Genomic DNA, 288,358 nt, shown 5'->3' on the forward strand with positions numbered 1-288,358 from the left:
CTAAAAATCATTTTAAATTCAAATAAATGGTTTAACAATTAAATAAATGCATTGGTTTACGTGTACTGATTTTGGGCTCTACAGTTCCTCCCCCAATTATATAAATTTCGTCCTCGAAATTAAATCTTACCAAACAGCTCTGGGTAGCGGTTCCTCATATCTGTCTCGGTCTCCCAAGTGGCTTCCTCCACTGATTGATACAGCCACCGGACTTTGATCAACTTGGTCACCTTGTTCCAAAGTCTCTGCTCCTGTCTGTCTAGGATTTGGATAGGTCTTTCCTCATACGACAGATCTGGAGCAAGCTGCAACGGCTCATAACTCAAAACATGCGAAGGATTCGCTAAGTACTTCCTTAGCATCGAGACGTGGAACACATTGTGTACACCGGCCAGATTCAGAGTTAAGGCTTACACGATAAGCTAATGTCCCAACTCTGTCAAGAATCTCGAACGGTACAATAAATCTCAGACTGAGTTTGCCTCTTTTCCCAAATCTCATAACACCCTTCATTGGTGCTATCTTCACGAAAACGTTATCACCTACGGCAAACTCTAGATCTCTCCTTCTCTTGTCAGCATAACTCTTTTGACGGCTCTGGACGGTCTTCATCCTATCTCGGATCTTGACCACCACATCTGTAGTCTGCTGAACAATCTGGACCAAGCTCTGAACTCTCCCCGACTTCATCCCAATATATCGGCAATCTGCACTTCCTTCCATACAATGCCTCGTATGGAGCCATACCAATAGATGATTGGAAGCTGTTGTTGTAGGTAAACTCTACTAGAGGTAGCTTAGATTCCCAAGTCCCATGGGAATCGATCATACAGGCTCGCAATAGATCCTCCAAAATCTGAATCACTAGCTCAAACTGGCCATCTCTCTGCGGGTGAAAAGTTGTACTGAATAGCAACTTCGTCCCATGGTTGCATGCAAACTCTTCCAAAAGGACAATGTAAATCTCGGGTCTATGTCGGACACAATAGAAACTGGGATTCCGTGCAATCGGACTATCTCCCTGATATAGAGCTCCGCATACTGCGTCATAGAGAAAGTCGTCTTTACTGGCAAGAAGTGTGCCGACTTAGTAAGTCGATCTACTATAACCCAAATAGCATTGGATCCCCTGACTGACCTCGGCAATCCAACAACGAAGTCCATGGTGATATTCTCCCATTTACACCTGGGGATAGGGAGTGGCTTGAGCATTCCTGCTTGCCTCCGATGCTCTGCCTTCACCTGCTGACAAGTGAGACATTCAGACACAAATCGACGGATGTCTCGCTTCATACCTGGTCACCAATACAGAATCTGCAAATCTTTGTACATCTTGGTACCTCCTGGATGAATAGAATACGGAGATGTGTGTGCCTCTGTCAGAATATCCTCTCTGATCGAATCAATACTAAGCACCCTCATTCTACCTCTATATCTCACAATGCCATCAGAAACTGTGTAGAGTACACTGCCCTTGGCCTCATCCTTCAGCTTCCATTTCTGTAATTGCTGAACTGAAGACTGACCTGAACGGATCCGCTTTAGTAAAGAAGACTGAACTGTCAGATTAGACAGCTTAGGAGCCCTTCCATTATGATAAACCTCTAACCCGAAACTCTAAATCTTTGACTGAAGAGATCTCTGCACTGAAAACTGTGCTACGACTGCAACCTTACGGCTCAAGGCATCTGCCATAATATTAGCTTTCCCTGGATGGTATGTAATTTCACAATCGTAGTCTTTGACCAACTCTAACCACCGTCTTTGTCTCATGTTCAGATCTTTCTGCGTGAAGAAATACTTGAAAATATTGTGATCGGTGAATATTTGACATTTATCGCCGTACAAGTAGTGTGTCCAAATCTTCTAGGCAAAGACAACGGCGGCTAACTCAAGATCATGAGTCGGGTAGTTCTTCTCATGCACTTTCAACTGCCTGGAAGCATAAGCTATAACCTGACCATGCTGCATCAACACTGCGCCTAACCCGAGCTTAGATTCATCGGTGTATAACACAAAATCGCCTTGCCATGATGGCATGGCTAACACCGGCGCTGAAATAAGAGCTTGCTTCAAGGATCAAAGCTCTTCTGACATTCCTCACTCCACACAAATTTTGCATTCTTCTTAGTCAATGAAGTGAGTGGCACTGCTATCGAAGAAAGTCCTTGAATAAATTTCCGTTAGTAGCCTGCTAGGCCTAGGAAACTGCGAATCTCTGACGCATTCTTCGGTTCAACCCATTCCTTAACTGCTGCTACCTTAGCTGGATCCACCTCAATACCACTGCTAGATATTATATGACCCAAAAACGCTACCTTCTCCAACCAAAATTCGCAATCACTGAATTTCGCGAATAACTTGCGACTCTGCAAAATAAGTAAAATTGTACTCAGATGCTGAACATGCTCCTCATGACTCTTCGAGTAATTGAGAATATCGTCAATGAACACTATGACGAATTGGTCAAGATAGGGCTGAAATACTCGATTCATGAGGTCATGAAAATCGCTGGAGCATTCGTCAGTCCAAACGGCATCACTAATAACTCGTAATGCCCTTACCTGGTTCTGAAAGTTGTCTTATGAACTTCTGCATGTTTCACCTTCAGCTGGTGATACCCTGATCGAAGATCTGTCTTAGAGAACATGGTAGCTCCCTGCAACTGATCGAAGAAGTCCTCGATCCTTGGAAGTGGGTATTTATTCTTGATCGTTACCTTGTTCAATTCTCGGTAATCGATATACAGCCTCATGCTCCCATCATTCTTCTTTACGAAGAGTACTGGTGTGCCCCATGGTGAGAAACTAGGGCGAATGAATTCCTTGTCAAGAAGCTCCTGAATCTGCTGCTTGAGCTCTAACATCTCAGCTGGAGCTAAACGCTACGGTGCCTTAGAGATTGGCACAGTGCCTGGCATAAGATCAATGGCGAACTCCACCTCTCTCTCTGGTGGAAGGCTGGTGACGTCATCTGGAAAGACGTCTAGGAAGTCTCTTACCACTGGTACATCAGATATAGACGGAGTGGGAACATCAGGTGTGGAAATAATGCTGGCCAAGAAGGCTTGACACTGCTTAGAAATAAGTTTCCGTGCCTGCATGCAAGAGATCATGCGAGGAAAACTTCTCCATCTGGCTGGTTCAAAGAGAAACTGCTCCATACCCAAAGGTCTTACTAACACTGACCTTTTTTTGGAAATCAATAAGAACTCTGTTCTTCGTCAGCCAATCCATTCCCAAAATAATGTCAAATTCTGGCATCGGCAATACTACCAGGTCGGCATACACCAGGTGGCCTTGCAGTTCTAGATCAATATCTCTGACCACACTAGTAGCTGATAATTCTTCCCTTGATGGGAATGTCACTGAATAGCTCACGTCGAGTCCAATAGACTTGACGTCCAGGTGACTAGTGAACGTCTCTGAAATAAAAGAGTCAGTGGCTCTTGAGTCTATCAGGACCTTCGTGGATACTCTCTTTATGAATATATTTCCTGAGAGGCGTTAGCACACACAACTTATATCCCAAATTCTAACCTCAACCTCAAGCATAGAAGAAATTTATATCCCAAGTCACCAAAATATTAACTAGCACACTAGAATCCCAAATAAAATTCAAAACATGTAAGGCAAAAATTTAATACTGTACTAAATTGAAAAAGTTACAAGTCAAAAGTGTCGTGTCTGGGTTCGCCTCCTGTGCATGCATGGCGAACACTCTGCCCTGAGTTGGCTCCCTCCAGTATAGGCAGTCCTTTAGCATGTGATCACTGGCTCCACATTTGAAGCACTTGCCCGACCCATATAGACAATGTCTCGGGTGCTGGCGGTTGCACTTCGGGCACACCGGGTGCTCACCCGGTCTCTGGGGCGCCCTCTGCTGTGGAACAAGACCCTTGCCTTTCGGCGGTCCTTGAAACGGCTTCTTCACTTGCTGTCCCTGGAAGGGCCTCTTAAACTGAGGTCGCTGTTGCTGCTGCTGTGGTGCCTAATAGGACCTCTTGCCCTGCCTATCAACCTCGATATCTTTCTGGTCCTGCTCTGCCACCAAGGCTCTAGATACTGCAACGGCATAATTCGTAGGACCAGCAACACGAGCATCACGGCGCAAGATCGGCCGCAACCCATCCATAAAATGCCTCAGCTTTCCCTGGGTATCATTAGCTATTAGGGGCACAAAGTGACACCCCCTTTCAAACTTTCTCATGAACTCAGCTACGCTGTTATCCCCTTGAAGCAACGTCATGAACTCCCCGGTAAGTCTGGATCATACTTCTTCAGTGAAGTACTTGGAGTAGAATGCCTCCTTAAATCCACTCCACGTCAGTGTTTGCAAGTTAACTGACATAGTGCACTTTCCCACCATAGTCTAGCGTCTCCAGTCAACAAGTAGGTGGCGCACCTAACCCGGTGTGCATCCTGCAGTTCCATGAACTCGAATATCACCTCGATGGACTTAATCCATCCTTCAGCTATCATCGGGTCAGTAGTCCCCGAAAAATCCTTTGGGTTCATCCTCCTGAATCTCTCATATACCGCCTCTGGTCTGGGCCTAGCCCCTGCATCCACCGTCACCTGGTTCCCCGCAAACTGTGCGAAAAACTGTGTCATTCCTGCAAGCATCTGTGCCTGCATATCCGGCGGTGGAGGAGGAGCGTCTCTCCTCTCCTCTCGAGCCTCTCTATCATCATCCCTTGCTTTCCGGTTAATTATGCGTCTAGGAGGCATACTGTTCCAACAATTTACCCAACACGTAAACCCAATATGCATGCATGAACATAATATCAATAGCATAAGATACACATAATTTGAACTTGAAACATGGACATGCTGATATCATGACTTAATGCTTAATACATAATATAATTCAAAACCTTAAAACTTACAGACTTGAGGTGTGGCTTCGTGAGCTCCTCATAACAGGCAGTAGGCATAACCCTTTAGAAGAACACCGCTCTGATACCAACTGTAACGTACCGTACTTTTAAACTACTTGAAATTTGCGGAAAAAAAAAATTTCTTAAATAAATCGTGAACCTTCAAAATTCAATAAAACAAGCTGTCCATCCCCAAAGTAGTTGCATAAAGGATCTCAAAGTAAAGTTTGCCAAAAGTATTTGCTTAAAATCTCATAACCAGTAACATAAATCAGAGTACTTTTAAACATTTCATTAAACTTAAAACTTGGCGGTCCTCAGGTTTAGCCTCCCGCCCAGTCCAAGCCAGCTCACTGGTCCACATCTCTCGTCTCCTCAAATGCATCCTCACTTGCATCGATCAAGTCTAGTGAGTCTAAAGACTCAACATGTATAAACTGAAAGTAACGAGTAATACGTAATAAAATCATATGCAACTTTAAAATAGAGCGTACATACTTGAAACTTGAACTTGCATACTTAAAAGCTTGAACGTAACATACTTAAAACTTGTACATACATACATAAACATAGACGTGCCATCATCATAAGACATTTCTAAAACATGCTTGCATACTTGTACATACTTTAACATACATAAACTTCATCATTTTGCGTAGAGGCATGTTTCAATGCAAGTGACCCATACATAATACGTCTGGTCAGACTAAACCACAGTACTGGGCTGACAGGAAAAATCCACTGCCACATACATGAGATCCCCGTTCATGTTTTAACAGGTGGATTGGTCCCTTGTCATGATTTACCGCTTTCCAATCCTGATCTAAACTAGTTCATGCTTTAACGGGGTGGAGAGGTCCTCGGCCACGTTCACCGACTTCCAAAATCATTCATAAATTGGTTACATGACATTTAGCATACCTCAAAAATAAAACATTTTCTCATTTGCACGTCGAACATACTTACTTGGCGTTGAGGGATTCGTTGGATCTCGCATGGGTCCACTGCTGCACATACTATCATGAGTTTCAATACTTATCTTGCATAGCTTAGACGTATAGTCATGCTTACACCCAAAAATGACAATTTTCTTATGACATTCTAAATCTCTCGGGACTCGACCTCATTTAATCATCGTACTAAACCATGATATAGAACTCCAAAACAAATCTCAAAGGGAAACCTAATATTTTCCCAAACAGGAGGTACACCGACCCCATGCCCAGGTCCGGCTCCGGGTCCGTGTAGGTACTGTGAAATGCGTGTGAAGAAAAGGGAAGGCACGGACCCCGTGCCTAGGTCCGTGTAAGGGTCCGTGTAGACTCTGCAAAATGACACTTCGGAAGGAACAAAGGCACGGACCCCGTGCCAGGATCCGTGTATGGGTCCGTGTAGGCTCGGCGAAAGTAAACCAACGGGAAATCATATACTCAAGGCTTATTTCCCCTAACTCTATCATCCCGAACATGAATCGACACCTCGAGACACGGTCCTAGGATACCATAATATTGACTCAAGCCTATACATTTCCCCCAAAACAACCACACATCACAAGTGACGTAATAAACCCGTGAACCCGTCTTTTGACGTCAAACGATTTTTACGATTACTCATTCTCTCAATTGCCTAACGACGCCAAACAAATCAACAATAATCATCCCAATATCATTAAAATTGTACCTATACGCAGCAGCAATCACCCGTCGATCCCCAACGAAGCCTGCAACCATGAAACTTCAAGAACACGTCAATAACATATTTTTCAGAAAAGCGCCGTTTGAGCAGTCCCACAAAAAACACCATAACTCACTCGATTTTTATCCAAATATTTCGAATTTTATATCAAATCGAAGGTATCAAATAGTTCTATATTTCATATGTTGAAAGGTTTCCTAAAATCTCTACCGAAAAATCGCAGTATTTAAAAGATCAGTAAAAACGAGATTTGAGATTCCAAAAATGGTTTCAAAAGTGATCCAAAGATGATTGCTCAAACTTCTTCACGTCACACATGTATTTTCTCGCATAAAAACATCGCAAAACATAATATGACTAGATCGACGCAGGAAAAACACAATATACATGCCTTTGAATCTTTAACGTTACCGAAACGACGACTACGACGCGGGAAGGATGCGAGGGTTGATCCGGGATGAACGTGGAACGATTTTCTTTGAAGAAAAGTAACAAAAATTGCTGAATTCCTTGTAGAGGGAGGGGCGGCTGCTACTAAGACTTAGAACCCTAATTTTCTCTCAAAATATGAAGTGGAACAAACATAATGAAGTGTGTGTGTGTGTAAGTCGTGTATAGGTGTGTGTAAAAGTGTGTGTGCGCGTGAATTTTGTGTTTAATTAGGGAATTAAATGACTTAATTACACAATTAACCAAATTAATTAAAAATGATAATAAAAAAGCTAATAAAAATGTTAATTCTCACTACAAGCCAAGTCCCCTAATTTAAAATAAAATGCACACTTGCTAAACTTTAAAATTTTTAAAATCCTAAAATCATGAAATAAATAAATTAGGCTTTTAAAATGATAAAACCAAGTAAATCACTTAAAATGCCTAATTCTTAACTTAAAATAAAATAACGCATTTTAAAATTACCAAAAATCGTCCTAGGTCTCTTCTCTTCGATCCCGCATCGAATAATCGTCTGAAGCATGAAACTCGTGAAATATTTTAATGTGCATCATGTAAACATAATTAATTTAAAATAATGCAATTTAAATAGGTCATGCATCACTAAAAATCATTTTAAATTCAAATAAATGGTTTAACAATTAAATAAATGCATGGGTTTTAGTGTACTATTTTGGGCTCTACATCTGCACTAATAGAATGTGCTTATTTTTAACTAATGTGAATAAAGTCTTATCCACAGTGTCGATAGTAAAATCATTATTGACAAGAAATTCTGAGAGAGTGTCATACCAAGCCCTAGGCGTCTGTTTCAAACCATACAAGGCTTTGTGTAGTTAAAGACATGATGCGGTAAGAAGTGATCAATAAAACCTGTGGTTTATTTAACATAAACTTCTTCTAGCTGTATACCATTTAAGAAGGCACTCTTTACATCCATATGATAAACTTTGAAGTTTTTGAAAGCAGCAAGGGCTAAGAATATTCTTATTGCTTCAAGCCTTGATACTGGTGCATAGGTCTCATCATAGTCTATTCATTCTTCTTTTCTGAAACCTTGAGCCACCAGTCTTGCTTTATTTCTAAAAAGAATACCTTAATCATTTAGCTTGTTTCTAAATTCCCACCAAGTTCCAATAATTGCCTGATGAGATGGTCTAGGTACAAGAAACCACACTTCATTTCTTTTAAATTGATTTAGCTCTTCTTGCATAGCTTCAATCCAACTGGGATCCAGAAGACCTTCTTCAATCTTCTTTGTTTCATCCTGAGAAATAAAAGCAGCATGCATATATTCATTTATCATTTGCCTTCTGGTTCTTAAAGGAGATGCTGGATTTCCAATAACCAAAGATGGAGGGTGTGATTTTCTCCAAGCAAAAGGGTTTAGAGGGATTTCTTCCTGATTTAATGGATTTGGATCATGCTCAAGTAAAGCAATAGTAGGTTCTGGAATGTCAGTTGCTGGTTCTGGTACATCCTGTGTATGTACAACTGGTTCTACCAAAGGAATGTCTAGTTCTGGATTTTGAGCATCTTTGACACTTGGTTCTGCATCATCTTTACTATCCACTTCCAGATGAATTATGTCTAATCTGTTACTTAGATTTGACAAGTTAGAAATTTCAGGAGCACTGATATCTTCATCGCAGACAACATGAATAGATTCTTCAACATTAAGAGTTCTATTATTGAAAATTCTATATGCTTTGCTTACTGCTGAATATCCAAGAAAAAGTCCAACATCTAATTTTGAATCAAATGCTGACAAATGATTTTTACCATTATTATGCACAAAGCATCTGCAACTAAACACATGAAAATATGATACATTAGGCTTACTCCCTTTCCATATCTCATATGAAGTCTGATTATGCCTCTTGTTGATCATGGTTCTGTTTTGTGTGTAACGCGCTGTGTTGATTTCTTCTACCCAGAAGCGCTGAGAGATGTCTGCATCTGCTAGCATTGTTCTAGCAGCTTCTTTGAGAGTTCTGTTTCTCCTTTTAGCTACTCCATTTTGTTGAGGCGTTCTGGCAGCTGAATATTCATGATGAATACCATGTTCATACAAGTACAACTCAAGAATTTTGTTAGTAAATTCAGTGCCCCGATCACTTCTGATTTTAATGAGAGAAACTGATTTTTCATTTTGAATTTTTTTCAGAAGCTTGATCAGAAGGCCACTGGTTTGTTCTTTTCCAGCAAGAAAGATTACCCAAGTAAATCTAGAAAAGACATCAACAACAACACGAGTATATTTCATTCCCCCTAAGCTCATGATAGGGATTGGACCAAACAAGTCCATATTCAATGATTTCAAACATCTTGATGTTGATTTATTACCTTTATTCTTGAAGCTAGATCTTACTTGTTTGCCAAGTTGACATGCAGAACAAACATGATTCTTAACGAAACTAATATCAGGTAGACCATCAACTATATTCTGCTTCTTGAGATTATTGATTGATTTGAAGTTAAGATGATTCAATCTCTTGTGCAATACCCAATGTTTATCACTAAGGGAGGCAACTAAACATCTAGGAACATTAACATGATCTTTGTTCCATGATACTTTCTAAGTGTTGCCTTCTCTTATTCCGGTTAAGACTATAGACTCATTAGTATCTTTAACTGTGCATGTGTACTTCTGAAAAGCTACTGAGTAACCATTATCGCACAATTGAATAATACTAATTAAATTGTAACAAAGATTTTCAACCAAGAGCACATCATTTATAGTGATATTACCATGGGTAATCTTACTCTTACCCACGGTTTTACCTTTTGAGTTGTCCTCAAAAGTTATCTTTGGTCCATTACAACTCATTATTTCTAAAAGTATACTCTTTTTCTCAGCCATATGTCTGGAACATCCACTGTCCAGATACCATGTAGAGCTGCTTATCTTGGCTTTCTTCTCCTGTTCTTGCAAGCACAAATTTTAGTAACTGGTACCCAACCTATTTGGGTCCAAGCCTTATCAGTCCTTTAGGAACCCATATTTGTACAATTTTAGGTGATCTTTTACTTCGGGTACTCCCAGAGGTGCGTGCAACAGAAGATCTATTAATGTTATTTCTAACAAAATGCATTTTGGGATGTTGTTATTCCCTTATGTTTTTATCGTCTGGTCTGTATCTCTTCTGAACTGGTCTACAATTTTAGTACTAGTAGTTTCTAACCTTCACAGAGGGTTGTCCTCCTGAGTTGAATCCTCTACTGGATCCAGCACGTTGATGGACTCTACTCTTAGGTTCAACATAACCCAGATCATAATGTTTACTGCTGTTCGTCTAGTACACAAACCTTTCAATTAGAACAGTCGGTACTTCTGGTTCATGTACCATACTGGATTTAACAAAGTAAGTGTATTTCTCTTTGCTCATATCCAGTTTTGACTTTGTACTTGTTTCAGAAGTGCTTTCATCATTACTAAATCCGAGACCACTCTTCTCTCCAGATTGCTTCTGTAATTCTTGCATCTTTTTTAATGAAACATAAGACTTATTCCATGCATTTACCAGTACCAATAGCTTCTGATTTTCAGACATCATCGTCTGGTAATCTGCACTTACTCTGTCATTCTCAGTTCTCAATTTACTTATCTCAACTTTTAGATCACTGCAGGTGTTTTCTTGCAAGCAAGGGAACTTAATGATTTGATCCTTCAAGTATTGATTTTCAATTTTAACTTCCTCGAATTACTGAGAAAGTCTTGAGTACTCTTCTACAATGTCATGCAATGCTTTAACTAAATCATTTCGTGTAAATTCATCAGAATCGAAATCAAATACCTCTCCAGATGTCGAGGCTGATTCAATATTCGCCATGAGACACTTGATTTCTTCTTCATCACTATCACTGGAATCGCTATCTGAGTCAGAAGACTCAGATCTAGAATCTTCCCACTTTGATTTACTTTCTTCAGCAATCATTTCTTTGCGATCTCTTCTAGATTTCTTATCATTACACTTGTACTCCTTCTTGTTTTGGTCGTCCTTCATAGGTTTCGGAAAGTCAGCAATAAAATGTCCGATATTTCCACAGTTGAAGCATGATATATCACCAGGTGGTGATTCCTTTTGAAGTTTCGATTTGGATTTTGGTATGCTCGATGATTCTTCTTCATAAATCTAGAAAATTTCTTTACGAAGAGGGACATTGCATCATTGCTGATTTGTTCAGCAGTCTTGTCAGATGTGATTTCAATAACAGCAGCACGTGATACACTTGGAACAATTGTAGCAGTAGCAGTAGAAGCAGCTGCAAGAGCCTTGGTAGGTGGATTCAACAAGGGCTCTTCTCCACTTCTTACTTCCAACTCAAACTCATAAGCTTTCAAGTCTGCAAACAAGTCATGTAGCTCTAACTTGTTCAGATCTTTTGAGACTCTCATAGCCATTGTCTTTACGTCCCATTCCCTGGGTAAAGTTCTCATCACTTTGAGTGCCACTTCTCTATTGCCATATTTCTTTCCCAAAGCTGCTAGTTCATTTACCAAGCTGCTGAATCGCTCATCAAACTCGCTTAGAGTTTCTCCAGCTTTCATCTTGAGATTTTCAAAATTTTGAATTGCCACAGACAGCTTGTTTTCCTTTGTCTGTTCATTTCCTTCATAGATTTGGATGAATTTTTCCCAAATCTCTTTTGTTGTAGGACACATTTTGATATTGCTGAAGGTATTCTCGTCAAGTGTTTTGTAGAGAATATCCTTCGCAACATTGTCTATATTTGCTTTCTACTTATCATCGCTTGTCCATTCACTTCTTTGCTTTTCAAGCATTTGTGGTGCACCTTCAGTAACAGCAATAGCTGTATTAGGCTTTAGAATATTCAAGGGACCATTTGATATGACAAACCACATATCATCGTCTTGGCTGCAAGATGGGCTTGCATCCTGATCTTCCAATCATCGAAATCCTCCTTTGAGAACATAGGGACTTTGCTGAAATGTGCCATTTCTGTTGTAGATTTTCAGAACAAGAATAACCTGCTCTGATATCACTTGTTGGGGATCGATAAAGAGTTTAGAGGGGGTGAATAAACTCGTTCCTTTCTTTGACGTTTTTGCAAAGGAGCTAGAATCCTGTTAGAATTATAGCTTATTTTGTACGAATATATTTCGAGCAGATCACAATAATTTGTGCGGAAACGATCTGATGGTTTGAGATGAAATCAATATAATAGTAGGCAGTAGTTGTTTCTGAATGTTCGAAGATGAAATCTTCTACGTCTCCCCTTCTTTAGTTTCCAGAAGGTATCACTAAAAGACTTTGGTTTTTACAGTACAACTCTTGTACACACCCACTTCAGTAGGACTTACCCTTCGCCTACTGAAACTCTTAGTTTCACAACACAAAATAATGAACACAACAAGGTTCTGGAAAAGAATCTTTTCCAGATTACAAACTCTTCTCAATAAGATATGATAAAGTGAATAGCTTGTGAAGAGATAACAAAACAGCAGCACAAGATGATATTAGAATATCAGATATCTGCTATAAAGAGTGTGCTGCTTTTTTGTATAATTGAGCTTGAAGATAAAGAGAGTTCTTGATTGCTAAAAACAACGTTGGATAGAAAATGTGTTCCTTGATAATAGTTGATCGTTGGTGTCTATATTGGATTGATCCTTTTATATATAGAAACCTTGAACCCAACGTCTATAAACAAAACGACTTCTTTGACTCTGAGTAAATCAGCTTTATCACATAAAAAGGATCCTGCAGAAAGTTTCAGAATAATCAGTCTTTGTTTTATTCCAAAACTAGTAATGCGTGTTAAATGACTTCGTACAGCATTAAATGGTGTAATTAATACTAGTACTAGATAAAGTAACGGTAACATTTAAGACTTGTAACGATCAATCGAAAGACGTTAAGTTCTCCTTCTGCTTAAGCTAAGTTCTGCTTTTGCTTTTTCAAGACGTTCAGTACTCGATAGGTACTGCCTCTATTTTAGCGATACGAGTTCTTCTTCTATTTATGTTGTCTTCTGTTTTTACTATCACGGCCTACTGGTTTAGACTCTCATCACCACAATTAAATTAAGTCTAACATGTTTGTTTTAAGATATGCCACTTTTGGAAAAAAAATTCTATTAGATTAAAAAAGCAAGATGATATAACTTGAAGAAATTAAAGATAGTTCAACTGTAGAAGTTGAACCTAATCCCCAACAACAAGTAGTTGAAATACACGCTCCTAGAAGGTCTGATAGGGTTATCAGACCACCTGCAAAATACACGCTTCTTAATGAACAAGGCCATGATGAGCCTTGTGTTGGATGTGATCCAATGAACTTTAAAGAAGCAATATCTGATATTGATTCAACCTAATGGCTTGAAGCCATGCAGTTTGAAATGGACTCTATGTGTTCAAACCAAGTCTGGACATTGGTGGATCCACCTGAGGGAATCGTTCCCATAGGATGCAAATGGATCTACAAAAGAAATCTTGGGGCGGATGGGAAGGTATTGACCTTCATAGCAAGACTGGTTGCAAAATGTTATACTCAAAGGCAAGGAATTGACTGTGAGAAAAAATTTTCAACAGTTGCTATGTTTAAGCCCATTAGAATACTATTAGCCATAGCAGCATGGTATGACTCTGAGATATGACAAATGGATGTAAAGACTGTATTCCTCAATGGAGATATCAAATAAGATATTTATATGTCTTAACCTGAGGGATACACATCAGTAGGAAGTGAGCATAATGTATGCAAACTTCAGAGATCAATATATGGTCTCAAGCAGGCGTCAAGGAGTTGGAACCTCAGATTTGATAGCACTATCAAGGAATTTTGCTTTGCTAAAAATCCTGAGGAACCATGCATCTATAAAAAAGTTAGTGGGAGTGCAGTGACATTCCTGGTACTTTATGTTGATGATATCTTGCTCATTGGGAATGATATAGGATTACTACAATCAACTAAAGTATGGTTAGCAAAATAAATTCTCCATGAAAGACATGGGTGAAGCATCCTATGTATTGGGAATACAAATATATATAGATAGATCAAAGAGGATGCTGAGCCTCACCCAAGAGACTTATATCGATACCATTCGAAAGAGATTCTCTATGGAAGAGTTCAAGAGAGCATACTTACCAATGTGTCATGATGTTACTCCCAAAATTGATGAAGAGATAGAGTTGATGACACGTATTCCATATGTGTCAGCCATTGGTAATATCATGTATGGTATGATATTGACACATCCTAATGTTGCTTACTGTAACGCCCAGAAAATTTAAAGGTTTACGTGAACCATATGCACAAATTATTAAACTCCTTTGTATTTTAATTATATGTTTTAATTGCATTAATTAATTATGTTGTGAATATTGACAGGTTTAAAATATACTTTTCTACATTGTTGCATTAAAAATGTATTTTTAAAGGTTATTCGAGTTGCGATCGAGAAACGGAGACCGAGGGTTGAAAATAGAAAATGTTTCTATTAAATAGTTGTTTTTAATTATTTAAAATATGAGTTATGCTTTTTCTTATTTTTAAAAAAAAATATGGGGTTTTGAGGTGATTTTATACGCCGGGACGTAAATTTTATCGGTGTTGGTTTTTCAACAAAAATACAAACGTTTTGACAACCCGGCTAATAAATTCACAAACTTATTTAAACAAAACTATTTTAATATTTTAATTAAATTCTAATTAAGCATTAATGGGCCTAATTTGTATGCTTAATTGGCCTAAGCTTAATTAAAGAATCATTAACTATAAAATATGTTAATCACCCCCATAACCCCACAAACACCCACGCCTCCCTCACCCCAACAAATTCAAGGAATCCTTTGCACCTTAAACTCACGGCACACACATCATATTCTTCAAGGAGGATCAAAGTTTTTGCAAGGAAAAATCAAGCCATCGTCTTCGTGTCTTCGTTCTTCAATCGTCAACGTATAATCGTGCGTTAATAATGCAAAGGCACGCCATAATTCTTTCCTTCAAACATCATCACACCATATTATGATTTATTACATGTTTTGAATAAAAAATCAAGGGTCATGATAATTATTTTTGAAATTTCATGCACATGGGTTCTAAACTTGAGTTTTGTTTATCAAAATCATGTATTTGTATTGTGTAAGGGGCTGCCATGATATAGGGTATGATCAAACAATGTTTTTCATGATTTTAGAGCCTTAGAATATCACTAACAACGCTGCAACGAAAACACGCAAGTTGGTATGAAATCCACCTGAGAGCTTCAATGGGGGCAGCGCAGGGTTCTGTTGTGCAGGGAAGAGGGGCTTGGCCTGGGGGTTCTGGGCTTGGCTAGGTCGACTCTTTAGGGTCCTAGGAGGGTGCTTAAGGGCCTGGACAGGGGCTGTGGCGGCTTGGTTGGCTGCTGGTTCAAGAAGACGTGAGATATGCATGGCAGCAAGTGCTGCGCGTGATGTTGCTGTCACGTTTCAGTGCTGCGTGCGTGGGTTCTGGTGGCTGGGCTGGTCTGGGCTGGGTCTGGGCGTGGTCCAAGGAAGGTTAGGGTCATGGGTGGTCGGTGGTTAAGGGCTGGTAGAGTCCCAGTGCAACGAGGACACTACAAACACACACACGTGCAGAATTTTAGGTCGACTTCCATGAAGTTTTTTGTTGGGCTAGGGCTGGTTGTTTGGGCTGGGCTTTGTCGGTAAGGTCCCTAGGTGGGTTGGCTAGGTTTTGGTTCAAGGTGGCTTGGGCGTGGCTCAAGTAAATTGGGAGATGGCTCGGCGTGTTCGTCGATGTGTCAAAAACGAGATTTTAAAGACAAAAATTGAATCCATGGGTCCACGGGGGTGGCTCATGACATGGAAGGGTAGAATAAATATTAAAAATGTTATGTTTAAAATTTGGGATCAAAATAACGAGTTTTGGATTTAATCGGATTTAATCGCCACACGAAACGCTAACTAACGAGTTAATTGAAACGCCTAGTTTTAAGCTTTATAAAATTATGGAAAATTAGGTTTAAGCTTAATTAATTATTAAAAGCGTAAGTTTTTAATTTGGAAATTTTATATCAAGGTTTGGTTTAATTCGGGATTAAAACACATTAATACGTTATATTTAAATATTAATTTAAAAGTCGTCGAATTAAGCTAAATAAAAATATGAGAAAATCCATGTAAGCTTAAATAATTATTTGGGACATGTTATAGTCAATGAAATTAAGAAAATGTCAAAATCGTGAAATTTTACGTCTAGGGGTAAAACGGTCTTTTTACACCTAAAAATTAGTAAACGTCATGGCAGTGTCCTGAATGCTGTTTTATATGTTAATATGATTATTTTCAATGATTATGGATGTTAATATGTTAATATGTCAATTTTAAATGTTTATGGATTTTTAAGACGTTAATATGTTTAATGTTTTATGATTTAATATGCTAAAACGTTTATTTTAAATGTTTATGATCTAAATGTTTATTTTAAACGTTTATGAAATTAAAATGTTTATTTTAAAACTGTTCATTGATGTTTATGATTTTTAATATGTTAAGTTATGATTTTTAAAGGTTTATGAATTTTATGATTTTAATTGAACATTTAAAAGATATGTTGCATGCTTGGTTTCAAAATAATATAATATTATATGCATGTTTTTATTAAGTGATGGAAATATGACATGTTGAAGGATGTGAAGGGATTGTGACTACTACATGTTGGAAATATCGTGAGGGTTATGGTCCCAGTGGGAGCCCGACGATCGTGTTTCCTTGGATACGGATACGAATACGAATACGTGATACGAATACGAATATGTTAATACGTTGGCCAAGGCCCAGTTGACGGGTGAGAGTGTCACTGGTGTCCCCGTCGCCCAGTACTGTGGTTTTCTTTAGATGGATCCATCGCCCAATACGATCAAGAATACGAGTCACAATCACGATCTGAATTCAACAAACACGAACATGAACATGAATACGAATATGAATATGGATACGAATATAGACATGCATATGGATATGAATACGAATATGAATATGAATATGTTTATGTTTTTATGAAAATGTTTTATGCATCATGAAAATGTTTACGAAAATGTTTATGTTTATGCATCTTCATGAAAATGATATTTTAAGTACAAATATTTTTCACTGTTATATGTTAACTGTATTACATATTATTTGTTATCAAGGATATGACGTGTTAAGTCTTTAGACTCACTAGGTGTGATTGATGCAGGTGAATATGATAATAATGTTTATGGAGGTCTTGATGGTTGATCTGACTGGACTGAAGGTGCACATAACCCGAGGACCAACGCTAGTTTTCCACACTAGGTTTAAGATTCATAATTTTAAGTGTTGTTAAAGATATTTTTACGACTTTTATTTATGTTATGAGTGGTTTTTGATAGGTTATAGTATGGGCTACACTTTTCAAATGTTAGTTAATTGATTTATTTTAAAATGATGTCAAAAATATTTTATGCTTGTGTATGCAATTCGGCCGATGATATGTGAGGTTTTGAAAAGAAAAATTTCTATCACTTTTTAAGAAAACGAATAAGCAGACGTTACACTTACACTCTGAGTTTTACAAGAAGATATCAGGCGAACCCTGGTCCAATGCATTGGAAGGCCGTGAAACATATTCTTAAGTACTTGAGAAGGACTAAGAACTTGTTCATGGTATATGGGGGTGGAGAGTTGAAATTGGAAGGCTACACTGATTCTAGCTTCCAATGTGACGTAGATGATTCGAAATCGAACTCTGGTTTTGTATTCATGTTAAATGGTGCGGCTGTCTCATGGAAAAGTTCAAAGCAAGACACCGTTGCGTATTCCACCACTGAAGCTGAATACATTGTTGCATCTGATGCAGCCAAAGAGGCATTTTGGATGAGGAAATTTGGCCAAGAGTTGGCTGTTATTCCTAATAGAGTTGATCCAATCTCGGTGTACTGTGACAACACTGGTGCCGTTGCACAAGCAAAGGAACCAAGGTCCCATCAGCGATCCAAACATATACTGAGGAAGTTCCACATCATACGGGAGATTGTGGGAAGAGGAGACATATCAGTCGAAAGAGTCTCCTCTGTAGATAATGTTACTGACCTACTTAAAAAGCCCTTGCCAGGACCATTGTCTGAGAAGCATCGCGAAGCAATGAGATTAAAGTTTAAGGGTAGTTGGCTCTAGGGCAAGTGGGAGATTGTTAGAGTAGATGCCCTGTAAGCCAACTATTGGCTAGGGAATTTATTGACTCAGTTGTAATAAGCAATCTTTATTTTAATATAATTCATTATTTCATGGTTTGTTATTTCTTTATCTGTATACCCATGTGAACAACATAGATAAAGATCTTGAATATACTTTAATACAAATGAATCGTAATTTGATGTTGAAACTCATTTGTAAACACTGTTTGATCTAAATTCTTTCTTAGTCGATTCAGCCGCCTAAAACGTGGATAAAGGTCGCTTGAGCTTGAGACTAGAATCTGTGATGTTGTGTACCGCGTTTTTTTGTAAGGGCATAGAGATGTTCAAACATGCAGATGGGTAGTCATATGATGATTATACCGAACTACCCTCCCTTGGACTTTCCAAGTGGTTATCATTCATCGAGAGAATAAGTCCGTGGTTATGATTGTATACCATTAGTCCTTACTACCAGGGACAACACCGAGGCTCTATATGCTAGGGCTATGCTTTGACTCGTTTACCGACCCCATGAGGGTCATCAGGTGGCGAGATTGTGTACAGTTGCGACACATGTAGGAGCCAGTGCATTGTAGTCGGGAATTCACCGCTCACCTACGGGTGTGGATATCCTATGTGATCTGATGAAATAATAGTCCATACGAATCTTTGGCCAGAGTATGAGATGTATGTTAGAGAAGTAGTTCTCCAATTGTACATGCGATGCCACTATTAATTCTCAAATATGTGTCACATAGTTATCGAATTATTATGCAACCCTCGATGAACCAATGGTTGCAGATTCGATCGGGATATATGAGATGAAGGGACCGTACTATACGTTAATTATAACAGACTGGTTCTTGCAGGCACTATCAGTGATACCTAGGGAATCATGGGACGATGCTACTAGACGCTCTTACCATGATTCGATGGGTTTAATCAGAAATATGATTTCTGATATTCTCATTATCAATTGTTGGTACATAGAATGGGGCAAATTAGGGTAAGCCCGAATAAAGGATTATGTCCCGAATCACAATGAGTTGTGAACCCACGGCTAGCTGTATCTCTGAACCATTGAGGTCACATAAGCATTTGATCATTTGTTCCCATGGAGAGAATAAATTCAAGAAGTTGAATTTATATTATGATATAGTAAATTCAAGAAGTTGAATTTATGATAATTAAATTTTGAGAAAAATAAATTCAAGGAGTTGAATTTGTGATATAGTAAATTCAAGAAGTTAAATTTATGAATTTATAAAAAAATTTAAGATTAAATTCAAGGAGTTAAATTTATAAATTTTGAGAATTTAATTTATTAAACTCAAAAGTTGAGTTTATTAAACATTAAATTAAACATAGTGAGAAGTATGTTTAATGGGCTTGTAGGAGTGCAAGTTCAACGTACTAAATAATTAAAGTTCTTAATGGACTTTCATTAATTAATTAAACTGGTTGGACTAGTCCAATTAATTAATCATGCTCATTAATGTTAATTAAAAGGCCCAAATGTTATGTTATGGTAATTAGTTCATGGATGTTTTATTTTAAGTATGAGACTTAAATCATAGCCTCCACTAATTTTATTTTGTTATTTTCGAAAATCACAACCATAAATCCTCCAAATATTTTCAGGGATTCGAGATTGGATAATATGTTGCATGCATTTTTGAATCTTCAATTAACTTAATTAATGATATTAATTAAGTAAATTAAGGATTAGAAATATAATAATAAGATTTTGAAATCTTATTTACGTGAAGGTGCATCAAAAAGGTTTTTACAACAATTCAATTTTTGTCTCTTCCCAATTTCGGAGATTCTCTCAAAAATCCCTTCTCAAAACAAGAAAAATTTGGCCACTCCACGTTTGAGAGTTGTGCCGATTTTTAGTGTTCTATCTCTACGAAAAATATCTTCTATTTTTCTAGTGCAATTTTGAAGAGAAATAAATATTCCAGTCGTGGACCTGATTCGGAAATCGAAGAAAGTTCGTAGGGAAATTCAACAAGAGCTATATCTACCAATACCGGAATAGTTGGAACCGAGTGAATTAATTAACCATCTGAGCGTTCAAACAAATATTTTGATTGTCAAAATAAAATAAAAATTTTAAAACTCCCTCTGCGTTTGGGCACGAAAAAACCGAGATCCACATTTGCAACAGGTTTAATCTGGTCCGATCCAGATCCGGTAGTCTCAGCCTTGTATCTACATGCTTCAATACAAATCAAACCAAGCAACAGATATAGCATACATATCAGGATGCACAAACATCGAATAGTATCTTTTCGCACACTTTATTATTTAATTTATCACATTATTTCATGAACGATATAATTAATTAATGAGTTTTACGATTAAGATTTTATCATAAAAGAACCTCACGAAAGATCTGAATTTTGATCTCTCTCGGCTTCACTATTTGAAACAAACTGTATTTCTCATTTAAAAATCTAACAGAATTTCTATTTTGTCATTTATTATGTAAAAATCTTGCTATTTCATAGATCCAGTGGATTGACAACTTTTTAGTTTCCCTAAAGACTTGACCTTGCCAAGCCCAGAGCCCCCTGGCCGAGCCTAATCTCCATGTGCGGCTACGCTGCACCAGCGCGCACATGCGCTGCTTCTCGGGACTCCTTGTGCTCGAGTTCTAGCGTGGTTAGGACTCCTTCACTGACTCCTATGTGACCCTAGCCAGCCCTGGTCCCAGCCGAGCCCAAGCCAAGCAACAACTCCCATAAACCGAGCCCCATGATCACCCAACACAAAAAGATGGTACCAGCTTGTGTTATTCGTGTTGTACAGCGTATTGGGGTGTTCTAGGACTCCTTAAATTCGTGTGAAAACAACCCATGATACTTTCTAACCATGGCATCCCCTTAGGAACATGTTAAACATAATTTTTGGATCAAAATACAAGAGTTTAACACATGTTCATGCATAGTTACGAAATGTAAGAAGTGTGGCTTGTATTTCCATGCAATTCATGATCATACAAATACTATGGTGTGATGGATGAGTAAAGGGAATAATATGGCGTGCACTTTCATTTTAACGCACGATTATACGTTGACAATTGAAGAACGATGACGAGGAGAACCTTGGCTTAAAAAACTTGAAACTTTGGAAACATTTCCTGGAAGAATGTGTATGCCGTGAATTGTATTGAAAGAGAGAGTTTGAAGTGTGTAGGGGAGGTGCGCATGTGATATTATGGCATTGAGGTAGGGTTTTTGTGCTTAAATATTAAATAAAATACTAACCAAACACTAATTGCTAGCTTAGGCCCATTAACAAGTTAATTAAGCCCATTAATGCTTAATTAAAATCTTTTGTTTAATATAATTGGTGAATTTATTAGTCGGGTTGCCAACACGTTCGTATTTTTGTTGAAAAACCAACACCGATAAAAAATTACGTCACGTCGTATAAAATCACCTAAAAACTCTTTGTTTTCAAAAATAAGAAAAAGCATCAACCATATTTTAAATAATTAAAAACAATTATTTAATAAAAACATTTTCATTTTTCAGCCATCGGTATCCGTTCCTTGATTGCAACTCGAATAACCCTTAAAATTACATTTTAATGCATGTAAGTAGAAAAAATACTATCATATAAACAATCACATAATCAATTTAGCAATTAAAATCAATTAATTAACTATTTTCCATATTCCCTAAATTTGCATGCACTTGGATTACGTCGTCTTAATTTTGGACCTTACAGAATAGCTGATTGATGTGTAACTGATCAGTCTTTACTGATCGTCCAGTTGACTTCACAGCTTCAGTTAGCTTTGAACACTTCAGTTGCCTTTAATAAATTGTGCATTGATCTTCAGTTCGGGCAACTATCAGTTACACATCATCAGTTCAGTTGTCTTGATCAGTTCTTCAATCTTTTCATGCTCAACTTTACAAACTCCAAAATTATGATTCCAACATTAGCCCACTCCTTATTCTCGAGTGGAAATGAGAGAAAATTACCATGGATTTCGTGACAGAGATTCCGAGGACTACTGGAGGATGTAATCCCATTTGTGTGATAGTTGATCGGCTCACTAAATCAGCTCACTTTCTACCGATCAAGAAGACTTTCACCATGACTCAGTGCACAGAATTGTATAGTCAGAGAGATAGTCAGACTGCATGGGATTTCAGTGTCCATCGTGTCAGACAGGGATCCGAGGTTCACGTCTGCATTCTGGAAGAGTCTGCATCAGGAATTGAGTACTAAGCTGTTATTAAGTACTACTTTCCATCCTCAGAGAGACGGAAAGTCAGAAAGGGCGGTTCAGATTCTGGAGGACCTACTCAGAGCTTACATGATCGACTTCCAAGGCAGCTGGGAGCCGAAGCTACCTCTTGTGGAGTTCACCAACAACAATAGTTATCAGGCATCGATTGGTATGACTCTATATGAGGCATTATACTGGAGGAAGTGTAGGTATCTAGTGTATTGGGACGAGGTTGGAGAGAGAGCCGATATGGGACCAGATATTGTCAGGAAGACAGCAGAGTTAGTGGTCAAGATTCGAGACAGGATGAGGACCGCTCAGAGCCATCAGAAAAGCAATGCAGATCAGCGGCGTAGGGATCTTGAGTTTGCAGTAAGGGATCAAGTATTCGTGAAAGTTGCACCGATGAAGGGGGGTGATGAGAATCGGGAAGAAGGGCAAGCTTAGCTCTAGATTCATCGGATCATTTGAGATCATAGAGAGAGTTGGGACACTCTCTTACAGAGTTGCATTATTACCGGACCTACTGGGAGTTCATAATGTGTTTCATGTCTCTATGCAACGGAAGTACATGTCAAATCCTTTGCATGTGCTGAACTATGAACCACTTCAACTGGCACCGAACCTATCTTTTGAGGAGAGACCCACACAGATTTTGGCTAGATAGGAGAGGAGGCTCCGGAACAAGGTGATCCACATGGTCAAAGTCAAGTGGCTGAATCATTCTGAGGAGAGACCCACACATATTTTCGAGGACAAAATTTTGTTTCAAGTGAGGGAGAGTTGTAATGTCCAAAAAATTTAAACTGCGTAACTTGAACGCATGCAATTTAGGGTTTTTATTTAAATAATGTGTTTATTAATTTTATGCATTTAATGCATGATTATTGCATAATTAGGGTTTATTTCATGATTATTTTAATGTTCCATGCATTAGGATTTTAAGTTACATTTCGCGCTCGAACGAGGAACAGAGACCGGGGATATTCATGAAAAAATATTTTTATTGAATAATTATTTTTTAAATATTTAATATGAGGTTTTTTTAAGTATTATTTTTAAAAATTGGGCTTTGGTGAGTAATTTTTACTCGCCGGGTCATATTTTTAAACTGATACACAAATTTTAATGAATCGGGGAACTTTTTGAGGGTTCGGGCAATATTTTCAAAAATGTACCTAGATGAAATATTTTTCGGGAGTGCTTTTGGGCTTTTTGGGTTTGTTTTAATGCTTAATGGGCTCAACACTTTTTTTTATCCCTTAATCCTTATTTTTGGCCATTTAATGCATTGTTTAACACTTAATTATAACCTAAACTAATCCTACCCCTAAACCTAAAACATTCAGCCACCCACCCCTTAGTTTTCAGCAGCTTTCTCTCGTGTTCACCAGCGGTCATCGGCCCTTGGTGGTTTATTCAAGAAAAACTTATCCCCGTCTCTCCGGTTCATGTCCAGCGCGTAGATATTCAAGCTTTTGATCATTTAATCGATAAGACACGCCATGTATCTTCCTTTCTCATCATTCATGCTGTAATTATATGCTGATATGTGTACCATGGTCGAAGGTTTCATAGTTCTTACGTGTTTAAACATTTATGGCTTCGGTTGTCATGATTTTTGCATGCATTCTTTTCACAAATCATGTTTTTGTTACCATGATGCAAGGGGATGCCGAGCAAGGGTCCTAGGAGACTTTACATGCTGAGGAGTATGGTGTCACTAGGCTAGAGTCGAGACTTGGTGGTGTATGATGTAGGCCGAGAGGTGTTGGTCAAGGGGTGGCTCGTTTGTGTTAGAGTTTGGTTAGAGGCTGAGCCGGCTGTGCAAGGTTCATCCATATTCATGAACCAGACCCTAATGGGTCGAATTCATGGTCCAAGATGGCTCAAACATGGCTGGAGCTTGTCACGAAGCTGACCGATGGAAGGGTGTACGTTGGCCGCGGGTATGGGTGTGTTGGACGCTTCTCGAGTGCGGGGGTGTTGGGGCGAGTGTGGGGCTGCAAGTCATGGTTAGTTGAGCTAGTAGGGTCTGTTCTTTGTCCTAGGTGGTCTGGTTCGGGTCTGGTCGGGACGGATATCGAGCTAGGGCCTAGAATTGGTAGCTAGGGTTTTCGAGTGTGGTGCCGGAAAATTCAGTAGGTTGCAGCAAGGTTTTGGGGACCTTGGGTGGCTCGAAATAGAGAGTTTTAGGTCTGATTTTATGATCTTAGGTTATGTTTAAAGTTTAAAAAGATTTGGTTGGGTTTCGAGTTGATTCAGGTTAAAACCAGGACCCCGGTCCAAGTTTTAAAACGGTTCGAGTAAGTTTTGAAACGGGCTCAAGTTTACATCTAAGAAATACTTTTAAAAAAAAATTTTGAGGTGTTTTGAGGTGTTTGGCAAGCTTCGATTTGAAATTTTGAGTTACAGGGGTAAAATGGTCATTTGGGTTCCTAGAGGCAAAATGGTCATTTTGCACCCGGATCAAGTTTTTGGTCTTGGCAGTGCCCTAGCAAAAATTTATCATGATTTTAAATGTTTATGTATCACGAACATGATTTTTGATGAAATTATGAAAAAGACGTTGCATGCTTGGTTTCAAAAAAAAAAAATTTACATATATGCATGATTTTATTAAGTGACGAGTATGATGACATGTTTGAAGGATGTGAATTAGTTGTAACTAATACGATGACACGATGACATGTAAGACCAAGGCTCAGTAGATGGGTAATACTGTTGCGGATGTCCCCGCCGCCGGGTATCGCGGTTATACGTAGATGGATCCATCGACTAACATGATGATACGAAAGTCACAACTAATGAACGGAATTCAAATTAAGAAAAAGAACACATATATGTTGATATGATGATATATGTTATGAAAATGATTATGCTTTGACAAATCATGATTATGCATACGACTTTTAAGATAATGAATTGTATTTTTTACTACGGTACTTTTCACAGTTGCATGTTATGTATATGTATTTTATATCATGATATAGATGTGTTGAGTCTTTAGAGTCACTAGATGTGAATTATGTAGGTGAGCATGTCGATGAGGAGAATGGATGTAACGTCTGAAAAATCAGTCCACGTAAACCGCATGCATGCAAATTATTTTAATTGATTAATTGTTTTTAACTACTTGCATGATATTTATTATATGATTAAATGCATGAGTGCATAATTAAATGATAATATGACATGATTACATGAAATTAAGGATTTTACCCGAATATTCGATAATAGGCAGGGAAAAGAAGACCGGATACGACCAAGACAAGAATATGTATTTTTATTTAATTAATGGCAAGGCTTCCTAATACGTTTTAAAAATGATTTAATTTTTCTAAAAATGTTGGAATTCGACTTATTTTACGAGTCGAGCTCGATTTTTCCCGGGAAGTCGATTTTGGGCAAACAAGAAGATTTAAAAGATCAAAAATATTATTTTATGGAAATTAATTTTATAAACTTTTATGTTTTAATTAAATAAGTGTTATTGGACCCAATTTAATGATTTAAAGAAGGCCCAATTACCTTTAAGCTTGAAAGCCCAAAACCAAAGCCTATTTAACTTGTTAATTAAATTATAAATAAGTTTCCTAGGTCTTTTAAACCATACAAATCACACCATCAATCACCGAATTCACTCTCTAGCACACACTAATATTTTCGAAAAAAGGTAGGAAGAAAAAGCTTGTGTTCTTCGTCGTCTGGTCGTCCAACGTCGCACCCTCGCCGAAGATCGTATATTCGAGCGTTATAAACGCAAAGGCACGTTTCTTATACTCTTTTAAACATCATATGAATAATAATGTGTGTTTTAATTGATTATGCATTAAAAATACGTGGGTTCGATTATTTTACGGTACGTTACGTATTTTCAAAGTTTCGATGATTTCAAGCTTGTTTTAAAAACGTTTTTGAATCCAACGGACACGCTACCAATACATGATAAAATATGATGGAAATATGGGTAAAACATGATAAATATTGTAGAGAAACAAGCTGGTAACCGTGGATCAAAAGAAAGGAGAACTGTGAGTTTTGGAGTTGGCTTTCTATGCATGTAGTGGTTCAAGGGGCTCGATTGTTTTGCATGGGGTCTTGGGGCTCGACCAGGTCTAGGGGTTGGGTCCTAAGGACGTGGGTCAGGTTCATGAAGGGTCCTAGCATGGCTAGGACCCCTTACTCATAGCGTTGGAGGAGTCCCGTGGAGCATGGACTCCTCGCGCGAGTGTGTGGGCTTGACAACAGCCAAGGGGGCTTGCTGCTGGGGCTCGGTGGCTCAGGGTAGGTCCATCAGGATCCAAGGGTAATTGGCAGGGGTCGGGCTAGGGGCTGTAGTGGCTAGGCGTGCTGTGGCTTGAACCAAGAGTGGAAACCGTGTAATGCTCGGTTACTCGTACAAATGATAATAATGCGTTTATGTCGTTTATTATATAGTTATTTAGCTCATCAGATTTCACGTAATGATTGAGGTATCAATATTGAGATTGAACATGAGTTTTATATTGTCTATGGTGTATTGAGAATAAATATGTGTTAAAATAGTGGTAGTAAGAGGTGTAGGTAGAAGTAGTGTAATGAAAGTTGGTATAGGACTGCAGGAAATGAGACGAAATTGTGGTAGTTGTTACGGGTTTTAGCATAAAGATTTGAATATTGATTCAAATTGTGTGAGGCCTTAACCATTAGAAATATAAGATATAATGCTACAACTTTCACGTTTTGGGTTTTGTTCAAATCATTAGGGAAGACGAGCTAAAAGTGGCCCGAAATGTGTCGTGTGTTTCGTTGTTCCTACACTGACACATGTTGGGAGAATGGGCATAACCTTTTACTCAAACTTCCAAATGACCTGAAATTTGGGGAGATTCAAGAAAACACATAGGGCTACAACTTTCATGTTGACCACTTTTGCTAATTCGGAATTTAAAAATGACTTTTGTGGCAGAATGTAGCGCGCATATGCGCCAGAATTCGCGCATGTGCGCCGGGAGGGCAGAACAGGCCGCGCATATGCGCCCGGCACTGTATAAAAAGATAAGCATCGAATTTCTTACCATCTTTATCAGTTCACCTATCTTCTTCCACAGCAAGACTCGAGAGAAAACCTAAGAATCTTCCTCCAAGTGACCTTGTTCTTCCTTTCCTTCATCAATTGAAGTTATAATTTAGTTCTCCATCCCAAGGGCATCTTAGAGTTGTAAGTTTTCATCTTTTTAATGGTTGTTATACATGTATAAGGCCAGATAGATATAGTGATTGGATTTTTGATATATTTGACAGTATAGGAGCGAGATACATCGTCTCAAACAAGTATTCGTACGCTTGGACAGTAAGTTGGCATGTTCTTGAAGTAATACATGAGTAATATTATGATTTCAAATACTTCCCATTGATTATTGCTATATGTACATTGTTAGTATCTTATTGATGAAAACATAGCACCATATTCCATTGTTATGTATTAAATATGTAAAAAAAACTCATGAATATTGATGATGGGTGCTATGTTATGAACATGAACATGAACATGAAAGGAAAATGACTGATTTTACATGATATAGAGCTTGTTGACATCATGGGTGATTTTAAGTCCACCAAAGCTATTGGCCAATATATGTTCATGGGGCGTGGGGTTGCCAAAGGTTGCTCCCTGACGTCCAACACAGTAGTAGCTATATAATAAAGCAAGAACGGCAGTACAGGTCAACTAATGAGGTTCAAGTACAAAAATGAACATGAATATATGCTATGATATGACATAGTTTAAAGATTCATTGTTATCACGACTTGATATGTATGTTCTTTCGACGCATATTGATACGTACAAGTGCCAACTTATTGAGTTTTATAAACTCACGTAGCTCATGTATTACAGGATCAGGTAGTGAAGAGACGTAGGATACCAATTCGCCAATGGATGCTTGTGACGTGCCTCACCTCGACAAAAACCGGGACTTATTATTGTATAGCTTCCGCATATGTATTGTACTAAAATATGTCAGGGTTTGAACAAGTTTTTACGATGGTTATGATGATACAAAGTATGCTTGTATATGAGGATATGTATATGTATAATAATATGGTGTATGGTTCTGTATGAAAATATGTTTGAGGTTGTTGCTTGAGTTGAGATTTTGGCTTATACAAAATATAGGGACATCATGCCAAAATTTTTATAAACCGTCAAAGTGATGCCTCTTGTTTGATTTGCTTCATACTATAGTTATATAATTCAAACCTTATTTTGATTATGGTAATTATGCTAAGTATAGAGTAAGGGTGTGACATTTTTATGGTATCAGAGCCGACCTCTCTTAGTACGGTGTGGTTCGGGGACGAACCAAGCGGAAGCTGGTGGGCATGTGAGGCCCGGGATCGAAGAGGGCAAGGGGGTGATCGCCGGTGCCATGAGGTTGCACGGACAATGAGCGGCTCCTGGCAGGCTTCTAGGTGGAGGGAACATGAATGAACCGATCCCACACCGGAATGAGAGAGATTACGAGGACTGTTCAATTTAATGGACTGTACAGTTGAAGAGGGCTTAAAAGATTTGATTTGTACTACTCATATCACGAAGGTGCATCTTCTTTTCGGTAGCTCATCACATAAGAACTCTAAAGTTAAGCGTGCTTGACTTGGGGCAATTTTGGGATGGGTGCCTCCTGGGAAGTTTCCCAGGGTACGTGTGAGTGAGGACATGAGCACGCTGGAAAGACCCGTCTTGGTACAGTGAGGACAGTCGTCGAATCTGGGGCGTTACAAACCGTGTGGAAAGCACATGCCCGCAGGTTGTTGTGTAGAGTTCAGGGATTCGCTGCTTAGGCTGGGTCTGGGCAAGGTCTAGGGATGGCTAGTGTCAGCTGGGCTCAGTGGTTAAGGGATGGAAGATTCCTAGACTAGATAGGAGTCCTAATACTAAAAGGAGACTCACGCGCGCACACACATGCGAGCGAGTCTGCTGTCCAGCAGGGTTTGAGCAAGCTAGGGCTAGGTTCTATGGGTCAGGGTTGGTCAGGAGGGTGCCTAGATGGGTTGGCTAGGGTTTGGCTCGAGGTAGCTCGGGGTGGCTCGAGTAAAATGGGAGATGGCTCGGTGTGTCCTTATATGTGTCAATTTCGTATTTAATTAGACAAAAATTAGAACCATGGGTCCATGGGTGTGGTTCATGGCTCACAAGGGTAATAAATAATAAAAATGTTATGTTTAAAATTTGGGATAAAAATAATGAGTTTTTGATTAATCCGGGATATAATCGCCACACGAAACGCTAATTAAAGAATTAATTGAAAAGCCTAGATTTAAACTTTATAAAATTATAGAAAATTATATTTAATCTTAAATAATTATTTAGAATAATACCATGTCATTAAAAGTGAGAAAAAGATAAAATCAAGAATTTTTACGTCTAGGTGAAAAACAGTAATTTTACACTTAGGAAAATACGAAAATGCTTTGCGGCGTCCCGAAGGATCATAATGCTTTTAAAATTATATTCTATGATTTAAAATTATGTTTTTGATGAAAATATTTTTTTTTATGATTTATGATAAAGCTGTGAAATTTGTACTGTTTAAAATGCTATTTTTGGAAAACTATGATATTTATGATTTTTTTAAAAAGAGGAAAAATATTTTGAGGAATGTGAATTGACTGTGACATATGATATATGATTTGTGGGGGATCCGTTTATGTGAGGACGGTGAACTTACAATTTTGTGGGGATGACGTGAGGGCCAAGGCCCTAGAGGGACCCCATATACGGGCCAAGGCCCCAGAGAGACCACGTTTACGGACCAAGGCCCCAGAGGGACCCCGTGTATGGGACAAGGCCCCAGAAGGACCTCGACGATCGTATTTTCATGGTGGAGCCTAGTGCACACCCCCATGGGCCATGTGGAGCTGAGAACTGATCAGTCGACCGAGGATAAAAGCTAGTCACTTTCAAGGATCAAACTTCACCCAAAATGATATATGATTGAAATATTTTGATTCAAATGATTTTATGATATATGATTCATGATGATGATTAAATCTATTTTTAAAATGATTTATTTATGCTTAAAGCTTATTTTAAATGATTTAAATGATTTATTTATGCTCAAAATGTATTCTAAAATGATTTTACGATTTACGATTTATTTATGTTGAAAAGATATTTTAAATAAAAATATTATTTTAAATGCTTGTGATTGTATATGTATTATTTGCTATCCATGTTTCGAACATGCTGAGTCTTTAGACTCACTAGGTTTGTATGATGCCGGATTTGATGATTTATGGGAGGCGGTCACCGATTGAGTGGATCGAGTGCAACAGTACACACCCGAGGGCCTTTATGTTTCCGCACTAGCTTGTTAGATAAATGATTTAAAGATTATGTTAATGATTTTATTAGATATATTTTTATACTTTATTTTTATTGTTAGTTGATCTTTTCAAAGGTCAATTTAGGAAGTTTTGGTTAGTGGATGATTTAGGATTTTATTTTATGCACTTGAGATTTCATATGTTAATTTATTATTGATTGTTAGAAATGCTAAGTTATTTATTTTAGAATTTCCGAATTTATGATTTATGATTAAAAAAAAGTCGAGGTCGTTTCACTGGCGGTGACGAATTCTGAGTAGGCAGTTCTAGATGTGTGCATATGACCCAAGGACCATATCTTCCGCACATCACGTTTTTATTAGTTTTTGAGTAGACATGTTCGGTTTTGTGAGTTGGTTATGATATGTTGATGATTTCACGATTTTTACTCGTATGAGGTTTACACACTTGATTGATGGCCGAGTTGGCAAATTTTAAATTGCAGTATTTTATTTGTCGATCGTTTACGATTATTTTTTAAAGCCATATTTTTTAGTAGTGTTGCATGCATGCACAATTTAGTACTTTTGATGAATGAGATTACAAAAAATAAATAAAAATTAGCAGTATTTTAAATTAGTAGACGTCACTACTAGCCCAACTGGTACCAACACTTTAAGAATCTAGGTACTTAAGTCTGAAGGTCCTGGGTTCAAGTGTTGGGGGAGGCGAAAGAAACCAATTTTCAGATGTGGGATATTCTATGAGTGACGGTACATGAGCATGGGCTGCGGCTCATACTGGACCATCCTAATGATCCATGACCATTAGTGGTGCATGGATATGGGCGGAGGCCCATGTTGGTTCATCCTAATGGCCCATGATCGTTACACTATCATTCCAATGGTAGAAAAATATGTGTAACGTAAACTTGTAGCGTTGGAATGACGTGTCACTATCCGCTACAAAAACATTAATTGTTCTTCAGTAAACATTTAATGTTCTCTTTGCTTGTGCAACTTTGAATCTCGTTCCTTTGAAGAGTTGTTGTTCAGCATCTTATTGTAGTAACTGTTAGCTCCATCAGAACTTGTAAGATATTTAAGCAATCTTTCCGTTTTGGGATAATGACATAAATGAAGATATTTATGGGGACTGGTGTAGGACATGGTTGACTTGTAGCGGTGTAAAACCATTGAGTTTCCTGAGCCGGTCAGAGTATGTCTCTCATTAAGTGGACACTGAGTAGCTCTTTAATGAAGCAGTTGAAGTCTTTGAGCATCCGGTTGGCATGCTTATAACGGTTGAAACTCTTCTGCTGAAACGGTTGAAATCCAAGCGGTTGAATTGTTCCTGATGTACAAGATAGATAGCAACTGTAACCTGAAACTGTTAGATGCTATTTTGATTTTGTCAATTACCAAAACCTTAGGGTAATAATAATTTCTTAACACTCTGCTTACATGAATCAGGCAGTGAGTTTGACAAATTGGACAATGGAACCAATTTGTGCTACTTTGTGGGATATCTAAAGAATTCTGTTAGATATTACTTCTATGATCACAGTGAAACAAAGGTGTTCGTTTCAAAGAATGTCACCTTCTTATAGAAGAGGTTTCTATTTGATAGAAAAGGCAAGATAATATAACTCGATGAGATTTGGGAACCACCCAATACACAAATTGTATAACACATACCTCAACTGAAACGTCTGCTTATTCGTTTACTTAAAAAGTACTAGAAATTTTTTTTAAAACCTCACATAGCATCGGCCGAATTGCATACACAAGCATAAAATATTTTTGACATCATTTTAAAATAAATCAACCAACCAACATTTGAAAAGTATAGCCATACTATAAACTCTCAAAAACCACTCATAACATAAATAAAAGTCGTAAAAATATCTTTAACAACACTTAAAATCATGAATCATAACTAGTGCGGAAAACTAGCATCGGTCCTCGGGTTATGTGCACCTCCAGTCCAGTCAGATCAACCATCAAGACCTCCAAAAACATTAACATCAAAATTACCAGCATCAATCACACCTAGTGAGTCTAAAGACTCAACACGTCATATCCTTGATAACAATTAATACGTAATACAGTTAACATATAACAGTGAAAAATACTTGTACTTAAAATATCATTTTCATGAAGATGCATAAATTTAAACTTAAACATTTTCGTAAACATTTTCATGATGCATAAAAACATTTTCATAAAAACATAAACATACTCATATTCCTATTCGTATTCATATTCATATGCATATCGATATTCGTATCCATATTCATATTCGTATTCATGTTCATGTTCGTGTTTGTTGAATTTAGATCTTGATTATGACTCGTATTCTTGATCGTATTGGGCGTAGGATCCATCTAAAAAAAACCACAGTACTGGGCAGCGGGGGACACCAGCAACACTCTCACCGGTCAACTGGGCCCTGGCCTACGTATTAACATATTTGTATTCGTATCCGTATCCAAGAAAACACGATCGTCGGGCTCCCACTGGGACCATAACCCTAACGATATTTCCAACATGTACTAGTCACAATCCCTTCATGTCCTTCAACATATTATCATCACTTAATAAAAACATGCATAATATCATTTTTATTTTGAAACCAAGCATACAACATATCTTTTAAATGCCCATTTTAAACCTTAAAATTCATAAACATTTTAAATTGACATATTAACATATAAAAATTCCAAAAAAATCCATAACCATTGAAAATAATCATATAGCACATAAAACAGCATTCAGGACACTGTCATGACCTTTACTAATTTTCTAGGTGTAAAAAGACCGTTTTACCCCTGGACGTAAAATTTCACGTTTTTGATATTTTCTTAATTTCAATGACTCTAACATGTTCCAAATAATTATTTAAGCTTACATGAATTTTCTCATATTTTTATTTAGCATAAATCGAGGACTTTTAATTTAATGTTTAAATAAGACGTATTAATGCGTTTTAATCCCGAATTAAACCAAACCTTAATATAAAATTCCAAAATAAAAACTTAGACTTACAATAATTATTTAAGCTTAAACATAATTTTTCATAATTTTATAAAGCTTAAAACTAGGCGTTTCAATTAATTCGTTAATTAGCGTTTCGTGCGGCGATTAAATCCCGAATAAATCTAAAACTCGTTATTTTGATCCCAAATTTTTAACATAACCTTTTTATGATTTATTCTACCCTTCAAAGTCATGATTTATCCCCGTGGACCCATGGATTCAATTTTATCTTTATTATTTTTGTTTTTGAACCTTTATCGAACACACCGAGCCATCTCCTAATTACTCGAGCCACGCCTGAGCCGCCTTAACCAAAACCTAGCCAACCAACCTAGGCACCCTCCTGAACCATTAGGACCCATTGGATCTGACCCTAATATCCAAAAACGAGCAACACATGAGCTGCAGAAACAGCCCCAGAAACACACCTAGGCACCCTTGAGCCAAACTCGTTTTTCCCTGAGCCAAGCTCAAACCCTCTTGAGCCAACCTTGACCCAGACCCCCTATGGACCCTACCGGACCCTTATAACCAAAGGACTCAACCCCAGCCCCTGAAATCGAAACTACACCAGTAGGTGCAAGCAGCAGCCGTGAAAACCCACATGAACATGGACCCTACATTTCTGTTGCTAGGACCAAGCCAACCGACCCAGGCCCTGAACCATCCCCTCTAGCACCCTTCTAGGACCCTAAGGACCTAGCCTATCCCAGCCCAAGCCCCCTGGCCGAGCCCCTTCTCCGTGCACCAGCTTCTGAAACCTGCGCATCACCTTGATGCTTCAACTCATGTTTCATACGTTTTTGCTGCTAGGGCCCCCAACCACCGAGCCAACCCTTGAACCATCCCTTCAAGCACCCTTCTAGGACCCTAAGGACCTAACCTGGCCCAGCCCAAGCCCCCTGGCCGAGCCACAATCCCTGCACAATTGCTGAAACCTGCGCAGCCCCTTTGCTATCTCCCTCGGGTGGAGTCCTAGCTTGCTAGGACTCCTCCCCAGCCCATGGTCTCAAGTACTCTTCCCTTGACCCATAACAGACCCTAGCTCGACCTGGACCCAAGCCCTGACCAAGCCAAGCCATCAAGACATGAAAACCGAGCCTACAAACACCATGAAAGAATTTTCTCCCAGCTTGTGTTCTCTCCCTGTTGCAGTGTATTTGGTTTATTTTTATGACCCTAAAACATGTGTAAATCCATGCTTAATCAAGTCCTAATCATGGCAGACTTTTTAAACACATAAAAACATGATTTTGGAATCAAATAACACAAGTTTAAAGCACATAGGCATGTGGTTACGAAAATTTCAACTTGTGTGCTATGTTTTTCCTTTAAAATTATGCATAAACAATTACTATGGTGTGATGATGAGTAAAAAGAGAATACGGCGTGCCTTTGCATATTAAACGCAAGATTTTACGTTGTCAAATCGAAGAACGACGACGAGGAACGACGGCTTGAAAACTTTAGCAAACTTGATGCTCTTCCCTTTGAAATTTCGAAACCTTTACTATCAAATTGGGAGGTGTTGTGCCGTGTGAAAATTGTAAGGGAGAGTTTGATTTGTTGAGGTAAAGTGGGGCGTGTGAATCCAAGGGTTTGGGTGGAGTTTACCATATTTTATAGTTAATTAAATCCTGAATTAAGCTTAGGCCCATCAAGTAGGTAATTTAGGTCCATTAGTGCTTAATTATAATTAATTAAAAATATTATAATAGTTTTGTTTAAATAAGTTTGTGAATTTAATAGCCGGGTTGCCAAAAAGTTCGTATTTTTGTTGAAAAACCAACACCGATAAAATTTACGTTCCGGCGTATAAAATCACCTCAAAACTCCTTTTTTTTAAAAAATAAGAAAAAACATCACCCTTAATTTAAATAATTAAAAGAAATTATTTAATAAAAATATTTTCTATTTTTCAGCCCCTGGTCTCCATTTCTCGATCGCAACTCGAATAACCTTTAAAAATACATTTTAATGCAACCATGTAGAAAAATATATTTTAAACATGTAAATATGCATAACATAATTAATTCATGCAATTAAAACATTTAATTAAAATGCACAAAGAATTAAATAACTCAAATGCATGTGGTTCGCGTGGACCTTTAAATTTTCGGGGCGTTACTATCTTACCCCTTTAAATTGAATTTCGTCCTCGAAATTCGCTTATCCTTGATAACCCAAAATTTAGGCTTAGTTCTAGTATCCCAACAATCCACGCTTCCGCTGCGCTACTCTGATAAAACGTAAGTTCTAGAATGTCCTTACGTCTCCTTGATCCCAATTAAATTTTCTTTCTAACTCCTTATTTTCGAATTGCAACTTAAAAGACTCATAATGACTTAATGCTGTTACTATTATAACCTCGAATTTCAACTTTCCTTAAAATTCCCAATATATTCATCAACTTTCAATCTTAAAATCCCAAAACGCATCTACTAACGCTTATATTTTTCAAGCTTAGTATTGATTCATCCTTAAAAACCCATGATCAACATTCCTTATAACATTATAACCCAAGATATCCCAAAGTTCCAAATATTCTTAAAAGTCTATATCCTCAAAATTCTTATCCTTTAAACCATTTAATTATCGCTTATTACTAAACTAGTCCCCAAATTCCTTAATAATTGCAAAATAAATTCTTAATTTCCTCAAAATTTATCCTAATTGGTCCTTAATTTCGAAAAAATTCCTACGATTAACCCATAAGTTCTTGGTATTCTTAATTTCCTTCTACAGTTTCCATATCGTAAATTTTGATAATTTAAACTTATTTACCCAAAATCAATTCCTATAACCAATTTTACCTTTCATCAAAACTTAAAATCCTAATTTATACATTTTCAGCTTATACCAAAAAATTAATTCCACTAGTAACCACGAATCATAAATATTTTCTTAGAAAATCTACATGTCCCAAAAACATTCATAATATTCACGATTAACTTATAGCCCAAAAAGTAAAACGTCAATACTAAAACCAAAAAATCTACATAGTCCAATTCCACCACGAAGCCAACATGCGTTAAAATCAAATAATTTCTTATTTCATATCTTATCACGTATAAAAATTCTCAAAGCATATAAAACATATATTCTCATAATGCTATTAAATATGTGACGGGAACATATAACTCATATAACTATGCAGGTAACGTCATAAAATCATATAAAGCATGTAAACTTACAATTTGAGGCTTGACTGATCTTCCCGGCGCTGATGGTGGCACAACCCTTTACAGAACCATTGCTCTGATACCAACTGAAACGTCTGCTTATTCGTTTACTTAAAAAGTACTAGAAATATTTTCTATACCTCACATAGCATCGGCCGAATTGCATATACAAGCATAAAATATTTTTGACATCATTTTAAAATAAATCAACCAAACAACATTTGAAAAGTATAGCCCATACTATAACCTCTCAAAAACCACTCATAACATAAATAAAAGTCGTAAAAATATCTTTAACAACACTTAAAATCATGAATCATAACTAGTGCGAAAAACTAGCGTCGGTCCTCAGGTTATGTGCACCACCAGTCCAGTCAGATCAACCATCAAGACCTCCAAAAACATTAACATCAAAATCACCTGCATCAATCACACCTACTGAGTGTAAAGACTCAACACGTCATATCTTTGATAACAAGTAATACGTAATACAGTTAACATATAACAGTGAAAAATACTTGTACTTAAAATATCATTTTCATTAAGATGCATAAACTTAAACCTAAACATTTTCATGATGCATAAAAATATTTTCATAAAAACATAAACATACTCATATTCCTATTCGTATTCATATTCATATGCATATCCATATTCGTATCCATATTCATATTCGTATTCATGTTCATGTTCGTGTTTGTTGAATTCAGATCGTGATTGTGACTCGTATTCTTGATCGTATTAGACGATGAATCCATCTAAAAAAAACCACAGTACTGGGCAGTGGAGGACACCGGCAACATTCTCACCGGTCAACTGGGCCCTGGCCTACGTATTAACATATTCATATTCGTATTCGTATCTGTATCCAAGGAAACACGATCGTCGGGCTCCCACTGGGAACATAACCCTCACGATATTTCCAACATGTACTAGTCACAATTCCCTTCACATCCTTCAACATGTTATCATCACTTAATAAAAACATGCATAATATCATTTTTATTTTGAAACCAAGCATGCAACATATTTTTTAAATGTTCATTTTAAACCTTAAAATTCATAAATATTTTAAAATTGACATATTAACATATAAAAATTATAAAAACATCCATAACCATTGAAAATAATCATATAGCACATAAAACAGCATTTAGGACACTGTCATGACGTTTACTAATTTTCTAGGTGTAAAAAAGCCGTTTTACCCCTAGACGTAAAATTTCACGTTTTTGACATTTTTTTAATTTCACTGACTCTAACATGTTCCAAATAATTATTTAAGCTTACATGAATTTTCTTATATTTTTATTTAGCTTAAATCGAGGACTTTCAATTTAATCTTTAAATAAGACGTATTAATGCTTTTTAATTCCGAATTAACCAAACCTTAATATAAAATTCCCAAATTAAAAACTTAGACTTATAATAATTATTTAAGCTTAAACCTAATTTTTCATAATTTTATAAAGCTTAAAACTAGGCGTTTCAATTAATTCGTTAATTAGCGTTTCGTGCGGCGATTAAATCCCGAATAAATCTAAAACTTGTTATTTTGATCCAAAATTTTTAACATAACCTTTTTATGATTTATTCTACCCTTCCAAGTCATGATCCACCCCTGTGGACCCATGGATTCAATTTTAGCTTTATTATTTTCGTTTTTGACCCTTTATCGAACACACCGAGCCATCTCCTAATTTACTCGAGCCACGCCCGAGCCGTCTTAAACAAAACCAAGACAACCCACCTAGGCACCCTCCTGAACCATTAGAACCCATTGGAACTGACCCTAAGATCCAAAAACGAAGCAACACATGAGCTGCAGAAACAGCCCCAAAAACACACCTAGGCACCCTTGAGCCAAACTCGTTTTTCCCTGAGCCAAGCTCGAACCCTCTTGAGCCAACCTTGACCCAGACCCCCTATGGACCCTACCGGACCCTTATAACCAAAGGACTCGACCCCAGCCCCTGAAACCGAAGCTACACCAGTAGGTGCAAGCAGCAGCCGTGAAAACCCACATGAACATGGACCCTACGTTTCTATTGCTAGGACCAAGCCAACCGGCCCAGGCCCTGAACCATACCCTCTAGCACCCTTCTAGGACCCTAAAGACCTAGCCTAGCCCAGCCCAAGCCCCCTGGCCGAGCCCCTTCTCCCTGCACCAGCTTCTGAAACTTGCGCATCACCTTGATGCTTCAACTCATGTTTCCCACGTTTTTGCTGCTAGGGCCCCCAACCACCGAGCCAACCCTTGAACCATCCCTTCAAGCACCCTTCTAGGACCCTAAGGACCTAACCTGGCCCAGCCCAAGCCCCCTGGCCGAGCCACAAACCCTGCACAATTGCTGAAACCTGCGCAGCCCCTTTGCTATCTCTCTCGGGTGGAGTCCTAGCTTGCTAGGACTCCTCCCAGCCCATGGTCTCAAGTCCTAGCGTGGCTAGGACTCTTCCCTTGACCCATAACAGACCCTGTTGCAGAGTATTTGGTTGATTTTTATGACCATAAAACTTGTGTAAATCCATGCTTAATCATGTCCTAATCATGGCAGACCTTTTAATCACATAAAAACATGATTTTAGAATCAAATAACACAAGTTTAAAGCACATAGGCATGTGGTTACGAAAATTTCAACTTGTGTGCTATGTTTTTCCTTAAAAATTATGCATAAACAATTACTATGGTGTGATGATGAGTAAAAGGAGAATATGGTGTGCCTTTGTGTATTAAACGCATGATTTTACGTTGAGAAATCGAAGAACGACGACGAGGAACGACGGCTTGAAAACTTTAGCAAACTTGATGCTCTTCCCTTTGAAATTTCGAAACCTTTACTATCAAATTGAGAGGTGTTGTGCCGTGTGAAAATTGTAAGGGAGAGTTTGATTTGTTGAGGTAAAGTGGGGCATGTGAATCCAAGGGTTTGGGTGGAGTTTACCATATTTTATAGTTAATTAATCTTTAATTAAGCTTAGGCCCATTAAGTAGGTAATTTAGGCCCATTAGCGCTTAATTAGAATTAATTAAAAATATTATAAAAGTTTTGTTTAAATAAGTTTGTGAATTTAATAGCCTGGTTGCCAAAAAAGTTCGTATTTTTGTTGAAAAACCAACACCGATAAAATTTACGTTCCGGCGTATAAAATCACCTTCAAAAATCCTTTTTTTTTCAAAAATAAGAAAAAGCATCACCCTTAATTTAAATAATTAAAAGAAATTATTTAATAAAAACATTTTCTATTTTTCAGCCCCCGGTCTCCGTTCCGCGATCGCAACTCGAATAACCTTTAAAAATACATTTTAATGCAACCATGTAGAAAAATATATTTTAAACATGTAAATATGCATAACATAATTAATTCATGCAATTAAAACATTTAATTAAAATGCACAAAGAATTAAATAACTCAAATGCATGTGGTTAGCGTGGACCTTTAAATTTTCGGGGCGTTACATCAACAATCAATCGAAGAAACACAAGATCTTAGGATATCCAAAAGAGTCTCAAGGCCGCCTAACAAGATAAGCCTGCTTCTTGAAGAGGGCCAAGGTGAGCCATTCCTGGATATGATCCAAGAAAATTCAAGTAAGCATTATCTGATGCCGATTCATCTAAATGGCTTGAAGACATGCAGTCCGAGATGGACTCCATGTATTCGAACCAAGTGTGATCCTTAGTAGATCCACCTGAGTGAATTGTTCCCATAGGATGAAAATGGATTGACAAAAGGAAACTTGGAATGGATGGGAAGGTGGTGACCTTCTATGCTAGATTGGTAAGAAAAGGATATACTCAAAGGCGTTTTCTATAAGGAAACTTCTCTCAAGTTGCAATGTTCAAGTCCATTAGGATACTGCTAGTAATAACAGCATGGTATGACTATAAAATATGACAGATGGATATGAAGACAATGTTCCTTAATGTGAATTGTCACGCCCAGAGACCGAGGCGTCGGTGACATCCAACATTGTTTATCCATTTACAAGAAAAAAATTAAGCCTCGTAGCAAATAGCCAAACATCAGTCGTCTTCATAAATAAATATTATCTTTACAATAACAACAAAATGAAAATTACATCAGAATTGCGGAAGCGAAATAAATACGAAGTCTTGAGTCTAGATCTTTAGTGCGATCACCAGCCCCAGAACGTCGTCAGTTCCTCCTCATTCAATTCTTCCTCATTCTTATATGAGAAGAGATGTAAGGGGTGAGTGCTTTGAGAAATACTCAGCAAGTGGGGGCTGATCGATCACCACAGATACATATAAGGATAATTTAAAACATCTTTTAACAGACTTCCAAAACTTATTATATCAAACATTAACTGAATCAGACTCGAAAGGTGAAACAAAACTTATCAGAACGATTTCATACAGAGAGAGCAGAACAAACGGAACACTGTTATTCATTTCGTCATCCATGGTCAAATTGTCACCCATATGTTAGTCCTCTAAAGGGTGATGTCAAAACACAGTTTTATACTCACTGATGGGGGCCAGATAGAACACAGTTTTATACCCACTGATGGAGGCCATAACACAGTTTTTTATACCCACTGATGGGAGCCAGAAAGAACTTAAAATCGTCGTTCCATGTCCAACTCAATTCATAACAGTGAATTACCAAAAATCTGATTTAACAAACAGTTCTATCAGAATTTCGAAAGGACTCAGCAGAATCAAATATTATTGAAGACAGAAAGTACAAAACGTATATCGATCGAGATTTTAAAATATAGGATTACCTATTTTCGAAAATAACTAGACACGTACAAGTACGTCAGGATATTCAAACATAAGTTTTAAAATACAAAAAATTACATAACCAAAAACCCACTTACCGAAATTCGAAGGTATAGTTCAAAATTTTCTGAAACTCAGCGTTTGAAACTTTGATGCAAATCAAGCAAATGGTAGCCGAACTCGGACATGAACCTAATGACATCTTGGACAGCAAACCACAGCACTGAAGAGCCGGAACAACTCCTCCTTGTCCTTCCTTTCCTAGCGGTGGCCGAGAGTGCTTTGGATGGGAGATGACCAAATTTTCTTGTGGCTCTTTGGGTATGATTTCTTCAGAATGTGATGCCATATTTATAGGTGCAAAATGGCTTTTCCCCTCCCCTTTTATACGTCCACTTGATGCCCAAGCCAAGCCCTTAATGTGGTCAAATGTTATCCAAGCTCAAGGGTCACATTGATCAACTCAAGGGTTATTTCCTGCGCATTAAATTTTCCATTCCTTTATCTCTTTTCCTAGCTCCCTTTTTGGTTCTTTTAGGACAAGAAAGGATGAGATTCTTTGAGCTAAAATATTGAGTTCATGAGCTGGGGGTTTACTCCTCTCGTGAAGACGCTTCGATTATTGCAGTTTCCCATAGCATAGATTCCCTTTGAGCTGACCATCGAGCTTTTGAGTTTCTCCCTCCTTATTCGAAGTTCCGTCCTCGAAACTTGGATTAGCTAGATCTTTTAAAGAGATGAGGATATTGAGTGCACATTCTTTCTTCTAATTCCCAAGTTGCTTCTCGTTCAGTATGATTTGACCACTGTATTTTGACATATGGGATTGTTCGGTGTCTCAGCACTTGATCTTTGGTGTTCACTATTCGGATAGGGACTTCTTCATACTTCATCTCTTCTTTCAGGTGTCCTTCGACCATTATCAGTACAACTTTAAGAATGTGGCTCGGGTTTGGGACATATTTCCTTAGTTGTAAGATGTGGAAGACGTTGTGAATTCTAGACATGTTCGGTGGTAAATCCAGTCAGTAGGCTAGGGTTCCCACTTTTTCCAGTATTTTGAAGGGTTTGACATATCTTGGATTTAGTTTCTTGGACTTGCTGAACCAAACCACTCCTTTCATAGGAGAGACTTTAACAAACTTTTTCACCGATCTCAAATTCCAACGGTCTTCTCTTGAAATAAGTCCAACTCTTTTTTCGATCTTGAGCTGCCTTGAGTCTTTCTCTAATTATGGCTACTTTGTCAATGGTTACTTGAACAAGCTCGGGTCCAGTGATAGCCTTTTCTCCAAATTCATCCCAGTACATAGGTGGCCAACACTTTCGGCCATACAGTACTTCATACGGAGCCCTTTCGATACTACTGTGATAGCTGTTATTATAGGCAAATTCTATCAGAGGTAACTGTTCGCTCCAATTCCCATTAAAATCCAGAGCACATGCCTTCAACATGTCCTCTAGGGTTTGAATTGTCCTTTCGGTTTGGCCATAAATCTGTGGATGATAGGCCATGCTAAGAGTTACTTTGGTTCTCATAGCTTCTTGAAAACTTTTTCAAAATCGTGATACAAATCTTGGGTCTCTATTGGATAATATACTTGTCGGAACCCGTTGTAATCTCACTATGTTATCCATGTACAGGTTGTAATTCATTCGAACTGGTAAGAAATGTGCCGGTTTGGTTAATCTGTCAACGATTACCCAAGTCCCATCGTGACTTTGTCTCGATTTTTGTAATCCTACTACGAAATCCACGGACATGTGTTCCCACTTCCACTTTGAGATTTCTAATGGTTGTAGAAGTCCCCCAGGTCATTGATATTCCACTTTGACTTGTTGACAGGTTAGGCACTTGAAAACAAAGACAGCTATATCTTTCTTCATTCCATTACACCAGTAATTATTTTTCAAATCTCGGTACATCTTGGTGCTACCAGAGTGTATTGAACATTTAGACTTATGTGCCTCGAACATCAATTCTTCCCGAATCCCATCAATGTCTGGCACACACAAACATCCTTTCATCCAAAGAACGCCATTCTCACCAGTCTAGAATTCTTGGGTTTTTCCTTCTTGAATTTGTTCCTTAATTTTTGTGATGTAGGGATCTTAATATTGTTTCAATTTGATTGTTTCTCAAAGACATGGTTGCACTGATAGAGAGGATAAGCTCACCTTCCCAATGTTCCTTCGGCTCAAAGCATCTGCTACCTTATTCGCCTTACCCGGATGGTAATTGATTGATAAATGGTAATCTTTAAGAAGTTCAATCCACCTTCTTTGCCGCATGTTTAGTTCTTTTTGAGTAAATATGTATTTGAGGATCTGGTGATCAATAAATACTTCGCATTTTGCCCCATAAAGTAATGCCTCCAGATCTTTAGCGCAAATACAATTGCAGCTAACTCAAGATCATGAGTTGCATAATTTTTCTCATAAGGTTTTAATTGCCTTGATGCATAAGCAATTACCCGACCTTCTTGCATAAGCACAGATTCTAATCCTCCCTTTGAAGCGTCACTATATATTATGAAGCTCTTGCTATCCTCGGGAAGAATTACCATCGGTGTAGATGCGAGGTTTGTTTTTAGTGTTTCAAAAATTTTCTCACATGCTTCGTTCCAAATGAATTTTGAATTCTTCTGTGTGAGTTTGGTGATAGGGATGGATATCGAAGAAAACCCTTCCACAAACTTTCTATAGTAGCCAGCTAAACCCAGAAAACTCCTTACTTCGGTTACTGTTTTTGATTGTGGCCTGACCCTGATCTCCTTTACTTTCTTAGGGTCCACTGACACCCCTAATTCCGAGATTATATGGCCTAAGAAAGCAACACTTTTTAGCCAAAACTCACATTTCTTGAATTTGGCATGGAGTTCTTTTTCACGCAGTGTCTGCAAGGTAAGACGCAGATGTTCTCGATGGTCTTACTCACTTGGTGGATACACAAGTATATCATCTATGAAAACTACTACAAACGTAACGAGGTATGGCTTCTATACCTTGTTCATTGAGGTCCATGAATGCTGCATGAGCATTTGTTAGACCAAAAGGCATTACCTCAAACTCAGAAATGTCTATACCTCGTTCTAAAAGTTGTTTTAAGAACATCCTCAGCTTTGAATTTAAATGATGATTGCCTGATCGTAGATCGAGTTTTGAGAATACCTTGGCTTATTTTAACTGATCGAAAAGATCATCTATTCTTGAGAGCGGGTACTTATTCTTTATCGTAATCTTGTTTTAGCTCTCTATAGTCAATGCATAGTCTCATGCTTCCGTATTTTTCTTCACGAACAGTACTGGGGCTCCCCGCGGGGATGCGCTGGGGTGAATTTGTTTCTTATCCAATAACTCCTGAAGTTGATCCTTTAACTCCTTTAATTCAGCTGGAGCCATTCGGTATGGTGCCTTTGAAATTGGTGCAGCACGAGGGACCAAATTAATTTCAAATTTCACTTCTTTATCGGGTATCATTCCCGGTAAATCCTCTGGAAAAACATCTGGAAATTCTTGAACGACTGGAATATCCTCCAACTTTGGGGCAGCTTCTTCTTGGACTTCGTTGATCATCGCAAGGTAAATTTACTCACCGTATTTTATGGCCTTCCAGATTTGTGAGGCAGATAGAATAGATTTTTGTTCCTTGGCCTTTCCATGATATATGATTTCCTTTTGATATGGAGTCTGATGTTTGACATTTTTCTTTTGACAGTCTACCATGGCATGGTTTTTAGCTAACCAGTCCATACCGAGAATGATGTCGAACTCAATCATATTGAGTTGAATGAATTCTGCCTCAAAGATCTGTTTACTGATGCGAATTTTACAGTTCCGATATATCCTATGGGTTTCAATTGTTTTGCTAGCAGGTGTTGCAACTCTTAACGGTTCATTGAGATTTTCATGCTCAAGTTTTAGTTTTTTAGCTGATCTTCTAGACACAAATGAGTGAGTACCACCACAATCAAACAAGGAATAAGCAGGCATTTCATTGAGTAAAACCGTACATGCCACCACATCATTGGTGTTATCCGGTTCTTCTTGATTTATAGCAATACTCGAGCGTTAGTCTTGTTTTCATTTGGTTTATTTGGTCCAGTCCCCTTATCTTTGTTCTAGGGACACTCTTTAATCTGATGTCCCAATTTTCCACATTTGAAGCAAGCTCCCGTCTTTCTATAACATTCTCCGATATGATTTTTCGACAAGTATGACACCACTTTCCTTCCTTGTTGACAGCATTGTTAAAGGTTCCCATTGAGGGGCCACATGAATGGTTTGGCCTTTTGAATTTGGGGCCACTCTAAGCAGACTGACTAATGAAGGGTCTCTTGTTTTTGCTTTCCTCTTCACATCAATTGATGTCTGTTTCTGCAATCAGTGTCGCACCCATTAAGTCCGCAAAATTGTTTGGTCTGAATAGAGCCAAAGCAGACTGAATTCGGGTGTTCAACCCTTTCTTGAAACGGTGCATTTTTAGGGTTCATCTGACATGATAATTGGAACATAGGTTCCAAGATCATTGAACTTTAATGTGTACTCCATCACTGTCATGTCTGATGTTTGCTTAAAACCTTCGAATTCAATCAAATTTTGAAGATGAAAAGTCTGTCGGGTAGTATTGTTCCAAGAATTCCCTTCTGAAGATTTGCCATGTGATCTGTTCAATCTCAGTCCAGGATGGTGATATCGTTTCCCACCACTTGAGTGCCAGGTCTTCAAGAAACGGTGTCAATACTTCAACTTTAAGCTCTTAAGGTATTTCCAACCAATGGAGTTGGGTTTCTACATTCTTAAGCCAGTTATGACTGATTTCTAGATCAGGATTTCCATCAAAGGTTGGGACCCGGTTCCTTCAGAGGGATTCGTAGTGATACTTCATGCCACGAGGTTGTGGTTCTGGTGGTGGCTGGATGGCGTTAGCATTTGGGTTCACAATTCCTTGTAGGGTTGCAGCTATTATGGTAGCTATTGCCATCATATCTTCTAGGCTAAGATTCACCCTTGGTGGTGACGGTGGATTTTCCTTTTGATTGGCGTCGCGTGGGTTACGGTTTTTTCTGGGTGGTCTTCCCGCAATTTCTATAAACATATATTTTATCAAGTTGTTTGTAATAATGCATAATCAAAGAAATATTTTCCTTAATTTTCAAAATGCATACAATCAATTTTTTAGTAACAAAAAGGGATTAGCCTAATTGATCTAAATACAATAAATGCTTATCATAGGGATCATAATACTCGTCAAGTACTTCACCATCCCCTACAGCATCATCAATTTCTTCTTCCATAGGGTCTCCCCCTTGGTTTTCTTCGAGTTCTCCCACGAGGTCTTCCATATTGATAATGTCATTTTGTAATTGATGGATGTGGTGTTCCAAAAGAGTGTTGTGATTTTTCGATGTTTCCACTTCCTTTGTAGCTGCTGAATTGTGGATTGGTTTATGCTCTCATTGACTTCATGCTCTTTGATCTGTTCTTCAAGGCGGCGGCGTGTTTTGAGACGAATGTCATCCCGAATTTGCAGCGTTAAAATATTATCTTGCGCTTCGTCCAACTTTCGTTTTGTGATCTCGTGTTGTCGTTCTGATTCCGATGGTAGGCGGTATAACGTCAGATGTCTTCTCGTAACCTTTTTACTTCTTCATGTGTCTCGTAGAGATCATTATCCATGCATATATGATTTTCATCTAGTTGGTAGTTATCTCTCTCGAGCTTGTCATTTCTTACCTTCAATGTTTCAATTTCTGCTTCCTTTTCTTGGAGTTTTTTTTGGAGTTCGGTTATAATAGTTTGAGGGTCCATGTGTGTTTTCCTATAAAGGTTAAAATAAAATTAATTTAATTGATAGGTTTTATAAAATACTCTTACGTAAATGCAATAATTTAAGGACAATAACAGAGTTTTTATTTAAAAATAAGTTATTACACTTATTGCTTTTCAAAGCATCTTTGTATTACAATAATAATACTAGTCCTAGCCTAGCCTATCATGTCTCCATTGTCACTACCATGGTCAACCACATTCATAGGTGCTTCCTCCTCCTCTTCCATGTTCTCCACCATGATATGGAAATAGTTATTCTGATCCTGGAGCCTACCCATGGCGCTATGAATCTTCGAGATGTATCGTTCTTGCTTGTTAGTGATTTCTTCTTGACGATGACGAGCACGAGTAGCACGGTCTCTCTCGGTCTCAACTCTTGCTAGTAACTCCCGGTTCAAGGTAGCTAGGCGCTCGATATAGACTGAATCAGGTAGGGACCAAAAGAAGTTAGATTTCGGCCAAGTCTAGGTGATGAGTGAGTCGCTGCACATCGGTCTGTAGTAGGATTTTGATCTCTACAAGTTCTTGTTTTTCTTGTTTCTCCCTGGTGAGTTGAGCCTTCAGAATAGCAATTTCCCTAGCTTGATTATCAATCATGAGCTGTCGCATGCGAAGAGCGGCTTTAGCACGAGTTTGTGGAGCAGCCATTTCCTAGAATTAATCGAGGTAAAATTTTAGAACAATAATAAAATAAAGGATAGAAAGGTACAAAATCTGGATTGAAACAAAGTTTTCGTGGAATTTTCTATACTAGGAATTTCAAAATGTTTGAAGGAGATATACTTTGAATTTCAAAGGAAATTTTGAGACGAAGACATAAGACATGAATGAATTCGATAGATAAGTTTACTTCAGATAGGAATGCACTAGGCTTTTGCCAAAATTTGACTTCGTCAAATTTTGTCAATCAAAATCCCAGCGGGATTATGAACTTGACGGCTCTGATACCACTTAAATGGCACTCCCCGAGACCGAGGCATCGGTGACATCCGGGATTGTTTATCAATTTACATGAAAACAATTAAGCCTCGCAACAAATAGCCAAACACCGGTCTTTTTCATAAATAAATATTGTCTTTACAATGACAACAAAATGAAAATTACATCAGAATTGCGGAAGCGAATTAAATACAAAGTGTTGAGTCTAGATCTTAAGCTGCGATCACCAGCCCCAGAACGTCGCCTGTTCCTCCTCATTCAATTATTCCTCATTCTTATCTGGGGAGAGATGTAAGGGGTGAGTGCTTTGAGAAACACTCAGCAAATGAGGGCCTATCGATTGCCACATATACATAGAAGGATAATTTAAAACATATTTTAACAGACTTCCAAAACTTATTATATCAAATATTAACTAAATCAGACTCGAAAGGTGAAACAGAACTTATCAGAACAATTCATACATATAGAGCAGAACAAACGGAACACTGTTATTCATTTCATTATTCATGGTCAAATTATCTCTCATATGTTAGTCCTCTAAGGGGTGAGGCCAAAACACAGTTTTATACCTACTGATGGGGGCCAGAAAGAACACAGTTTTATACCCATTGATGGGGGCTAGACAGAACTTTCAATCGTCGTTCCATTTCAAACTCAAATCATAACAATGAATTACTAAAAATCAGATTTAACAAACAGTTCGTATCAAAATTTCGAAAGGACTCAGCAGAATCAAAGATTATCGAAGACAGAAAGCACAAAACGTATATCAATCAAGATTTTAAAATATAAGATTACCTATTTTTGAAAATAACTAGACACATACAAGTACGTCAGGATATTCATACACAAGTTTTAAAATAAAAAGAATTACCTAACCAAAAACCCACTTACCGAAATCCGAAGGTATATTTCGAAATTTGCCGAAACTCTGCGTTTAAAGCTTTGATGCAAATCGAGCAAATGGTGGCCGAACTCGGACAGGAACCTAATGACAACTTGGACAGCAAACCACAGTAGTGAAGAGCCAGAACAACTCTTCCACTGTCCTTCTTTTCCTAGCAGCGGCCGAGAGTGCTTTGGAGGGGAGATGACCAAATTTTCTTGTGGCTTCTTGGGTGTTATTTCTTCAGCATGTGATGCCATATTTATAGGTTCCAAATGGCTTTTACCCTCCTCTTTTGTACGTATACTTGATGCCCAAGACAAGCCCTTAACGTGGTCAAATGTTATCCAAACTCAAGGGTCACATTGATCAACTCAAGGGTTATTTCATGCGTATTAAATTTGTTCATTCCTTTATCTCTTCTCCTAGCTCCCTTTTTGGTTCTTTTAGGACAAGAAAGGATGAGCTTCATTGAGCTAAAATATTGAGTTCATGAGCTGAGGGTTTACTCCTCCGGTGAAGACGCTTCGATTATTGCGGTTTCTCATAGCATAGATTCCCTTTGGGCTAATCTTCGAGCTTTTGAGTTTCTCACTCGAGCCTTTTTAGCTGAAATTTTAGGTTTATTGTCGAGTTTTATGGTTAAGTTTAAATTTTTAAGATTCATGTCGAGTTTTATGACTTACATGATTTGCTTCGAAATTCCGAATCCACACAGGAATATTAAATAAGAGATTTATTGTTAGAGTAGATGCCCTGCAAGCCAATGGTTGGCTACGCAATTTATTGACTCAAGTAAAATAAACAATCTTTATTTTAATATAATTTAACTTTTTATGGTCTCGTTTTACTTTATCTGTATATCCATGCAATCAGCATAGATAAATTCCTTGATTATTGTAATGCCCGAGATTTTATACCGTGTTAATTTACGATTATTGATTTTTAATCGAGATAATTATGAAAGGGCTAACCGGGACACGAAATGAGATCGCGTGTGAAAATTGATGTGCGAGGACAGTAGCATCGGCGCACATGCGCGACCGGATGCGCGCACATGCGCCAAACAGGCAGAAGACCTCGCGCATATGCGCGGAAGATGTCGCGCATATGCGCGAAGCCTATGGGAGGAACTCCAGAGAGTCTCACGCATATGCGCGGAGATGAGTCGCGCATACGCGCGAGGCGATGTGCATGATACGCGCGGAGACCAAGTGTCTCGCGCATATGCGCCGATTTGGGTCGCGCATATGCGCGAGACTTGTGCTACAAAGATTAAGCCACTTGCCCCTTCCATGCATGAATATATATACATATACATTCGTTCATTCTTCAGAAGAAAGAAGAAAGAGGAACGAAGCAGCTTCCGGGGGAAAGGTTTCTTGATATTAAAATTTGATTTGCGATCAATCCGTCCGTCCAAAATTGAATCCGACTTCGGTACTGTGTTCATATCGACGCAGGCTACAACAAGACGTAAGTTTTGTTACGTTTTGTTAAGATTTGAAATTATGCTATGTCTAGAATCAGATACGGTTCATATATAGTGTTCTTGACATAGTAGACATTATAGAATCGAAGTCAGATTAAGAAACATATTGATTATGGAATTGTTATGAATTTCAGAGTTAAATTGACTGAGATGTGATGTCAGATTCGTACGGTGGTTGATTATAAGTTATTGGAATTAGTATATACTGGTGTGATATCATCAGTATCGCAAGATTGTACTGTTGTACCGTCAGAATTTGATAAGACGGGGATGTTTTGAATTGAATAGAATATTGATACAGTATATTGATATTGTCATTGCCAGATTGAACATTGACAGGCTTTGAGTCGAGACTTCGATTGTATCAGAGCGACAGAATAAAAGGTATAAATAAATGTTGATTCGGGATTGCACAACTCGAGTTAGGTTTGACTTGAGTTTCCCAAAATCACATACTTTATTTTATTGCATTGATATTTACAAATTATCAGATTGATATGTTTAGTCTATTGAATTTATAGCAGAGCAAGAGTCCGAGTCTAGGGCAGATCAGCCTAGCTAGGGCAGAACCGCCGAGTCTTTGATAGATACAGCTAAGACTCTAGACTGACGGTGTATCGATGAGCTTAGATGTAGATCGACTTCTATTGAAGACATTCGGATACAGCATGCCAAAGTCTAAATTAGATCGGGATCCCTAGATTAGAAATAAGTTGAGAAGAGAGAAGGAGTCATTGATTTAAATACAGATTTGTATTGGTTCCTGTAGTCAGATTGATACATGTTTTAATGTTTGTTTATGCTTTTATATATGTTTTATATGATTGCATTGATACATTGTTTATACTGGGATTTTATTCTCGCCGGAAGTTATCCGGCTGTTGTCGTGTTTGTATGTGTGCATGGCAACAGGTGGGACAGGTTCAGGGTCACAGAGGTGAAGAAAGATCGAGATTAGAGTGGTGACTACGGACTTGGACTAGAGATAGGGTTTAAACACTTGCTATATAGTTGTTAACCCTTAGTTGAGACTGATTGTATATAGTGCAAGACTTTTACTTTTAATACTGACATGTATATTAAGATGTATGCCATTACGTTCCGCTTTGGATAATGTACTTTAAAAAAAAAAATTTAGACCTTGTTTATTATAATTGATTAACTTAGTCCCAATGACGATTAAGAAGATGATTAGCGTCCGGGTCCCCACAACAGGTGGTATCAGAGCGATAGATCCTTTAGATTGAGATAGAAGAGGCTAGTGAGCGGGGTAGATTGAGGATTTCTTTCCTGCTTTTGAATGCTAGCATGTCTTACTGCTTATCTCATTTGATATAGTAATATGTTTTATTGAGAATGGATCAGCACCGATTCTAGATCAGCAGTAAGATGATCAGAGGAGGACTGAAGTTGGTTGTTGTATTTGAGTTACTAATTCTGTTGATAACCAGATATGCCTCCCAAACGAATCCCAGAATAGGGTAGTACATCAAATCCTCCAATGGATGTAACACCGACTCCAATGGAAATGTTACTGAAAAGATTTCACTCATTTCACCCGCCAACTTTGAAAGGAACAGAGAACGTTGTGGAGTGCGAGAGTTGGCTTGACGATATTGAAATGCTTCATTGGAGTATACAGATGAGCGGCGAATTCGATTGATTGGACACCAGTTACACGATGTTGCAAAGAACTGGTGGATTACGATAAAGAGGGCTTTGGAGCATAGAGGTACGACTATTACCTGGAATGTCTTTAGAACTGAATTTTATCAACGATTCTTTCCAGTGTCGTACAGAAAAGACAAGGGGGCGGAGTTTGCTAATCTAAGGCAGGGACCGATGAACATAGAAGAGTACGTGTCCAAGTTCTCCACCATGTTGAAATTTGCTCCACATGTTGCTGATAGCGAGGAAGCTACTGCTGATCAGTTCATCAATGGCTTGAACCCAGAGATTTTTACGTTGGTGAACACAGGGCGACCGAATAACTTTACTGATGCCCTGAACAGAGCCAAAGGAGCAGAAGCCGGTCTGATGAGACAGAAAGGGGCTTCATTTGTGCCTCCAGCACCGAAACCATAGCAACCACCTCCCAGATTTGAGGGTGGCAGCAGCAGTGGAGGGAAGAAGGAATTTTTGAAAACCAGAGGAAAGCAATTTAAGAAATCTGGCAGCAGTTCTTCTAGCTCCGGTGGTTCCCGACAGAGCCAGAGTTATACTGGAGTTTATTGTAAGACTTGCGGAGGAAGACATGCAACTGAGCAATGCCAGGGAGTAACTGGTAGTTGCAACATCTGTAAACAGCCGGGACACTTTGCTAAAGTGTGTCCACAGAGAGGGTCCCAAAGATCTCAGGGAGCCGAGTCATCGGGATCAGCAGCACAGACTGAGAGACGATCAGCTGCTATTCATACATTCCAGCCAGCGCCAGCTCAGTCACAGCAGAGGCCAGGAGGTAGCCAGACTGTTAGCCAGCATCATAGACAGCAGGCCAGAGTATTCGCTTTGACCGAGGAGCAGGCCCAGGAAGCACCAGATGACGTTGTGGCAGGTAACTATTCTTTATATGGTTACCCTGCTTATGTATTGATTGATGCCGGTGCTTCACATACTTTTATTTCTGAACGATTTGCATTAAGTCATGCATTGCCTGTAGAGTCTTTAGCTACTGTAGTGTCTGTCTCTTCTCCTTTAGGAACAAGTTTGATATCCGTAAAGTCTGTAAAACATTGTGTACTACAGTATGACGGGCATGAAATTGAATTAGATTGCATCGTACTTGGGTTGTCAGATTTTGATTGTATTATCGGAATTGATATGCTGACCAAGTACAGAGCTACAGTTGATTGTTTCCACAAGATAGTGAGATTCAGACAAGATATGACGGAAGAGTGGAAATTCTACGGTAAGGGTTCTAGATCGAGAATTCCTTTAGTGTCCGTATTATCTATGACTCGATTGTTACAGAAAGGAGCAGAGGGATTACCTCCAGTTAGAGAGATAGATTTCAGCATTGAATTGATGCCAGGTACAGTGCCAATTTCTAGAGCCCCGTACAGAATGGCACCAATTGAATTGAAAGAATTAAAAGATCAGCTGGAAGATTTACTGGCCAAGGGGTACATCAGACCGAGTGTTTCTCCTTGGGGTGCTCCAGGATTATTTGTAAGAAAGAAAGACGGTTCGATGAGACTCTGCATCGACTATCGGCAACTGAACAAGGCAACGATAAAGAATAAATATCATTTGCCTCGTATTGATGATTTGTTTGACCAGTTGCAGGGTTCTTCAGTATATTCCAAAATTGATTTATGATCGGGATATCATCAGTTGAGAGTCAGAGATTCTGATATCTCGAAAACAGCATTCAGAACCAGGTATGGGCATTATGAGTTTATTGTCATGCCATTTGGTTTGACGAATGCTCCAGCTGTGTTTATGGGATTGATGAACAGGGTATTCCAGAAATATCTCGATGAATTTGTAATTATATTCATTGATGATATTTTGATTTATTCAAAGAAGATGAGTGAGCATGCTGAGCATTTAAGAACTGTGTTGCGAATTTTAAGGACTGAGAAATTATATGCTAAACTGTCGAAATGCGAGTTTTGGTTGAGACAGGTAGTATTTCTGGGGCATATTATATCCGGAGATGGGATATCAGTGGATCCCAGCAAAGTTGAGGCAGTGATTTCTTCGGCCAAGACCGACTGTCAGTGCCCGAAATTCGCAGTTTTATGGGTTTAGCGGGATATTACCATCGTTTCATTAAAGATTTCTCGAGTATAGCTAAACCAATTACTCAGCTGACTCAGAAGAATGCTCCATTTGTTTGGTCTGAAGAATGTGAGACCAGTTTTCTGGAGTTGAAAAAGAGATTGACCAGTGCTCCGGTGTTGACTATCCCATCCGGTACTGGTGATTTTGTGGTTTATTGCGATGCCTCTCACAGAGGGTTGGGATGTGTTCTGATGCAGCGAGGGCATGTTATTGCTTATGCCTCAAGACAGCTTAAACCACATGAGACCCGTTATCCAATTCATGATCTTGAATTGACAGCCATTGTCTTTGCATTAAAGATATGGCGACACTATCTTTATGGTGAGAAGTTTGAGATATATTCTGATCATAAGAGTTTGAAATATCTGTTTTCACAATCTGAATTGAATATGAGGCAACGAAGATGGCTTGATTTGCTTAAAGACTTTGATTGTGAAATCAAATACTATCCAGGAAAGTCTAATGCAGCAGCTGATGCACTAAGTCGAAAGGTATGTTCTTTATCCTTGTCGACGATCGGTGTTTCAAATTTGATAGAAAACTGCTGTTTGTCTGGATTAGCATTTGATACAGATTATAGACCGTTGAAACTTATACGGTGCAAGTAGAACCCGAGCTGATCTTAAGAATTAAGGCAGCTCAGAAAGTTGATCAGAATGTACAGAAATCAGTATCGATGATCAGAACAGGACATCGATCGGAATATCAGGTACGTGATAACGTCTTGTATGTAAATAATCGTTTGGTTGTGCCGAATGTTTCAGATTTGAGACGACAGATATTGTCAGAAGCGCACAACAGTCGATTCAGTATTCATCCTGGTGGCAGAAAGATGTATAATGATTTGAAAAGACAGTTCTGGTGGAAACAAATGAAGATTGACATTGCCGAATTAGTTTCCAAATGTCTGAATTGCCAGCAGGTGAAAGCAGAAAGAATGAAACCAAGAGGTTTATTACAGAGTTTGTCCATTCCTGAATGTAAATGGGATCACATTTCCATGGATTTTGTGACACAATTGCCGCGTTCCTCCCGAGGTTGTGATGCGATTTGGGTCGTGATTGCCAGATTGACCAAATCTGCATGTTTTATACCGTACAAGATGACGTACAGATTTGACCAGATGACAGAGATCTATGTCAGAGAAGTGGTCAGATTGCACGGAGTGCCGAAGTCAATTGTATCAGACTGTGATCCTCGATTTACTTCGCACTTCTAGCAGAGCTTGCAGCAGGCTCTCGGTACGAAGTTACATCTGAGTACCGCATATCATCCACAGACTGACGGACAGTCAGAGCAAACTATCCAGACACTGGAGGATATGCTGAGAGCAGTAGTGCTTGATTTTAGCACTAATTGGCAAGATGTGTTGCCACTTTGTGAGTTTTCGTACAACAACAGCTATCAGACGAGTATTGAGATGGCACCATTTGAAGCGTTGTACGGAAAGAAGTGTCGATCCCCTCTCTATTGGGATGATATCTCTGAAGTGCCTGAGATTGGACCTGATATGATCAGAGATATGACAGAAAAAGTGAAGCTAATTCAAAAGAAAATGAAGGCAGTACAAGACAGACAGGCTAAATATGTCAATGTTCGACGTAGACCGTTGGTATTTGAGACAGGAGACCGAGTATTTTTAAAGATTTCACCTTTCAGAGGAGTTGTCAGATTTGGCAAGAAAGGGAAACTGTCTCCACGATATATTGGGCCTTATGAGATTCTCAAAAAGATAGGAGATCATGCATATTGACTCGCGTTACCGCCTTCATTATCCGGGATACATGATGTCTTTCATGTATCATTATTAAGGAAATACCTTCCTGATGCTTCCTTCACATGCTATTCAGCCAGACGAGGCCGAAATGGATGAGACGTTGAGCTATGTTGAAAAATCGATTTAGATTATTGATCGTAAAGAAAAACAGCTCAGAACGAAGACCATTCCACTTGTGAAAGTTCAATGGACTCGTCATGGCACTGAAGAAGCAACCAGGGAAACTGAATCAGATATGAGACAAGAATTCCCTGAGTTGTTTCGATAATGTAAACTTTTTAGACCGTTTCTGTATATACTCCCTATTGATATAATTGAATGCCTGTGATTTCGAGGACGAAATCGTATCTTAGGGGGGAGAAATGTAATGCCCGAGATTTTATACCGTGTTAAATTACGATTATTGATTTTTAATCGAGATAATTATGAAAGGGCTAACCGGGACACGAAATGAGATCGCGTGTGAAAATTGATGTGCGAGGACAGTAGCATCGGCGCACATGCGCGACCGGATGCGCGCACATGCGCCAAACAGGCAGAAGACCTCGCGCATATGCGCGGAAGATGTCGCGCATATACGCGAAGCCTATGCGAGGAACTCCAGAGAGTCTCGCGCATATGCGCGAGGCGATGTGCATGATACGCGCGGAGACCGAGTGTCTCGCGCATATGCGCCGATTGGGGTCGCGCATATGCGCGAGACTTGTGCTACAAAGATTAAGCCACTTGCCCCTTCCATGCATGAATATATATACATATACATTCGTTCATTCTTCAGAAGAAAGAAGAAAAAGGAACGAAGCATCTTCCGGGGGAAAGGTTTCTTGATATTAAAATTTGATTTGCGATAAATCCGTCCGTCCAAAATTGAATCCGACTTCGGTACTGTGTTCATATCGACACAGGCTACAACAGGACGTAAGTTTTGTTACGTTTTGTTAAGATTTGAAATTATGCTATGTCTAGAATCAGATATGATTCATATATAGTGTTCTTGACATAATAGACATCATAAAATCGAAGTCAGATTAATAAACAGATTGATTATGGAATTGTTATGAATTTCAGAGTTAAATTGACTGAGATGTGATGTCAGATTCGTATGGTGGTTGATTATAAGTAATTGGAATTAGTATATACTGGTGTGGTATCACCGGTATCGCAAGATTGTATTGTTGTACCGTCAAAATTTGATAAGACGGGGATGTTTTGATTTGAATAGAATATTGATACAGTATATTGATATTGTCATTGCCAGATTGAACATTGACAGGCTTTGAGTCGAGACTTCGATTGTATCAGAGCGACAGAATAAAAGGTATAAATAAATGTTGATTCGGGAATACACAACTCGAATTAGATTTGACTTGTTCCCAAAATCACATACTTTATTTTATTGCATTGATATTTGCAAATTATCAGATTGATATGTTTAGTCTATTGAATTTATAGCAGAGCAAGAGTTCGAGTCTAGGGCAGATCAGCCTAGCTAGGGCAGGACCGCCGAGTCTTTGACAGAACAGCTAAGACTCTAGACTTACAGTGCATCGATGAGCTTAGATGTAGATCGACTTCTATTGTAGACATTCGATACAGCATGCCAAAGTCTAAATTAGATCGGGATCCCTTGATTAGAAATAAGTTGAGAAGAGAGAACGAGTCATTGATTTAAATACAGATTTGTATTGGTTACTGTAGTCAGATTGGATACATGTTTTAATGTTTGTTTATGCTTTTATATATGTTTTATATGATTGCATTGATACATTGTTTATACTGGGATTTTATTCTCACCGGAGTTATCCGACTGTTGTCGTGTTTGTATGTGTGCATGGCAACAGGTGGGACAGGTTCAGGGTCACAGAGGTGAAGAAAGATCGAGATTAGAGTGATGATTATGGACTTGGACTAGAGATAGGGTTTAAACACTTGCTATATAGTTGTTAACCCTTAGTTGAGACTGATTGTATATAGTGCAAGACTTGTACTTTTAATACTGACATGTATATTAAGATGTATGCCATTACTTTCCGCTTTGGATAATGTACTTTAAAAAAAAAAAATTAGACACTGTTTATTATAATTGATTAACTTAGTCCAAATGACGATTAAGAAGATGATTAGCGTCCGGGTCCCCACAATTATACTTTAATACTAATGAATCGCAATTCGATGTTGAAACTCATTTGTAAACACTGTATGATTTAAATTCAGGTCGCTTGAGCTCGAGACTAGCATATGTGATGTTGTGTACTGCAATTCTTGGTAAGGGCATAGAGATGTCTAAACATGCAGATGAGTAGTCATATGATGATTATACCGAACAACCCTCCCTCGGACTTTCAAGTGGTTATCATTCATTGAGAGGATAAGTCCGTGGTTATGATTGTACATCATTAGTCCTTACGACCCGAGGCAACACTGAGGCTCTATATGCTACGGCTGTACTTTGACTCGTTTACCGGCTCCAGGAGAGTCATCAGGTGGCGAGGTTGGGTACAGTTGCGACACATATAGGAGCTAGTGCATTGTAGTCGGGGATTCACCGCTCACCTGCGGGTGTGGATATCCTATGTGATCTAATGAAATTATAGTGCGTGGAATCTCTAGCCAGAGTATGAGATGTAATTGGAGAAGGAGTTCTCCAATAGTACATGCGATGCCACTATTTATATTTATCACATAGTTATCGAATTAATATGCAACCCTCGATGAAACAATGGTTGCAGATTCGATCGAGATATATGAGATGAAGGGATCGTACTGTACGCTAATCATAATCAACTGGTTCTTGCGGGCACTATCAGTGATACCTAGGGAATCATGGGGCGATACTATTAGACGCTCTTACCATGGTTCGATGGGTTTAATCAGAAATATGATTTCTAACATTCTCATGATCAATTGTTGATACATTTAATGGGGCAAATAAGGATAAGCCCGAATAAAGTATTATGTCCTGAATCACAAGGAGTTGTGAACCCACGGCTAGCTGTATCCCTGAACCATTGAGGATCACACAAGCACTGGATTGTTTGTTCCCGTTGAGAGAATGAATTCAAGGATTTGAATTTATATTGTGATATAGTAAATTCAAGGAGTAGAATTTATGATAATTAAATTTTGAGAAAATAAATTCAAGGAGTTGAATTTATGAGATAGTAAATGCAAGAAGTTGAATTTATGAATTTATAAAACTTGAGAGAATAAATTCAATGAGTCAATTTATAAAATCTTAGAATTTAATTTATTAAACTCAAAAGTTGGGTTTATTAAATATTAAATTTTGGAGGTAATAAAATTCAAGGAGTTGAATTTATAATTTTAATTCAAATGTTGAATTTATAATCGATTTAATTTATTAAGCTCAAAAGTTGAGTTTATTAAATATTAAATTAAAATTGGTGGGAAGTATTTTAATGGGCTTGTAGGAGTACAAGTCCAACATACTAAATAATTAAAGTTCTTAATGGACTTTAATTAATTAGACTAGTTGGACTAGCCCAATTAATTAATCAAGCCCATTAATGTTAATTATGTGTATTAGGTCTTGGCTTAATTATAAATAGGAGTGAGCAAGCCATAACCCTAGCTTCTATCATAATGATTTTCGAAAAATCACACTCCTCCTCCTCTCCAAATTTCGGCCACTTCTCTTTGGAGAAAAGTTTGAGCTGTCTCTCATACTTTGATCTCCAACGTTAAAACTTCTTCCAAATTTTCTAGTGCAATTTGGAAGAGGATCAAATCTTCTAGTCGTGGACCTGATTAGAAGAATAAAGAAAGGATTTTGAAGATCGTTCGTAGGGATTTATCAAGAGCTAGATCCGTCTATACCGGATTAGTTGGAGCCAAATGATTTAGTTCATCAAAGGTATAAAATTTTAACGCCCTATGAATGTTTATTAATAAAACCATACGAGTGCTCAAACTTATATATTTTTATTGTCAAAATAAATTAAAAATTTTAAACTTTAGCTGTATTTTGGGCACGAGAAACCGAGATCCAACATTTATATGTCTCAACTTGAAGGATTCACATCAGTAGGAAGTGAGCATAAAGTATGCAAACTTCAGTTATCCATTTATGGACTCAAACGGGCATGAAGAAGCTCGAACCTCATATTTGACTCAAACAGAACCTCAAGGAGCCAAGAATCCTTAGGAACCTTGTGTTTCAAGAAAGTTAGTGGGAGTGCAATGATATTTCTGGCACTTTATGTTGATGACACACTACTTATTGGAAATGATGTAGGGATATTGCAATCAACTAAAGTATGGTTAGCTGGAAAATTCTCCATGGATATGGGTGAAGCATCACATGTATTTGGAATACAGATCTATAGGGATAGATCGAAAAGGATATTAGTGCTCAACCAATCCACATATATCGATATCATACTGAGGAGATTCTCTATAGAGGAGTCCAAGAGATGATATCTCCCAATGTCTCATGCTAACGAAGAGATAGAAGCCATGAGCCGCATTCCATATGCGTCTACTATATGCAGTATTATGTATGGTATGATAAGTACTCGACCTGATAATGCATATGCACTAAGTGTTGCCATCAGCTACCAGTCGAATCCCGGTCCATTGCATTGGAAAGCCATGAAGGACATTCTTAAGTACTTAAGAAGAACTAATAATTTTTTCTTAGTTTATAGGAGTGGAGAATTAAAATTGGAAGGCTATATTGATTCTAGCTTCCAATCAGATATGGATGAATAGAACACGATCTTTGAATTTGTATTCAAGCTCAATGGTGGTACTGTCTTTTGGAAGAGTTCCAAGCAAGACGCCACAACAGATTCAACCATTGAGGCCGAATATATGGTTATATCGGCTACAACAAAGGAAGGTGTTTGGATGATGAATTTCGTACAAGAGTTGGGTGTCATTACTCAAACGATTGATCCAGTCCCGGTCTACTAAGACAACACCAGTGTCGTTGCACAAGCTAAAGAACCGAGGTCCCATCAGCGATCCAAACATATATTGAGGAAGTTACACATATCCGAGAGATTATGGGAAGAGGAGACATATCGGTATAGAGGACAACATTGTTGATCCATTGAAGAAGCCCCTACAGTATCATTATTTAAGAATCATCGTGAAGCAATGAGTCTAAGATCTAAGGGTAGTTGGTTATACGGCAAGTGGGAGATTGTTAGAGTAGGTGCGCATAGCAAGCCAACTTTTGGCTTAAAATTTTATTGACTCTAATGTAAAACAATATTTACTTTAGTAATATTTTACGATTTTATTCAATTATGACATTATTCTTTATTGTATACCCATGCAACCTGCATAGATAAAGTCCTTGAATATACAATATGTATCATGAGGTCTGCCTCTCAAAGTAAGATCATGAAACTCATTAGGAAGTTGTTGAAAACTTAATTTCGCCCATTTGAAAAACTAAGTGATTAATTAATTGGACTAAATGATCAAGTAAATTGTAGTAACTGAACTACATAAATCAACTGACAGTTACCTAACTGAAGATTAATACGCAGTATATCGAAGGCATTTGAAACCGGCTGAACTGAACTATCGAAGACAACTGACTGATCAGTTGTGAGCTTATCAGCTGATCATTCAGTTGTACACGTCATCAGTTGAAAAGGACATTCAACCGACAGCAGTACAAAGCAGACTGCAACTTGTAGTGAAACGCCTCATTTCAGAGCTTAGATTGTACGAATGTCAGAAGAATATCGACGTAGAAATCAACAAATATATTGATTCAAATTATATTTAATGTTACCGTTGAAGAGAAGCCTATAAATAGGTGAGAAGAGCAGTTGAGCAAGCAACCAATCGATTATCTATTCTCAAGCTTGTTGTTACCCTGCTAAATTCATAGTTCTCACTCAAAGATCAAAAGCTCAAACTTATCTGATTTATCTGTAGCATTTGAGGATATCTTTCGATCTTACAAGCACAAATAGTTTTATTGTTTATTTGATCTTATCTAGATCAGTTGTGCTAAGTTCAGTCGAAAAACTGTGAGTTATTTAGTAAACTAAAAGTTTCAGTTTTGGAATTGTTAAGTCCAAACTGGAGTGGGTCTGTACAATATTTGTATCGATCAAAGTCTTTTGGTGCATATCCTATCCTTGTGATAGAAGGGGTAATGTAGGAATTATTTCATTCTCCGAACATCCATAAATCTTCGTGTTATTACTTCAGTTATTTATTCTATCTTTCAGTCAGTTTATTTCCGCAACTGTTATCAGTTAAACTGATTGTCATTGATGGCCAAGATTCTTAGTTTTATTTTGTCACAGAACTGACACTTCAACCAAAAAGATTCAAAAATCGTGAGTATTTATTCAACTCCCCCTTCTAAACACATCTCTATCTATCAACCGATCCTATCAAGTGGTATCAGAGCAGTTGAATCTTGTCTCAGAATACTCTTATTCACAAAACTGATCAACATGTCTTCATTCAATAAAATACCGATGTTTTCCAAAGAAGATTTTGACGACTGGAAAATCAGAATGCAGGCTCATTTAGCTGCACAAGATGACGACATGTGGTATGTCATTACTGATGGTCCCATGAAGATTCTAAAAGCAAATACAACAGTTGTCATTACTGGTGGGACACCTCATCGCATAGAAAAGCCCAGAGATGAATGGACAACTGAGGATAAAAGGAAAGCCAACCTAGACAATGTGGCTAAGGATATCTTATGTAAAACGCTAGATAAACTCACTTTCAGCAAAATCAAGATGTGCAAAACTGGCAAAGAAATATGGGAAAAACTGATCAAGCTGTGTGAAGGGAACGAGCAAACAAAAGAGAACAAGCTATCAGTTGCTATTCAGAATTTTGATAACATCAAGATGAAAGCTGGAGAATCCTTGCACGAATATGATGAGAGGATCAGTGATATTATCAATGAGCTGAATGCACTTGGAAAAGTTTATTCGAACAAAAAAGTGGCACTAAAGGTGGTCAGAGGTCTTCCCAAAGAATGAGATGTCAAGACCATGGCAATGAGAGAATCTAAGGACCTGAACAAGATCGAACTCCATGACTTGTTTGCTGATCTAAAGGCTTACGAGTTTGAACTACAAACAAGAGAAAGAGAACCTTCAACACCTACTGCCACAACTGCTTTAATTGCTGTCATACTGGAACCAACTAGTTCAGTTGACAAATCTGCTGATCAACTGAGCAATGATGCTATGTCACTGTTTGTGAAGAAATTTGGAAGGTTTATGAGAAGGAATCAAGGAAACTTCCAGAAGCAGTATCATAAAATTCAGTCCAAAGAAGAATCTTATGCTTGCTACAACTGTGGCAAATCCGGTCATTTCATAGCAGACTGTCCTAAGCCAAAGAAGGACAGTCGAGTATCAACTGAAAATGGAAAGAAGCCCTATGAGCACAGGAGAAGGACCAAGAATGACAAGAAATCTTTTCAAAAGAAACATGAAGTGCTTTGGCTGAAGAGAGCAAATCTAAGTGGGCTGAAACTTACAGTGATGAGTCAGAATCAGAAAGCCAAATCAGTTCAAGTGAAGATGAAGAGGAAGTCAAGTGCTTAATGGCAGATGATGCTGAACTGGAGTCAGCAAGTGAACAGGTATTTGACTTCAGCTCTTCTGATTTCACTCGTGCGGAACTCATTACCACATTGCATAACATGGTAGATGAGTATCACAAACTTGCTCAATCATTTCAGAAGGTTAGAACTGAGCAAACTGATGCCAATGACAACAAAAAAGAAACTGATAATTCAGTTGAACTGTTGAGTCTGAAAGGGAGATTTCACGGCAAAAAGCTGAAATGATTGAAAATCAAGCCTTGATATGTCAATTAAAAACAAAAATTTCAAAACATACTGAACTGATTCAAGCTTGGAACAAGTCTTCAGTTGCAATGACTGAAATGCAGAATTCACAAAAATCAGTTGATGATAAAACTGGTTTAGGCTTTAACAATCATGTTGAAAATTCTGCAAATGATACACAACCAAGGTTGAATGAAAACAAAGGAAAGTACATTACCCTTGTAAAATCAACCATGGTAAATGCAGAACCTAGTAAACCAGCTGTTCAATTGACTAAAAGTAAGAACAAAGGCAAACGGTATGGAATTGGATATAGCTCTGAGAGTTCAACTGATACAAGAAACTGGTCACCTAAACGATTCAGTCACAAAAATCAGTACTGAAGGAATGGCTATTACAATTACTACAACTGTAAGCCAGTTCAAAAACGATATCAAGAGAATAGTCAGTTGAAAAAGGATACAAATCATACTGTTTCATCCTCACATCACACACATATTGCCAAGAATTCAAGAAAAACCATTTAGAACACAGCAACTGGGAAGTCAGTTAGACTAGTCCAAGTCTGGGTTCCTAAATGACTAATCAATTTAGGACCCAAATAAATATGGGTACCAAAATTATATATACCGTGTGATTGCAGGTAACAAATACAAACAAAGAAACAACTTGGTATCTAGACAATGGTTGTTCGCGACATATGACAGGAGATGCAAATTTTTTATCTCAACTTATCAAATATACTGGACCAAACATCAGTTTCAGAGACAACTCCAAAGGTAAAACTGTGGGTAAGGGTAAGCTTATCCATGGTAACTTTACAATTAAAGATGTTTTTCTAGTTGGGAATTTGAAGTATAACTTGATAAGCATTAGTCAGTTACGCGACAATAATTTCTCAGTTCGGTTTGACAAACACACTTGTTCAGTTAGAGACTCAACTGATGAGGTCATTCTAACTGGAAATCGTTGTGAAAATACTTACAAAGTCAGTTGGACTGAACAACCTTATGCACCAGTTTGTTTCATTGCTTCCAAAGCTTCTAAAAACTGGTTGTGACATAAGAGGTTGAACCACTTAAACTTTAAATCTATTGCTATCTGAGTAACCATGATCTTATAACTGGTTTGCTCAAAATAGATTTTTCAAAAGATAAAGTTTGTTCAGCTTGTCAGTTTGGTAAACAAGTAAGATCTCCATTCAAAAACAGAAGTTGTAAATCATCTTCCCGATGCTTAGAACTGTTACATATGGATTTTTTTGGTCCAATACCAGTCATGAGTTTAGGGGGAATGAAATACACCCTAGTAGTTGTGGATGACTTTTCAAGATTTACTTGGGTTATTTTTCTCAGATCAAAAGACCAAACTGCTGCACAACTGATTAAGCTCTTCAAAAGACTTTTAAATGAAAAATCAGTTGGGATTGATCGAATAAGGTCTGACAGAGGGACTGAATCCATCAATCAAAATCTTTCAATTTTTTTAGAAAACACTGGAATCAAGCATGAGCTCTCAGCAGCTATAACACCTCAGCAAAATATTGTAGCTGAGAGAAGAAATCAGACCCATAAAGAAGCTGCTAGAACAATGCTTGCTGATTCTAGTATTTCTCGAAGGTTTTGGGCTGAAGCAGTAAACACTGCATGTTATACTCAGAACAGATCAATGATTAATAAGAATCATGTGAAAACACCATATGAGATCTGGCATGGAAGAAAAAGTGTGGTTTCTTATTTCAAGATATTTGGCTGCAGATGTTTTATTTTTGATAATGGTAAAAATCATTAAAATCCTTTTATTCTAAATCTGCAGAAGGAATATTTCTTTGATATTCTTCAGTTAGTAAAGCATATAGAGTTTTTAATAAAAATTCTTTAAATGTTGAAGAATCCATTCATGTTGTTTTTGATGAAACTGTACTAACTGATAAGCCAACTGATCAAGTTAAGCTATTTGATCGATTTACAGAGATCAGTTTGGAGGATGAAAGTGAAGAATAAAATCATATCAATAGAAATATCCTTCAAACACCTGAACCAGAAATACTAGATCAATCAGTTGAACAGGAACCTGCTCCTGATAATCAGTTGGTGGAGCAAACAAATGATATTCAGTTACCAACTGATACAGCTCCAATTGAAACTGAAAACATTCAGTTGCCAACAGAAACAGTTGCTGATATGGAAGCAACCAATACTGAACTCAGATGGAAGAAATCACATCCACCAGAATTGGTGATAGGTAATCCATCTGACCCGGTAAGAACAAGAAATCAAATGCATAATTTGTTCATTCATTCTGCTTTTGTCTCACAACTGGAACAAAAAAAAACTGATGAAGCTCTTGCTAATCCTAACTGGATAAATGCAATGCAAGAGGAGCTAAATCAGTTTACCCATAACAATGTCTGGAATTTAGTTCCAAGACCAGTTTGCAAAACTTTTATAGGTACAAAATGGGTATTCAGAAATAAACTGAACGAAGATGGTTCAGTTGCACGCAATAAAGCAAGACTTGTTGCACAAGGATATAGGTAGGAAGAAGGAATTGACTATGATGAAACGTATGCACCAGTTGCAAGACTAAAAGCAATCAGAATGTTCCTTGCCTATGCATCATTCAAGAACTTCAAAGTCTATCAAATGGATGTAAAAAGTGCATTTCTGAATGGTCAGTTGCAAGAAGAAGTTTATGTTGAACAACCTCCAGGTTTATCAATCACTCTTTTCCCTGATCATGTCTATCGTTTGAACAAAGCTTTATATGGTCTTAAACAAGCTCCAAGAGCTTGGTATGAGACACTTTCAAAATTCTTAAATGATCATGATTTTACTGTTGGATCAGTTGATAAGATTTTGTTCAAATTTTCTAAGAATGATCACATTTTACTTGTGCAAATATATGTTGATGATATTATATTTGGGTAAACTAACCCCAAATTATGTGAGAAATTAGCCAAGTTAATGCATGACAAATTTGAGATGAGTATGATGGGTGAACTGATATTCTTTCTCGGATTACAAGTGAAGCAACTGGAAACTGGCATCTTTATCAGTCAGACCAAATACAAAAAGGAATTGCTCAAGAAATTTGGCATGGAAACATGTTCGGCTGCAAGCACTCCCATGAGTTCATCAGTCAAACTGGACAATGATCAAGGGGGAATATCAGTTGAGACGACACTCTACAGAGGTTTAATAGGTTCATTATTGTACCTAACTACTAGTCGTCTTGATATTGTATTTCTGTTTGCATGTGTGCTATATTTCAAGTAAATCCTAAGCACTCGCATTTTATAGTTGCCAAATTAATTTTAAAATATTTAAAAGGTACTCAAAATGTGGGATTATGGTACTCTAAAGACTCTTCTTTCAATTTAATTGGATATTCAGATGCAGATTATGCAGGATGTAAGCTAGATCGTAAAAGCACCAGTGGATCTTGTCAGTTTCTAGGAGACAGACTGATCTAATGGTTCAGCAAGAAGCAAACATCCATAGCTACTTCCACAATTGAAGCAGAACACCTTGCTGCTGGAAGCCGTTGTGCCCAACTGCTCTGGATTTAGCAACAACTGAAAGATTATGAAGTTGATGCTAAAGAATTTCCCATATTTTGTGATAATACAAGCACGATTGCAATAACTTACAATCCAGTTCTTCACTCAAGGACCAAGCATATTGATGTCAGGCATCACTTCATCAGAGATCATGCTCTAAAGAAATCTATCAGACTGGAATATGTGTCAACTGAACAACAAGCTGCTGATATCTTCACCAAACCATTGCCAGAGACTAAGTTTTCTCACTTTCGCAATATAATTGGTTTAATTGATTTATCTTAATTATATCAATTTTATTGCTGCTTTGTCGATAACTGCTCATTCAGTTTGTCATTTTAATGCTTGTCAACTGATGTCAGTTAGTCATTTATCAGTTATTATATTCAGTTCGTTAACTGTTTGTCAACTGATGTAATTTAGTTATTTATCAGTTCTTGTATTCAGTTTGTTAACTATGTATCAACTTATGTATGTTAAGTTTTGCAGAAAGACAAAGAGACAGCAGAAATGATACAAATCAAGATTTTACTACGAATAAAATTGATACCATACAACATCACTTAGTACTCTACCTATGGCATCTTGCCGTAACATCAACCAGTTATTCAAGTCATGACTCCTAATATTCTTGAAGACTTCGGCATTTTCAATTCTTTGAAGCAAATATCATTCCTTCAACTGCATCATGTTGATCAGCACATCATCTGTGAGGCCCCGGGGCCGAAGAGGGCAGGGGGTGATCGCCGGTGCCATCAGTTGCACGGACAATGAGCGGCTCCTTATAGGCTTCTAGGTGGAGGGAACATGAATGAACCGACCCACACGGGAATGAGAGGGATTCCGAGACTATTCAATGTAATGGACTGTACAGTTCAAGAGGGCTTAAAAGATTTAATTTGTACTACTCATATCACGAAGGTGCATCTTCTTTTCGGTAGCTCATCGCATAAGAACTCCAAAAGCGTGCTTGACTTGGGGCAATTTTGGGATGGGTGACCTCCTGTGAAGTTTCCTAGGGTGCGTGTGAGTTACGCCATAAGCACGCTGGAAAGACTCGTCTTGGTACAGTGAGGATAGTCGTCGAATCTGGAGAGTTACAAGTGGTATAATAAGAGCCGACCTCTCTTAGTACGGTGTGGTTCGGGGACGAACCAAGCGAAAGCTGGTGGGCATGTGAGGCCCGGGGCCGAAGAGGGCGGGGGGTGATCGCCGGTGCCATCAGTTGCACGGACAATGAGCGGCTCCTGGCAGGCTTCTAGGTGGAGGGAACATGAATGAACCGACCCACACGGGAATGAGAGGGATTTCGAGATTGTTCAATGTAATGGACAGTACAGTTGAAGAGGGATTAAAAGATTTGATTTGTACTACTCATATCACAAAAGTGCATTTTTTTTCGGTAGCTCATCACATAAGAACTCCTAAGTTAAGCGTGCTTGACTTGGGGCAATTTTGGGATGGGTGACCTCCTGGTAAGTTTCCTAGGGTGCGTGTGAGTGAGGACATAAGCACGCTGGAAAGACTTGTCTTGGTACAGTGAGGACAGTCGTCGAATCTGGAGCGTTGCATCATCCTTGACTAGATCAGATATATGATCCTCTTGAGCATGCCTTTTAAGCTTCCTTGCTAGTGATCTCTGCTGAGCAGAAGCAGGGAACTCTCCATCATTGATTGATTGGATGTAGTGAGCAGTAGTCCAAACGGACATAACCTTTATAAAGACGTACTCCTCAACATCTCTTTTAAACTTTTGAATATGTTTAGGCGTCCATGAAGGAGGAGGGACATGAGTGCTGCTTTCACAATCCATTGGAGTTTAGATGTCATTACAAAATGACAATGATCTTAATTTATAGACAAGAGACAGGAGGAAGACAAAGAAAGATGAACTGGAATAATATTATTTTCAACATCTTGAGGAACATGTTTCTGTCTTCCAAGCAATCTAAGGGCTTTGCGGTGCAGCTCAGCTATTTGCTGAAGGTCAAGGTAATGGTGACTGATGATTCTGAGAAATCATCAAAACTAAAAATCTTCAATGCCAAAAATGTCCAGCCACCCAAGCATAAACTGGACATGACTCCTGAGAAGTTTATTCAAGTGAAGAAGGAGATTGGGATGGAAGGAGCTCCCAAGTCAGTTAATAAAGCTCGGATGGAGATTCAGAAAAAGGTGCTTAAACGTAAACTGATTATCAATGAAAGTGATTCTGAGAAGCCTCCGTCTCCCAAAATTTCCAAGAAACCTAGGACCAAGAAGACTAAATCAGTGATGGATGTGAGCACTATCCCAACTGATAAGACCATCCATTCTGCAGCTGATCAGCCGATCAAGGCTACTTCACTCAGAACTGTACCAGTTGAGCCGTCAACTGATGATCAGTTACCACTGTCTGCAGTTCTCAAAAAGTCTATCACCGAATCTGGCGAAAAGAAGAATCTTGCTGGAGTTAAAGCTCCACTTACAACTGTCACTAAACCAAATCCTCTGCCAATGGCAAGACCAAAAGGAGTAATGATTCGAGAACATGTGGATGCGACAAGATCAGGACTGAGCATTTTGCATGTTCTAACTGAATCTAATGGGAAAGGGAAAATGGTTGAAGAAGCCAGACCAACCAATACCATTCAGACACACATTGACCTCATTTGGAAAGAAGTCAATGAATTTTCTGAAGGTAAACTCAAAACTTATGAACAATGGGTAAAGTTTAGAATTGTTGTGTTTGCCAGGCAATTGCAGAAGAAATCAATTCTAAAGAAACTCATTGCCTTGGAAATACTTGTTCTGAAACTGGTCAAAGCTACCTCAGAGGTTCAAGAACTTGTGAGGAAGAAGTATTTCTTTGATCAGATATGGGTAAAGAAACTGAGTCAGTTGCTCGGTCAGTTGCATCAGAACTACGATCCCACAAGTCCAACTGCTATTAATGATAAAGCAGTTCATTACCAACTGAACTTGGACTTGTTAGCTTTGCAAATGGAAATCAAGCATTGGGAAATGGATCAAGAACATATTATTCCAGATAATTCCCAAGATCTTTCTTCAGATGATCTAGATGATCAATCAGTTCAAACAGATCAGCCATTCAAGGATCCAAGTGCAGGCTCTGCTGAACAGACAACTGATTTTTTTTCTAAAGATGCGTCAAAGCCAACTGATGTTCCTCAGTCTTCAACTGTTGAAGCTACACTCTACACAGACGCTGAATTATCATTGGCAAACATTGATGAAGTAATCAAATCATTTGCCTCTGATGTTCGACTAACCACTACAGAAGCAGTTGAAGTGTTGCTATCAACTGAAGAACCAGTTTTTCAAGCCACAGATCAACCTCTTGAAGAACCAGTTCAGTTGCCCTCCACAACTGAACAAGAAATTTTCAGAACTGAAGAACCAGTTCAGTTGCCCTCCACAGACAAGAGATTTTGACAACTGAAGAGACAGTTCAGTCAGTTATCATGACTGAACAGACAGTTTTGGAACCAACTGAAGAGGCTCAGCTGCACTCAGTTGCAACTTACGAAGTTCCATCTAATCAACCATCTATCATTCAGTCAACTGAAGCATCAGTTGAGCATTCTATTATAGAAATAACTTCTGTTTCAACAGATCATCCGCGTGAAGCATCATCAGACCCTGCTACTGATCCTACTTCTCCTCCTCAAGCTCAACAAGAAGTCTTACCAGAAGAGACTTTAGAAATGGTCAATGTTACAACTGAACCAACTGACGGGGCACTAGTCATTTTCAATGAAGAAAACAGAGAGCAACCAGAAACTTTCGGAGCCATGTCTCCAGGCATTACAATAGAAACTGAGTCTCTGTTTGAAGAAATTACAAATATTCAGACCAACCTCGTCGGTATAATGACTTCCATTTCTGACATCCGATCAACGCAATTCTTGCACACAATGAGGATTGATTCTATTAAGGATAACACCATGGTTAAACAGCAGCAAATCCAGAAGGATGTTTCTTCCTTATTCTTTCAGATGGAAGAGCTCCGAAAAGACAGAGTTTATACTGAATCACACTTCCAGACGCAATCTTTAGTGATAAGACGTCTCGACTATCTGGAAAGTACTGTTTCAAAACGAATGGATTTACTGCAAGATATCCTAATGAATGCAATTTCTAATCTCTCTTCAGATGTACGGAATTTATCAAAGAAAGTTGATGAGTTTGACAAAAAGGGGGAAACAGGAGAAATAAAATATCAGAAAGGGGAAGACAAAGGGAAGAAGAAATAAAGATCAGTTGAAGACTTTAGCAAGAATTCTTTATTCTTTGTACTGAATCTGTACATAAGAAAATTATTTTATCTACAATCTGTTCGAAGAATATTTTTTTAGTTCAGTTGATCAGTTCATACTTTACAAGTTTTGTCAAACACCAAAAAGGGGGAAATTGTTGAAAACTTAATTTCGACTGTTTGACAAACTAAGTGATTAATTAATTGGACTAACTGATCAAGTAAATTGTAGTAACTGAACTACATAAATCAACTGACAGTTGCCTAACTGAAGATTAATGCGCAGTTTATCGAAGGCAACTGAAACTGGCTGAACTGAACTATCGAAGACAACTGACTGATCAGTTGGAAACTGATCGGTTGACATATTAAGTTGTGAGCTTATCAGCTGATCATTCAGCTGTACATGTCATCAGTTGAAAAGGACATTCAACCGACAAAAATACAAAGCAGACTGCAACTCGTAGTGGAACGCTGCATTTCAGAGCTTACAGTGTACGGATGTCAGAAGAATATCGACGTGGCAATCAACAGATATATTGATTCAAATTATATTTAATGTTACCGTTGAAGATAAGCCTATAAATAGGTGAGAAGAGCAGTTGAGCAAGCAACCAATCGATCTATCTATTCTCAAGCTTGTTGTTACCCTGCTAAATTCATAGTTCTCACTCAAAGATCAAAAGCTCAAACTTATCTGATTTATCTGTAGCATTTGAGGCTATCTTTCGATCTTACAAGCACAAATAGTTTTATTGTTTATTTGATCTTATCTAGATCAGTTGTGCTAAGTTCAGTCGAAAAACTGTGAGTTATTTAGTAAACTAAAAGTTTCAGTTTTGGAATTGTTAAGTCCAAACTGGAGTGGGTTGGGTCTGTACAATATTTGTATCGATCAAAGTCTTTTAGTGCATATCATATCCTTGTGATAGAAGGGGTGACGTAGAAATTATTTCATTCTCCGAACATCCATAAATCTTTGTGTTATTACTTCAGTTATTTATTCTATCTTTCAGTCAGTTTATTTCCGCAATTGTTATCAGTTAAACTGATTGTCATTGACGGCCAAGATTCTTAGTTTTATTTTGTCACAGAACTGACACTTCAACCAAAAAGATTCAAAAATCGTGAGTGTTTATTCAACCCCCCCTTCTAAACACATCTCTACCTATCAACCGATCCTATCAGAAGTGTACCATATATTATAAATAGTCCTAGTTGAATCAATTGTCTAAAATAAGAATAAAGATTGCTTGAGCTTGTGACTAGCATCTTTGATGTAAACACCATGTTTCGTTAGGAAAGGCATGGAGATGTATATTTATACAGATGGGTGATCATATGATGATGCACTGGACAACCCCCCTCATATTGTCCAAGTGGTTCTCACTTATCGAGTGAAATAGTCTGCGGTTATAGTTGTACATCATTAGTCATTTGACCAGGGATAATGTAGGGGCTATACGTAATAACATGCGCTTTGATCCGTTTACCGACACATTGAGGGTCATCATATAGTAGTTTTGAAATACGTAGGAGAAAATGTATTGTAGTTAGGGATTCACTATTTGTCTACGGGTGAAGATATCCTATGTGATCTGATGAGTTAATAATGCAATGTCTTTGGCCAGAGCAAGAAATGTGCTTTAGGGAAATATGTTTTCCTGAGTTGCACATAACTCAAAGATAAATAACATCTTTATCGAATTCATGTGCAACTCTCGATATACCAATGGTTGCATATTAGTTCGAGATATATGAGTTGAAATAACAATACTATATGCTAACCATGACTTAAGTTTTTTGCAGGCACTATCAATGATACCTAGAGGATAATGGAGTGATGATACTAGACGCTCTTACCATGATCCGATGCGTGCAATCAGAATTGAGTTCTGACATTCTTGATCAAGGCGTTGGACGTAAAGAATGGGGCTTACTAGGGTAAGCCCGAATAAGAATACATATTATTGTGAATCACTTGAAGAAGTAAATCAACGGCTAGTTGTATCCCTGAACCATTGTGTGTCACACAAGTATCGGACTTTGTGTTCTTGTCGAGAAAGTCAAAATTCAAGGAGTTGAATTTGGCGACTATAATATGATGGAGATCAAATAGAACGCTTATAAAAGAGTTTATAAGCTGATTCCATAGGGAAAAAATGAAGTTGGATTAATTGCTAATTAAGGAATGAGAGTGGAACTACTTGTTTTAGGGAAGAAGTTCTATAAACTGGCAGCTGCCCAATATGGTAAATGAAAATTTGATCTTTGAAATTTTCGCTTTCATTATATGAACAAAAATTGTATCCTTGATATATCGGCGCTCTCGAATAGTCAATCAGGGTTATAATGAGTTCGGAATCATTTATGAGTAAATTGAGAATTTACTGATTAAATTATTATACTAGTAGTGGTGACTACTAACATGTATAAATTCCTATAAATGTTCCAGAGGATTCTATAATTATTTAGCTAATGAGATAATTGTATAAATTGAATAATGATTATTAAATTTAAATTAATATGTCATGCATGTATTAGCTTTAATGTATAAATATATTATGTTAATATATATTAGTAACATGAGAATTTTAATGTAATGAAAATATAGAGTCCTAGTGGGACAATGATTAGAAATCCTTGTGGGAGAGGGACTCATGATGCATTAAGTGTAAGGTCCAAAATACGATAATATAATCCAACTGTATGCAAAAATCTAGAGAAAATGAAAAATGACCAATTAAATGGCTTCAATGGCATGAATTAATTATGGTGTGCATGATTACATGTTTAAAATAGGATTTTCTGTTAGAATGTATAAAAGTGTATTTTAAAGGTTATTCGAGACGTGATCGAGGAACGGAGACCGGGGACCATATGAGGGAAAATATTTTTATTAAATAATTATTTTTAATTGTTTAATGTGTGGTGTATTTTAAATGGAATTTTCAAAAATGAGGTGTTTTGAGGTGTTTTTATACGCCAAGTACGTATTTTAAACCGGCAATTGATTTTCGATAAAAATAAGGATTTTTTGAGAACTTGGCAAATATTTTCACAAACTTTCCTAAATAAAATATTTTAAATAATAACTAATGGGCTTAATGTGACTATTATACTAACTTAATGGGCCTAAACTTACACCATGTGTTTTAATTAAAACAAAAGCCAAAAACCATCCCCAAAACCCACCAAAACACATGGACGCAACACCTATTAACACAAGGACTCTCCATCAGCCAAGACACATGCACACACAAAACATTTTGAAGGAAAAACAGGAAAAAGCTTGAAGAATTTTAGCAAGGTCTTCCCCTCGTCAACGTCCCTCGCATCGCAAGTTGATTTTCGAGCGTAATATACGTAAAGGCACGCCTTAATCTTCCTTCAAACATCTTTCACACCATATTATGTATATTTAATTATCCCTGCATGAAAAATATGATGCACTACTTGAATTTTCGTTTTTATGGCTTTATATGTATAAAAGTAGAGTTTTCCTTTTTAAAAACTCTTCCTAATGATGCACAAAGGGGCTGGCATGGTACGGTTGCTTGAAGGGATGTTTTTCCAACATGGTAAGGGTCAAAAGATGCTTAAAAGAGGGCTGAACTAGAAGGGACGAAGGCTTGAACGAAAATTTTAGTTTATATTGACTAGGGTTTGGGCAAGGGCATCCTTGAGGGCCACGGCTTGTAGCTGCGGTTAGGGCATGAACAGGAGACCTAAAGGGGCTGCATGATGGTTCTAGTGTGGCCGCACAAGGGTTGGTTCGAAGGCTAGGGTGCTCACGTGAGTCTTGGGGTAGGGCGCATGACTTTGGGTCGGGTTTGATTGGCTTTGGGTTATAGACTTCTCGCGCTTGGTCCAGTAGCTTGCCTAGGGTTTATTCATGGTCCAGGAGGGTCATCTAGGGTCTGGTTGGGCTGGTTATTGGCTAGGGTCGAAGGGGTGCAAGGTTGGGAAGCTAGGGCTTTGTTCAAAATAGGGCAGAAATTTTCAGTAGCTTCCTAGGCATATTCAAGGGTCTTAGTTGGCCTGGTTTGGGTTGTTTAAGGTATGGTTAGGTATTAATAATTCGTGGTTCAAGTTTTGAAATTTTTGGTTAAGTATCGAGTCGATTCGAGTTAAAACTGAGATGCACGTCTACGTTTAAATACGAGTTGGGAAACTAGTCGAGCAGTGTAAGTTTACGTCTAAAAAGTATTTATGGGTGTATTTTAAGGTGTCATGTTAAGTTTGAAATGATTTGGGTCGCGTTTTAAGGTCTAAGAATAAATTGGAAAAGTTAGGGTTTCAGGGACAAAACAGTCATTTTACACTTGAAAAAACTTAGACGTCCTGGAAGTGCCCTAAATGCTGTAATAAATGTTAAAATTATTATTTTAAACGTATATGGAATTTTATGATGAAATTTTAATGCTAAAAGACATTCAAGGATCGTGTGCTGGTGCCTTTGAAGGCATTTCAACTGCTCCTATGTCACCCCTTCTACCACCTCGGGTAGGATCCACTAGAAGACTTTGATTTTTACAAATACTTGTACAAACCCACCCAGCTTAGGACTTACCCACTGCCTAACTGAACTCCTAGTCTAGACTAAAGGCAGCACCTTCCAGCCTACACTTCTTTAACGTCTGTGTGTCAAAGACTACATACACAAGTTTATTGTCTTTGTGCAAGACTGTAATTGAGTGGTGGTGAAGTGTGCATGTGAGAACTGAACAAGGATGTTCTTACACACTAACGGAAATGAGCTTCTAAAGTAAGCTGATATGACTGAGAATAGTTCCTTCTAGGCTGAATGCTTCTTGAAAGCAGATAGGCAAATAGGAGTGCCCTTTATATTTTGTTCTCACTCTAAATTTTTCGTCACCACTGATCTTCTCTATATATAGGCGGGAAACTGATCGTACACTGAGACTCAATTGTTGTATCTGTTGCATCTTGAATTCGTATCTTGGACTCTTTGTCTCGACTTTTTGACTGCCCTTCTGAAACGTTTTTCTTTAATGCTCTGATGCAACGTTCATTATTGTCCTTTGACTGGACAATGGCTTTGTATCTTTGTGTATAGCTGGAATCCACTGAATGAGTTTGCCTTCATCTACAACTAAAAGATTCTGACGCTCCAAACCAGTCAGCTGAACTGATATTCAGTTGGGCTGGTGAAATCAGTTGACTCGTCAGTGGAACTGATTTCAATCTCGTTCAGTTGGACTGATAAGCTGGGTTTCTTCATCAGTTGAACACTCCTTCGGCTGCCCGGGTTTCTGAGGTTCCCCTGCTGAATCACTTATCAACTGGACAACTAGCTGAACTAATCAATTGACGTATCAGTTAGCCTTATTCAGTTTATGCGATCAGTTGGTTCTTCAGTTTGCGATGAAACCAGCTCGAACTGATCCTAGCTTCTGCACACTAAGGTAGTACATTAATAACAAAAATAACAAGTTTTGCTAAAACCAAATTAAGATTGCGAACTTGAAAAGTTCCAACAATCTCCCCCCTTTTGATGATCACAAAACTTGAGCAGTTAAGAACAATATATTCAGTTCAAGGGTTAGTCCATTTAAGCATCATTAAAAGCTCTCCCACAAGATCTGAATTAAAGACGGTTTTGAAAAGCAATTTAAGGATTGAGGGTAAAAGAAAAACTCCCACTCAAAAAATGAACTGAAAACTACTTAGAAGGACAGAGTTAAGAGAGCACCTTCAGTTGAAGAAAAGAGAGCTCCTCCTTGGCAACTGAATTTTAAAAACTGATTGAAAAACAATTTTTTAGTTTGAGAGTACAAGAAAACTCCACCTAAAAAATTGAATAAAAGCTCATATTTGAGAAGTAATTATCTAGGCATTCATTTAGAGGTTATAATCATTCAAGAAATGTAGACAAGAAATCTGGAAATATCCATTCAGTCACAATGAAACAAAGCTGGATAAACATGATGTTTATTTAATCAAATAAATTTCCTTGTATTTTTACATTTGAGTACAAACAACAATTGAAAGGAAAATTGCTACTACAATAGCATTTTTTAAACAACATCAGATATCAGACGGTTTATGTGTGACAGAACTGTATATACCAACAACTGGTTGCCTTGACTGCTTGAAATGCTGCACCGGTTGTGAGTTCAATTTGCTAGAGAAACGAGCTAATTAGCCTTGAACCTGATCTCTTTGCTAGCTAACTTGTCGAGCAGACTCAAACTAGGCTCAAGCGGAATACAGCTGGTGATTTAATCAACCAACATCCCAGCATGGATGAGTTTCTTCTGAAGAACAGCTGACCTGGAAGACTTGCAAGTGATATATTGTTCGTCGAATAATTTAGTCGTGCATCTTAAAAGATGAAGCTCAGGACCCTGCAGGCTAATTAAAGCCCCAAAGCTAGGAGTCGAGAGAAGTGGCGACAATGTTAGTTGCAGAGCCAATCCTCTCAACCCTTTGCAATGAGTGATAGAAAAACATTTTCAAATAGTTTTGAAAATAGTATGAAATACTTTTAAATAGCTTTTAACACTATTTTAAAGTAACATATTTTAAAACACAGTTTTCTTCAAATGTTCTTTTTAGAACAGCTAGCTCTGATACCAATTGAAAGATCGTGTGCTGATGCCTTTGAAGGCATTTCAAACAAGATATTCTCCAATGAGCTACAATAGCTCGCTTTCTAAGAATGTTAACACTGATGAATTAAATCTAGTTTGGTTAAAAACCAAGCGGAAGAAACTCGAAGTAATCCTTCGTAAAGAAGACTGTTAAATTAGAAAACATTTTAACTTATGTAAACTGAATAAATGAAAAGCAGGGAATCAGTTGTCGCATATATCAGTTCAGTTATGGTAAGAACTGAACTGACAAGTTAGTTTGAAAACAACAGTTAATCAGTTGAATACACAAGATATGTTTATGGATGTTCGGATACTTCAATTGCTCCTACGTCACCCTTCTACCACCTCGGGTAGGATTCAATAGAAGACTTTGATTTATACAAATATTTGTACAAACCCACCCAGCTTAGGACTTACCCAGTGCCTAATTGAACTCCTAGTCTAGACTAAAGGCAGCACCTTCCAGCCAACACTTTTTTAACGTCTGTGTGTCAAAGACTACATACACAAGTTTATCGTCTTTGTGCAAAACTATAATTGAGTGGTGGTGGAGTGTGCATGTGAGAATTGAACAAGGATGTTCTTACACACTTAGGAAAATGAGCTTCTAAAATAAGCTGATATGACTGAGAATAGTTCCCTCTAGGCTGAATGCTTCTTGAAAGCAGATAGGCAAATAGGCGTGCCCTTTTTTTTCCACACTCTCTATGGTTCTATTTTGTTCTCACTCTATATTTTTCTTCTACACTGATCTTCTCTATATATAGACGGGAAACTGATCGTACAGTCAGACTCAATAGTTGTATATGTTGCATCTTGAATTCGTTCCTTGGACTCTGTGTATCGTCTTTTCGACTGCCCTTCTGAAACTTTTGTTTTTAATGCTCTGATGCAACATTCTTTATTTTCCTTTGACTGGACAATTGCTTTGTACCTTTGTGTATAGCTGGAATCCACTGAATGAGTTTGTCTTCATCTACAACTGAAAGATTCTAACGCTCCGAACTAGTCAGCTGAACTGATCTTCAGTTGGGCTAGTGAAATCAGTTGACTCATCAGTGGAACTGATTTCACTCTCGTTCAGTTGGACTGATCAGCTGCGTTTCTTCATCAGTTGAACACTCCTTCGGCTGGCCGGGCTTCTGAGGTTCTCCTGCTGAATCACTTATCAACTGGACAACAAACTGAACTACTCAATTGACGTATCAGTTAGTCTTATTAAATTTGTGTGATCAGTTGGGTCTTCAAAATAACAACTGAATATTCATCTACAACTTTTCAAGTTCTGCTCACTAAGGTAGTACATTAATAACACAAAATAACAAATTTTTTTAACATCAAAATTAAGATTGAGAGCTTGAAATGTTCCAACAGACATGTTGCATGCTTGGTTTAAAAGAAAAATGATTTACATATGCTTGAATTTTTATAAGTGATGGAAATATGAAAAGTTGAAGGAAGTGAATTGATTGTGACTAATACGATGATACGATGATATGTCAGGCCAAGACTCAGTTGATGGGTGAGAGTGTCGTTTATGTTCTCGTCGCCCGGTACCATGGTAATACGTAGATGGATCTATTGACCTATAGCTAATACGAAAGTCACAATTGATGATCAGAATTCAGTAAAAAGGGAAACGTATACATATATGATGAAAATGAAAAAGTATATGATGAAAGTAAAATATTTAAGTTATGCATGTTTATGAAAATCTATTTTCTTAAAAGTATTTTCATTGTTGCTTGTAAATATATATGTAGTACTTGCTATCATGATTAATGTTTGCTGAGTTAATAGACTCATTAGGTGTGATCGATGCAGGTGAACTTATATTGATGAAGGTCTTGATAGTTGAACTAGCTGGAGTGAAGGTGCACACAACCCGAGGATCGTCGCTAGTTTTCCACATTATGATTTATGATTACTTTAAGATTTTACGACTTATATGCTTTTGAGAGGTTTTGAGATATTTAAGAGTTTATACTTTATTTTGGTAAAATTTTAAATTTAGGTTTGGTTGACGATTTATGATTTTACTTTTTGAATTAAGTTCTTTTGGATTTTCAAATAATAGTTGGTTAGTTTATTTTAAATGGTGCAAAGAGATGGATAAGAAAAAAATTTAGTAGATTTAGTAAATTTTAAAGAAAACGAGTAGTGTACTTTTCATTAAGAGTCACACTCTATAAATATACCGTAAGAGGTCATAATTCATACGAAACTTGTAAGGTCCAGGAAATTCGATCTACGTAACCTGAATGCATGCAATCTAGGGTTTTATTTTAAAATATGTACTTAATGATTTTTAAGCATTTAATGCATGGTTACTGCATGAATATGATTTATTTCATTATTATTTTAAAGTTTCAAGTATTAGGGTTTTAAGTTGCATTTCGCGCTCGAACGAGGAGCGGAGATCGAAGATTATCAAAAAAATATTTTTATTGAATGATTAATTTCAATTAATTAATTTGAAGTGTTTTAAGGGTACTTTTCGAAAATTAGGGCCTTGGTGGATATTTTTACTCGCCGGATCATATTTTTAGTCGGTACGTGAATTTTATCGAACATGGGGACTATTTGAGGGCTCGGTCAATATTTTCAGATTCGAGAGTGTTATTGGGCTTGTTGGGTTTGTCTTATTTCATAATGGGCTCAAAACTCTTTTTTTTAATTGAGACCCATTAGTGCACATTTTAATTAACCTAAACTACCTTTAAAAAACCCTAACCATATGTAAAACCTAACAACCGCCCCTCCCTCCCCATTCAGCAACTTTCTTTCGAAAATACAGCAGCAAAGTTTCGGCCCCTCCATTTTCTTTCAAACAAGCTTTCTCCTCGCTCCTCCAGTGCTTCTCCAACGCGAGTTTCTTCGAGTTTTTGAGCATCTACACATAAAGGCATGCATGTATCTTCTTTTCTCTTAATTCACGCCAATATTATGCAAATTTTGTGTAAATGCATGAAAATATCTCGATCTATCTTGTGTTCACGTTTGTTTAAGGTTTGTCATGAAAATTGCATCTTTATGTCACATTCTCACGTTTTTATGATTTGCTGCGAAGGGCTGTCGTGTTGTCAAGGCTAACGGGATGTGAATGATGGTAAAGGGCTATCATAAGCCTGGATTCGAGGGTAGGAATGTCAAGCTTAGAGCCGAGGGGAGTTGTGTTGAAGGGTTGGCTCGTTTTAATTGTAGATCGGGTAAGGGTTGGGGCCGGCGGTGTAAGGGCTGAACCAAGCCATGGACTTGACCCTCATGGGTCTGAGACACGGCCCAAGGAGGCTCGACCACCGCTAGAACCAAACTTGGAGCTGGCCGATAGCATGAAGCTGGATTTGGCTCCGGTGGTGCGGCTTCGGTTAATAGCGAGTGTGTGCATCGTGCTGCTTGCATGGGGCTGAGGGCTGGGACTAGGTTGGTCCAATAGGGTCCTAAGTTAATCTAGGAAGGGTTGGTCCAAGCCAGTAGAGCCTAAGGTCGATAAGTTGCAAGTTTAGTGTACTAGGGTTTTGAAAACATCTTGCGCAGAAAATTCAAGCAGCTTTTGGTCTTGTTTTCGTGGGTCATAATGGACGGTAATGTATGGTTTTAGGGCCACTAGGGTGTGTTTAGTGTGTGGTAAAAGTTTAGAAAAATTTGGTTAAGTTTCGGGTCGATTCGGGTTAAAACCGGGACTCTGGTCCAAGTTTTAAAACAAATCGATTGAGTTTTGTAATGGGCTCGAGCTTACGTCTAAGAAATACTTTTTAAATATGTTTTGAGTTGTTTTAAGGAGTTTGGTGAGCTTCGGGTCGAAATTTAGAGGTCCAAGTGTGAAATAGTCATTTTGGGTTTCTAAGGGGAAAAATATGATCATTTTGCACCCAAGTCGAGATTCTAGTCCTGGCAGCACTCTGAGCACAAATTTATCATGTTTTAAATTTTTATGTATCGCGAATATTGACCTTTTTGTGAAATTATGAAAATACGTTGCATGCATTGATTTTAAAGAAAATTTATATACATGCATGAATTTTTATAAATGATGAATCTGATACATATGTTTTGAAAGATGGGAGTTAATTGTGACTAATATGACGACAAGGTAATACAATAATATGCAAGGCCAAGGCTCAGTGGATGGGTAATACTGTCGCTGATGTTCCCACCGCCGGGTACCGCGGTTATACGTAGATGGATTCATCGCCTAATACGATGATACGAAAGTCACTAGCTGATGAACGGAATTCAAATTAAGAAAACAAACATGTTTATGTGGATATGAGGTTATATGTTATGAAAATGATAATGATTTGACAGGTTATTATTATGTATACGACTTTTTAAGTTCATGAAATGTATGTTGATTACAGTATTTTTCACTGTTGCATGTATGTATATGTATTTTCTTTTAAACTTACAGGTGTGTTGAGTCTTTAGACTCACTAGGTGTGAATGATTCAGGTGAGCATGCTGTTGAGGAGGCTAGAGGTGCCGAATTCTGAGTAGACACGGCTGGATGTGCGCACACGACCCGAGGACCATACTTTCCGCACATCACGTTTTCTTGAGTTCGAGTAGACTTGATCAGTTTATATGATTGTTACGATACTTTGGTTTTTTTCAGGATTTTTACTTGGTTTTATTTTATGCACATCATTGACGGTCGAGTTGTCAAAGTTTTTGAACCACCGTAACTTAATTGTCATTGAATTACGATTATTTTTAAAGACTTTATTTTTCAGCAGTAATGCATGCATGAATAATTTTGAAAATTTTCAAAATATAGACCTGTTTTTTTATTAAAAAAAATTGGTATCATGTTTTTTAGTAGTAGACATTTCAGTTTGTATCATAACAAGAGTCCTGTATAGGGTTGTTTCACCCTCGGCTTCTGCAGCTCAATTTTCAAGCCTCAAGTCTATAAGCTTTTATGTTCTAAATATTTTATTGTTATCACCTGTATGATTACATGATATATGTTTTATGATGATTTATGGTGCATGTTTAGCTGCTTTCATGAATTAAAGATCTACTGTTTTGAAAACTAGATTAAATTGCATGATTGGTTACGTTTAGAATTGGATTGTATTCAGACATCATGACTCCCAGACGCACCCCCACTACAGACCGTCAGGATGATATTCCTGGAAGAGATAGAAGCCGTCCGCTGCCACCACCGCCATTGGATCCAGCTACCCGAGTACTGGAGGGTATGTTTAGATTTTTGGAGCAGGCTCAGCAGGCTTCTAGACCTCAGACTAATATATATGAGCAGTTTGTTCAGCTCAACCCGAAGGAGTTCGGGGGCACCACTGATCCATTCCTAGCTGGGGGTTGGATTCGATCCTTTGAGCTACATTTTCAGTACCTACAGATGGGGGATGGAGACCGGGTTAGGTGCGCCACCTATATGTTGAGAGATGATGCATCCCTCTGGTGGGAGGGAGCAGCGCACGGGCTGAACCTGGCTGCCCTCACGTGGGATCAGTTCAAGGAGGTTTTCTATGGTAATTATTTCCCAGCTGATGTCAGGGGTCGCCTGATGAGGGAGTTCATGAGTCTCTACTAGGGGACTCGAGTGTGGCGGAGTTCATCCGGAAGTTTGACAGGGGCTGACATTTTGTGCCCCTCATTGCTAGAGATACTGCCTAGAAGCTGAGGCATTTTATGGATGGTCTGATGCTGACTATACGTCGGGATGTGATTCTTATGAGACGGGCTGTTTATGATGAAGCGACTGGGTGTGCTTTTCAAGCGGAGCATGCCCTGAAAGGATATCGATTTTAAGATGCAGCGGAAGAGATCCCAGGCCCAGTCCAGCTCCCAGCCGCAGAAGAGGCAGTTTACAGGGCCACCGAGGCAGCAGAAGCTCCAGGGACAGTTTAGGAGGCCAAGATAGCAGCGACCGCCCCAGGCACCAGGGGCTCCTAAGCCGGAGGAAGGGCAGCCGTGTAAGCAGTGCAACAGGTTACACTACGGAAAATGCATGTGGGGCATCTTTAGATGCTTCATATGCAAAGAGGAGGGTCATAAGGCGGCAGATTGCCCTAGGAACAAAGTCCCCACCACTGGCAGAGCATATGTGAAGCATGCCGAGAAGGCTGAGGCGGAGCCAGATTCAACGCTGATCACCAGTAACCCTTATGTTTAATATTTTAATTTATCGCTTTGATTGCATGAGATATATGATTTTTGTGAGATTAATTTTTAGGATTGAGAACATAGAAGGAATTAGGATGCATCCTCTACCTAGTTGGAATTAAGGGTTGAATTGATTGAATTGAGAATTTTAGGGACATAAATGTAATAAACGATAATATGAGGATCTAATTGCAAAACAAGAAATTTTAAAGGGCTATTTTCAAATTTTCTGAATTTTTGGGATTTAACGCTTCATTTTCGAGAAGGGAAAATTCGAATATTTTTGGGGAAAAGATGGCAAATTTTGAAATTTTTGGAGGAATACTTGGGTTAATTCAAGAATTTTTCAAGGATTTTGGGATAATTGCTGGTAAGAAAGTTCTTAAACTTCAATGCGATCAGATTTGATGGTATGTTTTGTCGCATGAAGGATTTATATTTCAGGTGTAGCCATGCATGTATTGCAAGATTCCGGAGTTGCACATTCGTCCATATCTGAGACGTTCGTCAAGCGACTAGAAATCATACCAATTGCGATGGATTCAGGATTCAGGGTATCGATTCCATTCGGGAATCAAATGTTCATTTCTCAGATAGTGAGGGGATTGGAGCTTCGGTTGCAGAGGAATGCGGTACATGCAGATTTGATTGTGCTACCATTGCCGGAGTTTGATATTTTTGGGTATGGACTGGCTTTCCTTGAATGGAGCTGTCATAAATTTCCGATAGAGATCACTATCCGTACAACCACACAGTGGTACGCCGTTTATTTTTGAGGCAGCCATACACCGGCAGATGTCACACATCATTTCCTGCATGTGTGCGAGGAAGCTCATGAAGAAGGGCTGCCAGGCGTTTTGGCCAGTATTGTATCAGTTTCAGAGTCAGCTAGTCAGAGGCTAGAGGATGTTGATGTGGTCAGAGATTTTCCCAGTGTTTTCCCTGACGATCTCTCAGACATTCCACCAGACAGAGAGGTTGATTACTCTATCGAACTTATGCCAGGTACCGTGCCTATTTCTAAGGTGCCCTATCGACTAGCACCTGCAGAGATGAAGGAGTTGAAAGATCAGATACAATATTTGCTAGATAAGGGTTTCATTCGCCCTAGAGTCTCTCCTTGGGGCACACTGGTACTTTTTGTTAAGAAGAAATATAGCAGCATGACGCTATGCAATGACTACAGAGAGTTGAACAGATTCACGGTCAAGAATAAGTATACATTGCCGAGGATCGAGAATTTGTTTGATCAGCTTCAGGGAGCATCAGTATTCTCAAAGATAGATATCCGATCCGGATACCATCAGCTAAAGAGAGAGTCTACGTGTATAAGACAGCTTTCCGGACGTGTTATGGGCATTATGAGTTTTTAGTGATGCCCTTCGGTTTGACGAACGCGCCAGTGATCTTCATGGATCTCATTAATCGCGTGTTTTAGCCATTTTTGGATCAGTTTGTCATAGTTTTTATAGATGACATACTGTTTTATTCGAGGAGCAGAGAAGAGCAATGTCAGCACCCGAGGACTGTACTGCATACTCTGCAGGATAGGCGGTTGTATGCCAAGTTCAGTAAGAGGGAGTTCTATCTTGACAAAGTGGTATTCTTGGGCCACATTGTATCCCGGGATGGTATAGAGGATCGACCCCAACAAGGTTGAGGCTGTCAGATATTTGCCAGTGCCTAAGAGCGTGAAAGAGATACGTAGCTTCTTGTGATTGGCTTGCTATTATAGAAAGTTTATTTAGGGCTTCTCTTCTATTGCGATGACTATGATTGCCTTGACGAAGAAGAATGCCATGTTTATTTGGGGACCGGAGTGCCAGGAGAGTTTCGACAGATTGAAACAAGCTTTGACCTCAGCACCAGTTCTAGTTATGCCATCGGAGCAGGGTGAGTTTGTGGTATATACAGATGCTTCGAGGCTTGGTTTGGGCACATTGTTGATGCAGCATGACACAGTTATCGCTTATACATCCCGAAATCTAGAGGTCCATGAGAAGAATTATCCGATTCATGACCACGAGCTAGCAGCAGTGGTTTTTGCCTTGAAGATTTGGAGACACTATCTGTATGGGGAGAAGTGCAGGATTTTCACAGACCATAAGAGCCTGAAGTACTTCTTCACGCAGAAAGAGCTGAACATGATGTAGCGGAGGTGGCTAGAGCTAGTGAAGGATTACCATTGTTACATTAGCTACCATCCGGGTAAAGCTATTGTAGTTCCATTTGCCTTGAGCAGGAAGGCTGCAGTGATCGCTCAGTTATCATTACAGAGACCGTTGCAGACAGAGATTCAGCGATTTGAGCTTGCAGTTTATGCCAGGGGCAGTGCCCCTAATATTTCTACCCTGACAGTGTAGCCGACACTGAGAGACAGAATTCGGGCAGGGTAGACTTCTAACGAGCAGTTGCAGAAAGTAGAGACAAAGGGACGAGGGTAAGGGCCAGAGACTGTATACAGTTGTGGATGGCATATTCCGATATAGAGACCGACTGTGGGTTCCTGACAGTGATTCCGTGAGAGAAGATATCTTGAGCGAGGCCCACAGAACCCCGTACTCCATCAATCCAGGGAGTACGAAGATGTTTAGAGATCTCCAGTCTCTTTATTGGTGGCCGGGCATGAATCGGGATATTCTACGATTCATCTCCGAGTGTTTGACATGTCAGTAGGTCTAGGCAGAGTATCAGAGACCTACAGGGAAGCTAAGGCCACTCTCTATTCTCGAGTGAAAATGGGAGTACATCACCATGGATTTCGCGACAGGACTCCGAGGACGACTGGAGGATATAATGCCATTTAGGTGATCATTGATCGGCTCACTAAATCAGCACACTTTTTACCGATCATGAAGACTTTCACCATGTCTCAGTACGCCGAGCTGTACATCAGAGAGATAGTCAGACTGCATGGGATTCCAGAGTCCATCGTGTCAGACAGGAATCTGATATTCACGTCTGCGTTCTGGAAGAGTCTAAATCAGACATTGGATACAAAGTTACTTTTCAGTGCTTCCTTGCATCCTCAGACTGATGGACAGTCAGAGGAGAGTTATTCAGATTCTGAAGGACCTACTCAGAGCTTGCATGATCGACTTCCAGGGCAGCTGGGAGCCAAAGTTACCTCTTGTGGAGTTCGCGTACAATAACAGTTACCAGACGTCTATCGATATGGCTCCATATGAGGCATTGTATGGGAGGAAGTGTAGGTCTCCAGTGTATTAGGACGAGGTAGGAGAGAGGGAAGAGATAGGGCCAGATATCATCCGTCATACTGCAGAGTTAGTGGTGAAGATCCGAGACATGATGAAGACCGCCCAGAGCCGGCAGAAGAGTTACGCGGATCAGTGACGCCGAGATCTTGAGTTTGCCGTAGGATACCATTTGTTCGTGAAGGTCGCACCGATGAAGGGTGTGATGAGATTTGTGAAGAAGGGCAAGCTCTATCCGAGATACATAGGGCCGTTTGAGATACTGGAGAGAGTTGGGACACTTGCAAACAGAGTTGAATTACCATCAAATCTGGCGGGAGTTCATAATGTGTTCCACGTCTCCATGCTACGGAAGTACATGTCGAATCTCTCGCATGTACTGAACTATGAGCCAGTGCAGCTGACACCGAACCTGTCCTTTGAGGAGAGACCCGCTTAGATTCTGGACAGACAGGAGAGGAGGCTCCGGAACAAGGTGATCCACATGGTCAAAGTCAAGTGGCTGAATCATTCCGAAGAGGAGGCTACTTGGGAGACTGAAGCCGAGATGAGAAGTCACTACCCAGAGTTATTCGGTATGTTTTAAATTTCGAGGACAAAATTTAGTTTTACGGGGGGAGAGTTGTAAGGTCCAGGAAATTCGATCTATGTAACCTGAATGCATGCAATCTAGGGTTTTATTTTAATATATGTGTTTAATGATTTTTATACATTTAATGCATGGTTACTGTATGAGTATGATTTAATTCATGATTATTTTAAAGATTAATGCATTAGGGTTTTAAGTTGCATTTCGCGCTCGAACGAGAAACGAAGACTGGAGATTATCAGTAAAAATATTTTTATTGAAAGATTAACTTCAATTAATTAATTTGAAGTGTTTTAAGGGTATTTTTTGAAAATCGGGCCTTGGTGGATATTTTCACTCGTCGGATCATATTTTTAATCGATACGCTAATTTTAACGAACCGAGGGACTATTTGATGGCTCGGGCAATATTTTCAAAAACGTACCTAAGCGAAATATTTTTCGGGAGTGTGATTGAGCTTTTTGGGTTTGTTTTATAGCATAATGGGCTCAAAAACTCTTTTTATTTTTATTGAGGCCCATTACCCTTAAACAAACCCTAACCCTACTTAACACCTAACAAGCGCCCCTCCCTACCCATTCAGCAGCTTTCTTTCAAAAATACAGCAATAAAGTTTTAGCCCCTCCATTTTCTTTAAAACAAGCTTTCTCCCCGCTCCTCCAGTGCTTCTCCGACGCGCGTTTCTTCGAGTTTTTGAGCATCTACACATCATGGCACGTATGTGTTTTCTTTTCCCTTCATTCACGCCAATATTATGCAAAATTTGTGTAAATGCATGGAAATCTCTCGATCTAACTTGTGTTCACGTTTTTTTATGGTTTGTCATGAAAATTTCATATTTATGTCACATGCTCACGTTTTTATGATTCGATGTGAGGGGCTGCCATGTTTTCAAAGCTAAGGTGATGTGCATGATGGTAAAGGGCTGTCATAAGGCTGGAGTCGAGGGTAGGCGTGTCAAGCTTAGAGTCAAGGGGAGTTGTGATGAGGGGTTGGCTCGTTTTGATTGTAGGTAAGGGGTCGGGCCGGAGGTGCAAAGGTTGAACCAAGCCATGGACCAGACCCTGGTGGGTCTGATACATGGCCCAAGGAGGCTCGACCACCGCTGGAACCAACCTTGGAGCCGGCCGATCGCGTGAAGGGGGATTTGGCTCGGGTGGTGCGGCTTCGGGTAATTGCGAGTGTGTGCATCGTGCTGCTTGCATGGGGCTAAAGGCTGGGCTTAGGTTGGTCCAGTAGGGTCCTAAGGTAGGCTAGGAAGGGTTGGTCCAAGGATGGTCCGAGCCGGTTGAGCCTAAGGTCGATAAGTTGCAAGTTTAGTGTACTAGGGTTTTGAAAACATCTTGCGAAGAAAATTCCAGCAGCTTTTGGCCTTGTTTCGTGGGTCATATTGGAATGGAACGTGTGGTTTTAGGGATGGTAGGGTGTGGTAAAAGTTTAGAAAAATTTGGTTAAGTTTCGGGTCGATTCGGGTTAAAACCGGGAATCTGGTCCAAGTTTTAAAACAAATCGATTGAGTTTTGTAATGGGCTCGAGCTTATGTCTAAGAAATACTTTTAAATATGTTTTGAGGTGTTTTAAGGAGTTTGGTAAGCTTCGGGTCGAAATTTAGAAGTCCAGGGGTAAAATAGTCATTTTGGATTTCTATGGGCAAAATGATCATTTTACACCCGAGTCTAGATTTTAGTCCTTGCAGCGCCCTGAGCACAAATTTATCATGTTTTTAAATGTTTATGCATCGCGAATATGAACTTTTTATGAAATTATGAAAATACGTTGCATGCTTGATTTTAAAGAAAATTTATGTATATGCATGAATTTTTATAAGTGATGAAAACATGTTTTGAAGGATGGGAGTTGATTGTGACTAATGCGATGACATGTTAATACGATGATATGTAAGGCCCAGGCTCAGCGGAATAGGTAATACTGTCGCTAATGTCTCCGCTATCGGGTACCGCGGTTATACGTAGATAGATTCATCGCCTAATATGATGATACAGAAGTTATAGCTGATGAACGAAATTTAAATTAAGAAAGCGAACACATTTATGTGGATATAAGGTTATATGTTATGAAAATGATTATGATTTGACAGGTTATGATTCTGCATACGACTTTTTAAGTTCATGAAATATATGTTGATTACAGTATTTTTCACTGTTGCATGTATATATATGTATTTGCTATTAACGTTACAGGTGTGTTGAGTCTTTAGACTCACTAGGTGTGAATGATGCAGGTGAGCATGCTGTTGAGGAGGCTGGTGTAACGTACCGTACTTTTAACTATTTTAAAATTTGCGGAAAAATTAAAATTTTCTTAAATACAAAATAAACTTTCAAATTTGTATTAAAATAACTTGCTCGTCTAAAAACATTTGCAAAAAAAACAATCACAACCAAGTTTGCCAAAAGTAATAATCCTTTAAATATCATAAATCACTTCATGAAAATCAGAGTATTTGTAACAACATGCATAAAAGTATTCATAAAAACTTGGGCGGTCCTCGGGTTTAGCCTCCTGCGCAGTCCAAGCCAGCTCATTGGTCCCCATCCCTCGTCTCCTCAAAGTCATCTTCACCTGCATCGATTAAGTCTAGTGAGTCTAAAGACTCAACATGTATAAGCTGGAAATAACAAGTAATACGTAATAAAACCACATGCATCTTTAAAATAGAGCGTACATACTTGAAACTTGAACATGCATCTATAAGCTTGAACATACACACATAACATAGACGTGCCATCAACGTAAAAATTTTCTTAAAAATGCTTGCATCATACATATTTGAACATACATAAACTTCATCATTTTGCGTAGAGATATGTTTCAAAGAAAGTGACACATACATAAATGTACCTGATAAGACTAAACAACAGTACTGGGCTGGCAGGGAAAGTCCACTACCACATACATGAGATCCCCGGTCATGCTTTACCGGGTGGATTGGTCCTTGGTCATGCTTTACCGTTTTCCAATCCTGATCTAAACCCGGTCATGCTTTAACTGGGTTGAGAGGTTCTCGGTCACGTTCACCGACTTCCAAACCCGTTCATAATTTGGTCACAAGACATTTAGCATACCTCAAAAACTTAAAATATTTTCTTTTGCACGTCGAACAAACTTACTTGGCGTTGAGAGATTCGTTGGATCTCGCTTGGGGCCACTGCTGCACATACTAACAAGAGTTCAAACACTTATCTTTCATAACTTAGACGTATTAGTCATGCTCACACCCAAAAATGACAAATTTCCTTATGACGTTCTAAATCTCGCGGGACTCGAACTCGTTTAATCATCGTACTAAATCATGACATCAAATCCCAAAACAATCCTTACAAAAATTTTTAATTTTTTTTTTATTTTTATGGAAGACACGGACACCGTGTAAGGGTCAAGGTGTCCGGATAGATGCTGGAATTTCGCATTTCGAAGGAAACAAGGGCACGGACCCCGTGTCAGGGTTCGGTTAAGGGTCCGTGTACATGCTGGAATTGTAAACCAACGGAGAAACACTACACTTATGGCTTATTCCTCCTAACTCGATCATACGGACTGTGAACCAACGTCTCGAGACCCATCCTAGGATGCTACGGCATTGATTCAAACCCATACAAACGCCCCAAACGACGATGCACTCCAAACAACGCAACACAACCCGTAAAAACACGACATTTTGACACCAAAACGCCTCATACGAATTCTAACGCAATCAAGTGCCTATCGACGTGAACCGACACACCAAAAACCATCCCAACATCATACTCAACATACTTAAATGCAGCAAAGATCACCCGTCGATATCCAACGAAGCCTGCAACAAAAAAACTTCAAGAACACATCAAGAACGCATTTTCAGAAAATCGTAGTTTGAGCAGTCCCACGAAAACCATCATAACTCGCTCATTTCTTATCCAAATATTTCGAATTTACTTTCCAATTGAAGGTATCGAAAAGTTAAAGATTTATATGTTGAAAGATTTTCCAGAAAATCAACCTAAAAATAGCAGTATTTAAAATGACAGCAAATTTCGAGTTTTGAAATCAAAAATCATTTCAAAAGCGATCCAACCATTTTTGCTTAAAATTTTGCATAACATACACATGTTTTTCATACAATAAACATCAAATTTATTACTATGACAAGATCGATGCAAAAACCAAAGACTATACATGCCTTTTGATATTTAAAATTACCGAACCGACGATACTGAAGCGGAACAAGTGCGAAGGTTGATCCGGGACAAACGTGACACGATTCCTTGAAGAAAAGTGGACGAAAATATGCTGGAAAAATGCAGAGGATAGGGCGGCTGCTAGAACTCGAAGAACCATAAATTTTCTTTTAAAATAATGAAAGTGCAATGAAATTGTGTGTGGGTGTAAACCGTGTAAGTGTGTGTGTGTGTTTAGATTTAATTAGGGGTAATAAAATGCTTAATTAAAAATAAAAGTGTTAATTAAAAAGTTAATCCCCCCTACTTTTACAAAATCCCATAATTAACAAAATAAAATGCACAAATGCTAACTTTAAAAGTTTTAAAATTCTAAAATCGTTAAATAAATAATTTAGGCTTTTAAAAATGATAAAAAAAAAACTTAATAAATCCTTTAAAATGCCCCAATCCTAACTTAAAATAAAATACCACATTTTTGAAATTGCCAAAAATCGTCGTCAATCTCTTTTCCTCGATCCCACATCGAATAATCGCCTGAAACATGAAACTTAAGAAAATATTTTAACGTGCATCACATAACCATAATTGATTTAAAATAATGCATTTAAATAAAACATGCATCTCTAAAAATCATTTTAAACTTAATTAAATAATTTAACAATTTAAATAAATGCATGGGTTTTACGTGTGCTGAATTTAGGCTCTACAGTTCCTCCCCCACTTAAATAAATTTCATCATCGAAATTACGTCTTACCAAACAGCTTGGACGCTTGGTCACCTTGTTCCGAAGTCTCCGCTCCTGTCTATCTAGGATTTGAACAGGTCTTTCCTCATACGACAGATCTGGAGCAAGCTGCAACGGCTCATATCTCAAAACATGCGAAGGATTCGTTAGGTACTTTCTCAGCATCGAGACGTGGAACACATTTTGTACACTGGCCAGATTCGGCGGTAGGGCTACACGATAACTTAGTGTCCCAACTCTGTCAAGAATTTCGAACGGTTCAATAAATCTCGGACTAAGCTTGCATCTCTTACCAAATCTCATAACACCTTTCATAGGTGCTATCTTTACAAAAACGTGATCACCTACGGCAAACTCAAGGTCCCTTCTTCTCTGGTCAGCATAACTCTTTTGATGACTCTGGGCGGTCTTCATCTTGTCTCGGATCTTGACCACCACATCTGGAGTCTGCTGAACAATCTCTGGACCAAGTTCTGATCTCTCACCAATTTCATCCCAATGAATCGCCGATCTGCACTTCCTCCCATACAATGCCTCGTAGGGAGCCATACCTATAGATGATTGGAAGCTGTTGTTTTATGTAAACTCCACAAGAGGTAGCTTCGATTCCCAATTCCCATGGAAATCAATCACACAAGCTCTCAAAAAATCCTCCGAAATCTGAATCACTCACTCAGACTGGCCATCTGTCTGAGGGTGGAAAGCTGTACTGAGTAGCAACTTCGTCCCTATGGATGTGTGCAAACTCTTCCAGAAGGACGATGTGAACCTCGGGTCCCTGTCGGACACAATAGTAACCGGGATTCTGTGCAATCAAACTATCTCCCTGATATAGAGCTCCGCATACTGCATCATGGAGAAAGTCGTCTTCACCGGTAAGAAATGTGTTGACTTAGTAAGTCGATCCACTATAACCCAAATGAAATTGGATCCCCTGACTGACCTCGGCAAACCCACAACGAAGTTCATGGTAATATTCTCCCACTTCCACTCGGGGATAGGGAGTGGCTTAGGCATCCCTGCTGGCCTCTAATGCTCTAATGCTCTGCCTTCAACTGCTGACAAGTGAGACATTCATAAACAAATCGGCGGATGTCTCTCTTCATACCTGGCCACCAATACAGAATCTGCAAATCCTTGTACATCTTGGTACCTCCTGGATGAATGGAATACGGAGATGCAAGTGCCTCTGTCAGAATATCCTCTCTGATTGGATCAACACTAGGCACCCACATCCTTCCTCTCTACTTCACAATATCATCAGACATTGTGTAGAGTACACTGCCCTTGGCCTCATCCTTCAGTCTCCATTTCTGCAACTGCTCATCTGAAGGATGAGCTCTACGGATTCGGTCAAACAAAGAAGACTCGACTGTCAGATTAGACAGCTTAGGAGCTCTGCCCCTGGGATTAACCTCTAAACCAGAACTCTGAATATCTGACTGAAGAGATCTCTGCACTGACAACTGTAGTACGACTGCAACTTTTATGCTCAAGGCATCTGCCACGACATTAGTTTTTCCTGGATGGTAGTTAATTTCAAAATCATAGTCTTTCACTAGCTCCAACCACCGTCTTTGTCTCATATTCATCTCTTTCTGCGTGAAGAAATACTTGAGACTCTTGTGATCAGTAAATATCTGGCATTACTCGCCGTATAAATAATGTCTACATATCTTCAACGCAAAGACAACAGCAGCTAACTCGAGGTCATAAGTCGGGTAGTTCTTCTCATGCACCTTCAACTGTCTGGAGGCATAAGCTATAACTCGGCCATGCTGCATTAGAACTGCACCTAAACCGAGCTTAGAAGCATCGGTGTAAAGCACAAAATTGCCTTGCCCTGCTGGCATGGCTAACACTGGGGCTGTAATAAGAGCTTGCTTCAAGGTATCAAAGCTCTTCTGGCACTCTCAATTCCAAATAAATTTAGCATTCTTCTTATTCAATGAAGTGAGTGGCACTGCAATTGAAGAAAATCCCTGAATAAATTTTCTGTAATAGCCTGCTAAGCCTAGGAAACTGCGGATCTCTGATGCATTCTTCGGCTCAACCCATTCCTTAACTACTGCCTCTTTGGCTGGGTCCACCTCGACACCACTCCTAGATATTATATGCCCCAAAAATACTACCTTCTCCAACCAGAATTTACACTTACTGAATTTTGCAAACAACTTGCGACTCTGCAAGACCTGCAAAACTGCACCCAAGTGCTGATTGTGCTTCTCTTGGCTCTTCGATTAGATAAGAATGTCGTCAATGAATACTTTGACGAACTGATTTAGGTAGGGCTGAAATACTCGATTCATGAGGTCCATAAGAATCGCTGGATCATTCGTCAGTCCAAATGGCATTACTAAGAACTCGTAGTGCCCATATCTGGTTCTGAAGGCTGTCTTATGAACGTCTGCATCCTTTACCTTCAGCTGATGATGCCCAGATCGTAAATCTATCTTAGAGAACACCGTGGCTCCCTGCAACTGATCGAACAAGTCCTCGATCCTTGGTAGTGGGTATTTGTTCTTGATCGTTACCTTGTTTAGTTCTCGGTAATCGATACACAACATCATGCTCCCATCTTTCTTCTTTACGAAGAATATTGGTGCGCCCCATTGTGAGAAACTAGGACGGATGAATTCTTTATCCAAGAGCTTCTGAATCTGCTACTTGAGTTCTAACATCTCAGCTGGAGATAAACGGTACGGTGCCTTTGAAATTGGCACAGTGCCTGGCATAAGGTCGATGACGAACTCCACCTCTCTCTCCGATGGAAGGCCTGTGACGTCGTTTGGAAAATCTCTGACAATCGGTACATCAGATATCGACGGAGTGGGTACGTCAGGTGTGGAAACAATGCAGGCCAAGAAAGCCTGACAACTCTTATGAATAAGTCTCTGTGACTGCATACAAGAGATCATGCGAGGGAAACTCCTTCATCTATCTGGCTCAAAGAGAAACTGCTCCATGCCCAAAGGTCTTACCAACACTGACCTTTTCTGGAAATCAATGAGAACTCTGTTCTTCGTCAGCCAGTTCATTCCAAAGATAATATCAAATTCTGGCATCGGCAACACGATTAGATCGGCATACACTAGGTGGCTTTGCAGTTCGAGATCGATGTCTCTGACCACGCTAGTAGCTGACAATTCTTCCCCTGATGGGACTGTCACTGAATAGCTCACGTCGAGTCCAATAGACTTGACGTCCAGATGATTAGCGAACGTCTCAAAAATAAAATAGTGAGTGGCCCCTGAATCTATCAAGGTCTTCGTGACTACTCTCTTTATGAAAATATTTCAGGTCAACAGGGTCATATCTGGGTTCGCCTCCTCTGCTTGCATGGCGAACAATCTTCCCTGGGTCGGCTGCCTCCACTGCAGGTAGTCTCTCAGCATATGATCGTTGGCTCCGCATTTGAAGCACTTGCTCGATCCCCATAAACACTGTCCAGGATGCTGGCGGTGGCACTTCGGACACACTAAGTACTCACCGGGCTTCTGTGGAGCCTTCAGTTGAGGAATAGGACCCTTGCCTTTCGGCGGTCCCTAAAATGGCCTCTTTCCCTGCTGTCAATGGAAAGACCTCTTAAACTGAGGTCGCTGTTGTTGTTGCTGCTGAGGTGCCTGATAGGGCCTCTTGCCCTGCCGATCGACCTCAATGTCCTTCTGGTCCTGTTCTGCCGCCAAAGCTCTCGACACGGCAACTGCATAAGTCATAGTACTAGCAATTCGAACATCATGGCGCATGATCAGCCGCAACCCATCCATAAAATGCATCAGCTTCTCCCGAGCATCATTTGCAATCAGGGGTACAAAGTGACACTCCCTCTCAAACTTCCTGACGAAGTCTGCCACGCTGCTGTCTCCCTGTCACAGCGACATGAACTCCCTGGTCAGGCGGGAGCGTACTTCTTCAGTGAAGTACTTGGAGTAGAAAACCTCCTTGAACCCATTCCACGTCACTGTTTGTAAGTTCACTGACACTGATGTGCTTTCCCACCAAAGTCTGGCGTCTTTTGTCAGAAGGAATGTGGCACACCTGACCCTGTCTGCATCCTGCAGCTCCATAAACGTAAAGATTACCTCGATGGACTTAATTCATCCTTCCGCTATCATCGGGTCAGTAGTCCCCAAGAACTCCTTCGGATCTATCCTTCTAAACCTCTCGTAAACTGCCTCTAGTCTGGGCCTCGCCCCTGTATCCACGGTAGCTTGGTTCCTCGCAAACTGTGCGAAGAACTGAGTCATTCCTGCAAGCATATGGGCCTGCAAATCTCGGGGTGGACGAGGAGGAGTGACCTCTCCCCATCCTGGGCTTCCCTCTTCTCATCGCCTGCTTCACGCACAATCCTACGTCTGGGATGCATATTGTTCCAACATTTACCCAACACATAAACACAACATGCATGAACATAATACTAATATCATAAGATGCACGTAAATTGAACTCAAACATGCACATGGTGAAATCATGACTGGATACATATTACATGAATGAATTTAAAACTTTAAAACTTACAGACTTGAGGTGTGACTTCGTGAGCTTCTCGCAACTGGTAGTAGGCAAAACCCTTTACAAAAACACTGCTCTGATACCAGCTGTAACGTACCGTACTTTTAACTATTTTAAAATTTGCGAAAAATTAATATTTTCTTAAATACAAAATAAACTTTCAAATTTGCATTAAAATAACTTGCTCGTCTAAAAACATTTGCAATAAAAACAACCACAACCAAGTTTGCCAAAAGTAATAATCATTTAAATATCATAAACCACTTCATGAAAATCAGAATATTTGAAACAACATGCATAAAAATATTCATAAAAACATGGACGGTCCTCGGGTTTAGCCTCTTGCCCAGTCCAAGCCAACTCATTGGTCCCCTCCCCTCGTCTCCTCAAATTCATCCTCACCTGCATCGATCATGAGTCTAAAGACTCAACATGTATAAATTGGAAATAAAAAGTAATACGTAATAAAAACTTGCATATTTAAAATAGAGCGTACATACTTGAAACTTGAACATGCATCTATAAGCTTGAACATACACATACAACATAGACGTGCCATCAACGTAAAAATTTTCTTAAAAATGCTTGTATCATACATACTTGAACATACATAAACTTCATCATTTTGCGTAGAGATATGTTTCAAAGAAAGTAACCCATACATAAATGTACCTGATAAGACTAAACAACAGTACTGGACTGGCAGGGAAAGTCCACTACCACATACATGAGATCCCCGGTCATGCTTTACCGGGTGGATTGGTCCTTGGTCATGCTTTACCGCTTTCCAATCCTGATCTAAACCCGGTCATGCTTTAACGGAGTGGAGAGGTCCTCGACCACGTTCACCGACTTCCAAACCCGTTCATAATTTGGTCACAAGACATTTAGCATACCTCAAAAACTTAAAATATTTTCTTTTGCAAGTCGAACAAACTTACTTGGCGTTGAGGGATTCGTTGGATCTCGCTTGGGGCCGCTGCTGCACATACTAACAAGAGTTCAAACACTTATCTTTCATAACATAGACGTATTAGTCATGTTCACACCCAAAAATGACAAATTTCCTTATGACGTTCTAAATCTCTCGGGACTCGACCTCGTTTAATCATCGTACTAAATCATGACATCAAACCCCAAAACAATCCACAAAAAAAATTTAATTTTATTTTATGGAGGGCACGGACCCCCGTGTAAGGGTCCGGTTACGGGTCCGCGAAGATGCTGGAATTTCGCATTTCGAAGGAAACAAGGGCACGGACCCCGTGCCAGGGTTCGGTTAAGGGTCCGTGTACATGCTGGAATTGTAAACCAACGGAGAAACATTACACTTATGGCTTATTCCTCCTAACTCGATCATACGGACCTGTGAACCAACGCCTCGAGACCCATCCTAGGATGCTATGACATTAACTCAAACCCATACAAACGCCCCGAACGACGATGCACTCCAAACAACGCAACACAACCCGTAAAAACATGACATTTTGACACCAAAACGCCTCATACGACTTCTAACGCAATCAAGTGCCTATCGACGCGAACCAACACACCAAAAACCATCCCAACATCATACTCAACATACTTAAATGCAGCAATGATCACGTGTCGATCCCCAACGAAGCCTGCAACAAAAAACTTCAAGAACGCATTTTCAGAAAATCGCAGTTTGAGCAGTCCCACGAAAACCATCATAACTCGCTCATTTCTTATCCAAATATTTCGAATTTACTTTCCAATTGAAGGTATCGAAAAGTTTACGATTTATATGTTGAAAGATTTTCCAGAAAATCGACCTAAAAATCGCAGTATTTAAAATGACAGCAAATTTCGAGTTTTGAGATCCAAAAATCATTTCAAAAGCGATCCAACCATTTTTTCTCAAATTTTTGCATAACATACACATGTTTTTCATACAATAAACATCAAAATTATTACTATGACAAGATCGATGCGAAAACAAAAGAATATACAAGCCTTTTGATATTTAAAATTATCGAACCGACGATACCGAAGCGGAACGAGTGCGAGGGTTGATTCGGGACGAACGTGACATGATTCCTTGAAGAAAAGTGGACGAAAATATCCTGGAAAAATGCAGAGGATAGGGCGGCTGCAAGAACTCCAAGAACCCTAACTTTTCTTTTAAAATAATGAAATGAAAGTGCAATGAAATTGTGTGTGGGTGTAAACCATGTAAGTGTGTGTGTGTCTAACGTGTGTGTGTTTGTTTAGATTTAATTAGGGGTAATAAAATGCTTAATTAAAAATAAAAGTGTTAATTAAAAAGTTAATCCTCCATACTTTTACAAAATCCCCTAATTAACAAAATAAAACACACAAATGCTAACTTTAAAAGTTTTAAAATTCTAAAATCGCTAAATTAATAATTTAGGCTTTTAAAAATGCTAAAAACTTAATAAATCATTTAAAATACCTCAATCTTAACTTAAAATAAAATACCACATTTTCAAAATTGCCAAAAATCGTCGCCAGTCTCTTTTTCTCGATCCGCATCGAATAATCGCCTGAAACATGAAACTCAAGAAAATATTTTAACGTGCATCACATAAGCATAATTAATTTAAAATAATGCATTTAAATAAATCATGCATCTCTAAAAATCATTTTAAACTTAATTAAGAAAATTAACAATTTAAATAAATGCATAGGTTTTACGTGTGCTGAATTTGGTTGGTACCAGGTATTGTTGTCAAGATCTATATAAGTCCAAGAGGTCTTGGGTTCAAATCCTGGGAAGGTAAAAGCTCCAGTGCATGGGCTGGAGAAGTTCTATGAGTAATGACGCATGGGAAAACTCGTGAGGAAAAAAGGCCTAAGTGGGAACTCAAGATGGGATAAGGCCCCCGAGGGAGCCCAAGATCAGGATAGCCCTTGATCGTTACAAAAAAAGCGCTTTTTTAGTAACGATCATGGGCCATTAGGCTGAACCAACATGGGCCTCGACCCATGACCAGTAGTGGTGTATGGGTATGGGCCGAGGCCCATATTGTTTCAGCCTAATGGCACATGATCATTATAGCTAGAGGTGCCGAATTCTGAGTAGGTAGGGCTGGTTGTGCGCACATGACCCGAGGACCATACTTTCCGCACATCACGTTTTCTTGAGTTTGAGTAGACATGATCAATTGATATGTTTGTTACGATACATTGTTGTTTTTTTAAGGATTTTTACTTGGTTTTATTTTACACACATCATTAACGGTCGAGTTGTCAAAGTTTTTGAACCACCGTAACTTAATTTTCATTGAATTACGATTATTTTTAAAGACTGTTTTTTTAGCAGCAATGCATGCATGCATAATTTTGAGAATTTCGAAATATAGACTTGTTTTTTTAAAAAAAAAAATTTAGTAGCATTTTTTTAGTAGTATTTCAAAACTTTTGGCACACAAAAGTTGGCAAATCACTCATTCCTTTGAAGAAAACCTTCGACCACTTCATAATTTTTGTTGAAGAAATTTTCGGCCACTTTGCTTTCTTCCACCATTGCGCTGCCGTCGCTTCATCGTTTTCGGATTTTGGAAATTCGAAGGCTATATTCTCAATGCGCAGTTTCTAGTGTAATCTACGCGAGGAACGTTTTTTTCGATCGTGGACCTGATTAGACGATCCAAGCCGGTGATTCGTTTGCAGGGAGTTACAAGAAGGGTCATCTCCATTTAAATCCGGAATAGTTTGGAGTCCAAGCGTTTTATAAGCACAAGTATAAACATTCATACACCCTCTCTGAATGGTTTTAAACATACGACACCCAATGACAGTTTCGAAAGTCGGAACACAAATTTTAAACTTCTGTTGCACCTTGGGTATGAGAAATCGATGCCCCAACATATTTAACTTATTTTTTTCTCGAATTAATTAATAAATTAAATAAAAAAAAAACTGAGAGGAAAATTTGGAGATAATCTTAAAATTTAAAAATTACTTCATTAGTCTATTTTTCGGTCTTTTTCCCAAAAAAATTAAACAAACTTTTATTAATTTATAAAATTTATTTTTAAATTAATTTTTATTGACTAATGTTATTTTTTTTTTGAAAGAACTAATTAATGTCTTCTATTTGAACATCAAATAAGGGTGTTCATCGATCGATTCGATTTAATTTTTGATTTTTGAAATATATACCAAAGCATTTTTCTTTGAATTGGTGGTTCGATTTTCTTCCAAAACGGTTTGATTATTTCTATCGATTAATTCGGTTTTGATATAAATATTTAAATTAATAATATAAATCTATAATTAAGTATAATTTGTTATTTTTTACATTATTTCTTATAAAAATATTTAAATATAAATTTTAAATGAATTAAATAACAATCATCGACTAAAAATTATTCAAAATAATTCTTCTTTCACTAAATATCATTTCAAAAAATTTATAGAAAATAAATAAAATTAATATTTAATAAAATTTTGGTTTTTCCTATCCAATCGATTTTGATATATATATATATATATATATATATATATATATATAATTCGAAACAAAATCAAATAAATTTTTATTTTAATATTTATTTTTGAATTATAAAATCTGGATTTCGATGCGATTCGATTTTGTATTTTCGATTATCCCTCGCGTAACTGCGGGTGAATTTCGAAGTATTCCTTAAGACCCCGTTGATGGCGAGCTTTCAAAACCCTAAACCCTAATTGGAATTTGGCATCTGGAGTTTCAATAATGGAGGGGAGTGGAACACGGCAGCAGAAATCCGGTGCATCGAAGCCCCCGAAATTCGCGGTGTACCAGAACCCAGCCCTCTCTGCCGCCCTCACTTACAACAGCCTCCGTCCCTCCGCCTTCACTTTCGTCTTCATCCTCTCCGTCTTTTCTGCCTCTGCATTTGCTGTCCTCTTTCTCACAAGGTAAATTGACATTTACACTTTTATTGACGACATTGTATTTGCTTATCTGATGTGAATGCACTTTTCTGTCGTGCTTGATTGAGAAAAATGGAGGATTTTTAATTTGTTTGTCTTGTTTTATATTGGTTGCTTTTGATACCGAAGCAACTTACTTTTCGCACCAAGATTTGTTCCACCCCCTCCACCAAGAATATTTTCATCTAGTGCGTTTTTCTCTGCGAGTTAGCTACACTTGCATGTACAACTGGGACTTGTTGTGGCCGTGTGAGCATATCATATGAAGGAGGAAAATAAGCTGAAGAGGGAGGTAGAGTTGCAAGGTGCTATATGATTGCAGGTTGATGGAAGTTTGAATTGACATTTGTCCTCAGTTTAGCTCGATGTTTGGAATCTAAAGAACACTTAATTTAGCATGGTGTTATCTTATTTCCTGTTTATGGATGTTATTAATAATTAAGTTGTTACTTGGAATAAGGATACCAGAGCACGTGCACTTCTACTTTCATCGGTACAGTTAGTAGAGTAAATGCATTGAGCAGAACTGTATTTGAAGTTTGAACTATGTTATGAGTTTGGAACTGGATAGAATGAATTGAACCTTAAACGAGCCAATTTATGAATTTAGAGACGTTCTTTGTGATCGAGCTTGTTCATCATTTTTGTAAACAAAACTCGAACAAGTTTTTTAATATGTTCTTTTAGCAGATTTTTCAAGCTGCAGATTCAGCAGCTCGACTTGTTTTCAGCATATAGTGGCAGCATTGAGGAGATATATATTTGAGATTTATGTGTTTTTTTTAATTAAAAGATTTATGTATTTGTTTTGAACATGTGCACTTGTGGAATTACATTATATCATTATCCGTGAGTATTTTATTGAATTTTCTCAATGAAGGGAAAACCTGTTCATCACTACTTTTGGACTAGGATATGTTTCTCATGAAGTTGCTCGTAAGTGATTTGCCCCATTTCTATTTTTAATGGAAATTTTATTTTCTTTCTAAAAAACTCAATATATCTTATCAAAATGTCAGGTCTAAGTTCCAAGGTGATACTAACCACTGCAAGTTGCTTTTTATGTGGGGCTTTACTTGCTTTTGTGAAAGCTATCTCCCGATGGCAAGCAAGAAATTCTATAGATGTGATGGCCTTTTCTCCGGGCAAAGGAACAAAGGAACTAACACGTCTTACCAGCCGACAACTGGGACTTCTAGGATTTGGACCTAAAATTGAACCATTGACCAAAAAGTTTTCCAATAAACTTCCTAAAAGTAAAACTAGCCCGCCTTCTCCATCAAATGTTCTTGTGCCACTTCGTCAGCCAATCACTGGCTCAAGTCAGTCATTGAGAACGAGTGGTGGAAAATCAAGAACTGGGGGTGGCATGATAAATTCCTTCACTGCACCACCCAAATCACCAGTGTCACCCACAATGTATCTTGTATCCACAGTCTCTTCACGATCTCCAACCTCTTTGCAATCACCGTCTTTGCAAATTTCACCAGGTTCTGATCAGTTTATTTCCACCCCTTGGTCCAATAAGAGACCTTCTTTTCATAAAGAGATAAGCACAGAAGAAGACCTTGAAATATTTTTGGCTGATGTGGGCAAGAAAATATTTGAAACAGCTACCACCTTGGCAACTCCACCACCCAGTACAACTGGATTGGGCGTGGCCAGTCCTAACACAATTGCCAGTTCAGTTAATACATCTGGCACTACAAGAAGTACCCCATTGAGACCTGTCAGGATGTCTCCTGCTTCCAAGAAATTCACCACTCCACCAAAGAAAGGTGAGGGAGATCTTCCTCCTCCTATGTCTATCGAAGAGACTATAAAATCTCTTGAGCACCTGGGTATCTATCCGCAGATTGAGCTGTGGCGTGATCATCTCAGGCAGTGGTTTTCTGCTTTTCTGCTTACTCCTCTTCTTAGCAAAGTTCAGACCTGCCATTTAAAGGTAAGCTCTAATTTTATGCTATATTTTATTTATTTGGACTAGATCATAAATCTTTTAATTAGCAGTTATAAATTCAGCTAGGAGCTAGTATTTTCATTTCTTCAGGGATTTTATTGCAAGAGATTAGTCAAGTAAAATAGTGTAACATCTTGATTTTAAGTCATTACCTTCTTGATGTCCTATCATGCTTTTAGGTAATGGAAGTTGCTGCCAAACTTGGTATGCCAATTACAATCTGTCAAATCGGAAGTGATGCGCCAGCTATGCCTACTCCTTCTACCATCTCTACAATTGAGCGGGCTACTGAATGGAAACCTTCTTATGCGATTGATGAAGACGGGCTTCTTCATCAGCTACGTGCTACACTTGTTCAAGCTCTTGATGCTAGCATGTGTAAGCTATTTTTTTTCCCTTCTCTATTATCTCCTGTAAATATTTGGTAGGTGGTATTGTAAAACCTTGATTTAACTATTTTTCTTTTGATCTGCAGCAAAGTCTTCTTTTACCGATTTACAGCAGTCTCCTCAACACAGCACCTTAATCCCTGTTTTGCAAGAGGGTATTGATGCCATTGATGAACACCAAAGACTTCATTCATTGATGAAGGGGGAATGGGGTAAAGGTTTACTTCCGCAAAGCAGTATCCAAGCAGATTATACTGTGCGAAGGATTCGTGGTAAGTTTATTCTTTCTTGGATGCTGTGCATTTCTCCTATTAGTTTTTTACAACAATATTGATATAATGCCATTCTTATGTCACAAATATTCATATTGTTTGGTTTTCTGAAAAGTGAAATGCAATTGACCTATCAAACTTGTCACAGAGCTTGCTGAAGGAACTTGTGTAAAGAACTATGAGTATTGGGGAGGTAGAGAGATTTATGACAAAGTTCCTAGCGACTCTCATTTGCTTCTTTATCTATTTTGTGCTTTCTTGGAATATCCCAGTTGGATGCTGCATGTTGATTCTACTGCTTACGCTGGGGCCCAGTCAAGCAAGAATCCGTTGTTTTTGGGTCTTCTTCCACCTAAAGAGCGGTTTCCCGATAAGTACATATCTATTATATCTGGTGTTCCTTCTGTTCTGCATCCTGGTGCTTGTATTTTGGCTGTTGGGAAGCAAAATACGCCAGGTTTTGCTGTGTACTGGAACAAAAAGCCTCAGTTCTCTCTCCAGGCAAGTTATAGTCAATGATTTAAAAAATAAGTGCATCATCCTGGTCTTTTCACATGGTAACATACTGGTCTGTTGAACATCAATTCACTCCCCTCAATTTTTGACAAAAAGTTAACAGCCGACCAGAAGGAAAATAATACTAAGGCAAGTTCTTATGATGAGTGTACCATAAGAGAGTATAATAACCTTAAATCAACACGTGACCTAGAAATAAATAAATTAGTAAGATAAATATAAACAGCGAGACAGGTATCTTCAATTTATTTTTCCATTTCTCGGTGGAATATAAAAATATTGATTCTCTCTAAACAATGTTTAGTATCCCCACCTTGAAAACTACCTGATACACCGAGAGTAGCCAACACCCAGAACAACCGAAAAACACTCATATTAGGCTTGTCATTTCCTTTGACATCCTAATTTTTTTCTTCCCTTGTTTCCTAGTTAAATATTAGTTTCACCTTCTCTCGTTCTTCATTTGCTTATATTTTTATTATTCTTTGGGTTGCTTGTTAAAGTGCTAATGTAGGATTTGTTTCCGTTATATATCTATATTAATGATGGGTAATTTTAGAGAAGTTAATAATAAAATTTTTACACCCTTCAAGTGCAAAAGACTTGGTTCAAAACTCACTGATACCCATTCATGGAAGAATCTCATAACCTATAGAGTGAGGTATTGACCACTAGAGAAAAATAGTGTTGGATGGCGTCATTTTACAAAGTTCCTGAATGTTTCTAAATGTTATTGAATGTTTAAAATATAAGAATCTGTCAACCACTAAATGGAGTTGAATTGAACACTATTCCGTTATTGTAATGATGCTGGAAATTTTAGCTTGACATACGTTTAAAATTTACCTTTTGCTCATTGCAAAAATAATTTTTCTTCCTTTGGCCAATTTTCTTCATCTCTGATACAGAAGTCTTACCCTTTCCCTTTTCAGTATTTCTCTCCTTGATTGTGTAGATTTTGAAGCAGTACAAATTATGGTTTCTTTCCTTGATCTTGTGTATAACTGTAATTTAATATCGTCAGGAAAATCCCTTGATTACGGGGATCTGATTTTTTACTTCTTTCTGTCTTTTGTGTCAGGTCTGTCTTTAAATTCTGTTCGATTGTACAGAAAATGCTCTTTCAGATTTCAGAATGATACAAATTTTTTTTCCTCTAGGATATAAATAGCATGGTACTACAGAATTATGACATGAGATCACTGGCTTTTTAACTTTTTTGTGCAGGGAAGAACCGCGTTATGGGACTCCATCTTGCTCTTGTGCCATGAAATTAATATAGGTTACGATGGCGTTGTAAGAGGCACACACCTTGGTTCATCAGCCTTGGGCATTCTTTCGGTTTTTGACCAAGAAACCGAGTTCTTTGCTCAGAGCTAGCCAATGGCATCATGCACCAAATGAGTTGCATCTTAGTAAATCATCCCAGTGACATGAGTTGTTGCACCAACCCGTTTTAGTTAGGAAATCTTGTAATTGTTTTTAACAAGTTAGTTGATATAAAACAGAGCATGAATTATTTGTATCTAACAATGCTTGGTGATATTTTTTGTAGATGTAATTCAAGAGAAAATATATGTAAGAGGAAACTTCTTAAACTCTAATTTTAAAAAAATAATGCAAAATTTTTTATTTTCACTATTCACTAACAAAATATTCGAAACTTTGGTTTGATAAAATTTTAATGAAAAGTTAAATCGATACTGAATTTTAATAAAAATTCCAAGTTTCTTAAATTATCTGGATAAAGTATTAATATCATAGTAATATTTGAATAAGGTTCTAAATACTTCATGAGCATTAAAATTCTGCAAATAAAAAAAGTCTTGATCATGCTAAATAAATTTTTTTTCATCAGCTTTCGTTAAACTTTAAATTATAGCGGAATGTTAGGTCTTGGGTAGTGTACTGCTTTTGGTCCGGATTTGCTTGGTAGTCAGCTCCTACTGGCTCAACATTATCTTCACCTGCAGACGTTCAAATCTAGTGCGTCTAATAATTCAACACATTCAAATCATTATAACAAGTAATATATATATACACAATAACACGTATTTAAAATTACATGAACTGAAAATACTTTTAGCTTTTAAATCAAATGCAGCAACATTAATCTTAAACCATAAGAATACTTTTTCTTCATAACATAAACCTCTTATAAATATTTTATGAAGTTTGTTAATTGAAAATGGCTCATCTATTTGATTGATCAATCTATAAACCATATTACCAGGCTGGCAGAGTTCAACGACCCCTTTATTGTCGAATCCCCCTGACCATCATATGGTAAGTTTACCGTCCCGTTCTCGACGGTTTTCACCATTTTCATTGCGAGTTCCCCCGTTTTCGACGGATCCCTTACATCCACATAATTTTTTTCTTTTCCCTTTCATTTAAATAAATAATCTAATAAACATGTCTTGACTCTTCCATATAATTTATATAAATTTTAATAAAAACATCTACGGTCCGTGTCCATGTCCTAGGCACGGACCCCCTGCATATACAGAAAAAACATGTTTTGTAGATTGAGCAATTTGGCTAGAAAATTCATATCTCCTTCGTTTCTCAGCCACAAATTGAGAAGGTACCACATCGAAGATGACACAAATTTGTACAAATCATTAGTTTAAAACCATTCCAGGAAACGAATCTATAAATCCCAGTAAATAAAAGAACATAAGATGATGAGTTGACCCATAATTTTCACATAGATTGAGCATTTCTACGAGAAAAACAATATCTCCTTCGTCTCTCACTCAACAATTTTGAATTTACTATCTAATCAACGATAACGCCGAGTAATACAAATTTGAAATTGGCAATATTTTCAGAAAACAAACCTATAAAACGAAGTAATCAAAAGAATAGAGGATAATGAGTTGACACGTAAAATTTTCATAGAAATTGAGCAGTTCTAAGGGAAAAACCATATCTCCTTCATTTCTCACTCAAAAATTTTAAATTTACTATCCAATCTAAGATAACGTTGAGTACTACAAATCTTCATTTGACAACATTCCCAGAAAATGAATCTATAAATCATAGTAATCAAAAGAACAGAGGATGAATGGTCGACATGTAAAATATTCGCGCTGATTGAGCAGTTCTACAAGAAAAACAATATCTCCTTTGTTTCTAACTTAAAAAATTTTAATTTACTATTCAATAGAAGATAACACTGAGTGCTACAAATCATCAGTTGGCAATAGTTCCAGAAAAAGAATCTATAAATCACAGAATTTAAAAAACCAAAGAGTATATTTTGAACTTGCTGAAATTTTCTGATTTTTGGAATCTTTAAAATTCTTATTCAAAAAACGTGGCTACAAATCATTTTTCATTCAAGACATCAAAAACACATATAATATAATTTGAATGGTGCAAAAATAATAGTTTAGAATATGCCTTTCATTAAATAACGCTCAAAATTCGAATATTGGTTTAAAGGAGCGGATAGCACGATAAATTCACTATAAATTCACGTTTTCTACTGGTTCCCTTTCCTCACTATAAATTCACGTTTTCCACTGAGTTTTGTGCATCTAGGTCTCGGCAGCTGCAGCTGCTAGGAATCCTAGGTTTCTTTTTTATTTTTTATTTTGAAGATCTCCTTCTAGGCTTAGGATTTTGTATCCTTTTTAAGCTCAGTACAAATAAGACTTAATAAATCATCTCAATTCTAGTTATTTAGGCTCATTAAGACTAATAAAATATGCATGTAAATTTAAAAATCAAATTTTTTTAATTTACATGCATATTTCCAAAAAGTCCCCTACTTTACCGAAATTCTATTTTTAGAGTGAAATAGCTATTGGCTTGCAAATACATACTAAATCCATACAATTTAGAAAGTTTCTGTTATGTCCAAAATCCGATAATGTAATCCAACTGCATGCAATAGGAAAAATAGAAAATGATTAATTAAATCATTTTAATTGTATTATTTATATGTGGTAGGCATGTTAACATGATTAAAATATGATTTTCTATTAGAATGCATAAAACTGTGTTTTCAAGTGTTATTCCAGGCGCGATCGAGAAACGAAGATCGGGGACTATAAAGAGAAAATACTTTATTAAATGATTATTTTAATTATTTAATATATGACATATTAATTATGAAAATTTTGAAAATGGTGTCTTTTGAGATGTTTTTACATGCCGAGTCATATTTTAAACCGGTAATCGAATTTGGAAGAAAAAAAGAACTTTTTGGAGGCTCGGTTATTATTTTGAAAAAATTTCCAAAACAAGATATTTTTTCTACAGCATAATGTGCCTATTAGAGCAAGGTTATTGAGCCTAGCTTTCTAACCTAATTATTTATATCAAAATATGGAGTTTCCAAACCACAAGACACTTCATATCAAACAAGAAACCTATGGTTTTCTCTCCCCACCCCTCACACCACACACCACACACTACACGTTCCCAAGGCTGCTACACATGATTTTGAAGAATAAAAACGCAGCAAGGCTTCCCATCTCTCCGCCAACGTTCGTCGCATCTAGAATTTATTTTTGTGCGCGAATCACGCAAATGCATACTTTATTCCTTTTTTTCTCATCGTTCATACCATATTATGTGTTTTCGCATGAAAACTCTAAAAGTGTCATAATATTTTCGTTTTAACGGTTTTCATTTGGAAGAACTTGAATTCTTTTGCATAACTTGATGTTTCTTGATAACATGAGGGGGCTGCCAGGTTAGGGACCATATGGGCATGATTTATGGACTGTTTAGGAGCCCTAGATGGGGCTGCACAAGGGCTGGATAGGAAGAAAAAGGGGCTGCATGATATTTGGGGCCGAGAGAGCTAGGGCATGACTTTGGGAAGGAAAGAGGAAGGGGGCGGCGCGGGCTGCTTTCTCGGCGAGGGGCTGGGCTCGTGAGCATCTTAGCCACGAGCCATGGTGGTCCACGGATGGCTGGATGGTCCAGGAAGGGGAGGCGCACTGGCTAGGACCCAATCTAGCTATGCACATGAGGGATCCGAGTGAAGCGTGCACATACTTGTGCATGGATGAGTAGGATGGTCCAAGAGGGGTCCTAAGGGTTTGGTTTAGGTCCTACGATGGTTGGTTAGGATCTGGTCCCATCGGTTAGGGCCTAGGGTTGAAGGAGAGGAAGCTTGGTTGAGGTTAGTGTTTGTTTGAGAAGTGCAGAAATTTTCAGTGTGCCCTTAAGCTTTTCCAAGGGTTCTAGATGACTTTATTTTGGTTGAAAAAGAGTTGGTTAGGTGTTAATAATCTATGGTTAAAGTTTGGTTAAGTTTTGAGTTGATTCAGGTTAAAACCGAGACTTCGGTTTAATTTTTAAAACGAATTATGAATTTAGTCGAGGAGCTTAATTTTATGTCTAAAAAATGTTTATGGGTATATTTTAAGGTGTTACGGTAAGTTTTGATGGATACTGGTCGCCGTTTTAAGGTCCAAGAGTAAAATGGTCAAGTTAGGGTTTCAGGAGCAAAATAGTCATTTTACACCTGAAAAACGTTCGCAGTCCTGGTAGTGTCCTGAATGCAGTAATAAAAGTTAAAATATATATGGAATTTTCCGATGAAAATTGTAAAATTTTAAAAATAAGTTGCATGCTTGGTTTCAAGAAAATGTTATATGCATGAATTTTTATAAGTGATGGATATGATAAAATTTGTTGAAGGTGTGATTAATATGAACACTAACTTGAATACGAAATGACACGATGACATGTAAGGCGAAGGCTCAGTCGACGGGATGAAAGTGTCGGTGATGTTCCCGCTGCTGGTACCATGGTAATACGTAAGATTGATCAATCGACAAATAATTGATACAAAAGTCACAATTAATGATATGGATTCATCTAAGGGGAAAACATATATTTATATGATGAAAGGAAATGAAAGGAAAAGTATATGATGAAAGAAAATGTTTAAGGTTATGCATGTCATGAAAAAGATATCTTTATTAAAAGTATTTTCACTGTTGCATGTGGATGTATACATATTACTTGTTACTCTGATTATGACTTGCTGAGTCAATAGACTCACTAGGTGTGAATGATGCAGGTGATGATTTTGATATTGAGATAGGAGGGTTGAATGACTGAACTGGCTGCGCGTATGGTGAACTAACCCGAGGACCTATGCATTGCTAGTTTTCGGCACAATTATGATTTTACAGTACTTTAAACATTTTCATGACTTTTATGCTTATGATATTTTTGAAAAATGCTAGTTTTAGGTTTGGTTTGATGTTTACGATTTTACGACTTTTACTGCACTTTTGGATTTTGAGTAAAATAGATGATGATTTTATTTAAAATGGTGCAAAAGTATATATTTATATATATAAGTAAATTTCAGCCGAAGCCAAGAAGTTTTAGAAAAAAACATTTCTAATACATTTAAAAAAACGAGTTAGAGACGTTTCAGTTCCTCCTCTAATAAAATATTTTTGAGCATCCTAATAATAACAAAAGTAATTTTTTTAAAATATTTTATCGCAATCGTTTGCGGTCCCTTCCCTCGGCCAAGTATCATATATTTACCTGAAAATCCTCAATTTCAATAAAATAACAAAATTTCGAGCATAAACATATAATTACTTCCAATTAATATAAATTATTTATTTATATTATTTTAATACATTAAATATTTTTAAGCATGTTGTTTAAGTGAGCAAATTTCAGATATTACAATTCTTCTCCCTCTTAAACTGTACATAAAACATCTGCCCTTTTTATTGCTTTACAAGTACTAGAATTTTTTTTTCCCAATCATATTTTTGGCCATGTACATATACCACATTGAAAGGATCGGTTAGAAGTTAAAAAGTGTTTAGAAGGGGGGTTGAATAAACACTCGCGTATTTTGTATTCTTTTCGAATATTGAGTTCAGTTTAGTGACAAACTGATTCTCGGTATCTCGTCAGTCGATAACAATCAGTTTAACTGAAAAAAACAGTTGCGGAAGTAAACTGACTGATAGATAGAATAGTTAACTGAAAGTAATAGCTGAAATGAAAGTGAACACGGTTTTTTTTTGGATGTTCGGAGAATGGAATAACTCCTACGTCACTCCTTCTATAACGAAGATAGGATTTCCACTAAAAGACTTTGATCGAATATAAGAGTTGTATTGACCCACTTCAGTTTGGACTTAACACTGCCAAACTGAAACTCTTAGTACACAAAAACTTTTTACAGTGCGTCACTGAAATTTAAACACGACTGAATGAATCTAACAAAGATTTCAAAGTGCTAGCAAGCTCGTAAGTATAGCCTTGATTGCTACTGATATATCTGATAAGAGTGAGCTTTCGATATCTGAATACGAGTTGTAATTTTAGTAGAGTAACAGCAAGCTTGAATAAAATAGTAGTTCGTATGTTATGTTCTCAGCTGCCCTCTTCAGCTATTTATAGGCTTCCCTCTCAACGGTAATATTAAATAACGTTTGAATCAATATATCCGTTGATTGCCACGTCATTATTCTCTGACATTCGTACACTGCACTCTGAAATGCGGCGTTCCACTACTAGTTACAGTCTGTTGTGCTATTTTTCGGTTGTCGTTCTCAACTGGTGACGTGTACAACTGAGAGATCAGCTGAAGGATAATAGCTTGAGTGTTCTCGGCTGAATATATAGGTTTACGACTGATCAGTCAATTGACTGCTCATTCAGTTGCGTAAATCAGTTGCGATAAATCAGTTGCCTTTAATATTAAGCACATTAATCATCAGTTAGGCAAGTGATAGTCGATTTGCGAAGCCTGGTAACTTGATCAGTTAGTCCAATAAATTCGATGCTTAGTTTGTCAAATCACTGAAATTTAGTTTCCAACAATTTCCCCCTTTTTGGTGATTGACAAAACTTGGAAATTTAATAAACTGATCAGCTGAAGTAAAGAGAATCCTTGTAGATAGAATAATTTTTCTAGTGTACATATTCGTACAAAGAAAACAAATAAGCTTCAACTAATAATAGTTGTCTCTTCAGTTTAATCCTCTCTTTGAATCCTCTCTTATTCTTTCATCAATCTAGCTGCTTCCCCCTTTTTGTCAAGCACGTCGACTTTGAGAGATAAAGTTCTAACATCAGCTGCAATGTCTTTGACAGCAGTCAATACAGTGGTTTGCAGCAAGTCGATTTTCTTTGAAACAGATGTCTCCATAGATTCTATTCGCTTGCTGAGTAAGTCTTGAGTAAGTGAGAAAATTTCAGCTAAGCCTCTGTTCTTTTTAAGCGCGTCGATCACAAAAGAGATGGAGGTCACAGCCGTTTGAATAGATTTCAGTTTTTCTGAGTTGAATTCACTGGAGGAGTTCAGCTTCAGGGAGTGAGCAAGTTGAGTACTTTGAATCTCCTTTATTTCTTGCATTATTTTTGACATATTGAGTTGAATGTCCTGAATCTCTTCAAGGACTAAGTCCATGTTAGAAGATGGACGAGCAGATTCAGACGGCCCTGGTTCTTGTTCCTTGGTAGATTTGATCAAATATTACCAAATTCCGGTCAGAAATCTCTGTTTCAGCATGCAACAACTCTTGCAGATTCTGTGGAGGAGAAGAGATAGTAGGAGGATCCACCAAAGAAGAAGGTTCTTTAGTTTGCATGTGTTCAGTCGAAGCTGAAGTCAGTTGAGCCTCTTTTGGAGGACTAAGAACTGCCTGTTCAGTTACAACCTCCGACTGAACTGGTTTAAAAAGTACTTCAAATTTAGCCATCTCGGCTTGTTTTGCAGTAGCAGCAGTGTGAACATCTGCTGGTTCTTCAGTTATAGTCACATTTTCATCTGTTCTGACTGATGCAAGCAGAATGTCATTCGAAACCGACTCGATGACTTCATCTAAATTTGCCAATGTCAGTTCAGCTTCAGAGTAAAGCTGAGGATTATCAGTAGGAGGTGCAGACACTTGTGATTGTGGAGCAACAGAAGTTGAAGGAACAGTTGCTTGTTGAGAGGAAGGAACATCGTCCTTAGGAGACTCTTGAACTGAATCTTTAGTTGAGAAATCTTGAGTGGCTGCTGGGATGATTAACTCTTGATCCATCTCCCAGTATTTGATTTCAGTTTGCAGTCTGATAAGATCAGTTTCCATTTGAGCATACACTGCTTTATCATTGAATGCGAGAGGACTGGTTGGATCAAAGTTTGTCCGTAGCTTAGCAACCAACCGCTGTAGTCTCTGTACTCTCATAAGATGGAAGAAATAATTCTTCCTTTCAAGAACTTGAGTAACTGTAGATGCCTTCACTGTCTTCATCACCACTTTTTCTAGATGAATAAACCTCCTCAGTTTAGATTGCTTCTGAAGTTCTTTGGCAAAAACATGAGTCCTGAATTTGACCCATTCATAATAGATTTTAAGCTTGTTTGCTGCAAATTCATTAATCTCCTGCCAAATGAAGATCAATGTGTGTCTGAATAGCATTCATGGGTCTGGGCTCTTCCTGTATCTTGCCTTTGCCCTTTGGATCAGTCAGGATATGTGGAATGCTTAATCCTGAGGTAGTTGCATCGATACCTTCTCTGATCACGACGCCTTTCGGTCGGGCAAAAGGTAAAGGATTATATGCAGAGATTTTGATCAGTGAAGCCGTAACTCCAACAAGCTTTTTCTTGTCACTAGATTCAGTGAATTTCTGCTGAGGTAGAATCTTGGAAAGGGTAACTGGTCCTCAGTTGAGGATTCAGTTGGGATAGCTTCCAATGGAATAGCCTCGATGGGCTATTGAGCGTCGGTTTGCTTCAATCTATCAGTTGGGACAGATGCCAATATTGCTACTGGCTTTGTTTTCTGAGTCCTTTGTTTCTTGGTAATCATTTGAAAGGGTGTTTCCTCAGAATCTGATTTACTGACAATCATTTTTCGCTTGATTGTTTTCACTTGAGCCATAGTTCTTCCCTTCTTGATTGACTTGGGAGCATCCTGCTGCGTCCCAATCTCCTTTTTGATCTTAACAAACTGGTCAGGAGAGATGTCCAGTTTAGTTTTGGGTTGTTGAACATTCTTGGCGTGAAAGACTTTGAATTTCGATGATCTCTCTGAATCATCAGCCACTAATCCTTTGACTTTTATCAAATAGCTCAATTGCACGTCGAATCCTTTGGACTGCTTGGTGGAGAGAAACATATTCTTCAAGATATTGAAAATATGGTGCTTCCAGTTCAGTCGTCGACTAGTCATAATGACAGTGATGGCTTGAAATTTCTCCAAGGTTAGGGCAGCAAATGATCCTGCCTTTGCTAATAGCCCCTTGGCTACAATAGCAGCTAGCAACTGAACTTCGTGCTTCAGTTCCTTCTTGGGATCGGAAACTTTGATTTTCCGTCCATCAGCAGAGAGAAGAGTTTGCATCTCTTCAATATCAGATGCCTTAACTTCGGCAAGGTTGGCCAACCCATCAGAAGGCAATAAGAACATTTCTCCAAATGATTCTTCAGAAATGATCAATGACTGACCATTGACAGTAGTGATTATGCTTCCATAAAAATTGATATTTCTATTAGAATAGAAATCCAGAAGTTCCTTCGGATAGATCTCTTGTGAAGATTGCCCCAAAAATGTCCTCATCCCAGCTGATTCTAGCTTCAGAAAGACGTTCTTGACATCGGCCTCGCCGACTGATAGAACTGATTCAAAGTTGATAGCCATAGCATTCAACATGTGAGCGGGAATTGGATTGGCCATTAGAATTGAATGATTTCCTGCGAAAAAGAAAGCTTGAATTTGCTTTTGCTCTGAAAATTTTAGGTAAGAGTAAGGAAGAAGAACTGAAATAGAGCGGGCAAAGTACTTATGTACGTGACTGTTCAAATTATCGGACACGTGTTAGTCCAGAAAATTTTTGATTTAAAAGGACGTGTGTATGTGTGGTAAAATCGTGTGTTGAAAGTACATGGATTAAAAAGATCCATGTCTTAACCTGTCATTTGTTGAAAGATAGCATTTAATGCTTGGATAATCAGTCACGTCACTAAATTTGGAATAAAAAAATGGTTAATTTGTTAACTTATGTGAGAAGATTAGTGAAATAATCAGCTGAACGATCAGTTGTAAAACTGTATCTTTTCAGTTGAAAATTTACTAACTGCTGGCTTCTCAGTTAACCTCTTAAACCAATATCTCCCCTTAAAAATGCATATAACGGTTACGAGAATTTAAACAAGACGAATCAAATAAAATCTTATGCTTAGAAGGTTAATCGTCTGTCATAATGACTTTGTCCTTTTATCTTCCTCGACCCTGGGCTATAAATAATAATAACTTGGTTAGTTTCATTCATATCAGCGAATAACAATCAAAAGCTAAAATGGCAGATGCAGGTAGCTCGAAGACTCCAGATATGGCCAAGGCGTTTATGGATGCAGCTTTGGAGAACCGAAAGGCTGCTATAGAAGATGAAGTCATCCACAAAATCCTTCGATACTGGGAGGAGCTTCAAGGGCTCCAGTTCCTCTACGAGTGTGGAGAGGCCACCACCCACGAACTGTTGGCAAAAATAAGGAAATATCGAGAATACTTGCACGTTGCTGATACAGTGAACATCTTTGAAGATGCATATGTCTACCAGCTAATGCTCCAGAAGGAACGGAGGATCCTAGAGCGTATAGCTGACTCAGATAGCTTCCTGAAGACTTCCACCGGAGAGTTAACCCGTTGGTTAACCAAGTGGAGGTCTTTTGCTGAAGAAGGATACATTGATGTAATCCGTAATAATTTTTTAGATGAATGAAATGTTTATAAGTTTATCTTTGTCTTTTATTTTCCTGCAAAGATTAATCTCAGCAGTTGATGAATAAATCACGAACTGAACATAATAAATAACAAATAACAAACTGACATCAGTTAGAAAGTAAGAACTGATATATAACACAAGTTAATTGACAACTGACATATTAGCAATAAAACTGATTATGATAAATCAATTAATCCAAGTATATTCCGAAAGTGAGAAAACTTAGTCTCAGGCAACGGTTTGGTGAAGATGTCAGCTGCTTGTTGTTCGGTTGAGATATATTCCAGTCTTATGTCCTTCTTCAAGGCATGATCTCTGATGAATTGATGCCTGGCATCTATGTGCTTGGTCCTAGAGTGAAGAACTGGATTGTAGGTGATAGCAATCGTGCTTGTGTTGTCACAAAATATAGGCGATTCTTTGGCGATGACTCCATAGTCTCTCAGTTGTTGCTGAATCCAGAGCAGTTGAGCACAGCAACTTCCAGCAGCAAGATATTCTGCTTCAGTTGTGGAAGTAGCAATGAATGTCTGCTTCTTGCTGAACCAAGAGATCAGTCAGTCTCCTAGAAACTGACATGATCCACTTGTGCTTTTTCGATCAAGCTTACACCCTGCATAATCTGCATCTGAATAGCCAAATAGATTGACAGAGGAGTCTTTAGAATACCATAACCCAACATTCTGAGTGCCTTTCAAATATTTTAAAATATGTTTGGCAGCTGGAAAATGTGATTGCTTAGGGTTTGCTTGAAATCTGGCACACATACAGACAGCAAATACAATATCAGGGCGACTATAAGTTAGGTATAATAATGAACCTATTAAACCTCTGTAAAGTGTCGCCTCGACTGATATTCTACCTTGATTAGTGTCTAGTTTAATTGATGAGCTCATGGGAGTACTTGCAGCTGAACACGATTCCATGCCAAATTTCTTCAGCAACTCCTTTGTGTATTTAGTTTGAATGATAAACGCTCTTGTCTCCAGTTGCTTCACTTGAAGTCCAAGGAAAAATGTCAGTTCACCCATCATGCTCATTTCAAATTTATCCTGCATCAACTTAGCAAACTTCTCGCATAATTTGGGGTTAGTTGACCCAAATATAATGTCATCAACATAAATTTGAACGAGTAAAATATGATCATTCTTTGAAAATTTGAACAATGTCTTATCAACTGACCCAACAGAAAAATCGTGATCAGTTAGAAATTTTGAAAGAGTTTCATACCAAGCTCTTGAGCTTGTTTAAGACCATAAAAGGCTTTGTTCAAATGGTAGACATGATCAGGAAAAAGGTGATTGATGAAACCTGGAGGTTGTTCAACGTAGACTTCCTCTTGCAACTGACCATTTAGGAAAGCACTCTTTACATCCATCTGGTAGACTTTGAAATCCTTGAATGAAGCATAGGCAAGGAATATTCTTATAGCTTCCAGTCTTGCAACTGGTGCATATGTTTCATCGTAGTCAATTCCTTCTTCTTGCCTATATCCTTGTGCTACCAGTCTCGCCTTGTTGCGCACAACTGAACCATCTTCGTTCAGTTTATTCCTGTACACCCATTTTGTACCTATAACAGTTTTTGAAATGGGTCTTGGAACTAGGTGTCATACATTGTTATGTGTAAACTGATTCAGCTCCTCTTGCATTGCGTTTGTCCAGTTTGGATCAGCAACAGCTTCATCAGTTTTCTTCGGTTCCAATTGCGATACGAAAGCTGAATGAATAAATAAGTTGAGCATCTGATTTCTAGTTCTCACCGGATCAGATGGGTTACCTATTACCAATTCTGGAGGATGTGATTTCTTCCATCTGTATTCAGCATTTGTTGTATCCATGTCAGCAACTGCTTCACTTTGTAACTCGGTGTTCACTTCAGTTTCAGTTGCTGCTGCATCAGTTGGTAGCTGATTATCCTCAATAGGCTCTGCCAACTGATTATCAGGAACCGCTTCCTGTTCAACTGATTGATCCACAATTTCAGGTTCTGGTGTTTGAAGGATGTTTCGATTGATGTCATTTTCTTCTTCATGATCATCCTCCAAACTGATATCTGTGAATCTATCCACTAGCTCAACTGGATCAGTTGGCTTGTTAGTTAGTACAGTTTCATCAAAAACAATATGTATAGACTCTTCAACATTTAGTGTGCTCTTGTTAAGCACTCTATATGCTTTACTGACTGATGAATATCCCAAAAATATTCCCTCTGCAGATTTAGCATCAAAGGCTTTTAAATGATTTTTGCCATGGTCAAGAATAAAACATCTGCAGCCGAATATTTTCAAGTAGGAAACCACACGTTTTCGTCCATGCCAGATCTCATAAGGTGTTTTCAAATGATTTTTATTAATCATTGATCTGTTCTGAGTGTAACACGCAGTGTTTACTGCCTCTGCCCAAAACCTTTGAGAAATGCCAGAATCAGCAAGCATTGTTCTAGCAGCTTCTTTGAGGGTCCGATTTCTCCTTTCAGCTACACCATTTTGCTGAGGAGTTCTAGATGATGAGAGCTCATGCTTAATTCCAACATTTTCTAAAAAATTTGAAAGAATTTGATTGATGAATTCAGTTCCTCGATCGGATCTGATTCTATCAATTCCAACCGATTTCTCATTTAATAGTCTTTTTAAAAGCTTGATCAGTTGTGCAGTAGTTGGTCTTTGGATTTTAGAAAAATAACCCAGGTAAATATTGAAAAATCATCCACAATCACCAAGGTGTATTTCATTCTCCCTAAGCTCATGACTGGTATTGGACCAAATAGATCCATATGTAACAGCTCTAAGCATCGGGAAGAAGATTTACTGCCCTTGTTTTTAAAAGAAGATTTAACTTGTTTACCAAACTGACATGCTGAACAAATTTTATCTTTGGTAAAATCCATTTTGTGCAAACCAGTGACAAGATCTTGATTACTCAGCTATGCAATGGATTTAAGTGTTTCCACACCGTTTGCCAGTTAGGATGACCTCATCAGTTGAGTCTTTGACTGAACACGAATGTTTGTCAAACTGAATTGAGAATCCATTATCGCATAACTGACTAATGCTAATCAGATTATACTTGAGATTCTCAACTAATAAAACATCATTAATGATAAAATTACCATGGATAAACTTACCCTTTCCCACAGTTTTACCTTTGAAATTATCTCCGAAACTGATGTTTGGTCCAGTGTACTTGATCAGTTGAGATAACAAGTTTGCATCTCCTGTCATGTGTCAGTGAGCATCCACTATCCAAATACCATATTGATTCCTTGCTTGTCCCTGTTACCTGCAATCACACACAAGATATAATTTTGGTACCCTTAGTTATTTGGGTCCTACATTGATTAGTCCTTTAGGAATCCAGACTTTGATCAGTCTAACTGACTGTCCAGTTGCTGTATTCCAGATGGTCTTTCTCGATTTGTGTGTGGTAGGTGTGTAGTGTGCAGATGAGACAATATGTGATTTAGCTTTGTTCAACTGATTGTTCAGCCGATATCTTTTATGAACTGGCTTGTTGTTATAGTAATTGGAGTAGCCATTTGAATAATTCCTGCTGAATCTTTTTGACGACTGACTGCGTGAGTCAGTTAAAACTTTTGGGCTATAACCAATACCATATCTTCTAGCCTTTTTCGTACTTTCAGTAGGCTGTTCAACCAGTTTACTTGGCTCAGGTTGTTCTTGTACCATAACTGATTTGACAAAATGAATGTATTTCCCTTTGACCATATTCAGTTTTGGTTGATTATCATTGGAAGTCATTTCATCTAGGTTACTGAATCCTAAATCAGTTTTATTAGTAAATGATTTCTGAGAGTTCTGTATATCAGTTAATGCAGCAGATGATTTGTTCCAAGCCTGAATAAGCTCAGTTTGCTTTGAATTTTCAAGCATCAACTTCTAAATCATTGATTGATTCCTGCTTCTTTCAGCATTGAGCTCAGCAATCTCCCTTTTTAGACTCAACTCATCAACTGATTAAACAGTTTCAGTTTTATTGTCTATGGGATTAGTTTGCTTTGCTTTGGCCTTTTCAAAAGATAAGGCAAGATTTTGGTACTCATTCACCATGTCATGAAGAGTTGAAATAAGTTCTTCTCTAATGAAATCAGTTGAGGTGAAGTCAAATACCTGCTGACTGCTTGACTCCACTTCTGTATCACCAGCCATTAGACACTTCACTTCCTCTTCACCATCACTGGAACTGCATGAGGTTTCTGGCTCTGACTCTTCGCTGTCAGTTTCTGCCCATTTAGATTTACTCTCTTCAGCTAAGAGTACCTCATGCTTCTTCCTGAGAGACTTCTTATCATCCTTGGGTCTCCTTTTGTGCTCATATGACTTCTTCTTTCTTTCAGTCGAGCCTTGACTGTCCTTCTTGGGTTTGGTACAGTCAGCAATGAAGTGACCAAGGTTTGCCACAGTTGTAGCAAGCATTTGATTCCTCTTTACAATTGTTTCTCTGATAATGCTTCTGGTAGTTCCCTTGATTCTTCCTCATGAACCTTCCAAATTTCTTGATGAACAATGACATAGCGTCATTGCTTAGTTGATCAGCAACCTTCTCGACTGAACCAGTTGGTTCTATTCTTACAGCAGCTAAGGCAGTTGTGGCTGCTGGAGTGGATCAGTTCTCCTTCTCGAGTTTGCAGCTCAAACTTATAGGCATTCAGATCAGCAAATAGATCATGAAGCTCAACCTTGTTTAGATCCTTGGATTCCCTCATTGCCATGGTCTTTACGTCCCACTCCTTGGGAAGACCTCTAGTCACTTTTAAGGCAACTTCTTTGTTGGTATACACTTTTTCAAGTGCATTAAGTTCATTGATGATACAGCTGACTCTTTCATCATACTCATGCATCGATTCTCCAGCTCTCATCTTTATGTTGTCAAACTTCTGAACAACAACAGAAAGTTTATTCTCTTTGGTTTGTTCGTTTCCTTCACAAAGCTGGATCAGCTTTTCCCAAATCTCTTTAGCTTACACATTTTGATCTTGCTGAAAGTTATTTTATCCAGCATTTTGTACAGTATATCCTTTGCCACATTGTCCAAATTTGCTTTTCTTTTATCCTCGGCAGTCCATTCATCTCTGGGCTTTTCAATTTTGTGAGGTGCCCCATCGATGATTGCAATTGCTGTGTTGGCTTTCAGAATCTTCATTGGTCCGTCAGTGATGACGTACCACATATCATCGTCTTGTGCAGCTAAGTGAGCCTGCATCCTGATTTTCCAATCATCGAAGTCTTCTTTGAAAAACATTGGGATATTGTTGAAGGATGCCATGATAATTAGTTTGAGTAGAAATATTCTGAGACGAGATACAACTGCTCTGATACCACTTGAAAGGATCGGTTAGAAGGTGAAAAGTGTTTAGAAGAGGGGAGTTGAATAAACACTCGCGTATTTTGAATTCTTTTCGAATATTGAGTTCAGTTTAGTGACAAACTGATTCTCGGTATCTCATCAGTCGATAACAATCAGTTTAACTGAGAAAAAGCAGTTGCGGAAGTAAACTGACTGATAGATAGAATAGCTAACTGAAAGTAATAGCTGAAATGAAAGTGAACACGGTTTGTTTCTGGATGTTCGGTGAATGGAATAACTCCTACGTCACCCCTTCTATCACGAAGATAGGATTTCCACTAAAAGACTTTGATCGAATACAAGAATTGTATTGACCCACTTCAGTTTGGACTTAACACTGCCAAACTGAAACTCTTAGTACACAAAAACTTTTTACAGTGCGTGACTGAAATTTAAACACGACTGAATGAATCTAACAAAGATTTCAAAGTGCTAGCAAGCTCGTAAATAGAGCCTTGATTGCTACTGATATATCTGATAAGAGTGAGCTTTCGATATCTGAATACGAGTTGTAATTTTAGTAGAGTATCAGCAAGCTTGAATAGAATAGTAGTTCGTATGTTATGTTCTCAGCTGCCCTCTTCAACTATTTATAGGCTTCCCTCTCAACGGTAATATTAAATAACGTTTGAATCCATATATCCGTTGATTGCCACGTCATTATTCTCTGACATTCGTACACTGCACTCTGAAATGCGGCGTTCCACCACTAGTTACAGTCTGTTGTGCTATTTTTCGGTTGTCGTTCTCAACTGGTGACGTGTACAACTGAGAGATCAGCTGAAGGATAATAACTTGAGTGTTCTCGGCTGAATATATAGGTTTACGACTGATCAGTCAATTGACTGCTCATTCAGTTGCGTAAATCAGTTGCGATAAATCAGTTGCCTTTAATATTAAGCACATTAATCATCAGTTAGGCAAGTGATAGTTGATTTGCGAAGCCTGGTAACTTGATCAGTTAGTCCAATAAATTCGATGGTTAGTTTGTCAAATCATTGAAATTTAGTTTCCAACACACATAAAAATATTTTACCCATTAAAATAAAACATCAATCAACTAGCATTTTAAAAGTCAAGTGAAATAGTCATAAAAATGAAATCGTTAAACGATTACCAAACCTAAAAAGCAATAAATTTGAAAAGTATAGCCCATACTAAACCTCTCAAAATCTCTCAAAAGCATAAATAAATAGTCTTAAAATCTTTAACATAAATCATGAATCATAAATGCGGAAAAGTAGAAGCGCTGGTCCTCGGGTTGTGTGCACCTTCAGTCCAGTCAGTTCATCCATCAAGACCTCCCTCAGACTCACCTGCATCCATCACACCTAGTAAGTCTAAAGACTCAACACTCCATAATCTTTATAACAAATAATACGTATAAAATCGCATGCAACAGTGAAAATACTTTTACATAAAAATAATTTTTCATGACATGCAAACATAAACCTTAACCTTTTTCTTTCTTTTTCCTCAACATGACATGACATAAAACATTTTTCTTTCTTTTTCCTCAAAATGACATGACATAAAAACTTTTTCATGATCATAAACATTTTCCTTTTTCCTTTATTGAATTCAGATCGTTAATTATGACTTCCCTCAAATCTCAAAAAGTCGATGGATCCATCTACATGAAACCGCAGTACTGGGCGGCAGGGGACACCAGCAACACTCTCACCGGTCAACTGGGCCCTGGCCTATCCTCTTTCGAATAGAATATGATCGTCGGGACTCCCTTTGGGGTCTTTTCCCATAAATGGGCTCCCTCTGGGGTCTTCTCCCTTCACGATATTTTCATTCTTACCTCAAACCTCCTAACCTCAATAGTCACAATTACATCACTTCTTTCAATGTTTTACATTCTCATTACTTTAAAAAATCATGCATAACATAGCCTTTTTTGTTTTTGAAACCAAGCATGCAACATGTCTTTTAAATGTCTTTCTTAAATCATAAAAATCAAATAGACATTTAAAACTCATAATTTCATCATGTAAAATTGTATAAAATTTACAAATATTCATAATATCATAAAAACAGCATTTAGAGCACTGCCATGACATTTACTAATTTTTCAGTGTAAAAAGATCGTTTTACCCCTGGACGTGACATTTTACGTTTTGACTTTTTTCATGATTTCATTGCCTCTAACATGTCCCAAATAATCATTTAAGCTTAAATTAAAATTCCCATAATTTTATTTAGCTTAAAACCTAGGCTTTTTAATTAATTCATGATTAATCGCTTTGACGGTGTTTTAATCCCGAAAAATCCCAAACTTTAATATAAAATTTCTAAATTTAAGTATCTGCGTGATATAATGATTAGTTGACCAAATGTTATGAATGTAAACTTTATGCAATCAAATACGCAATGCACGGCGGAATGCGAGAGAACCGAGGACGATTTAGATAAATTTTCTACTTTTAGAAAAGTTATAAATAGAAACTCTAAATTTTGTAAGTCCAAAATAGGAAAGCGGTAATCTATTTATAGTAAGGGACGAACTTAATTTGAAAAGTCTGCTCATTTTAAAATTCTACTGAACATTTTTTTTAATGCAATGGACGAAACCATTCCTACATAAATTCATAAAATTCGGAACATGCATTTAGCGAAATCATCCCATGGCTGAATAAATTAACTATATTTAAAATTATGAAAAGAGCAACCAACCTAAACAATTTGCCATTTAAAAATATAAAACATCAAGCATATTAAAATCTGACAAAACCCTCAACAAAATAAAATCAACCACTTAAAAAGTTGTTTAAACGTGTTCCCAAAAAATCATATCCTTGCGGAAGAATATAAGGTCCTCGGGTTAACATGCGCCACCAGCTCCGCCCGTTCAGTCATCATCACCTCCAGTCTCTTCATCGAAAAGCTCACCTGTATCATTCATACCTAGTGAGTCTAAAGACTCAGCACACCTGTAATATTACTACGAGTACATACACATAACATACAACAGTGAAAAGTACTGTAATCAACATACATTTCATGATCTTAAAAGCATAAACGTAACCATATCGTAAAAGCATGCGTGTCAAAACAACTCATCATATCATCATGTACTTATACATTTACTTAATTGAATTCATTTCATTATTTGTGACTTCCGTATCACCTCTATTCGATGGGTCCATCTACGTATAACCGTGGTACCCGCGGCTGTCGAACATCAGCGACAGTATTACCCATCCACTGTGCCTAGGCCTCATCATCATCATATACATATATCATCAGTCACAACCAACTCTCATCCTTCAAAAGTATCATCATTTACATCACTTATTAAAATCATGCATATACGTAATTTTTCCTTAAAACCAAGCATGCAACGTATTTTTCATAATTCATAGAAATCATGCTCTTGATACAAAAACATTTAAATAAAACACGTAAAATTGTGCTCAGGGCACTGCCAGGACAAAAATCTCGACTCAGGTGCAAAATGACCATTTTGCCCCTGGAAACCCAAAATCACCATTTTACCCCTGGACTTTTAAATTTCTACCCGAAGCTTACCAAATTCCTTAAACACCCCAAAACATAAAAATAAGTCTTTCTTAGACGTAAACTCGAGCCCATTTCAGAACTTATATGATTCATTTTAAAACTTGGACATGGGTCTCGGTTTTAACCCGAATCAACCCGAAACTTAATCAAAATATTCCAAAATTTTTACCACATCTTATGCACATCTAACATGCCCTTAAACCATCTATACCAACCCACTTAAGACCTTCGAACAACACCTAAAGTTGCTGGATTTTTATGCACCAAAACGAGCCCCTTGACTAACTCGTGACTCCAGCCCCTTGAAACCTTAACTTCCAACGTATACAGCCCCCTAGCACCTCAAACCGGCAGCCCCTTACACCAGAAGTCAAGAAAACGTTAATTGCATCAAAGTGTAGGTGTATTTCATGTCAAAACTATGCAAAAACGATAACATATAATAGATCAAAATATTTCTCATACATAAACACACAAACCAGCATATTATGATGTAAATGATTGATGAAAATGAGATTTTGGGTGTGCCTTTGCGTTTAAACGCTCGAAAACCTGAAGACTTTTGAGTAGAACGTACACTGGAGAGGCGGACAATGATTTCTTTGAAAAGAGCTGGAGAAAACCTAAGGGGGAAGCTGCTGGATTTTTGAAGAAAGCTGCTGGAACATGGAGGGGGCGACAGCCATATGGAGGTAGGGAGATTAGGGTTTTAATGATAGGTTTACATATAATAATTAGTGTATTATGGGCCCTTAATTAAAATAATGAAGTTAGGTAGGATTTTAGGCCCATTGTACATTGAAATAATCCCATTTGGTCTAAAAACACTCCCATAAAATATTTCGTTTAGGTACATTTTTGAAAATATTTCCCGAACTCTCAAAAAGTCCTCCAACTTGCTAACTTTTGTGTACCGGCTAAAATATGACCCTACGGGTAAAAATACCCAACCAAGGCTCATTTTCGAAAATCAAATTTAAATACACCATATTCTCAATAACTAAAATTAATTATTTAATAAAATATTTTTTCTAATTATCTCCGGTCTCCGTTCCTCGTTCGAGTGCGAAATACAACTTAAAACCGTAGTGCATGAAACTTTAATAAACCAAGAATTTAAAACACTTATTTATGTTAAAATCATACATTTAATGCATTAAAATAATTTAATTAAAATCCATAAGAAATTGATAACTGGCATTCGTGTGGCTTACGTGGACCTTCTAATTTTTGGGACGTTACATTATCGGTAGTGAACTTTCACTAGAAACTGAGTAGTTTCGGGCGTGCGACACTAGAAACGAGAGGCACCAAATATTTTTAAGTATAGGTGGGACTTTTTAGTGGATTAATTATGGGTATAATTAATTTTTAATGGGCCTATATTAATAAAGATTTAATTAAAGAATTAGGGCTCTTAACTACACAAAAAGCCAAATTAGCAACCTAACAAATTAATTAAATAAAAACCAACCCACCCCTACACCAAAAACTCACACCAATCACACACAATTGCAGCACACACACTAGGACTCTAGGTGGCCGAGACATAGAGGAAGGAAGGAAGGGAGGGAGATTTCCCGCCCCGTTCATGGTCTTGAGGGAAGGATAAGAGTCCTAGGATGGTCTATGGATGGTTTGGTAAGAGATTTTTTGGGTCAGTCAAGCGCCGTAGCCGAACCACCACAAACATGCACATGTGATGATGTTTTGGTGAGTGGGGTTTCCTAGGGCTAAGGGGTCAGTTCAAGGGCTGGACCAGGGGCTTGGGACATGCCTTAGGGTCCTGGCGAGAGTCTAATCCGAGCCAAAAGTTGAGTCAAGGGCAGCAACAGCCTCTGGAGCGTTTGCTCCACGGTTGCACGCGAAGAGCCATTCGGCGGGCTGCTGTTGTGAGCATGGTTCGCCGGAACGGCCGCGACGCGGCCGGAACGGCAGTTCCGGAACTGGAACGGTGACCGCCGTTCCAAAGTTCTAGGGCAAATCGGTGATTGTTTTGTAGCGCTGTTCTTCGACTTTTTAGCGGCGATTTAACGTCGATACGGAACGGAACGGCTGAGCGGAACGGTTATGTGTAGAAGAGGCACACTCTTTTACATTGGATGCAATCATGGTTGGATGAAACGGGAACGGAACGGTCAGAACGGGCGTTCCGGAACCGGAACGCAAGGAACCTTGACGAGGTTCCGGGGTGTGTAGGTTGATGGCTTGTATCGGCGTTTCATATACCGAAAACGGGGATTTAACGGCGGAACGGAACGGGACACGCGGAGCGGCACGGAACGGAAGAGATTTGTACAGCTGCAACAAGAACAAAAAATCTGTGCGTAAAGAAGAGACCGCAAGTCAACTATTTCTATTGAGAAATTTTCGTTACAAAGTGTGAAAAAAACTAAGTTAATTATAAAATATTTATATTTTAATTGATGTTAAATAATTTGTAACATCATTTTATATAAGATTGATGCTTATTATTAGTCCATCACTCTAAATTGATTCAAATTTGTACGAACTTATATATATCCAATCAAAAATATTTTAAAGTTTTAATTAATTAAATACAAATAATTTTTAATAGTATATTTAATTTTTGATATTGTTGGAAATATTTTAAATATAATGATGATATAAATTGTGTTCATTAAATTGTTAATAAAATTTTAAAAATATTTTAATTTCTTATTTACATCAAATAATCTATTTAAATGATATTTATTTTAATTTTCATATTTCTAAATATTTTCCAAAATTTTTAATTTTTATATATTTATAATATTTTTTTAAAATACCCGTTCCGCGATCGTTCCGCGAAATTTCATTGTAACTGGAACGGTAGCATCCGTTCCGATCTCCGCGACCGCGACAGCGAACCATGGTTGTGAGGGGTTTGGAGCTTAGGGCGTCTGGTCTGTGCCCGAAAGGGCCTAATTATGGTCTTTTGGAGGGTCTAAGGAAGGGGTATAGGACCTGTTTTGGGGTCGTTTCGTGCCATGGTCCGTTCGGGGTCGTAAATTGTCCGGCGGTGACGAAAAAAAGGCGAATAGATCCTAGGTTAAAAATTTAATCCAACTTCCGGTTTTTGCTTGGGCTTGGGGACTTCCAGCAATTTAAATTATGTCTTTGGATGTTAATAAAGGTCGGATCTTGCGTTGGTTCGAGTAAGAAGGGTATTTTTGTCATTTGTTTAACCAAAAACGCGAAAACGGTAGTAAATGAGTCATCTGGTAAGCGAATTGAGTCTTTTTTAAACGTAGGTCCTGAGATTGAATTTCCAAAAAGATACTGAACAATTTTGGGGTTATTAAAGTTTTGAATCGATTCCTCTCTTTGAGTCAAAGTTTAAGGTCATCCGGGTACGTATAGTGTTGAATCGTGAGCGGTCGGTTCGAGAAAAGTCGAGGTGGTTTGCAACTTCCTAAAACAATTCCAATTTGTGTTAAATGTTATTTTAGAAGTTTTAATTATATGCATGATATATGCTATTTTTAGAAGTTTTAACGAATTTTGCACGTATATGTTATTTTTAGCAATTTCGACGTATATGAATGATTTAAAGAATTTTTTTGGAAAATTTTAAAGAATTTGAAAAGTCATGAATGATTTATGAAATGAGAAAGTAAAGTAAAATATTTTTGAGGAATGTGAATTGATCGTGACGAAAAGTAGTAAGGGATCCGTTGAAAACGGGATCTGTGAACTTGCAATATAAAGGGAATGAACCGTCGAAAACGGGGGCGAGATTCTCAATCATAATGGATCTGTTGAAAAAATGATCAGTGAAGTTATTTTTATGATAGTCGGAGGGATCGTCGAAGAAGTGGACGTTGAACCCGGCGGCCTAGTACTATGGTTTATAGATTGATCAATCGAATGAATGTTATCACTTTAAAGGATCGATCTTCACCTAAAAATGATAATTTTAAATGGAAAATGTTCATATCTATGCATGGTTTAAAAAGTTGCATATTTTGAAGGTTTCATGATTGCATGGAAAAATGTATTTTTAGTAAAATAATTTTTATGCATGTGAGTGTAGATCTATGTATTTGCTATATTAGGTTTGAGTATGCTGAGTCATTAGACTCACTAGGTTTGAATGGTTGCAGTTAATGATGATGTTGAGTCGTAAGGTGCGGACTATAGAGTCATCCGAGAGACACAGTGTGAAGGGCCTAAAACTCCTTTCTTGAAAATTTGCGGAAAATTAAAAATTTTCTTTTTAAAAGAACTCAAATGGCCTCATTCATAAAAATCACTAGTGAATCAAGTTCCATATTTCAAAGTATTGCAGCGGAAGAAAATTAAAGTTTTGCCAACAACTACGATTTAAAAATATCCAACGACTGATAAAATTGTTTGCGAAAAAATTTAACAACTGCTGCTCTGAGGTCCTCGGGTGCCACTACTGCCGACCCAAGCTGGCTCACTGGTCCCCGCCCTCGGCCCTGGCCTCATCAGTACCTACAACAATCAAGTCTAGTGAGCCTAAAGACTCAGCATGCATATATCGCAGGTAACGAGTAAAAATCTGAATTTAAAATATGCATGAGTTAACATATCCTGTCCTGAGGCATACTGAAAAATAATCTGTACTGAGCAATTATAATACGTGCATAACTGAACTGGAAATCACTGTAAAAATATTTGCTCCTTGGAGCCTGTACTGAAATATCTGGTAAAATTTTCTGTTGAGATTATGTTTTACGCCTGTGGCCACTGCACTAAGCTGAACTGATCGGTAACTGGCTACCGGGGAGGCTGAAACTGAACTGAGCTGGCCGGTCACTGGCGACCGGGTGATACCATACTGAACTGATCGGTCACTGGCGACCGTATAAAAATAACACTCCCACATAGTGAATGAACCACAAGCCATATCGCATAAATCTCAAAAATAATCATTTTCTGTTTAATGCACGTAAAATAATTAACTGGCGTAATGAAAATTCCTGTAATTTTACCAACTGGATTGGATTGGATCGTTCCCAGGCTCGCTGCAACCTAACTGTGCCATGAAAAATATGCAATAGCTTAAACATGACCAACTATGCAATTTACGTTCAAAAGATGCGACTATGACGCCTAATGACTTCGCATTTAATCATGACTCCGAGCCAACCTGAACCGACACTGAACCAACGTATGGTCATGATTAAAATACGCTGAAAAATCATAAAATAATGCTCCTAAAATGATAGGGTCGAAATCTAGGTGAAATGGAGGCCAAAACACGAAACGCTCTTTCGAGAGTCAATTTGGCACATTGCACCGTAAATTCTCGTACGACCTCAAAAATGATCCAAATGACGAACGGTCGAAAGCATGACCTTCCTAATTCAATGAGGCACTGTCCAGTCCAAGGCCATGGGCTAAAAGCCAACCAAGAACTCGAACGAGCCTCTGAACCGACACAACAACTTGCTGTAATTTCCAGCAGCTGCGCAACTACAAGACTTGCGTTGGTTTCGAGACTATCGGCCATTAGGGGCGTGAACCACCGACTAGAGACTCTTACCAACATCCCAAGGAATGATTTGAACCATGGCTAAGGGCCCTAGGCCAGCCACAATCCGCATCACACCATAACTCAACCGAAGGGTCCAACCGAGAGCAACGTGCATGCGTGTGTAGTGTTTATGCTATGATCGATGTCTCGTGTCGTTCCAATGGCCATTTGATTGACCATGGCACGATCTAGACATCTAGGAGCATGATATGAACCGTGGCTAAGGGCCATAGGCCAACCAAGATCCACACCAAGCAACAAAAGAAACGAAACCAGATGCTGAAAAATGGAAGGGCCGAATGGGGAAAGGGGCTGTTCTTGTTGATTATTTAAAAACCGATGAGCCATGGACCAAGCCACCAAAAGGGCAACTTAGTCACGTCTTAGACATGCTAGGGAAGTGATCCAACCATGGCTAAAGGCCCTTGGGGCAGCCAAGATCAGATCCTTCCTCCTTGACATCCAAACTTAATTTTCGAATCACATTTCTGCACTTATGGGGAACTTGCTGTCATTTCGGTTTTCCAGCAAGGATGGGGCTGGTTTGAATGGACCAACATGGTCCTAATGCATCCTACTACATGTATACAAGCCGCCTTGGGAGCCTGGAGTAGATCCAATACCTGAAACCATCAAAACTCAGAAAAACGTGAAGCTTGTCAAGGGAAGTCGAAAATTCTGCATGTGTGTTCCAAAATATTTTGACATGGATCTCGATTTTTGCTTGCTACAACATGATCATGTACTGAAAAATAAATGATAATATGACTTGATTGAGGTTTGAAAGAAATCTAGACATGCCTGGTTTCGTTTCGAAAGAAAACGAACGAAACGACGACGACGCGGCACGGAGGAGGTGGAGCGCTTCTCTTGTTCTTTCTAGTTCTCGATTTTTTTTTCCCTTTCTCCCTAGCTGTTTTTCACGTTTTTTCTACTGAAAATGGGTCTGATTTCGGTGGGGAGGGAGTGTGATGGAGTGGTTATGAGGGGTGAGGAGGATGGTGCAAGATATAAGGATCATATCAAGACCAAGTCTTCATGCATTTGAATTTTGAATTTTGAATTGCTATCAAATGATCTCTTGGGTGATTCTAGACTATAGTGGCCGATTTTATCATGCCAAACAAGGGTTAGGATAGTGGTCTAGTATTAATTAATTAAGGTGGAAAAATAGCTAAAAGAATTAGCATGCTAATCAACCAAGAATGGGTCAAAGGTGAGTTGGCAAGTCCTAGTTTGTTCTTCTAGGGGTGTGGCCGAAAATGCATGATAAATGGTAGGGGGAAAATTGATTACCTAGTAATTTAATAACCCTTAAAAGCCTTACTAATCCTTTAATTAATTTAGTGAACTAACCCCTTAATTAAGTAACTTAAATGAGCTCATTTCTTAATCACCTCTAATAATTAAATTAAAATCCTCAACTAACTTAAATAATTCCTTAAACTTCTTTTTAACTTAAATGAACTTACTTGCTAGCTAAATTAACTTCTGGAAATATTTCTCGAATCTTAAATTCTATCTCAAAACTCCAACTCCGGTCCGGCCTCACTGAAATAACTGAAATGCTAAAGATCAAACTACTGAACTGAAATAATAAAATAATTAACTTCAAACAAATGCATTTAAAATAATCATGCAATGAAGTCAATTAAATTTAAAAATCTAGAATTATGCATGGCTTATACGTCTACTGATTTACGGGTTCTACAATCCTTCCCCCCTTAAATAAATTTCGTCCTCGAAATTAGAACTCACCGAATAACTCAGGGTATCGACTTCTCATCTCCGGCTCAGACTCCCACGTAGCTTCCTCCTCTGAATGGTTGAGCCATTTGACTTTGACTCGCTTAACCAACTTGTTCCGAAGTTTCTTCTTCTGTCTGTCTAGGATCTGCACGGGTCTCTCCTCATAAGATAAGTTCGGAGTAAGCTGCAACGGCTCGAAATTCAGCACATGCGAAGGATTTGCCATATACTTCCTCAGCATGGAGACGTGAAAGACATTGTGTACTCCGGCCAGATTTGGCGGAAGAGCTACACGATACGCTAGCGTCCCAACTCTGTCGAGGATCTCAAACGGTCCAATGAATCTCGGACTGAGCTTCCCTTTCTTGCCAAATCTCATGACACCCTTCATAGGTGCCACTTTCACGAAGACATGATCGCCCACTGCAAACTCTAACTCTCTCCTCCGCTGATCGGCATAACTCTTCTGTCGGCTCTGGGCAGTCCTCATCCTATCACGGATCTTGACTACTACATCAGCTGCCTGCTGAACAATCTCTGGACCCAACTCTGCTCTCTCTCCTACTTCATCCCAATGAACAGGAGATCTACACTTGCGGCCATACAGCGCTTCATACGGAGCCATACCTATAGACGACTGGAAACTGTTGTTATAGGTGAACTCTATCAATGGTAAGTTCGACTCCCAACTCCCAGAGAAATCAATGACGCAAGCACGGAGAAGATCCTCTAAGATCTGAATAACTCGCTCCGACTGTCCATCTGTCTGCGGATGGAAAGCTGTGCTAAACAGCAACTTCGTACCCAAAGTCGAATGCAAACTCTTCCAAAACGAGGAAGTGAATCTGGGATCTCTGTCGGATACGATAGAAACTGGAATACCATGGAGTCGGACTATCTCTCGGATATACAGCTCTGCAAACTGAACCATGGTGAAAGTCGTCTTAATAGGCAAGAAGTGCGCTGATTTGGTAAGACGATCTACAATCACCCAGATAGCATTCGATCCTCTGGCTGACCTCGGCAATCCGGTCACAAAGTCCATGGTAATGTTCTCCCACTTCCACTCGGGAATAGGAAGAGGCTTGAGCAAACCTGCTGGTCTCTGATGCTCGGCCTTCACTAACTGGCAAGTCAGGCACTCGGATACAAAACGCCTGATGTCCTTCTTCATTCCTGGCCACCAATACAATAGCTGCAGATCTTTGTACATCTTCGTACTCCCAGGGTGAATGGAGTACGGGGACGTATGGGCCTCTGATAAGATGTCTGCTCGGATAGAATCACTGCTGGGAACCCATATCCTATCTCGGTATCTCACAATACCGTCGCTGACTGTATACAAAGCACTGCCCTTAGCTTCATCTCTCTTCTTCCACTGTGCCAACTGCTCATCTGCTGCCTGACCGCTGCGAATACGGTCAATAAGAGAGGACTGGATAGTCAAGGTAGATAAACGAGGAACTCTACCTCGAGGGTAAGTCTCAAGATCAAACCTCTGCATCTCAATCTGAAGAGGTTTCTGCATCGTCAAATGAGCCATCACTGCGACTTTCCTGCTCAAAGCATCCGCAACTACATTAGCTTTACCCGGGTGGTAGCTAATGTCACAATCGTAGTCTTTCACAAGCTCCAACCAACGCCTCTGACGCATGTTCAGCTCCTTCTGCGTAAAGAAATACTTGAGGCTCTTATGGTCGGTAAAGATCTGACACTTCTCTCCATACAGATAGTGCCTCCAAATCTTCAAAGCAAAAACTACGGCCGCTAACTCCAGATCGTGGGTAGGGTAATTCTTCTCGTGGATTTTCAGCTGTCGAGAAGCATACGCTATCACTCTCCCATGCTGCATCAAAACTGCACCTAAACCAAGCTTCGAAGCATCGGTATAAAGGACAAACTCACCAGATCCTGACGGTACAGCCAAAACGGGTGCTGAGATAAGAGCTTGCTTCAAAGTATCGAAGCTCTTCTGACACTCATTGCTCCACACAAACTTCACATTTTTCTTTGTCAGTGCTGTGAGTGGAACGGCGATAGAGGAGAATCCCTGGATGAATTTCCTGTAATATCCTGCTAGCCCAAGAAAACTGCGGATCTCTGATGCATTCTGAGGCACAACCCAATCTCTGACTGCTACAACTTTCGCCGGGTCTACCTCAATGCCACTGCTAGAAACAATGTGGCCCAAGAACGCCACCTTCTCTAACCAGAATTCGCACTTACTGAACTTTGCGAATAATTTGTGCTTCTGCAATGTCTGCAACACTGTGGTCAGATGCCTGCTGTGCTCCTCCCGATTCTTGGAGTAGACGAGAATGTCATCTATGAACACTATCACAAACTGGTCGAGGTACGGCTGAAATACGCGATTCATGAGATCCATGAAGATCGCTGGCGCATTCGTCAGACCGAACGGCATCACAAGGAACTCGTAGTGACCATAACGAGTCCTGAAAGCTGTCTTCGAAACATCAGCACCTCTCACCCTAACTGGTGATAACCAGAACGCAGATCTATCTTGGAGAAAATCGAAGCTCCCTGCAACTGGTCAAACAGATCCTCAATCCTCGGCAGTGGGTATTTATTCTTCACTGTAACCCTGTTCAACTCCCGGTAGTCAATGCAAAGCCTCATCGTGCCATCCTTCTTTTTCAGGAATAAGACTGGCGCGCCCCATGGAGAAAAGCTCGGGCGAATGAACTCCTTGTCGAGAAGTTCCTGGATCTGCTTCTTAAGCTCTGCCATCTCTGTCGGTGCTAGTCGGTATGGCGCTTTGGATATCGGAGCCGTACCTGGCATAAGCTCAATGGAAAACTCCACCTCTCTATTGGGTGGCATACCAGAGACGTCTTCGGGAAAAACGTCTAAGAAATCTCTGACAATCGGAACATCTGAGGCTGACTGGCTGGGTTCCTCGGGGACAGATAAAAAGGTTGCTAGAAATGCCCGACACCCTCTATGCATGAGCTTCCTAGCCTGAACATAAGGAATAATGCGCGGTAAAGGAAAGTACCTGTCCGACTCAAATAAGAACTGCTCCATTCCAGGCGGTCGGACAAGAACGGATCTCCGCTGGAAGTCTATCAACACTCTGTTCCTCAATAGCCAGTCCATCCCTAGGATGATGTCAAATTCCGGCATCGGTAGCACAATCAGATCCGCATAAACAAGATTACCGTGCAACTCAAGGTCTATATCTCGGATAACATTGGTAGCTGCCATCTCCTCGCCTGATGGCAACACTACTGAAAAGGCTGTATCTAGCCCAATGGTCTGGATCTTGAGAAAGTTTGCAAAGATCTCCGAAATAAACGAGTGAGTGGCCCCTGAATCTATCAAGGCCTTGGTAGCGGAACCAGATATAAAAATTCTCCCTGAAAGAGCGGAGCTCTAAGTTGAATCCCACTACAAGATCTAAACTTATAGACATGCAAAGGTCAAGGTTCCTCTAGCTTAATTCCTCTGAAATAAATCTGAGTAGAGCATCCAATCCTATAACAGTTCTAAGTTCAAAATCTAAATCCCGATTCCCAAAACACGGAAATTCAAATAATAGCTTAAAGTTTAAAGGTACATGTCAACAACATAGTCTCCGGGTTGGTTTCCGCGGCATGGAAAGCAAAAACTCTGCCTTGGGTAGGCAGATTTTTCTGAGGACACTGCAGCAACTTGTGGTCTGGACTGCCACACTTAAAACACTTTCCTGAGCCAGCCATACATGCTCCAGGATGGCGACGTGAGCACCTGGGACAAACTGGGTGCTCCTGAGTCCTCGGGGCTGGGCGTCCCCGCTGCTGCTGCTGCTGGCCTCGGTTCCTGGGCGGTCCATGAAAAGGCCTCTTATTCTGCTGCTGATGCTGATAAGGAAGAGGGCGGTGCGGTGCCTGGACTGGGCGCTTGCCCTGGCGATCCCTCTCGATATCCCGCAGATCCTGCTCTGCGGCTAAGGCCTTGGAGACAGCAACCTCATAAGTAGCAGGGTCAGATACCCTAACATCCCGGCGCAAGATCGGCCGTAAACCCACCAGGAAGTGCATCAGCTTGGCTCTGGCATCATTCGCTATCAGGGGCACAAAGTGACAGCCCCTCTCGAACTTACGGATGAACTCCGTAACCGACATATCCCCCTGTCTCAGGCTCATGAACTCGGTGGTCAGCCTGGTGCGAACCTCCTCAGCAAAATACTTGGAGTAGAAAACCTCCGTAAAGCGGGTCCAAGAAAGTGTAGCCAATGTCAGGGCTACCGAAGCTCCTTCCCACCATAAGCGGGCGTCTCTAGTGAACAAGTAGGTGGCACATCGGACTCGGTCTGCGTCCCCCAGCTCCATAAAATCGAAGATAACCTCGAGGGATTTGATCCATCCCTCGGCAACCATGGGGTCAGATGCCCCAGAGAACTCCTTCGGGCGCATCTTCATGAATCGCTCATACACAGCCTCGGGCCCTGTCGGCCTGGCTGCGGCTACGGCTACGGCTGCGGCATTGCCCCCCGCAAACTGTGCGAAGAACTGTGCCATCCCAGCTAACATCTGGGCACTCATGTCCGGTGGGGGCGGTGGAGGAGGTGGTAGGTCTCCCTCTGGTCTACGCTCCTCCCTGTCTTCTCGGCGAGGCTCCTCCTCTCTGTTGCGCTCTAAAATGCGTCTAGGGGGCATACTGTTCCAACATAACCCATACGTAACTAACATGCATAATTCCATAATTTATTTTAAATGAACTCTGTAATACTGAAAATCTGGAAGCATGCTGACAAAATAATTCATGCTTTAACTAAAATGCTGAACTGAAAAACTTACAGACCAAAGGCGTGGCTTCGTGAGCTTCTCGCGGTCAGTAGTAGTGAAACCCTATACAGAACCACCGCTCTGATACCAACTGTGAAGGGCCTAAAACTCCTTTCTTGAAAATTTGCGGAAAATTAAAAATTTTCTTTTTAAAAGAACTCAAATGGCCTCATTCATAAAAATCACTGGTGAATCAAGTTCCATATTTCAAAGTATTGCAGCGGAAGAAAATTAAAGATTTTCCAACAACAACGATTTAAAAATATCCAACGACTGATAAAATTGTTTGCGAAAAAATTTAACAACTGCTGCTCTGAGGTCCTCGGGTGCCACTACTGCCGACCCAAGCTGGCTCACTGGTCCCCGCCCTCGGCCCTGGCCTCATCAGTACCTACAACAATCAAGTCTAGTGAGCCTAAAGACTCAGCATGCATATATCGCAGGTAACGAGTAAAAATCTGAATTTAAAATATGCATGAGTTAACATATCCTGTCCTGAGGCATACTGAAAAATAATCTGTACTGAGCAATTATAATACGTGCATAACTGAACTGGAAATCACTGTAAAAATATTTGCTCCTTGGAGCCTGTACTGAAATATCTGGTAAAATTTTCTGTTGAGATTATGTTTTACGCCTGTGGCCACTGCACTAAGCTGAACTGATCAGTAACTGGCTACCGGGGAGGCTGAAACTGAACTGAGCTGGCCGGTCACTGGCGACCGGGTGGTACCATACTGAACTGATCGGTCACTGGCGACCGTATAAAAATAACACTCCCACATAGTGAATGAACCACAAGCCATATCGCATAAATCTCAAAAATAATCATTTTCTGTTTAATGCACGTAAAATAATTAACTGGCGTAATGAAAATTCCTGTAATTTTACCAACTGGATTGGATTGGATCATTCCCAGGCTCGCTGCAACCTAACTGTGCCATGAAAAATATGCAATAGCTTAAACATGACCAACTATGCAATTTATGTTCAAAAGATGCGACTATGACGCCTAATGACTTCGCATTTAATCATGACTCCGAGCCAACCTGAACCGACACTGAACCAACGTATGGTCATGATTAAAATACGCTGAAAAATCATAAAATAATGCTCCTAAAATGATAGGGTCGAAATCTAGGTGAAATGGAGGCCAAAACACGAAACGCTCTTTCGAGAGTCAATTTGGCACATTGCACCGTAAATTCTCGTACGACCTCAAAAATGATCCAAATGACAAACGGTCGAAAGCATGACCTTCCTAATTCAATGAGGCACTGTCCAGTCCAAGGCCATGGGCTAAAAGCCAACCAAGAACTCGAACGAGCCTCTGAACCGACACAACAACTTGCTGTAATTTCCAGCAGCTGCGCAACTACAAGACTTGCGTTGGTTTCGAGACTATCGGCCATTAGGGGCGTGAACCACCGACTAGAGACTCTTACCAACATCCCAAGAAATGATTTGAACCATGGCTAAGGGCCCTAGGCCAGCCACAATCCGCATCACACCATAACTCAACCGAAGGGTCCAACCGAGAGCAACGTGCATGCGTGTGTAGTGTTTATGCTATGATCGATGTCTCGTGTCGTTCCAATGGCCATTTGATTGACCATGGCACGATCTAGACATCTAGGAGCATGATATGAACCGTGGCTAAGGGCCATAGGCCAACCAAGATCCACACCAAGCAACAAAAGAAACGAAACCAGATGCTGAAAAATGGAAGGGCCGAATGGGGAAAGGGGCTGTTCTTGTTGATTATTTAAAAAACCGAAGAGCCATGGACCAAGCCACCAAAAGGGCAACTTAGTCACGTCTTAGACATGCTAGGGAAGTGATCCAACCATGGCTAAAGGCCCTTGGGGCAGCCAAGATCAGATCCTTCCTCCTTGACATCCAAACTGAATTTTCGAATCACATTTCTGCACTTATGGGGAACTTGCTGTCATTTCGGTTTTCCAGCAAGGATGGGGCTGGTTTGAATGGACCAACATGGTCCTAATGCATCCTACTACATGTATACAAGCCGCCTTGGGAGCCTGGAGTCGATCCAATACCTGAAACCATCAAAACTCAGAAAAACGTGAAGCTTGTCAAGGGAAGTCGAAAATTCTGCATGTGTGTTCCAAAATATTTTGACATGGATCTCGATTTTTGCTTGCTACAACATGATCATGTACTGAAAAATAAATGATAATATGACTTGATTGAGGTTTGAAAGAAATCTAGACATGCCTGGTTTCGTTTCGAAAGAAAACGAACGAAACGACGACGACGCGGCACGGAGGAGGTGGAGCGCTTCTCTTGTTCTTTCTAGTTCTCGATTTTTTTTTCCCTTTCTCCCTAGCTGTTATTCACGTTTTTTCTACTGAAAATGGGTCTGATTTTGGTGGGGAGGGAGTGTGATGGAGTGGTTATGAGGGGTGAGGAGGATGGTGCAAGATATAAGGATCATATCAAGACCAAGTCTTCATGCATTTGAATTTTGAATTTTGAATTGCTATCAAATGATCTCTTGGGTGATTCTAGACTATAGTGGCCGATTTTATCATGCCAAACAAGGGTTAGGATAGTGGTCTAGTATTAATTAATTAAGGTGGAAAAATAGCTAAAAGAATTAGCATGCTAATCAACCAAGAATGGGTCAAAGGTGAGTTGGCAAGTCCTAGTTTGTTCTTCTAGGGGTGTGGCCGAAAATGCATGATAAATGGTAGGGGGAAAATTGATTATCTAGTAATTTAATAACCCTTAAAAGCCTTACTAATCCTTTAATTAATTTAGTGAGCTAACCCCTTAATTAAGTAACTTAAATGAGCTCATTTCTTAATCACCTCCAATAATTAAATTAAAATCCTCAACTAACTTAAATAATTCCTTAAACTTCTTTTTAACTTAAATGAACTTACTTGCTAGCTAAATTAACTTCTGGAAATATTTCTCGAATCTTAAATTCTATCTCAAAACTCCAACTCCGGTCCGGCCTCACTGAAATAACTGAAATGCTAAAGATCAAACTACTGAACTGAAATAATAAAATAATTAACTTCAAACAAATGCATTTAAAATAATCATGCAATGAAGTCAATTAAATTTAAAAATCTAGAATTATGCATGGCTTATACGTCTACTGATTTACGGGTTCTACACACAGTGCATACCCTAGGACCTAGAAATTTCATATATGTTAAAGAATTTTGATGATTTTTTGAATTATCGCTTTTATTTATATAGTGTTAAGATGCTAGAATTTATTGAGTTGAATATAGAGTTTTATTGCTTTATTAACTTATTCCTCGCGAATGATTTCCGCACGAATAGTTTTGGATATTATGGAATTCATTCATTCAAATATACCCACAATTGGCAACATATCGAATTTGGAAATCTAAATGATGCTAGATGAGTTTGATTTGTTGGAATGATTTGGATAGGAAGGCATGAGGTTTTAAAATTTTGTTTATCAAAATTCCAGCCATATTATGAACATGGTTGCTCTTATATCACTTAAATGTCACGCCCCAGAGACCAACACATAAATGACATCAGGCATTGTTATACAACAATAAGCCTCATATCCAAAACCAGTCTTTTTCATAAAGAAATATTTTCTTTTACAATGACAATGGAATAATAAAAAAATTACATCAGTAGTTTGCGGAAGCGAAATGCAATAACAAATAATACAAAGAATAAAAAAGTTTTGATCTTCAATCTTTTGATACTATCACCAGCCCCATGACGTTTTTTCTCTTCATCTTTCATTTGTTCCTCAGTCTTATCTAGGGAGAGATGTAAGAGGAGTGAGCGTTTTGGGAAACACTCAACAAGTGGGGGCCGATTGACCACAAATACATATAGAGACAGATTTAAAAGACATCCAAAACAGATTTTCAAAAACTAATATATCGACTTATCATATCAGAACAATAACAGAATCATAATCGATTTATGGAACATAGCTTATCATAACAAATCAAAACATATCAAATAAGAACCCAAAAAAACATTGTTATTCATCTCATTATTCATGATCAAATTGTCCCACATATGTTAGTCCTCTAAGGGGTGAGGCCAGAACACTGTTTTATATCCACTGATGGGGGCCAGACAGAACACAATTTTATACCTACTGATGGAAGCCAGAACACAGTTTTATACTCATGATGGGGGCCAGAGAGAATTTACAATCTTCGTTCCATACCCAACTCGAATCATAACAGTGCATTGTAGAATCAAATTCATCAAACATAACTTATCACAGCTTTGAATGAAATCAGCATAATCAAAGGAAACCGAAAACAAAATAAACATTTAGTACATCGATCGAGATTTTAAAATATATCGTAGCATTTTTCAAGTAATAAGTAGACATACTTAAAATAAAAAAGCATGTCTTATAATATTTTTGTAAAAACCCACTTACTGTTGTTTTGAACATGTGGTATAAACTTGATCGAAACTTCGATGGATCTTAGGCAAATTCAGAACAGAACTCAACAAGGGTTTGGGTAGCACTCAAAGTCTCAAACATGATTTCTGGATAGAACAACACCTTATAATTATGATATATGTTGCACTATTCTTGTTGGAACTCAGGAATATGGAAGCTACATGATTGAACTAATCACTCAAGTACACGACAACTTCCTGCTTGAGAAGGTCCGGCTTGATTGTAACTCGATTGCACACGAATTCTTTGGACACTTTTTGGATTGAATTACAAGTGAACAAATGGAAAAAAGTTGCCTTGAAATGTTATTTCGCTACTGCACGAACTCGGTTTGGAAGACACGATTTTGGTAGCCTTGTGTGGCTCGAATTGTTGAGAGGCTTTGGGAGGATTTTGTGTAGCATTTCTTCAGCATATGGTATCGTATTTATAGGCTGAATTGTGGCACTCCAAGGGGTGGTCTTGGTTGAAAACTTGGTTCCCAAGTAGTCAAAATTTCATCAACAACAAAGATCCACTTTGGTTAACTGAAAGGTCATTTCTTGCACATTAAATTTGTCCAATCTCTTAGCTCTTCTTTTGGCTACAATTTTGGTTTATTTATGACATAAGAATGAATATTTTTGAGCTAAAGTTTCTATGTCATGAGCTAGGGGTTTGTATCCTCGAGATACTGGGCTTCGGTATTGCGGTTTTTGCGATGTCCCGAGCTCTACTATGCTGAATTTTGCACACCTTGAACTGAAATTTCAATTCCGATTGTTGAGATTTTAAACAATTTTGGTTTATCTAATACGTAAGAATGAAGATTTTTTGAGCTAAAGTTTCAAGTTCATGAGCTAGGGGTTTATATCCTCGCGATACTCGACTTCGGTCTCGCGGTTTTTGCGATGTCCAGAGCTCTACTATGCTGAATTTTGCACAAATTGAGCTGAAATTTCAATTCCAATTTTTGATCTTTTAATTTGACAAGCTTGAGCTAAAATTTTCGAGGTTTGTTGTTTGTGTGATTCGATTCGAAAATCTGAGTCCTCACAGCCTCTACGACCCAGTGCTAATTGTGTACAACCATAACCACAGAATATTCCACTCGATAAGTGATAACCACTTAGGCAGTTCTAGGGATAGTTGTTGTAAGGTCCCGAAAATTTGAAGGTCCACGCGAACCACATGCATGAAATTATTAAATTCCTTGTATATTTCAATTAATTGTTTTAATTGCATAAATTAATTATGTTGTGCATATTGACATGTTTAAAATATACTTTTGTGCATGGTTGCATTAAAATGTATTTTTAAAGGTTATTCGACTTGCGATCGAGGAATGGAGACCGAGGGCTGAAAAATAGTAATTTTTTTATTGTTTTTAATTATTTATTCAAACATCTATCACACTATTGTAAGGACCGTGTATCGTATTATCGTAAATCCTATGTTGATTATCGATACTTCATGGAATTGTCATGTGATTATGTATGTTATGTATATCATGACAATGAAATTGAAAAAATAGGTTGTGATAATGAAAGATTATATTAGAAATTGATTTGTGTTGGAAACGTGTGCTGAACCGCGATAGAAAAGTGACATATGTTACGGTTTTTAGCATAATTAACTAAGTATTATTCCAAATGAAGTGAGGCCAATTTCATTGGAAAGCTAATACATTGTACTAAAACATTCATGGTTTGATTTTTGTCCAAATCCATTTGGAAATAGGAGAAAAAGCATCCCGAAGTGTATCGTGTGCGTTGCAGTCTCTGCACTGACACATTTTGGGAAACTGAGCATAACTCTCGCATCATAAATTCACATTGAGTGAGGTTGGTGGAAAATGAAAGCTAAGACATAGAGCTACAACTTTCATGTTGACCACTTTTGCAAATTCGAAGCCTAAAATAGCGTTTCGGACAGAACAAGTCGCGCTAGGGCGCAACGGTTTGCGCGCCCCAGCGTGAGGCCAAGCCAAAACATATTCGGTAGTACCAGGCGCACTAGGGCACCCAAGTTTGACCGCCCCAGCGCGGTTACATCTGATGCACACTATTTAAGGTTGATAAGGATGAGTTTTACGATAAAACTTCTCCTTTCTTCCTCTGAAATTCGAAGAAACAAGTTGGAAATCGATTTCTATCGTACGAAATCACCTCGAAACTTTGTCCAAACTTGAAACAAATTATAGATCCGGAATCCTCGCGTCGAGAGTTTCCTTTTGAGGTAAATTTCTTCTAGTTTCAGCACCTTTAATTATTGAAGTGCTGGAATAGCATATATTTGAAGTCGAGATTCATATATGTGGTAGAATAACTGAAAGGAAACTAAGTTTTGAAGTCGGAATTGAATTATGTTATGATTTTGATTTGATATGAATTTTTGAAATTTCAAAAGATAATTGAAACTTATATTGTTGAATTTGAATGAAATTATTGATTGAAATGAATATGTTATTGATGCAGATAGATTATTATACTGATATCTTCAAGTTACATCGACTGGAACGAAGAATTGAGGTATGTTGCGACCGAGTAACATACGACAGGTATCTGTATAATATGATATATGTTGGATTGATTTGATTGAGAATATATGTCTATATGCCTTATTTGTTGAGTTTATGTGGCATACATGACATGCACGTTGGGCTATGATCCTTGTATACCCTGATATGATTGGATTTGATTCTGGGGTTCGTGAACACAATGATATGTTTGCCATTATGTGGCCCTTAAAGCATAGACATTAGTGGCCCTGATGATTGATTGAGATTTGGGATTTGATGGCGCTTTGTCGACGCTATCATACGAGTATCCCTGATTGAGGCCGGTGTGCCAGCTCGAGCATTGATTTGATAGTGATTCGATTGATTCTAACATGTGCTCAGTGGATGAGCATTTGACCTGATACCTCCACGACATATATGCATTGCATTTCATATATCATTGTTTAGATATTTGTGGTATATATTGTGGTTGCTTCAGACTGAGCTTTGCTAACCCCAGAGGGGGCTGTTGTTGACTTTGTATGTGGACAATGACAGGTACTCCAGGATTTCAGGAGGCCGGAGAGGGTGCTTATCGAGGGAGTAACAGTTTGAGCTGAGGTTTTATGTTTTGTTTCTCAGTATATATATATGTATATGTATCTATATACCGGGACATATCCCGAGAATATGAGTTGTTTGTATGTGTTGGCTTTGATTACGTGTGGGCATGTTTTATGATATGAGATGAAATACTATTTTAAGTATTCAAATGAGATATTTTGGGCTCATTGTAAAGAAAATTATAACTCGTTTTCCGCTGTAATTATTTAACCTTAATAAAATTGTATTGTAATAACGAGTAGGAGTTAAGGGCCCCACACAGAGTGATATCAGAGCATAGCTGGGAATGCTCAATTGAGTGTTGTGTACACGTGAATAGGCACAAATTAATTGTGCGTATGTGTTTGATTTATTTGTATTACTTGCTCCTACTTGATTTAGTTTGAGTAAGTTATTGATGAGATTGATGAAATGAGATGATGATGATGTGAAATTGATATTGATTTGTGATATTCGTCCTCTGATTTGTAGATGGATCCCACGAATGAAACTGCGAGTAGCAGCACTAAGAGGATAGTTGGACAATTTGAAGGATTGTCCATGGATTTAGTGATGGCTCGATTCCAGTATCTGAAACCACCGAAGTTCTTTGGCATTGAGAGTGCAGAAAGAGCAGAGGCCTGGTTGAAGGATATCTAGCATCTGTTTAATATTGTTGAATATTCTAATGCTCGGCGAATGAAGCTTGCTATTTATCAGTTGAAAGACCGAGCAAAATCTTGGTGGGAAGCCGCTGAGATTGGACTGAAAGAGGCAGGGATTGAAGTCACCTGGGATGTCTTCAAGGCCCAGTTTTTGGAGCAGTATTCCCCTCCTTCTTATTATACTGCTCAGGAGAATGAATTCAATAGTCTGCAGCAGGTAACAATGACTGTTGCAGAGTATGCTTCGAAGTTTTCGACTTTGTTGAAGTATGCACCTCACGTAGCTGCGAATGAAAAAGCGAATTTAACAGGTTTGTGAATGGATTGCATCCTGCTATTTATACTTTTGTCATTTCCGATTTGCCTACGAGCTACGCAGAGGCAGTTGAACGATCTAAGGCAGCCGAAGCTGGACTAAGGCGAGGAGGTCCTCAGTACGCTCCTTCACCTCCAGTATCAGCTCAACAGCCTACTTTGCGTCCAAGAGGTAAGAAGTTCATGAAGACTGGTTCTGCTTCTTCATCTTCTTCGAGTTCCAGTGGATCCCAGAGAGGGAGTCCTGTGATTGTTCCTTATTGTAGTTATTGTGGAGGCAAACATACTATCGAGCAGTGTCGAGGTATGTTTGGTACTTGTTATCAGTATGGACAGGAAGGCCATTTCTCTCGAGTATGTCCGAACAGGGGTACGACTTCTTCTCAACCCCAGCCAGGATTTAGAGGTGGCCCCAGTATGATGAGACATGCTATTCATGTTCCCTCTTATCATCAGTCGAATGTTCCACGATATTGAGGACCAGGAGGTCAGACTGCTCAAGAACCTCCTCAAGTTCGAGCGTATGCTATGACTGAGGATCAGGCAAAAGAAGCTCCTGGTGGTGTGATTGCAGGTATTTGCATGCTTTGCGATTATCCTGCACGTGTTTTATTTGATACATGAGCATCTCACTCATTCATATCTCATGCATTTGTTGCATCGCATGATATTATGTGTACCCCATTCTATGATACACTATCGATAGCCACGCCAACAGGAAATATTATTTTGTCTGAGAAAGTTGTGCATAATTGTGTATTGATATATGAGGACAATGTGATATTTCTGAATTTGATTGTATTGTTGGCATGGATATCTTGACGACAAATCGAGCTACTGTTGATTGTTTTCATGGAGTGGTTCGATTTCGACCTATTGATGGACCCAAATGGAATTTTTATGGCAAGGGTTCCCAAGCCAAAATTCCATTGGTATCCTCTTTGGAATGTCCCGATTTTTGTTTAGCGGGGATGAGGGTTATCTTATCTACGCTATTGATGTGTCTAAGAAGAAGCCTTCTTTATCTGAGATTCCTGTTGCGAAAGAATTCCCGGATTTATTTCCCGATGAGATTCCTGATTTTCCTCCTCATCGAGAAGTTGAGTTTAGTATTGATCTTATGTCGGGGAATGCACCTATTTCTAAAGCTCCTTATCACATGGCACCTCTGGAATTGAAAGAACTGAAAAAACAATTACATGATCTTCTCGTTAATGGATATATTCGGCCGAGTGTATCACCTTGGGGAGCTCCAGTATTATTTGTTCGAAAGAAAGATGGTACTATGGGAATGTGTATCGATTATAGGCAATTGAATCGGGCTACTGTGAAAAACAAGTACCCACTTCCTCGTATAGATGATTTATTTGATCAGCTTCAGGGTACTTCTGTTTACTCTAAAATTGATCTTCGTTTTGGGTATCATCAAGTACGAGTTCGAGACGAAGATGTGTCTAAAACTGCTTTTCGTACGAGGTATGGCCACTATGAATTCTTGGTTATGCCTTTTGGTCTTACGAATGCTCCTGCTGTATTCATGGATTTAATGAATCGTGTCTTCCGATATTATCTTGAACGATTCGTTATCGTATTTATTAATGATATTCTTGTCTATTCGAAATCGAAAAAGGAGCATGCTGAACATTTGAGACTGGTACTTCAAACTCTTCGTACTAGTCATTTATATGCTAAATTGTCCAAATGTGAATTCTGGATGGACAAAGTGGTATTTTTAGGCCCCGTCATTTCAAGACATGACATATCTATTGATCCTGCGAAGGTTGAAGCTGTATTGAATTGGCCAAGACCTACGAATGTTCCTGAGATCCGTAGCTTCATGGGTTTAGCTGGATATTATAGTCGCTTTATTGAAGGGTTTTCGAAGATAGCTAAACCTATTACTCAACTGACACAGAAGAATCAGAGATTTATTTGGTCAGATGAATGTAAAGCTAGTTTTCTTGAATTGAAGACGAGATTCACCACAACACCTATGCTTACTATTCCTTCAGGTACCGGAGGATTTGTGGTGTGTACAGATGCGTCTGGTAAAGGTTTGGGCTGTGTTCTGATGCAACATGGCAAAGTGGTTGCTTATGCGTCTCGTCAATTGAAATCTCATGAAACACATTATCATGTTCATGATCTTGAATTGGCCGCCATTGTGTTTGCACTGAAGATTTGGTGCCATTACTTGTATGGAGAGAAGTTTGTTAACTATTCAGATCATAAGAGTCTGAAATATCTCTTTTCTCTATCTGATTTGAATATGAGGCAACGCAGGTGGATGGATCTCCTGAAAGATTTTGATTGTGAGATTCAGTATCACCCTGGATCGGTGAATGTTACTGCGGATGCCCTTAGCCGTAAAGTTCATGATTTTGTTTTAGCTTCTGTTAATGTCGCCAAAGTACACGAGGATATATGTACTTCTGGCTGGACTTTTCACTCGAATTGGAATTCTGTCACTGTCTCAGCATTGCAAATTGAGCCGAATTTGATATCTAAAATACGAAAGGCCCAACGAAGCGATGCTCAGATCCAAAAGTCGAAGGAACTTGTATCTGTCGGACATCAGTCTAGATTTCAGATTTCTTCTGATGGTTCTTTACGACTTAATGGTCGGCTGGTAGTTCCTGATAATTCTGATTTGAAATATGTCCTTCTTCGAGAAGCACATTGTAGCAAATACAGTATTCACCCTGGAGGCCGAAAGATGTATATGACATTGAGACCTCAATTCTGGTGGAGACGTATGAAGATGGACATTTCTGAGTTTATTTCGAAATGCTTGGTCTGCCAGCAAGTGAAAGCCAAGAGAATGAAACCTGGAGGATTACTCCATAGTCTTGAAATCCCGAAATGGAATTGAAAACATATTGCTATGGATTTTGTTACTCATTTACCTCGTTCGCCCAAGGGCTGTGATGCTATTTGGGTTATTATTGATCGGCTTTCGAAATCTGCACATTTTATTCCTTATGAGCGGACTTATCCTTATAGGAGAATGGCCCGTTTATACATCGAGAATATTGTGAGACTACACAGTGTGCCAGTCTCAATTGTATGTGATCGTAATCCCAGGTTTGCTTCTAAATTCTGGGGTAGTTTCCAAGAAGTTATGGGTACGCGTTTGGCTATGAGTACTGCTTATCATCCTCAAACTGATAGCCATACTGAGTGTACAATTCAAACTCTTGAAGATATGTTACGTGCTATTGTGATGGATTTTAAAATTGGATGGCAAGATGCCTTACCATTGGTAAAATTCTCTTATAATAATAGCTTCCAAACGAGTATTGGTATGGCACCGTTTGAAGCTTTATATGGGAGACGATGTAGATCACCGTTATTCTGGGATGAAATTGGTGAGAGACAGATGACTGGACCTGAAATGATACATGAAATGAATGATAAGGTTCAGTTGATTCGACAACGAATGAAAGCTGCTCAGGATCGTCAAACGAGTTATGCGAATAAACGAAGACGACCCTTAGAATTCCAGAAAGGTGATAAAGTGTTTTTGAAAATATCTCCCTTTAGAGGCACTGTTTGATTTGGCATGCGAGGGAAGTTATCTCCTCGATATATTGGTCCATACGAGATCCTTGATCGAGTTGGGGATCTTGCTTATCGGTTAGCATTGCCACTAGCTTTATCTGCTATCCATGATGTATTTCATGTTTCTAAGTTGAGAAAGTATGAACCAGATCCATCACATGTGTTTCAACCTGATGATGTTGAACTCGATCCTTCTCTTTCTTATGTTGAGCAACCTGTTCGTATTATGATTCGAAAGGAGAAGATATTATGTAAAAAATCGATTCCTTTAGTTCGAGTACAATGACACGACATGGTGTTGAAGAATCAACGTGGGAATTAGAGAGTAAGATGCGAGAATCATCTCCACACTTATTCGATTCTATTCCACATGTTCCATTGTATTCAATGTATAGTGATCCATTTACTGATTTTAGTTTTGATATATACTATAACAGGTGACGTACTATATGTTTTCCAATGTTATATATATCTATGGACACTTGAGATTTCGAGGACGAAATCTTTTAAGTGGGGGAGAAATGTAAGGACCGTGTATCGTATTATCGTAAATACTATGTTGATTATCGATACTTCATGAAATTTTTATGTAATTATGTATAAGATGTATATCATGACAGTGAAAGTGAGAAAATAGGTGGTGATAATGAAATATTATATTAGAAATTGATTTGTGTTGGAAACGTGTGCTGAACCGCGATAGAAAAGTGACATATGTTACGGTTTTTATCATAATTAACTGAGTATTAGTCCAAATGAAGTGAGGCCAATTTCATTGAAAAGCTAATACATTGTGCTAAAACTTTCATGTCTTAAGTTTTGTCCAAATCCATTTGGAAATAGGAGAAAAAGCATCCCGAAGTGTATCGTGTGCGTTGCAGTTTCTGCACTGACATATTCTGGGCAAATGAGCATAACTCTCGCATCATAAATCCAAATTGAGTTCGGTTGGTGGCAAATGCAAGCTAAGACACAGAACTACAACTTTCATGTTGACCACATTTGCAAATTCGAAGACTAAAATAGCGTTTCGGACAGAACAAGTCGCGCTAGGGCGCAACAATTGGCACACCCCAGCGCGAGGCCAAGCCAAAACGTGTTCGGCAGAACCAGGCACGCTATGGCGCCCATGTTTGACCGCCCCATCGCGGTTACATCTGATGCACACTATTTAAGGTTGATAAGGATGAGTTTTACGATAAAACTTCTCCTTTCTTCCTCTGAAATTCGAATAAACAAGTTGGAAATCGATTTCTATTGTACGAAATCACCTCGAAACTTTGTCCAAACTTGAAACAAATTATAGATCGGGAATCCTCGCGTCGAGAGATTCCTTTTGAGGTAAGTTTCTTCTAGTTTTAACACCTTTAATTATTGAAGTGCTGGAATAGCATTTATTTGAAGTCGAGATTCATATATGTGGTAGAATAACTGACAAGAAACTAAGTTTTGAAGTCGGAATTGAATTATGTTATGATTTTGATTTGATATGAATTTTTGAAATTTCAAAAGATAATTGAAACTTATATTGTTGAATTTGAATGAAATTATTGATTGAAATGAATATGTTATTGATGTAGATAGATTATTATACTGATATCTTCAAGCTACATCGACTGGAACGAAGAATTGAGGTATGTTGCGACCGAGTAACATACGACAGGTATCTGTATAATATGATATATGTTGGATTGATTTGATTGAGAATATATGTCTATATGCCTTATTTGTTGAGTTTATGTGGCATACATGACATGCACGTTGAGCTATGATCCTTGGATACCCTGATATGATTGGATTTGATTCTGGGGTTCGTGAACACAATGCTATGTTTGCCATTATGTGGCCCTTAAAGCATAGACATTAGTGATCCCGATGATTGATTGAGATTTGGGATTTGATGGCGCTTTGTCGACGCTATCATACGAGTATCCCTGATTGAGGCCGGTGTGCCAGCTCGAGCATTGATTTGATAGTGATTCGATTGATTCTGACATGTGCTCAGTGGATGAGCATTTGACCTGATACCTCCACGACATATATGCATTGCATTTCATATATCATTGTTTAGATATCTGTGGTATATATTGTGGTTGCTTCAGACTGAGCTTTGCTCACCCCAGAGGGGGCTGTTGTTGACTTTGTATGTGGACAATGACAGGTACTCCAGGATTTCAAGAGGCCGGAGAGGGTGCTTATGGAAGGCGTAACAGTTTGAGCTGAGTTTTTATGTTTTGTTTCTCAGTATATATATATGTATATGTATCTATATACAGGTGCATGTCTCGAGAAGATGAGTTGTTTGTATGTGGTTGGCTTTGATTATGTGTGGGCATGTTTTATGATATGAGATGAAATACTATTTTTAGTATTCAAATGAGATATTTTAGGCTCATTGTAAAGAAAATTTTAACTCGTTTTCCGCTGTAATTAATTAACCCTAATCAAATTATATTGTAATAACGATTAGAAGTTAAGGGCCCACAACTATAGTATTTATTTGATCATTTTTTGAATGAAAACAAACCACACATCTTATTATTTTCGTACATGCATCTTATGTGCTTCTTAAAACATGTATTTTGATCCAAAAAGCATGAATTACATGTCCCTTAGGAGCTGCCATGATTAGGAAGTGTTCAGGGAGGGTTTGACACGAATTTAGGGAGTCCTGGAACACCCCAATATGCTGCACAAAAGGAAGAACACAAGCTGGAACATAAGGTTGATGTTAGGTGATCAAAGGGATCGGGTGCAAGGGTTTAAGGCCCAAGGCTTGGCTCGGTTGCAACCAAGGTTGGGCTAGAGACGTGCTTGGATCAGGGGAGGAGTCCTAGCCACACTAGGACTCGAGACCAGGGGCTGGGGAGGAGTCCTAGCAAGCTAGGACTCCACCCGAGAGCTTCAAGGGGTAGCGCACAGGTTCAGCAGCTTGTGCAGGGAGAGAGGCTTGACTAGGGGGCTTTGGGCTGTGCTAGGCTAGGTCCTAAGGGTTCTAGGAAGGTGCACATGGGACTGGTTCAGGGTCTGGTGTGGTTGGTTAGGTCCTAGCAATAGAAATGTAGGGTCCATGTTCATGTGGGAGTTCTCGGCCACTTCAAGTGCTGTTGTATTGCCTTCGGTTCCGAGCTAGGGATCAAGGCTAATGATTTCATGGGTCTAGGAGGGTCCCTAGAGGGGCGGGTCATGAGTTGGTGCAGGGTGGCTAGATGTGGCTCGAGCCAAACACAAAAAACGTGAAGGAAGCTCTTGGCAGCAAGTTACATGCAGGCCGGTGCTGTGTTCAGAGGGTTCGCTGCTCGCTTCCAGGGGCTTGGGATGGTCTGGGCAGGGTCTGGGCGTGGTCTAGGGATGGTTAGGCTTACGAGGGGTCAGTGGTTAGATGGCTTGATGAGTCCCAAGGAAACTAGGAGTCTTAAGGCAACTAAACCTCACACACGCACAAAAAGGGTAAAGGGCAGTGGGTTTTTCGAGGGTCTAAGGGGCTGGTCTGGGGCTTGGGCTTGGTTAGTAGGGTTCTAAGATGGGTTGGCTCGGGTTTGGCTTGAGGTGGCTCGGGCGTGGCTCGACTAAAATAGGAGATGGCTCGGGTTTATCGGTTAAGGGTCAAAAACAAAAATTAAAAAACTAAAAATGGAACCTTGGGTCCACGGGTGTGGTTCATGGCTCACAAGGGTAGAATAAATAATAAAAATATTATGTTTAAAGTTTGGGAAGAAAATAATGGGTTTTGGATTTATTAGAGATTTTATCGCCGCACGAAACGATAATTAAAGAATGAATTGAAAAGCCTAGTTTTAAGCTTAATAAAATTATGAAAAATTATATTTAAGCTCAAATAATTATTAAAAGTATAAGTTTTAATTTGAAAATTTTATATTAAGGTTTGGTTTAATGCGGGATTAAAACGTAGTAATATGCTATATTTAAAGAATATATATTAAAAGTCGGCGATTTAAGCTAAATAAAAATACGAGAAAATTCTTGTAAGGCCTAAATAATTATTTGGGACATGTTAGAGTTATTGGAATTAAGAAAAAGTCAAATTCCTGAAATTTTACATCTAGGGGCAAAATGGTAATTTTACACCTAAAAATTAGTAAACATCATGGCAGTGTCCTGAATGCTGTTTTATATGCTAATATGATTATTTCAAATGTTTATGAATTTTTAGGAAGTTAAAATGTTGATTTTAAAGGTTTATGATTTAATATGTCAAAATGTTATTTTAAATGTTTATGATGTTAAAATATTATTTTAAAGTGCTTAGGGATTTTTAATATGTTAAAATGTTTGTTTTAAACGATTATGGATTTTATGATCTAATATGTTATGATTTATTATGTTTGTGGGTTTTATGGTTAAACGATAACGTTAAAAGATATATTACATGCTTGGTTTAAAATAAAACGTTATATGCATGTTTAAATTTTATAAAGTTATGAGAATATGAAACGTTGAAGGAAGTGAAGTAATTGTGACTAAGACGATGATATGTTGGAGATATTGTGATGGTTATGGTCCCAGTGGGAGTCCGACGATCGTATTTCCATTGATACGAATATGATGATATGAATAGAGATATCGTGAGGGAAAAGGCCCCAGAGGGGTCCATTTACGGGAGAAGGCCTCAGAGGGAGCCCATTCGTGGGAGAAGGCCTCAGAGTGAGCCCGTCCTATGGGAGAAGACCCAGAGGGAGCCCGGCGATTGTATTTTCATATGGGGATATGATAGATCAAGGCTTAGTTGACGGGTGAGAGTGTCGTTGATACTCCCGCCGCATAGGCAATGCAGTTACATGTAAATGGATCCATCGCCCAATACGTAGACGAACACGAAAGTTACAATTAACGATCTGAATTCAACGAAAAGAAAAAGGAATACGTATATGTTGATGATAATATCTATATGAATATGTTGCGTATGATATGAAAATGATTATAAAAAGTTTATGAAAATGGTTATGTTTAAAGTTGATGAAAATGCTTATGAAAATGTTTTTGTTTAAAGTTTATGCATTTTCATGAAAACGCTATAATTTTCAAATAATGTTTTTAGTTTGTAAAACGTTTGACGATTTTATGCTTTAAACTATTTCTTTTGGATTTTTAAATGTCAGTTGTTTGGGTTATTTTAAAATGACGTCAAAAATACTTTAATTATTTTATGCAACTGTTCGACCGATGCAAAAGTTCCTGTAAAGGGTTGTGCCACCATCAGTTCCGGAAAGATCAGTCGTCAAGCCTCAAATTTGTAAGTTTACATGTTTTATATGATTTATATGTTGTTACCTACATGACTACATGAATTATATGTTTACGTCACATGTTTAATAGTATTATGAGGATATATGTTTTATATGCTTTAGAATTTTTATACATGATACGCTATGAAATAAGAAATTATATGATTTAAACACATGTTGGCTTTGTGGTGGAATTGGACTATGTCGATTATTGGGCTTTAGTATTGACGTTCTACTGTTTGGGGCATAAGTTAATCGTGGAAATTATGAATGCTTTTGGGACACGTAGATTTTTTTCTAAGAAAATACTGATGACTCGTGGGTACTAGTTGAGTTAATTTTGGGAATTAGACATAAGGAATAATAATTCGAAGACTGCGATGATCTTTGAAAGTAAGAAAATAAATAAATTGGGATTTTAGGTTTTGATGAAAATGTAAGATTGGTTATGAGAATAGATTTTTGGGTGAATAAGTTTAAAATTATCGAAATTTGTGTTATGGGAAACCCGTATAAGGAAATTAAGAATGCCAAGAACTTATGTGTTAAATGTAGGATTTTTGAAATTAAGGATCAATTGGATAATTTTTGAGAAATTAAGAATTGATTTTGCAATTGTTAAGGAATTTGAGGACTAGTTTGACAATAAGTGAGAATTGAATGGGTTAAATGATAAGAATTTTCGATAATTTAGAATTTTAAGAATATTTGGAACCTTGAGATATCTGGGTTATAATGTTATAATGAATGTTAATCAAGGGTTTTGTATGATGAAACAATATTAGGTTTGAAAATCTAAGCATTAGTGAATGCGTTTGAGATTTTAATCTTGAAATATGATAAGTTGAGGAACAATTTGGGTATAAAATAAGAAAAGTAATATACGATAAGTGTGATCGTCCATCTTTTAATATTGAGAATTGTAAGAAAAATTGAAATTCGAGGTTATAATAACATACTACTGAGTCATCAAGGGTCTTTTTAATTTGCGATTTGCAGACAAGGATTTAGAAGGTAATTTTAATTGGGAACAAGGAGACGTAAGGACATCCAAAAATTTAAGTTTTATCAGAGTAACGCAGCAAAATCGTGGATTTTTGGGATACTAAAACTAAGTTTTAACTTTTTATTATCAAGGATAAGCGAATTTCGTGGACGAAAATCAATTTAAGGGGGGGAGATTGTAATGTCCCGAAAATTTAAAGTCTCACGCGAACCACATGCATGCAATTATTAAATTCCTTTTGTATTTCAATAAATTATTTTAATTGCATAAATTAATTATATTTTGCATATTGACATGTTTAAAATATACTTTTCTATATGGTTGCATCAAAATGTATTTTTAAAGGTTATTCGAGTTGCGATTGAGGAACGGAGATCGATGGCTGAAAAATAGAAAATATTTTTATTTTTCTAATTATTTAAAATATGATTGATGTTTTTTCATATTTTTGAAAATAAGGGGTTTTGAGGTGATTTTATACGCCGGGACGTAAATTATATCGGTGTTGGTTTTTCAACAAAAATACGAACATTTTGGCAACCCAGCTAATAAATTCACAAACTTTATTAAACAAAATATTTTAATTAAACACTAATGGGCTATTTGGCCTAATTAACGTTTCTAATGGGCCTAAACCTTTGTTATTGTTTTAATTATTATTTAAATCCAAAATCCTACCCCATAATCCCCTAAAACACACGCCCCACTTCCCCAACAAAGTAAAATTTTTTTCTCCCCAAAACCAACTCAAGGCACACACTCAAACATCAAGAGAGAGCATCTTTTTTGCTTGGGGGAAAAGCATCAAGTTTGCAAGGGTTTCAAGCCGTCGTTTTCTCATCGTCGTTCTTCGATTCGTCAACGATAACTCGTGCGTTAATTACGCAAAGACACGCCATATTCTTTCCTTCAAACATCTATCACACCATAGTATTTATTTGATCATGTTTTGAATGAAAACAAATCACACATCTTATTATTTTTGTACATGCATCTTATGTGCTTCTTAAAACATGTATTTTGATCCAAAAACCATGAATTACATGTCCCTAAGGGGCTGCCATGATTAGGAAGTATTAAGGGAGGGTTTGACACAAATTTAGGGAGTCCTAGAACACCCCAATATTCTGCACAAAAGGAAGAACACAAGCTAGAACAGAAGATTGATGTTAGGTGATCAAGGGGATCTGGTGGGCATGCTTAGGCCCGGGGCCGTAGAGGGCAGGGGGTGATCACCGGTGCCATGAGTTTGCACGGACAATGAGCGGCTCCTGACAGGCTTCTGGGTGGAGGAAACATGGATGAACAGTTCTTACACCGGAAGGAGAGGGATTCCGAAACTGTTCATGTATGGGACTGTACAGTTGAAGATGGCTTAAAAGATTTGATATGTACTATTCATATCAAGAAGGTGCATCTTCTTTTCGGTAGCTCATCACATAAGAACTCCAAAGTTAAGCATTCTTGACTTGGGGGAATTTTGGGATGGGTGACCTCCTGAGAAGTTTCCCAGGGTGCGTGTGAGTGAGGACTTATGCACGCTGGAAAGACTCGTTTTGGTACAGTGAGGATAGACGTCGAATCTGGGGCGTTACATAAGGGGCTTGTCAGGGGCTTGGGCTTGGTTAGTAGGGTTCCTAGATGGGTTGGCTCGGGTTTGCCTCGAGGTGGCTCGACTAAAATAGGAGATGTCTCGGGTTGATCGGTTAAGGGTCAAAAACGAAAATTAAAGAACTAAAAATGGAACCATGGGTCCACGGTTGTGGTTCATAACTCACAAGGGTAGAATAAATAATAAAATGTTATGTTTAGAGTTTGGGAAAAAAATAATGGATTTTGGATTTATCCAGGATTTTATCGCCGCACGAAACGATAATTAAAGAATGAATTGAAAAGACTAGTTTTAAGTTTAATAAAATTATGAAAAATTATATTTAAACTCAAATAATTATTAAAAGTCTAATTTTTAATTTGAAAATTTTATATTAAGTTTTGGTTTAATTCTGGATTAAATTGCAGTAATATGCTGTATTTAAAGAATAAATTAAAAGTTATCGATTTATGCTAAATAAAAATACTAGAAAATTCAGGTATGCTTAAATAATTATTTAGGACATGTTAGAGTCAATGAAATTAATAAAAAGTCAAATTCGTGAAATTTTACGTCTTGGGGCAAAACGATAATTTTACTGTAGAGGCCCGAAATTCGTACTTGAAAATTTGCGAAAAAATTTAAAATTTTCTTTTAAAATAAGTAATTTGCCTCATTCGTAAAATAAACTGATAAATAGAGTTTAATGTTCAAAATAGTACAGCGGAAGGTAATTATTGTTTGCAAAATAACAATTTAAAATAATCCAACAAAGATAAAATGTTTGGGCATAAAAAAAACGGTAAATGCTGAAAATGAGGTCATCGGGTTCCGACTACTGCCGACCCAAGATGGCTCACTGGTCCCCGCCCTCGATCCCGACCTCATCAGTACCTACAACAATCAAGTCTAATGAGTCTAAAGACTCAGCATGCATATATCATAAATAACAAGTAATAATAATAAAATTGCATGCTTGGTAAAAATATTATGAGTCTGGCGTAACGTAAAATATCATGTCATGAGTAATTATAATACGTGCATAACTGAACTGAAAATCATAAGTGAAATGTTTGCTCAATCGAGCCCTGTCATAAAATAACATGTCATAATTTTATGTTGAGAATATGTTCTACGCAAGTGGCCCCTGAACTGAACTGAACTGGATCGCCTGATCAGACTAAACCACAATATACTGGGCGGTAGAGATCATCACAGCCCTTGGACTGGATATCCGTACCAATAAATGAATTGAACTGAACCGGTAAGTGACCACCGGGTGAAGTAATAATCCCATGATAATGAAGTGGCCACAAGCAATATCGCATAAATCTCAAAAATGAATATTTTATATTTTTGCACGTAATATAATTAAATAACATAATTAAATATCCTGTATTAATTTTACCGAATGGGTTGGATCATTCCCAGGCTCGCTGCGACTTAAATCTAACATGAAAAATATGCAAACAATTTACTTGCTCAAACTTTGTAATTGACTCCAAAAACGAGACAATTACGCCCAATGACTTGGTATTTAATCATGACTCCGTGCCAACCCGAACCAATACCGAACCATCATTTAGTCATGATTAAAATACACTTAAAATGATGAAATAATGTTCCTAATATTTCAGTACTTCGAAATTTGGTGAATGGAGGCCAAAAACATGAAACGCTCTTTCGAGAGTCACTTTGCCACATTGCACCGTAAATTCTCGTACGACCTCTAAATTTGACCAAATCACAAACGGCTAAAAACTTGACCTTCCTAACTCAATGGGGTACTGTCCAGTCCAAGGCCATAGGCTAAAAGCCGACCAAGAACTCGAAATACCCTTTGAACCGAAGCACAACTTGCTGTCACAAAAATACGGCAGGGGCACTTGCGTTTCTTTGCGTTGTTTGCGAGGCTAATGGTCATTGGGGCTTGAACAACTGACCAGAACCTCTTAACAACATCCTAAGGGTTGGCTTGAACCATGGCTAAGGGCCGTAGGCCAGCCAAAATCCAAGCAACACCATGGATCACCCGAGATTTTCACCCGAGAGTCCAGCCTGCGCATGTGGGGGATAATTGTTTCGTTTGCTGTCCCGTGTCATCCAGTGCCCATTTGATATACCATGGCATGATCTATACATCAAGAGGTATGGTATGAACCGTGGCTAAGGGCTAAAAAGCCAACCAAGATCCACACCAATCACCATGAAGCCGACAAATACACATGCAGAAAAATGAAGGGGGGGGTCGAAGGAGATGTTCTTGTTTTTATTTGAAAACCGATTCCATAATGGACCAAGCCTCGAAAGGCCGACTTGGTCACGTCTTAGACATAACAAGAAGATGCTCGAACCATGGCTATAGCCCATAGGGCAGCCAAGATCCGAAACATCACCCTTGACAGCAAACTGAAAAATTTCGAGACTCATTGTGATGCTAGGGAAGAGTTGCTGTCATTCCTGATTTCCAGCAGGTATGGGGCTTGCACTAATGGACCAACATGGTCTTGACACACCCTAATACGTGCCTAGGTGCAGCCTTGGGAGCCTAGGATCGAGCCACCTTCCTGAAACACAAAAACATGCAACCCGTGAAGGCACAAGTGAAACCAGAAAAATTCTGCACGATATCCTTTGAAAGTTCCAACAATTTTCGGTTTTTGCCATATAAAATCATGTATATGCGATGTTTAAAAATACCTATATGGCTTGATTGAAGAGTGAAAGAAATATAAACATGCCTTGGTTTGTTTCGAACGAAAAACAAATGAAACGACGACGCGGCGCGGAGGAGACGGAGTGCTTCGCTTTCTCACTTTTTCTCTCTTTTTTTTCCTTGCTTACTCTCGATTTTTCTCAAGATCTTTGCTCCGATTAAGCTCTTAATTTCGGTGATAATGGTGGGTAGGAAATGGCTAGGAGTGAGGGGAGTTTACTAATTAAATGGGATACAAAATAGCAAGCTCCTAATTTTCTATCCTAGTTGTTAGCTAGATAAGGAATGAGGTGTCATTAGGTGGGATTGACGGGTGATATGATGACCGATTCCTCCTACTCAAACAAGGCTAAGATATTGATTGATTATTAATTAATGGTGATTAAAAGTGAAAGGGTTATCATACCAAGAAATAATAAGGAAAGAGTCAAAGGTGGTGAGTTGCCAAAGAAATATTAAATCACCTATGAGGTGGCCGAAATTATGCTATTAAGTGAAGTGAAAATATTGCTTAAATAATGTATTTTAAATCTTTAGTGTTTTATTTACCCATTAAATATTTTAGTGAATTGAGAAATTAATTATTGAACTTTATTTACTACTTATCTCAAATTATTAAATAATTCCTCAAACATTCTTTTACATTAAATTGACTTATTATTTATCTTAAATAAATTCTAAGAATGTTTTCTTAATATTAAATTTTATCTCAAAACTCCAACTCCAGTCCGGCCTCACTTAATTAACTGAAAAGATAACCAATAAACTAATGAATAAAATAATTAAATTTAAAGAAAGAAATTTAAATACTCATGCAATAAAAATCATTTTAATTTAAATAGTAGAAATTATGCATGACTTATACGTAGTCTGATTTACGGATTCTACAACCCTCCCCCCTTAAAAGAAATTTCGTCCTCGAAATTAAAACTCACCAAATAATTTGGGATACCGACTCCTCATCTCTGGTTCAGACTCCCACGTAGCTTCCTCCTCTGAATGGTTAAGCCATTTGACCTTCACTCGCTTAACCAGCTTGTTCCGGAGCTTCTTTTCCTGTCTGTCTAAGATCTGCACCGGTCTCTCTTCATAAGACAGGTTCGGAGTGAGATGCAACGGCTCAAAGTTCAAGACATGTGAAGGATTTGCCATATACTTCCTCAGCATAGAGACGTGGAAAACATTGTGTACTCCGGCCAGATTCGGCGGAAGAGCAACACGATAAGCTAACGTCCCAACCCTGTCGAGGATCTCAAATGTTCCAATGAATCTCGGACTGAGCTTTCCTTTCTTTCCGAACCGCATGACACCTTTCATAGGTGCTACCTTCACAAAGACATGGTCGCCAACGGCAAACTCTAGATCTCTCCTCCTCTGGTCCGTATAACTCTTCTGTCGACTCTGAGCAGTCCTCATCCTATCACGGATCTTGACTACTACATCGGCAGCCTGCTGAATAATCTCCGGACCCAACTCTGATCTCTCCCCTACTTCATCCCAATGAACAGGAGATCTACACTTACGGCCATACAGTGCTTCATACGGAGCCATACCTATAGACGACTGGAAACTGTTGTTATAGGTGAACTCTACTAATGGCAAGTTCGACTCCCAGCTCCCAGAGAAATCCATAACACAAGCACAGAGAAGATACTCCAAAATTTGAATAACTCGCTCTAACTGCCCATCTGTCTGAGGGTGAAAAGCTGTGCTAAACAACAACTTCGTACCCATAGTCGAATGCAAACTCTTCCAAAATGAGGAAGTGAATCTGGGGTCTCTGTCAAATACGATTGAAACTGGAATACCATGAATTCGGACTATCTCCCGGATATACAACTCTGCATACTGAATCATGGTGAAAGTCGTCTTGATAGGCAAGAAGTGCGCTGATTTGGTAAGACGATCAACAATTACCTAGATAGCATTTGATCCTCTGATTGAATTCGGCAAACCGGTCACAAAGTCCATGGTGACATTCTCCCACTTCCACTCGGGAATGGGAAGAGGCTTGAGCATACCTGCTGGTCTCTGATGCTCTACTTTCATAAGCTGACATGTCAGACACTCGGATACAAATCGTCTGGCGTCTTTCTTCATACCATGCCACCAATACAATAACTGCATGTCTTTGTACATCTTCGTACTCCCAGGATGAATAGAGTACGGCGACATATGGGCCTCTGATAGAATATCTGCTCGGATAGAACCACTGCTAGGAACCCACATTCTGTCGCGATATCTCACTATACCGTCGCTGACTGTATACAAGACACTGCCCTTGGCCTCATCCCTCTGCTTCCACTTTGTCAACTGCTCGTCTGCTGACTGACCACTGCGAATACGATCTAGAAGAGAGGACTGAATAGTCAAGGTAGATAGACGGGAACTATACCTCGAGGATAAGTATCTAGATCAAACCTCTGTATCTCAGACTGAAGAGGTCTCTGAATCGTCAAATGAGCCATCGCTGCGACCTTCCTGCTCAATGCATCCGCAAATACATTAGCTTTGCCCGGGTGGTAGCTAACGTCACAATCGTAATCCTTCACTAACTCCAACCAACGCCTCTGACGCATGTTCAGCTCCTTCTGCGTAAAGAAATACTTGAGGCTTTTATGGTCGGTAAATATCTGGCACTTCTCCCCATACAAATAATGTCTCCAAATCTTCAAGGCAAATACCACGGCGGCCAACTCTAGATCATGGGTAGGGTAGTTCTTCTCATGGGTTTTCAACTGTCGAGAAGCATACGCTATCACCTTCCCATGCTGCATCAACACAGCGCCCAAACCGAGCTTCGAAGCATCGGTATACAAAACAAAATCTTCGGGCCCTGATGGCATGACCAAAACTGGTGCTGAGATAAGAGCTTGCTTCAAAGTATCGAAGCTCTTCTGACACTCATCACTCCACACAAATTTAACATTATTCTTTGTCAATGATGTGAGTGGAACGGAAATAAAGGAGAATCCCAGAATAAACTTCCGATAATATCCTGCTAGCCCAAGGAAACTGAGGATCTCTGATGCATTCTGCGGCACAACCCAATCTCTGACTGCTGCAACTTTCGCTGGGTCTACCTCAATACCGCTGCTAGAAACAATGTGGCCTAAGAATGCCACCTTCTGTAGCCAGAACTCGCACTTACTGAACTTGGCGAATAACTTGTGCTTCTGCAAGGTCTGCAACACTGTGGTCAGATTTCTGCTGTGATCCTCCTGATTCTTCGAGTAGACGAGAATGTCGTCTATGAATACTATCACAAACTGATCAAGATACGGCTGAAATACGCGATTCATGAGATCCATGAAGATCGCTGGCTCATTCGTCAAACCGAACGGCATCACAAGGAACTCGAAGTGGCCATAACGAGTCGTAAAAGCAGTCTTGGAAACATCGGCATCTTTCACTCTCAACTGGTGATAACCGGAACGCAAGTCAATCTTCGAGAATACCGAAGCTCCCTGCAACTGATCAAATAAATCTTCAATCCGCGGAAGTGGATACTTGTTCTTCACTGTCACCCTGTTCAACTCCCGGTAGTCAATGCAGAGCCTCATAGAACCATCCTTCTTCTTCACAAACAAGACTGGCGCGCCCCATGGAGAAAAACTCGGGCGAATGAACTCCTTGTCCAGAAGTTCTAAATCTGTTTCTTAAGTTCTGCCATCTCTGTCGGTGCTAGTTCGGTACGGTGCTTTCGAAATCGGAGCCGTACCTGGCATAAGCTCAATAGAAAACTCCACCTCTCTCTCAGGTGGCATACCAGAGACGTCCTCAGGAAAAACGTCTAAGAAGTCTCTAACAATCGGAATATCTGAAGCTGACTGACTGGGTGCCTCGGGGACAGATATATAAGTTGCTAAAAACGCCCGACACCCTCTATGCATGAGCTTCCTAGCCTGGACACAAGGTATAATGCGCAGTAAAGGAAAGTACATGTCTGGTTCGAATAAGAACTGCGTCATCCCAGGCGGTCGGACTAGAACAGATCTCCGCTGGAAGTCAATTAAAACTCTGTTCCGCAATAGCCAGTCCATCTCTAGAATGATGTCAAACTCTGGCATCGGCAGTACGATAAGATCCCCATGAACAAGATTGCCATGAAGCTCGAGGTCTATGTCTCGGATCACATTGGTAGCTGTCATCTCCTCTCAAGAAGGCAGTACTACTGAATACGCCACATCTAACCCAACGGTCTTGACCTTGAGGAAGTTAGCAAAGACCTCTGAAATAAATGAGTGAGTAGCCCCTGAATCTATCAAGGCTTTCGTAGCGGAACCGGATATAAAAATTCTCCCTGAAAGATTGGAACTCTAAGTTGAACCCAATAGTTACAAGAACTAAACTTATAGACATGCAAAGACAAGAGTTCTCCTAAACTAAATTCCCAAAAAATAACACTGATTAGAGCATGCAATTCTATCGTCAATTCTATGTTCGAAATATTAACCCAGATCCCCAAAACATCGAATTTCAAATATAAACTTAAAGCTGTAAGATACCTGTCATAAGCATGGTGTCTAGGTTCGTCTCTGCTGCATGGAGAGCAAAGACTCTACCTTGGGTAGGCAGACTTCCCTGTGGGCACTGCGGTAGCAAGTGGTCTGGACTACCACACTTGTAACACTTCCCTGGAACCATACATACATGCCCCAGGATGGCGGCGTGAGCACTTGGGACAGACTGGGTACTCAAAGGTCCTTGGGACTGCATGTCCTTGTTGCTGCTGCCTCTGACCTCTGTTCTTGGGTGGGCCGTGGAAAGGCCTCTTGTTCTGATGCTGCTGCTGAGGAGGAGGAGGACGGTGTGGTACTGGAACCGGTCGCTTACCCTGACGATCCCTCTCAATGTCATGATGGTCCTGCTCTGCAGCTAGAGCTCTGGAGACTGCAACATCATAAGTAGTAGGGCCATCCACCCTAACATCGCGGTGCAAGATCGGCCGCAGACCATCCATAAAATGCCTCAGTTTGGCTCCAGCATCATTGGCGATCAGGGGCACAAAGTGGCAACCCCTCTCAAACTTACGGATGAACTCCGTAACAGTCATATCTCCCTGCCTCAGGGTCATGAACTCCCTGGTCAACCTGGAACGCACCTCATCAGTAAAATATTTGGAGTAGAATACCTCCGTGAAGCGCGTCCAACTCAGTGTAGCCAAGTTCAGGGCTACTGATGCTCCTTCCCACCATAAGCATGCATCTCCTCCGAATAGATAGGTGGCACAACGAACTCTGTCTGCATCTCCAAGCTCCATGAACTCGAAGATAACCTCGAGGGACTTAATCCAGCCCTCGGCAATCATGGGATCAGACGTCCCTGAAAACTCCTTCGGACGCATCTTCATAAACCGATCATAAGTAGCCTTGGGCCCTGTCGGCCTGGCTGCCACAGCATTGTTCCCCGCAAATTGTGCGAAGAACTGAGTCATCCCAGCTAGCATCTGGGCATTCTTGTCAGGTGGAGGGGGTGGAGGTCCGTTCCTCTCCTGTCTCTGATCCTCCCTGTCCTTCTGGCGAGGCTTATCATCTCTCGCACGCTCAAGAATACGTCTAGGGGGCATACTGTTCCATACATAACCCATACGTAACTAACATGCATAATTTCTTTAAAATTTTAAATAACTGCTGAATAATCAAAATCTGAACATAAAATATTTCATGAGAACATGCTGTTAAAATATTTCATGATGTAAACGAAATGCGTAAACGTAAAACTTACAGACCGAAGACGTGACTTCATGAGCTTCTCGAGGTCAGTAGTAGTACAACCATTTACAAGAACATAGGATCTGATACCAGCTGTAGAGGCCCGAAATTCGTACTTGAAAATTTGCGGAAAAATTTAAAATTTTCTTTTAAAATAAGTAATTTGCCTCATTCGTAAAATAAACTGATAAATAGAGTTTAATATTCAAAATAGCACAGCGGAAGTAATTATTGTTTGCAAAATAATAATTTAAAATAATCCAACAAAGATAAAATGTTTGGGCATAAAAAAATGGTAAATGCTGAAAATGAGGTCCTCAGGTTCCACTACTGCCGACCCAAGATGGCTCACTGGTCCCCGCCCTCGATCCCGACCTCATCAGTACCTACAAAAATCAAGTCTAGTGATTCTAAAGATTCAGCATGCATATATCATAAATAATAAGTAATAATAATAAAATTGCATGCATGGTAAAAATATCATGAGTCTGGCGTAACGTAAAATATCATGTCATGAGTAATTATAATACGAGCATAACTGAACTGAAAATCATAAGTGAAATGTTTGCTCAATCGAGCCCTGTCATAAAATAACATGTCATAATTTTATGTTGAGAATATGTTCTACGCAAGTGGCCCCTGAATTGAACTTAACTAGATCGCTTGATCAGACCTAAACCACAATATACTGGGCGGTAGAGATCATCACAGCCCTTGGACTGGATATCCATACCAATAAATGAACTGAATTGAACCGGTAAGTTACCACCGGGTGAAGTAATAATCCCATGATAATGAAGTTGCCACAAGCAATATCGCATAAATCTCAAAAATGAATATTTTATATTTTTGCACGTAATATAATTAAATAACATAATTAAATATCCTGTATTAATTTTACCGAATGAGTTGGATCGTTCCCAGGCTCGCTGCGACTTAAATCTAACATGAAAAATATGCAAATGATTTACTTGCTCAAACTTTGTAATTGACTCCAAAAACGAGACAATTACGCCCAATGACTTGGTATTTAATCATGACTCCGTGCCAACCCGAACCAACACCAAACTATCGTTTAGTCATGATTAAAATACACTTAAAATGATGAAATAATGCTCCTAACATGTCAGTACTTCGAAATTTGGTGAATGGAGGCCAAAAACATGAAACGCTCTTTCGAGAGTCACTTTGGCATATTGCACCGTAAATTCTCGTACGACCTCTAAACTTGACCAAATCACGAACGGCCAAAAATATGACCTTCCTAACTCAATGGGGTACTGTCCAGTCCAAGGCCATAGGCTAAAAGCCGACTAATAACTCGAAATACCCTCTGAACCGAAGCACAACTGCTGTCACAAAAATACAGCAACGGCACTTGCGTTTCTTTGCGTTGTTTGCGAGGCTAATGGTCATTGGGGCTTGAACCACCGACCACAACCTCTTACCAACATCCTAAGGGTTAGGCTTGAACCATGGCTAAGGGCCCTAGGCCAGCCAAAATCCAAGCAACACCATGGATCACCCGAGATTTCAACCCGAGAGTCCAGCCTGCGCATGTGGGGGATAGTTGTTTCGTTTGCTGTCCCGTGTCATCCAGTGACCATTTGATTGACCATGGCATGATTTAGACATCAAGAGGTATGGTATGAACTGTGGCTAAGGGCTAAAAAGCCAACCAAGATCCACACCAATCACCATGAAGCCGACAAATACACATGCAGAAAAATGAAGGGGGGGTCGAAGGAGCTGTTCTTGTTTTTATTTGAAAACCGATTCCATCATGGACCAAGCCTCGAAAGGCCGACTTGGTCACGTCTTAGACATAACAAGGAGATGCTCGAACCATGGCTATAGCCCCTAGGGCAGCCAAGATCCGAAACATCACCCTTGACAGCAAACTGAAAAATTTCGAGACTCATTGTGACGCTAGGGAAGAGTTGCTGTCATTCCTGATTTCCAGCAGGTATGGGGCTTGCACTAATGGACCAACATGGTCTTTACACACCCTAGTACGTGTCCTAGGTGCAGCCTTGGGAGCCTAGGATGGAGACACCTTCCTGAAAGACAAAAACATGCAACCCGTGAAGGCACAAGTGAAACCAGAAAAATTCTGCACGATATCCTTTGAAAGTTCCAACAATTTTCGGTTTTTGCCATATAAAATCATGTATATGCGATGTTTAAAAATACCTATATGGATTGATTGAAGAGTGAAGGAAATATAAAGATGCCTTGGTTTGTTTCGAACGAAAAACAAATGAAACGACGACGCGGCGCGGAGGAGACGGAGTGCTTCACTTTCTCACTTTCTCTCTCTTATTTTTCCTTGCTTACTCTCGATTTTTCTCACGATCTTTGCTCCGATTAAGCTCTGAATTTCGGTGATAATGGTGGGGAGGGAATGGCTAGGAGTGAGGGGAGTTTACTAATTAAATGGGATACAAAATGGCAAGCTCCTAACTTTCTATCCTAGTTGTTAGCTAGATAAGGAATGAGGTGTCATTAGGTGGGATTGAGGGGTGATATGATGACCGATTCCTCCTACTCAAACAAGGCTAAGATATTGATTGATTATTAATTAATGGTGATTAAAAGTGAAAGGGTTATCATACCAAGAAATAATAGGAAAGAGTCAAAGGTGGTGAGTTGCCAAAGAAATATTAAATCACCTATGAGTTGGCCGAAATTATGCTATTAAGTGGAGGGAAAATATTGCTTAAATAATGTATTTTAAATCGTTAGTGTTTTATCTACCCATTAAATATTTTAGTGAATTGAGAAATTAATTATTGAACTTTATTTACTACTTATCTCAAATTATTAAATAATTCCTCAAACATTCTTTTACATTAAATTGACTTATTATTTATCTTAAATAAATTCTAATAATGTTTTCTTAATATTAATCTTTATCTCAAAACTCCAACTCCAGTCCGACTTCCACTTAATTAACTGAAAGGATAACCAATAAACTACTTAATAAAATAATTAAATTTAAAGAAAGAAATTTAAATACTCATGCAATAAAAATCATTTTAATTTAAATACTAGAAATTATGCATGACTTATACGTAGTCTGATTTACGGGTTCTACATTTACACCCAAAAATTATTAAACGTCATGGCAGTTTTCTGAATGCTGTTTTATATTCTAATATGATTTTTTCAAATGTTTATGAATTTTTATGATAATAAAATGTTGATTTTAAAGGTTTATGATTTAATATGTCAAAATGTTATTTTAAATGTTTATGATGTTAAAATGTTATTTTAAAGTGTTTATGGATTTTTAATATGTTAAAATGTTTGTTTTAAACGATTATGGATTTTATGATATAACATGTTATGATTTATTATGTTTGTGGGTTTTATGGTTAAACGATAACGTTAAAAGATATGTTGCATGCTTGGTTTAAAAGAAAAACGTTATAGGCATGTTTAAATTTTATAAAATGATGAGAATATGAAACTTTGAAGGAAGTGAAGTAATTGTGACTAATACGATGATATGTTGGAGATATCGTGAGGGTTATGGTCCTAGTGGGAGCCCGACGATCGTATTTCCATAGATACGAATATGATGATATGAATAGGGATATCGTGAGGGAAAAAGCCCCAGAGGGAGCCCATTTACGGGAGAAGGCCTCAGAGGGAGCCCATTCGTGGGAGAAGGCCCTAGATGGAGCCCGTCTATGGAAGAAGACCCCAGAGGGAGCCCGACGATTGTATTTCCATATGGGGATATGATAGATCAAGGCTCAGTTGACGGGTGAGAGTGTTGTTGATATCACTGCCGCCCAGTACTGTGGTTATATGTAGATGGATCGATCGCCTAATACGTAGACGAACACGAAAGTCACAATTAACGATCTTAATTCAACGAAAGGAAAAAGGAATACGTATATGTTGAAGATAATATGTATATGATATGTTGCATATGATATGAAAATGATTATAAAAAGTTTATGAAAATGGTTATGTTTAAAGTTGATGAAAATTCTTATGAAAATGTTTTTGTTTAAAGTTTATGTATCTTCATGAAAACGCTATTTTAAGTACAAGTATTTTCACTGTTGTATGTGATCTGTAATGTAGTACTTGTTATCAAGATTATGGTGTGTTGAGTCTTTAGACTCATTAGGTGTGATTGATGCAGGTGATTATGATAATAATGTTAATGGAGGTCTTGATGGTTGATCTGACTGGATTGAAGGTGCACATAACCCGATGACCGCTGCTAATTTTCCGCACTTGTTATGAATTATGATTTTAAAATTATGTTAAAAATATTTTATGATTTTTATTTATGTTTATGAGTAGTTTTGCAGAGGTTATAGTATGAGTTATAATTTTCAAATAGTGTTTTTAGGTTGGTAAAACGTTTGACGATTTTATGCTTTAAACTATTTCTTTTGGATTTTTAAATGTCAGTTGGTTGGGTTATTTTAAAATGACGTCAAAAATACTTTAATTATTTTATGCAAGTGTTCGGCCGATGCTAGTAAGGGTTTTTTTTTTAAAAAAATTTCTATCATGTTTTAAGAAAACGAATAGCTGACGTTTTCAGTTGTTCAATGCATCATCAAATGTTCACTTATCTCTATGAATGAATATCTTCATGTCGTTACCAATAAAACATGGCGTTTACATCATATATTTTAGTATCAAGTTCGAGCGACCTTTATCCTTATTTTAGGCGGGTGATTCAACTAGGAACATTTTAGAATATATGGTACAGTTATTAATTATTTTCATGATCTTATATTGAGAGACATACTTCATGGCACCTTTTGCATATTCAAAAAATTTATTTATGCATCTTACATGAATATAGATAAAGTAAATGTAATAATTGGATAAAATTATAAAAAATTATAATAAAGATTGTATTTAGTTTTGTTTGATTAGTGTTGGAGAGAAGGGATTTAGTGTAAAGTTTGGAAATTATATCGAGTAGGTGCTGTCTTGCTTTTAATCAGGTCTGTTCTATTATATCTTTGTGATTTTTTTAAAATATATTTTAATATTTAATTTTTAATTATTTTTTGTTTGGGTGTGGAATGTGGATGTTATTTATCTGGTGATTTGATTGCAGTTCTTTATTTTTAGACATACCGCATATGTTGCTCTTTTGTTTTCTTTTAATTATTAAAGTAGATATTTTGCGATCAGTTGATTTAAATGATCAAACGAATAATTCATATATTATCTCAAGCAAATCTCGAAATTATTATGAAAAAATAATATATCAATTTTTCAGGAAATCTCGAAATTATAATGAAAAATAATATATGAATTTTTCATGTTTTTAAATTTTGAGCCCGCATATGTTATTAAAAGATTTAAAAGTACGAAGAGTTAATAGATCATATTTTCTGTGAGGAGTTTTCAATAATCTAAAGCTTTCACATATATATGCAATTATACCTTCTTTAAATTAAATTTACATGATTTGAACACAAAGCAATTGCTTCAGGTCCTATTTCATGTTAGGTCTAAAGATATTTTATATTTAGCTCGTGTACATGTTGGGACATCATATTTTATATTTTGTTCTTGGACGTCGTGTGTTTAAAAACATTCATAAGGTGTTTAGAATTATACCTTTGTGTTCTCAACGCTTGGACTCCAAACTATGCCGATTTTTCATGGAGATAGTCCTTCTTGTAAATCCCTACGAACGGATATTCAACTCTGATTGCCTAATTAGGTCCACGATCGAAAACTATCTTCCTCGCTTGGATTGCACTAGAAATCTCAAGCGATTTGTGCGTTAGAGACTGTGGCCTACGAATTTCCAAAATTCGGAGACGAAGTGGCGCGGCGGTGGAAGAAGGGAGTTGGCCGAAACCTTTCCAATCAAATTGTAAAGTGGCCGTGAGTTCATGATTCTAAATCATGGGTTTTTGGCTAATTAATTCTTAATCAATCATTAAGAAATATTATAGATTCTTAATCCATAATTAAGCAAATCTAATTTGCTTTTATTGCCAAAATTTCTTCCAAACTTGAAATGGGTGGCCGTGAGTTTACATAGCTATTGGGAATGAATTTTTGTCAATTTTATGGAAACAATTCTCTTATGAATTATGCCCTCTTTTGGTTTATTTATAGAGTGACTCCTAATCTAATTAGGAGTCTCTCTCCCTCAAAGACTCTATATTTTCATTATAATTAAATTCTCAAATAATTAATATATAATGTATTTATTAACATTTAATAATACATGATATAATAATATCATATACACATATATGTATATTAAATTAAATAACCATTATTAATTTATTAAATAACTCCATGGTTAATTTAATTCTAGACTACTCTAGAATATTTATAGAATTTGTGCATATTAGTAATCACCACTACTAGCACAATCATTTAATTAATAAAATTTCAAATTCACGAAAAAAATGATTCTGAACTAATTATAACCTCGATCGACGATCCGAGAGCGCCGATGTATCAAGGATACAAATTTTGTTCATATAATTAAATTTGAAAATTTTGAAGATCAAAATTTTCACTTACCATATTAGACAGCTGTCAGTTTTAGTGAACTCCTTCACAAAACAGGCAGTTCCACTCTCCTTCCTTATTTAGCAATCATGCTAACATCCATTTCTTCCATCCTATGGAGTCTGCTCATAAACTCCTTTATAAGATTCATGTTTGATCTCTATCTAACTATAGTCGCCAAATTTCAAATCTTTGAAATTTGACTATCTCAACGGGAACACAGAATCTGATACTTGTGTGACCCCCAATGGTTCAGGGATACAGCTAGTCGTGGGATCACATCTCCATGTGATTCAGAATAACATTTATTCTTATTCGGGTTTACCCTAGTTAACCCCATTCTTTTCAACAACTCCTTGATCAAGAATGTCAGAACTCATTTCTGATTGCACCCATGGCATCATGGTAAGAGCGTCTAGTAGCATCGCCCCATGATCCCCTAGGTATCAATGATAGTGCCTGCAAGAACCTTTAGTCATGGTTAGCGTACAGTACGGTCCCTTCAACACATATATCACGATCGAATCTGCAACCATTGGTATATCGAGAGTTGTATATGAGTTCGATAACGAAGTGATTTATCTTTGAGTACTAATAGTGGCATGGCAAGTGCAACTAGGAAAACACATTTCCCTAAAGTATATTTCTTGCTCTGGCCAGAGACTCCTTGCACTATTAACTCATCAGATCACATAGGATATCTTCACCCGTGAGCGAACTGGTGAATCCATGACTACAATGCATATGCTCCTACGTATTTCAAACTACACCCAACCTCGCCACCTGATGACCCTCGATGGAGTCGGTAAACGGATCAAAGTGCATGCTAGTACGTATAGCCTCTACATTGTCCCGGGTCAAAGGACTAATGGTCTACAACCATAACTGCGGACTATTCCACTCGATAAGTGAGAACCACTTGGACAGTCCGAGGGAGGGTTGTTCAGTGCATCATCTTATGATCACCCATCTGCGTGAATGGATATCTCCATGCCCTTGCCAATGAAACACGACGTTTACACCACAAATGCTAGTCTCAAGCTCGAGCGATATTTATCATTTTTTTAGGCGGCTGAATCGACTAGGAACCTGTTTAGAATATACTGTACTCTTCATAATGAGTTTCGTGATCTTACATTGCGATGCAGACCTCATGGTACCTATTGTATATTCAAGGACTTTATCTATGCAGCTTGCATGGGTATACATATAAAGTATAATGCCATAATAGAATAAAATCGTAAAATATTATTAAAATAAAGATTGTTTTACATTATAGTCAATAAAGCTCGAGCCACAAGTTGGTTTGTCGGACACCTACTCTTACAGTACATGCCTAACATCCATCTTCTTGGGAAAAATAGGATATACACATCAACAATCAATCGTCTCATTTAGTACAATCTTTTTGGTTTTATATATAAATGAATATTTTTTTCATTATTGAAATTAATATTTTGATCATATAATATCAAACTATTTGTGAAAAAATATAACGTTAGAGATATTTACTTTTGAATATTAAACATATATTACGTTCATATCATATGTAATATTAGTGTATTATATTACACACACAACTTATCTAACTGAATAGGTAGTTACAATAGTTGTTGCAATAACTTAATTTATCTAGATTGCATAAATTTGATCAACCAAAGATCGATTTTATTCATCGAGCATGATTGTCTAGTATAGTATATAGACAATTAAGTAGATTCAAACACAGTTATCTTTATAATTATTGTTAAAAATTTTATTTCTCCTTAATTTTGGAACATATTAATAGGGTATCGAAATTTTTAATATTGACGGAAACTGGCTACTTATTTTAAAAAATTTCCAATAATACATATTTCTAATATTTTAGGATCAAATGTTTACTAATAGGCCAAAAATTATAGCTGTTAGACGAGACACGATTTTATTTTATTTTATTTTTTTATACTTATAACAACTCAAAGTGCACCTACGTGTGTTCTAATGAATTGTGTTGTTAGGCACATATTTCTAGGGATGTGGGTGTCTATATACTGGTGCTATCTTATAATCCTTAGAGATCGGTCTTACCTTCTCCTAATGTCTACCATGTGGCCAACAGAGACAATGTACCGTCTTTAGCATAGACAATATTATTCATTAAGATCCGAAGTCACTATTTTATGGTCCACCTAAACAACTAGATCAAACGGCTCAATATCAACACCTTGACACACGAGAGGTTTCTAAAATGTCTCTTAGCTCAGTACTACTCAAACTCATGTATGGTTAACGCAACATTTCCCCTCAATAAGTATGGAAATATGCTTGTTGGGAGACTTGAAACTATTACCTCGCTCTAATACTAATTGTTAGGATCAAACATTTACTACTATGCCAAAATTTAGCTGCTAGACAACCATAACTTTATTTTCATAGACTCGTGGTAGCGCATAGTGTAGTCTACTTGGGCGCTGATTGGTCGAGCTTTTAGCCCAAGAGTCCGGAGAGGTACGTGTCTATCTGCTAGTACTGTCTCATATCCTTTAGATGTCAGTCTTACCATTTCCATTGCCAACCTTCTCTCCAGCAGAAACAATATTACCTGTTAAGATCTGATGTCACTCATTTTGTTTGGACATCGTATTCCCGCACCCCAGACACAGTGGAAGTTTAAAAATTTTGTTCTTGGGCGTCATGTGCTCAAAAACATTCATAGCGTTTAGAATTATACCTCTGCGTTCTTAACGCTTGGGCTCCAAACTATTTCGATATTTAGACGGATATAGCCCTTCTTGTAATTCCCTACAAACGGCTATTCTCCTTTGATCGTCTAATTGGGTTCACGATCAGAAACTGAATTCTTTGTTTGAATTGCACTAGTAATTCCAAACAATTTTTGCGTTGAGATTGTAATCTCCGAATTTCCAAAAGGCGGAGATCGTGCGACGATGGAAGCGCGGCAATAAGAAAAACCAAAGGCCAACAAATTTTTTTTTCTTTTCTTTGTGGTGGCCGAGAGATTTTTCTAGGGAGGAGAGAATTTTTTTTTCTCTTGTGTGAAAAAACTAGGTTAGTAGTTATGAGTTCAAGTGGTGTATATAGAGTGAGACTCCTAATATAATTAGGAGTCCCTCTCCCACAAGTACTTTAATAGTTTCATTATATTATAAACTCCCATATAATTAATATATAATGTATTTATTAACCTTTAATAATACATGATATAATAATATCATATACACATATTTTATATCACCATAAAAATATATATACATGTATATGTATATTAAATTAAATAACTATTATTTAATTTATAACCTAACTCCTTAGTTAATTTAATTCTAGGCTTCTCTAGAATATTTATGAGAATTTATGCATGTTAGTAGTCACCACTACTAGTACAATCATTTAATTAGTAAATTCAAAATTTACTAAAAAATGATTCCGAAATCATTATAACCCGGATCGACGATCCGAGAGCGTCGATGTACCAAGAATACAAATTTTGTTCATATAATGAAAATTAAAAATTTCGAAGATCAAAATTTTCACTTACCAAATTTAGAACTTACCATATATGATAGTTACCATATTTGACAAATGTCAGTTTTAGTGAACTCCTTCACAAAACAGGCAGTTCCACTCTCCTTTCTTATTTAGCAATCATGCTAACTTTCATTTCTTCCATCCTATGGAATCAGCTCATAAACTCCTTTATAAGATTCCTGTTTGATCTCCATCAAGCTATAGTCGCCAAATTCCAACTCTTTGAAATTTGACTATCTCAACGGGAACACAGAATCTTATACTTGTGTGACCCTCAATAGTTCAGGGATACAGCTAGCCGTGGATTCACATCTCCATGTGATTCAGAATAAAATTTATTCTTATTCGGGTTTACCCTAGTTAACCCCATTCTTTATATCAAGTCCTTGATCAATAATGTCAGAACTCATTCTGATTGCACCCATCGGATCATGGTAAGAGAGTCTAGTAGCATCGCCCCATGATTCCCTTGGTATCACTGATAGTGCCTGCAAGAACCTTTAGTCATGGTTAGCGTACAGTACGGTCCCTTCAACACATATATCCCGATCGAATCTGCAACCATTGGTATATCGAGAGTTGCATATGAATTCGATAACGATGTGATTTATCTTTGAGTACTAATAGTGGCATGGTATGTGCAACTAGGAAAACACATTTCCCTGAAGCACATTTCTTGCTCTGGCCAGAGACTCCTTGCACTATTAACTCATCAGATCACATAGGATATCTTCACCCGTGAGCGAACGGTGAATCCCCGACTACAATGCATTTGCTCTTACGTATTTCGAAACTACACCCAACCTCGCCACCTGATGACCCTCGATGGAGTCGGTAAACGGATCAAAATGCATGCTAGTATGTATAGCCTCTACATTGTCCCGGGTCAAAGGACTAATGGTATACAACCATAACTGCGGACTATTCCACTCGATAAGTGAGAACTACTTGGACAGTCCGAGGGAAGGTTGTTCAGTGCATCATCTTATGATCACCCGTCTGCGTGAATGGACATCTCCATGCCCTTGCCAATGAAACACGGCGTTTACACCACAAATGCTAGTCTCTAGCTCGAGCGACATTTATCCTTGTTTTAGGCGGCTGAATCGACTAGAAACCTGTTTATAATATACTGTACTCTTCATAATGAGTTCCATGATCTTACGTTGCGACGCAGACCTCATGGTACCTATTGTATATTCAAGGACTTTATCTATGCAGCTTGCATAGGTATACAGATAAAGTATAATGCTATAATCGAATAAAATCGTAAAATATTATTAAAATAAAGATTGTTTTACATTAGAGTCAATAAAAATCCTAGCCACAAGTTGGCTTGACGGGCAGCTACTCTAACACATTTATGACACACTTTGCCAACCAGATCAAGTGGAACAATGTCATCAGCTTGATGCACAAGAACATTGCAGGAGGTCGTTCATCTCAGTATTAATTTCACTAATGAACACTTAACCCAAAAGAATATAAATCTATTATGTCTTCTACATTAAGTATAAAAAATTGGAGACACCCTATTAATTGAGAATATAACTTTCAAAGTTCAACTCAAATATGAAAAATCTTATATTTGGTCCGGAGAAATGCTTATTGAATAATAACATTATAATCAATATTTGAATATTACTAAGTATATTATTTCATAACTAAACTTTTTAAAATAATTATGCATATTTGAAAATAATGGAATACGTACTATACCCTTTCGAAATCTGAATTGTTTCTATAGCATTTAATTTAATATTTTTTATCAAAATGAATTTTGTATATTGAAATTTATTTTCATTGATTAAAATATATGCTAAATACAAATGCGCATTTCGATATCTCAACTATTTTTTTTTTTAAAAAAAAACAGATGGAGCGATAGTTAATTTGTTATAATTTTCCTTAATAAGATAAATGTCCAACGTCCATCGTGGCTTAGTGTCTGTTTTTATTTTAGTGTCTTTGTTCACTCACAATTTGTGTACTTATTTAGTGCGTTCGAGTTTTTTCTTTGGTCATGTGTAGCTGTCCATTCGACTTTTTTCTGTCCCTTTTTCTTTCTGTTTATTATTTGCTTGGAGAAACTTTTGTCTCCCTTTTGGATTGTCGATAGGCCGGCTAACGCATGAAAAAGCTGCACATATCTTTGGATTCAATTAAGTGCTAAGATATCATATTTTTCGCATCCTATGTTTAATAATTTAAGATCTTGTTATTTATTTTTATTTTTTTTGAAATCAACCAACATCATTTATTCAACTTCAACTTGATAATTATATTCGTTCATAATGATAGCGCTAATAGAGATTGGAAATACAGCAGAAATACCAAAACAAGCTTGTTGGAGAGACGTTTTAACCAATGTATGAGCAGCTCTATTTGCTTGTCTCCTAACGTGTTCGACTTTAAGAGAACTCTGATTCCCAGTGATAGCACGACAGGATGTGATAGTGAGGCAAAATTCAGTGAGATCTGATGTATCCGAGTGAATTTCATCTGCTGATATCTTTGAGTTTGTTTCCACTATTACCTTGTCGTAGCCCATGTCTTTTATCCAGCTTAGAGTTTCATGGATTGCGATTGCTTTTTCTTCCTTTACCAGAGCTGTTCCATGGTGTAGGCTGTTCTGCAAATTAGGAAAGAGCCATTTGAGTCCCTTATTACCATGCCAACCACAAATGATTTTTCAACGGTACCGAAACCTGCATCCACGTTACACTTGAAGAAATCTTCCATGGGTTTCCTCCAGACCACGTCTGTGCTAATGTTCGGTTGTTGGTTTGGCTGTTTTTCTACCGTTCTTACAGCAAGCCATTCATTAAGTGTGTCAATGTCGTATGTAATCGTCCGGTTTGCGGAGGGTGAATTGTTGTTCCAGACTCTTTCATTACATGAGTGCCAGATGCCCCAAATAATCATTACAAAAATCCGCCTCCTCTCGACATCCAACCTTTCTAGGATGTGAAAGAACCATTCATCAAAGTTCTCGATCTCGGGGGGAGATGAATTGACTTCGATCTTCACAGAGGATATCTCCCAGCAAGCTTGTGCAATTGACATGTATAGAATAGATGCCTAGGTTGTTCTAGCATGGCGTTACAGTTTACGTAGGTGGACGGGAACAGGAGACGATTGTTCTGAAGATTTATTCTTGTAGGGAGCCAATTCCGCACCATACGTCACGCAAAAGTTTTAACCTTGGGTGGCACATTTAAGTCCCATAATTTAGTCCAAGCGTCAGTTGTATTTTTTACTCTTCCTGTGTGGATGATGTTCATGGCTAGATGATAACCCGATTTCACTGAATAATTACCATCTTTGTTATAGTGCCAGATGCGAACATCCGGAGCGTTTGTCACAAGGGGAATGTTTGTGATTTCTGAAATGTCTCGTGCACAAAAAATTTCTTCAATGAGCTCAATAACCCATTCATATGTGAATGGTACCATTAAATCAACAACCTTCAGAGATTCTAGTCCCGGGGTGATTTGAGTTTCTACTCGAGGCTTTTCGAGATTACGTAGCCAAGGCTCTGACCATACCGAAATGTTCCTGCCATCTCCAATTCTCCATCGATAACTTTCACGAGTTAAGGCTTGCGAGTTCCAAATACTCCTCCATATTAATCTAGGATTAGATCCTAAAGCCGCTTTCAGGAAATCATTTTCTAGATAATATTTTGCTTTGAGAACTTGAGAAACAAGAGTATAGGGGTTGGAGAGTATATTCCACCCTTTGCTTGCCCAGCATCGCAAGATTGAAGCCATGGGGATTACGGAAGCCTAAGCCACCATTCTTTTTATTCACACATAGTTGATCCCAATTCGTCCAGCGAATACCTCGTGAATTTCCTCTCGTTCCCCACCAATAAGAGTTCATCATTCTTTGGAGCACATCAGCTAAGGAAACTAGGAGGTGTAAGATTTGCATACAGTAAGCTAGGATGGCCTATGCAACTGATTTGATCAATACTTCTCTCCCGGCCATTGAGATAGTATGACCATTCCAAATTTGGATTCGCTTGTACAAACGGTCTTTGAGGTATGCGAAGATAGCCTTCTTTTTACTTCCTATGAGCGATGACAGGCCTAGATACTTCCCTGTGTTTAGTGGAGTTAAGACTCCCAAAGAAGAGGAAATATTGGTCTGGGTGATTGTTGGAGCATTGCGACTGGACATTATTCCAGATTTGTGCAGGCTGATCATCTGCCCATAAGCAGCTTCAAAGAATTTTAGAATGTCCACAATCGAGTTGCACTCCTCGATGTCTGCCCTGAAGAACAGAATACAATCATGAGCAAACATTAAATGAGAGATAGGTGGCGCCCTCCTACAGACTTTGACCCCATGAACGGCTCCCCTTGCTTCGGCTTTAGACATCAATGATGAGAGCCCTTGTGTACATATGATAAATAAGTATGGGGATAATGGGCATCCTTGTTTGAGACCTCTCTTCGCATTTATTGGTCTGACCTTGTTGTTATTAAATTTGATAGGGTAGAAACCGATGTGATGCAGAGCATTATATAGTTCACCCAGTGGTTGCAAAAACCCATCCTTAACATAATCGCTTTTAGGAATCCATCATCGATACGATCATAGGCCTTGCTAAAATCAATTTTCAAAGCTACATCCCCTTTTTTCCTTTGGTTTTTTGGTTCATAGATTGTATTGTTTCAAAAGCCAAGATCACATTATCTGTTATTGCCCTTCTTTTAGTGAATGTGGATTGGTATATGGATATAATGTCTAGAAATATACCCTTCATCCGATTAGCAAGAACTTTTGCTATTAACTTGTATAGCACATTACAAAGTGAGATGGGCCTCAAATCTTTCATAGATAAAGGAGACTCACATTTGGGAATCAACACAACATTCGTGTTGTTTAGCTTTCGTGGCAATTGAAGATTCGATAGCCGTGTTTTACAGTCCCTAGTTAATGATGAGCCCACCAGCTTCAAGAATTTCTGAAAAAATCATGGGTTGAAACCGTCTGGTCTAGGCGACTTGTCAGCTTTCATTTGAAAATAGCTTGCTTGAATTCTTCATCTTTGAATGACGCTGTTAACATATAACTTACTTCATAGGTGACCACTCTATCTGTCACGACCCAAGACCGAAGCGTCGGTGACATCCGGCATTGTTTAACAATTACTTGAAAACAATTAAGTCTCGTAGCAAATGGCCAAAAACCAGTCTTTTTCATATAACCAAATATTGTTTACATCAGAAATGCGAAAGAGAAATACAAAAAAAATTGTAAATTCTTGATTCTCGTTCTTTTCATTCGATCACCATCCCCATAAAGCTTCTTGTTCCTCCTCATTCATTTGCTCTTCATTCTTATCTGAAAGTTGTAAGGGGTGAGTGTTTTGAAAAATACTCAGCAAATAGGGGCAGATCGATTTCCAAAGATACATATAGAAATTAATTTTTAAAGCATCTCTTTAACAAACTTTCAAAGCTTATTAATTTTGACTTATTATAACAAAACAGAATTAAATATGAGACAAAGTTTATCAGACGGTTCAAAGCAAATCAGAAGCAAATCAGAAAAAACACAACACTATTACTCATCTCATTTTCTATGGTCAAATTTTTCCCAATATGTTAATACTCTAAGGGGTGAGGCAAGAACACAGTTTTATACCCACTGATGGGGGCCAGACAGAACACAGTTTTATACCGACTGATGGGGGCCAGAACAAAGTTTTATACCTATTGATGGGTGCCAGACAGAATTACAATTACCGTTTCATATCTAATTCGATTTGTAACACTATATTACAGAATTCAGATTTATCGAACAGAAATTATCAGAAGTTTGAAAGGAATTCAACGGAGTCAAAAAATATCGAAACCGAAAAGAACATACGTACATCGATCGAAATTTTAAATTACATAAATACTGATTTTTGAAAATAAGGAAACACATACAAGCATGTCATGTTATTTTTATGAAAAATTTAAAATACAAGAAAATAAGTAACCAAAACCCACTTATAGAAATTCGACGACGCGGTTCGAAACTTGCTTAATTTTGGACCTACAAAGATTGCTGAATTCGGACCAGATGGTGACCGAAATTTGGACAGAGCCTCCTCAAAGTATTGAAAATACTTTTCAGCACGAAACTCGGGACAAGACTTCCTCCTTTCTCCTTGATAGTGGCGGTCGTGAGGGTGTTTTTTGGAGGGGAAGGGGCCGAATTTCATATGGCTTTTTGGGAGTTTTTTCTTCATCATTGCATGTTATATTTATAGGTGAAATCTTTCCCCTTAGCCTCTCCTTGGCCATCCATTTGCCTTCCAAGCGCATCTTTGCTTCTAGTTCCCAAGTTGCTTCCCATTCAGTATGATTTGACCACTGTACTTTGACATATGGGATGGTTCGATGCCTCAACACTTGATCTTTGGTGTCCACTATTCGAATAGGGACCTCTTCATATTTTAGTTCTTCGTTCATGTTTCCTTCGATCATCAGTGGTGCAACCTTAAGGATGTGATTCGGATCTAGGACATATTTCCTTAGTTGTGAGATGTGAAAAACATTGTAAATCATGGACATGTCTGGTTGTAAGGCTATTCGGTAGGCTAGGGTTCTCACTTTTTCCAGTATTTTGAAGGGTCCGACATATCTTATATTTAACTTTCCGAACTTGCTCATCCGAACCACTCCTTTCATAGGTGAGACTATTACATAAGCTTTTTCACTGATCTCCAATTCCAACGGTCTTCGCTTTAGATCAACCCAGCTCTTTTGTCGATCTTGAACTGTCTTGAGTCTCTCTCTTATTATGACTAGTTTGTCAATGGTTACTTGAACAAGCTCAGGTCCAGTGGTAGTCTTTTCTCTTAATTCATCCCAATACAGAGGTGATCTACACTTTCGATCATACAACACCTCATACGGAGCCATTTCAATACTGCTGTGATAACTGTAATTATAAGCAAACTTTATTAAGGGTAACTGTTCAAACCAGTTTCCATGAAAATCCAAAGCACATGCCCTCAACAGTCTTCGAGGGTTTGAATTGTACTTTCAGTTTGGCCATCAGTCTGTAGATGATAGACCATGGTGAGAGTGACTTTGGTTCCCATAGCCTTTTAAAAACTGTTGGAACATTTCATGTTCCTGATCTTGATTTTGATGTTAAAAAAACTGTTGGAACATTTCATGTTCCTGATCTTGATTTTGATGTTAAAAAAACTTGTTGTGTTTCTAACATATTTACTCAAGTGTGAAGCTATTAAAATAAGAAACAAACTGAAACTTAATTTTGCACAAACTGAGTTTCTGGCAAGATTTGGTATTTTGATGTATTTTGATAATATCTCTCAACTGGATGATCCAAATGACAATCCGCGTACTTGACTGATCAGAAAACTCAATTTGGAATAAGTCATATTTCATGTCAGTTGGGAAAACTCTGATTTTATCAAGGCCTAACATATCGCTGAATTACCGAACTGATTAAAAGAAAACAGCAATCAGTTGGGTATGAGCAGTTGCGGTATTTTGGTCATATCTCTCTGCTCGATTATTAGAATGAAGAGACTCAGTATGTGTTGTAAAGATAAGACGATGATCTACAAATCATCTGAAGAAGTCAAAGTCTGAATTGAAGCTTAAGATGCTGATAAATGACGGTGAAGCTACTGGTTTTGTACAAACTGAAATCAGCCTAGCTGATTTCAGCTGACCAACTGAATTGAAACTGAACCAGACCAGATGAAGACCAGTTGAATCAGAACAGTTGAACTGAACCAGCTGAAACCGAACCAGACCAGCTGAAGACCAGTTGAACTGAACCAGTTGACCTGTTGACCAGAGTGGACCACTCGAAAAAATGCCGAGCAAGGAGAATTTGACCGTTGCAATTTCATAAACAATACAGAAACTTTACAAATGGTCATATTTTGTGTCCAACGTATATATCATTGTTGGGGCTTATAAATACAACATCTTGAAGATCAAACAAGATCTTCTGAAGGGGATTCAAAGCATGTGCAGTTAGCATGAAGAAATCAGCTAGTTTAGAGCACAAGCCCTTGTGTGAGGATACATTTGAAATGAACACTGTAAATGATAAATTCATCACACACAATCACTCACACATATAAAAGAGAGTTGAAATTCAAAGATTAGTTGAGTGAGTCTTCACACAAAGATGTAAAACAATGTGTTTGTAGTCTTTGCATATGAGACCTTAAACAATATGTTGATTGTTAGGTGTTGCCTACAATCTTGAGTGCTAGGAATTCTAGTTGGGTGTTGCCCTTCCGGAGTGGGTTTGTACAAAAAGTTGTATAAATCAAAGTCTTCTAGTGAATACTTCCCAAGGGAAGAAGGGGTGATGTAGGAGCATTTGAAGTCTCCGAACATCCATAAAAAAATTCGTGTATATTTGCATTTACTTATTATTTCCATTTTTTATAAAGATGCATTGTTGAAGCATTTATGTATTTTTCAAATATCAAAATATTGCATACCAAGTGTTTGATAAAATGCTTCAACCAAAATATTTTTACTCATTCAACTTGCATATATTTTAATGCTTTACAAAATATTTAATTGGTTTCTACGAAGGATTATTTCGAGTGTCTTCCGCTTGGTTTTAAAACGAAATTCGATTTAATTACTCGGTTTTCAATATTTCAAGAACCGAGTTTTTGTAGCTCAACGATGGTCCCCCTAATTGATCTTGTCAATTGGCATCAGAGCGGGTTGTTCTTGAAAGAACATTGAAACTGATTTTGATGTTTTAAAATTCAAAAATTTCAGATTTTTAAACATATATATGCAAAACTGAATTTTTGTGCAGCTTGCAGCGACCATAGGAAAAATTACATATCTCATTGCTCGAGCGTCCAAATCAAGAACCGCTTTTTACGTTGCAAACTAGACTAATAGAGATTTACAGAGGTATAAAATTTGCAGCCTATTTAGGCTTGAGAAAAATCAGTTTATTCATTGAAGGCAGAGCATATGTGCTACGGCAGAAAATAAGCCATGAAGAAAAATTGTTAGTTATCCCTCTTCTTTTATAAATTTCAAAATTTCAGAAATATAGGGGGAAAACTAATTATAATTTTAATGGAGAGATTATGTTTAAACATTGAGGGGATAAACTTTTGTGCTAAAATGTTTTGAAAATATTATTGTTTTATTTACACAAAAGAGGGAGAAATATGTTAGTTGAATCGATTGTTTATCCAAGTTTTGTGATCATCAAAAAGGGGAGATTGTTGGAACATTTCATGTTCGCGATCTTGGTTTTGATGTTAGCAAAACTTTTAGTTGTGTTTCTAACATATTTACTCAAGTGTGAAGTTATTAAAACAATAAGCAAACTGAAAATGAATTTGCACAAGTTGAATTTTTGGCAAGTTTTGGTTTTTTGATGATATCTCTCAACTGGATGATCCAAATGACAATCTGTTGGCATTACTGATTCAGAAAACTCAATTTGAGACAAGTAGTATTTCACGTCAGTTGGGAAAATTCAGATGTTATCAAGGCATAACTGATCGCTGAATTATCGAACTGATTACAAAAAATAGCAATCAGTTGGGTATGAACAGTTGTGGTATTTTGGTCATATCTCTCAGCTTATTTATTAGAATGAGGCGATTCAATATGCGTTGTAAAGATAAGACAATGATCTATAAATCATATTCAGAAGCCAATGTCTGAATCAAAGCTTAAGATGCTAATAAATGATGATGAAACTACAGGTTCTGCACAAACTGAAATCAGCCAGGTTGATTTCAACTGACCAACTGAACTGAAACTGAACCAGACTAGCTGAAGACCAGTTGACCAGAGTTGACCACTCGGAAAAATACTTAGCAAGGCGAATTTGACTGTTTCAATTTCAGAAACAGTACATAAACTTTCCAAACGATCATATTCTTGTGTCTAACGTATATATCATTGTTGGGGCTTATAATTACAACATCTTGAAGATCAAACAAGATCTTTTGAAGGGGATTCAAAGCATGGGCAGTTAGCATGAAAAAATCAGCAAGTTGAGAGCACAAGCCCTTGTGTGAGGATAAATTTGAGATGTACACTGTAAAGGATAAATTCGTCACACACAATCACTCACGCATATAAAAGAGATTTGAACTTCAATTAGTTGAGTGAGTCTTCACATAACACATAAACATGTAAAACAATGTGTTTTTAGTCTTTGCATATGAGACATTAAACAATATACTGATTGTGAGGTGCTGCATACAATCTTAAGTGCTAGGATTTCTAGTTAGGTGCTGCCCTTCCGGAGTGGGTTTGTACAAAGAGTTATATAAATCAAAGTCTTCTAGTGAATCTTTCCCAAGGGGAAAGAAGGTGTGACGTAGGAGCATTTGAAGTATCCGAACATCCATAAACAAATTTGTGACTATTTGTATTTACTTATTATTTCCATTGTTTAAAGATACATTGTTGAAGCATTTTATGTGTTCTTCAAATACCAAAATATTGCATACCAAGTTTTTGATAAAATGCTTCAACTAAAATATTTTTATTGATTCAACTTGCATATATTTTAAATACTTTACAAAATATTTAATTGGTTTCTACAAAGGATTATTTCGACTGTCTTTCGCTTGGTTTGAAAATCAAACTCGATTTAATTCATCGGTGTTCAATATTTCAAGAACCTAACTATTGTAGCTCAACGATGATCTCCATAATCGATCCTGTCAAAAACCTTTCCAAAATCGTGACACAAATTTTGGATCTTTGTCAGATAATATACTTGTCGGGATATCGTGTAATCTCACTATGTTATCCATGTACAGGTTGGCTAATTTATCCAGGTTGTAATTCATTCGAACTGGTAAGAAATGGGTAGATTTGGTCAATCTTTCAATGATTACCCAAATCCCATCGTGACATATTCTTGATTTTCGTAGCCCTACTACGAAGTCCATAGAGATGTTATCTCACTTCCACTTTGGTATTTCTAATGGTTGTAGGAGTACTCCAGGCCGTTGGGAACACCTTGACTTGTTGACAGGTTAAGCACCTGGAAACAAAGATAGCTACGTCTTTCTTCATTTCATTCAACCAGTAATTATTTTTCAGATCTAATCACATCTTGGAGCTTCCAGGATGGACTGAAAATTTTGATTTATGTGCTTCGGCCATTACTTCTTCCTGAATCCCATCGACTTTTGGCACACACAACCGTCCTTTCATCCGGAGGACACCATTTTCATCAGTCTGGAATTCTTGCGTCTTTCCTTATTCAATTTATCCCTTAATATTCGTGATAGAGGGATCCTAGCTTTGTTTTGATTTGATTGATTCTCTAAGGCATGGTTGCGCTGATAGAGAAGATAAGCTTACTTTCTCAATGTTCATCCCGCTCAAAGCATCTGCTACCTTATTTGCATTACCCGGATGGTAATTGATTAATAAATCATAATCTTTCAGAAGTTCAAACCACCTTCTTTGCCTCGTGTTTAGTTACTTTTGGGTGAATATGTATTTGAGGCTCTGGTGATCAGTAAATACTTTGCATCTTACCCCATAAAGGTAATGTCTCCAGATCCTTAGCGCAAATATGATTGCCGCTAACTCAAGATCATAAGTTGGGTAATTTTTCTCATAAGGTTTTAATTGCCTTGATGCATAGAAAATTATCTGACCTTCCTGCATAAGCACACACCCTAATCCTCCCTTTGAAGCGTCACTATATATTGTTAAGTTCTTGCCATAATCGGGAAGAACTAGTACTGGTGTATATGCGAGTTTCATCTTCAGGGTTTTGAAACTCTTCTCACATGCTTCATTCCAAATGAATTTTGAAGTCTTCTGAGTAAGTTTTGTTAGAGGAATGGCTATCGAAGAAAATCCCTCCACAAATTTTCTATAGTAGCCAGCTAAACCCTGAAAACTTCTTATTTCGGTTACAGTCTTTGGTCGAGGCCTTCCCGGATTGCTTCTACTTTCTTAGGGCCTACTGACACCCCTAATTCAGATATTATATGGCCTAAAAACGCAATATTTTTTAGCCAAAATTCAAACTTCTTGAATTTGGCATAGAGTTCCATTTCACATAGTGTCTGCAAGGTGAGACGTAGATGTTCTCGTTGGTCTTCCTCGCTTGGCGAGTATAACAGGATATCATCTATGAAAACTATCACAAACTTATCAAGGTATGGTTTGAATACTCGGTTCATAAGGTTCATGAATTCTGCAGGAGCATTTGTTAGACAAAAAGGTATTACCGTGAATTCATATTGTTCATCTCTTGTCCTAAAAGCTGTTTTAGGAATATCCTCTACTTTTACTTTTTGCTGATGGTAACCTGATCTCAGATCGAGTTTTGAGAATATTTTAGCTCCTTTTAGCTGATCGAAAAGATAATCAATTCTTGGGAGCGGATATTTATTATTTATTGTGATTTTGTTTAACTCTCTATAATCAATGCATTGCCTCATGCTTCCCTCCTTTTTCTTTACAAACAGGACTGGGGCTCCCCACAGGGATATACTCGGTCGGATTTGTTTCTTATCCAATAACTCTTGAAGTTGCTCCTTTAACTCCTTTAATTCAGCTGGAGCCATTCAGTATGGTGCCTTTGAAATTGGTGCGGAACCAAGAACCAAATTAATTTCAAATTCCACTTCTCTATCGGGTATCGCACACGGTACATACTCGGGAAAAACATCTGGAAATTCTTGGACGACTGGGGTATCCTTCAGTTTTGGGACAGTTTATTCTTTGACTTCGCTGATCATTGCTAGGTAGATTTCTTTACCGCATTTTATGGCTTTCCAGGTTTGTGAGGCAGATAGTAGAGATTTTCATTCCTTGGACTCTCCATGGTATATGATTTCCTTTCGAGTGGGAGTATGAAGTTTAACATTTTTCTTTTGGCAGTCTACCATGGCATGGTGTTTAGCTAACCATTCCATTCCGAGAAAGGTGTCAAACTCAATCATATTGAGTTGAATCAATTCTGCCTCAAAGTTTTGTTTACCGATGCAAATTTTATAGTTCCGATATACCTTCTGGGTCTCAATAGTTTTTCTAGCAGGTGTTGCAACTCTGAACGTTTCACTAAGAGTTTCATGTTCAAGTTTCATCTTTTTAGAAAATCTTCTAGACACAAATGAGTGCGTAGCACCACAATCAAACAAGGCATAAGCAGGCATTTCATTTAGTAAAACAGTACTTGCCCCCACATCATTAGTGTTATCTGCTTCATCCTGAGTTCTAGCGTACACTCGAGCGTTGGCCTTGTTTTCATTTGGTTTGCTGATCCAGTCCTTTTATCTTTGTTTTCACGACAATCTTTAATCCGATGTCCTAATTTTCCACATTTGAAACAAGCGCCCGTTTTCCCATAACATTCCCAATGTGACTCTGCCGACAAGTAGAGCACCATTTTCCTTTCTTGTTGACAGCATTGTTAAAGGTTCCCTTTGAAGGGCCACTTGATTGATTTGGTATTTTGAAATTGAGACTACCTTGAGTAGACTAACCGATGAAGGGCCTCTTGTTCTTGTTTTCTTCTTCCCGGTGCTTGATGTTTGTTTCTGAGCTCATTAAATCTGCAAAATTGTTTGTTCTGAAAACGGCCAAAGCATATTGAAATCGGCTGTTCAGCCCTTTCTTGAAGTGGTGCATTTTCAGAGTTTAATCTGACTTGATTGTTGGAACATAGGTTCCAAGATCAATGAACCTAGATGTGTATTCCATTACTGTCATGTCCGATATTTGTTTAAAGTTTTTGAATTCAATTAGCTTTTTTAGAAGAAATTCTGCCGGGTAATATTGTTTCAAAAATTCCCTCCGAATGAGATCTGCTCAACCTCGGCCAATGATGGCGATATTGTCTCCCACCACTTTCGTGCCGATCCTCTAAAAACGATATCACCACTTCCACTTTAAGCTCTTCAGGTATTTCCAACGAATGAAGTTGGGTTTCAACATTCTTAAGTCAGTTATGACTAAATTCTGGATCAGGATTCCCATCAAAGGTTGGGACTCGATTCCTTCGAGGAATTCATAGTGATACTTGATGCCACGAGGTTGTGGTTCTGGCTATGGCTGGATGGTGTTGGCAATTGGGATCACAATACCTTGCAGTGTGGTGGCTGCTATAGTAGCTATTGCCATCATGTCTTCTCGACTGAGATTCACCCTCGGTGGTGATGATGGATTTTCGTTTTCGTTTTGATTGACTCCGCGGGAGTTACAGTTGTTTCTGGGTGGTCTACCTGCCATTTCCTATAAACATATATTTTATTAATTTGTTTGAAACAATACATAATCAAAGAAATATTTTCATTGATTTTTTGAAATGCATACGCTCAGGATTTTAACATCAAAATGATTAATATAATGGATCTAAATACAATCGATGCTTATCCTATGGATCATTCTACTCGTCCAGTACTTCACCATTTCCTACAGCTTCGTCAATTTGTTCTTCTTCTATGGGGTTTCCCTTCTTGGTTTTCTTCAAGTTCCCCAATTAGATCTTCCATATTAATCATATCATTTTTTAGTTGATTGATGTGTTGTTCCAGAAGAGTGTTGTGATTCGTCAATGTTTCCACTTCCTCTTGTAGCAGCTGAATTGTGGATTGGTTCACGTTCTCATTGACTTCATGCTCTTTGATTTGTTATTCAAGGAGGCTTTGTGTTTTGAGAGGACTTTCGTCCCGAATCTGGAGCGTAAAAATCCTATCTTGCGCTTTGTTCAACTCTCGTTTGGTGATCTCGTGTTGCCATTCTGATTCTTCATGGTAGGCGGTATAGCGTCTAACGTCCTCTCGTAATTTCCTTGCTTCTTCATGTGCCTCGTAAAGGTTATTATCCATGCATTTATTATTTCCATCTAATTGATAATTATCCCTCTCAAGCTTGTCATTTTTCATCTTCAGCGTTACTATTTCTGCTTCCTTTGCCTGAAGTTGTTTTTGGAGTTCGGCCATAATGATTTGAGGGTTCTCATTAATTTTTGCTATGTAAAGGCGCAAATTTAAGGCTAATAATAAAGTTTTTATTCATAAATAAGTTATTACACTTATTGCTTTTCAAAACATATTTTTTTTACAATCATAATCCCAGACTAGCCTAGTCTATCATGTCTCCATCATCGCTATTGATGTCGTCGTCGACCACTTCCATCGGTGTTTCCTCCTCCTCTTCCATATTCTCTACCACCAGATGCAAATAGTTATTCTGGTCTTGAAGCCTATCCATGGTGCTACGAAGTTTGGTGATGTAACGTTCTTGCTCGTTAGCAATTTCTTCGTGACAATGACGAGCACGAGTATCGCGGTCTCTCTCCGTCTCCACTCTCTCCGGTAACTCCAGGTTCAAGGTAGCTAGGCACTCGATACGGGTTGACTCAGTAGGTATCTAAAAAAGTTGGCTCTCAGCCAAGTCTATATAATGAGTGAGTCGCTGCACATCCATCTCGAGTATGCTCCTGATTTCGCTAAGTTCCTGCTTTTCTTGTTTCTCCCTAGCAAGTTGCGCCTTCAGTGTCGCAATTTTCCTAGCTTGATTATATATCGTGAGTTGGTGCATGCGAAGGGCCTCTTGAGCACGAGTACGTGGAGCAGCCATTTCCTAGAATAAATCGAGGTAAATTATCAGAACAGTAATAAAGGATAGAAAGTCACAAAATTTGAATGGACACACAGTTGTCGTGGAAATTTTGATGCTAAATATTTTCAGAATGATTTAAGGAGTTTGGCTTTGAATTTCAAAGGAAATTTTGAGATGACGACATAAGATGTGAATGAATTCAATGGTTGAGTTTACTGCAGATAGGAATGCACTAGGCTTTTGCCAAATTTTGATTTCATTAAATTTTGTATATCAAAATCCCAGCGGGATTATGAACCTGGCAGCTCTGATACCACTTAAATGTCACGCCCCGAGACCGAAGCGTCGGTGACATCCGGTATTGTTTTACAATTACTTGAAAACAATTAAGCTTCGTAGCAAATGATCAAAAACCAGTCTATTTCATATAAAAAAATATTGTCTTTACAATGGCAACGAATAAAAATTGCATTAGAAATGCGGAAGCGAAATACAAAAAGAAATTGTAAATTTTTGATTCTCGTTCTTTTCATTCGATCACCATCCCCAGAAAGCTTTTTTTTCCTCCTCATTCATTTGCTCTTCATTCTTATCTGAAAGTTGTAAGGGGTAAGTGTTTTGGGAAACACTCAGCAAGTGGAGGCCGATCGATTTCCAAAAATACATATAGAACTTAATTTTTAAAGCATCTCTTTAACAAACTTTCAAAACTTATTACTTTTGACTTATCATAACAGAACCAAATTAAATATGAGACAAAGTTTATCAGACGATTTAGATCAAATCAGAAGCAAATCGGAAAAAACACAAAACTATTTTTCATCTCATTTTCTATGATCAAATTGTCTCCAATATGTTAGTTCTTTAAGGGATGTGGCCAGAACACAGTTTTATACCCACTTATGGGGGCCAGACATAACACAGTTTTATACCCACTGATGGGGGCCAGAACATAGTTTTATACCCACTGATGGGGTCCAGACAGATTTACCATTAGCGTTCCATATTTATTTTGATTTGAAACAGTGTATTAAATAATTCGGATTTATCGAACATAACTTATCAGAGGTTTGAAAGGAATTCAGCGGAGTCAAAGAATATCGAAATCGGAAAGAACATAACGTACATCAATCGAAATTTTAAATTACATAAATACTGATTTTCGAAAATAAGGATACACATACAAGCATGTCATGTTATTTATATGCAAAATTTTTAAAATACAAGAAAATAAGTAAGAAAAACCCACTTACAGAAATTTGACAACGCGGTTCGAAACTTGATTAATTTTGGACGTATGAAGATTGCCGAATTCGGACAAGATGGTGATGGAAATTTGGACAGGGCCTCCTCACAGTATTGACAATAATTTCCAGCACGAAACTCCGGGACAAGACTTCCTCCTTTCTCCTTGATAGTGGCGGCCGTGATGGTGTTTTGTGGAAGGGAAGGGGCTGAATTCTTATGGCTTTTTGGGAGTATTTTCTTCAGCATTGCATGTCATATTTATAGGTGAAATCTTGCCCCTTAGCCTCCCCTTTTCCGTCCCTTCCCCTCCAAGAAAAGCCTTCAATGTAATCAAGGATATCCAAGCATCAAAGGTCATCTTGATCAACTCAAAGTTTATATCTTACATAATAAATTTGTCCTTTCCCTTAGCTAATCTTTTAGCTCCCATTTTGGTTCTTTTAGGACAAGAAAAGTTGAGCTTCTTTGAGGTAAAAAATTGAGTTCATGAGCTGGGTTTTACTTTTCCGGTGATGATGCTTCAATTATGGCGATTTCTCATAGCACAAGTATTCGTTGAGCTACTCTTCGAGCTTTGGAGTTACTTCCTCAAGCTATGTTAGATGATTCGCTTCGGAAATTCCGGGTTCTCACACTATCTACCACTTGCGTAACAGGTTCATAGATTACATCAGCTTCCTCGAATAGATTCTCGAAATATGTCGAGACAACCTTGCAAATATCCGTAATGTTTGAGTGCCTTACCCCATTTTCATCTTCAAGTGATTTGATTCGATTTATTTCTTTTCTTTGAGTAGCCATTGGTTGAAAGTATTGTGTGTTGAGATCTCCATCTTTGAGCCAATACTCCTTCTCTCTTTGCTTCAACTGTAGCTCTTCTTGAGTGATTAGCTTTATGAGGTTGTACTTAATTTGTTGAATCCAAACTACACCTTATTCACTATCGGACAGCCGAAGCATCTCGATGTCCTTCTTGCACTGTTCAATATCATCTTTGAAAATCCTATTTTTCTTTTGGCCCCACTCTGCTAGCTTAGTAGATAATGACTCCATTTTTTCCATGATGTTGCCTCCTACACTGGTCTCCCATATTGATGTGGGGACCCGGACGCTAACTCATTCTTCCTAATCATCATTAGTATTAAATGGATCAATTAATTAAATTGATTAAATTGGGTCATAAAATTTTTTATTTTTTATTTTTTTTAATGTTGAACACTATATAAACAAATGTACACAATCTATAATAAAGCAGGCCCATCTTATTCAAATCACAAGATCAAGTTAAATATCTACAACATGATCCATAGTACAAGTCTTGTACAAAGAAAATCATACAAACTACTGTCCATCTACTATATATCAAGTGATGAAAACAACTCTACTTCTGGGTCCGAATCTCCAATCTAATTTCAATCTTTCATCCTCTTCTCGACCCTGATCTTGTCCCACCTGTTGTCATGCACACATACAAACACAACAACAGCCGGATAACTCCGGTGAGAAATATATTCCCAGTATAAACAACGTATAAATGCAATCATATAACCAGATATAAAAACATGGAACAGTTATCAATAACATGTATCATAATCTGAAAGACATGAATCGATATAAAACTGTAAATCAAACTCTTGACTCGTAATCTCTGACTCGACTCTTCTCTAGTCTAGGGATCCCGATCGAATAAGAACGCAACAGTCTCCCATCTACTCTCCCAGCTAGATGGTCGTACGTTCTTATTCCCAGACTTTGGCATTTTATATCGAATCTCTACAATAGGAGTCGATCTACTCCTAAGCAACATCGATATCACCAAATGTTCAGTGACTTGGCACCTCTGCCAATGACATGGCACATCTGCCATAGACTCAATGCATGTTTCGCTATAAATCAATAGACTAAGCATATCAATCTCAATAATTGCAAACATCAATGCAATACAACGAAGTATGTGGTTTTGGGAAACTCAAGTCGAATCTAACTCGAGTCGTATCTTTCCGGTTTAACATTGATTTATACCTTTCTTTTCGTAGATCAATCTGATCAATGAAATCAATATCAGTATGGCTCTGATCGTTCTTCAAAGTCTTCAATACCAACTCTGGATTGACAGTATCGAGGAGTACAATATCAATATACAACCCAACACAAGAATTCTCAATCTAATTCTGTTTCGACGGCATAACAGCACAATCTCGATATACCCAGCAATGCAATATCAACAGATACCAATCTCAACTACTCATAATCAATCGATAAACACAATTCCAATACCTAATATGTACATTCTCAATCAAATCAAATCTGAAAAATCATAACAATTTCATACGGTATCCGTTCTTCAATCTGGTTTGGATTATACAATTCCAACAACCTCAGGAACAGATAATATAAATATAATCATGATTACTTCAATATCATATTTTCAAATCATAATAAAACATAAGAAAACTTACGTCCTGTTGAAGTCTTTGACAATAGGAACACAGTACTCAACTCAGATCGAAATTCTGACGGTCGGATCTTGCACAATCCAATTTCTAGAATTTGAAAATCCTGAAGCTTTCCTGGAGCTCTCCTCGGTTTTTGCTGCTGAATCTCAATGCTGAATCTCAACGCAAAATGAAGGAATTTACATACTTATTTGCATGGTAAGGACATGTGGCCAATTTTTTGCACTGCACGTCTCGCGCATATGCGCGACCATCTTCGGCGCATATGAGCGAGACCTACTGTCTCGTCGCAACAGAATTCTTCTTCTCGCGCATATGCGTGCACCATCTTTGCGCATATGCGTGAGACCTACTGTCTCGGCACTTAGGAATTTTTCCATGCTCGCGCATGTGCGCGCCCTGTCTCGTGCATATGCGCCAGGTTCTCTGCCCTGCTCGCGCATATGTGTCCCTCATGTCGCGCATATGCGCGAGGTATTCTGTCCTCGCACATATATCATGTCTTCTCAACTCTCGTCTCGGCGCGGTCCTTCTAATTGCCACAATTTACAAATCAATAATCTTAGATTACAAAAATATAATCTCGGACATTACAATTCTCCCCCTCTAAGATCTGATTTCGTCCCCGAAATCACATGCAATCAAATCACATATAAGAAGGAGATATACAAAAGCTAAATTAGAAAGCTCATATCAATGAAATAACTCTGGAAATTTTTGTCTCATATCTGATTCAGTTTCCCAAGTAGCTTCTTCAATGCCATGACGACTCCACTGCACTTTCACAAGTGGAATAGTCTTCGTCTGAGCTGCTTTTCTTTACGATCGAGAATCTGGATCGGTTTTTCCAAATAACTCAGAGTTTCATCAAGTTCTGCCTTGTCTGGCTGAAGAACATGAGAAGCATCAGGAAGATATTTCCATAGCATAGATACATGAAAGACGTCATGTATACCAGATAGAGAAGGCGGAATAGCGAGTCGATAGGCACGAGTACCTATTTTCTTCAGAATCTCATACGGCCCAATATATCGAGGAGATAATTTCCCTTTCTTGCCAAATCTGACAATACTTATGAAAGGAGAAATCTTCAGAAATACTCTCTTCTTTCTCAAACTCTAACGGTCGACGTCGAATATCTGCAAATTTGGCATGTCTATCTTGAGTTGTCTTCATTCTCTACTGAATTAACTTCACTTTCTCAGTCATATCTCGAATCATATCAGGACCAAGTTCAGGTACCTCAGATATCTCATCCAATAGAGAAGGGATCTGAACTTCTTGCCATACAACGCTTTAAACGGAGCCATCTCTATACTCGTTTGATAGCTGTTGTTGTACGAAAACTTATAAAGTGCAAAGAATCTTGCCAACTAGTGCCAAAATCTAGCACTACCGTTCTAAGCATATCCTCTAATGTCTGGATAGTCCGCTCTGACTGTCCATCAGTCTGAGGATGATATGCAGTACTCAAATGTAACTTCGTACCTAGAGCTTTCCTGCAAACTGTGCCAAAAGTGTGAAGTAAATCGAGGATCACGATCTAATACAATAGACTTCGACACACCATGCAATCTGACCACTTCTTTGACATAAATCTCTGCCATCTGGTCATGTCTGTACGTCATTCTGTACGGAATAAAACATGCTGATTTGGTCAATCTGTCAATAACGACCCAAATCGCATCGCAACCTCGGAGGAACGTGGTAGCTTCGTCACAAAATCCATGGAAATGTGATCCCATTTCCATTCTGGAATGGATAAGCTATGCAATAAACCTCATGGTTTCTTTCTTTCTGCTTTCACCTGTTGGCAATTCAGACATTTAGATACAAACTCTGCAATGTCTGATTTAATCTGTTTCCACCAAAACTGTTTCTTCAGATCATTGTACATCTTTCTGCCACCAGGATGAATACTCAAACGACTACAGTGCGCTTCGGTCAAAATCTGCTGTTTCAAATCTGAAACATTTGGCACAACAAGTCGATTAATCACATACAATAATATGTCATCACGAACCTGATATTTTGATTGATGCCCTGATCTGACCATCAATATCGAGTTCTGAATATTCTGATCAACTTTCTGTGCTTCTTTGATTCGAACAATTAATTCTGGTTCAAATTGAACAGCATATAAGCTCAAAGGTTGACAATCTGTCTCAAATATTAATGAAGACAAACAGCAATCTTCAATCAAATTCGAAACACCAATCGTCGATAAGGATAAAGAACATACCTTTCGACTTAGTGCATCAGCTGCTGCATTGGATTTTCCCAGATAATATTTGATTTCACAATCAAAATCTTTCAATAAATAAAGCCATCTTTGTTGTCTCATATTCAGTTATGACTGTGAAAAGAGATACTTCAAACTCTTGAGATCAGAATAGATCTCAAACTTCTCACCATATAGATAGTGTCGCCAAATCTTCAATGCAAATACTGATATGAATCTAGCCAGCCACTATGCGTTCCAAAAACCAATCCTGAGAGTACGCTTGAAGATGTTGAATGTTGCCCTTCATCCAACCAATGAAATCTTGGAAACAAGGCTCGAAGGGTTCGGGTTGCATCACAATCAAGCAGAGGATGAATTGGAAGCTTGCGACTTAGCGCGTTGGGGGGCGGGGAGGGGGGGGGGGGGGGGGCAAAGGAACATTCTTCAAGCATCTTTGTGAACGATTGAGGCTACACGGACCTGTACACGGGGTCCGTGTCCCTTACATTCGAGCATGTGAAATCCAAAGTCTACACGGACCCCCTTCCGGACCTGTACACGGGGTCCGTGTCCTTTACGACTTGGAGAGAAGATTTTTCCTAAATTAGAGTTTTAATTATTTTGGCAAGTAGATTTGATATCTTTAAATATGCAATTTACTGTATTTAGGTTTTCGTTACCTATATTTAAGTTAGAATACCATGTAAACAATTCAAATTTTGTTCATTATTGATTTGATATCAAAAAATTGTGAGATTTTCTCTCAAATACACTTCGGTACTTTCAAAATCGAACTTTCAAAGGTGGATTCTTTTGTCGTTCGTCTATCGATTTTCACGAGGGTTGCCAAGGACGGGTTCTTTGGAGGTTCTCTTGAACGCGATTGTTTCTATCGTTGATTAATTGTTGCTAGACCGCGTGATCTAGAGGCGATTATCACATCTATCAATTAATTGTTTCAAAGATCGGGACAAATCAAAGATCTCGTGGGCGGGATCGTATCAAGTGGTATCAGAGCTTTTGGTTTTTGATTCAAGTAAGCGTATCCGTTCAATTCCTCGTAGGATTTTCAATACCGATTTTCGTGTAGCGATTTTCTACGTATTGGTTGAATTTACAAAAAAATAAAATAAAATAAATTTCGCGATTACTGTTCATCTGCCGGATTTACTGTTCATAGCCATCGGATTTACTGTTCATCAATCGGAATTACTGTTCACGCCTTGGAATTACTGTTCACGCGTATCGGATTTACTGTCCATCCATCGGAATTACTGTTCACACGTATCGGATTTACTGTTCATCTCTATCGGAATTACTGTTCATGGTACTATTAATCCGATTTACTTTTCAACGTATCAGATTTACTGTTCACGGTACTGTTCATCGCAATTCTACTGTAGCGTACTGTTCACCCGGAAAAAAAATAAAAAGTTTGCAATATGCTTGATAGTCAATTTCAGAAATTGTTGGTAGAATTTGGGAAAAGAATGGAGGAAGAATTTAAACATTTGCGAGAAAGGTATGGGCGAGTGGATGAGAGTGGAAGGATGAGTAAAGAGGAGAGAAGCACGGCAACACCAGCGAGGAGTTTAAAACGTGGATATCAAGGTACATCGCAATTCTCTCATAATTGTATTTCTGATATTCGATGTTTGTGGTGTCTAGAGGTGGGACATGATTTTCATCATTGTCCAAATGAGGATGTGAAGGTAGTGGATTCCACTTCCAACCTTGACGCCAAACCTGTGGATGATTCGAATGTTCAGGTTGATACCCAATTGTGTCTCATGCAAGTATTGAGTGTTGTACTATGGATGGTGAGTTGTTAGATGATGTGCAAGTTGTTTCTTTTGCTCAACTGTCAACGAATGTAATATGTGTTGGTGAATCAATTTGTTATGAGTTGAGAGAAAAAAAAATATGATATGGTCGAAAAAGAGAGTGATAAAAAAGGCAGGATGGCCATCGATGATAAAAAAGAGTTGTGTGAAAAAGAGGCCAAACAAACAAAAAAAGAAATTATATGTATGGCCCAAAAGAGTGAGGATAAGCGATTCTTTATTTTGAATAAACCACTTCATGTACATCTGAGAAAAGTTGGTTTATTTTATTTTCATGAAATAGCCGGTTCGATCCCGAGCATTGTTAAAATCTACTTGCAGGATTGTGGAGAAGACATGAAATGTATTGATCTCCCTAGCTATCAAGAAAGACAAGATTTGAGGACAAATCTTTTTAAAGAAAAGGAGTATGATTTGAATCTAGCCAGCCACTATGCGTTCCAAAAACCAATCCACTGATGTCGGTCTAGGCCAACTAATCACTGCCTCAACTTTGCTAGGATCAACAGAAACACCATCTCCAGATATAATGTGTCCCAAAAATATCACTTGCTTCAGCCAAAATTCACATTTAGACAGCTTAGCATACAATTTCTCAGTTCTCAGAATCTTCAATACAGTTCTAAGATGCTCAGCATGATCATTCAAATTCTTTGAATAAATCAGAATATCATCAATAAAGATAATCACAAAATCATCAAGATATTTCTGTAACATACGGTTCATCAAACCCATAAATACAGCTGGAGCATTTGTTAAACCAAACGGCATGACTATAAACTCATAATGGCCATACCTTGTTCTGAAAGCTGTCTTCGATATATCAGAATCTCTGACTCTCAATTGATGATATCCAGATCTCAGATCGATCTTGGAATAAACAGAAGAACCTTGCAACTGATCAAATAAATCATCAATACGAGGCAAAAGATATTTGTTCTTTATCGTAGCCTTGTTCAGTTGCCGATAGTCAATGCAGATTCTCATTGGACCATCCTTCTTTCTGACAAACAATACTGGAGCACCACAAGGAGAAACACTCGGTCTGATGTAACCCTTGGCTAGTAAATCTTCTAGTTGCTCTTTCAATTCTTTCAGTTCAATCGGTGCCATTGTGTATGGAGTTTTAGAAATAGGAACTGTTCCTGGTATCAATTCAATACTGAAGTCTATTTCTCGGATTGGAGGCAAACCCGATATCTCATCTGGAAAGACATCAGCAAACTCACATACCACTGGCAAATATGCCAATGAAGGGCTCGATTTCAGTACATCTACTGAATACACAAGGAATCCCTCTGCTTCTTTCTGTAATAATCGAATCATAGACAAAACATATGTCAAAGGAATTCTAGCTCTAGAACCCTAACCGTAAAATTTCCATTTATCAGCCATATCAGGTCTGAATCTCACAATCTTCTGGAAACAATCTACGGTAGCTCTGTACTTGGTCAGCATATCGATACTGATAATACAGTCAAAATCAGACAAACCGAGTACAATACAATCTAACTCAATCTCATTCCCATCATACTGCAGTATACAATGTTTAACAGACTTCACTGATATAAGACCTCTCCCCAAAGGTGAAGAGACAGATACTACAGCAGATAATGACTCAAAAGGCAAATCATGTATCAATGCAAATTGCTCAGATATAAAAGTATGGGATGCACCCGTATCAATCAATACATAAGCAGAGTAACCATAAAGAGAACAGTTACCTGCAACAACATCATCTGGTGCTTCTTGTGCCTGTTATTAAGTCAAAGCAAATACTCTGGCCTGCTATCTCAGAGGCTGGCTAACAGTCTGGCTTCCTCCTGGCCTTGGCTGTGACTGAGTAGTAGGTGATGGCTGGAAAGAGTGAACTGCAGATGATCGTCTATCTGTCTGATCCACTGATCCAGATGATTCTGCTCCTTGGGATCGTTGAGAACCTCGCTGTGGATAGACTCTAGCAAAGTGTCCCTGCTGTCTACAGATATTGCAACTACCAAACACTCCTTTACATTGCTCTGTGGGATGTCTCCTTCCACAAGTTCTGCAATAAACCCCGGTATCTCTGGCTCTGTCGTGAACCACTGGAGCTAGATGAACTACTACCAGGCTTCTTGAACTGTTTACCCTCGGGCTTTTAAATGATCTCTCTTCCCACTGCTGCTACTGCCACTATCAAATCTGGGAGGGGGTTGGTGGAATGGGACTGAAGGTTGTGGCTGTTTCGCTGCTGGAGCGACATACAAAGCTCCCTTCTGTCTAATCAAACCTGCTTCTGCTCCTTTGGCTCTGTTCAAGGCATCAGCAAAGTTATTTGGTTGCCCGGCATTTACCAGTGTAAAGATCTCAGGATTCAATCCATTAATGAACTGATCAGCCACTTCTTCATCATTCTCAGCAACATGTGGAGCAAATCGTAGCAAGGTAGAGAACTTGGCCACATATTCTTCTATGTTCAACTGACCCTGTCTCAGATTGGCAAACTCTGCACCCTTGTCTTTCTTGTATGATACTGGGAAAAATCTTTGATAAAATTCAGTCTTAAAGGTTTTCCAAGTAATAACTGTACCTCGATGCTCCAATGCTCTCTTGGTTGTGAGCTACCAATTCTTTGCAACGTCATGCAACTGGTGCCCAATCAGTCTAACTCTTCTTTCATCTGTGTAATCCAGGGAATCAAACAACATCTCAATGTCATCAAGCCAACTCTCACAGTCAACAAAAGTCTCAGTGCCCTTCAGAGTCGGTGGTATAAATGACTGAAATCTCTTCAGCAATGTTTCCATGGGTGTGGCTGTAACATCCATCGGATTAATAGAAGTACTATCCTGTTCTGGGATTCTTCAAGGAGGCATATCTGATTATCAAAAAGATTAGTGACCCAATATAACAAATCTATTTCAGTCCTCCTCTGATTATCTTACTGGTGATCAAGAATCGGTTCTGATTCATTCTCAAGTCATACATGTTACTAATCAAATCAGATATTCAGGTAAACATGTATTAAAGCAGTAAAACATGCCAGCATCGCAAAAGCAGGAAAGAAAACTCAATCTACCCCGCTCACTAGCTTCTATCTCAGTCTAAGGAACCTAGTGCTCTGATACCACCTGTTGTGGGGACCCGGACTCTAACTCATTCTTCTTAATCATTATTAGTATTAAATGGATCAATTAATTAAATTGGGTCATAAATTTTTTTTTTAATGTTGAACACCATATAAACAAGTGTACACAGTCTATAATAAAGTGGGCCAATCTTATTCAAATCACAAGATCAAGTTAAATATCTACAACATGATCCATAGTACAAGTCTTGTACAAAGAAAATCATACAAACTACTGTCCATCTACTACATATCAAGTGATGTAAACAACTCTATTTATGGGTCAGAATCTCCACTCTAATTTCAATCTCTGATCCTCTTCTCGACCCTGATCCTGTCCCACCTGTTGTCATGCACACATATAAACACAACAACAGCCGGATAACTCCGGTGAGAAATATATTCCCAGTATAAACAACGTATACATGCAATCATATAACCAGATATAAAAGCATGGAACACTTATCAATAACATGTATCATAATCTGAAAGACATGGATCGATATAAAACTGTAAATCAAACTCTTGACTCGTAATCTCTGACTCGACTCTTCTGTAGTCTAGGGATCCTGATCGAATAAGAACGCAACAGTCTCCCATCTACTCTCCCAGCTAGATGGTCGTGCGTTCTTATTCCCAGACTTTGGCATTATATATCGAATCTCTACAATAGGAGTCGATCTACTCCTAAACAACATCGATATCACCAAATGTCCAGTGACTTGGCACCTCTGCCAATGACATGGCACATCTGCCATAGACTCAATGTATGCTTCGCTATAAATCAATAGATTAAGCATATCAATCTCAAGAATTGCAAACATCAATGCAATACAACAAAGTATTTGGTTTTGGGAAACTCAAGTCGAATCTAACTTGAGTCATATCTTCCCTGTTTAACATTGATTTATACCTTTCTTTTTGTAGATCAATCTGATCAATGAAATCAATATCAGTTTGGCTCTGATCATTCTTCGAAGTCTTCAATACCAACTCTGGAATGACAATATCGAGGAGTACAATATCAATATACAACCCAACACAAGAATTCTCAATCTAATTCTGTTTCGACGGCATAACAGCACAATCTCGATATACCCAGCAATACAATATCAACAGATACCAATCTAAACTACTCATAATCAATCGATAAACAAAATTCCAATACCAAATATGTACATTCTCAATCAAATCAAATTTGAAAAATCATAACAATTTCATACAGTATCCGTTCTTCAATCTAGTTTGGATTATACAATTACAACAACCTCAGGAACAGAAAATATAAATCAAATAAAGATTCCTTCAATATCATATTTTCAAATCATAACGAAACATAAGAAAACTTACGTCCTGTTGAAGTCTTTGACAATAGGAACACAGTACTCAACTCAGATCAAAATTCTGACGGTCGGATCTTGCACAATCCAATTTCTAGAATTTGAAAATCCTGAAGCTTTCCTGGAGTCCTGGAGTTCTCCTCGGTTTTTGCTGCTGAATCTCAATGCAAAATGAAGGAATTTACATACTTATTTGCATGGTAAGGACATGTGGCCAATTCTTTGCACTGCACGTCTCGTGCATATGCCCGACCATCTTCGGCGCATATGTGCGAGACCTACTGTCTCGTCGCAACAGAATTTTTCTGCTCGCGCATATGCGCGCACCATCTTCGCGCATATGCGCGAGACCTACTGTCTTGGCACATAAGAATTTTTCCATGCTCGCGCATATGCGCGCCCTGTCTCGCGCATATGCACCAGGTTCTCTGCCCTGCTCGCGCATATGCGCGCCTCGTGTTGCGCATATGCGCGAGGTATTCTGTCCTCGCACATATATCATGTCTTCTCAACTCTCGTCTCGGCACGGTCCTTCTAATCGCCACAATTCACAAATCAATAATCTTGGATTACAAAAATATAATCTCGGTCATTACAGTGGAGGTGATAAAAGATTGTAAGTCTGGTTCTTTAAGACATTTATTTTCGAACATAAAATCAAGGGCTCTGCCCCTTTGCATAAGAGGTGTGGTGTTTAGGAGAATTGGTGAATGATCTGACACGGAAGCTCATAGGTTATGGAGCTATGCAGAAGTAAACTTTGCCATCCAAGAGGGTGTTGTAAGAGCACGATCAAGTCGTTCTTCAATTGCCATGGTTGTCCCTTTCCCTCTTTCCCACATGAACGGGTACCATATTAATGGCAAGTCTGAGAGTCCACTATCCATTACTGTTTGCCGAAATCTAGTGTACAACCATTGTGGGTGTTCATTCTTTCCTTTCTTATCATCTGGGCTCAGGAGGTCATTAAAATCCCCAATAATGCTTCAGGGTAAAGTAGAATGAGTGCCAAGTGAGCAGAGTAATTCCCAAGGCTCTGGTCTCTTTCCCCTTTCAGGGAATTTGATAGGATCAGTTAAAGGAGGAAAAATGTTTAGAAGGGGGGGGATTGAATAAAAACTTACAATTTTCAAAACCTTTTCTCTATTTATGAGTCAGTTTAATGATAAACTGATACTTAGGAATCTTGTAGGTCAATATCAATCAGTTAATATTTAATAAAGAATGTGCGGAAACAAAATGACTTATAGATGTAATAAAAACTGAAATAAGAAGGCACAAGATTTTATGGATGTTTGTAGATTTCAAACACTCGTACGACATCCTTTTTATCTCAAGGATATGATATACACTAAAAGACTTTGATCGATACAACAGTTGTACATACCCACTTCAGTTTTGGACTTAACAATGTCAAACTGAAACTCTTAGTTGAAAACTTGTTTACAGTACTCAATAGAATTGAAATAATATAGCACAACTGATCTCTTCAAGATCAAGTATTATAGTTTGTACTTGAAAGCTCGAGGTATAGCCTGAAAAGCTATGATTGTATACAATAAGCGTGAGCTTTGATTTTTACAAGGATTTTAGCAGAGTAACTGAATAGAAAATCGATAGTTGTTCAGAGTTCAAAGATTCAAAAGTTCAAGAGTTGTTCTTCAGCTACTCTTCTCTGATATTTATAGGCTTCCCCCAACGGTAATATTAAATACAGTTTGAAGCTTTCTACTTTTTGCTTGCCACGTCAACATTCTACTAACAATCGTACAATGCAGCGTTTTTGAAATGCGGCGATCCCACTACTTGTTGCTTTCATCTTTTGTCGGTTGAATGTCTTATTCCTTAACTGATGACGTGTACAGCAGACGGATCAGCTGATTGAATGTAGTTGATAAGCTCACAACTGTTTGAAGTAACTGATCAGTTCTAACTGATCAGTCAGTTGTCTGCGTAGTTAAATTGCTGGTGAAAATATGTGTATTATCCTTCAGTTATTGGCAACCGATAGTTTGCATATTTTAGATCAGTTTCTATCATTCTTCTAGATCAGTTAGACGCTCACTTTGTCAAACATTCGAAATTCAGTTTCCAACAATTTCCTCCTTTTAGATGTTTGAAAAAACTTAAAAAGTAAGAACTGAAACTGATCAACTGAACTCATTGTAGATAAAATAATTTTTTCAATGTACAGATTCGTACAAAGAATAAAAGATTAAAGAATCTTCTAACTGAATAAAATAATCTTCAAAAAATCTGCCAAATAGTCTTCTATTTATTCTTGATCAACATTGAAGACTTTGAAGATTTTTCTGGCTGATCTTTTCCTTGTTCTTGTTCTTCCCCCTTTTTGTCAAATTCGTCAACCTTTTGGGATAAGATCTGAACATCCGAGGAGAGGTTTGAAACTGCATTCATCAGGATATCTTGCAGTAAATCCATTCTTTAGGAGACAGTGCTTTCTAGAAAATTAAGACGTCTCTTGTAACCAAGGCTTGAGTTTGGAAATGAGCTTCAGCTGACACTCTATCCTTTCGAAGTTCTTCCATTTGGAAAATAATGAAGTTACGCCTTTTGGATTTGCTGCAGTCTTCCCATGGTATTTTCCTTTATAGAGTCAAACCTCATAATGAGGGAAAATTGGGTTGACTTGATATCAGAAATGAAAGTCATTACACCAACGAGGTTGGTTTGAATAGCTTGAATTTCTTCAAACAAAGATTCAGTTTCTATTGATATGCCAGGAAACATGGCTCCAGAGGTTTTTGGTTTCTGCTCCCTGTTTTCTTGATTAAAGATCACCATGGCCCCGTCAGTTGTTTCAGTTACAAGATTGACCATATCTTAAGTATCCTCTGGTATAGCTTACTGTTGAAGCTGTGGGGAAGAAGAAGAATTATGAACGGAACTAGAGTTCGAAGGCTCTTTACTAGGTTGATCAGCTGAAATAGTAGTTGTTTCTTGAGCTGGTTGCTCAGCTGATTCTTCAGTTGGTTCAACAACTGAAACTATGGTAGGTCGTACAGTTGGCACCTCTAATGTTTGTTCAGTCATGGCGGATGACTGAAATGCTTCTTCAGTTCTTGTAAAAACTGATTGTTCAGTCGTGGCAGTGAACTGAACTGGCTCTTCAGTTGGTTGAAACGTAGCTTGTGAAGCTGGCTCGTTAGTTGCTAATAATTCTTCAACTGCTTTTGTAGTAGTCTGTTGAATATAAGAGGCAACTGATTTAATAACTTCATCAATGATAATTCAGCATCAGTGTAAAGTTGAGATCCTGCAGTTGAGGAATGAGGAGCAACAGTTGACGGTTGTGCGTCTTTTGAAGAAGGAGCAGTTGCTTGCTCAACAGATTCAGCAACTGGTCCCTGGGATGGCTTTTCCGGTTGAAGTGATTGTTCAGCTTCCTTGTCTGATGAAAGATCTTCGGAATCTTCTGGAATGATAAGTTCTTGATCTAGTTCCCAATGCTTAATTTCCATCTGTAGAGATCAGAGATCTGTGACCAGCTGGTCATGAACTGCTTTGTCATTAAAGGCAGTTGGACTGGTGGGATCAAAGTTTTTGCTTAGCTGAACAACCATTTGTTTTAGCTACTTTACCCGTACTTGATCAAAGAAATGTTTCTTCCTCTGCAACGCTTGAGCCACTGAAGCTGCTTTGACCAATTTTAGAACAATGGTTTCCAGGGCAATAAACTTCTTCAAAACTGATTTCTTTTGCAGTTGTCTGACAAACACGATAGTTCTAAACTTTACCCATTCATCATAATTTTTGAGCTTAGTCTCAAAAAATTCATCGACCTCTTTCCAGATGAGGTCAATATGGGTTTGAATGGTTTTTGTTGGTCTGTGCTCTTCTGTCATTTTTTACTTGCCCTTTGAGTCAGTCAGAACATGAAGAATGCTCAATCCTGACCTAGTTGTATCAATTTAATCTCTGAGCACTATCCCTTTAGGTCTGGCAAATGGGAAAGAAATTGGGCCAGAGATAGTAATGAGTGGAGCTTTAACTCCAACAGATTTCTTCTTATCACCAGATTCGGTGATAGTCTTCTTGAGAGGAGTAGCAGGTGGAGGTAACTGATCATCAGTTGAAGATCCAACTAGTATTGCTCTCAGTGGAGTATCTTTGATCGGCTATTCAGCTCCAGATTGTATCAGCCGCTCAGTTGGGATTGTGCCCACATCGATTGTAGGTTTTGTCTCCATAGTTCTGGGCTTATTCGCGATCTTGGGAGAAGGAGTCTTTTCAGAATCAGTTTAACTGACAATCAGTTTACGTTTGATTGACTTTTTCTGAGTTTTCATTTTGGCTTTCTTAACTGATTTGGGAGCCCCCTGCGTCCCAATCTCCTTTTTCACATTGACAAACTGCTCAGGAGAGATGTCCAGCTTGAGCTTCGGCAGCTGAACACTATTGACATTGAAGATTTTGAATTTGGATGAACTCTTAGATTAGTCACCCACTAAGCCCTTGCTCTTCAGCAGATAGCTGAGCTGCACAGCAAATCCCTTCGATTGTTTCGAAGACTGAAACATGTTCTTCAGAAGATTGAAGATGATAACTTTCCAGTTCAGTCTTTTTCGAGTAATGATAGCAGTCATAACTTGAAATTTCTCCAACGTGAGGGCATCAAAAGATCCTGCTTTGGCTAGAAGCCCTTTGGCCACTATATCAGCCAGTAACTGGATTTCTGGTTTGAGTTCTTTTTTGGGATCAGGAGACCTTGATTTTCCGACCATCAGCAGACAAGAGAGTTTGCATCTCCTCAACATCAGAATATTTTACCTTCAGAGATATTTGCTAGCCCATCAGTTGGCAACTGAAAGAGGTTGCTGAAGGAGTCTTCGTCGATCATCAGCAACTGATTGTTGACACTGGTAGTGATGTTGCCGTCAGCAGAGATAAAATCATTGGCATAGAGATCCTGAATCTCTGATAAAGATAAAAAATTGTATATTAATTAAATGTTTTATAATATAAATATATAGTTTTTGTTTTATTAAATGTTTAAATATCATATGTTTTATAATAAATTGTATAAAATATAGTTGTTGTGTAATTATAAGTTTTTACTATATTTTACAGGTTCGATAGAACAAGAATAAACTTGGCGTTGCAAATGGGATTAAGATGATTCTTGGACCTGTAGAAAGTTGATGTTAATATCTACAATATTGGTGGCAAGCATGAGATAAAAATCTTCTCACAAGTGGGATCAAATTAAGCAACAATTAAAGTTAACAAAGAAGTGGCAGTTTTACCATACTCTAGTATTTTGACCATATCTCTCAAATTACTTGGTCAAATGGTTAAAAAAAATACCATAATTCAAACAACTCAGATATCTACATGTTTTATTTTATGTGGAGAAGAAAATTCAGATGGGAAGATTTTCAAAAGTTATGTGCTATTAAAATATTAATTTCTTGGAACACCAATGAAGACTTATGTGTAAAAAATAATATTTTATTTGTGGTTGTCTCCCCAAATTTGGCTATAAATAGGGGTGCATGGTAATGTATTGAGATATCCCTCATTTTATGAACAAACCTTTGAGTTCATAATATTTCTCTCTTTGTTTTTCCTTTATTTCTTCATTTAAATATAATTAGCATGTTAAATTCATAATCAAAGTTTTACACTTTGAATAATGAGTAGCTAACTTCCCAAAGTTGAGATGAAAAGGTGAAACTCTTGGCATGATAGTAAGGTTATTAAAAGGTAAGAATCTATGTTTTATATTATTTAATCATTATTTATTGTTTATGTTATATTTATTTCTTTAAGTATTATTATATCCTACTTATAAGTGGGAGTTTTGATTTATTGTTGCTATATGTTACACTAAATTCTTGAAACCATTTAAATGTTAGTTTGGTGTTACCAACCATTTAAAGTGGATGCCTTGATTTATTATATATGAATATACCATAATATTAATTTCTTGGTACCATTTAAATGTTTGTTTGGTTTTACCAACCATTTAAAGTGGGAACCTTGATTTAGTGTTTACAAATATATATATAGCACAATAAATACTTGACAACATTTACAAGTTTTGGTATATATTATATATTTATAAGATAATAATATATAACATAATAAAAATATGATTATTTAATATATATTGGAACCATTTTATTAAGTGGATTTCAATCATGTTCATTAATGTCAACTTTATTAAAATACCAAGAGTGGATCCTTTAATCTCAACTACTTAAATTAAAATTTGAACAATTAAAAATTACCAATTAAAGATTCAAACCATTAAAAGGAAAAAAAACAAAAACAAAAACAAAAAGACATTGTAGTGGACTTGTAATTACCTTAGCTTCCCTGTGGATACGATATTCGGACTCACCGAATTATACTACTTGTTGACAACATGCTTTTGGGAGTGCAACAATCAAAGTCGCAACAATGTCTTTAAGATAGATTTCTTCGGAAGAAAGTCCCAGAAATGTCTTCAGTCCAACAACTTCTATTTTGATAAACACACTTTTGATAGCCTCGGTCTGAACAGACATGACTAAATCAAAATCAACAGCCATAGCGTTCAAATATATGCTGGAACTTGATTTTCCATTTCTGAAGGATTGATTATCTGCGAGAATGAAGGCTCAGTGTATTGATTTGCTCTGGAGATTGAAATGCGTGTAAAGGAAGAAAAACTGAAATGAGGTGGGGATAAGTACGTTTGTACGTGACTGTTCAAATCTTTGGACACATGTCAGTCCAAGATAAATTGAATAAAATCGTGTGTATGTGGGGACCCGGACGCTAATCAAGTTCTTAATCATCATTGGGACTAATTAATCAATTATAAAACAGGGTCTAAAATTTTTTTCTTTTTAAAATGCGGAACGTAGTGAAATCAACTAATAAACAACTCAGTATAAAATAAAGTACATGTCCTGTACGGTCTACAAATCAGTAAAACTAAGGTTCAACACCTAAATATCAAGTGTCAAAACCCTATATACATCCAAGTCCGTAGTCTCCACTCTATCATGATCTCTCCTCATCTCCTGGACCCTGATCCTGTCCCACCTGTTGTCATGTACACATACAGACAAGACAACAGCCGGATAATTCCGGTGAGAATAAATCCCAGTATAAATTAACGAAACATGCAATCATATAAACAAAAGCATGTAATCAGGTAACAGATATATGTATCAAAATCTGAAACATAAACAATCGTAGACTGTCAAACATATACGTGACTCCACGTTTCAGACTAGACTCCATCCTAGTCTAGGGATCCCGATTTCCAAATGTGGTATTCCTATATCGAATTCCGTAATAGAAGGAACTCTGTTCCTATTACTCGATATAACCAAATATGGTGTTCCTATATCGAATTCCGTAATAGAAGAATTCCAATCCTATTACTCGATATAACCAACATCCGGTGTCCTGACCTATCCGTCATGGACTGTAGCTCTATCGCTAATATCCCATCTTGAGACATCGTGCAATGTGCCCGTGGCGATCCCGCCACTGTCAGGCACTTCCGTCCCAAGATGTCTACACTATCCTGTAACATCGTGCAATGTGCCCGTGGCGATCCCACCACTATCAGGCACTTCTGTCACAAGATTTCCCGTCTGATACCTGCTATCTATAAATCAAGAGAACAAGTATATCAATCAAATCAATGCAATATCACTGCAATAAAGTAAAGTATGTGCTTTAGGGAAACTCGAGTCTAAACCGACTCAAGTCGATCTCCCAATACCACATTGAATTATACCTTCCGTTTGTAGTCTCGGTCTGCCGCAATCTCAGTTCTGAACTCAAGACTATCTCTGTAAATCTGAAACGACATGTCGAGAATCATAATATCAATATTCTATTCTCAGTTCAACACTGAATCTGATTAATCTGGATTTAATCCAATTCACGACAGAACGACACAATCTCAGTATCCCCGTCACTACCATATCAACAGACATCAATTACAAATCATAACTCATATCCGATATAGTCTGTAACTCATTCATAATCTAAATCTGTCCGATTTCAAATCAATATAATCAGAAAATCATAACAATTCCATAATCAGTCTGTTTCTCAATCTGACTTCGATTCTATGATGTCTAACATGTCAAGAACATCATATATGAATCCTATTCAATTCTGACAATGACATAATTTCAAAGCATGTCAAAACGTAGCAAAACTTACGTGAAGTTGTAGCCTACGTCGATAGGATTGCAGTACTGAAGTCAGATTACAATTCGGACGGCTGAAGTATAAAGGCGTAAGGATTTTTCACTCTTTCACAGAAACCTTTTCTCGATTCCTTCTGCTGGTTTTTGAAGAATATAGCAAGATATACGTATGTATATATCAAGTTGCTCGGTTAATGATACGTGTCTATTTTTCATGAATTTCGGTCGGCGCTCGGGCGGTGCTAAACTACCGCTCGGGCGCGGCATTCTCTGTCCATGCGCTTGTTTATTATGCACTGGCGCTCGGGTGGTCACAAAATACCGCTCGGGCGCCGCATCCTCTGCCCAAAACATGCTCCTGTTGAACATTGGCGCTCGGGCGGTTATTTTCTACCGCTCGGGCGCCAATAGTTCTGTCTAAAAATTGCACCCTTCATATGCTTTGGCCAATCTGGTTTCGTAATATCCCGTTTATATTTATATCAATTCATAATCAATAATCTCATATTAACCGAATCAAAATCTCGGGCATTACAGTGTACGTGTAAAAAACGCGTGTGTAGAATTTAAATGGGCCACGTGGGGCCACATTTTAAAACACTATTCATTGAAGGACGTACATTAAATGCATAATTATCAGTCACATAACTTATTATGGAGTATATATTGATTTATCAGTTAAATTATTGGAGAAGATCAGTTAGGTCAGCAACTTAGTGATTAGTTAAAGAGTAGAGGAAACTTAGTCCGGATCAGTGAAGTCCATTATGGTAACTGATGTCTCTTTAAGAGCTATCTATAAATAAGACCATTGTCATTCGAAATAACAATTAAGCACTGATGGATAGTTCAAATAGTTCCAAAGTTCCTCATCCTACATTGACACCTCGTCGTTTGGAGAAACTAAAGAAGTCTCTTGAAAAATTCGTCTTTTCAAAGGTGATGTCAACTTGGACCAAGGTACATGAGCTCCAAACGATTTAACGTGATGGATTAGTTGCTACTGCCAAGCAGAGAGCAACTGCAAGAAAGTATAAGAGGCGTGCAGAATTCATCCGTACTTCAGAGCTTGTCACTGATGATGTTCTTATTCATCTGATGCTTTTGAAGGAGTGGAATGTGCTGGAGAGTATTTTTTCTTCAGAAGGCTTCAGGAGAATTAACAGTCAAATTGACTAATTGGTTGTCCCTTTGGCAAGATGCAGCTGAAAATGAGATGAATCGTGTAACCTGGTTTAGATTTTATTAATAAAATTGTTGTTTCGATTCATTGTTCTTTCTTTATCTGCATATGGACTAATATCAGTTGAAACAAAATTAACCAACTGGCAATGACTAACTGAATAGTTATTAACTTATATTTACTAACTGAATAAGAATAACAACCGACATATCATCATTAAAGATTGATATAATTAAGATAAATAAATTTGACTAACTGAACAAAAATTAATAAAGTTGACATAACATCATATAAATTAAGACAGATCAATTAAACCAAAAATATTGCGAAAATGAAAAAAACTTAGTATCTGGTAATGGTTTTTTGAAGATGTCAGATGCTTGTTGTTAAGTTGGTATATCTTCCAGCCTTATTGCTTTCTTCAGAGCATGATCTCTGATGAAGTGATGTCTGACATTAATATGCTTGGTCCTGGAGTGAAGAACTGGATTCTATATAATTGCAATCGTGCTTGTATTATCACAAAATATTGATGATTCTTTTGCAATGAATCCATAGTCCTTCAGTTGTTGTTGAATCCAGATCAGTTGTGCACAGCAGCTTCCAGCAGCAAGGTATTCTGCTTCAGTTGTGGAAGTTGCTATGGATGTCTGCTTCTTGCTGGACCATGAGATCACTCTGTCTCCTAGAAACTAACATGATCCACTGGTTCCTTACGATCTAGCTTACATCCTGCATAATCTGCATCTGAATATCCAACTAAATTGAAAGAAAAATCCTTAGCATACCATAAGCCTACATTTTGTGTGCCTTTAAGATATTTTAAAATGCGTTTCGCAGCTGAAAAATGCGATTGCTTAGGATCTGCCTGAAATCTAGCACAAATGCAAACAACAAATGCAATATCAGGACGACTAGCAGTTAGGTACAATAATGAACCTATTAATCCTCTGTTAAGTGTCGTCTCAACTGATATTCCCCCTTGATCATTGTCCAGTTTGATTGATGAACTCATGGGAGTACTTGTAGTGGAGTGTGTTTCCATGCCAAATTTCTTAAGCAATTCCTTTGTATATTTTGTCTGACTGATAAAAATACCAGTATCCAGTTGATTCACTTGCAGACCAATGAAAAATGTCAATTCACCCATCATACTCATGTCGAATTTTTTCTCCATTAGCTTGGCCAATTTCTCACATAATTTTGGGTTAGTTGACCCAAAAATAATATCATCAACATATATCTGCACAAGTAAAATATGATCATTCTTTGTGAATTTGAATAGAGTCTTATCAACTTATCCAAAAATCATGATCAGTTAGGAATTTTGAAAGAGTTTCATACCAAGCTCTTGGAGCTTGTTTAAGACCATATAAAGCTTGTTCGAATGATACACATGATCAGGAAGAGAGTGATTAACAAAACTTGGTCGTTGTTCAACATATACTTCTTCCTACAACTGACCATTCAGAAATACACTCTTCACGTCCATCTTGTAGACTTTAAAATTCTTGTATGAGGCATAAGCAAGGAACATTCTGATTTTTTCTAGTCTTGCAACTGGTGCATAGGTTTCATCGTATTCTATTCCTTCTTCTTGACTATATCCTTGTGCTACAAGCCTTGCTTTGTTGCCCACAACTGAACCATCTTCGTTCAATTTGTGTCTGTATACCCACTTTGTATCTATAATAGTTTTAGAAACTGATCTTGGAACTAAGTTCCAGACATTGTTATGGGTAAACTGATTTAGCTCTTCTAGCGTTGCATTTATCAAGTTAGGATCAGCAAAGCTTCAGTGGTTTTCTTTGGTTCCAGTTGGGAAACGAAAGCAGAATGAACAAATAAATTAAACATTTGATTCCGAGTTCTTACCAGATCAGATGAATTACCTATCACCAATTCTGGTGGATATGATTTCTTTCATCTGTATTCATTGTTGCATCAATCTCAACAACTGCTTCAGTTGCCAACTGTATATTTTCTTCAGTTTCAGTTGTTGCTGTATCAGTTGTTAACTGATTGTTTTCATTTTGCTCCACCAACTGATTATCAGTAACAATTTCTTGTTCAACTGATTGATCCAGCACTTCTGGTTCTGGTGTTTGAAGGATATTTCGATTAATATGATTCTCTTCTTCATTATCATCCTCCAAACTGATATCTGTAAAGCGATCAATTGGCTCAACTGGATCAGTTGGCTTATAAGTTTGCACAGATTCATGAAATACAACATGAATAGACTCTTCTACGTTCAAAGTGCTTTTGTTAAAAACTCTGTAAGCTTTACTAACTGATGAATACCTAAGAAATATTCCCTCTGCAGATTTAGCATCAAAAGCTTTTAAATGATTTTTACCATTGTCAAGAATAAAACATCTGCAGCCGAATATTTTAAAATAAGAAACCACACTTTTGCGTCCATGCCAAATCTCATACGGTGTATTCAAATTATTCTTATTAATCATTGATCTGTTCTGAGTATAACATGCAGTGTTTACTGCTTCTGCCCAAAATCTTTGAGAAATACTAGAATCAACAAGCATTGTTCTAGCAGCTTTTTTAATGGTCCGATTCCTTCTCTCAGCTACACCATTTTTCTGAGGAGTTCTTGCTGCTGAGAACTCATGCTTGATCCCAGTATTTTCTAAAAATTGTGAAAGATTTTGATTGATGAATTCAGTCCCTCGATCAGACCTTATTCGATCAATCCCAAATTATTTTTCATTTAATAATCTTTTTAAAGGCTTAATCCATTGTGCAGCAGTTTGGTCTTTGGATTTAAGAAAGATAACCCAAGTAAATCTTGAAAAATCATCCACGACTACAAAGGTATATTTCATTCCCCCTAAACTCATGACTGGTATAGGACTAAAAAGATCCATATGTAACAGTTCTAAGCATCGGGAAGATGATTTACAACCCTTGTTTTTAAATGTAGATCTTACTTGCTTCCCAAACTGACATGCTGAACAAACTTTTCTTTTGAGAAGTCTATTTTGGGCAAACCAGTTACAAGATCATGTTTACTCAGATAGACAATAGATTTAAAGTTTAGGTGGTTCAATCTCTTATGCCACAACCAGTTTTTAGAAGATTTGGAAGCTTTAAGACAAACTGGTGCATAAGGTTGTTCAGTCCAACTGACTTTGTATGTATTCCCACAACGATTGCCAGTTAGGATGACCTCATCAGTTGAGTCTCTAACTGAAAAAGTGTGTTTGTCAAACTGAACTGAGAATTTATTGTCGAATAACTGACTGATGCTCATCAAGTTATAATTCAAATTCACAACTAGTAAAACATCTTTAATAGTAAAGTTACCATGGATAAACTTACATTTACCCACAGTTTTATTTTTGGAGTTGTCTACAAAACTGATGTTTGGACCAGTGTATTTGATCAGTTGGGGTAGCAAACTTGCATCCCTTGTCATATGACGCGAGCATCCACTTTCCAGATACCAGGTTGATTCTTTGTTTGCACCTGTCATCTGCAATCACACACAATATATAATCTTGGTAACCACAACTATTTGAGTCCTAAACTGATTAGTCCTTTAGGAACCCAGACTTGGACAAGTCTAACTAACTTTCCAGTTGTTGTGTTCCTGATAGTCTTTCTCGGCTTGTGTTTGCTTGATATGTAGTGTGCAGATGAAGCAATATGAGTTTTGGCCTTCTTCAATTGGTTGTTCAGCCAATATCTTTTCTGAACTGACTTGCTATTATAGTAATTAGAGTAGCCATTTGAATAGTTCATGTATTTATTGCTGAACTATTTTGATGACCGACTTTGTGGGTCAGTTTAAATTTTTGGGCTATAACCAATACTATACCTTCTAGCCTTGTTCTTATTTTCAATAGGCTGAATAACTGGTTTACTTGGCTCTGGTTGTTCTTGTACCACAACTGATTTTACAAAGTGAATGTATTTACCTTTGTTCATGTTCAGTTTTGGCTGAGTATCACTGGTGGAAGTTTCATCTTGGTTGCTGAACCCTAAACCAGTTTTATCAGTAACTGATTTTTGCTTATCTTGTATTTCAACTAGTGCAACAGATGATTTGTTCCATGTCTTAATAAGCTCAGTTTGCTTTGTATTCTCAAGCATCAACTGCTGAATCATTGATTGATGCTTGCTTCTTTCAGCATTCAACTTAGAAATCTCCCGTTTATGACTCAACAGATCAATTGATTCATCAATTTCAGTTTTTTCATTTTTAGGATCAGTTTGCTTTGCTATGGACTTTTCAAAAGATAGGGCAAGATTGTGATACTCATTCACCAGGTCATGAAGTGTAGAAATAAGTTCATCTTGTGTGAATTCAGTTGAGCTAAAGTCAAATACCTGTTGACTGGTTGACTCCAGTTCTATGTCATCAGCCATTAGACATTTGACTTCTTATTCATCATCACTGGAGCAGCTCAAGCTCTCAGATTATGAATCATCACTGTTAGATTCTGCCCATTTTGACTAACTTTCCTCAGCTAGAAGCACCTCATGCTTCTATCTGTAAGATTTCTTGTCATCTTTCTATCTTCTCTTGTGCTCATAGGATTTCTTTCCCTGTTCAGTTGAGCCTCTAATGTCCTTCTTAGGCTTTGAAAAGTCAGCAATGAAATGATCAGTTTTGCCACAGTTGTAGCAAGCATTATGTTATTCTTTTAAGTGATTTTTTTGATATTGTCTTTGGAAATTTCCTTGATTTCTTCTCATGAATCTCCCAAACATTTTGACGAATAATGACATAGCGTCATTACTTAATTGATCAGCAGATTTGTCAACTGAACCAGTTGGTTCCAGTTTGATAGCAGTTAGGATAGTTGTAGTAGCTGGTGTAGAAGGTTCCCGTTTCCAGGTTTGCAACTCAAACTCGTAGGCTTTTAAGTTAGCAAATAAATCATGAAGTTCGACCTTGTTCAGATCCTTTGATTCTTGCATTGCCATGGTCTTAACATCCCATTCCTTGTGTTGGAAATTTTCAAGTTCGCAATCTTGATTTTGATGATAACAAAACTTGTTAATTGTATTACTAATAATCTACCTTAGTGTGCAGCATCGAGGATCACTCACGAGCTGTTTACATCGAAAACTAAAGACCCAACTGATCGCACAAACTGAATCAGTCTAACTATTACGTCAATTGAGCAGTCCAGTTGATTCTCTAGTTGATAGGTAGTTCAGCAGGACAACCTCAGTATCCTGGCCAGCCAAAGGAGTGTTCAACTGATGAAGAAACCCAGCTGATCAGTCCAACTGAACAAGAGTGAAATCAGTTCAACTGACGAGTCAACTGATCACCAGCCCAACTGAAGATCAATTCAACTGACCAGTTCGAAGCATCAGTCAGAATCTTTCAGTTATAGATGAAGACAAACTCTTTTAGTGGAGTCCAGCTATACGCGAAGGTACAAAGCAATTATCCAATCCAAGGACAATAATGGACGTTGCATCAGAGCATTAAAGACAAAATGTTTCAGAAATGCAGTCGAAAATTCGAGACATAAAGTCCAAGAAACGAATTCAAGATGTAACGGATACAATAAATGAGTCTCACTGTATGTTCAGTTTTTCCGCCTATATAAAGAGAAGATCAGTGAAGACTCAAAAAATAAGAAATATACACCACAAGAAGAAGTTGAAGAAAAAGAACGAGATTCAATACAAAAAACTTCTTCAAGAGAGAAAAGAAAGTGCACGCACATTGCACATCTGCTTTCAGAAGCATTCATCCCAGAGGGTCACCTTAACATGTTATCTGCTTAGTTTAGAAGCCATTTTCCCTCAGTGTGTGAGAATATCCTTGTTCAGTTCTTACACACAAATTCTTTCAACCACTCAAATACAGTCTTGCACAAATACGTTAAACTTGTGTATGTAGTCTTTGACATATAGTCGTTAAAGAAGTGTTGGCTGGAAGGTGCTGCCTTCAGTCATAGCTAGGAATTTAGTTTAGGCAGTAGTGTAAGTCCTAGCTGAGTGGGTTTGTACAAAGAGAGGTATAAATCAAAGTCTTCTAGTGGATCCTACCCGAGGCGGTAGAAGGGGTGACGTAGGAGCAGTTGAAGTCTCCGAACATCCATAAACATATCTTGTATATTTAACTGATTAACTATTGTTTTCAAACTGTTTGTATCAATTAGAGTATCCGTCAGTTCAGTTGTCACCATAAATGAACTGATGAATGCAAAAACTAATCTACCCTTTTTCGGTTATTCAATTTACATAAGTTAAAACATTTTCTAATATAACAGTTTTCTTTACGAAGGATTACTGCGAGTTTCTTTAGCTTGGTTTTTAACCAAACTCGATTTAATTCATCGATGTTAATATTCTTTGAACACGAACTATTGCAGCTCATTGGAGAATATTTTGTTTGAAGCTTCCGAAAGATGCTCAGCAAACGATCCTTCACCTTGGGAAGTCCTCTGACTACTTTCAGTGCCACCTCTTTATTTGAATACACCTTTCCAAGTGCATTTAGTTCATTTACTATGCTGCTGATTCTCTCATCATATTCATGCATGGATTATCTACTCTTCATCTTCATATTGTCAAACATTTGAACAGCAACATGTAGCTTGTTTTCTTTGGTTTTTTCATTGCCTTCACATTGCTGAATCAGTTTCTCCCAAATTTCATTGGTAGTTTTACACATTTTTATCTTGCTGAAAGTGACTTTATCCACCGTTTTGTATAAGATGTCTTTAGCCACGTTGTCCAAGTTGGCTTTTATCTTTTCTTCAGCTGTCTAATCTTCTCGGGGTTTTCAATACGATGTGGTGCCCCATCAGTTATGGCAACAGCAGTGTTTGCCTTCAATAACTTCATGGGTCCGTCTATAATAACGTACCACATTTCATCGTCTTGTGCAGCTAGATGAGTATGCATTTCGATTTTCCAACCATCATCAAAATCTTCTCTAAAGAACATTGGAATTTTGTTGAATGAAGACATGTTGACCAGTTTGTATATAGAAATATTCAGGAAAAAGATTCAACTGCTCTGGTACCACTTAATAGGATCGGTTAAAGGAGAAAAAGTGTTTAGAAGGGGGGAGGGGTGAATAAACACTTACAATTTTCAAAACCTTTTCTCTATTTAAGAGTCAGTTTAGTGATAAACTGATACTCGGGAATCTTGTAGGTCAATATCAATCAGTTAACAAAGAATGTGCGGAAACAAACTGACTAATAGATGGAATAAAAACTGAAATAAGAAGACACAAGATTTTATGGATTTTCGGAGATTTCAAACACTCCTATGTCGCCCCTTCTATCTCAAGGATAGGATATAAACTAAAAACTTCGATCGATACAACAGTTGTACAGACCCACTTCAATTTTGGACTTAACAATGCCAAACTGAAACTCTTAGTTACAAACTTGTTTACAGTACTCAATAGAATTGAAATAATATAGCACAACTGATCTCTTCAAGATCAAGTATTACAGTTTGTACTTGAAAGCTCGAGGTATAGCCTAAAAGCTATGAATGTATACAATAAGCGTGAGCTTTGATGTTTGCAAGGATTTCAGCAGACTAGCTGAATAGAAAATCGGTAGTTGTTCAGAGTTCAAAGATTCAAAAGTTCAAGAGTTGTTCTTCAGCTGCTCTTCTCTGCTATTTATAGGCTTCCCTCCAATGGTAATATTAAATACAATTTGAAGCTTTCTATCTATTGCTTGCCAAGTAAACATTCTACTGACAGTCGTACACTGCAGCTTCTATGAAATGCGACGATCGAACTACTTGTTGCAGTCAGCTTTTTTCGGTTGAATGTCTTATTTCTTAACTGATAATGTGTACAGCTAAGGGATGACGTGTACAGCTGAGGGATCAACTGATTGATTGTAGTTGATAAGCTCACAACTGTTTGTAGTAATTGATTCGTTCCCACTAATCAATCAGTTGTCTACGTAGTTCAGTTGTTGGTTCAGTTGCTTTTGAAAATCTGCGTATTATCTTTCAGTTACTAGCAACCGCTAGTTTGCATATTTTAGATCAGTTTCTATCATTCTTCTAGATTAGTTAGACGCTCATTTTGTCAAACATCCAAAATTCAGTTTTCAACAGAATCCATAGAAGCTCTTAAGGTTCTATCTTGAGATGTTATCCGTATCAACTTCTATATCTATATGGTTACGAGAGAATCCGGTAATAATACAAGCCACTGTTTGTTTCCATAAAACCGCTAAACCGCCACTTCGACCAAACCTATCCATAGAAAAGGAACCAGCAAAACTTACCTTTACCCTTATTTTTTCAATCTTCACAGCATGCACTAATGTTTCAGATAAGAACACCATATCAGCCTTGTGGGCTTTAATAAGCTCACAAAGGATTGGAACTGCAAAAAGATGCCAAGGCCTCGGCAATTCCAACTCAGAATATTCATCTTTCTCGGCAAAACCAGGCCTGCCATTAAAAAATGGTCGCTTGCGAGCTTTGGGTAATGAGGACGCTTATCGGTCTCGTCCTGTGCAGAGTGGGGTGGGACCAGGTCCATAATTTTATTTTGGGCTTCTTACCTCATCCCATCTCCTTTCCTCTTCTTATCGTAATGCATGGTAAGTTCTCTTTTTTATCTTCTTGAAGGCCTTCAATCTCAGTTGCATTTATTATCCAGAATGTAATGCAAGTTGGCAACCACCAAATGATTTCCTGATTGATGGCGAGTCAAATATTTGGAATTCTCGTAATCTCTCCTATGATTTAGTCTTCTTTCCAAGAATCAAAACATTCCTCCGTTGTGTTTTTACTGTTACCTGTGATGTATTTTTCATCTCGTAGCCACCGTTCTCCGCCGGTAGCTGTCAACTGCCTTGGGATTGCCCTTAGCCATGTCCCCCATTCTTTAGTAGGATTTGAATTGGACGCTTCGAAGAGAAGTTAACAGAACTTATCTGAATGGCCCAAAATGCCACAGTAGAAACAGAAGTTGTTAAGCTTTTCATATTTGAAGTGGACTATTGAGAAATCTCCTCCTGCCTTCTTAATCTTCTTGAATCTCTTCAAAGCTTTTCCACTTCCAAGTCAACTCTTATACGATGTAGCTCCTCCAGAATGACGAGTTTTTTTTGTCGTCGTATTCAATAAATCTTCCAACAAAATCTCCCAGCTGTTTACCTATGCTTTGAGACATTAAGCCCATGGGAAGGTCGTGCACTTGAATCCAGAAATAGACCGAAAATAAGGGCATATTTGTGGGGACCTTACAAGGATTGAACTTGTGATAAATAAGCAAAAATGATAGGATCAATTAACTTGTGAAAGAGTGTTTAGAAGGGGGGGTTGAATAAACACTCACGATTTTCACAAACTTTTCGAATGATGAGTCAGTTTAGTGACAAACTGAAACTCGGAATCTTGTCAGACGATATCGATCAGTTAACAATAAAGTGCGGAAATAAACTGACGGATAGATAAAATGAAAACTGAAATGAGAATATACAAGATTTTATGGATGTTCGGAGATTTCAATCAATCCTACGTCACCCTTTCTGTCACAAGGATAGGATATCCACTAAAATACTTTGATCGATACAAACACTTGTACAGACCCACTTCAGTTTGGGCTTAACAATGCCAAAACTGAAACTTTTAACTTACAAAATGTTTCACAGTACTCAACTAGACTTAGCACAACTGATCTCTTTTAAGATCGAATTTACAACAAGATGATTTGTGCTAGTAAGCTCGAAAAGTAGCCTAGAATGCTACAAATATATCTGATAAGTGTGAGCTTCTAATTCTTTTGAATCTGAGTGAGAATTTCAGCAGAGTAACAGCAAGATTGATAGAATAGTGAATCGTTGATTGTTCGGGATACTTTTTCAATTGCCCTTCTCTGCTATTTATAGGCTTCTCTTCAACATGAATAATCAGTGTAATTTGAATCCATATATCCGTTGTTTGCCACGTCAATATCTTTATGACATTCGTACACTGCAGCTTTGCGGCGTTCCCACTATTTGTTGCAGTCTGCTTTGTACTGTTGTCGGTTGAATGTCCTTTTCGTTAACTGATGACGTGTACATCTGAAGGATCAGTTGATAAGCAAAAGTTGATAAGCTCACAACTGAATGTAGCAACTGATCAGTCTGTTGTCTGCGTAAGTTCAGTTCTGCTGGTTCAGTTGCCTTTATGAATATGCGCATTAATCTTCAGTTATAGGAAACTGTCCGTTTGATTATTTGTTCAGTTACTTTCAAACTTCTTGATCAGTTAATCCAATCGATTTAAGCATTTGATTTGTCAAACAACCGAAATTTAGTTTACAATAATTTCTCCCTTTTTGGTGTTTGACAAAACTTGGAATACATGAACTGATCAACTGAACTCACAAAAATAGTCTTCGAATTCTTGGTAGATAAAGTAATCATTTCAATGTACAGATTCGTACAATGAATGAAAGACAGAAATAATCTTCAAGAAACAATAAAATAATCTTCTATTTCTTCTTGATGATCTTCGAAGATTTTTCTGGCTGATCCTTTCCTCTTTGTTCTTGTTCTTCCCCTTTTTTGTCAAATTCATCAACCTTTTTTGATAAAGTCCGCACATCTGAGTTGAGATTAGACACCGCATTTAATAGAATATCTTGCAGTAAATCCATTCTTTTGGACATAGTGCTTTCCAGAAAGTCAAAGCGTCTTGTAACCAAAGCCTGAGTCTGTAAATGAGCTTCAGCTGACAATCTGCCTTTCCGATGTTCGTCCATTTGAAGGAATAAAGAAGTGACGTTCTTTTGAATTTGCTGCAATTTTCCAATGGTATTGTCCTTTATACAATCAACTCATAGTGTGCAAGAATTGGGTTGACTTGATAACTGAAATGGAAGACACTATACCGACGAGATTGGTCTGAATCTCCTGAATTTATTCGAACAACGATTCAGCTGCTATCGAGATGTCAGGAGACCTGGCTCCAGAAGTTTCTGGTTCCTGTTCTCTGTTCTATTGATCGAAGATGATTAGTGCCCTGTCAGTTGCATCTGTTTCAAGTGTCACCATTTCTGAATCATGTTTTGGTAAGGCTTCCTATTGAAGTTTTTGAGGAGAGGAAAGATTTGGATCAACAGATGTAACAGTTGGCTCTCTTGTTTGAGAATCAGTTGGTTGAGAAGCTTGTTCTTCAGTTGGTTGAACAACTGAAATATTAACTGGCTCTTCAGCTGGCACTTATTCAGTTTTTGCCGAGTCCAGCTGAGCCTTGTCAGTTTCTTCAAAAACTGCATGTTCAGTCATGGCAGCTGGCTGAACTGGCTCTTCAGATTGAGAGAAAATATGTACAGTTGGTTCTTCTGTCTGTTCGGCTGGTTCTTCAGTTCCAAAATCTTCTCAACTGCTCTTGTTGATTGTAGTTGTATGTCAATGGCAACTGATTTTATTAAAATTTGCTAGTGATAATTCAGCATCCGAATAGAGTTGTAGTTCGGCATTTGAGGATGGAGTAGCGGAGTATGATGGTTGTACATCCTTGGAAGTAGAATCAGTTGCTTGCTTGGAAGACTCAGCAACTGGTTCTTTGTACTGCTCCTGATGTTGAGCTGATTGTTCAGCTGGCTATTGCGTTGAGAGATTTTGGGAATCTGCTGGTAGAGTCAGCTCTTGGTCCATTTCTCATTGTTTGATTTCCAACTGGAGCGAGAGAAGATTCGAGTCCAGTTTGTCATAGACAGCTTTATCATTGAATGCGGTTGGACTGGTAGGATCAAAATTGAGTCGCAACTGAGCAAGCATTTTCTGCAACTTCTTCTCACGCACCTGGTCAAAGAAGTATTTCTTCCGCTCCTGAGCTTTAATAATTGAAGAAGCTTTGACCATTTTGAGCACAACCTTCTCCAGTTTTATGAATCTCTCCAGAACTGATTTCTTCAGAAGCTGCGTAGCAAAAACTTGAGTTCTGAATTTAAGCCATTCATCGTAGGCTTTCAGCTTTGTCAATGAAAACTCATTGATCTCTTTCCATATCAGATCAATGTGAGTTTGGATTGGATTTGTTGGCCTAGGCTCTTCTTGCATTTTTCCTTCTCTTTTGAATCAGTTAGGGAATAATGGATGCTTAGCCCTGAATATTTTGCACCAATTCTCTCCCCGATCACTACTCCTTTTGGTCTTGCAATCGGTAGAGGAGTGTGGCCAGTAATGATGATCAATGGGGCCTTGATTCGAGCCGATTTCTTCTTATCACTATATTTGGTGATCTTCTCCTTTAGTTGAGCAGCAGATTGAGGTAGCTGAACCTCAACTGGAGATTCAGTTAGAATGGCTTAGAGGTATAGCCTGAATAGGCTGTTGGGCTCCTGATGGTGTCAGCCGTTTAGTAGGAATGGTGCTGACAGCAACTGTTGGCTTAGTCTTCAAAGTGCGAGGTTTCTTGGTGATTTTGGGTGCAGGGTTCTTCTCAGAATCAGATTCAGAGACAATCAGTTTACGTTTGGTTGTCTTCTTCTGGATTGTATTCTTAGCCTTTTTAACTAACTTGGGAGTGTAAAGCCCAAAATCAATACACGTAACACCCATGCATTATTTAAATTGTAAAATCATTTATTTAAATTTAAAATGATTTTTAGTGATGCATGATTTATTTAAATGAGTGAGTTATGATTTGTTTTGGGGTTCTATATCATGGCTTAGTACGATTATTAAACGAGGTCAAGTTCTGAGAGATTTAGAATGTTATAAGCTATTTATTTACTTCGGTGGTGAGCACGAGTACCTACGTCTAAGCTATGAAAGATAAGTGTTTGAACTCATGTAAGTATGTTGCAGCAGCGGCCCCAAGAAAGATCCAACGAATCCCTCAACGTCAAGTAAGTATGTTCGACGTGCAAAGAAAATACTTTTAAGTTTTTGAGGTATGCTAAATGTCTTGTGACCAAATTATGTATGGGATTGGAAAGCGGTAAAGTATGACCAGAGACCAATCCACCCCGTTAAATTATGAACGGGTTTACATCAGGATTGGAAAGCGGTAAAGTATGACCAGGAACCAATCCACCCGTTAAATTATGAACGGGGATCTCATCTATGCTGCAGTGGATCTTCCCTGTCAGCCCAGTACTGTGGTTTAGTCTGATCAGGTGTATTTATGTATGGGTCACTTGCTTTGAAACATGCCTCTACGCAAAATTATGTTATGTATTCTCAAGTATGTATGAAGTAAGCATGTTTACGAAAAGTTTTATGTCAATGGCACGTCTAAGTCTGTATGTACATATGCTCAAGTTTTTAAATGCGCGTTTAAATTTCAGTATGTACGCTCTATATTAAAGATGCATGTGATTTTATTACATATTACTCGTTACTCCCAGTGTATACGTGTTGAGTCTTTAGACTCACTAGACTTGATCGATGCAGGTGAGGATGACTTTAAGGAGACAAGGGGTGGTGACCAAGGAGCTGGCTTGGACTGAGCAGGAGGCTAGACCCGAGGACCGCCCAAGTTTTTAGTTTTTATGAAAAGTCAAATACTCTGATTTCACACTACTAGTATGAGATTTTAAACAACTACTTTTGTCAAACTTTATTTTAGATCTTTAGTTGCAACTACTTTTAGGACGTACAGTTTATTTTATCGAATTTTGAAGGTTCACCTTTTATTTAAGAAATTTTTTAATTTTTCCTCAAATTTTAAGTAGTAAAAAATACGGTACGTTACAGTTGGTATCAGAGCGGTGTTCTTGTAAAGGGTTAAGCATACTGCCAGTCGCAAGAAGCTCACGAAGTCACACCTCAAGTCTGTAAGTTTTAAGTTTTTGAATTTTTCCATGTGCTAAGCATAAAGTCTTGATTTCAGCATATCCATGTTTTAAGTTCGATTTACGTGCATCTTATAATGTTCGTATCATGTTCATGCATATGGGGTTTACGTGTTGGGTAATTGTTGAAACAGTATGCCTCCTAGACGCATAATTAACCAGAAAGCTAGGGAGGAAGACAGAGAGGCCCTAGAGGAGGGGAGAGACGCTCTTTCTCCTCCATCGTCGGATATGCAAGCACAGATGCTTGCAGGTATGACTCAGTTCTTCGCTCAATTTGCGGGGAACCAGGCTGCAGCTGATACGAGGGCTAGGCCCAGACCAGAGGCTGTGTACGAAAGGTTTAGGAGGATGGATCCTAAGGAGTTCTCGGGGACTACTGACCCGATGATAGCTGGAGGATGGATTAAGTCCATCGAGGTGATTTTCGCTTTCATGGAGCTGCAGGATGCAGACAAAGTTAGGTGTGCCACCTTTTTGTTGACAGGGGACGCCAGGCTATGGTGGGAAAGTGCGTCTGTGTCGCTTAATTTGCAGACTTTGACTTGGAACGGTTTCAAGGAGGTCTTTTACTCCAAGTACTTCACTGAGGAATTACGCTCCAGATTGACTAGGGAGTTCATGACGCTGCGACAGGGAGACTAGCAGCGTGGCAGACTTCGTCAGGAAGTTCGAAAGGGGGTGTCACTTTGTGCCCCTGATAGCTAATGATGCCCAGGGGAAGCTAAGGCATTTAATGGATGGTTTGCGGCCGATCTTGAGTCGTGATGTCAGGGTTGCTGGTCCTACTACCTATGCTATTGCCGTATCTAGAGCCTTGGCGGCAAAGTAGGACCAAAGGGGTATCGAAAGTGATATTCAGGGCAAGAGGCCCTATCAGGCACCTCAACAGCAAGCAGCAGCAGATAACCCAGTTTAAGAGGCATTTCCAGGGTCAGCAGGGGAAGAGACCATTTCAAGGACCGCCGAAAGGCAAGGGTCCTATTCCTCAACCGAAGGCTCCTCAGAGGCCCGTTGGGTACCCAGTGTGCCCGAAGTGCAACCGCCAGCACCAGGGACAATGTCTATATGGGTCGGGCAACTGCTTCAAATGTGGAGCTAGTGATCACATGTTAAAGGAGTGCCCACAGTGGAGGCATCCAACCCAGGGGAGAGTGTTCGTCATGCATGCTCAGGAGGCGAACCCAGACACGACACTATTGACTGGTAAACTTATTTAATTAAGCACCGCATTATTCTTGCTATGCATGTTTTGAATTTTATTTGGGATTATTAGTGTGCTAGTTAATATTTTGGTGACTTGGGATAGAAATTTTCTGCTATGCTTGACGTTAAGGTTAGAACTTTGGGATATAAGTTTTGTGTTGTACTATCGTCTCTCAGGGAATATTTTTATAAGGAGAGTATCCACGAAGGCCTTGATAGATTCAGGGGCCACCCACTCCTTTATTTCGGAGACATTCGCTAGTCATCTAGACAGTCAAGTCTATTGGACTCGACGTGAATTACTCAGTAACAGTCCCATCAGGGCAAGAGTTGTCAGCTACTAGAGTGTTCAGAGACATTGATCTTGAACTGCAGGGCCACCTAGTATACGCCGATCTGATTGTGTTGCCGATGCCAGAGTTCGATATCATTCTGGGAATGGACTGGCTGACGAAGAACAGAGTTCTTATCAATTTCCAGAAAAGGTCAGTGTTAGTAAGGCCTTTGGGTATGGAGCAGTTTCTCTTTGCGCCAGCTAGATGGAGGAGTTTTCCTCGCATGATCTCTTGCATGCAGGCGCGGAGACTCATTCACAAGGGGTGTCAGGCTTTCTTGGCCAGTTTTGTTTCTGCACCTGACGTATCCACTCCGTATATATCTGATGTACCAGTGGTCAGAGAGTTTCCTGACGTCTTTTCAGATGACGTCACGGGCCTTCGATCAGAGAGAGAGGTGGAGTTCGCCATTGATCTTATGACAGGCACTGCGCCAATCTCTAAGGCGCCGTACCATTTAGCTCTAGCTGAGATGTTAGAGCTCAAGCACCAGATTCAGGAGCTCCTAAACAAAGAATTCATCCGTCTTAGTTTCTCACCATAGGGCGCACCAGTACCCTTCGTAAAGAAGAAAGACGGTAGCATGAGGCTGTGTATCGATTACCGAGAACTGAACAAGGTAACGATCAAGAACAAATACCCACTTCCATGGATCGAGGACTTGTTCGATCAGTTGCAGGGAGCCACAGTGTTCTCTAAGATAGATCTTCGATCGGGGTATCATCAGCTGAAGGTGAAAGATGCAGATGTTCATAAGACAGCCTTCAGAACCAGATATGAGCATTACGAGTTCTTAGTGATGCCGTTTGGACTGACGAACGCTTCCAACGATTTTTATGGACTTGATGAATCGAGTATTTCAGCCCTACCTAGATCAATTCGTCATAGTATTCATTGACTGATATTCTTATCTACTCAAAGAGCCTTGAGGAGCACAACCAGCATTTGAGGACAATTTTGCAGACCCTGCAGAGTCGTAAAGTATTTGTGAAGTTCAGTAAGTGTGAATTCTGGTTGGAGAAGGTAGCGTTTTTGGGTCACATAGTGTCTAGTAGTGGAATTGAGGTGGACCCAGCAAAAGTGGCAGCTGTTAAAGAAGGGTTGAGCCAAAGAATGCATCAGAGATCCGCAACTTTCTGGGTCTAGCCAGTTACTACCGTAAGTTTATTCAGGGGTTTTCTTCCATAGCAGTTCCACTCACTTCACTGACCAAGAAGAATGCTAAGTTTGCGTGGAGGGATGAATATCAGAAGAGCTTCGATACTTTGAAGCAAGCTCTTATTTCAGCACCAGTGTTATCCATGCCATCAGGGCAAGGAGATTTTGTGCTATACACTGATGCATCTATGCTCGGGTTAGGCGCAGTATTGATGCAGCATGGTCGGGTTATAGCTTATGCTTCCAGGCAGTTGAAGGTGCATGAGAAGAACTACCCGACTCATGATCTTGAATTAGCCGCTGTTTTCTTTGCATTGAAGATTTGAAGACACTACTTGTACGGCGAGAAATGCCAGATATTTACCGATCACAAGAGTCTCAAGTATTTCTTCACCGTAGAAAGAACTGAATATGAGACAGAGACGGTGGTTGGAGTTGGTAAAAGACTATGATTGTGAAATTAGCTACCATCTAGGGAAAGCTAATGTTGTGGCAGATGCCTTGAGCCGTAAAGTTGAAGTCGTAGCACAGTTGTCAGTACAGAGATCCCTTCAGTCAGAGATTCAGAGATTTGGATTAGAGGTTTATCGCAAGAACAGAGCTCCTAAGCTGTCTAATCTGACAGTCCAGTCTTCCTTGCTAGACCGTATCCGTGAAGGTCATCCTTCAGATGAGCAGTTGCAGAAATGGAGGCTGAAAGACGAAGCCAAGGGAAGTGTACTCTACGCAGTGTCCGATGGTATTGTGAAATACAGAGGTAGAATGTGGGTGCCTAGTGTTTATTCTATCAGAGGGGATATTTTGACAAAGGCACATGCGTCTCCGTATTCCATTCACCCAGTAGGTACCAAGATGTACAAGAATTTGTAGATTTTGTATTGGTGGCCATGTATGATACGAGATATCCGTTGATTTGTGTCTGAATGTCTCACTTGTCAGCAAGTGAAGGCAGAGCATAAGAGGCCAGCATGGATGCATAAGCCACTTCCTATCCCCGAGTGGAAGTGGGAGAATATCAAAATGGACTTTGTAGTTGGTTTGCCGAGGTCAGTCAGAGGATTTAATGCTATTTGGGTTATAGTGGATCGACTCACTAAGTCAGCGCACTTCTTGCCTGTGAAGACGACTTTCTCCATGACGCAGTATGCGGAGCTTTATATCAGGGAGATAGTCCGATTGCACGGAATCCCAGTTTTTATTATGTCCGACAGGGACCCGAGGTTTACATCGTCCTTTTGGAAAAGTTTGCATGTTTCCATGGGGACGAAGTTGCTTTTTTAGTACAGCTTTTCAACCGCAGACAGATGGCCAATCTGAGCGAGTTATTCAGATTTTAGAGAATTTATTACGAGCCTATATAATAGATTTCCATGGGACTTGGGAATCTAAGCTACCTCTAGTGGAGTTTACCAACAACAACCGTTTTCAATCATCCATTGGTATGGCTCCCTACGAGGCATTGTATGGGAGGAAGTGCAGATCGCCGATTCATTGGGATGAAGTCAGTGAAAGAGCAGAACTTGGTCTAGAAATAGTTCAGCGGACTGCAGATGTGGTGGTAAAGATTCGAGACAGAAGACCGCCCAGAGTCACCAAATGAGCTATGCTGACAAGAGGAGCAGAGATCTCGAGTTTGCCGTAGGTGATCACGTTTTTGTAAAGATAGCATCTATGAAGGGTGTTATGAGATTTGGGAAGAGAGGCAAGCTGAGTCCGAGATTTATTGGGCCGTTCGAGATTCTTGACAGAGTTGGGACAATAGCTTATCGTGTTGCCCTCCCGTCGAATCTGGCCGGGGTACAAAATGTGTTCCACGTCTCAATGCTGAGAAAGTACTTAGCGAATACTTCGCATGTTTTGAGCTACGAACAGTTACAGTTGGATCCAGACCTGTCTTACGAGGAAAGACCTATCCAAATCCTAGACAGACAGGAGCGGAGACTTCGGAACAAGGTGACCAAGCTGGTCAAAGTCCGATGGCTAAATCAATCAATGGAAATGGCCACTTGGGAGACAGAAGCGGATATGAGGAACCGCTACACAGAACTGTTTGGTAAGATTTAATTTCGAGGACGAAATTTATATAATTGGGGGAGGAACTGTAGAGCCCAAAATCAATACACGTAACACACATGCATTATTTAAATTGTTAAATCATTTATTTAAACTTAAAATGATTTTTAGTGATGCATGATTTATTCAAATGTATTATTTTAAATTATTTATGTTTATTTAAATGTATTATTTTAAATTATTTAAATCTACACGGGGTCCGTGTACCCCCACTCTTTAAAGAAAAAAAAATTTATGATTTGCTTCGGGATTCTATATCATGGTTTAGTACAATGGTTAAAATTTATTTATGTAAAACTATAGGATTTGTTTTGGGGTTCTATATCATGGCTTAGTACGATTATTAAACGAGGTCAAGTCCTGAGAGATTTAGAATGTTATAAGCTATTTATTTACTTCGGTGGTGAGCACGAGTACCTACGTCTAAGCTATGAAAGATAAGTGTTTGAACTCATGTAAGTATGTTGCAGCAGCGGCCCCAAGCGAGATCCAATGAATCCCTCAACGCCAAGTAAGTATGTTCGACGTGCAAAGAAAATACTTTTATGTTTTTGAGGCATGCTAAATGTCTTGTGACCAAATTATGTATGGGATTGGAAATCAGTTAAGTATGACCAGGGACCAATCCACCCCGTTAAATCATGAACGGGTTTAGATCAGGATTGGAAAGCGGTAAAGTATGACCAGGGACCAATCCACCCTGTTAAATTATGAACGGGGATCTCATGTATGTGGCAAGTGGATCTTCCCTGTCAGCCCAGTACTATGGTTTCGTCATCAGGCGTATTTATGTATGGGTCACTTGCTTTGAAACATGCCTCTACGCAAAATTATGTTATGTATTCTCAAGTATATATGAAGTAAGCATGTTTACGAAAAGTTTTATGTTAATGGCACGTCTAAGTATGTATGTATGTTTGCTCAAGCTTTTATATGCGCTTTTAAGTTTCAGTATGTACGCTCTATTTTATAGATGCATGTGAATTTATTTCATATTACTCGTTACTCCTAGTGTATACGTGTTGAGTCTTTAGACTCACTAGACTTGATCGCAGCAGGTGAGGATGACTTTGAGGAGACAAGGGATGGGGACCAAGGAGCTGGCTTGAACTGAGCAGGAGGCTAGACCCGAGGACCGCCCAAGTTTTTAGTTTTTATGAAAAGTCAAATACTCTGATTTCACGCTACTGGTTATGAAATTTTAATTAACTACTTTTGTCAAACTTTATTTTAGATCTTTTGTTGCAACTACTTTTGGGACGTACAGTTTATTTTATCGAATTTTCAAGGTTCACCTTTTATTTAAAAATTTTTTAATTTTTCCGCAAATTTTAAGTAGTAAAAAGTATGGTACGTTACAAGGAGCCTCCTTCATCCCAATCTCTTTCTTTATATTCAAAAACTGCTTAGGAGACATGTCCAATTTGAGCTTTGGTGGCTGAAATTTCTTAGCATTGAAAAGTTTAAACTTGGATGATTTCTCAGCAGCGTCACCCACTAACCCCTTCACCTTCAGTATATAGCTGAGTTGCACTCCATATTCCCTGGATTGCTTGGTTGATTGAAACATATTATTAAAGATATTGAAAATAATGTTCTTTCAGTTCATCTTCCTGTCAACCATGATTTCAATCATGGCTTGAAATTTTTCCAGAGTTAGGGCAGCAAAGGATCCTGCCTTTGCCAATAGCCCCTTGGCTACAATATCAGCCAGCAACTGTACCTCTGGCTTCAGCTCCTTCTTGGGATCTGAAACCTTGATCTTCCGACCATCAGCAGAGATAAGGGTTTGCATCTCTTCAACATCAGATGACTTCACTTCAGTGATATATGCAAGCCCATCAGTAGGCAGGTGAAATAGATCGCTGAAGAAGTCTTCATCAATAATCAGCAACTGAGTATTGACAGTAGCAGCGATCTTTCCATCATTAGTGATGTATCCATTAGCGTAGAAGTCTTGAATCTTCTTCAGATAAATTTCTTGGGAAAATTTTCCCAAAAATCCCTTCAGCCCGGCTACTTCCAATTTGAGAAATTTATTCTTAACGCCTTCATCCTTCACAGTCAAGACTGAATCAAAATCAACAGCCATAACATTGAGAATTCGAACAGGAACTTGGTTGGTCATTTGAGTGAATTGTAATCTGCGAAAGAGAATAAGCTTTGAGTAGTGATTTGCTCTGAATGCTGATGTGCGCGTAAGAAAGAAAAACTGAAATGGAGCGGGGTATAGTACATATGTATGTGACGATTCAAATTTTGGACACGTGTCAGTCCAATGAAAATTTGAATAAAAGCTTGCGTACGTGTGATGAAAACGTGTGTAGAATATAAATGCATCACGTGGGTCCACGTTTCAAAATGCTATTCATTGAAAGACAACAATTAAATGCTTAATCAAAAGTCACATAATTTAATATAGAATATTATTCGATTAATCAGTTAACTTATTGGAGAAGATCAATTAGGTCAGCAACTGAGTAACCAGTTATGAGCTGAATCATTTCTGTTAAAGACCAACTCACTATTGTCTTCTCAGTTAACCATTTGTTCGATATTCCCCCTCAACAGATGCATAAAATTAAAAGAAGGGTAAGAGAAACTTAGTCTGGATCAGTTAAATCTATTTGGTAACTGATGACTCTTCGTCTTCCTCATGTCTTTTTAAGGACTATCTATAAATAAGATCATTGTTTATTCGATGAAAACATCCAAACTCCGATGGATTGTGAAAGCAGTTCCCAGGTCCCTCATCCTTCATGGACACCTTATCGCTTTCAAAGATTTAAGAAGGCAGTTGAAAAGTACGTCTTTTCAGAAGTTATGTCCGTTTGGACCACAGCTCATGAACTCCAATCAATTCACAATGGTTAATTTCCTGCTACTACTAAGCAGAGATCAATTGCCAGGAAGTATAAGAGACTTGCTGATGTCGATCATATTTCCGAGATTGTTAAGGATGACGTGCTGATCCATATAATACTCAGGAAGGAGTGGTACTTGCTTGAAAGTATTTTTACTACAGAAACCTTCAGGAGTATGAGGAATCATGATTTGAATAAGAGGTTGACTGTTTGGAAAGATGCCACTGCAGTACACATGGATCGTGTAACTTGGTTTCGATTTTATCAGCAATAAAATTTTTTACAATTCATTGTTGTTATTTCTTTTCTTATCTGCAAAACTAACTGGCATCAGTTGACAAACATAGAACTAACTGAATGAGGTAACTGATAAATTATTAACTGACATCAGTTGATAAATAGTTAACTAACTGAAGAAACTGCAAACGACATATCAACAAGAAACTGATATAATTAAGACAAGTCAATTAAACCAAGAATATTGCGAAAGAGAGAAAACTTAGTCTCTGGTAAAGGTTTGGTGAAGATATCAGCAGCTTGTTGTTCAGTTGGCACATATTCCAGTCTGATTGCTTTCTTTAGAGCATGATCTCTGATGAAATGATGCCTGACATCAATATTCTTGGTTCTTGAGTGAAGAACTTGATTGTATGTGATCGCAATTGTGCTTGTATAGTCACAAAATATTGGAGATTCTTTTGCATCGACTCCATAATCTTTCAGTTTTTGCTGAATCCAGAGCAGTTGGGCACAGCAGCTTCCAGCAGCATGATATTCTGCTTCAGTTGTGGAAGTATGGATGTTTGCTTCTTGCTGAACCATGAGATCAGTCTGTCTCCTAGAAAATGACAAGATCCACTGGTAATTTTACGATCTAGCTTACATCCTTTATAATCTGCATTTGAATATCCAACTAAATTGAAAGAAGAATTCTTAGCATACCATAAGCCCACATTTTGTGTGCCTTTAAGATATTTTAAAATGCGTTTGGCAGCTGAAAAATGCGATTGCTTAGGATCTGCCTGAAATCTAGCACAAATGCAAACAACAAATACAACATCAAGACGACTATCAGTTAGGTACAATAATTAACCTATTAATCCTTTGTAAAGTGTCGTCTCAACTGATATTCCCCCTTGATCATTGTCTAGTTTGATTGATGAACTCATGGGAGTACTTGGAGTTGAGCGTGTTTCCATGCCAAATTTCTTAAGCAATTCCTTTGTATATTTTGTCTGACTGATAAAAATACCAGTATCTAGTTGATTCACTTGCAGACCGAGGAAAAATGTTAGTTCACTCATCATGCTCATCTCGAATTTTTCCTGCATTAGCTTGGCCAATTTCTCACATAATTTGGGGTTAGTTGACCCAAAAATAATATCATCAACATATATTTGCACAAGTAAAAAATGATCATACTTTGTGAATTTGAACAAAGTCTTATCAATTGATCCAAAATCATGATCAGTTAGGAATTTTTTAAGAGTTTCATACCAAGCTTTTTGAGCTTGTTTAAGACCATATAAGGCTTTGTTCAAATGATAGACATGATCAGGAAGAGAGTGATTAAAAAACCTTGTGGTTGTTCAACATATACTTATTCCTGCAATTGACCATTCAGAAGTGCACTCTTCACGTCTATCTGGTAGACTTTAAAGTTCTTGAAAGATGCATAGGCAAGGATCATTCTGATTGCTTCCAGTCTTGCAACTGGTGCATAAGTTTCATCGTAATCTATTCCTTCTTCTTGCATATATCCTTGTGCTACAAATCTCTCTTTGTTGCGCACAACTGAACCATCTTCATTCAGTTTGTTTATGTATACCCACTTTGTACCTATAATAGTTTTAGAAACTGATCTTAGAACTAAGTTCCAGACATTGTTATGGATAAACTGATTTAGCATCTTCTTGTATTGCATTTATCCAGTTAAGATCAGCAAGAGCTTCATCAATTTTCTTTGGTTCCAGTTGTGAAACGAAAGCTGAGTGAATAAATAAATTAAGTATTTGATTTCTAGTTCTTACCGGATCATATGGATTACTTATCACTAATTCTGGAGGATGTGATTTCTTTCATCTTAGCTCAGTATTTGTTGCGTCCAAATCAGCAAATGCTTCAGTTGGCAACTGAATGTTTTTTTTAGTTTAAGTTGGAGCTATATCAGTTGGTAACTGAATATTATCAGTAGGCTCCACCAACTGATTATCAGGAACAACTTCCTGTTCAACTGATTGATCCACTACTTCTGGTTCAGGAGATTATAAGGATGTTTCAATTGATATGATTCTCTTCTTCATTATCATCCTCCAAACTGATATCTGTAAATCGATCAACTAGCTCAACTAGATCAGTTGGCTTAATAGTTAGCACAGATTCATCAAATAAAACATGTATTGATTCTTCAACATTTAAAGAACTTTTATTAAAAACTCCATAAGCTTTACTAACTGAAGAATATCCAAGAAATATTCCCTCTGCAGATTTAGCATCAAAAGCTTTTAAATAATTTTTGATATTATCAAGAATAAAACATTTGTAGGCGAATAATTTGAAGTAGGAAATCACACTTTTTCGTCCATGCCATATCTCATATGGTGTTTTCAAATGATTCTTATTAATCATTGATCTGTTCTGAGTGTAACATGCAGTGTTTACTGCTTTTGCCCAACACCTTTGAGAAATACCAGAATCAACAAGCATTGTTCTAGCAGCTTCTTTAAAGGTCCAATTTCTTCTCTCAGCTACACCATTTTGCTGAGGAGTTCTTGCTGCTGAGAGCTCATTCTTGATTCCAGTATTTTCTAAAAAATTTAGAAAGATTTTGATTGATAAATTCAGTCCATCTATCAGACCTTATTTGATCTATCCAAACTGATTTTTCATTTAATAATCTTTTGAAAAGCTTAATAAGTTGTGCATCAGTTTGGTCTTTGGATTTGAGAAAGATAACCCAAGTAATCTTGAAAAATCATCCACAATTACTAATGTGTATTTCATTCCACCTAAACTCATGACTGGTATTTGACCAAAAAGATTCATATGTAACAGTTCTAAGCATCGGGAGGATGATTTACAACCTCTGTTTTTTAATGAAGATCTCACTTGCTTACCAAACTGACATGCTGAACAAATTTTATCTTTTGAGAAATCTATTTTGGGCAAACCAGTTACATGATCATGGTTACTCAGATAGGCAATAGATTTAAAATTTAATTGGTTCAACCTCTTATGCGACAACCAGCTTTTAGATGTTTTGGAAGCAATGAAACAAACTGGTGCATAAGGTTGATCAGTCTAATTGACTTTGTAAGTATTTCAACAACGATTGCCAGTTAGGATGACCTCATGAGTTGAGTCTCTAACTGAACAAGTGTGTTTGTCGAACTGAACTGAGAAATTATTGTCGCATAACTGACTAATACTAATCAAGTTACACTTCAAATTCTCAACTAGTAAAACTTCTTTGACAGTAAAGTTACCATAGATAAGCTTACCTTTACCCACAGTTTTACCTTGGAGTTGTCTTCAAAACTGATATTTGGTCAGTGTATTTGATAAGTTGAGATAGCAAATTTGCATCCCATGTCATATGTCGTGAGCATCCACTGTCTAGATACCAGGTGGATTTCTTGTTTGTACCTGTCACCTCCAATCACACAAAATATATGATCTTGGTACCCATATTCATTCGGGTTCTAAACTGATTAGTCCTTTGGGAACCCAGACTTGGACCAGTCTAACTGACTTTCCATTTACTGTTTTTCAAATAGTTTTTCTCGTCTTTTGGGTATTATGTGTGTGGTGTGAGGAAGAAACAATATGATTTATACCCTTTTTCAACCGACTATTCTTTTTATACCGTTTCTGAACTGGCTTACAGTTGTAGTAATTGTAATAGCCATTCCTTAAGTTCTGATTTTTGTAACTGAATCATTTAGGTGACCAGTTTCTTGAATCATTTGAACTCTCAGAGCTATATCCAATTTCATACTGTTTGGCTCTGTTCTTACTTTCAGTCGATTGAACAGTTGGTTTACTTGATTCTGAGAATTCATTTACCATAGTTGATTTTACAAGGGTAATGTAATTTCCTTTTTCTTATTCCTTGGTTGTGTATCACTCGTTGAATTTCAACATGACTGTTAAAGCCTAAACAAGTTTTATCATCAACTGATTTTTGTGAATTAGGCATTTCAGTTAATGTAACTGAAGACTTGTTCCAAGCTTGAATCAGTTCAGTATGTTTTGAAATCTTAGTTTTTAACTGATATATCAAAGTTTGGTTCTCAATCATTTCAGCTTTTTGCTCTGCAATCTCCATTTTTAGACTCAACACTTCAACTGACTTATCATCTTCAGTTTCGCCAACATTGGGATCATTTTGCTCAGCTCTGACCTTCTCAAATTATCGAACAAATTTGTGATACTCATTTACCATGTCATGCAATGTGGTAATGAGTTTCTCACGAGTGAAATCAGTAGATCGGAAGTCAAATACCTGTTCACTTGTTGACTTCAGTTCAGCATCATTTGCCATTAAGCAATTGACTTCTTCTTTATCGTCACTTGAACTGATTGGGCTTTCAGGTTCTGACTCCTCACTGTCAGTTTCTGCCCACTTTGACTTACTCTCCTCAGCTAGAAGCACCTCATGTTTCTTTCTGAGAGATTTCATGTCATCCTTGGTTCTTATTTTGTGATCATAGGGCTTCTTTCCCTTTTTATTTGATCCTCGACTATCCTTCTTTGGCTTGAGACAGTCAGCAATGAAATGGCCAGTCTTGCCACAGTTGTAGCAAGTATAAGGTTCTTCTTTGGAGTGATTTTTCTGATATTGTTTCTTGAATTTTCCATGATTTTTCCTCATAAACCTTCCAAACTTCTTGACAAACAATGACATTACGTCATCGCTCACATGATCAGCAGATTTGTCAACCTGAACCAGTTGGTTCCAGCTTGACAGCAGTTAAAGCAGTTGTGACATTTGATGTAGTATGTTCCCTTTCTCTGGTTTGTAGTTCAAACTCGTATACCTTTAGATCAGCAAACAAATCGTGAAGTTCAACCTTGTTAAGGTCCTTTGATTCACGCATAGCCATAGTATTGACATCCCACTCTTTGGGATAACCTCTGACCACCTTCAATGCTATTTCTTTATTAGAATACACCTTTCCAAGTGCATTCAACTCGTTTATAATACCACGGACCCTCTCATCATATTCGTGCATAGATTCAACAACTTTCATCTTGATATTATCAAATTTCTGAACAGCAACTGATAGCTTGTTCTCTTTGATTTGCTCGTTTCCTTCACAAAGCTGAATCAGTTTCTCCCATATTTCTTTGGCAGTTTTGCACATTTTAATTTTGCTGAAAGTGAATTTATCCAGCATTTTATATAAGATGTCCTTAGCCACATTGTCAAGGTTGGCTTTCCTTGTATCCTCAGTTGTCCATTCATTGTCTGGGCTTCTAATGCGATGAGGTGCCCCATCAGTTATTGCAACTGATGTATTTGCCTTTAAGATTTTCATGGGACCTTCACTAATGACACACCACATGTCGTTGTCTTGTGCAGCTAAATGAGCCTGCATTCTGATTTTCCAGTCATCGAAATCTTCTCTGGAAAACATTGGTATTTTATTGAATGAAGACATGGTGATCAGTTTGTGGATAAGAATATTCTGGGACAAGATTCAACTGCTCTGAGACCACTTGATATGATCGATTAACTGATGAAAGAGTTTTTAGAAGGGAGGTTAAATAAACGCTCACGATTTTCACAAACTTTTTGAATGATGAATCAGTTTAGTGACAAACTGAAACTTGGAATCTTGTCATTTGATATCGATCAGTTAACAATAAAGTGCGAAAATAAACTGAATGATAGATAGAATGAAAACTGAAATGAGAATACACAAAATTTTATGGATGTTCGGAGATTTCAGTCACTCCTACGTCACCCCTTTTATCACAAGGATAAGATATCCACTAAAAGACTTTGATCGATACAAACACTTGTACAGACCCATTTCAGTTTAGACTTAACAATGCCAAAACTGAAACTCTTAGCTTACAAAATGTTTCACCGTACTCAACTGGACTTAGCACAACTGATCTCTTTTATGATGGAATTTACAACAAGATGACTTGTGCTAGTAAGCTCGAAAAGTAGCCTAGAATGCTACAAATATATCTGATAAGTGTGAGCTTCTAATTCTTTTGAATCTGAGTGAGATTTTCAGGAGAGTAACAGCAAGATTGGTAGAATAAGGAATCGTTGATTGTTGGGTATACTTTTTCAATTGCCCTTTCTAGAGCCCAAAAATCAGTACACGTAAATCTCATGCATTTATTTAATTGTTAAAGCATTTATTTAATTTTAAAATGAGTCTTATTGATGCATAAATTATTTAAAATCATTATTTTAAATTATTTAGGTTTATGTAATGCACGTTAAAATGTGTTTCGAGTTTCATATTTCAGGTGATTATTCGAGGCGTGATCGAGGAGAAGAGACCGGGGACGATTTTTGGTAATTTTAAAACCTGGTATTTTATTTTAAGTTAAGGATGGGGCATTTTAAATAATTTACTTAGTTTTAGCATTTTAAAACCTAATTAAATTATTAGGTGATTTTAAGATTTTTTATAAAACTTTTAAAATTAGCAATTTTGGTATTTATTTTGTTAACTAGGGGTTTTGTTAAATTATTAGTAATTAAGCCAATTTTAATCCCCTAAATTACCTAAACACACGCACCCACACACTCACACACACAAATTCACGATAAACAACACACACACACACATTTTCATTTTTCATTTTCAGATTTTTGGAGAGACAAAAACCTAGGATTCTTGAGAGAAAAAGCAGCCGCCCCTTCTCTAAATTTGTCCAGCAAGATTTCGTGAGTTTCCTTCAAGGAAAAATCGCGCCACGTTCGTCCCGGTTCAACCTCGCATCTTTCCCCGCTTCGGTATTTTAATCATCAAAAGGCATGTATAATATGTTGTTTCTGCATCGATCTCGTTATACTATATTTTGTGATGTTGATTATGTATGAAAATATGTGTATATTATGTGCAAGTTTGAGCATAAACTTGTCGAATCGATTTTTGAACGTTTTTAGATCTGAAATTTCGTTTTCACTGTATTTTGAATTTCTGCGATTTTTTGGTCGCGATCTTGAGAAAACTTTCAACACGAAAATTGTAGAATTTTTTGATACCTTCGATTTGATATAAAATTCCAAATATTTGGATAATAATTGAGTGAGTTATGGTGTTTTTCGTGGGACTGCTCAAACTGCCTTTTCTGGAAAAATTTTGTATTGATGTATTTTTGATGTCTTTGAGTTGCAGGCTTCGTTGGGCACCGTTGGGGGATCGCTACTGCGTTTGGGTATTGTAAGTATGACATTGGGATGAATTTTGGTGCTTAGTCTTGTGTCGGTAGGCACTTGGTTCCATTAGAAGTCGTAGGAAGTATTTTGGTGTCAAAATTCATGTTTACAGATTATTTTGCGTAGTTGTTGTGCGTCGTTGTCTTGGGGACATTTGTTTGAGTTGAATTCTTGTCATAGAGTCCTAAGAGGAGTCTCGTTGCATCGGTTGAGTCGTTGGAGCATGACTTTTCAAATTGCATCAAAAATGGGTGATTTTCGGTTGTTAGTGTGCAGGATTAGCGCCGCAGCGCTCACCAGGGAGTGCGGCAGCGCTCGATCTGCGCAAGTCTAGCGCTGAGGCGCTGCCTTTGTGGCACTGCAGCGCTAGACTTGCGACCCTCTAGCGCCGCAGCGCAGTAAGCCCAGCGCCTAGGCACTTGAACATGACTTTTAAACCACTATTTTATGCTAATGTCTTCTACATTTTTGGGAATTGTTCACACATCATTTTAGGAGTTGTTTCGGGGGTTGATGTCATGGTTCAGCACGATGATTAAACGAGGTCAAGTCCCGAGAGATTTAGAACGTCTTAGGGAAGTTTGTCATTTTTGGGTGAGAGCATGACAGTAAGTCTAAGTTATGCAAGTTAAGTATTCGAACTCATGTTAGTAAGTTGCAGCAGTGGCCCCAAACGAGATCCAACGAATCCCTCAACGCCAAGTAAGCATGTTTGACGTGCAAAAGAAAATATTTTCATGTTTTTTAGGTATGCTAAATGTCTTGTGACCAAATTATGAATGGTTTTGGAAGTCAGGTGAACGTGGCCGAGGACCTCTCCACCCCGTTAAAGCATGAACGGGTTTAAATTAGGATTGGAAAGCAATAAAGCATGAATGGGGACCAATCCGTCCGTTAAAGCATGAACGGGGATCTCATGTATGTGGCAGTGGATTCGTCCCTGTCGGCCCAGTACTGTGGTTTAGTCTGATCAGGCGATTTATATTATGGGTCACTTGCTTTGAAACATGCCTCTACGTAAAAATGATGAAGTCATGTATGTTCAAATATGTTCAATATGCAAGCATGTTTAAGAAAAGTTTTATGACAAAGGCACGTCTATGTATGTACGCACGTATGTTCAAGCTTTTGTTATGCAAGTTCAAGTTTCAGTATGTACTTCATATTTTAAAGTTGCTTGTGATTTTTAATACGTATTACTTGCTACTCCCAGTTTATACGTGTTGAGTCTTTAGACTCACTAGACTTGATCGATGCAGGTGAGAATGATTTCGAGGAGACTATGGGTGGGGACCAAGGATCTGGCTTGGACTGAGCAGGAGGCTAGACCCGAGGACCGTCCAAGTTTTTATGTTTTTATGAAATGTCAAATACTGTGATTTCAAGCTACTGGTTATGAGATTTCAAACAAATACTTTTGTCAAACTTCATTCTCAGACCTTGTGTTGCAACTACTTTTGGGGACATATGGTTTACGTTAGCGAAATTGAAGTTTGATTACTTTTTAAGAAAATTTTTAATTTTTTCGCAAATTTTAAGTAGTAAAAGTACGGTACGTTACAGTTGGTATCAGAGCGGTGTTCTTGTAAAGGGTTATGGCTACTGCCAGTCGCAAGAAGCTCACGAATTCACACCTCAAGTCTGTAAGTTTTAAGGTTTTAAATTTATGTTAAGTAGTAAGCATAAAATTCTGATTTCAGCATGTCCATGTTTTAAATTCAATTTGCGTGCATCTTATATTATTGGTATCATGTTCATGCATGCGGGGCTTACGTGTGGGTAAATTCTGGAACAGTATGCCTCCTAGACGTTTGATTAATCGGGAAGCTAGGGAAGAGGACCGAGAGCCTCGATTTGAGGGGAGGGCCAATTCCCCCTCCTCCACCGCCAGATATGCAAGCAAAGATGCTTGCAGGTATGACTCAGTTCTTCGCTCAATTTGCGGGAAACCAGGCTGCAGCTGATACGGGTGCTAGGCCCAGACCAGAGGCTGTGTACGAAAGGTTTAGGAAGATGGGTCCTAAGGAGTTCTCGGGGACTACTGACCCGATGATAGCTGATGGATGGATTAAGTTCATCAAGGTGATATTTGAGTTTATGGAGCTGCAAGACGCAGATAGTGTCGGATGTGCCACGTTCCTTCTGACAGGGACGCCAGACTTTGGTGGGATAGTGCGTTGGTGTCAGTGAACTTGCAGACACTGACGTGGAACGGTTTCAAGGACGTCTTCTACTCCAAGTACTTCACTGAGGAAGTACGATCTAGATTGACAAGGGAGTTTATGACGCTGCGATAGGGAGACAGTTGCGTGGCGAAATTTGTCAGGACGTTCGAAAGTGGGTGTCATTTTGTGCCCCTGATAGCTAATGATGCCCAGGGGAAGCTGCGCATTTTATGGGTGGGTTGCGGCCGATCTTGCGTCGTGATGTTCGAGTTGCTGGTCCTACGACTTATGCAATTGCCGTATCTAGAGCTTTGCCGACAGAGCAGGATCAGAGGGATATTGAGGCAGACAGGCAAGGGCAAGAGGCCCTATCAGGGTCCATAGCAGCAGCAACAACAACGACCTCAGTTTAAGAGGCCGTTCCAGGGGCTTCCAGGGAAGAAGCCATACCAGGGACCGCCAAGGGGCAAGGGTCCTATTCAACAACAGAAGGAGCCTCAGAGGCCTGGTAATTTCCCAGTGTGTCCTAAATGCAACCTGCCAGCACCCGGTACAGTGCCTATGTGGATCATGAAAATGTTTTAATTGTTAAAGCATTTATTTAATTTTAAAATGAGTCTTGGTGCTGCATAAATTATTTAAATGTATTATTTTAAATTATTTAGGTTTATGTGATGCACGTTAAAATGTGTTTCGAGTTTCATATTTCAGGCGATTATTCGAGGCGGGATCGAGGAGAAGAGACCGGGGACGATTTTTGGTAATTTTAAAACCTGGTATTTTATTTTAAGTTAAGGATGGGGCATTTTAAATAATTTACTTAGTTTTAGCATTTTAAAACCTAATTTAATTATTAGGTGATTTTAAGATTTTTTATAAAACTTTTAAAATTAGCAATTTTGGTATTTATTTTGTTAACTAGGGGTTTTGTTAAATTAGGGGGGATTAACTTCGAATCAACATTTTTAATTAGTAATTAAGCCAATTTTAATCCCCTAAATTACCTAAACACACGCACCCACACACTCACACACACAAATTAACGACACACAACACACACACACATTTTCATTTTTCATTTTCAGATTTTTGGAGAGACAAAAACCTAGGGTTCTTGAGAGAAAAAGCAGCTGTCCCTTCTCTAGATTCGTCCAGCAAGTTTTCGTGAGTATCCTTCAAGGAAAAAATCGCGCCACGTTCGTCCCGGTTCAACCTCGCATCTTTCCCCGCGTCGGTATCGTCGCTTCGGTATTTTAATCATCAAAAGGCATGTCTAATCTTTTGTTTCTGCATCGATCTCGTTATATTACGTTTTGTGATGTTGATTATGTATGAAAACATGTGTATATTATGTGGAAGTTTGAGCATAAACTTTTCGAATCGATTTTTGAACGTTTTTAGATCTGAAATTTTGTTTTTACTGTAATTTGAATTTCTACGATTTTTCAGTCGCGATTTTGAGAAAACTTTCAACACAAAAAAGTAGAATTTTTCGATACCTTCGATTTGTTATAAAATTCGAAATATTTAGATAAAAATTGAGTGAGTTATGGTGTTTTTCGTGGACTGCTCAAACTGCATTTGCTGGAAAAATTTTGTATTGATGTATTTTTGATGTCTTTGAGTTGCAGGCTTCGTTGGGCACCGTTGGTGGATCGCTGCTGCGTTTGGGTATTGTGAGTATGACATTGGGATGAATTTTGGTGCTTAGTCTTGTGTCGGTAGGCACTTGGTTGCATTAGAAGTCGTAGTAAGTATTTTGGTGTCAAAATTCATGTTTACGGATTATTTTGCGTAGTTGTTGTGCGTCGTTGTCCTGGGGACATTTGTTTGAGTTGAATTCTTGTCATAGCGTCTTAAGAGGAGTCTCATTGTATAAAGGCCTAAACTCCTTACTTGGAAATTTGCGGAAAATTTAAAATTTTTCTTTTTAAAATAATTAAAATTGCCTCCTTCATAAATGAACTTATAAATAAAGTTTGAGCCATCAATTAAAAATAAATGCTGAACTGAGGTCCTCAGGTCCTACTACTGCCGACTCGAGCCTGCTCACTGGTCCCTGCCCTCGGCCCCTACATCTTCAGAACCTACAACAATCAAGTCTAGTGAGTCTAAAGACTCAACATGCATATATCGTAAATAACGAGTAAATACTATAGTAAAATTTCATGGAATAAAAATGTCGTGTCATGAGGCATATCGTAAAAGGGTCGTGTCATGATTAATTATAATACGTGCATAACTGAACTGAAAATATCATGGTAAAAATGTTTGCTCCTTGGAGCCCTGTACTGAAATAGCCTGTAATAATTTTCCTGGTGAGATTATGGTATACGCAAGTGGCCCCTGCACTGAAACTGACCGGTAACTGGCGACCGGATAATAAAATGCTCACATGACCGGTAACTGGCGACCGGATAAAATAGTAAACGTCTGATCAGACTGTAGCCACAGTATACTGGGTGAAATAACTCAACTGACCGTTAACTGGCGACCGGATTTAGCAATAATCCCATGATAGTGAAATGGCCACAAGCAATATCGCATAATCTCAAAAATGAACATTTTATATATTTATGCACGTAATATAATTAAATGGAACAATTAAATATCCTGTAATAATTTACTGCTTGGATTGGATCGATCCCAGGCTCGCTGTAACCTGAATATGTCATGAAAATTATGCAATAGATTTATGGGACCAAACTATGCAATAACATTCTAAAATGTGACAATTACGCCTACCGACTTCGTATTTAATCATGACTCCGAACCAACCCGAACCAACACTAAACCGTCATGTAGTAATGATTAAAATACGCCTAAAATGTTAAAATAATGCTCCTAAAATGGTGAGGGCCGAAATCTAGGTGAATGGAGGCCAAAACAAGAAACGCTCTTTCAAGAGTCAATTTGGCACATCGCACCGTAAATTCTCGTACGACCTCAAAAATGAACCAAATTACAAACGGTCAAAAACATGACCTTCCTAACTCAATGAGGCACTTTCAAGTCCAAGGCCATAGGCTAAAAGCAGACCAAGAACTCGAACGAGCCACTGAACCGTCACAGCAAGTTGCTGTCCAAAAATACAGCAGCTGTGCTTGGTTTGCTTGCGTCGTTTGCGAGGCTAATGGCCATTGGGGCTTGAACCTCCGACCAACACCTCTTACCAACATCCCAAGGAATGATTTGAACCATAGCTAGGGACCCTAGGCCAGCCACAATCCTCACCATTCCAGCAACCAACCAAAAACTCCTACCGAGGACACTCATGCGTGCGTGTGTGGTGTTGTGCTTCGCTTCCTGTCTCGTCTCGTTCCATTGGTCATTTGATTGACCATGGCATGACCTATACATCTTGGGGCATGGTGTGAACCATGGCTAAGGGCTTTAGGCCAACCAAGATCCACTCCATTCCACCATACTCGAACCAACACATGCTGTCAAAATCAAAGGGGCCGAGAAGGGGAGGGGCTGTTCTTGCGTTTGATTTAAAAACCGATTAACCATGGACCAAGCCACTAAAAGGGCGACTTAGTCACGTCTTAGACATGCTAGGGAAGTGATCTAATCATGCCTATAGGCCCCTAGGGCAGCCAAGATCCGATCTATTCCCTTATGACCGCAACATCAGATTTTCGAACACAAATGGAGTTGCTGTCATTTTCAAATTTCCAGCAAGCATGGGGGCTGAAACAACGGACTAAAGTGATCCTAATCCATCCTAGAACATGTCTAGATGTTGCCTTGGGAGCCTGGAACCGAACCAATACCTGAAACCACAACATCAAAGAAAACCGTGAAGCTTGAAAAGAAAGGGGCCGAAATTCTGCATGTTGTTCTTTTCTGAAAATGCTGATGTATTTCGGTTTTTACATGAAAGGGGGATCATGAAACATAAAAATATGATAGTATGACTTGATTGAAGAGTCAAGGAAGAATATATGCATGCCTGGTTTCGTTTGAAAGAAAAACGAAAAGAAGAGACCATCCGGCGCGGAGGAGGTGGAGCGCTTTGCTACTTAGCTTGATTCTGAATTTTTCTCTCTTGTTTTCCCTTAGCACCTCACGATTTTTGCCTCTAAAATGACTCTGAATTTCGAGCTTAGGGAGAGGGGAAGATGGTTAGGGGAGTGAGGGAAGTGGGTACAAAATATAAGGGGCAACTCAAGACCAAGTCTCCCTCATTTTGAATTTTGAATTGTTGTTTGATATCAAATGAGTTGATGGATGGCTCTAGAAGATGGGGCCGAAATCTTAAGCTTTCTAGACTAGGATAATGCTCAATAATTAAGGTGGACTAATCATAAAAGAAAGATTAGCATGTTAACACCAAAAAGAATAGGTCAAAAGGGTGATGAGTTGGCATGGTAATGCTTAATCTATTAAGGGGCCGAAAATACAATAAAATGAAGGGGAGAAATTGTTTAGTTACTAAATATTAATACCATAAGAGCCTTATCTATCCCTTAATTAATTTATTGAATTAATCCCTTAATTAAGTAACTCAATTGAGCTTATTTTCCTACTCACCTCAAGTAATTAAATTAAATCCTCAAACTTCTTTTTTAACTTAAATGAACTTACTTGTTAGCTAAAATAAATTCCGGAAATGTTTTCTAAATCTTAAATTCTATCTCAAAGCTCCAACTCCAGTCCGGTCTCACTGAAATAACTGAAAGAATAAAATTAAAACTATTGAAATGAAATAATTAACTTTAAAGAAAGGCACTTTAAATACTCATGCAACAAAAATCATTTTAATTTAAATACTAGAATTATGCATGGTTTAAACGTAGTCTAAGTTACGGGTTCTACAATCCTTCCCCCCTTAAAAGAAATTTCGTCCTAGAAATTAAAACTCACCGAATAACTCGGGGTAACGATCTCTCATCTCCGACTCAGACTCCTATGTAGCTTCCTCCTCTGAATGGTTGAGCCATCTGACTTTGACTCGCTTAACCAGCTTGTTCCGAAGCTTCTTCTCCTGCCTGTCTAGGATCTGCTCTGGCCTCTCCTCATAAGATAGGTTCGGAGTAAGCTGCAACGGCTCAAAGTTCAGGACATGCGAAGGGTTCGCCATGTACTTCCTCAGCATGGAGACGTGGAACACATTGTGTACTCTGGCTAGATTCGGCGGAAGAGCCACACGATAAGCTAGCGTCCCAACTCTGTCGAGGATCTCAAATGGTCCAATGAATCTCGGACTGAGCTTCCTTTTCTTGCCAAATCTCATGACACCCTTCATAGGTGCCACCTTCACAAAGACATGGTCGCCGACAGCAAACTCTAAATCTCTCCTCCGTTGATTGGCATAACTCTTCTGTCGACTCAGAGCAGTCCTCATTCTATCACGGATCCGGGCTACTACATCGACAGTCTGCTGAATAATATCTGGACCCAACTCTGCTCTCTCTCCTACTTCATCCCAATGAACAGGAGATCTACACTTGCGGCCATATAGTACTTCATACGGAGCCATACCAATGGAAGACTGGAAGCTGTTGTTGTAGGTGAACTCAACCAATGGCAAGTTCGACTCCCAACTCCCTGAGAAATCAATGACGCAAGCACGGAGAAGATCCTCTAAAATCTGAATGACTCGTTCTGACTGCCCATCTGTCTGCGGATGGAAAGCTGTGCTAAACAACAACTTCGTACCCATAGTCGAATGCAAACTCTTCCAAAACGAGGAAGTAAATATGGGATCTCTGTCAGATACGATAGATACTGGAATGCCATGAAGTCGGACTATCTCTCGGATATACAACTCCGCATACTGAACCATGGTGAAAGTCGTCTTAATAGGCAAGAAGTGCGCTGACTTGGTAAGACGATCTACAATCACCCAGATAGCATTCGATCCTCTGGCTGACCTCGGCAATCCGGTCACAAAGTCCATGGTAACATTCTCCCACTTCCACTCGGGAATAGGGAGAGGCTTGAGCAAACCTGCTGGTCTCTGATGCTCCGCTTTCACTAATTGGCAAGTCAGACACTCGGACACAAATCGCCTGATATCCTTCTTCATCCCTGGCCACCAATACAATAGCTGCAGATCCTTGTACATCTTCGTACTCCCTGGATGAATAGAGTACGGCGACGTATGGGCTTCTGATAAGATATCTGCTTGGAGAGAATCACTGCTAGGAACCCATATCCTGTCTCGGTATCCCACAATACCATCAGTGACTGAATACAAGACACTGCCCTTAGCTTCATCTCTCTTCTTCCACTGTGCCAACTGCTCATCTGCGGCCTGACCACTGTGAATACGGTCCAAAAGGGAAGACTGAATGGTCAAGGTAGATAGACGAGGAACTCTACCTCGAGGGTAAGTCTCAAGATCAAACCTCTGCATCTCAATCTGAAGAGGTTTCTGCATCGTCAAATGAGCCATCACTGCGACTTTTCTGCTCAAATCATCCGCAACTACATTAGATTTACCCGGGTGGTAGCTAATGTCACAATCGTAGTCTTTCACAAGCTCCAACCAACGCCTCTGACGCATGTTCAGCTCCTTCTGCGTAAAGAAATACTTGAGGCTCTTGTGGTCGGTAAAGATCTGGCACTTCTCTCCATACAGATAATGCCTCCAAATCTTCAAGGCAAAAACTACTGCGGCCAACTCTATTCATGGGTAGGGTAGTTCTTCTCATGAGTCTTCAACTGTCTAGAAGCATAATGTAATGCCTCAAGATTTCGATTCTATTAATATGAGATTATTAATTATGTTTTAATGTAATTATAGCCGGGCCATTCCGAGACCAGATTGGACAAAGAAATATGAAAAGCTAAGATGTAGGCCGGAAGTGTTGCGCCTGGGCGGAAGTCTTTGTCCGCCCGAGCGCCAATAGTGAGCAAGAAAATCGAACACTTCGCGCCCGGGCGGAAGTCCTTGTCCGCCTGAGCGCGACTGAATTACGCAGGAGGGCCGAGAGTTGCGCGCCCGGGCGGAACTTTATGTCCGCCCGAGCGCGAGACGTGGTTTATGAAAAATCATGCCACGTATCTTATGGTTGCATGCAATATATAAATATACGTATCAAGCTTTAATTCTTCAGAAATCCTCAAAAGATAATCGAGAGAAGTTGCCGTGAAAGTGTTGAAAATCCTTACGCCTTTTGCGAGAAATCCGTCCGTCTAATTTTGAATCTGACTTCGGTACTGTGTTCCTATCGACGTAGGCTACAACTGGACGTAAGTTTTACTACGTTTTGACATGTTTTGAAATTATGATGATGTTAGAATTTAATACACGTCATATATGCTATTCTTGACATGTTAGACAGCGTAGAATCGAAGTCAGACTGAGAAACGGATATCATATGGAATTATTATGATTTTCAGACTGAGATTGACTAGAATTGATATCAGATTGTACGGTGGTTGATTGTAAACGTTTGGAATTGATATAGACTGATATAGTATTATCAGTATCGCAAGAATGTACTGTTGTACTGTCAGAATTTGATAAAACAGAGATGTTGTGATTTGATTATAATATTGATACAGAATATTGATATTGTCATTGCCAGATTGAACCGTGACAGACTTTGAATCAAGACTTTGATTGTATCAGATCGACAACAAGAAAGGTATAAATAAATGTTGATTCGGGATTGCACAACTCGAGTTAGGTTCGACTTGAGTTTCCCTAAATCACATACTTTATTTATTGCATTGATATTTGCAGATTATCAGATTGATATGTTAATGTATTGACTTAGAACAAAGTCAGAGTCCGAGTCTAGGGCAGATCAGCCTAGCTAGGGCAGAACCGCCGAGTCTTTCTCAGAACCGATAAGACTCTAGACTTACGGTGTATCGAAAAGCTTTAGATGTAGATCGACGTCTATCGTAGACACTCGATACAGAATACCAAAGTCTAAATTAGATTGGGATCCCTAGATTTGAGATAAGATAAGATTAGATCACGAGTCATTGATTCATGTAGTCGGATTAGATGCATGTTTTGATCTTTGTTATGCTTTTATATATGTTTTAAATGAATGCATTTAATACATTGTTTAAACTGGGATATTTATATCTCACCGGAGTTATCCGGCTGTTGTCTTGTTTGTATGTGTACTAGACAACAGGTGGGGCAGGTACAGGGTCATAGAGGTGAAGACAGATCAAGATTAGAGTGGAGACTACGGACTTGGACTAGAGATAGGGTTTAAACACTTGATAGTAGTTGTTGAACCTGAGTGTGTATGTTTGTATGTTTTATCAGATTTATACTTTTATACTGATATGTATAGGAGTTTGATTCCATTATCTTCCGCGTTTTAAAAAAAAAAATTTAGACCCTGTTTATTATAATTGATCAGATTAGTCCCAATGACGATTTAAAAGATGATTAGCAGTCCGGGTCCCCACACATAAGCTATCATCTTCCCTTGCTGCATCAATACTGCGCCAAGACCGAGCTTCGAAGCATCGGTATACAGAACAAACTCACCGGACCCTGACGGCACGGCCAAAACTGGTGCTGAGATAAGAGCTTGCTTCAAAGTATCGAAGCTCTTCTGACACTCCTCGCTCCAAACAAATTTCACATTCTTCTTGGTCAGTGCTGTGAGTGGAACTGCAATCGAAGAGAATCCCTTAATGAACTTCCGATAATATCCTGCTAAGCCAAGAAAACTGCAGATCTCTGATGCATTTTGCGGCACAACCCAATCTCTGACTGCTGCAACCTTCGCTGGGTCTACCTCAATACCACTGCTGGATACAATGTGGCCTAAGAACGCCACCTTCTCTAACCAGAATTCGCATTTACTGAACTTTGCGAATAATTTGTGCTTTTGCAATGTCTGCAACACTTTGGTCAGATGCCTGCTGTGATCCTCCCGATTCTTGGAGTAGACGAGAATGTCATCTATGAATACTATCACAAACTGGTCGAGGTATGGCTGAAATACGTGATTCATGAGATCCATGAAGATCGCTGGCGCATTCGTCAAACCGAACGGCATCACAAGAAACTCGTAGTGACCATAACGAGTCCTGAAAGCTGTCTTTGAAACATCAGCATCTCTCACCTTCAACTGGTGATAACCGGAACGCAGATCTATCTTAGAGAAAATCGAAGCTCCCTGCAACTGGTCAAACAGATCCTCAATCCTCGGAAGTGGGTATTTATTCTTCATTATAACCCTGTTCAACTCCCGATAGTCAATACAAAGCCTCATCGTGCCATCTTTCTTCTTAACAAACAAGACTGGCGCGCCCCAAGGTGAGAAACTAGGGCGAATGAACTCCTTGTCAAGAAGTTCCTGAATCTGCTTCTTAAGCTCTGCCATCCCTGTCGGTGCAAGTCGGTATGGTGCTTTTAAGATCGAAGATGTACCTGGCATAAGCTCGATGGAAAACTCCACCTCTCTCTCAGGTGGCATACCAGAGACGTCCTCAGGAAAAATGTCTAAGAAGTCTCTAACAATCGGAACATCTGAGGCTGACTGACTGGGCGCCTCGGGGAAAGATACAAAGGTTGCTAGAAACGCCCGACACCCTCTATGCATGAGCTTCCTAGCCTGAACATATGGAATAATACGTGGTAGAGGAAAGTACCTGTCTGGCTCAAATAAGAACTGCGTCATTCCAGGCGGTCGGACTAGAACAGATCTCCGTTGGAAGTCAATCAAAACTCTGTTCCGCAGTAGCCAATCCATCCCTAGTATAATGTCAAACTCTGTCATCGGCAGTACGATCAGATCCGCATAAACAAGGTTGCCATGGAGCTCAAGATCTATGTCTCGGATCACACTGGTGGCTGCCATCTCCTCGCCAGACGGCAATACTACGGAATAGGCTATATCTAGCCCAATGGTCTTAACTTTGAGGAAATTAGCAAAGACCTCTGAAATGAATGAGTGAGTGGCCCCTGAATCTATCAAGGCCTTCGTAGCGAAACCGGATATAAAAATTCTCCCTGAAAGATCGGAACTTTAAGTTGAACCCAATAGTTACAAAGACTAAACTTATAGACATGCAAAGGTTGAAGTTCTTCTAACTTAAATTACCAAAATATTACAAAGTAGAGCATGCAATCCTAACGCAATTCTATGTTCAAAATATTAACCCAAAACATTAAGTTCCAAATGCAGACTCAAAGCTTAAGGTACCTGTCATCAACATAGTATCGGGGTTCGTCTCCGTCGCATGGAGAGCAAACACTCTGCCCTGGTAGGCAGGTTCCTTTGAGGGCACTGGAGAAATAAGTGGTCTGGACTACCACACCTATAACACTTTCCTGAGCCGTACAAACATGCTCCAGGATGGCGACGTGAACACTTAGGACAGACTGGGCGCTCAAGAGCCCTCGGGGCTGGGCGTCCCCGCTGCTGCTGCTGCTGCTGGCCTCTGTTTCTAGGCGGCCCGTGAAAAGGCCTCTTGTTCTGCTGCTGATGCTGCTGAGGAGGAGGGCGGTGCGGTACCTGGGCTGGTCGCTTTCTCAAGCGATCTCTCTCGATATCATGCTGATCCTGCTCTGCGGCTAGGGCTTTGGAGACAGCGACCTCATAAGAAGTAGGGTCAGGCACCCTAACATCACGGCGCAAGATCGGCCGTAGACCCACCAGAAAATGCATCATCTTGGCTCTAGCATCGTTTGCGATCAGGGGTACAAAATGACAACCCCTCTCGAACTTACGGATGAACTCTGTAACAGTCATATCTCCTTGCCTCAAGCTCATAAACTCAGTGGTCAACCTTGTGCGCACTTCCTCAGCAAATTATTTGGAATAGAACACCTCCGTGAAGTGTACCCAACTCAGCGTAGCCATGTTCAGGGCTACCGATGCTCCTTCCCACCATAAGCGGGCATCTCCTCCGAATAAGTATGTGGCACATCGGACTCTGTCTGCATCTCCAAGCTCCATGAACTCGAATATAACCTCGAGGGACTTGATCCAGCCCTCAGCAATCATGGGGTCAGACGTCCCAGAAAACTCTTTCGGACGCATCTTCATGAATCTTTCGTAGACATCCTCGGGCCCTGTTGGCCTGGTCGCCACAGCATTGTTCCCCGCAAACTGTGCGAAGAACTGAGTCATCCCAGCTAACATCTGGGCATTCATGTCCGGTGGAGGAGGAGGTGGTAAGTCTCTCTCCTGCCTCGGCTCCTCTCTGCCCTCTCGGCGAGGCTCATCCTCAGTAGGGCGCTCAAGGGTGCGTCTAGGGGGCATACTGTTCCATACATAACCCATACGTAACTAACATGCATAATCCCATAATTTATTTAAATTTAAATACTGAACAAATAAAATGAATCTGGACATAAAATGCTTCATGAAATCATGCCGTTAAGAAAATAATTCATGCTTTAAAGAAAATGCGTAAATATAAACTTACAGACTGAAGACGTGACTTCGTGAGCTTCTCGTGGTCAGTAGTAGTACAACCCTATACAGAACCACTGCTCTGATACCATCTACAAAGGCCTAAACTCCTTACTTGGAAATTTGCGGAAAATTTAAAATTTTTCTTTTTAAAATAATTAAAATTGCCTCCTTCATAAATGAACTTATAAATAAAGTTTGATGTTCAATGTGGCAGCGGAAGAATTAACATTTTTGAAATAACAGTAAAAAGTTTTTCCAACAATAATTAAAACGTTTGAGCCATCAATTAAAAATAAATGCTGAACTGAGGTACTCAGGTCCTACTACTACCGACTCGAGCCTGCTCACTGGTCCCCGCCCTCCGCCCCGGCATCATCAGAACCTACAACAATCAAGTCTAGTGAGTCTAAAGACTCAACATGCATATATCGTAAATAACGAGTAAATACTATATTAAAATTTCATGGAATAAAAATGTCGTGTCATGAGGCATAACGTAAAAGGGTCGTGTCATGATTAATTATAATACGTGCATAACTGAACTGAAAATATCATGGTAAAAATGTTTGCTTCTTGGAGCCCTGTACTGAAATAGCCTGTAATAATTTTCCTGGTGAGATTATGGTATACGCAAGTGGCCCCTGCACTGAAACTGACCGGTAACTGGCGACCGGATAATAAAATGCTCACATGACCGGTAACTGGCGACCGGATAAAATAGTAAACGTCTGATCAGACTGTAGCCACAGTGTACTGGGTGAAATAACTCAACTAACCGTTAACTGGCGACCGGATTTAGCAATAATCCCATGATAGTGAAATGGCCACAAGCAATATCGCATAATCTCAAAAATGAACATTTTATATATTTATGCACGTAATATAATTAAATGGAACAATTAAATATCCTGTAATAATTTACTGCTTGGATTGGATCGATCCCAGGCTCGCTGCAACCTGAATATGTCATGAAAATTATGCAATAGATTTATGGGACCAAACTATGCAATAACATTCTAAAATGTGACAATTATGCCTACCGACTTCGTATTTAATCATGACTCCGAACCAACCCGAACCAACACTGAACCGTCATGATTAAAATATGCCTAAAATGATAAAATAATGCTCCTAAAATGGTGAGGGTCGAAATCTAGGTGAATGGAGGCCAAAACAAGAAACGCTCTTTCGAGAGTCAATTTGGCACATCGCACCGTAATTCTCGTACGACCTCAAAAATGAACCGAATTACAAACGGTCAAAAACATGACCTTCCTAACTCAATGAGGCACTGTCCAGTCCAAGGCCATAGGCTAAAAGCCGACCGAGAACTCAAACGAGCCACTGAACCGTCACAGCAAGTTTCTGTCCAAAAATACAGCAGTTGTGCTTGGTTTGCTTGTGTCGTTTGCGAGGCTAATGGCCATTGGGGCTTAAACCTCCAACCAACACCTCTTACCAACGTCCCAAGGAATGATTTGAACCATGGCTAGGGGCCCTAGGCAAGCCACAATCCTCACCATTCCAGCAACCAACCAAAAACTACTACCGAGGACACTCATGCGTGCGTGTGTGGTGTTGTGCTTCGCTTGCTGTATCGTCTCGTTCCAGTGGTCATTTGATTGACCATGGCATGACCTAGACATCTTGGGGCATGGTGTGAACCGTGGCTAAGGGCTTTAGGCCAACCAAGATCCACACCATTCCACCATACTCGAACCAACACATGCTGTCAAAATCAAAGGGGCTGAGAAGGGGAGGGGCTGTTCTTGCGTTTGATTTAAAAACCGATTAACCATGGACCAAGCCACCAAAATGGCGACTTAGTCACGTCTTAGACATGCTAGGGAAGTGATCTAATCATGCCTATAGGCCCATAGGGCAGCCAAGATCCGATCTATTCCCTTATGACCGCAACATCAGATTTTCGAACACAAATGGAGTTGCTGTCATTTCGAATTTCCAGCAAGCATGGGGGCTGAAACATTGGACTAAAGTGATCCTAATCCATCCTAGAACATGTCTAGATGTTGCCTTGGGAGCCTGGAACCGAACCAATACATGAAACCACAACATCAAAGAAAACCGTGAAGCTTGAAAAGAAAGGGGCCGAAATTCTGCATGTTGTTCTTTTCTGAAAATGCTGATGTATTTCGGTTACATGAAAGGGGGATCATGAAACATAAAAATATGATAGTATGACTTGATTGAAGAGTCAAGGAAGAATATATGCATGCCTGGTTTCGTTTGAAAGAAAAACGAAAAGAAGAGACGATCTGGCTCAGAGGAGGTGGAGCGCTTTGCTACTTAGCTTGATTCTGAATTTTTCTCTCTTGTTTTCCCTTAGCACCTCACGATTTTTGCCTCTAAAATGACTCTGAATTTCAAGCTTAGGGAGAGGGGAAGATGGTTAGGGGAGTGAGGGAAGTGGGTGCAAAATATAAGGGGCAACTCAAGACCAAGTCTCCCTCATTTTGAATTTTGAATTGTTGTTTGATATCAAATGAGTTGATGGATGGCTCTAGAAGGTGGGGGCCGAAATCTTAAGCTTTCTAGACTAGGATAATGCTCAATAATTAAGGTGGACTAATCATAAAAGAAAGATTAGCATGTTAACACCAAAACGAATGGGTCAAAAGGGTGATGAGTTGGCATGGTAATGCTTAATCTATTAAGGGGCCGAAAATACAATAAAATGAAGGGGAGAAATTGTTTAGTTACTAAATATTAATACCTTAAGAGCCTTATCTATCCCTTAATTAATTTATTGAATTAATCCCTTAATTAAGTAACTCAATTGAGCTTATTTTCCTACTCACCTCAAGTAATTATATTAAATCCTCAAACTTCCTTTTTAACTCAAATGAACTTAATTGTTAGCTAAAATAAATTCCGGAAATGTTTTCTAAATCTTAAATTCTATCTCAAAGCTCCAACTCCAGTCCGGCCTCACTGAAATAACTGAAAGAATAAAATTAAAACTACTGAAATCAAATAATTAACTTTAAAGAAAGGCACTTTAAATACTCATGCAACAAAAATCATTTTAATTTAAATACTAGAATTATGCATGGTTTATACGTTGTCTAAGTTACGGGTTCTACACATTGCATTGGTTGAGTCGTTGGAGCATGACTTTTCAAATTGCATCAAAAATGGGTGATTTTCGGTTGTTAGTGTGCAGGATTAGCGCCGCAGTGCTCACCAGGGAGCGCGGCAGCGCCCGATCTGCGCAAGTATAGCGCCGAGGCACTGCTTTTGTGGCGCCGCAGCGCTAGACTTGCGGCCCTCTAGCGCCACAGCGCAGTAAGCCCAGCGCCCAGGCACTTGAACATGACTTTTAAACCACTATTTTGTGCTAATGTCTTCTACATTTTTGGGAATTGTTCACACATCATTTTAGGAGTTGTTTCGGGGGTTGATGTCATGTTTTAGCACGATGATTAAACGAGGTTAAGTCCCGAGAGATTTAGAACGTCTTAAGGAAATTTGTCATTTTTGGGTGAGAGCATGACAGTAAGTCTAAGTTATGCAATTCTATTCGAACTCATGTTAGTAAGTTGCAGCAGTGACCCCAAACGAGATCCAACGAATCCCTCAACGTCAAGTAAGTATGTTGACGTGCAAAAGAAAATATTTTCATGTTTTTGAGGTATGCTAAATGTCTTGTGACCAAATTATGAATGGGTTTGGAAGTCGGTGAATGTGGCCGAGGACCTCTCCACCCCGTTAAAGCATGAACGGGTTTAGATCAGGATTGGAAAGCCTTAAAGCATGAACGGGGACCAATCCGCCCGTTAAAGCATGAACGGGGATCTCATGTATGTGGCAGTGGATTCGTCCCTGTCAGCCCAGTACTGTGGTTTAGTCTGATCAGGCGATTTATGTTATGGGTCACTTGCTTTGAAACATGCCTCTACGCAAAAATGATGAAGTCATGTATGTTCAAATATGTTCAATATGCAAGCATGTTTAAGAAAAATTTTATGACAAAGGCACGTCTATGTATGTACGCACGTATGTTCAAGCTTTTGGTATGCAAGTTTAAGTTTCAGTATGTACTTCATATTTTAAAGTTGCTTGTGATTTTTATTACGTATTACTTGCTACTCTCAGTTTATACGTGTTGTGTCTTTAGACTCACTAGACTTGATCGATGCAGGTGAGGATGATTTCGAGGAGACTATGGGTGGGGACCAAGGAGCTGACTTGGACTGAGCAGGAGGCTAGACCCGAGGACCGCCCAAGTTTTTATGTTTTTATGAAATGTCAAATACTCTGATTTCACGCTACTGGTTATGAGATTTCAAACAAATACTTTTGTCAAACTTCATTCTCAGACCTTGTGTTGCAACTACTTTTGGGGACATACGGTTTACGTTAGCGAAATTGAAGTTTGATTACTCTTTTAAGAAAATTTTTAATTTTTCCGCAAATTTTAAGTAGTAAAAGTACGGTACGTTACACCTTCTCTGCTATTTATAGACTACTCTTCAACGGTAATAATCAATGTAATTTGAATCTCTATATCCGTTGTTTTCCACGTCAATATCTTTCTGACATTCGTACACTGCAGCTTTGCGGCGTTCCCACTATTTGTTGCAGTCTGCTTTGTACTGTTGTCGGTTGAATGTCCTTTTCGTTAACTGATGACGTGTACAGCTGATAAGCAATAGCTGATAAGCTCACAACTGAATGTAGCAACTGATCAATTTCCAACTGATTAGTCTGTTGTCTGCGTAAGTTCAGTTCAGCTGGTTCAGTTGCCTTTATAAATATGCGCATTAATCTTCAGTTATAGGCAACTGTCATTTTGATTATTTGTTCAGTTACTTTCAAACTTCTTGATCAGTTAATCCAATCGATTTAAGAATTTGGCTTGTCAAACAACCGAAACTGAGTTTCCAATAAAAAATTTGTCGAAGGTAGGTCCAGGGCCCCAATCCATAATGCAGCTCAGATCCATGGAATGGAAAAACCAGAACAAGAATATGTTATATCTGATTTCTTTTACAGCCATGCCCCGAAGTGGTCACCAAATTTCTGCCATCCTATTATGCATGATGTTAAAATTGATTGGTCGATCAGTGAGGAATCTCCCAACCAAGCAATACTCAAGAATCTGGTTTTGGTTCTGGATTTCTGATGATTCAAAGACCAGTTCCTCTTCCTCCTCCGTGGAAAGGGAGAGATTTTAAAACGAGGACTCCATTGCTGAAGAAAACTCACCTCTCAATAGAGAGAAGACTTGGCCTCTCATTCATTGACAAAACTCCACAGTTTTTATGATAATAGACCACCACAAATCTTGTTTTTTTATTAGGATTAACATATTATGGTCTTGAATCAAGTTTGAAAAAATAACCCCTCAAATAATAAGTCAAAATTTTGTTATCAATATATTTTATTTTGTAAACAAGTAAAAAAATAAGCATAAATATGGTTAAAACATTTCAAATAATCACTTAAACACTACTCGTCTAATTGTCTGAACGACTCGAATTGATCAAGAGGTCTGAAAACGTGAAATTACAATAAAAGAACAACTAGACCTGAAATAGCTCGATATCGTTATTTTGTCAATCATCAAAATTCAGTACGATAGAATTTTCTAATAATTTTTTCTTTTTTGGTGATGACATAATCAGGATGAAAATATATTAAAAATATTTATATTAAGAAATATAAATAATATAGAAAATAATGACTCATTGAGCTAATGAATTGTCATTTGTACGAAAAATAAGTCCTATACACCTAAAAAAAACTCTCCCCTATGAATTCTGACACCATAGTTGACGCCCCCTCTTTTTCTGTCATCCTCTTCCTTCATTTTTTTCTCATCTAATATTTTAGACTCTCCATATCTTCCTCTCTTAGCTTGACGTTTCTGTTTTTCTATTTTCTTGTAGTCCACCACCATCTCACTCTTTTGGAATCACCATGTTTTATATAATCAAGATTTTCTTGCAATTGGTACATAATGTTAAACCACTCGTTCATATGATGTCTGACTTGAGCAACTTGAGCTTTCATTTCAGTCTACAAATGATATTGACTTCGAGAGATCTGAGTTGAAAGTTCAGTGTTCATGGAAATGGCTTGACTTTTAATTTTAGACTGATCACTCTTGATCAGGCTGAACTGGGATTCAATGGTAGACAAATTCTTGATTATTTGAGCCTTCAAGCTATCGAACATCACTCGATGAGGATAGTTCTTGACTTCAATATCATTACAGCTTGATAAAGTGAGGTTAGTTGAGATACCAGATGATCAATGGAGTATTGGTCGGGGAGTTTGGTCTTTCATAAATAAAATCATATTGATGCAAAGAGGATTGAAAGACGTGGTGTTCCAAATCACCACTGACTTGACCAGAGATGATGGTACTGTCTGTGGTAGTTTGAACTTGCTCTAGTTTTTGATATTTAGTTAGTACTCTCTCAGCGTCTTCTTTAAAATTGATTAACTCCTTGTCAGACAGAATTTTCGGTGAAGCACTGGGATCTTTTGCTTTCTTTTCACTAGCTAGAGTGGTTTGTGGTGATTCTAAGTTCAAATATTTGTCGACGTAATTTTCTTTTTTCTCAACAGTAAGATCTTCTAACATAGGAAAATATGGATTAATCTTGCTTTGATTGAAGTCAAACTGGGAGAGAGACTTCAAAACTTAATCCACAGATATTAGAAGAATCTCTGGGAGACCTTCAACTTTTGTTTTCTAGGAGGTTAGGATGGGGCTTCTTCATTCAATAATTCAAACCGGTCCTTTTGAGCACCACTCTGAATTACAGGTTCCCTGGTAGTTGGAATTTGAGGGAGTTGTTTTACAATGGTGGGTATCTCCACCTCTTTATTGATCATCACAATTTCAGCAACATTGTGATCATGAGGATCATTATATTGAAAAATTTCGAGTTGGTTCCCGCTATGACTCTCTCTTATGTAAAATATGGTTTCAACTATTACACCCTCATTGGCTGGAAGCTCTAGATCTTGTCGCATGACTTTAACTTTCATTGATAGGGAGAGAGCATCCATTTCCAAATGAATGATTACCACTGCATCATCTTTGGCGGTTGGGTAGTGTGCTATGAAATTATTATCCTCGACTATATCAAGTATCACATGATAACTTCTTGCAAACCAAGCTCGATGAAGTCTCGACACTGAAGAGCCTCTGAGATGAAATCAATTTCTGCCCTTTTCAGCATTTTCTGTTCCAGACCAACAATTTCCTCCAACCTCTTTTCCTTCCGGATAATTTAAAATGCACAAAGTCTGGAAATCCACCTAATAGTCAAATTTTGACATTTTTTCTTTAGTGATTTGATTTACTCGCTCTATTGCAAGGTTTATAGCAGCTTGAACATTTGAGAGCTTGTTGCGACCAAAAAGATTTCCTTTTCCTTGGCTTTTGGATCAATGAGGGGCAGACCGGACCAGTGAGAAGTTTGGTCCTGTTCCACAATAGAAATGCCCTTAAGGTCGGATATGGGAATGACAAGAATTGAGGCAGGATGAAGCAGCTCAGACACTTGTTTTATTATTTTGATTCTTTTTATTATGGGCTTCTCTGTCAGTTTATTCTTGCCAGAGAAGACTTTTGTGATAGGAACATTCTCTCTAGCATCTTTAGAGTATGACGAGAGTGCTGAGACATCGTATTCTCGCACCCAAGACGCAGCGAAAGTTTAAAAAATTTTGTTCTCGGGCGTTGTATGATCAAAAACATTCATAGGCATTTAGAATTATACCTTTGCATTCTCAACGCTAATTCCAAACTATTCCGGTTTTTACGCGGAGATAGCCTTTCTTGTAAATCCCTACGAAATGCTCTACTCCTTTGATCGCCTAATTAGGTCCACGATCGAAGACTATCTTCCTCGTTTGGTTTGCACTAGAAAATCACAAGCGATTTGTGCGTTGAGATCACAATATCCGAATTTCCAAAATCGGGAGACGAAGCGACGCGACGATGGAAGACACAAAAGTGGTCGAAAATTTTTCCCTTCAATTTCCAAGAGATGGCCGAGAGTTCCATTGTTCATAAACATGGATTTTAGTTAACTGATTATTAATCAATCATTAACCAATATTATAGATTCTTAATCTAAAATCAAAACAAATCTAATATGTTTATGGCCAAAATTTCCTTCCAATTCTCATGAGGTGGCCGTGGGTTATTTTGTGGAATTGGGAAGGTTTTTCTTTTATTTTGTGGAAACAAAATCTCTTCTTGATTATCCCCTCTTATGGTTTATTTATAGAGTGAGGAGTCTCTCCTCCACAAGGATTCTATATTTTCATTATAATTAAATTCTCATATAATTAATATATAATTTATTTATTAACATTTAATAATACATATAATAATATCATATACGGTGATATAAAATATGTACATGTATATGTATATTAAATTAATAACCATTATTTAATTTATAAATTAAATCCTTGGTAAATTTAATTCTAGACCCTCTAGAATATTATGAGAATTTGTACAAGTCAGTAGTCACTACTATTAGTACAATAATTTAATCAATAAATTCTCAATTCACTAAATAAATGATTTCGAACTCATTATAAACCCGATCGACGATCCGAGAGCCCCGATGTGTCAAGGATACAAATCTTGTTCATATAATGAAATTCAAAAATTTCGAAGATCAAAATTTTCACTTACCATATTGGGCAGCTGCCAGTTTTAGTGAACTCCTTCACAAAACGGGCGGTTCCATTCTCCTTCCTTATTTAGCAATCATGATAACTTTCATTTCTTCCATCCTATGTAATCAACTCATAAACTCCTCTATAAGCTTCCTGTTTTATCTTCATCAAATTATAGTCGCCAAATTCCAACTCCTTGAAATTTGACTATCTCAATGGGAACCAAGAATCCGATACTTGTGTGACCCTCAATGGTTCAGGGATACAGCTAGTCATAGGTTCACATCTCCATATGTTTCAAAATAACATTTATTCTTATTCGGGTTCACCCTAGTTAACCCCATTTTTTTCATCAACATCTTGATCAAGAATGTAAGAACTAATTTCTGATTGCACCCATCGGATCATAGTAAGAGCGTCTAGTAGCTACACCCCATGATCCCCTATGCATCACTGATAGTACCTGCAAGAACCTTTAGTCATAGTTAGCGTACAGTACGGTCCCTTCAACACATATATCCCGATCGAATCTGCAATCATTAGTACATCGAGAGTTGCATATTAATTCGATAACGATGCGATTTATATTTGAGTATTAGTAGTGGCATGGCATGTGCAACTAGGAAAATACCTTTCCCTAAAGCACATTTCTTGCTCTGGCCAGAGACTCCTTACACTATTAACTCATCAGATCACATAAGATATTTTCACCCGTAGGCGAACGGTGAATCCCCGATTACAATGCATTTGCTCCTACGTATTTCGAAACTACACCCAACCTCGCCACCTGATGACCCTCGATGGAGTAGGTAAACGGATCAAAGTGCATTATAGTACGTATAGCCCCTACATTGTGCCGGGCCAAAGGACTAATGGTATTAAACCATAACTGCGGACTATTCCACTCGATAAGTGGGAACCACTTGGATAGTCCGAGGGAGGGTTGTTCAGAGCATAATCATATGATCACCCATCTGTGTGAATGGACATCTCCATGCCCTTGCCAATGAAGATGGAGTTTACACACAAATGCTAGTCTCAAGTTCGAACGACCTTTATCCTTGTTTTAGGCGGCTGATTTGACTAGGAACAAATTTATAATATACGGTACACTTCCTAATGAGTTTCATGATCTTACGTTGCGACGCAGACCTCATGGTACCTATTGTATATTCAAGGACTTTATTTATGCAGCTTGCATGGGTATACAGATAAAGTATAATTTCATAATCGAATGAAATCCTAAAATGTTTTTAAAATAAAGATTGTTTTACATTAGAGTCAATAAAACCCGAGCCACAAGTTGGCTTGCCGGACACCTACTCTAACAAAGAGAACCAGTTTTCTCATACTCTCTTTTGTCAGTGTCTTTGTTTTACCAATTGGCTAATTTTTCTTCTGTTCTTTTTCCTCACATATCTCAATTTTAACGTTGAGGAGTTCCTCTCCGATCGGAACATTCTTCTTAGCAAAAGCTTCTACAAAGTTCCAATCCAACAACTCGGCTTTGTGGAATTTGGTAGTGTCCACCAACTTGACTTTCTCCAGCTCCAAGATATAACACAATGGAATGGAAAACCTAGAGATTGGGCCTCTTTATTCACCAAGACTGTGAAGATTTTCAAGAGCATATCTGACTAGTTGACATTAAGCTTTGAATTAATGGTCGCCATGGATAAAAATATTTATGTAGTAACTTTGTTCCCCAACCTTGGCCAACAATTGCTTGCTCAGGATATCTGCCAGCAGTCTATAGTCTGGCTTGAGATCCTTATTCTGAGCAATGATCTTATCCATAGGAAATTCGAAAATAATGAACTCCTCTAGTGGTAAACATTATCATTTGGTAGAGCAGGAAACGATGTGAGTTTGACCGTTGGCAGATCGAACATTTCTTCGAACAGTTTTTGTGTCATATTGATATTTATACCACCCAATGTGCAGAAAACCAATCCATGCTCCATATTAGAAGTCTCAAAAAATTCTTTCAGAGAGGTTTCAGAGAAATGGAAGCCACATCTGAAAAACTTGCGGAACCCCGATTCTTCAAGCATTCCGAACATTTTCATTATGGCCTCATCTTTCATGGCTAGCACAGATGCAAAATTGATAGCCACTGTGTTTGCAGTATACGAAGTCATCTTGAAGTTTGATTTGGGTGAAGCGGCTTGACTTGATCTATAACGCTTAGAAAACAATGGAAACAAAAAAGAAAGATATCTATAGAAGTTTAAAGTTTATAGGTAATCGTAAAGAATTGAAGTTGTAAAAATATGAATCATATATACAATCCGATTTGATATAAATGACAATCCACGTGTCTGTATGTCATTTTTTAATGTTCGAAATTTGAAAAGTCGAAAAATGACTTTAGGCGATACCTATATCCACGTACAAAATAAATGGATAATAACTGTCAGAAAGTAATTGCGACATTAAAATTAATTCAAAATATGAAAATTCAGAGATAATGAATTTTCGGATCTTAAAATGATTAATATGCCTTAGAAAAATCTGGTACGAGCATATGATAAAATCAAACTTTCAAAGCTTCAGACCAGAAAGGTCGGAGTTCTATACTAGTTTGCATGGCTCGAGAATGAAGAACAAGATTTTAGATGATTGCTATGTCACTGGTATTATCACAGAAAATTGGAGACTCAATGGCATGAATTCCATAACTTCTAATTGTTTCTGAATCCAGAGAAGTTGTGCATATCTCCCAAGGACTAGATATTCTGCTTTAGCCGTTGATGTAGCAATTGAGGTATGTTTTTGCTGAACCAAACGATCAGTATATCTCCCAAGAATTTTCATGATCCACTAGTGATTTTAAGGTCGATCTTGTAACCTACATAATCTGAATAGCCAATAAGGTTAAAACTTTGGTCTTTGGGATACAAAAGACCCACACATGGAGTTCCTTTGAGATATTTTAGTATGTGTTTAGATGTAGTGTAATGAGATTGTTTAGTATTAACTTGAAAATGATCACATAAATAGACTGCAAAAATCATGTCTGGACGACCAGATATAAAAGTGAACCAGTCAAGCATCCCTACATATTGATTTTCACTAATATTCCTCCTTCATCTTTGTCTAGCTTGATTGATGAGCTCATTGGTGTAAAGATAATTTCATAATTCTCTATGCCAAATTTTTTGTGTAGATATTTTTTATATTTGGTATGGTTGATGAAGTTCATATTTTCGAGCTATTTGACTTGCTGCCTGAGGAAAAATGTGAGTTCTCCCATCATGCTCATTTCAAATTTTTTCTACATTATCTTGTAAAAATTTTCACATAGTTTTTAATTATTTAATTAAAAATTATGTCATTATATAGTTTGAACAAGTAAATTATGCTCAACCATAACGAATTTGAATTAGGATTTATCAACCATTAAAATCTCAAATTCATGATCAAGCAAGAATTTAGATAATGTGTCATACCATATATTAGGAGCTTGTTTTAAAGAATATAATGCTTTAACAAGTTTATAAACATAACTTGGATAAATTTGACTTACAAATCCAAGAGTTTTTTCAACATAAACTTCTTCATTTAACAATCCGTTAAAAAATACGGACTTAACATCCATTTGATAATTCTTAAAGTCTTTAAAGACAACAGGCTTCAAGTCTAGCTATAGGAGAAAATGATTCATCAAAGTCAATTATTTTTTCTTGTCTATGTATTTGTGCAACTAATCTTGATTTATTTCTTACTACTGATCCACTCTCATCCATTTTATTCCTAAATATTGATCTAGTTTCAATATCATGTAGATTGGCTGGTTGGGGAACTAGATGCCAAATCTTGCTTCTCTCAAACTGATTAAGTTCTTCTTTCATAGCATATATCCAATTTGAAGCATGAAAAAAATTATCTATCATTTGTTTTCTAGTTCTATGAGGAGTGGTCAAATTTGTTTTGACATCGTTTTCTCGCACCCAAGACGCAACGGAAGTTTAAAAATTTTTGATTGGGCGTCGTGTGTTTAAAAACATTCATAGGGCGTTTAGGATCATACCTTTGCGTTCTTAACGTTTGACTCCAAACTATTCCGATGCTTAAACGGATTTAGCCCTTCTTGTAAATCCCTACGAACGGCTCTTCAAATTTGATCGCCTAATTAGGTCCACGATCGAAATCAGTTTTCCTCGTTTGGTTTGCACTAGAAAATCCAAAAGATTCTTGCGTTGAGATTGTAATCTCCGAATTTCCAAAATCCGGAGACGATGTGTTGTGACGACGCGGCATGGTAGAATAAAATCAATTGGCCAAAAATTCCTTTTGCTCAAAGGTTGGCCGTGACTTTACCATAGGAATTGGAGAGAATTTTTTATTGTTTTGTGTGTAAAAACTTCATCATCAATTAATGAGCCCTAATGTTGTATTTATAGAATGAGACTCCTAATCTAATTAGGAGTCCACCTCCCACAAGGACTCTAATAATTTCATTATATTTAAACTCCCACATAAATAATATATAATATATTTATTAACTTTTAATAATATAACATATAATAATATCATATACACATATTTTATATCACCATATAAAATATAAATATGTATATGTATATTAAATTAAATAACCATTATTTAATTTATAAAATAATAACTTGGTTAATTTAATTCTAGACTCCTCTAGAATATTAATGAGAATTTGTGCATGTTAGTAGTCACCACTACTAACACAATTATTTAATTAGTAAATTCTCAATTCACAAAATAAATGATTTCGAACTCATTATAACTCCGATCGATGATCCGAGAGCGCCGATGTGCCAAGGATACAAATCTTGTTCATATAATGAAAATAAATAATTTCGAAGATCAAAATTTTCATTTACCAAATTTGGAACTTACCATATTTCGCAGCTGTTAATTTTAGTGAACTCCTTTACAAAACAGGCAGTTCCACTCTCCTTCCTTATTTAGCAATCATGCTAACTTCCACTTTTTCCATCCTATGGAATCTGCTCATAAACTCCTTTATAAGCTTCCTGTTTTATCTCCATCAAACTATAGTCGCCAAATTCCAACTCTATGAAATTTGACTATCTCAACGGGAACACAGAATCTGATACTTCTGTGACCCTCAATGGTTCAGGGATACAGCTAGCCGTGGGTTCACATCTCCATGTGATTCGGAATAACATTTATTCTTATTCGGGTTTACCCTAGTTAACCCCATTCTTTATATCAACTCCTTGATCAATAATATCAGAACTCATTCTGATTGCACCCATCGGATCAGGGTAAGAGAGTCTAGTAGCATCGCCCCATGATCCCCTAGGTATCACTGATAGTGCCTGCAAGACCCTTTAGTCATGTTTAGCGTATAGTACGGTCCCTTCAACACATATATCACGATCGAATCTGCAACCATTGGTATATCGAGAGTTGCATATGAATTCGATAACGATGCGATTTACCTTTGAGTACTAATAGTGGCATGGTATGTGCAACTAAGAAAACACATTTTCCTAAAGCACATTTCTTGCTTTAGCCAGAGACTCCTTGCATTATTAACTCATCAGATCACATAGGATATCTTCACCTGTATATGAACGATGAATCCCCGACTACAATGCATTTTCTCCTATGTATTTCGAAACTACATCCAACCTCGTCACCTGATAACCCTCGATGGAGTCGGTAAACAGATCAAAGTGCGTGCTAGTACGTATAGCCCTACATTGTCCCGGGTAAAAGGACTAATGGTGTACAACCATAACTGCGGACTATTCCACTCGATAAGTGAGAACCACTTGGACAATCCGAGGGAGGGTTGTTCAGTTCATCATCATATGATCACCCATCTGTGTGAATGGACATCTCTATGCCCTTCCCAATGAAACATGGTGTTTATGCCACAGACGCTAGTCTCGAACTCAAGCGACATTTATCCTCGTTTTAGGCGGCTGAATCGACTAGGAACCTGCTTAGAATATATGGTACGCTTCCTAATGAGTTTCATAATGTTGCGTTGCGACGCAGACCTAATGGTGCCTATTGTATGTTCAAGGACTTTATCTATGCAGCTTGCATGTGTATACAGATAAAGTATAATGACATAATTGAATAAAATCGTAAAATATTATTAAAATAAAGATTGTTTTACATTAGAGTCAATGAAACCTGAGTCACAAGTTGGCTTGCCGGGCACCTACTCTAACAATCTCCCACTTGCCCTATAGCCAACTACCCATGGATCTTAGACTCATTGTTTCGCGATGCTTCTCAAACAATGGTCCTGGCAGGGGATTCGTTAGTGGATCAACAACGTTATCTGCGGAGGTGACTCTCTCTACCGATATGTCTCCTCTTCCCACAATCTCTCGGATTATGTGGAACTTCCTCAATATATGTTTGGATCGCATATGAGACCTCGGTTGCTTCGCTTGCGCTATGGCACCGGTCTTGTCACAGTAGACCGGGACTGGATCAACTGTTTGAGGAATGACACCCAACTCTTGTATGAAATTCCTCATCCAAACAACCTCTTTTTCTGCAGCCAATGCATCTATGTATTCGGCCTCAGAGGTTGAATCCGCTGTGGTGTCTTGCTTGGAACTCTTCAAGAGACAGCACCACCATTGAGCTTGAATACAAATCCAGAAGTTGATTTCGAATCATCCACATCTGATTGGAAGCTAGAATCAGTGTAGCCTTCCAATTTTTGTTCTCCACTCCCGTATACCAAGAACAAATTCTTAGTTCTTTTCAAGTACTTAAGAATGTCCTTCACTGCTTTCCAATGCAGTAGATCGGGATTCGACTTATATTGGCTTGCAACACTCAGTGGATATGCCATATCAGGTCGAGTAGATATCATACCATACATAATACTGCCTATGGCAGACGCATATGGAATGCGGCTCATGGTTTCTATCTCTTCATCAGTCTTAGGGCACATAGACTTGGACATATTCACACCATGAGACATTGGGAGATATCCTCTCATGGACTCCTCCATAGGGAATCTCCTAAGTATGGTATAAATATATGTAGATTGGGTGAGCCCTAGCATCCTCTTTGATCTATCCATATAGATCTGTATTCCTAATACATATGATGCTTCACCCATATCTTTCATGGAGAACTTACCAGCTAACCATACTTTAGTTGACTGCAACATCCCTACATAATTCTCAATGAGTAGTATGTCATCAACATAAAGCACTAGGAATGTCACTACACTCCCACTAATCTTCTTGTATACACAAGGTTCCTCAGGATTTTAGGCAAAATCAAACTCTTTGATAGTGTTGTCAAATCTGAGGTTCCAGCTCCTCAATGCCTGTTTGAGTCCATAAATGGATCTCTGAAGTCTGCATACTTTGTGCTCACTTCCTATTGATGTGAATCCTTGAGGTTGAGATATGTAAATCTCTTCCTTAATATCCTCATTAAGGAACACTGTCTTCATATCTATCTGCCATATTTCAAAGTCATACTATGCTGCTATGCCTAGCAGTATCCTAATGGACTTGAACATTGCGACTGGAGAAAAGGTTTTCTCATAGTCAACACCTTGCCTTTGAGTATATCCTTTTGTTACCAGTCTAGCTTTGAATGTCACCACCTTCCCATCCACTCCAAGTTTCCTTTTGTAAATCCATTTGCATCCTATGGGAACATTTCCCTTAGGTGGATCTACTAAGGACCATACTTGGTTCAAATACATGGAGTCCATCTCGGACTGCATGACTTCAGGCCATTTAGATGAATCGGCATCAGACAATGCTTCCTTGAAATTTCTTGGATCACATCCAGGAATGGGCTCACCTTGGCCCTTTTCAAGAAGCAGGCTCAACCTATTAGGCGGTCTTGGGATCCATTTGGATCTTTTAGGAGCTTGTGTTTCTTTGATTGACTGTTGGGGTGTGGATTATACTACTTGTGTAGTGTATGGTTCTCGAATCTCATCGAGTTCAATCATCCTGCCTTTTCTGTCTAATAGAAAATCCTGCTCTAGGAATGTGGCATTCCTTAAAACAAACCCCTTTGATTCACTAGGATAAATAGAAATAGTATCTAACAGAGTTATTTGGATATCCCGCAAAGTAGCACAAATTGTCTCTACTATCCAATTTGTCTCCCACTGCCTGCTTCACGTAAGCAAGGCATCCCCATATTCTTAGATAAGAATATTTGGGCGGCTTTCCCATCCATATCTCATATGGAGTTTTATCCACTGCCTTTGTATGGACTTGATTCAACAACCTTGTCTCTGTTTCAAGCGCATATCCCCAAAGGGATGGAGGCAACTCAGTCAATCCCATCATAGATCGGACCATGTCCATTAATGTCCGATTACGACGTTCTGACACACCACACAAGTGGGGTGTGGCAGGCGGAGTCCACTATGAGATAATTCTATTCTCGTTAAGGTAGTCTTGAAACTCAGTACTCAAGTATTCTCCACCTCGATCTAATCGTAGTGTTTTAATACTCATTCCTAATTATTTCTCTATTTCTACTCTGAATTCTTTGAACTTTTCAAAGGCTTCATACTTGTATTTCATTAAATACACATACCCAAACCTCGAATGGTCATCGGTAAAAGTAATGAAGTAGGAATGGCCAAACCGCGTGCTAACACTTAGTGGGCCACACACATCTGTATGGATCAAATCCAACAGATCATCTGCACGTTCCACTTTCCCTAGGAAAGAGTCCTTGGTCATTTTTTCTTTCAGATAGGACTCACATGTCTCGTAGAGAGTTTACGTCTGACGAGTCAAACATGTCCTCTCCCTCTAGCTTGTGCATCCTTCTTTGGGAAATATGTCCTAGCCTAACGTGCCACAAATGTGCTTAGTTTAGACCATCTTGTTTTCTTTTGGTAGTTGTTGAAATCGTGTTTACTTGGACATTCACTTATCATTGCCAAAACATTTCCGACCCAGGTGATTTCTTATGTCCAGACTTCTTGCAGTGAAGCAAACATGTTCTGACTTATCGGGCTTTGTCAAATTCCAGGCCCACCACCTTCTCATTAGGCCCAATCATACTTACACCATGCTCATGGGCAAGAGCCCCATCTTGCATGCGTGTAGTCAAGTGTTCCTTGAAAGTGGCGTGCATCATTATGCGAGTTTCATGCACTATGCAACTCTTGCATGTGTATTTGAATGTCGACAGCATTAAAAATTTTATCAAATTGTCTCTACAGTTCTTTTGACATAGAAGCAAGCATATTACACTTTATCTTGCATCCTATGGTCCTACCATCTTGCATGCTTTGTCAGTTGAGCAAGACTGACATTAGTGTGTATGCTATTTTCTCCGAATTTAGAACAATTTTCCCAACCAATCTCTAAAATTAGTGTTCGGTTAGCTTGTTTTAATGATAGAAATGGATTACGTGACGAAATCGCAAATATACTGATATAGAAACATAATAAACGTTACCGACTATTTTAAAATATTTTGTAAGACGTAAAATATAGACTTTTGTTTTTACGAATTGCCTCCCAATATTTTGACATTTTCACCACCCTCTGATGAAAAACGGGAAATCCAATTTCCTTAGTGAGTACGCAAGGCCCAATTGCAAAATTATGACCCCGAATAATATCAGTTAATCATAACTTCCAAAAGGTAGAGCCCAATTGCAACTCCTTGCAACCCTTACGTAATTTTGCCTCATGTTCGAGGAAAGTCCAGTAATATGATCCCCTTTCCCTTCATGTGTCGAGCCCGGACCATTAATGTTGAACCTTAATGGACGGTCGCCATGAGATCCCCCAATAATATTAGCCGAAGTCATGGGAGTTCCACGTAGTTCACATCAAATATGTCAGTGAAAGTCACAGCTTTCCGACGTCCAGGCCTCCCCAATAATATGAGCCAGACACTGACTGCGGATACCGTTCATCATGCAACCCTCGTTGATGGAAGGCAAGGAATTATTAAACTTTCTTTTAATAATCCTTTTAATTGGCTTGATTTAAATTTTGCATCTCAACAAAAATGAGAGATTGTAATTTTAAAAATTTGTCTCATCATTAATTTTAAAACTCGTGCCATGATTGTTTGTATGATTGCCGGATTCATACAACTCTTGTCATTATATTAATAATAACGCACATACTGATTATTTATAATATATCACATACATCAAATAATAAAGGATGATCGATAACCGAGATCTAATTGATCCGTACGAGCCACATACGGATCCATGTCCATAACCTAGGTAAATGCAGGGATGCAAATGCAATATTACATAAGATTCCAATATTTTACATGTCTTAGATCTTCAAAACTCCTTCCAAGGATCGAGCCCACCGTATTCAAAATCTTGATCTTCCACTAATTCTAATATTTACATTAAATATTCATGGCATATTGGGATACAAATTTAGGGGGTGGGTACGGATCATAAACCAGGTCCACTTTTAATTATAAAATAATCAAAAATACAACACCTAAAATATCCTAACATACACCGAGCACATTGGTCATGGCTCTCGATCATCCTTTTAAAATATAATATCATATATTATATAAATTCCATAATATCACATATTATCAATAAATCGTGTATCTCGTAAATTATCACTAACCGCCATAATTATCAAATTAAATAAACACTTTTATTTAATTCAAAATAATTTAATTTTTTGTAAAAAATATTTTACCATAAATAATTAAAATCATGTTTCAATTATTTATTTTGTAAGAATTTAATTTTATCAAAATTGTTGTAGGGGTAAAATCGTCCGTATTTCAAAAATATCATTTTAGTCCCCAGAATTTTGAAAAATTTGAAAATCTTCCCCTCAGCCTGATGCGGGGCCCGAGACGTTCCCAGGCACCTGCCCGCACTGCCCGATCCAATCGGGCGCTGGCGATCTCGCTGCCGCGCGCACAAGCGCGCAGGCAGGACAGCTGCCACGCGGCCCACCGCGCGCGTCTGCCCAGAACAGTTCCGGGCTTACTCAAAAAATATATTTTTTTTTTCAAAAACAGATTTTTCAAAAATAATTTTTCGGGTCGTTTTTCACATAAATGCTTATGCGGTTAGAAATAATAAACTCAACACAATATAATTAAAACACACGATTGAAAATAACCTATCTCTGATACCACTGTTTTGACATCGTTTTCTCGCACCCAAGACGCAGCGGAAGTTTAAAAATTTTTGCTTGGGCGTCGTGTGTTTAGAAACATTCATAGGACGTTTAGAATCATACATTTGCGTTCTTAACGCTTGACTCCGAACTATTCCGATGTTTAAACGGATTTAGCTCTTCTTGTAAATCCCTAAGAACGGCTCTTCAAATTTGATCGCCTAATTAGGTCCACGATCGAAAAAAAAATTTTCTCGTTTGGTTTGCACTAGAAAATCCAAACGATTCTTGCGTTGAGATTGTGATCTCCAAATTTCCAAATCCGGAGACGATGTGTTGTGACGACGCGGCTTGTTGGAATAAAATCAATTGGCCAAAAATTCCTTTTTCTCAAAGGTTGGACGTGACTCTACCTTAGGAATTGGAGAGAATTTTTTATTGTTTTGTGTGTAAAAAATTGATCATCAATTAATAGCCCTAATGTTTTCTTTATAGAATGAGACTCCTCCTACAAGGACTCTAATAATTTCATTATATTTAAACTCCCACATAAATAATATATAATGTATTTATTAACCTTTAATAACACAATATATAATAAAATCATATACACATATTTTATATCACCATATAAAATATATACATGTATATGTATATTAAATTAAATAACCATTATTTAATTTATAAACTAACTCCTTGGTTAATTTAATTCTAGACTCCTCTAGAATATTCATGGGAATTCGTGCATGTTAGTAATCAATACTACTAGCACAATTATTTAATTAGTAAATTCTCAATTCACTAAATAAATGATTTCAAACTCATTATAATCCTAATCGACGATCCGAGAGCGCCGATGTGTCAAGGATACAAATATTGTTCATATAATGAAAATCGAAAATTTCGAAGATCAAAATTTTCATTTACCAAATTTTGACCTTACCATATATATAGCAGTTACCATATTTGGCAGCTGTCAGTTTTAGTGAACTCCTTCACAAAACAGGCAGTTCCACTCTCCTTCCTTATTTAGCAATCATGCTAACTTCCACTTTTTCAATCAAATGGAATCAGCTTATAAACTCCTTTATAAGCTTCCTGTTTGATCTCCATCAAACTATAGTCGCCAAATTCCAACGCTTTGAAATTTGATTATCTCCACGGCAACACAGAATCCGATACTTGTGTGATCCTCAATGGCTCAGGGATACAGCTAGCCGTGGATTCACATCTCCATATGATTCAGAATAACATTTATTCTTATTCGGGTTTACCCTAGTTAACATCATTCTTTTCATCAACTCCTTGATCAAGAATGTCAGAACTCATTTCTGATTGCACCCATCGGATTATGGTAAGAGCGTCTAGTAGCATCGCCCCATGATCCCCTAAGTATCATTGATAGTGCCTGCAAGAATCTTTAGTCATGGTTAGCGTAAAGTACGGTCCCTTCAACACATATATCCCGATCGAATCTGCAACCATTGGTATATCGAGAGTTGCATATGAATTCGATAACGATGCGATTTATCTTTGGGTACTAATAGTTGCATGGTATAAACAACTAAGAAAACACATTTTCCTAAAGAAGATTTCTTGCTCTAGCCAGAGACTCCTTGCACTATAAACTCATCAGATCACATAGGATATTTTCACCTGTAAATCAACAATGAATCCCCGACTACAATGCATTTGCTCCTATGTATTTCGAAACTACACCCAACGTCGCCACCTGATGACCCTCGATGGAGTTGGTAAACAAATCAAAGTGCATGCTAGTACGTATAGCCCCTACATTGTCCCGGGTCAAAGGACTAATGGTGTACAACCATAACTGCGGACTATTCCACTCGATAAGTGAGAACCACTTGGACAGTCCGAGGGAGGGTAATTCAGTGCATCATCATATGCACCCATCTGTGTGAATGGACATCTCTATGCCCTTACCAATGAAACATGGTGTTTACGTCACAGACGCTAGTCTCGAACTCGAGCGACCTTTATCCTCGTTTTAGGCGGCTGAATCGACTAGGAACTTGTTTAGAATATACGGTACGCTTCCTAATGAGTTTCATAATCTTACGTTGCGACGCAGACCTCATGGTACCTATTGTATATTCAAGGACTTTATCTATGTAGCTTGCATGTGTATAGAGATAAAGTATAATGTCATAATCGAATAAAATCGTAAAATATTATTAAAATAAAGATTGTTTTACATTAGAGTCAATAAAGTCTGAGCCACAAGTTTGCTTGCCGGGCACCTACTCTAACAGAATTAACGATGACCAGCTCAAGTGGATGATTCTTATTCCACTAGAGAAGTGGTCCAAATGGTTGTTGAAATTCTGAATCTTAATTTTTTTAATTTTCAAACTTCTCTTGATGTATTTTGGGCTAGTGATCAATCACCAGCTAAACTTCTTCAGCAGTCTGATTTTGATTAGTTTTTTTTATTGCCGACTGGACTTTCTTCAGGGTTGATTTCAGTCATTCTTCTTAGATATATCTCATGATTACTGTTAGAATCAAGATTATCTTTTAAGTTATTTCTTAAATCGTGTATATTGCTACTACAATTATCTTATAGAATATTCATCAAAAAACACATGCATAGATTTTTAATTAATTTTCCATGATTTTTTATAATCATTGATTTGTTCTGTATATATCATGCAGTATTGAGAGTTTCAGCCAAAACCTTCGAGAGATACAAGATTCTGCTAGCATGGTTTGAGCCACTTCTTCGAGTGTTCTCTTTCTTCTCTATGTAACACCATTTTGTTGAGGTGATATTGCGATGAAAAGCTTATGCTTGATATCATTATCTTCTAGATAGGTTGAAAGGAGTATGTTGATAAATTCAGTGTCTCTATCAATCCTGATCATACCCACCACATCAATTCTCTTAATCTGTAATCTTATTAAAATCTTGATTAGCTGGACAACAGTATGATCTTTAGAACTCAAGAAGATCACCCATATAAACCTCGAAAATTCATCAACAATCATCAGGGAGTACCTAATTTCCCATAGACTGTCACATGCATAGGACCAAATAGATCTATGTGTAGAAGTTCAAGGCATCGAGCCATTGAGGTTTTTCTTTTGTTCTTGAAGATTGATCTGACATGTTTGCCTAACAGACATGCAGAACAAACTTCGTCTTTGGTAAAATAAATGTTAGGAGACCCTGAGACAAGTTTTTATTTTCTAATATTTGTAATATATTTTACATTCGAATGATCAACCTCTTTATGGAAAAACCAATTCTTATTTCCATGCATTTAAACAAAACATGTAGGAGCAACAAGATTATTATCATTCTAGCTCAGTTTATAAATATTTTGTTCTCTTATTCCAATTTATAATATCACCATTTGCAGATTTAATAGTGCAAGTGTATTTATAAAATTCAGCTGAATAGCCATTGTCACAAAGTTTGCTTATGCTAATCAAGTTGTAGCACTGATTTTCAACTAATAAGTTATCTTCAATAATGATTTTTCCATGGATAATCTTATCCTTACCAACAGCCTTAACCTTGGAAATGTCCCCAATTTTTATTTTTGGTCCTTGTTGGTCGATGACTTCTGATAACAGCTTGATATTTCTAGTCATGCGTCTTGAGCACCCACTATCTAGAAACAAAATTGATTCCTCGATTATGTTTTTCCTTGAAACCATCTCATTGGCGGTTTCCAGCTCAGTATTAGAAGTCTCTGGTTCAGAATTTGTCACAAGGCACATGACCTTCTGTCCTCATCATCACTCTAATTGGTAGATGTCTCTGAACTTGATATTTTTGAATCTAAGTCAGCCCATTTGTTCTTTGATTCTTCAGCTACAAGTACTCTTTTATCTATCTACTTTTTGAAAGATCTCTTGTATTTCTTTGGCTTTTTGCAATCTGCAGTAAAATGGCCTTAAGTTTCGTAGTTAAAACAAGCTTTATTTTCATTAGATTGATCCTTTTTACGATAAGAATTGAATTTTTATTGGTTTTTATTCATAAATTTGCCAAATTTCTTAACAAATAAGGATATAGCCTCATAACTTATCTAGTCAGGAGATTTTATGCTATAAGCTTCTTCGCCTATAGTTGGAATGCATGTAGTGGCTGATAGAGCTTGGTAGGTTGAGGAGTTGATGGATCTTCTTCTGTCTGGATCCCCAGCTCAAACTCGTAGGCTTTGAAGTCAGCAAAAGCGTCGTACAAATCGAGTTTTTTAAATCCCTGAACTCCCTCATAGCCACCGTTTTTAACATCTCATTCTTTTGGAACTGCTCTCATGATCTTCAAACGAATCCCATGGATTTTTTTTACAAGAGACATTAGTTTAATAATGATACTGATACGTCCTTACTTTTAACTTTTAAATCATACTAATTTTTTTATATATAAAATTTGAAACATTCAATTTAAAATAACTTAAAATTTAAATGTCTTAAATACATAAAAATCCATAAATAGTGAACCATCAAAATCATATGTCAAATTTTAAAATAATCCAAAACTAGACTTAAAAATAAAGCATAAAATCTCTAAATAAATAATCCTCAAAATATTTACGTAAAAACTTTAATTACTAAGTATGAAGCGTCTGCTCCTTAAAATTAAAATACTACTGGAATATTTTTTTAAAGGTATGACCGAAAATACTCACACTCATATACTTAAAAATAAGTAAACCATGCATTTTAAAAGGTCATCCAACTACTGAATAAAAATAAATGCAGTTAATTAAATTTTAAAATGAAATTAATCTCCTAGTCTATTGTTTTAAAAGAGAAACTCAAACAGAAACCAAAAGTCTGATGAATCAACAACGTATAACAAGATTGAAAAATATTTAAAAATATTACTTAAACCCATGTCTCATAATCATATTATGCGGAAGAAATGCAAGGTTCTCGAGTTTTCACGTGCACCCCCAGCTCAGCCTACTCAGTTTTTTACGCCTCCAGTCTCATCAACAAACTGCTCACCTGCACCATTCACACCTACTGAGTCTGAGAAATCAACACACCTGAACCGTAGTACATTTACAAATAATGTAAGAGTGAAAAGTACTGCAAGCAAAATAACTTTCATGATCTTCAAAAGCATGAACATAAACGTATACATATTCATATTAAATCATGTCATATCATATCATCATATACATATTCATTTTCCTTTTATTGAATTCAGATAATTAGTTGGGACTTTCGTATCAGCTCTAGGTCGGTGGATCCATCTACGTATAACTGCGGTACCTGGCGGCGGGGACATCAGAGACAGTTTTACCTGTCTACTGAGCCTTGGCCTTACATGTTCTTGGTCATGTTCGTATTAGTTACAACCAACTCACCTCCTTCAAAAACATGTCATCGTATTCATCACTTGTAAAATTCATGTGTATACATACATTTCCTTAAAACCAAGCATGCAAAGTGTTTCCAACATTAACGTAAGTATCCATGTTCCATATCAACATATACATTTTAAATATGCATTTTCAGTTACCAGGGCACTGCCAGGACTGCTAACATGACCCGCTCAAACTTGTCAAACTCCTTAAACATACTTCTAGTCATTTCCTTAAACGTATCACGAACCCCTGAATTAACCTCTATATTTCGTTTCATGGATTAGACCGGAGTCCTTTTTAACCCGAATTAGCCCGAGAGTTGATCAATTTTTACCATAGTTCAATGACTCATAACCAAACCCCGTATGACTCAACTTAAACCATTTATAACCACATACATGTCGGTGTAACTTACTGGAATCCCCAAAACCAGCAATATCCACGATAAACTCGAAAAATACATGTATTGTACTGGCGCCTAGGCGCTGGCGATATAGCTCTGTGGCATTGGGTAAGTGCCTAGGTGCCATGTATGCGCTACGGCGCTGCGGCGCCACAAGGGTAGCGCCACGGCTCCAACCCTGCGAGTAAAATCCCAAAATCTACTTTTGAAGCAAAACTATATACCACGCCCAACCAAACCCCAACCATGCTTGAACCAACCTCTAATGGACCACAACCAAACCTTCTTGCACTGCCCTTGCCATGACCTTCAGCCCCAAGCACTTGATTACACGTGAACTATCTGTACGCCCCAAAATGGAGACACAAAAAATAAACTTCGATCAGCCTCGTACCAACTGAAGCCACCTCTGAACCTAGCGCTTAACATCATCAACTAAACGTGATTTGAGTCCTCTAACCCTCTAACCTGGCAGCCTCTTGCAAGACATGTCAAAAACGATATATATACATAAAATAAAAAATCATATACATGAAGAAAACGTACAAATACCGAACCGAATCATTCGATCCGAAATTTATCATGCATAATCACTCCTAAACATGTATTATGGTGTGAAGGTAAGAAAGTAAAGGAAACGGGCGTGCCTTGCGTATTTACACTCGAAAACCTTGATACAATCGTGTAGAATGGTTACCGGAGGGACATGGAAGAGTTAATATGAATTTTTTCTTACAAAATCTGACCAGAAGAGCTGCTACTGGACGTGAAGAGTTTGCTGGAATTTGAGAGGGGCGAACAAAATAAGGGTGAGGTGATTAGGGTTTTGGGAAGGTAGGGTGAAACGTCCTCTACTCTTTAACTTTAAAATTATACTATTTTTTTTTATTTAACCATTACTTCGAAATAATTAATATTTAAAATCACTTAACATAAGTCAATAATTTAACATTTAAAATTTCAAGCGCATAAAAATCCCTAAATCGTCAATCAACAAAATTCAACTCCAACCTTTAACATGATCATCCTACTTCCAAAATAATGCATAAAAATCTCTAATAAATCATTAACAAAAATCTTGAAATCTTTTAACTACCAATCTAATGCGGAAAATAAATGACTTTCAGGAGTATACTGTCGGACTCGATCCACTAAAGCGTCAGTGCCTCCCTCAATAACATCTTCACCTGCAGCATTCAATAACTCAACACGTTCTAAACATGAGTATAAAATAATACATATACAAGCACATGCATTTAAAATCATACTTTTATTCAAAATAATTTGTAAGAATAAATAAATCGTGAATCTTCAAATCATAAAAATCGTAAAGCTTTAAATCATTAATCATCTTGGGTGAAGTTTGATCCTTGAAAGTAACTAGCCTTTTATCCTCTGGTCGGCTGATCACTCTCAGCTCACCATTGCGCATGGGAACAGGCACTAACACCGACGTAAAATGGAAATTCGATCGTGGGGCTCCCTCTGGGGCCTTGTCCCGTAAACGGGCTCCCTCTAAGGCCTTGTCCCTCACGATATTTTCCAAAAATCATATATCATATCCTTTTTGTCACAGTCAATTTACATCCTTCAAAATATTTTTTCTTTTTCTTTTTAAATCATAAAATATCATAACTTTCCAAAAATACCTTTTTAATAATAGAATTTTCAAAGCCTTACCATAAATAATAAAATATCATATTTCCATCCAAACCATCTTAATATATCATCTAACATACGTTATGACCTTTCGGGACGCTGACAATCTTTTTCGTACTACCCAAGTGTAATATGACCGTTTAGCCACTAGACATAAAATTTCTCGTTTTTGATTTTTCTTACTCTTATTGACTCTAGACCATCTCAAATAATTATTTAAGCTTCAATTAAATTTTTAATATTCTTATTTAGATTAAATTTGAGACTTTCGATTTAATTTCTTATTCACTAATTCGTGAAGCGTTTAATTCCCGAATTAATTCCAACTTTAATATTTTATTCCCAAATTTTAACAATACACTTTTTATACCTAAAAGACCCTTGTGAACCATACCCGAGCCCCATGGACCTTGGTTCGAACCCTTAGCCATTAAACTCAATAATTCGAACCCTAGGTTGTTCCTCTCGAGCCATCTCACGTTTTCCTAGAACCATGGCCGAGCCACCTCGAGCCATCCCTTGACCAAACCACCTAGGGATCCTACTGAACTCCCTGGACTAACCCTAAGCCACGCACCTATCCCCTTGATCGAGGCACAACCGCGTGATTTCATTCCTAGTCTTTATAGGAGTCCTAGCATACATATATATCCACGCAGCCCCTAAAACCCGAGTCACCCTCGAGCCAACATGGACCACACCCTGCCTAGACCCTCCTGGACCATGCTACAACCCCTGCTCGCCAGCCCCAGCAAGTTCCGAGCCTCTGCAGTCGCGTGAAGCCACCTGCACGTACCAAGGAAGAGTCCTAGCCCCCACGGGACTCTTCCTCGGTTGCCGTCCAAGAGTCCTAGCCATGCTAGGGCTCTTCCTAACACCTAACCACGTCTAGCCCAGCCCCTAGCTGTGGGGACCCGGACGTTAATTCATTTTTTAATCATCTTTGGGAATAATTGAATCAATTAAGATAAATAGGGTCTAATATTTTTTTTAAAATACAAGAGTGCGCAACATATGAAATAAATCTTATTTTATTTACAAGATCAATATCCAAATCTAAGTACAAAAATAAATCATATCAAACTATTGTTCATTCACTACATGTCTGGTAATGAAACAAATCTACTTCTAAGCCCGGATCTCCACGCTAATCTTGAATCTCTCATCCTCTTCTCGACCCTGATCCTGTCTCACCTATTGTCATGCACACATACAAACACAACAACAGCCGGATAACTCCGGTGAAAATATAATCCCAGTATAAACAATGTATACATGCGATCATATAAATAGATATAAAAGCATGCAACAGATATTAATAACATGTATCAAATCTGAAAGATATGAATCGATATAACGCTGTAAATAACTCTGGACTCGTCATCTCATACTCGACTCAGTTCTAATCTAGGGATCCCAATTCCTGGACATTGGCATAATATACCGAATCTCCGCAATAGAAGATGATCCGCTCCTACACAACATCGATATAAACAAAATATCCAGTGTCTTGGCATATCCGCCAAAGACTTGGCATATCTGCCAATTACTAGGCATCTCCGCCCATGACTCAATACACGCTTTGCTAGAACTCAATAGACTAAGCATATCAATCTCATAAATTGCAAATATCAATGCAATAAATAAAGTATGTGGTTTTTGGGAAACTCGAGTCCAATATGACTCGAGTCGATCTCCCGGTTAACATTGATTTATACATTTTTTTCTGTTGATTTGACTCTGTCGAAGTCTTGAATTCGAATCTGTCAATTACTCAATCTGGCAATGACAATATCGAGGAGTACAATATCAATATACCACTCAAATCAATACTGGATATAATCAAAACTCAATCTAATTCTGTTTCAACGGCATAACTGCCTAATCTCAATATACCCAGCAATACAAATCAACATATATCAATTCTCACAACTCATAATCGATAACAATACAAATCTGATATCAAATCTCAATCAAATCCATTCCAAAAATCATAACAATTTCATACGGTATCTGTTCTTCAATCCGGTTTCGATTATACGATGTCTAATATCTCAAGAACATCATATATCAGTCATATTAAGATTTCTTCCATATCATAATTTCAAGACATATCAGAACATAAGAAAACTTACGTCCAGTTGTAGCTCTTGTCGAAAGGAACACAGTACTGAATTCGGATTGAAATTCTAACGGATGGATCTTGCGTAAATCACAAATCTAAAATATGTAAAGGCGTAAGGATTTCCAGCCGTTTCTTCCGTGCTCCTTTCTGATTAATTCTGAAGGCATGACTAATATATATATCTACTTGCATGGATAAGATACGTGGCTGATTTTTCATACACATCAAGCGGCACTTGGGCGATCACAAACTACCGCTCAAGCGCGGAACGTTCTGTCCAAGTACTTTTCTTGTTTAATACTGGCGCTCGGACGGTTATTTTCTACCGCTCGGGCGCCAGACCTTCTGTCCGAGCACACTCCTTGCAAAACACTGGCGCTCGGGCGGTCATTTTCTACCGCTCGGGCGCCACACTTTCTGTCCAAAGTTTACACAATTTACATGTTTTACCCAATCAGGTCTCGGAGTGATCCATCTATAATCATATCAATTCAAAATCAATAATCTCAGATTAATAGAATACAAATCTCGGGCATTACACTAGCCCAGCCCTAACCGAGCCGTGCACGGTGCCAATCCCTTGGCCGAGTCACCTTCCCATAGGACTCTCCTTCCTCGACCAAGCTCGATTTCCAACCTTTGTTTCAACCCTTAACGAATCTTTTCACTTCCCTAAAACACCTCCTATTGGAAGAGTACTCGTTAGAAATCATAACACTTTCATATATACGTAAAAAATTTCTAAACTTTAAAAATAATCGTCAAAAAGTTAAGCAATTTGAACTCCGATATTTTTCATTCTAAAAAAAACTTGCATATTATGGATTGAATGATGCGTCGAGGGAATCTAGAAATGTGCCTTTGTGATTTAGAACGCTCGAAAATACAATCGTCGGCGTGGGGTGCAAGGAAAAACGAATGGGCAATGAAGATATTTAGTTTAAACGCCCTAAAACACCTCCTATTGGCCCAACATATATTAAAATAGGCCCATTAAGTCCAATTACACACTCGTAAAATATTTAGTTTAAATTCGTTTTCAAAAATATTAACTGAATCCTCAAAAGTCCTCTATTTTGCTAAAAATCGTCTATCGGTTTAAAATTACGGTTCAACGTGTCAAAATACTGCATATGGCCCATTTTTGAAATTTCATATAAATTACGTCATATTATTAAATAATTAAAATAATCATTTAAGAAAAAAATTCCCTTAACCGTCCCCCATCTATGTTCCTCGTTCGAGCGTGAAATACTGCAAAAAGCCTTATAACATTCAATCTTAATGAACCATGTCATAAAAACACATATTCATGTTGCAATCATGCATTAAAATAAAATACATAAGAAATTTGATAGCTTGCATGCATATGATTCACGTGGACCATCAAATTTCAGGACTTACAAAGTAAGTGTTGAAAAAAAAGTCCCTCGGGAGTGTACTGCCAGACTCGAACCACTCAAGCGTCAGCACCTCCTTCAAAATCATCCTCACCTGCAACCATTCTAATCTTTTGAGTCTAATGACTCAGCACGTTCTAACCATACGTAAAAAATAATAAATATACAGGCATATACAATAAAATCCTACTTTTATTTAAAATAAGCTAGCATAAATTTGTAAGCGTAAATAAATAATAAATCATTAAACCATAAAGTTTTCCATCATCATATATCATTTTGGGTGAAGTTTGATCCTTAAAAATGACTAGCTATAATCGTATCATCAAATGATCGAGTGATCAGTCTTAGTTCACCATTGTACATGGGGACGGGCGTCAGAAACTTTCATCACTGGGCCTCGCCAAATATGAAAATACGATCGTCGGGCTTCCTCTGGGGCCTTCTCTTGTAAACGAGCTCCCTCTGAGACCTTTTCCTTCACGATATCCCCAATCATATCATATCATAATTGTCACAGTCAATTCACATCTTTCAAAATATTTTCCTTTCCTTTTATTCATAAAATTTCATATCCTTCAAAACTTGTAAAATAGAATTTTTCAAGAAAAATCGTACAACTTTAGCATATATCATAAAAATATCATATTCTCATCATAACCATTTTAAAATATTGTTTAGCATTCATTATGATTTTTCGGGACGCTGCCAGACCTTTCGTACTACCTGAGATGTAAAATGACCATTTTACCCCTGGACTACAAAATTCTCGATTTTGACTTTTTCTTATTTTTTTCGACTCGAGCCTATCCCAAATCATTATATAAGCTTAAATTTGACTTTTAATATTTTTCTTAGATGTAAGCTCGAGACTTTCGATTTAATTACTTATTCAAAAAACCTTGAAGCGTTTTAAACCCGAATTAATTTCAAACTTAATATTTTCTTCCCAAACTTTAAACTTAAGCTTTTCATACCTAAAAT

At 38.2% G+C, this 288,358-nt stretch overlaps 1 protein-coding gene across 1 annotated transcript; it reads left to right on the forward strand.

Annotated features, from left to right (window-relative positions):
* The first annotated feature begins 102,650 nt into the window (after positions 1–102,650).
* On the forward strand, positions 102,651–107,735 carry LOC142541104 (uncharacterized). The gene is made up of 7 exons (XM_075647670.1): positions 102,651–102,945; positions 103,841–103,896; positions 103,980–104,905; positions 105,100–105,298; positions 105,396–105,581; positions 105,730–106,082; positions 107,325–107,735. Exons 1-7 carry the CDS (start codon positions 102,761–102,763, stop codon positions 107,475–107,477), a joined length of 2,058 nt encoding a protein of 685 aa, XP_075503785.1. The 5' UTR covers positions 102,651–102,760; the 3' UTR covers positions 107,478–107,735.
* The last annotated feature ends 180,623 nt before the right edge of the window (positions 107,736–288,358 follow it).

This window comes from Primulina tabacum, chromosome 3 (assembly GCF_025594145.1).
Source record: "Primulina tabacum isolate GXHZ01 chromosome 3, ASM2559414v2, whole genome shotgun sequence".
NCBI classification, from domain to species: Eukaryota; Viridiplantae; Streptophyta; class Magnoliopsida; order Lamiales; family Gesneriaceae; genus Primulina; species Primulina tabacum.

Bases quoted from the DNA above. Each gene is read 5' to 3' on its own strand.
- LOC142541104 (XM_075647670.1), top strand. From the start codon at position 102,761: ATGGAGGGGAGTGGAACACGGCAGCAGAAATCCGGTGCATCGAAGCCC. The intron at 102,946-103,840 runs GTAAATTGACAT...TTCTCAATGAAG, and splicing joins GCTGTCCTCTTTCTCACAAG to GGAAAACCTGTTCATCACTA. The intron at 105,582-105,729 runs GTAAGTTTATTC...AACTTGTCACAG, and splicing joins TACTGTGCGAAGGATTCGTG to AGCTTGCTGAAGGAACTTGT.